This window comes from Lontra canadensis, unplaced genomic scaffold (genome assembly GCF_010015895.1).
Source record: "Lontra canadensis isolate GAN:19392208 unplaced genomic scaffold, GSC_riverotter_1.0 scaffold19, whole genome shotgun sequence".
Lineage (NCBI taxonomy): Eukaryota > Metazoa > Chordata > Mammalia > Carnivora > Mustelidae > Lontra > Lontra canadensis.
In genome coordinates, this window is record NW_022631013.1 from 21,699,719 (window position 1) to 21,988,076 (window position 288,358).

At 43.1% G+C, this 288,358-nt stretch overlaps 2 protein-coding genes across 12 annotated transcripts; one reads left to right on the top strand and one right to left on the bottom strand.

Moving 5' to 3' along the window:
• The first annotated feature begins 46,331 nt into the window (after positions 1-46,331).
• ZNF462 (zinc finger protein 462) lies at positions 46,332-190,613 on the top strand. 11 transcript variants are annotated; one of them, XR_004383044.1, is made up of 14 exons: positions 55,360-55,619; positions 108,065-108,314; positions 108,863-114,480; positions 115,280-115,444; positions 117,062-117,348; positions 120,572-120,690; positions 124,257-124,448; positions 156,283-156,550; positions 158,444-158,580; positions 167,696-167,919; positions 182,590-182,722; positions 187,040-187,163; positions 187,548-187,693; positions 188,369-188,471. XR_004383044.1 is itself a non-coding variant. In XM_032860780.1 (13 exons), exons 2-13 carry the CDS (start codon positions 108,095-108,097, stop codon positions 188,574-188,576), a joined length of 7,695 nt encoding a protein of 2,564 aa, XP_032716671.1. In that variant the 5' UTR covers positions 46,332-46,371; positions 108,065-108,094; the 3' UTR covers positions 188,577-190,613. The 11 variants fall into 11 exon arrangements, 9 of the variants coding, with proteins under 9 accessions (XP_032716671.1, XP_032716668.1, XP_032716674.1 ...); XR_004383043.1 differs by lacking the exon at positions 187,548-187,693 and adding an exon at positions 190,451-190,613 and having other exon boundaries at positions 55,362-55,619; positions 188,369-189,394; XM_032860780.1 differs by lacking the exons at positions 55,360-55,619; positions 187,548-187,693 and adding an exon at positions 46,332-46,371 and having other exon boundaries at positions 188,369-190,613.
• Positions 52,235-52,845, bottom strand: LOC116869481. The gene is given in 3 exon segments (XM_032860785.1): positions 52,235-52,481; positions 52,483-52,666; positions 52,669-52,845. Coding segments are annotated over 3 exon segments (555 nt in total). The 5' UTR covers positions 52,793-52,845.
• Positions 190,614-288,358: the final 97,745 nt, after the last annotated feature.

Below are 288,358 nucleotides of genomic sequence, written 5' to 3' on the forward strand. Positions count from 1 at the left end.
CATGGTTATTATGATTTATATAGTATTTTTCTCAACAGGATAGTCCTTTCAGTTTTTACCAATTGATTTTTATTATGAAAATCTTTGCAATCAGTATCTTTATGCATAAAGCTTTTTTAATATCAGCCTTATTTCATTGGACCAACACTCAGAAATAGAATTACTGATCATTTTAAGATTCTTAGTAGATATTTGTGTTCAGATAACTTGTAGTCAAATTATTTTTCTATGTATTTCCCACTCGTACCATCCTTAGTTTCCTTTGAATATTCAAATTTCAACAAATCGATTGAAATCTCCCAAAGTAGTCTCTGAAAAACTGTTTGAGCTTGTGTCATCCATTCTGCATTTAGCCATAGCACCAGTTCATTCTCATGCTAGAAATCATCTTGGGCTCCAAAGAAAACAATTGAAGACTTTTCAACAGACGATCAGTGTCCTCAAGCCAGCACTGCCATTAAGACATGCCCTTCACTTCACAATTGCCTGATAATCGAGCACTGTAGAAAATGCCTCTGTAGCCAGAAATGTTTGAGCAGCACCCATATGTAGTATCTTTGGACAGTCTGATTCTGGATGTTCTTGCTGGTGTGGGAACATTGCAAAGCCCAGCTTTGTCCAAGTTGGTCAACAGCTGATCTTTGATGATGCAACAACTCTTACTTGGTCAACAGCTGATCTTTGATGATGCAACAACTCTTACTTGGTCAACAGCTGATCTTTGACGATGCAACAACTCTTACTTGTGAAAGGCCATTTCAGGTTACATGCCATCCCTTTGGAAAGTCTTTTCCCCATAAAATGTTCCAGGATTGGGATAGTTTTGGAGAAATATTCCTTAAAAGAGATGAAGTTAGGGCTTCAGTGAGTCTTCACGAAGGAAAGCTGCTGCAGATATCTGCAGGGCGATGGAGAACTTTGTTCACTAGAATCCTTCTCTGGGCCATGGAATAAAAGGAATATTCCCAGAAAAGGAAAAGAGGAGCATTGTCTTGACTGAAAGAGGAAGAAGAAGGGGCAACAGACATAAAGGGTCAGAGATTGACAGAGAATCAGGTCACCTTTTTGTTTCCATAAATGGGAAAGAATAGGAGGGGATTTTTTTCATGTCTTTGAACAGATGTATGAGTAAAGAAAAATAGTAGTATTTAATATATATTTTGCTGAATGATATAGTATGTAAACTCCTAAAGTAGACCTTCAAGAAAAAATAGTAAATTCTCACATTATTTTCTAGTCTTCTGGAGTTAAATTTATAGCGTTTTGGGATGGGGGTGGTGGCAGTGGGTTGTTCTTATCAGGCTGTTTTATGTGTCACCTGGCAGGTCTCAATGTGACTCTATTGAAGTTACATAACTGTGTTCTGAGGAAACCACTCTGAACCAATGGGGCCTTCCGCAAAGCTCATATATTTTATATGCTGATATGCTCCTATCAATTTCCACCTCTCTTATCCTATCACTAACACTCAGACTATGACTTTAACAATAGGCTTAAATCCTGGCCACTGCTCCCACCTATCATTCCCATTTTTGCTCTTCCTCCTAGTATGGGCTTTGCTATCATATCTACACTACCCACACTTCCTTGACCCTGCCAGCCCTGCCTGGTTACTAGTATTTAGCTCAATAGTTTTAGGTTAGCCTGGGCAGCTAACATCAGTCTATACAACAGAGATAGCACACCAATCACACAGGCAAGGGAAGATGAACTCATGAAACAACTTTTGGTTGCCATATGTCATTTTGATAAATTATAAATGCCTGGGTGCCTCTGTTGGTTAAGCCTCTGCCTTCAGCTCAGGTCATGATCTCAGGGTCCTGGATGGAGTCCCACATTGGGCTCCTTGCTCCATGGGGACCCTGCTTCTCCCTTTCCTTCTGCCCCTCCCCCTTGCTCATGTGTGCGCTTTCTTTCTCTCACTCTCTCTCTCTCTCTCTCAAATAAATAAATAAGATCTTTAAAAATCAACAAATCAATCAGAAGGGAAAATCTAGAAGTCAAGTTGGAACTTCAATATCATCTTCTGATGCACTTACATCAATACTCTACCCACCACTCAACAGGAGTAGAGTCATATCTTGTTTGAAGATTAGTTTCTAGTGTTAGTTTAAGGTGAAAATTCAATATAGTAAGAAAAAAAATGCTCTCAAAATCCCTTAAATCATTCACAAAGTTGTATATAATATAATCCTCAACAATTCTAGAGCCAAAACAAACACACACACAGTTTTTCCTCTAGGATTAGAATGGATCGCTAATGCTTTAGATGAGCACCAGAGAAAATCATTAGCTTGTGTTGAGAGGCCATATTGGTGTGTTGTTGTTGTTTTTTTATTTGAACTTTATTTTATTTTTCCAGTGTTCCAAGATTCATTGTTTATGCATCACACCCAGTGCTCCATGCAATATATGCCCACCTTAATACCCACCACTGGGCTCACCCAACACCCCCCCCTCCCCTCCAAAACCCTCAGTTTGTTTCTCAGAGTCCACAGTCTCTCATGGTTCATCTCCCCCTCCAATTTCCCCCAGTTCAGTTTTCCTTTCCTTCTCCCAATGTCCTCTGTGTTATTCCTTATGCCCCACAAGTAAGTGAGACCATATGATAATTGACTCTCTCTGCTTGACTTATTTCACTCAGCATAGTCTCCTCCAGTCCCTTCAATGTTGATATAAACGTTGGGCATTCATCCTTTCTGATGGAGGCATAATACTCCATTGTATATATGGACCATATCTTCTTTATCCATTCATCTGTTGAAGGGCATCTTGGTTCTTTCCACAGTGTGGGGACAGTGGCCATTGCTACTATGAACACTGGGGTACAGATGGCCCTTCTTTTCACTACATCTGTATCTTTGGGGTAAATTCCCAGTAGTGCAATTGCAGGGTCATAGGGAAGCTCTATTTTTAATCTCTTAAGGAATCTCCACACTGTTTTCCCAAGTGGCTATACCAACTTGTATTCCCACCAACAGTGTAAGAGGGTTCCCCTTTCTCCACATCCTCTCTCCAACACTTGTTGTTTACTGCCTTGTTGATTTTGGCCGTTCTAACTGGTATAAGTTCGTATCTCAGTGTGGTTTTGATTTGAATCTGCCTGATAGCTAACGATGATGAACATTTTTTCATGTGTCTATTAGCCATTTGTATGTCTTCTTTGGAGAAGTGTCTGTTCATGTTCCTGCCCATTTTTTGACGTGATTATCTGTTTTTTGAGTGTTGAGTTTGAGGAGTTCTTTATAGATCTTGGATATCAGCCTTTTGTCTGTACTGTCATTTGCAAATATCTTCTCCCATTCCGTGGGTTGGAGAGGCCATATTGTGTAAAAAAAAAAAAAAAAAAAATACATAAACTATGTTTTAAACTCTTGACATAGAGCACCTGGGTGGCTCAGTGGCTTAAAGCCTCTGCCTTTGGCTCTGGTCATGATCCCAGGGTCCTGGAATTAAGCTCCACATCAGGCTCTCTGCTCAGCAGGGAGCCTGCTTCCCCCTCTTTCTCTTCCTGCCTCTCTGCCTACTTGTGATCTCTGTCAAATAAATAAATAAAATCTTAAAAAAAAAAAATTCTTGACATAGAATCAGCATAAGAAGATGCTCCCACTAGAAGAGACACAAGACAACTCGGAGAGACATGGGAACTCCAGAATCACAGCTTCCAATTCACATTCACTCATTGAGTAGATATATGAGCAAAAATATCTATTCATCATAGTAGTTATGACATATCTACTGTTAGACTAAAGTAAGGATGCCAAGCCTTTTTGGAGTATTGATACATTCATTCATTTATTCCAGAAACACATACCATATGCCTACTCTGTACCAAATATCATGTGGGGTACTGCAGCAGCTAATAATGGGGCAAGACATATTCTTGATTCTCTAGGAGCTCGTTGTCTCATGAGAGAGAGACAGACACTTGAGCCAATATTGATAGTTCAATGCAGCAACAGAAGTGCAAGCATGAATTTATGGGAACACAGTGAAAGTTCTTAATAACTTGCCTGGGATGGGTCATGGTGGTAATCACAGAAGCTTCAGAGAAGAACTTCAGTGATAATAAATTTACAATTCTCAGTGAAAAAAAAAAAAGAAAAGAAAAAGCTCAAGGTAAAGAATATATCATTCATGCCAGAGTTTCTTCAAAAGAAAACTCACAGTCTTCATAGTACTATTAGTTCATTCTTTCACATACTCATTCACTTAATTTTCTAAGCATTATGCTGTAGAGATTTCAGTAGGAACTCTGGAGTCCCTCATCCTGGATATCATATGTAAATCTGACAATTACCCAAGCTCTCTACATCTAAATTTCTTCCTCTTTAACATGTGAATAGTAAATGGGATTTTTTTAACTCATTGAGATGATACATGAAAAGTACTTAGCATAGTGCCTGAACAGACTAAACGATCAATAAATTTGCCTGGTGTCAGTCACTGTGCTCTTTTTAAAGAAGACTGGGAGCTCTCTGGAAAAAACTAGAGGCAGGTTTCTAAGCCAAGGGAAAAGCTTATGCAAACAAACAGGATGAAGAAAACATACCCTATGTTAAGGGAACAAGACAGTTCAGTTTGGTGATTGTGTAGAGTGTGTGGTTGAGGGGAGTGGCAAATGATGAGATTGGAAAGATAAGCTGGGTCCAGATTGTGAAAGACTTTATAAACTGTATGAGCGAGTCTGAACTTTATCCTGCTGGCAAGGAGGAGACAATGGACATCTTTAAGCAGGGAAAAAACATTATGTTTTTTTGTTTGTTTTTTGTTTTTGTAGGAAAAATGTTCTAGCAGCAAAATATGTCAGGAGCATAGGAGGCAGGGATAGTAGTGGGAAATGTTTGCAATAATCCTGGCAAGAAAAATCCAGGGAGGTGGTAATGAGTGGGAAATGAAGTAGAAGAATTGGATTTGAGGGATATTTCTTTCTTTTTTTTCTTTTTTTTTTTAAGATTTTATTTTTATTTATTGGACAGAGAGAGAGATCACAAGTACAGGCAAAGAGAGAGGAGGAAGCAGGCTCCCCGCTGAGCAGAGAGCCCGACGCGGGGCTCGATCCCAGCACCCCAGGATCATGACCTGAGCCGAAGGCAGAGGCCCAACCCACTGAGCCACCCAGGTGCCCCTGAGGGATATTTCTAAGGTAGGATTAGCATAACACAATGATTGATCAAATGTAAGGAACAAGAGAGAAGGAAATCTAGAATAACTCTAGCTAGAATTAAGAAAGACAAGAAAACAGAGGCACAGTAGATTTTGTTGGTCAGATAAGTAGTATGTGTATGCCAGACATGTTAGTGGAACTGTTGAACAGGCAGTTGAAAATTGGGTCTGGAGTTCATTGCAAAGCTCTGAGCAAAGAAATAAATTTGGGAGTCATCAGAGAATAGCGAGCAGTGAAAGCTCTGGGAATGATTCCAGGAAGAGGAGTTCAACATGCTATCTTCTTAGTCTATTGCATTACTTTCCCGGGTATTCACTCTTCTGAAATGAAGTGAAGCATAATCCATGTCACATGGTCTCCAAAAATAAGGTCTTTCAGTCATCCTAGAGCTATTCAACTTTCACCACATTTTATTTCACAAATTGCAACCATAGTTAAGTCACCTCACTTTCTAATACAGAGGAAGTGTCCTATGGCATTGAATTAATCAAAAGATACATGCTTCTTGGACTTTGTCACTTCATGATGGTGGACAGAAACCATGGCCTCTCACTACGAATAATGATTTGCCTCAACTTGGCTCAGCCACAAGATGTTGGAGAACTAAATTGCTCATTTTTTACAAGGCAAGAATTAGCTCATCCTCAGAAAGTAACTGCATACACATTGACCAAGAAGCCCATCTTTTTATGACAGAAACCAAGGTTCAAAGGCCTTCTACCTCTTTTTAATCATTTGCCTTCCTCGCAAATCTTTGGGGGTCATTCTTCTCTATAGATATGTCTAAACTCTTAATTGTGTCTCAGATCTATAATGACCTTGTATGACTCTACCAGGACAAGTTATTTCTAAAGGGCTTTTGATGAGCCTGGTTCCGCCTTAAACATCAGCCCTAGGCCAGTTATTTGAAAAAATGAATGCCTAAAACACTACCATTTTTTAAAATAGCTTACCATTTACCTTGGTTGAGTGTGGAGAATTTATGCACAGGAGCTTTATTAGGAACCATCATGCTTCATCACCCTCAAGCTAAATGTTGGGCAAAGAAGAAGTTAGAGACTACCAAGGATGCCCACAAGCTGACTGATGGACAAGATTAACCAGAATGGCTTAGCTGTTTCCTCCTTGCTCAGTATAACATATCTCATCAACATCAGTAGCCAGTTATACAAAATCACCAATGAAAGAATGTAGAATGGAAATTTAGAATCCCTGGGTTGACATCCTAGCTCCCATCTCAAGCAAATCAATTAAATTTCCTAGGGAGTTAGTATCTCTATTTGTCAGTGTCTCTCTTTGTAGAAAACCCTTGCTTTTTGTTTGTTTGTTTGTTTTTATTTTTTGTTAAGCATTAACAAGATAATATGAGTGAAAACACTCAGCACGGTGCCAAGTAAATAAACATCCAATACTGGATTTGAGTGAGAGTTTGAGATCTAAATGAGATCATGGTCTGCTTATACCAGGTGTTGAGTCTTTGCTGAAATGAGTTAGTGAGATAGAACTATTGAGGCCACAGATCTTGGGTCACATTCATTAGTTGGAGAGTGTAGATGACCCATCTTCATATTAACTGTCAACAGATACATTCCTATCTGGAGGACTAAAAAATTCAAGACTTTTAGGAAGTAGTTGCCTTTCTGATTGTGATTTTTTTAGATACTCTGCTATTGAACATACCTTTACCACAACATAAAAAAGCTGTAATCAGCTTCACTGTTGAAGTGAAATTTAAAAAAAAGTTGGCTTTTCTACACTTACAGAACTTGAAACAGAAAAGGTAGAACATACCCAATTTAGTAAAGGTTAGTGTGAGAGCTAGCTGCCTCTGAGACCCTAGAGTATCCTTAATATTGTAACATAGTATGCATGACCAATATCATGCATAATTCAAACCTATTTCTATTCCCTAGGGAATTTGACAATGTATATTACCTGTCCCAGTATAAAACTGGGGGGAGAGGGGATTCCGCAAGAATTAAATGGAATACAAAGAACTTAGCAAACTTAGCAAATAAACCAGTTTTTTAAATGTCAAAGGATATTTAAAGGAACTTGCCAAGATAAATACCATAGGTTCAAAGGAAAAAAAAAAAAATAAACACTTATAATGAATTAATATTTTAGAGCTCACTCTCATGGCCCAGTATATGGCATTCTCCTTTTATATAATAATGAAATAAGCTCATATTTAGCAGACACTCACCAAAGGGAAATTGATTTCTGGAGCCCACCTGACATTCAACCCACAGCTTGCTACTGATACGAAGAAAGATTAATGTACCTGCTCGTAGTCAGTGGAGATTTGAGGTTGCATCTTATTCATGACCAAATCCTCTCCAGCCAACCATGCGACTTCCTGGAACCATCTGTGAGAAGCTGTGGACTTTGTCATCCTGGGCCATTTATCCAGGCATGATGTTTAATTAGTGCACACAAAGTTGATGTGAAAGGCTTGGCAGCTCATCCCCTCACCCCTGTTGGGTTCATTGCCTCATTAGAAAAGCCCTGGATGGCTGACCAGCCAGACAAAATTAACAAGCACAGTTTTCTAACCATCCACAATAGCAGTAACTAACATTTGCATAAAGATTTCAGGTTTACAAAACGCTGTTACGTATGTAATGCACTTTGTTGCAATGTCGTAGACAGAGCACCAGACCTTGGATTTGGAAACGCCAAGTCTAAATCCCCATTCTGCTATGATGTGGCATTGGAAAAAGTAGTCTGTCCTCTTTATGTCTCAGTTTTCTGCTCTGTGAAATGCTTGTTTGGATTAACTAAGGTGGTACATGTGAGAATAACTGCACCTTTGCTGGTATTCAGTGATTACTGCTGTGACCATATCGACTCCCTTCTGTCTTCTCCATCCACCTAGTTTAAAGAGCAAAATGCTCTGCCGTACATCTGAAGAGATGGTGGCCCCAGACAGACCCTCTGAATATGCTAAGTAGATTGAACCACCACTGAGTACAGAGGTTAACTGAGAAGACTATACTAGGAGATTCAGGCAGGGAGAGTGGAGTGGAAGAGAGTGTCAAATAGGTTTACACATCTTCAGATAAGATCTCATTGGCAATCCAGACTTCCTAGAAATTATTCTCTAGCTAGAGCAAAATTCTTGTTGGTTGCTGACCCAACCATGTGACCGAAGGGAACATTTTGGACAGAACATGGAAGACTGTTAAAGTTTGACTCCAGAATAGACACCACGCCTCTTGCATCTCCACCTCCCCCGCCACACACACATGTTTTGTTTTGAAATTCCACAACTGTCCTGAGCTGCCTCAAGAGAAGGGGGCTGGAGCTCATATGGGAACTGGATTTGAAGGAAAGCAGTGATTACCTCTCCTTTCTTTCACAGTCAAATAAATATTTACTAAGTAAGGACACACAGCATACATTAAAATTAATGCTTCGCACAGCTTTGGAAATGTCTGTCATTTCTGTCAATGTTTCAATAGCTCCATGACTGTGAATGGCTCTGCTGTCTCTCAGTGAGAGCTGCCATTTTCCTGACGGTGCTCAGCAGGAGATCGGGGTTGATTATATACTCAGAGCCAAAGGACGAGCAGCTAAGCAGAGGAAAGCTCAAGGGAGAGAGGACAAGTTTACGTTCAGCGAGGTCTGCAGCCGTTCTACAGTATTTTGGGGAGAGTAATTTAATGGTGATTTCAAATAAAGAAAAGGAGCAGCACCTAATAGGGACATCCGTGTTTATAGACTATTAGCAAAAGAACACTGGAGGAAACTGACAATCATCTTTCCTTGGTTAAATAGCCTATGCAGAACTATGTCTTCCGTATGTCAAGTTGTCACCAGCCCAAGGGTTTAAGAAGGGACAGTTGGCACTTAAAAGATATTGATGCACGTGTTTACCCAAATGTCATTCATCCAACGCCCGTGTGGTGTGCAGTGGAGATATTTGGACTCGAGTAATTTTATTTTAGTGCTTTCCCCTCCTCTAGGAATAGTGTCAACTCCTGACACTAATCTGGAGGCTAAAGTGATGGCTCACAGTTTCATTAATGGTGTATTTATGATCTCTTCAAAATGCCAGTGATCTACTCCTCTTGGAAAATATACACAACCATTAAGGAAGCCACTTTTTTTAGCCATTGCTCTTTCCATTGGCACCTTGGGTCCTACTGCAGCTGCAGTCCCCAGAAAATGGAGGAAAACTTGACCAGCTATTTTTGGGACAGTGAGAGAAACAGATCTGGAGAGCTGTAGAAATGGGGAAAGTAAGAGGTGAGATGGGAAATAGCAGAGAGGTATGTGTTACATAGTCGATTCTATTTTCCAAGAATTCAGAAATGAATTAGTGACATTCCTGAATGTGCTGGAATGTCTTGCTTCATTCCAGCTGTGTTTTCTCTGTGACTCATAAATCAGGGTCCCATCTTCTCAGTTCTGATACGTGAGTGGTCCTCTTTAACATCAGTGCTGCCTTCCTGTACTTCTGTTAGGAAGAAAGCCAGTCTTCTCTACCAATATATTTATCAATGAAAATTCTTCCCTGTAAGAGGGATTTTACATCATAAAAATGGATTGGAGGGGCGCCTGGATGGCTCAATGGGTTAAGCCTCTGCTTTTGGCTCAGGTCATGATCTCAGGGTCCTGGGATCGAGCCCCACATCAGGCTCTCTGCTCAGCGGGGAGCCTGCTTCCCCTCTCTCTCTCTGCCTACTTGTGATCTCTGTCTGTCAAATAAATAAATAAAATTAAAAAAAAAATAAAATGAAAATGGATTGGAAAATCACTAAAGAAGTTCCATCTCGAAGCCTTCTTGAAGTTACCTGGGTGTTAGAAACATTCTTTATTATTTCAGCATAAATTGCAAAGAAACTTGAAGGTCCAATCCCAACATCCAGAATCAACATAGGTTTTAGTTTGGGTTTCATAAAAGCAAAACCTGAGATAAGGGTTCTGGCACAGTGATTTATTGAAGAAGGGTTCTCAGTGTTCTAAGGGTGGGGAAATCAGGACAGCAAAGGGAAAGAAGCCAAGCACAGTCTAAGTTCAGGTGTAGTCCAGACTCTGTCTGAACCTCTGGGGAGCTCTGGAGGATAAATAATGCCACAGAGTTTTTTCCACTTTGAGGCAAGGGAGCTAGAATTTCATACTTCAGAACCAGTAAACCACTAGCTCCAGGATACCCCAGAGGAATGTAAACTCCCAAGCACTTTTGGCTCTTTGAAGATCTCGATAAAGAATGTCCAGTGGCCTAAGGGAAGTCCTCTCGAGAAGGTATGAGCTGTTAGGAGCAAAACATACAGAAGCTAGGGGATGGTATGTGAGGGGATCTGTGTGGCATTCCAACAGCCTATACTATGATATACGATCATATGGTCATTTATTCACTACGTGATCATTTAGTGCCTACTGTGTGTCAGGTCCTGGGCCAAGTGCTGGACATATAAAAATGAACAGGAAACAATTTCCTGAAATACTTCAACAGCTTGAGGAAAGGCCAGACATATGAATGAGATCACAAAATATAATGTGGTTGGTATTTTCAAAAATAAAAGCGCTATGAAATCCAATGAATAAGTACCTAACAGCAGGGGTGGGTGTCATACAAAACTTCAGAGAGAACATAATCCTAAATATCTGACACTTCTAAATAAGTCGAACTTGAAATCTTTGTGAAAGGATAAAGTTCTGCACACTCAGCTCAGCTAGCTCTGCTCACTCCCTGCATTATTGTTGTTGTTTTTCTGAGACATCCATTAAATATTCACCCAGAAAACATTTAGTGAGAACTTGATATGTTCCAGGAACAACAATGGGCACTGGGGAGACAAAGAAAAAGAACAGTTCCAACCCCTAGAGGAGCTTACATCCTGAGCTCATCATTTCCCATGTGGAAATTCAGATTTTTCATCTGAAAAATAGGGTTTATAAACTCTTGATAGCTAGCTATACCCAAGGATAGTTCATGAAATGTATGAGCTCAATGGAAATGTTTCCAATAATTAAGACCTCAAAGCCCCTGGGGGGTGGGAGAGGGAAGCGATTTTTCTTTTTTTCATCATTGTGAAAGATGTGGATAAAGTTAGCCACAAACTTAAATTCAGCTCTTAGAATAACTGACTGTTATCCCCAGTGAAATACCTAAAATGTCTTAATATATGGTCAAAAAATAAAAGTAAAAAGTAAATGAATCCTAAGATCCCTATGATAGTTACAACCATAGGCAGCCAAGCAAAACCACATATGAAAAAGCATCAGAATGAAGGATGGTGACACCCAGGGCCCAAATCTGGACATGATTGTCAATAGAAAAATGAAGAAGGAAAACAAATAATGTGGAGGAAAAGCAAGTCCTAAGTGATTCTTGCCCCCACATCATCTGCAGCAGCTCACCAACTGTGATACCCTCCTCTGGCTTGTCCAAATCTTGCCCAAACTTTCCCAGACAGCCAGGTTCTACCTCTTTAATGAAATAATCCAAACCTTTCTCTTAATTCTAACAGTTCTTGTGTCTACACCACTTACTGAGCTCTTTACAAATCATCTGGTCCTCTTTCTTTTTTTTTTTTTTTAAGATTTTATTTATTTATTTGAGAGAGAGCACAAGAAGGGGATCAGCAGAGGGAGGGGGAAAAGCAGGCACCCCGCTGAGCAGGGAGCCCGATGGGATGCGGGGCTTGATCTCAGGACCCTGGGATCATGACCTGAGCCAAGGGCAGATGCTTTAACAGACTGAGCCACACAGATGCCCCATCTGGTCTTACTTCTTAATTGTCTCTTATATCCCCAACAAGTTTGTAAACTCCTGGAAGGTAAAAAATTCTTACTCTTTTTCATATCTCTAAGCTGAGTTCAAGGCAAATGGAAGAAGGGAAAACTCACGCTTGCTAATGGAAAAATAGACAGTGTCCCCAAACTCCAAGTGTGCCCTCAGATTCTGATGGACAAAGTACAATGTGGGTGCAGGAAGAGATTGTATATTGGCAACAATGCAAATGAGTCATCAAGCTTAGCAAGATTAGCCTGGAAACAAAACAGAGAACCGGGTGAGATCAGGATCTGCATCTAGTGAAAAACATGACAACCCTAATCAAACCGTTGACAAAAAGCAAAGGGCAAGAATCAATTTAAGGAATAAGTCAGGATCAGAGCTGGCAGGGGCTGAAAATCAAAAAGTTAGAGAAATAAAATTTGAATGTTAGGTCTGGGCCATACTGTATAGATAACTCTGCTGAGATCAACCTCTTTTTTTTATTTTTAATTTTTTTTTACAGTCAAAAGTTGTGCATAATGTATATAACTTGATAAGTTTGGACATAAGTACACACCCATAAATCCAGCACCACAATCTATGCCATAAACCTACCCAACATCTCTATGCTTCCTCTTGCCCTCTTCTTCTCTTGTCCTCCCCCTCCCCCTCTTCTCTTCCTCCTCCCTCTCCTCCTCTTTCTCCTCCTTATTATTATGACTTTGTGAAAAGAACACTTAACATAAGATCTATTCTTCTAGCAAAATTTTAGTATACAATACAGAATTGTTAATGCTACTGTGTACAGTAGATCTCTAGGACTTACTGATGTTACATAACCTAAACTTTATTCCTTCATATTGACTCATAACTCCTCATCCCCCCTAGCCCCTGACAACCATATTTCACTCTCTGCTTCTATGATTTGATGATTTTTTATTATCATGTATTAGTATCGTGTAGTATTTGTTCTCCTGTGTCTGGCTTCTTTCACGTAGCATTATAACCCATAGGTTCATCCATGTAATTGAAAATGACAGGGTTTCTTCCTCCTTTAAGGCTGAAAATATTCCATTGTGGAGAGATAGATAAATAAATAGATAGACAGACAGACATGACATTTTTAAAATTCATTCATCCATCGTTGGACCTTTAGGTGGCTCCCATATCTTATCTACTGTGAATAGTGCTGTACATGGAAGTGAACACGGAAGGGCAGATGTGTCTTTGAGATCCTGATTTCAATTCCTTTGATATATATTCAGACAGGGGATTGCTGGAGAATATGATTGTTCTATTTTCAGTTTTTTGAGGAACCCCTCCATACTGTTTTCTATAGTGACTGCACCAGTTTACTTTCTCACAAACTGTGTTGTACAAGGGTTCCCTTTCCTCCACAGTCTCACCAATATTTCTTACATTTTGGTTTTTTAAAACTTTTTTATTTTTTATTTTTAAATATTTTTATTTATTTGACACAGAGAGAGAGAGAGATCATAAGTAGGCACAGAGACAGGCAAAGAGAGAGGGGAAGCAGGCTCCCCACCAAGCAGACAGCCTGATGTGGGACTCGATCCCAGGACCCTAAGATCACAACCCAAGCTGAAGGCAGAGGCTTAACCCACTGAGCCACTCAGGTGCCCCACATTTTGGTTTTTTGATAAACATCATCCTAACAGATATGGAGTAAGTGACTGTCTTCTTTTGATGTCTGAGTCTCCACTTAGTGATTACTGTTGAACTGTGTTGATGGCTGCCTCAGAGGATAAGAAGATACAGATCTTCACAGCTTATATGAAATTCCATCTTTGAGACTAAATTCTTAAAGACTACCATGATTCTCTTTATTATCTGCTGAAAAGATTACAGAAATTCTGAAATGGCCATGCCCAAAGGAAAGAACATGTGCTCCAGGTAACAATTTATCAAGACACTTCTGTTGTTTCAAACAAGTATCTTTGACTTTTTATAGGAATAAAGGTAAAAATAGGTAGAAGTCAGCTGAAAGTCATGGGGGAAGCCCTCAAGGAAGTATCAAAACTGAATGCCTAGATCAGCACAGTCTGCAGAACTTCCAGTGATAATGGAAACCTTCTGTTTCTGCATTGTCCAATCAATATGGTGGCCACTAGGTATTAAGCAGTTGAAATATGGCTAGTGCAACTGAAGAGAGGCTGATTTTTTTTCATGAATTCTAGTTAATATAAATTAAACTAAGCATACGTGGCTAATGGCTCCTAACTGCAGTGCTAACCTAGATCTTCACCTTAGACTGACGAAGAGAAAACAATAAAATAAGGTGGTTAAAGGAAGAGAATAAAAGAGATAATGACTAAAATTGAGAAAGTGATGAGAATGGGTAACAACGTTGGTCAATAGAAGGAAAGAGAGAATAAGACCATCTGGGAAATCTGTTTTTATTTAGATGTGTTGCTAGGAGATATATCAGCCTAAGACCAGAGTTAAAATAGCTTAGCTAGGAGAGGTTAGACTGGCAAGAGGCCTTGTCAGGAAATATCAACCAGTTTCTACAATCTGGATAAATGTTGAACTAAGAACTCCTTCCATGTTCAACTTCCAGGATCCTAAATAAAGCCATGTGCAGTATCTGTTTCGGTTTTAGATTAGGCCAAGGAATATCCCTAAAAGCCACTTTGTGTGATGCTACTTTTCAAGGAATGATAGCTCTCGTTATTTGAAAGATAGCTCTGACTGGTTCAGTCTTGAACCCCAGAAAAGACCACTGTAGGAAATGACACTCATCCTTAAGTGTGTTTCATCGATTTACCAAATGGGTAGATGTTTGTAGCACTTTATCCATCAACCCATAGAAAAGTAGATGACTTTCCTTCTCATTGGTGAGATAGAGAACTTTTTCCATAGACCATATGATCAAACATAGACCCAACAAATCAATCCACCTTGTTCATGTTCTATCAGAGATATTTTCTGAACACTGGGAGACTCTACTGAGGTCATTAAAAATGTTGAGGGTGGGGAAGTTCCTGCAGAAGGAGAACAAAAAGAAACATGCTTTCTTTTTTCTTTGAACATTGGAAGCTGCTCTCAAATCGAGTTATTTGCATTGCTTGTTTTGCACCTTCCCCTTGAGTAGGCTATGCCCATCTGACCATCATGTTTATATGTTATACTAAAAAGCTATCCAGTGGAGGGAAAATAACTAGTATTTTCAGAAAGCCAAACTGTTTAGGAAACCTTTCTAAACTATTATCTCTTTGATCTCTTTTGATGATCATCAGATCATCTTCATTTTGCAAAAGAGACAACAGAGACTCACGAGAGAGAGTAGTCTACACAAGGTGACCAAGCTGGTGAGTGGGAGCGATGGAGTAGCCCAGGTTTCCTTCAACCAAATCTTAAGTGAAAGCACCTACCTCAGGGGCCCCTGGGTAGTATAGTTGGTTAAGTGTCTGACTCTTGGTTTCAGCTCGGAATGTGATCTCAGGAGGTCGTGATCTCAGGGACCAAGGGACCAAGACTGGGATCAAGCCCAGTCTCACATTCCACAGTCAGTACAGAGTCTGCTCGAGGTTACCTTTTTTGTGATAACATTTTTTAAAAAGATTATATTTATTTGAGAGAGAGAGTGTGTATGAACAGGATTAGGGGCACAGTGGGAGGAAGAGGAAAATGTAGACACCCTGCTGAGCAGGAAGCCTAACATAGGACTCAATCCCAGGACCCTGAGATCACGATCTGAGCTGAAGGTAGGTGCCAAACTAACGGAGCCACCCAGGTGCCCCAACACCCTACACTTTAAAAGAAATTTGGATATATTATCTAGGTTGGTATTTATAATGCCTCTTTATTATTTGCACTATATTGATGAGGAAACCAAATTTCAGAAAGGATGGATGTCTTGTTGATAATCACACAACAAATACTTACCTTAAGTAAAATGTTCTTTCTATCAGAACGACGGCATCCCCCCTTGAGCATCTCATAAACTGAAGGTTATAGGAAATTAATGTGCATATTTACACTGAGGCCAAGGAACATAGGACAATTACTCAGTAAATCAAGGAATTTGGAAAGATAGTACATTTTTAATTCTTTCTGGTCTGTATCCTCCAAAATTGTACTTTCTAGTTTCAAAGCAAAAATTAGGAACATTGTGAGTGCATTTAAAATATAAAAAGTGGTATTTTTCTAAGTTTCAGAATTGGTCCTTATTTTAATATATGAGTATCCATTTCTTGATTTTAAAATAACATTTTATAAAATTTGAGAGAGACAAACTCAGCTTAAGTCAATCATCTTTTAATATTTTGATTCATTTTCTGTTTCTACCTTTGTATGCATGTATATATCTTGTGGGCCACCAATTTTTTTCTTAGATTGCTTATTCACAAAGGTGGAAGAGAAGACAAGCAGACAATGTGAATTATGTAAAACTATTCATGCTGCACAAACCACAAAATGGAATTTCTAGGATTTCTCTAAGCCTCACTATTGGAGCAAATAGAGTATAGCAAGGAGATCTTGACCCAGTTCAACTGAAGATATTTGAACATTGAGAGCATATTTAAGTTGCTGGTCTCTCTCAAACCCAATTGGATATACCAAAGTGAAAGGATATCACGTTGAGACATGACCCAGTAAGATGTCATAGTTTTATGGTCCTAGTAAGGATGGACTCATTTCATGAGTCTAAGACCCAAAAGGCATAACTACTACTTGCTAGTCCCCATGATGCAATCTGAATGTTATGTCCATTTTGCCAAAAAACATATGGTCAGAATATGTTAAGATACAACAGTGGATAATGAAATGTAGGAACATGAAATTGTTTTTCAGCACTAAGAAAGCAGTTAGTAGGGAAGTCAGAAACCAGGAAGACATTCTTGGGATCTGAAAAGAGAGAAGGATAACTTGTCCTCTCATTCATGTTTCCTATGAAATATGAAATCTTAGAAGAAGACAATCCAAGATGATCTGGAAAGTACATGATCACAACTTGAAATAAACAAGTTAATTCATAAATCATCTCATCTATCCCATCTGGTAATACCATATATGTGGTCAAACTTGAATGGAAATGACTGCTCCCTATGCCTCACCCTTGTGCCACCACTAAGCATCACCTAACTGCAGTTAATGAAGCATCTAGCCTCAGGATCTGGCTCCCATTCATAAGGAGTAAAGGGTTAAATCTCCACACTTCACAGCCAAAACTCCCTCTCATCAATAGGTTATAAAAATCAAACTATTTTCATGGAATTTGTCTGTCTGGGGAATGTTCATCTTTTGTAGATGTCAGCTTTGAAAACCTCTGATGTTCTTCATCCCTACATGATATGTTCAATCATTTAAGCAATATGCAGAAATGTATTGATCGCTTATATGTCAAGCTTTGTGTGACATGCTAGGAGGAACTACAAATTAAAAGGAGTTTACTCTTTCTGCTTTCCACAGGCTTGCTGCCTGTTAAGATAAACAAGAACATAGCACAGGAGCCAAGTATATAAGTCAAGGGAATGTGTAATTAAATACTACATGGTGAGGAGGCCACTCTGATATACAAGAAGAAGATAGGACCTTGTGGGCTATAGGCAGAGTTGTCTAGTGGAAAACATACTGAAGTCAGAACCTAAGTTCAAGTCCTGGCAGCACTATTTTCCAGTTGACTGATCTTGGGCACCTCTTTGAGCCTTTGAACTAGATGGCTTTGTCCTCTTCCTGCCATAAAACACTTTAACTTTCCATGACTCATCTTGTGTTACAATGAAGGTGGAATAAACTTTGTATAAGTAGAGGGGAACAAAAGGGCATTTAAGATAGGAACAATGTAAACCAGTAGAGCAATGGATTGTGTCTGAAAGGGAAGACCCTAAGGCGATGACAGTAATGCTTTCTGGACTGAGAGTTAATAAAAATAGACTAAATGTCAACACCAGGGCTGCCATTTGCTCTCCTCTCCCAACCCAGGGCCCTCCCTGTAGATGACCAGATCCAGAGATCAGAAACCTTACCCAGTCATACCTAGAAGGCCATCCAGATAGGCAAAAGATGAATTCAGAAGGGCTCTGAAATAGAAATTTAGCTTTGTCAGGAATCATTTTGTTGTTTATAACAGAAACCCATTCAAACTGGTTTAAGTAGCGAAGGGTTTGTGGAAATAATACAGGAGGATCCTATGAGACCCAACTATAGAATGTAACAATGAGGCCTCACATGATCTAGAAAGTCATCATGCACCTATTCGGTCCATCTCTGAGCCACATGGTTTCTTTCTCTGCTGGGCATCACCTTCATTCTCCTCTTGCTTTATACCTGTATTCTTGCCCCAAACAAAACATGGCCGTAGCTTAACTCCATGACTGTAGTCTCTCAGGTTGCAACACAGTTAGGCTGCAGCTTTTGTGACTCATTTCAAATTCTAAGGAGAGCATTGAATTGACCAATGGCCAGTTCATGGGTTTATCATTTCTCTAAAATTTCTCCACTACCCAATGGATAGATTTATAAGTTCTCTGAAATTTCCCTAATTACGAGAGGCCAGTAGAAATTGTAGTACCCAATTCTGGCTCTTTCAGGGCTTTGAATGGAATAGGGTAAGCTAGAAGGAGAATTTAGGTATGATGAGCAAATCAACTACTGTTTTTGCTACCAGCTGCTATTATAGCTTACGCATCTTACGGGTTAAAAAAGATTGTAGGAACAAACCTAATGGCCTAACTATCATTTATAATATATAACACAATTTTTATGACAAAACATGCCTCCAGTTCCAAATTTCAACAAACGATCTATTTTTAAGTTGGGGGCTATCTCCATACAAGGTCTACCAACTAAACATGACATAAAATGAAGGCATTGGTTAGACTTTGTGTCAGCGTACTCCACAAGAACATTCCTTCATACCACAAAATCTCTAACCCTCATGAATACAGTTTTATGCCTTCATGTAGAGAACAAAGGCCAATCGCTTAGAAAAGAATTTATTTTTATAACGGTAGATGAATGACTGAGAAGAAGGTAAGATGGCCAGCCTTCCTCCATGGCATTAGGGAAAACTTCAAATGAAGGAAACAAACGTTTGTTTCATGGCAGTCATCTGCCAGATACTGTACCAAGGGCTGGACATGCCTTTTCTTATTTAATCCTCATAAGATTTTAAAAGAAGGCTATTGGTAACCCCACTCTCCAGATAAAGGAATGAAGACAATGAGGACAACTCTCTTGTACAAAGTCATAAAAGTTGTGACAGAGTCAATACTTAATACAGAGTGCATCTGGCTCCAAAGGACATGCTCACTCACTGTCTTCACACTCTAATCAGCATGGCGGTAGTGGGCATGAGCTCTGAAACAGGATGGCTAGAGTCCTACCTTGCTCCATGCCCGACCAGTCCTATGAAAGAGACCAAGTGAATCTGCCTCTCAATTTCCTCAGTAAAATTAGTTATTTAGAACCCATTCCAAAAGCTGCGAGAAGGATAGAATGAGTTTAAAACAGTGAAGTGCTCAGAAAAATTCCTGATCCATCTTGAACTCCTCCCCATTCCCTCTGGTGCATCCAATTAGGATTCCTGGGCTCAAGGAGGACCAGCAACTTAGATGTGCTCTCAAAGGTCCAGATATCTTCAGAAGAACTGAATCAAGGTCCCCTTGCATATCCTATTTGCTCCAATAATCAGATTTGGAGCAACCCTATTTTGTGGCTCATTCAGCATGCGGAGTTTTACATAACTCAGATGACCCGCTTGTCTTTTCTTCAGCCTTGGTTGATGAGCAATCTGAGAAAGAAATTGGTGGCCAGTGAGGTACATGCATGCATACATCCATATATGCATAGAAGCAGAAAAAGCATCGAAGATGTTGTTGTTATTGCCCCCACATTGCTTTGGAGGCTATAATCCACGAGCAGATGATTAATACCATGCAAATCATTGCATGGTATTAATACAAATAGATCTGATGACCAGCACACAACATATTTGCAAACTAGAAAATGTATCTAAATGTTGAAGAAATGTGAGGAAATCCAGGAGAATATATTTACCCAAGGAAACAAGGTGAAAGTCTGTCAGCACAGACATTTTGGAATGAAGGTGGACCGAATACAGAAGAAGTAGAAGAAGGAATAAAATATGCTATCAGAGTAATCTTCCATGCCGGCCCTAGGGGGATAAACTAAGTAACCTAATAGGTGTTTTCCATCTTTGAATTCTCTGACTAGAATAGCAATGAAGGTTTTAGCTCAGAATTGGGATGCTACAGCCAACTTAGGAGGTCTGCAGAAAGAGGCTTTTATATTGCCTACCCACACCATGTCTGGCTTAAACTAGTGCTGACTGATTTCTGTTTTCTTAAGTGCTCACCCACCATAACAACATTTTCTACACACTATGTGCAATCATCGTGCACACATGCATACAATTATGGCGCAAGATACACGAGCATTTGTGTATAGATAGATTTTGAAAGGCAATGTTCACCCCGATGCATTGGTTCTCTGATTTACATTCAATACATAGAGAATGAAAGCATATTTCTTTTAGAAAGGAAAGGGGAAAAAAAACCAGTAGCTGATGTAGTTTGGAATTTATGGGTCAAATATTAATTCCCTGAATATTTCAGTAAATGAGTATTATACTTGTAAGTTGCAATGTTTATCAAAAATGATAGTGTGTGTTGGGGGAAAGAGGCTGGCGGGGAGAGAAAGCTATAACTTCCTTCAGACTTCATTATCTACATTACTTGGCCTACCTATTAAAATTATTATGATTATGTCTTTAAAGGTAAAAATATGCTCATACTGATCACATTAATTTCCTTATGGTGGTAATGAGTTTGAATTACAGCATAAAAATATCTAAACCAAATAACTACCAGTGCTCTTGCAAAGGTTATTAAGAACAGAAGATTTCTCCAGATGGTCTAGAAATTATGCCAGTTAAATCATAGTTAAATAATGTATGGGTCAAATTCCATGATCTCGAATTCAATAAAAGTATTTTTTGTTATACTACTTTTTATGATATATTATGAGGTAGATAAATATCATATTAAATGAACATAGTTTATGATGTCAAATGAACAGATTATTACCTGGGGCTTTTTTTTCTCTAATCTTTTGCACACAGGTATTTGTTGAAATGGAATCTGACCCACATAAACAAATTTATCTTTATGGATGTGAATCCGATATGGCAGAAACCCTTTCAAAGTTCTATGCCACATGTTCTTTCCATTACTAAACACTTGAAACTATATGTTCTAAGTGCATGTAAAAGTTATTTCCATTGAATAAGGCATTAAATTCTAGATGAATCTCAAAAGGTAGTAAATTATTATAAAATACTAACTCGAACTGTTACAGGTAAAGACACTCATTGTGAAATAAATGTGCATGGAAAAATGCCTGAATAACTATTTCAGCATTTAATTGCCTCAGATTAGAATCCTTAATTTGCAGGAGATGATTATTGCATACTCAGACTTTTTTCCCTTTCTCTTCTTCCAAGGTAGTCTAGTGACATTAAAAATAACTTTCTTGCTTAGAGTCTCCCATCTTGAATTTTCCCCCAAGGTGCTTGAGTTTACAAAAAATAGTCCTGGGGCATTTTTTACCAGGGGACTATCATTGTACAATTTATAACCAGCCAGCCTCCTCTTCTGTAGACAGCAGCCAGATGCTGTGTTTAGAGTTTGTGCAACCCTCATTCATTCGTACATTCTTTTTTCGACTAACAGTTATTCATTGCTCCAGACACTGTTCTGAGTGTTTCATGTGGCTAGAGACAGAATAACAGTCGAGTAAGAAGTAAGTAAGGAGCAGAGAAGAAATCCTACATTCTTGAAGCAGGGCTCTGATTATACAGTACTTCCTTTGTTAACAATAATTGCTTGTTACCTTACGACACTATCCTTTAATTAGAAATGCCAATACAGGAAAACGTTAACTAGCTCTCGCACCTATTATCAAATGTAAGATACGTCAAAATTACAAGACGTTGTAGAAATGCACGCTCGTAATAATAATGATAATAATAATATTATTATAATAGTAACATCTACCACTTATTAGTGCTGAGCATGTACTTGACACCATGACAAACACTTTACATTTAACCACCAGACTGTCAAAGCTCTTACTTAGGGCAGGAACCTTGTATGTGTCTTGTTCGTGACTTCATCTCCAGTGTCATGCAAATTGTAAATATTCAAAAACTGCTTTTGTCAAAGGAATGAATAGATGAAGGAATGAATCTATTATCTCATTAAGTGCCTAAGAGATAGGCATTATTACCTATCTTTACAGATGAGTAAACTTAGGGACTTGCGAGAGAGGTGAAGTGTTTGGCAAAACTAGGATTTCAATCCAGTTCTGATTGCCTCCAGGGTCTGTGGTTACAACTGCTCCGCAGAGCACCTCCTGGTCTTGTGGGTCCTGTGTCTCAATTCCTCATTAAATTAAACATATTCTTGATTAGAATAAGCTTATAATTCTCTTTCATTTGATAAATCGTTTGGATCACCTACTATTTTTTAAGTTTTTTGTACCACCCCTCTATAAACACTTACTCAGATGTCATGCACAATACCTACAATTAAGTTTTGAAATAAATGTATCTGAAAACAAATCTTCTCCCTGCCACCCGCAAAATTTAAGGTTTGCATTATGAAAAGCAAGAGAGCCTCTCAGAGATGCACATATGGTTTCAGTAATCCAAATAGCTCTTCTTTGAATTGAAACCTGGTGTAGTGAAAGTAACATGAGTCTGCATGAGGCAAACATGGGCTCAAGGGCTCGCTCTACTGACTTCACCAGCTGCCCGACCTTACTACCCGTGGGCCTTAATTCCTCCAATGTAAAATTGGAACAATTGGAAGAAATAATGGTACAGTGTCTGCAAAGCTCTGAGTAAGGGTGGCATTTAAGAGGCAAATTAAAAATCAGAGTCCTTCAGAGAACAGGTTCAAAGGAAGCCACTGCAAGAGCCACAAGCAGACAGAAGACACAGGTGTGTGGTGGCCACTCTCAGAGAACACCACCAACCAGGCAGGCAGGGGAGCTAAGCTGGGGAACTCTCTCGAGGGGTGCCTTCTACTGGCCCTGGCCAAATGATGGGTCAAATGGATGCTCCTCTCCAGGAAAGCTGCCCAGAGGACAGTCCTTCAGGACGCAGTGTGCAAAGAGAGAATTGTCCCCTGATGCTGGGGCCGAGTTTTGTTCTTTTTTGAGAGGTCGGTGCCACCTCCAGTAGGGGAAGTCTCTGGAGGAGAAGCCGGCGGAGGGTCTAAGATGTGAGACTGGATGATCTCTGAGGTTCAATCCAGAAACTATGTATTAGGATTCAAACTTCTGATCAATTTACAAAAGTCATCTCAATGATCTCAAGTGTCCTGTAAGTGCAACAAGGCAGAAGGCCACAGTGTTGAGGGGAAGAAGGGGAAAAGAGAAGCTTCACGTCACCCAGAGTGCAAAACCTCTCATGCTGGTGGAATTATGTTAAATGGAACTAGGAAGCAGAGCCAAACAGACTTCAGAAAGGTCAGTGCTCTCTCCCTCTTCTCAGCACCCCAAGAAAAATGCATTCTGTGCTTATTGAATCTTCCTAAATATATGTGAGCACAGCCGCAGATAGAATGCGTACAGGAAGAATAACCTACCAAATTTCAAATTGAGGAAGGAAGGCTCTGCTCTCTAGCTTGGCAAAGAATGCCAACAATATACTGAATATGCGATCTGGGCCTTTTACTGGAGAGAGATTTTAAAAAATTAGAAAAGGTTTTTTGTCCCCAGAATCTTGTCACTAAGTGGGAGAAGAGAGCAACCAACATGGCAGAGTAAACTGATCGCTAAGAGGAGGTACAAATAAGTCACTAACAAAACAAAGATTCAGACTAAGAAACTAGAAGGAAGTTTCCTGGAGAAATTGTTTCTTAAATTGAACTTTGAAGAATAAGCAGGACTTATAATAATTTTTTAAAAACGCAGAAAAGCAACCTAATTAAAAAATGGATGATGGCCATCGGCAAGCAATTTCCTCTAAAATGTAATATAAATGACCAATATACATGAAAAAAAGAGATTAATCTTAATACCCAAAAATGCACATGAAAATAATTCAAAACTATTTTTCATCTATCAGACTGGCAAACATTTTGTAAATGATAATATCCGTATTGGCACGTTTTTATGAGGAATCAAGCAAAGTTTATCAAGGCCCTTAAAATGTTAATATAATTTCACCCAGTAATTCCAAATCTAATATTCTGTTCAAAGAGAGACACATAAAGACATACATCGAGGCATAATTTATAAAAATAAAATATTTGAAACTTTTAAATGTTCAAGAATATCTACAGAGTAAAATGTAATGATCCATTACCTATATTTTAGAAGAATATTTAATGACATTGGAAACTTTTCCTGTACATTAAGTGAAAAAGAAGTGTTCTAAATACATGTGTTTCTATACATAAGATATGTGCATGTGCTTTGACATAAACAGTAGAAGATACATATAAAGATATAATACTATTTTTGGATTATGGGGTTATGTGAGTTTATTTTATACTTAGTAACCTCTCTCATATTCTGAAGTTTTAATCAGATAAGTATTATTTTAAAACAATTTTTTAATGAGTTGAATAGGCAAGTAGAGTAGTGAAATGACATTCTAGGCCAAAGAACAATACAAGTAAAGACAAAAGACAAATATGAGAGACACTTTTGGAAAAGATAGAGTAGACCAATAAGGAGGAATGTAGCAATAAATGAGACTGGAAAAGTGGTTGGAAGCAGGTGCTGAAGACCTTGACCATCATGCTAATGAATTGGTCCTATGAGTAGTAGAGATTCTTAAAAAGGGTGATTGTGTGATCACACTGATTTGTAGGAAGACTATTTAAATAGCAGTTTGGGGGATGGAGGATGGATCAAAGGGGGGAAATCAGAAGCAGAGACAGACTGTTTTCTATATGGTCTAACCTAACAGTAGCTTCAAAACTTTTTTAGACTATGACCCACACAGTAAGAAATATGTTTTATACTATGACCCAACACAGTTATATGCACACACAATTATCCTACCTATGACTGAAACGAAGGTTACATGAAAAAGTGATACCCTTACCCTATGAAATCTATTCTAATATTTTTTGTTCTGTTGTGTTCTAGTCCTTTACACTCTATAACACTACATTTTTTTTTTAATGCTGGTCACAACCCACAAAAATAATTTCAAGATTTATATGTGACAGCACTACTCTGGGATAAGTCCAAGTCTCCCTCTCCTCTCCCCAGCTACATTCCTGAGGAGTGGACCAAGCTTCAATAACGGGTCAAGACCAAGAACCCAGAGCTGGGCCATTATACTAGGAGCTGAAGATTTTGAGGGGAAGAGCAAGAGGGAAATAGCTTTTGATCTTGTAATGAGAATTATTTTGGGATAGCTTGCTCCCTTGGCCTTCCTTTCTTCCTGGAAATGCTTCTCCTTCCTGTAAATCACTTCCTATACAGCCAGTTTAGATAAGAAGTCTAAGACTTCTTGTCATCACTTCTGCCAACCTACTCCACCCACAGAAAGCCAACAGAAAACAAAGGTTAGCCCAGGAAAAAAAAGCAACCTGAAGCAGATGTGCAGCTAACCCAGATATAATCAATCCTGTCAGCTGGCATGTCATCCAACCTAATTCCTAATATAGGCATTTGGAACCGAAGTCCAAGCCAACAGGAAAATATGGTAAATTGGTGGGCCGCTCTTGGTACAACTTTCCTTTGGACACAAGTTCATAGGGAATGTAGATGGAAGATGTGTTTCCACCTATCCTGACAGAAAAGAATTCCCTAGTCCTAGTAAGAAATGATCCAGGTCTTACCCAGGAAGCAGTTGTAGGATGCAAGTGGTGGCTACATCCAGTAAACGTATCTGTGTTAGAATCTGCTGGATTTGAAGACAAGTTGGATTGGGGAAGGGAAGAATGACAAAGAGAGCAAGAGAGAGGTTGGGGGGGTGGGGGTTGGCAGGGAACAGCTCCTGGATTTCCAATTTGAGAGACTGAGATCGAAGCTGAGTGTATTCTGACATCATTAACAAGGAGAGAAATGTGGGAAGAGGAACGGGTTTTATGAAGAAAATAATGAGTTGTATTTTGGTGGAGGTCCGTATCAGAGAAAATTCAAAGCAAAGGGACAGAGGTACTGTATTCTTCTCCATTGAAGTGTTCCTGTTTCCTATGGAAGAAGGCAGAATATGAAGGGCAGTCAAACCAAATAATAAGTCCATTTATTATTACAAACATCTGAATCTGGAGTGAGCTAAGGTGTATCCCACTTCACATGTCAAATCTCAACATCAGCACATATGTTGAACCCAGTTTTCTTGTTTACCTCTTTGCCTATCTTCTCACAACAAACCTCACAACTGGGAAACACAGGGGTCATTACTTCCAGTTTGTAGATGAAAAGCTTAGACACAACGAGTTTAAGAGGATTGCCTGAAATCACATTGAGTTCTGGTGCTTATTTTTTTTAACCACTGCATGTTTCCCCCTGAAGCCCCCTCGTATTAAACAATGAGCCTGTAAATTTGATCATGAGAAGAGAGGGGAAAATGCCAGCTGAAGAGGCCCAAGTGGAAGAGTCATCTTTAAAAGGACTTTGGAATATTCCAGAAGCCAGGAGAAAAAGACATGCCTGACTCAGGTTGTAAAATAGAATAAAATTGTTGAACATAAAATCCAGGCCATTAGAAAACATTTCCATAATTTGATGCTAGTTATGTTATGAAATACAGCCCCAATGAAATCAATCTTAGGGCTTTACAATCACTCAGGAAAATCATTTCAGATAGAGAAGGATGGTAAGGGAATTTAAGTGTTTCCTGCTTCCAACACTCTGTTGTATTTTCTTAGGCAGTAAAGGGTTTTCAACCATTTTTGAAGCATGTTGACATAAATCATACAAGTTTCAGCAATTTTGTCAAGTTCGTATATAAGAATTATATTTTTATTAACAATTAGTTTAATCCTTTTGATCTAAAATGACTGAGTCATATTTTCCTGGGTAGATCAGTGTAGTGGAAAAAGAACTTCAACGTTCAGAGAGGCCAGTATTTTAATTCTGTTTCTCCCACCTTCTGGATTGGTGACTGCAACTAGACAAGTCGTAGCAGAATTTATCTAAGCCTCAGTTCCATCACCTAGTAAATTAAAGGCACAGTACTCATCTTACATAATGTGTGTAAGGATGAAAAGAGAAAAATGTATATAAAACCCAAGTCCAATGCCTGATGTAACAGAAGTTCAATGAATAGTAGCTATGATGATGAAAAACAATGAAGGAAAAAAAACACTATACATCCACTTTGGAAAGATGTCTTTTTTTTTTTTTTTTTTTTTTTGGTAATGAGGGTAAAATTCTTTCTGCAGGTTGCAAACTTTTAATAAAATACAATATACCCCTGCAAAATACATGTTTAGTTCGAACGCTTGTATTCTGGGTGACCCTGGAAAAGATACCTTCTCTTCTTTGACTCAGATTTTGCAAAACACCAGGAAAAGAACACTTAACTCTGACCTTTCCAGAAATATGGTGAATATTTGCTTTTCAAAGATCAGTCATGGTTAGAGGTTTCCCATATCAGAAGTTAGTCCAGCTCTTTTCCTCGGGTAAACACATACCGACTCAATAACACATGCAAAACCATATCATTTTAGGCAGATAGGAGGTAAGCCTTTTTGGTCAAGGTTTTTAGAAAGGAAATATGGCTATCTTTCCAGAAAGACCCTTCTATGTCTTTAGAACTATACACTCTTGAGAATTTCTCCCTTAAAAATAAACAAAATGCCCCACGTTTTGAATGTATTTCCTTGTGTTCTGGCCTTAACGGAGTTGAAGTACAATTGGTTGCCACTCTCTGGAATAACACTTCTTTAAGTACTGTGGGATTTATAACAGCTTCTTCTCACTCTTCTCTTCTCCAGGACAAATCATCCTAGTGCCTTTAACCTCTGCAGAGCATGCTAGAATGCCCTCACTCTATTAAAGTGCCTGGCACCCCATAGACCTTAATAAAATACTCTGGACAAACTGGCTAACGGATTGACTTTTGCCATAGATCTTATTTCCCAAAGTTCTAAACGTGCTTGTAGCTTTCCTGTCCAAGTTCAAATATAGTATAACACATCACAAGTGCCGAGAAGCAGGAAGTCCATCACTGAATCTGGCACTAGAGTCCTGGGTGGAAAATACCATTTGTTTCCTTGACAGTCTCTCCCTGGTAAGTGGACAATGCGGGGAGCAGAGGGTTAATAATGCTAGTATGGGAGAGCCTCTACACCCTGCCAGTTCTCAGAGGACAGGGAAGGGTGATGGTGCTGGAAACGGGTGGAATTCCTGGTGCTGTTCAACAGGAAGTTGGGGGAAAGGTCTAAAGGTCTAATGGCCTCATAATTAAGGGCTTCTTCTCCAGGACAAGTTTCTAATCAGGAGTTGTCCTGCAGGAAGAAAAGGAAAGGACAACAAGTGGGAAAATCACTTTTGCATTGAGAATTGGCTAGCACAGAGGATGGAAGGCAGAAGACCTTTCCAACATGTTAAGAGCCAAAAGAGTACCTTTTAGTGTTTGTTTGGATTATATTTGCCTGTAACCCAGCAACTGGGCCCAGATGCCAGGAGCCCAAAGAGAACACTGCTGATGACTAGTGTACAGAAAGAAAAAGAATTCCTTTTGTTTTCTTACTTTTATGGTTCTTCTCAAGGTGAGTGAAAGGGCTAGTCAGGACCTTTTGAAACTGTTTAGAACCCTTACTCATTTTTCTAACAACGGTCAGGATGATTTATAGCACCACATGTTCTCATTGGTGGTTTCCTCTTTTTTATTTTTGAAGACAAGACACAAGTGGGAAATGTGAATCTTGAGCCAGAGTTAAGCTGATCTTTTAAGCAACCAAATGAATTTTCCAGTCACTATCCCCCCATCTTGAGGCTTTCCTCCCTGAATCACTGAGCTCTCCCCTTACAAGGGCGGTCATTACTATGCTCAGTGTCACTCTCAACTTTTGGATTTCAAGAACTCCATGTTGCTCAATATTCTAAGCTGGTTTTGCTTAATACATTCTCCTTCTGTGAACTGAAAAGGAAAAGTAGTGTATTCCATGTCTGAAATTTATTAGATCTCCTATAAAATCACAACAAAATGATCTCAAACAGAATTATATTATTTCAACAGATTTATAGAAAAAAGACAACACAAAACTAAGTCATTTTTGATAATCTTTGCAACCAGGTGAGTCTTCTTACTTCAAGCTAAATCCCTCCTCTGTTACTGTCTATTTTCCCTTGTTCCTAACTTTATAGAAATAGGGAAGAGTGTGTGTGTGTGTGTGTGTGTGTGTGTGTGTGTAGTGGTGGTGGTGGTGGTGGTGGTGGTAATGGTGGTTTTATTCCCATTTAATCGTCATCACTTAGCCATTTGAAGATGATTATTAATATAGTCCTTGGCCTCTTATTTTCTAGATGAATCAGTATAAGTTTTATGATCCTGCCCCCACCTCCACCATGGGTCTTATTTGTATGTTAGAAAATAATTTGGGATTAAAATACTTCATTATTTCCTAGTTAATTTAAAGATCCTAGAATTTCCCATAATGTGTTCATTTAAATGGGAAAATTACAAGTAAATGTCATCTGACTGACATATTTGGAGAATGTGGTTTTCTGATTAATCAAATATTCTCTATTTATTAATGTTCAAAAATTTGGGACTATATCTAACAATAAAGCTATGTGCTACAGCATTTAACCACTAATGATCCAGATGGCACTTTAGAATCCTGTACTGCTTTCATACCAGTTTTTAAGACTCTGTCATGCAACTTGGTATCCTGAAATCAGCCATGATAGGAGTATTTATAATACAGAAAGCAGTCAATTCTATAAGGAGACTCAGTTGTTAAACATTCACTAGTACACCGCTGGCTTCTGGTCATTATTACAAATATAATAATTATTACTTATAAAATACTACTTGTAAAATCTATGCCCTCAAATATACCACAGCATAGTAGAATAAACAGAGATAATGTGAATACCCAAAGTCTATCATTTTCACTCATGCTTAAACTTTCGAAAATGCAACCTGATTTTATTTATCTTTACTAATCATTTTCTAAGATTTTATAACAATAAAATTTCCTCATGAACTCAAAAGTGAGCAAAACAGTAATACATGCTGAAATGATAGAATGGTTTAACCTATTTAAAAAGCATATTCTTTACCCAGCAATATGTAAAGAATCCTTGCAAATCAATAAGTAAAAGATATGACACAATAAAAGTTTTGCCAAGAAGTACAAATGGCTACTAATTTTGAAAAAAACACCTTATGTATTGTAATAGACAAAATCAAAATAATAATAAGATTCTGTTTTATCTACAAGATTGGCAAAGCTTAATTTCTTAATAAAAACATCTAATGTTGGTACAAGTATGGAGAAACCAGCATTCCTGTACTGCTAATGAGAATGTAAAATACCAACACTTAATAGAAAATTTAGCATTGTGTGTCAAAAGCCTTAGAAATATATATATATATATTCTATAACCCAGAAATTATCTCTCTAGGAATTTATTCTAAGAAACTAACAAAGTTTGAAAACAATTAAATATTCAACAATATTAGATTGCTAAAGTAAATTAGATTATTAATATTCCATTGAAACAGCTATATTGGATTGAGGAGCTCATACAGAATTTCACATATATGCAAAAAAGGGAAAGGATAGGGGGTAAGTCCGATGTCAACAATTTTAAGGAACCAAGTTCAGGGCACATTTGAGACTAGCATAGAACCAATTTATAACTCCAGATTCTTTACATAAAAATTAATATAATTCATTCTAATGAAGAGGCTTTGTTATCAAAAACAAAACAACTAAAATATGTTGCTCTGTTTCCCAAGGCAGGAAATCATGCCTTGGGTCCTAAAGGTTCTAAACTCCATGCTTCACACTATATACTGTCTTTCCTTCTACAACATTTCCAATAAACAGTATGTTTGTCACTCTTTTAACATGTTTTTATTAAACATTTTTATAGATCTCACCATGACCCAGACTCTGCTATCATCATCCCTTGCTCATCATGGCAATAGCCTCCTTAATTTTTCTGTACTGCCCTGCCCCCCTCCCCAACAAGTGTGCAGACACTTGCCACTTTTAAATACTCAATCCTTAACACAACCCCACGGGATCAAGTTGACCTGCTTAGCCCATAAATACCGCTCTGACCTTTTCCATCTTTCTCGGTCCAGTCCAGCATCCTTGCTTCAGCTTCTCTGAGACACGATGCGCATTCTCTTTCCTCAAGCTGCTCCCTGAGCAGTGAATGGGCTTCTCACTGCCCTCCCCGCCCACGGTCACCCCTAGTCCTCTTGATTCTTTTTCTGAATCTTTTCTTCAGATCTCACTTCACTGGTTACTTTTCCCTCAATGAAACCTCCCCTGACCTCTCCCAATGACTGTAAGCTCTCCTGGACCCTTTTTTTCAGGGCCCCTGTTAGCCCACCTTTGTGAAGAATGACAAAAATTTGTTACTCTTCTTGATGCTTGCAGGATACTCAGCAGCCAGAGCTCTGGCTGGTGTTCAGGCACCCCTTGGCCTGGTGCTTTTGGGTGAGACCCAGCCTGAGCAACTGTCTTCCTTAACATGTCTCATGGCTGCAATTTAACACTTCTCATGTGGAGCCATATTTCTTCTGACTCCAGCCTCTCCTGCTTTGCCCTTCTAGGTATAACTATCCAGAAGGTCGGTGATACCGTCTGGATTTGCTTACGGTTGTATTCCCCCTGTCTAACACATTGCCTGGCACAGAACAAGCACTTAATAGGTATTTACATATCAGTGATTGAATCTAATTTCCCTTTCCCTCATTGTCACTGTCACTATTCTCTCCTCCACTTACCTTGGCCACTTCTACCCTGTTGAAAATCCACAAAGATTTTCAAAACCTTCCCGGAAGTCTCCACATGTGACAATTTACACCAAAATCCCCAGGAATGAAGAGACATTGAGGTCCTCAAAAAAACAGGGAACCATAATTTTCACAAAAGATCCAACACATGCATTATCATTATTCAGAGTTCTTTGTTTCTAACATATTTTTAGTTTTTGTCATTTTCTGCATTTTAAGTATGAAATGAATCATGGGATATTTAGAAAATAAGAACCAATAAGATCTCAGTTCAGCCTGGCAAATAATCATAAAACACTTCTGAACTACAAAAAAAAAAAAAAAAGGGCAAGAATTTACAAAAGAAATGACTAGGTCAAAATCATACTAAGAAAAGGAAGGTCCTAAAAAAATGAAGTTGTATAGTCAATCACCAGTTGCACTTAGGATTGAAGGAGGATTTATGCAAGAATAAAACCCAGTCTTCATCCTGGCAGATTTCCTGGCAGGTTTTCACGTTTTGATAAATTTGAAAAAACCTGGATTTCAGCTTAAAGCAAAGAATGAAAAGAACAACGACAGGTCTATAAGCTTTAGGTAGATATGTTACAGTTTTGTAAATAATTTCTCAGATTAGAAATGAAACAGTAATTAATTAAGATAGATGGGGAAAATATAAGATGATGAGTACATATCAGCTTCTGCATTCTAATAGATATTCCCCAATGAATGGAGAAATGTGAGAAAGGCGTTTTTTAGAGATTAATAAAGATAGTGAAAAGCTTTCCTCTGATGAACAAGTTATAGCGTGTCTTTTATACTTTCATAGTCAACTAAGGTCATGTGATATTTGAGTGAAAGGGAGATGAGAGATCTTGTAGGCCAGCCTCTCCTGATTTACAGCTGGGTTCTTTCATCGTTCACTGCATGTGTGTTGGGTTTAGACAGCCAAAGGAAAGAGTGTGGGAACTGAGCTTAGATCTCTCTAGGAGACTGTGATGGGAAGATGATGAGCGCCCAGCAAAGAAGACAGAGTGTGTGGCTTGTGAGATTGGAGGAGAATCAAGAGAATCAGAGGTCAACCAAATAGTATATTCAAAGACAAAGCAGAACATTGAGTTTGATGGGGACTGAGATTTGATTAGAGGTCATAGGCTAGATGTTCTGGTTCCCACTTCCATGTTTTTTCCATAACGCCATCTTCCTTCCACTCCATTGTTACCTCACCTGAGCTACAGAAAGGACTCCCCCTCTCCCTCTAGGGAGCTGCTTACTTGTAATCAAGTCCACAGAAATTTCAATAGAGGTGGTGAAAGAGGATATCTTACTTTGTGTTTTTTTTTGAGACAAGGATTTGAGGGAGACAGAAAGAGTGTGTATTAATAAGCATGTTATTGCTATGGGCAAATGGCTCAGTCTCACAGTGACCCTCTGAGGAAGCATGAAGGATATGCTTCAGCATTGTTGGGAGGGTCGTGCTGGGGTAGATATTCACAGACTCATTGGTTGAGAGTTTCCCACCCAGCGGAGTAAATATTTAGCATGTCCCAGGTTACCTTGTGCATGTTTTTCAGTGATAGCAAAAGCCTCTAGGCAGAGAAACAGAGAAGCATGGGTACTTGAGGTGGGAAGCAGTCTGCAAGCCAAGGAATCTTCATCACTGCTACAGGTGAACCCAGAGGTAGGCTGCATAAATATGGACATCTGCTATGGAGGACAGTGCACAACTGATCATGGTAGCACTGTTCACACACTTGGTAGATAGGTTGGACTCTGTTTCTTGTTCAACTATAAGCTATTTGGGCAGATGACCAAGTGGTATTCTTCTTTCTTTTTAAATTTTTATTTTTTAAAATTTTATTTATTTATTTATTTATTTATTTATTTTTAGAGGGATGGAGGGGAAGGAAGGGTAGAGTGAGAATCTTAAGCAGGATCCATGCTCAGCACAGATCCCTAGGCAAGGCTCGATCTCACAACCCTGAAACCAAGACCTGAGCTGAACTCAAGAGTCAGATGCCCAACAGACTGAGCCACCTGGGTGCCCCAAGTGGTACTATTCTCAAGCATTTGCTAAAGTGGGAGAAAATATACACTAGGTAAGAGATTATTTTTTAACAATATTTAACATGTCTTGAGAATAATAAAATATGGCTCAATAAATATTAGAAAGGATAACATTCTGCCCCCTTGTTTGCATCCAGAAATTTCTGTAAAATTTTTTGGTTTCTGCTGAAACTGAAAACAGAACAGAAAAAACAAAAAGAAAATTATTGAAATAGAAATAGAAATATTATAAATAGCAAATTCTTTTTATTTTAAAATTTATTATTTAAATCCACTAGTACAAAAAGGATTTCATCTGGCTGAAATAAATATTAATATTTTTATGTTTTAATAATATGCAAGTCTATGTAAATATCTCATTAAAATGAAATTATTCCTAAGTTCATCAGTGAGCTACTGTCATTATCTCAAGAAGCTATACTTCTAACTTTGATAACCAATGGGTCTTAATTAAATAGATGATAAACCACTTCTTAGTATAGTTTCTTAACTTTCTATAGAGAACTTATTCACATAGATATGCCTTTAACCGGTGACACAGATGATCTGAACAAAGTTCTCACTAGAGAGCCCAGCTATTCCAAACAAATAAAAAACATGGTTGCAAGCAATGCCATTAATAGAGGATTGCCTGAAGCACAAGCAATATATCCTACCCTCTGGTCCTCTGGGTTGTCCTGGATGAGGTCAGACCATGGAAAACATGCCCACACAGATAGCATTGCTTTGGCCCTTCTAGAACTGCTCTTATCCAATCAGGATTTGATATTATCCCACTGGCCTGTTGAAGGGTTGCAGGTAAACCCACAGATGTAATGGCTCTCTTAAATGTTTAAAACCAAACATAAACAGCCAAAACCTTGCCATTGTCTTCTGAGTGCCTCATCACTAATACTGTGTCTCACCTGTTCTGGCCTGCCCCAAACACACAAGTAGGGAGGAGTCTGTGCCATGCATTACTGTTAAATTACTGCAATTCCCTTTCTAATCATTTTTACCCTTGTTCCCATTTCTTTAACTATTTTCCCCTTTTTACTGAATTTTTAAAAATAAGTTGACCTGAATCCTTTGTATAACTTGAAGAGATATAAAAAAGAAAGAGGTAGTAGTAGGTGGTTGAGATAAATTATTTGAGAGCATTTAGGAAAGAATACAGTGATTATTGGATCCAGTATGGGTTCAATAAGAATAAATCAGGCCAAATTAACAAGTACAGGAAAATACCATGCACGTAACGTATCCTAATTTCAAGAACATGTTTTCTGTTTCTCATAATATAATACAACAGATGCTAACTTAGCTAAGTGAATTCATCTCTGCTTGAACAATGATAACAAAGCAAGATTGATTGAACAATGATAACAAAGAAGGATTGATTAATGAATCTATTCCAATTTGGAAGAGGTCATTAGTAACATAATTCAAAACTCCCTCCTTTGCCTTGAATCTTCAAAGAGATCACAAAAACATTGGGCTTTGAGGATCGGCAATTCCATAAAGCTAGATGAAATATCTAATAAAATGGAAAACAATATCAAGACTGAAAAACAGTTTGGCAGTCTGAAACGGTGGACCAGTTATTGCTTGAAAGATTGTATTTAACAAAGACAATAAATAAATACTTGAGGTAAGAATTAAATGTAAAAGATTAAAACTTCTATTTCACAAATTCAAAGTGAAGGAAAAAACCAAGACCTGGATGGGTGGGTGAATATTTGTTAAAATAAAAATGTGAGGGAACTGAGTGGTATTAAGTTGACTTAATATAACTACATAACATGATTGCTATCAAAAGGTAGAACCATTGTTGCAAATATTAATTGAAGTCAATACTCAAATGAAAGTCCGTTAAACTCCCTCTGTACTACCATTAGCAGTATACTGTTTGTGCTCAATACCCCATCTTTCAAGGACAGGATCAAATACACATTTGGAGAGAGAAAATTGAGATGGAGAGCCTCTGGAAATCCAGCAACAGGTGAAGGAACCAAGGATATTTAGTGTGGGATAACAACAAATTCCGTCAGAAGTTGAGTAGTATTTACTTAGATGGGTTGGGGGATGGATTTGTTTTCCAACTTTTGGAAGGTGCTCTTGTAAAAGAGAACAGGCATTTCATGCTTTTCCAAACAGAAAAGGCAAGATTATAAGCTGTTTGAGGATAGAAACCATGTCTGAAGAATTTTAATATTCTTGGCAAGTCCAATTACACTGCAGGTGTTGTCTGATACTCACTGAAATAAGGAACTGATGTTATTAGAAGATAGATTCCACGGGGCACCCGGGTGGCTCAGTCCGTTGAATGGCTGCCTTTGGCTCAGGTTATGAGCCCCGGGTCCTGGGATTAAGCCTAACATAGGGCTGCCTGTTCCTCAGGGGGTCTGTTTCTCCCTCTCTTTTTGCCCCTCCTGCCACCTACTTGTTAGCTCTCTCACACTCTCTCTCAAATAAATAAATATCTTAAAAAAAGAAAAAGAAAAAGACCAATTCGAGCACTATATATAGAGAAGAACTGTATAAGAAGTAGAACAACAGATTTTCAATATATTGATTTTCATATCACTGGAAATATCCCAGCTGTAAAAACAATAGGGTGTAGTGGCTCAGATTAAGAACACAGTTTCTGGGATAAGGCTGACTTGAGTTCAAATTTCAACCCTGTGAATTAGCTGTGTGACCTCAGCCAAATTACTTAACCTCTCTGGGTCTCAGTTTCTGTCTGTAAATTACATATGGTGTTAACTAGCTTTCAGTTTTGTTTTGATGTTTAAATCAAGACAATGTTTATGAAGAGTTAGGATGGTATCTGGGACAGTAGTAAACATTCAATAAATCATTATTACCCTGGCAGAAATTATCTTAGTATTCCAAGAATATTATGAAAGGAATTCTTGCATTGGATGGGAAGTTGAATAAATGATCTCTTGGTCTTACTCAATTCAAACATTCTCTGATTCTGTGATTTCTCAGCATTATTCTTTTCTATATCCTTAGCATTTATAAATGTCTCTAGAATTGGATTTATCTCACTAAACTGGAAGCATTAAATTAATGTTCACTTCAAGCTCCTCAATAGGAAGGACTGGTTCTTTTAATCTTTATACCTCCAAGTGCACAGCACACTGCCATATAGTAAATAGTACCATACTCACTTTATAAATAAATGAATGATAAACAGTTGAATATTTAATTCATCTCAAAATGTAGATTTGCCATCTTTCCATGAAAATTTCAAGTCCAAATGCTTGAAAATATCCACTTGATCCAACATGCTTCCTTCAAGCCTAAATAAGAAAAGCAAATGAAAAAGATTGCAATTTATTTATCTCTAACCTTCGCCATTTAAGAAATGAACATTCTGAGCACCTTCTATGGGCCAGGTGTTTTCCTACATAATCTCATGTGATTTGTTAACCCATCTATGAAGTAAGTATTATTTTACCTAATTTGTAGATAAGGAAATTGAGTCTCTGAGAACTTAAAAGTCATTCAAGTCATACAATGATTAGGTGATATACACCTAGATTTGAGATTTAGTATGTTTCATTCAAATACTAAGCTGTCCCTTTTAAGACATTTTTAATTGCAAAAGCACATGCTACAAGCTTTTTTTGAAAATTTTAAATTTAGCTATACACAGACTGAAGTATTAAAGCTCTTTTATAGCTTTTCGCCCAACCCTGCCAATCCCTGCATTAATATGCTCTGATCCATAAGAAATCATGTGTAAAAGCACCCTTTTAAGTATTGTTCTATGCATTTACATGCATATATGATATATAAACATAGCATTAATACTATAATATTTAATATTAAGAATGTAGCATTTAAAAAATAAACAATTTTTAATGTAATGATGCAAATAGGTCTATCTCAATTGTAATGAAAACATAAAAATTTGTAATAGTGTAAACTTATATGCTATAATTTATAAAATAATTCCACTATTGTTGGGTATTTAAGTAGCTTCAGATTTTCTTTGATTAAAAACAATACTACACAAACCATATGAGACTTTTGACTCCAGGAAACAAACTTAGGGTTGTGGAAAGGGAGGTGGCTGGGGGGACTGGGTAACTGGGTGACAGGAATTAAAGAGGACACATGATATGAGGAGCACTGGGAACTAATGAATCATTGAACATTATATCAGAAATTGATGATGTGCTATACCTTGGCTAATTGAATTTAAATTTTAAAAAATGGAATATTTTTTAATTTTAAAAAGGAAACAAAACTACAGCAAACAACTTTGTTCACATATGCAAATATTCCTATAGGATAAATTCTTAGAAATAGAGATTTTGTGTCAGAAAGCTATGAATATTTTAAATTCTTTTAGTTATCACTCCATTGTCTACCAACCCACTGTACAGATTTGCATTTCTACAAACTCAGTACGTGTATGTCCCTGTCAACACTGGATAGCACAAGTTGAAAAGATATTTGACAATCTGATGAATGAAATTATGATTATTATAAGTTTCACTTCTATGATTATTAGAGATGTAATACCTTTTTCGTATGCATTTTGCCTATTTTGTATGCCTTCTGTGGATTGTTTGATGATATTCTATGTCCATTTTTAAAACATGGATTATCTTTTTTTTTAAGGATTTTATTTCTTTATTTGAGAGAGAAAACGTGAATGAGAGAGGGCATAAGCAGGGGGAAGGGGCAGAAGGAGAAGCAGACTCTCCACTGAGCAGGTAGATGCTTCACTGACTGAGCCACCCAGGTGCCCCTAGATTGTCTTTTTCTTATTGAATCATTGAAACTCTGCAGATAATATTTATTTTTGTCATATATGTTGAAAGTATCTTCTGCAGGTCTGTCACTTGTCTTTTAAATTTATTCACCAATAAAATTTATTATGTAAATTAACTGGACAATCTATGACATTTTAGAAAATCTTTTCACACCCAGGATTATAAAAATATTTCCCCATGACTCCCAGTATGTTACAGTTTTTTGTTTTTTCGTGTTTATAATTTTAATCCATCTGGAATTTATTTTTGTACATGGTGTGAGAAGGGAATATAACTATTTCTTCCCAAGTGGAAACGTGTTTCCAAAATTAAATCTGAAATAATTGATTATTTCCAACTGATCTGAAATACTATATTTATTATATACTAACCCTCACATGTACATAGGCTGGTTTTGGATTTTGTATTTTTTATTGTGTTCCATTCTGTATTCAATTTGTATTCAACTCTTGTCACTGTATCTGTATAATAAATTTTATGATATATGATGAGGCATTAGGCTTCATACTAGTCTTTTTTTTTTTTTTAAAGATTTTATTTATTTATTTGACAGAGAGAGATCATAGGTAGACAGAGAGAGAGAGAGGGGAAGCAGGCTCCCCGCTGAGCAGAGAGCCCGATGCGGGGCTCGATCCCAGGAGGCTGGGATCACGACCTGAGCCGAAAGCAGAGGCTTTAACCCACTGAGCCACCCAGGCGCCCCTCATACTAGTCTTATTTTTGAAAATGATAGTTTTCTCTTACAGATAAGCTTTAGAATCAGTTATCAAGGTGAGAAAAAAGGCCATTTTGGTTGGGACTACTATGAATTTGTAGATTATTATAAAGGGAATCAACAGGGCCCTGGGTGGTTCAGTGGGTTAAGCCTCTGCCTTCGTTCAGCTCAGGTCATGGTCTCAGGGTCCTGGGATCGAGCCCCACATTGGACTCTCTGCTCAGCAGGGAGCCTGCTTCCCCAACTCTATCTCTGCCTACCTGTCTGCCTATTTTATCTCTCTCTCTCTCTCTCTCTCTCTCTCTGTCAAATAAATAAAAATAAAAATCTTTTAAAGGAGTCAACAATATTGAGGTTTTTCATGTAAAAATGCAATGTATCTCTCCATTTTCATGTCATAAGTCTTAGGTTCCTTTCAGTAAGATTTTAAAATATCATCATGTGGGTTTTGCACATTTCATTGTTTATTTATTTTAGCTACATTATAGATGTTTTTTAAAATTGTCATCTGTGTGATTGGGATCTTCCATCCCCATTGTATTTTCTAAATGGTACAGTGACATACACTGTGCGTCATCTACCAAGTAGCCTCTGATCACTCCTTTCTTGCTAATTTTATTTGGGGTCCTAATTTCATTTGGGGTCTGCAATATGCCCATTCCCAGAGGATGAATCATGATAAGGTCTAAGCCAGCCACAGTTAATCTAAATGATTGCGCTTTTACCACACGCTCATTTTCTCTAACACTTTCGCCACCAACGCTGGCCATGTTATCTAGTATTACAGAATGCGTGAAGAGAGAAAGTCTGATAATATTTACTCCTCGATACAAGTAAAACCCCCTTTGCTCCTGCCCCCATTCTTTCCTCTAACTTTCGATGCTGATGAGCAGGTGCAACACCTGTTTGGGATAAACCATAATATGGCCATGTGAAAACAAAAATAAAGCAGTGTGTTGAGATGATGTAGCAGAAAGATAGTGTCTCGGTCCCTGAAAACGTTACTGAGCCACTGAACATACCAATGAACGGATTCCCTTTTCAGGAAATAGGATTTAAACCTTAACTCAACATTCTCTAACTGAAGCTGAATGCATCCAAACCTATTTAGATATTATTGGCATATGGGAAAATTAATAGATTTTTGTATATTTCCCTTGTCCTCAGTTCCTTTCTTGAACTCTGAGTTCTATTCATTTTTAAGAAGATTGTTTGAGAGTTTCTAATTTGCATTCACAAATGATGATGGTTTGGTCTCAATTTTTCTCATATTTACTCTTAAAATTTCTTAAATTATCCCAAAGGCCAAGAACTCAGTCAAATGTTGAATTGTATCAGTGAATAACATGTATTTTCTTTTTTAATTCCTGACCTTAATGAGAATGCTTTTAATATTTCAGTAGTAGTAAGTTTTGTTGTAATTTCCTGGTAGATATCCTGATAATGAAAAAAGTATCCTTCTAGTTGTGAATTACTGAAAATTCAATTTTGTTTTATTTTGTTTTGTTTGTAATCAGAAATGGATATTAAATTTTATTAACAACTTGTTTTGGCATCTGTCAAGATGATCACATGGTAATTCTACTGTGTTCTGTTAATGTAATGAGCTACCTCAATAGATTTCCTGGTTTTGAGCATCCTTGCTTTTCTGGGATAACCTTATTTAGTCATGGTGAATTACTTCTTTGATGCACTGTTGGATTTTTATATGAAATATGTTGTTCAGAAGTTTTGCATTTATATTTACAAGTAATATTGATATAAGCTTTCATTTCTGTATTTGGTTTGCTTTCTTGAAGTGTGGGGTTATAGAGTAATAATAAGACCAAAGAATGAGTACAAAATCTTTAAACAGCACAGGACTTATACTTTGATGTCTAGAACTTTCTGTATTCTTTAAATTTTTTCCACAAATGTCTATTACTTTATAATAAAAAGAAGTTAAAGATAAATTAAAAAGTACATATATATATTTTACAAACAAAAATTATCATCTCTATAAGGTATAATAGTTTACTTAGTGCCTCTGCAGTGGGAGTTGGGGATTTAACTATGCTTTCTGTTTTTCTGTGGTAATTGGCTTATTTTTCTTTTCTCCTTTCTCTTGAGTCAATTTTCATTATTATATGGATATTTGGAAAATTATCCTTTTCACCTAAGAAATTCAATTTTATTGATATAATAGTCTCATAACTTTTTAATCTCCTCTGTAGTTATGTTTCTTTCCTTATCTTAATGTTATATATTTATGTTCTTTTATCAGACTTATCTGACTTTTCTGTTGATAGTTTAATTGACAAAACTTACTTCTTAATTTTTATAGAGCTCTGCTTTTAACACGCAATACATTCTACTTAAAAAAAATTGGTAAAGGATTTGTAACTCCTTCAATTCAAAGTGTTTGTGTATTTTAAATATGTTCTGTTTCTAATTAATACACTTAAAGATATTAACTTTTATTTGGCTAAAACTGGGTCACATCACGTAAGTTTTCATATATAGTATTCTCAGTGTTGTTTCTATTTGAATAGTCTGTAGTTTCAGGTATATTAAAGTTTTTCAGTAAATAGTTTGTGTGTGTGTTTCTGTTCAGTTTATTTATAGTTTTCGTGTACTCTGATCTGTATTCTGCTTTCAATGCTTACTGATATTATAGAGTTTTTATTTTTGTGGCTGAATGACTGGTCATTTTTAGTAACTGCTCCATGGGTATTGAAAAAGAATATCAGGAACGCAGCTCTACACATACATCTACAGTCAAGTTTAATGAATGTGTTATTCACTTCCTCCATATCCTTTTGTATTTGAGGGCCACTTAATTTGTCATTTTTTGGTGAGGCCTGTCAAAAATCTATAATTATCATTATAGTTTTGTAAACTTCTCCTTATAGATATAACAAATTATACCTCACATATTTAGAAACTATATTATTAGGTAGAAAAATGATGAATTACTCCTTTTACCAATTAAAATGTTTTCTTTTTCATTTTAGTGTTTTAACCTTGAATTTTATTTTGTCTGGTATTACTATATTTTCTCCTAATTCATTTCTGATAGCACTTCTCTGATTTCTGGTTACTTCCTTTTATTTCCAAAAACTCCTGGTCATTTACTTTTACTTGCAACCTATTTAAACAGCTGTTTGCATTTTTGTTTCTTAGACCATCATGTTGTTTAACACATCTCCTTCTGGAAACTGACAGATTTTCCGACCCTCAGTAACAAACAGGATGTAGAGGAATTGTACAACCCATTTACTCAACCTGAATAAAGTTTATGGTTATTAATTTGCTTTAATAGTATGAGATTCTTCATATCCCCATAGAGAACCTTTATCCATTAACACTTACTCTGAAAGTTGCCACAAATATATTAACTATATAGTTTGATTTCTGACTTCTTATTTTTATTTCTGAGGTTGTGTTTGTGTTTTCTATTGTCAAATCCTCTTGTTTATTTAAATCTTTTATTTTCTTTCACTGAATTAAAACAGTGAATAGTCGTTTAAGATATTAGACTCAGATCTGAATCTAACTATTTTAAGAAAAGAGCCAAAAAAAACCCCAAAAAACAAAAGAAAATAAAAACCAAACAAAAAAAGAAAAAAAAAACTGATGTAAAGTTTTGAATGGACTGGTAACCCAATAATGTATCTACATTATCTATGTTTTGTAAAATGATAAAGAGGTCATAGATGAAACAATAACCTGTGTACCTACTGAAGGAATTGGAACTAAGTTAAATTACATATAAATTTACACATATATGTATAAATATGTACATATGTATTACATTTATACATACAAATATGCATATAAACATTGCATTTATGTACATTTATATATATACACATAAATTTTACATATAATATAAATTTACACATATATGTCTAAATTACTACCTATATATATGGAGAGAGAAATGCTGCTCAAATATTTAATAAAACCTAAACAATATTGTGATCTTTTCCAGTTTAAAGGGATAAATCTGGTAATAAAAGAGAAAATTAGGACCAAGAATAAAACAGACACATTTGCTGTAATGAAGGTAATCTTTCAATTAAGTGGGTAAAGAAAGGGTGTTTTTAGCAATACAATGACAATCGGTTAATGATTTGGGAATTGTCTGATCCCTACCTCAAACCACATATTAAAATAAATTATACAGAGGTTGTACAATTAAATGTGAAAGTAAAACTCTTGATATTCGTAGGGGAAAAACACCCATGTACATAAGTAGTTGTCCCATTAGGGATTTTGAAGTCTTTCTTAATTTTATACCAATAGCGGAAGGCCAAAAGAAAATGAGTGATAAATTTGAATACAAATATTTTAACCTCAGTATGTTAAAAAAGCAGTATTTTCAAAGTTAAAAATAAAAACTAAGAAAAATATTTTTTTCTATATTATAAGAGGTTAATATCCTTATTCTATAAAGTGACATCACAAATTATTGTAAAAACACAGACATACAGGGGCACCTGGATGGCTCAGTGGGTTGGGCCTCTGCCTTTGGCTCAGGTCATGATCTCAGGGTCCTGGCTCAGGTCATGATCTCAGGGTCCTGGGATTAAGACCTGCATCAGGCTTTCTGCTCAGTGTGGAGCCCGCTTCCCTGTCTCTCTCTGCCAGCCTCTCTGCCTACTTATGATCTCTCTGTCAAATAAATAAATGAAATCTTTAAAATAAATAAATAAATAACCACAAACATACAATCCTATGAATAAAAAACAAGCAAAGGATATCAGCTATCGAATCAAAAAGGGGAAAAAATACAGAGGAAAGAGTTAACAGCAGTTCTCTCTGTATTTTTAGACTAGGTATTATCTTATTTTTTCTTTTGTTTAACTTTTCTGTATTTGCTAACTTTGCTACAATACCTATTACTTTTATAATCAGGAAATATAAATATATCAAGGTATATTTATAGACATGATGCAAAAAAATATATTACTATGTTATATTGGTAGTTTAACACTTGACAATTAGGAAAGAAGGTGCTATCTGAAATCAGAAGTCCTAAGTTCAAGTCCCAGGGCTCATTGAATGATCTTGAGCAAGTCACTGAACTTTGAGCCTTGATTTCTCCAAATAGAAAACAGAAGAAATAATCCTCATGTCATAAATTGTGAAGAATAGATTTTTAAAAATGTATGTGATAGGAGCACCTAGGTGGCTCAGTGGGTTAAGCCTCTGCCTTCAGCTCAGGTCATGATCTCAGGGTCCTGGGATCAAGCCCCGTATCGGGTTCCCTGCAGGGAGCCTGCTTCCTCCTCTCTCTCTGCCTACTTATGATCTCTCTCTCTCTCCCTCTCTCTGTCAAATAAATAAAATCTTTAAAAAAAATGTATGTGATAAATGCTTTATGAGGGTCACTTACAGATGTCAGAGATTCCCATCACTGATCTGATGTGTTAGGGCTTTTCCCAGCCTCCAGACAAAATCTGTGCATCTTCTCTTACAAACACCATATCCCTTTGCCTGATGAGGGCTTAGGTTTCTAAATTGAGGAGATGACAGCTGGATAGGTCTTGGATTTTGCAATCTCCTCAGTGAATGGGACAGGAGCACCTAGTAGAGCCTGGCTACATTCAGGTTTATAGTTAAATGAAACTGTAATAACAGTCACTATTGCTTTCCTTTTTCCATGTCATATGCTTTATCTTCCAGTTTTAGTATCCACAGCATTAACTCAGTTACCAAACTGATACTACAATTCCACGTTTATGACACTTAAAAAGCCTCAACTGGGGTGGCTCATTCAGTAAGTGTCCGACAGTTTCAGCTCAGGTCATGATCTCAGGTTTGTGAGATCTCTCTTGGGATTCCCTCCCTCCCCCTACCTCAACCCCTCTCTCTCTCCATCTCTAAAAAAAAAAAAGGAAAATTCTCTACTGATTTCAAATTCAGTCCTCTGTCATAAGTCAGATGAGAGAGCACTGGCCAATCTCCTTTTTCAATAACAGAAATAAGTCCTTTGTGAGTGTTGCATGATGTAGAGGCAGAGAGGCAATGCAAAAGGACCAGAAGAATCAACTTTTCTATGATCCCTGATATGCTGAACAGCACTGATTCTCCATTTATATCTTTAAATTAAATGAAAGCAGAATTACAAGCTTCCATGTGAAAAGCCTTATGCCTCCTGGTCTTTTTTTTTTTTTTTCCCCTGAGTCTAAGCCTATAAAAACTCTTTTAGATTGAATGATGAGAAGGAAAAAGTGGAGAAAAACCCTAAACATTCTCAAGGAAGAAAACATGTTGATATATGGACAACTTAATTAACTGCTCTGCTAATCCTCTGAGTTTACAAAAAAGATAAAATGGACTGAAAGTTATCACAATAATTTAGAGAAAGTGTAAAAATTATTTATTGGTTGACGAAGCTGTTAATTGTTGGTTATGTAAAGTATAAAATCTCATTTCTGGGAAACCTTATGAAGGAAGGTATGAATTCACTGTATGAATTTTTCTGAACATATACAACTGTTTCTTCATTTGATATATCAATAAACAAAATACTCTTGATTTTAAGACTTTCTGTTCCATTTTTAAAAAACCTCTGGCAATAATTCAGTCTGGTAGCTGAGTTCTAGCAAAAAACAAATGGAACCAGCAAGCAGAAAGTAAATAGTAATAGGAGAATTTAGATAAAATTAATTTGCTTGGGTTTTTCATTAATAATTGTTGATTTTTAAATTTTGTTTAAATAGTAATGGATTAATTTTTGACAGGGGTACCTATTTTGGTTTTGAATTTCTGGACTAAAGACCTGTCTTTTGACTTTGGAGCTTTCCCTTCATCTATGCCATCTCACAGTGAAGCTTTATGGACTTGGATCATATTAGCTTACACTTGAAAACCCCCATGTTCTTTATCTGCATTTAAAAAAAAAAGCTTCATAGCAATCTTATAAATATTTAATTGTTCTTCTTTTACAGATATAAAAACTGATGCATGGAGTCCAAGGTCATCATTAGTAAGAGCAGGAGCTGGAAACTAGTGTGTAGATGTACATTGCTGGATTTGGTTTTGTCTTTCTTCTGAACATTAAATCAATAAATACTTACTTAAAACATGCTCCTTGCAATGAGCAAATTTTCAGGATAAACATTAGGAGGATACTAAAGAGTAAACTTGTTCTGCATTTTAGATACTTAAAAAAACATGCAACCAATACTCCACTTTTATGAAACATTGATCTTAGCAGCTTGCAGGGAAATCAAACCTCAACCTAGTAGATAGGAGAGAGTATATACAGATTCTACATTATGGAGAAAGGACAATTAACATGAAATCTACAAGGGGTCAGTCCAGGGTTAGTGGTTAGTGGATGAAAAGTCAAGTCAGTTTGATGCTGGCAGTTAGTATCCAAAATCTGAACATTGAACTTTTGAGTAAAGGCTGTTTAGGGAATCAAATGAATATATGCAAGGACTTCAAGATGTGTATGTTTTAAAATAACGATTAATGAAAACTTACAATTAAATTTCTCTTACACATTAGACAAACATTTTTTTCAGTCAGTGATTATGACATAAGAGAAATTCTGTGCTGGCAAAATTTACTTGCAAGTTCTACAATTTTTTTCTTTCTAACTCCAAAAAGGATACATTCATTGTAGAAATGTTTAAAAATCTGAGAAGTTAGGGCTCTTGGGTGACTCAGCCAGTTAAGGTTCTGACCCTTGATTTTACCTCAGGTCATGATCTCAGGGTCATGGGAATGAGCCCCACGTCGGGTTCTGTGCTGAGTGTGGAGCCTGCTTAAAATTCTCCCTCTCCCAGGGAGACAAACCATGAAAGACCCTTAACTGTAGGAAACAAACGGAGGGTTGCTGGAGGGGACGTGGGGGGGTGGTGGTGGGGATAGCAGGGTGATGGGCATTAGGAGGGCACTGATGTGATGAACCCTGGATGTTATAGATAACTGATGAATAACTGAACTCTACATCTAAAACTAATGATGTACTATATGTTGGCCAACGGAATTAAAAAAAAAAAAAGATTCTCCCTTTTCTCTTTGCCCCTCCCTCCCCGCTCTCTTTAAAAAAAAAAAAAATCTGAGAAGCCACAGTGAGAAAATATATACCCATAATTACATCACTTAGAAAAATTACATCACCTGGAAAAAACTATTAACACTTTCATTATACTTTCCTAATCCTTTTTCAATGCTGAATACACACGTAAACACACATACTCACATACACATGTGGAATAATGCTGTATATACTGTTTTGAAACCTGGTTTTCTCTTATCAAAAAAATCATGTAAATATTTCAATGTCATTTAATATTTATTACAGAATTTGATAGCCATATATATATATTTTTTTTTTACATAGAAGAACATATTTTTTTTTTTAACCAGTCACTTGTTGGTTATTAATGCCACAGTGAACTTCCTTGTACATAAATTTTTGATAATAGTCATGAATACTTAGGTCAGTTTCTAAAAGTTAAGTTTCTGGGTTAAAGACTTTACATATATCCAGAAAGATTGAAACTTGTCATAGTCCCACCAACAGAGAACTAAAGGGTCTGTTTTTCCATATCCTCCACAACTGGGAATTATCTTAACAACTGGCAAATGTAAATACACACTCAATGCAGTATATATTTCTGCCAACTTGTAGAGTTGAGTGCCATAGCTTTCATGTTCATAACTGATGAAGTTGAATTTCATACTAGCCATTAGTAACTTTATTTTGATAATATTTGATAATATTTTGAGAGTATAGTGGAATTCTAGATTTCAAAATGCAAGAGTAAGAAGTTATGAGACCTGGATTTTAGTTTTCTTTACACCATTAGCTTTGGAAGACCTTAGGTTAAATCATTCAATCTTTTTGGTCTTAAATTTCCTCTTGTATATAAAATATACTCAAAATGCCCACTCAGATCTTCTTATTGTCCCTGTGAAAAGCAAATTAGATTATTTTCCTGAAAACAGCTACTGTACCACTAATTTATTAACAATATTAATTAGCTCTTTGAAACTCATTTATAATAACAAGACACAAAAAAGAAGATTCTATCACTTAACTTTAAAATGTTTTTAAGGGGCACCTGGGTAGTTCAGTGGGTTAAGCCTCTGCCTTCCGCTTAGGTCATGATCTCAGGGTCCTGGGATTGAGCCCCGCATTGGGCTCTCTGCTCAGCAGGGACCCTCCCCCCCAACCCCCGCCGCCGCCTGACTCTGCCTACTTGTGATATCTGTCAAATAAATAAATAAAATCTTTTTTAACAAGGTTTTAAAATACTTAAACAGGTAATCGACAATTCAGTTCAAAGCAGTCAACTCCATATCAGTATATATGTGTGTGTGTGTGTGTGTGTGTATGTATAGACACATAGGTACATATGGTTTATATATAATTATATAACATATGGTTTATATATAATTATATAACATATAGTTTATATATAAGTTCCACATTTTCTAAATTTTTATGAGAGGTCAACTTACTATTGACACATTGGTATATTTCCTTTCAAGGTGATTTGTGTGTGTGTGTGTGTATGTGTTATAAAAAATAATCAGTGATCATAATTTTGTATCTAGGTCTTTTACCTAGCAGGAGGCCATTTTTCCATTTAATTACAAAATCTTACTAACAATTTTATAAGCTGCCTACTACATCATAGTGGGGATATATTCTTATTTATTTACCGTTTCTCTTCTCTTTCTTAATCACAAGTTATTTTCAATTACTTACTTTACCTGTGCCATTTTTTTGTATAAGTTTTTTCTCCATTTCCGATTGGTCCCTTAGGATAGATTCTTAGGGGAGGAATGGGGGACAAAAGGTGTGACAATCTTAAAACTTTAAATATATATTGTTAATTGTGCTAAAAGGACTTGTGCCAGGTTTTAATTCCTCCTAGGAATATATAATGGGAGGGCTTAATTTGGGGGTATAGTAGTCACTGCTAGACCACATTATTATTATTATTATTACTGTTATTTACTTTTTAAAGTGTAAAAATGATTCATGTTTGTACACACAAAAATAGCTCAAACATTTTCTTTTCCACTTCTCTAACCCCTTACCAAACTTACAGTTTGGCACGTACACTATCAGACTGTGCTTTAATTCAATTAATTTTAATGATATATTTACTTTGATATGTATTGAAAATGTATATATAAAATAGCCCATCAGACCTGTGATATAATGAGTATTATTGCTTTTGATAAAGCTAATTTATTTTTAAAGTTGATTTTAAAATAATATATGTTAAGTAAATAACATGTAAACAAAACAATCTTGAAGTGATCTGAGAACAGTAACTTCAGAAAAATGCCATAGAGGCGTAACTTCTAGAGTTGACTGCCTCTGACCAGCTCTGTGGTCCTGACCAAGTCACGTCCCATCTCTGAGCTTTAATTTCCAGAGCAAGTAGCAGGAATCTGGAAATACTGGTCTTTCTGCTAGAGAGGGATGCTTCAACAAATGGGCAATCTCTCAGCTGAGTCTTTTTCTTCTGAATTTTGGTTAATCTAATCATAGTTGAGCTCAGGTTGCTCTTTCCTAAAAAGATCTCCTCTATTAAGAAATTCATGTATAAATATGAGTTAAGTAGGATATTGACTTTAAAATGAAACCCCAAAATTTTACTTTAACAAAATACCACTTCTCAATAACTTCATAATAGGAGCAGAAATGTTCAAGTTAATTATAGTACCCAAATTGGCTAAATTCCTGTATTGCTTTTGAGAAAGTAAAAAAAAAAACAAAACAAAGTAAAGTTCTATAACCAAGTAATGTGATTTTAAAGCTAGTGGGTCAACAAGTAGATCATGCATTGAGACTCTAACCTATTGTCTCCTATTCCTCTTTGCATCCCTAATATTCAGCTCTAAGTGCGGCACATTGTGGCTACTAAATAGATATTCAACGATTGAATGATATTACATATGAATGTTCCATATGTGGTAACCAGTTTGATAGAACTGTAAATTTAACTTGTACTAAGGGAGAAAGACTTTTTTTTTTTTTTTTAATTTTAGAACATTGCTATTGAACTATCCTCTCTGGTATCCAAAGGTATATATATACAAAGATTCATATGAAGTAAATTTAATATAAGTCATTGCAATTGCCCTTCCTTTGAGAGCTGTTCAGAATCACAAATTATCCACCTTTGTCTTCTTTTCATCACTCCTCCCTAGGCATGGACACTAGTCAACTAGTTATACATATTTGGATATGGGTTTATGAGAATATATTGATTTTTCTGTTAGGGCTCAGAAGGAAAGTGTTAGTGACTTAACTTTGTGGATATTTGGTGGATCCATAGTTACTGAATTTGAAATTAAAAAAAAAAAACCTTTTTAAAGACTGAGTAATTTCCAACGACAATAAAAGATCTTGAGGATTTAGAATAACCCTTTGAAAATCAGAAACTCAAATAGTAAAAGACTACATTGAACTGTACTGAAAAGAAGTTTTGCATAGGTGGGAAAATAGCACCAAGTTCAAGAGGTCTGTCACAATATGGTCAAATGTTTAAAGATGGAATAATTGAGACTTCTGAAAAAGCCATATTCAATTCATTTGCTCTTTGTTTTGTTAAAATCATCAGCATGAACAGTTTTCCAGCTGGAAATTTAGAAAGTGGGGTTATAAACTGGAATTTTGGGTTGGCTTTTTTTTTTTTTTTGGTATAGTTTTTGTAAGGAGGACTTTTCTTTTTTATATGATATAATGTAAATATTGTAACAATGACAGAACAAGAACAGGAGTGAATAGCTCTTGTTTCAGTTGAAATTCTGTCTTTTTAATGTAGCCTCTGGACCAGCTCTTCTTTCCATAATTCCTTCCTGCAGGTGACAGAGGCCCTTTTCCTCCCAGAAAACACTTCTTTGAGAGATCTGGGTGCCTTCCTTTCATAAACCTTTAAAAGCCAAAATGATTTATAGGCTACCCCTATCCTTCTAGAGGTGGGCACCTAAGTAGATCATATTTGCATGGGTCACTCTGATTGTAGGACTCCACTGATTCTTGAACTAAAACTGCAAGATTTATTATTCTGTTAATGCTCATAAAGTCACTCTTTTGATGAGCCATAATTTCCCTTTATGAGGAGCCTGCATGCCGGTCACTCATGATAAGGGAGAAGAAAGTCCAGACTTCCAACACGTTCATATTTCCTCATGAACATTAATAAGGTCTTGAAATCCCATATGACTCCAGGACATAATGGCATGGGATACAGCAACAAAAGGTAAATTTCACGCAGTCAACATGTCCCCATAAGACTTCCCTTACATTGTTGGTTGTGTACAAAAACTAAGCTTTTCCATTTTTTAATGCAAAAAATTTAGAAATTAACCTTCCTGATGGAGAAGATACCCTACCAGGTAGGCTTGTGTTATCCTTGTGAATTTTCTTAAGGAATGACCTAGCAGGAGGTGCGAACTTTCTCCTGTTATCTTAATTGTCCGCTAATGGCAAAGCATAATTACAGTTACTTAAGTGCCAACTTTATCGAGGTTTTCACTAAAACCTTCAGCCACAGCGCTTTCCTTGACTGACCCAGCTTTTATCTATCCACTTGCTTTACTATCATTTGAATGAAAACGGCCCCCAATAAAAACAAGCAAACAAAAAGCCTAATCCCCAACCATGTTGAGTATCTTCTGTTGTTTTAGTTGGAGAGTTAAGGCAGTTGTGACCTCAAAGAAGTCGACGAAATTGTGTATGGCATCATTAATTGAAAATGTAGCCTTCCCACATTCAAAAAAGCAGGGTTTTGCGGGAGTTCTGCAATAGTTCGCTTCACGGCTCGGGGAAGTCAATTCGCTGCTAAACCAGAAGATGGTCTTCTAAAGACTGTCCTGTATTTGGAATGGAAACTTAGCCATTGTACCTTTCCCCCAGTGCACCCACATGAGAAGCCCGAAAGCCACCCATCGGTCTCTGGAGCTCCTCGCTGCCTTTGTCCCTTCTAGACGTGGAGGCTTGGAGAGGAGGTTTAGTTTCCAAGGATTGGAGCGTTTGAAGGGCGGGGCCATCTCCAAGTCCATCTCCCCTTTTTGTCCTCTTCTCCTGGGACGGGAGGGAGGAGCCAGGTCCCCCCGCGGCCGGTTCGGGAGCTCTCTGTCTCGGTCGCTGGAGGTGAGTCTGAAAGGGCGGCAGCCCGTTTAATTGTAGCGCAGGTTAATTTCTCGAGTTCACCGCAGTCGGTCGGCCCGCCGCTTCCCGGGTCCTTGCCAACTGGGTTTATGAGGTCTGAGGCGTGTTGGGGCGCGCTCGCATTCTCGCAAAAGGCTCCTCCCCAGGGCTCATTCCCCGACTGCGGGCAGCCCTTTGGTGCCCCAGGAGCCTTGGGTTTCCTCTGACCTCGGCGCTTCCTCTTCCCTCCCCACCGCCTGGTTCCGTGCGACCCTGCCCCCGGGGAAGGGCGGCCCCCATCTTAGGACTTCCGACCCAAGCCAACCCAGAAAGGTACCTTCACGTCGAGGAAGATTTTTATCACAGCCTCCAAAACCCAGCGGTAATAGGGGCTTTCAACCTGAAATACGATTGTTATTTTCCCGGTGCAGGGCTTGACAGAGAAAGTCAGCTTTTTATTAAAGACAAAGAGGTAAATTATCAGCTGGGGCACTGAAGGGACGGCGGAGACCTGGCGCGCTTCCTCTCGTTGCCACGAGGAATTTGTGGGGGAGCGGCAGCCGCCGCTCAGACACCCCTGGGGTCCCGGGGGAGGAGCTCGGGGCAGAAGGACTTCCCCGGGTCCCTCCGGGCACCTGGAAGGGAGAGTCCTGCCAGTTCTGCACAAAGCCAGGGGCATTTCAGTTCTGAGCAGCCTTACCGTCCTCCTCTCTCCTTTCTTCTTTCTCTTCTCTTTCTTTGACTCGCGTCTCCCTTTCGCCTCTGTGCTTTCTCCTCCTTGTTCTCCTCTCCCTACTTTTTCTCTTCCCTCTCCTCGTCCTCCCCCTCCTTTCTTTTCCACCGCACGCGTAGAGTGTCATTTATTTATTTATTTATCACCCCCGCCATCAACACCCTTTTAGGGCTCCCAAGCTTTTCAGTGTGAGTGGGAGGAGAAAAGGGCAGGAAGTGTTGACTGCGAGGGGATGAAATCGTGCCTCTGGGTGAGAGATTCTGCCCCGAAATAAACGATTGGGAAAAAATCTTGGAAAATGAGGAGTCGGATCTGTTTATGAAAGCCCGCTATCCGATGGGAACCAACTCCGCGCGCGTCTCCTCCTCCCCTTTATTGTATGGGTTTATGGGTATATCTTCCCGGACTGTTGTTTGGGGTGTGTGTGGCGGCGGGGGGGGGGGGGGGGGGGCGGAGGAGGAGTGAGTATTAAAGAGGACAATCTGGCCCAGGATCTTCAACACCGCGCCTTCTCCACCGGATGCGCGCTCCCCAATGCAAAGGAATCCAACATCCCCCAATTCAGACGCGGACAAAAGAAACTTTAATTAAGGTCTCTGCCCCGCGCGCTGTGTGTTTCTCTCTCCCGATGCTGGTGATGTCCAACTCGAGGATGCGAGAAATAGAAATGGTACAACCAGCCCGTGCCCTTGAACTTCAATTGCTCCTGACTTGCTGTATTGATTTTTTTTTTTTTTAAATAGTGTAGGCACCCCTCCCAAATCAAATTAAAGCCTTAGGAGACGTTCGACCTGGTGAGGGGTGAGGGGGAACCCATTCCTTTGCAAAAGAGAGAGTTCAGAACGATTTGGGGGAAAATAACACTAAATAAAATTCAAGGTGTGAAAGCCTCATCTTGGTTCTCATGTCTTCAACACCATGACACCTTATCATTAGAAGCGCTGATTGTTACTTTCCGAGCCTTTAGATGATCAGCCAGAAAGTGCAAACAACGCGGGGCTGGAGGGTGTAAAGTTATTTAAGTAGATTTTTTTTTTCCTTTTGGTGCGCCGTCAAAACATTTCACAAGTTAGGAAAATAAAGTGGTGGTTCCGAAGCTCAGAATGATGGGTTCCTTCCCTCCCCCATCCCCCCTCTCCATATCAGTAGAGAAATAAAATGCACAATGAGCCTTTATTTCGGGGGAGAAGACTTCAAAATACGTGCCAGTAATGGACAATTTGAGCTTTTCACTGGAGATACTCACACCGCAAGCTGGAAAGGGATTAAAAAGCCCCACGTGGTTGATCTGGGTTTAGACTTGCAACCTCTAGTTCCCCATGTATGTTCTTTGCAAAGATTGGCCTCTAGATGGATGCGTGTGAGGGACTCTCTGGGGCCGGGGCTCGGCGCCTGGGGCTGGGCTGATGTTGGGAGAGCTATGAGCGGCCGGGCAGGGTCCTCACTGGGGGCTTCCTCTGCCGGCCAGGGCGGCCGGGCGCCTCCGGGACGCGAGAGCGCACGCCTCAGCCCGGCCGCCGCGCTCCTCGCACCGCCTTCTCCGCAGGTCTTTATTCATCTCATCTCCCTCTTCCCCTTCTCCTCCTCCTTTGCCTCCTTCTCCTCCTCTTCCTCCTCCTCCTCCACCACCACCACCTCCTCCGCCGCCGCCGCCACCTCCTCCTCTTGCATCTCACTGGCCTGGCTCTGTGTTGCTCTGAGTGACAAAGACAATGTCCCAGTCTTAACTTTGCAACCACCTTGCCTCCTTCTGGGGTTCAGCGGGGGGGAGGGGGGACAGCAGCCGCAGCCTCAGCATCTCCTCCAGCTTCTTCTGTTCTTCTCCAGCTCTTGGATAATTCTTCCTTTTTTTTCCCCCCAGCCCTTTTCTCATTTCTTTCTTTCTTTCTTTTTTCTTCCTGTCTCCTGCACGTTGTTGTTGTTATTAGAAAGGCTTCGCGCACCCCCTGGTGCTCCGGCGTTTTGTGTGGCAGGAGAAGATTGTCTTCCTTCTCTCTTTCTGTCTTGCTTTCTCTCTCCCTCTGGTTGCTCATTATTCAGAGAGAGACACAGAGGGAGGGAGAGAGAGAGCGCGCGAGGGAGAGGGAGGAGAGGAGAGAGAAGAGGAGAGAGAGGGGAGAGAGAGAGAGTGAGAGGGAGAGGGAGGGAGGGAGAGGGAGAGGGAGAGAGAGAGACGGATATCTCAGGTCATCTGCAGCTGCAGCGAGTCTGAGGAGCCGAGGAAGGCAGGGAAGATGGCGATCCTCCATTGCTGAGACCCGGCAGAAGCACATGAGACTCCCAAACAACTTCCACAACAATAACCCGAGCAGGAAGAGGAGAAAGAGAAAGAGGATAAGGAGGCGGTGGGGCTGGAGAACCCGAAACACCTCCAGGCGCCGGGACGCTTCTTCTGTAAGTTACTGCAATTAACAACCACCTCGGGGTGGTCCGAGTGCTCCGGGGAGGAGAGCGCCGGGCGGTGGAGGCACAAACGCGCTCATTCATTCGGCCAAGGAGGGTTGGTGGAGCGGGGAGGAGAGGAAGTCCCCCGCATGGACTGGCTGTTGGGAGAGGAGAAGAAGCGAGAGAGAAGAGGAGGAGGAGGAGGAGGAGGAGGTGGAGGAGGAGGAGGGGGAGGAGGGAGAGCAGGAGGGGGAGGAGGAAGAGGAGGAGGAGAAGCGAGGGAGGAAGAGGAGGAGGAGAAGGTGGTGGTGGTGGTGGTGGCAGTGGAGGTGGCTGTGCTTTTCCTGCTGGCTGCTCCTTCTGGGGGGAGCGGAGCGCTGTGGCTTAATTAATTTCGTGTAGTTCTGTGGAGAGAAGAGAAAATGAAAGATGAGTGAGGAGAGAGCTGGAGCCCTAGGACGGATGCTCCGAGTGTGGGGATAGGAGTAGGGACAGAGAGGGGGGCGGAGGGCGGGAGGCGAGGGGACCTGAGCCGAGAGCCAGAGGGAGCGAGCGAGGGGCAGAGAAGGGAGCGCTCCGAGCCGCCCCGACCCGAGCGGGTTGACCTCTTTCTTTCTCTGTCCCTCTCCTTCCTTTCCCCCTCTCTGTCTGCCTGTCCCCAGCCCGATGGCAAAGCCGTGCGGATTGGCACCCCCCTCTTCCTCAGGTATTTGGCTCTCTCTCTCTCTCTCTCTCTCCCCGAAGTTGGGATGCGGGGTCGGGATGTGTCGGGGGGGTGGCTGCTGCCGCTGCTGGTGCTGCTGGTGCTGCTGGTGAGGAGAGAGGCGAGGAGCGGGGGGCACGGGCCGCGTGGGGGGGCGCAGGTTCAGGAGCTGCTGAGGAGCTGTCTCCAGGCTGGGGGTTCAGAAGCGTCTGGTGGAGGAGGACAACGGTTTCTGGAGAGGAGAAGCCATTACACACGCTTGGCTCTCTGAGGAAGGGAGAAAAGAAGGCAGGGGCCTGGGGGTCGTCTCACTCCTGGTGCAGTTCCCAGGGGTCTGCCCTCCTTCCAGGCACGAGGGGAAGCCGCAGCCGCCCCCCATTGGAGCAGCCCCTCTCTTTCCCTTTCTTTATCTCCCTGTCCTCCATTTGCAAGCTGTCTGCTTTGGTTCCAGTCCAGACTCCAAAACACAAAGCTCCTTCTCACGTTCATTCTCCAGGCTTTTCACCATTCCTGAAGGAACCCTCATTTTCTTTTCATTGTAGCTTCTAACCTACAGAGAGGGAGGGAGGCTGCCTGGAGTTCCTTTTATATTTCTCCTCTACCCAAAGGGGAAAAAAAAAAGTTTTATTTTTCAGCACGCGTCTGGGATGGGAAAAGACCAACCAGTTGGGGCTTTTCTCCCAGAGCTCCCGGGGGTTGTGTCTGAGTGTCTGTGTTGGTTGTTTGGTTTGCTTTGGTTTTGTTTCTGGAGGTGGCTTGCAGGTTTTTGGAGGAAGTGACTAGTTTGGTTGGGAGCTGGGAACTGAGTCAGGTAAGCCGTGTGATGTTGTAACTCCACCAGAAAATGGAGGAGAGCGGGTTTCCAGGAGACAAAGCTGAGATGAGAAGTGTTTATAAAATTATGGATGTCTCCATTTTGAAGCTCTGTTGGTGATGGCTGGAGGAGGTTTGCCTGCCTACTCCTTCTTCTTTTCCAGGGTGAAATCTTGTGGTGGTTCCTCACCATCTATTCATTATGCAAGGAAATGAGGGAGTTGTAAGGGCTGCTCAGGTTTTTCTCCCACCAAAGGAGTGTTTTCACAAGTTATTGAGGCATTTGTTTCCATTTTAAAGTAAACTTTTGAAATTTTTTTTCTTCTTTTGAGTGGACCTGAAGGGTTTTGACCTCCTTCAGGAAAGGCAAGGCAAAACCTTAAACGTTTTCCACAGAGGTCTTCACCCAACTTTTAAGCTCCTCCAGGTCTCCTAAAAAGTCACCAGGAATTGTTATTTCCTCATTGTGAAGATGGTGGTGGCCCTAAAGCTGAGATTTTGGAGTTCTGGGGCTTGGTTTTCGTCATGATTTGATGCATGGCAAGACTTTATTGTCTGGTTTGGGCTGATTTCTGCAAAAAAGGACAAGAACAACAACAACAAATCCTGCAAGATCTCAGAGGAACCCTAAGACTGACTGACCCCAGTTTCTCCAGAGTCCACATTTCTCTTCAGGTTGTTCCATTTGTGTTTAAGGCCTTCTTTTAGTTCCTTTGTTTTCCCCCTTCCCTTTCATTCTGCTCTTTTTCTCTGTGTTCTCAAGTACTGTAAGTCTTCAGAAATATCAGATGTCTTCTTAACAATGTCACTATGGAAACAAATTTTTAAAAGATTATGTCTGTGGAGAAAACCTTATGTCCAGGTATCTTCACCTTTTTAATTGGGAAGAATTTAGTAGTCCTGAGGAAGACATTTTGTGAGGATTATTTGAAGGAAGGACCCAGCACTACCCCAGTCCACACACATTGATTGGAGTTCTTCAGATTAGTTCTAGAGAATGTATGTAATTGATCCAAGTAAAGAACAAAATCCTGAAATGCTTGAGGAATTTATAAAAGCCAACCATGAAGATGTTGCTTTACCATTAGGTAAGGTAGCCATCTTGAGGGTGAGGGAAGATGTTGGAAGTATTTTAGGAGGACTACTGGTAAGATAGGTGAGGAAGCCTCCACAGTGGAATGAAAACTTGGAGGAGATTCAGAACCAATTAATATATTGTAAGGAGGCTGACTGGACCTTGTTTTCAACTAAGGAGAGACATAGAAAGGTACCAGCTTCAACAGAAATAAGGGACACATTGGTGAGCGACTTATACCAGCTTTTTTCTTGCTCTGCTTTCTCATTATGTGTTAGATGTGTGCGTGTGTGTGTGTGTGTGTGTGTGTAAGGTTCCTATGTCTACAATATTATTGTGCATATTGAAGTGGTTTTAGATTCCAGATGTAATTATATTCTGTTGAGTAGCTGGTCGCAGTGTCATTCAGTAAATGCACAAGGCTGTATATGACAACATCACATTTTTCAAACCAAACTGTTGTGTCATTAATTGAGGGTTATTGTTCTTCTGAGGAGTGTGAAAGGCAAGGAGAAATACATGGTTCTTTAGCTGATAATTGTCCATGGTCAATGAAGTAAAACCCTGTTTTTGCAGACGAAGATGTATGGTTTTCAAGATTTTCAGCTGATGTGTGTGCTCATTTAAAAATACTTCTCTTTAGATCTCTGCTTCTTTATTAAAAAGCTGGGCTTCTCCAAGAGCACTTGAAAAATCTTACTTCTTGGAATCATACCTTTTATTATTCAGTTTTGAATGTTACCTTTTGATACCATTACTTTTGCTCAGAAAGTGGAATGTTGTCAGTGTTAATACTTAAATAAGATTTGCTAATGCATGTATGGATGTTACTTGTTCAAACTCGGAAGTTCAGATGCAATGGAATAAAAAGAGTTATTTGGGAAAGTAATTACCAGATAATTTTGCATCTAATTAGCCATATTTATGTATGTAAACACAGATACATTATAGGTTGATCTTGAAACAAACTTCCATTATATCTTTGTTGTTGTTGTTGTTGATACCAGGACAACCGGTTAATTACTTATTTCAGTGGGAAAAAAAAAATCTGACAAACTGGTTGCTGGTCCAGTGTTTGACTCACCACATCTTTTACTTTGTGACCAAATGTTTTGGTGTCTTTATAGACAGTCTTAGAGTTTAGCTTTCCTAGAGGGAAAAAATTAGTTACCTAAGCGGCATTTTGGAGTTTGAGAATATGTTCTACCTGGTTACCTAAGAGATGTTCATCTCTGATGCCCTTCATCCACATGGGAAGCACTTAATGTTAAAGATGGGGATTCTTGCATTTTTCCAAACGTACACATTAGAAATGGGACACGTATTTTGGATAGTGTGCTATGAGCGAAACACAGAGTGTCAAATTGAACATTTTCATTTGATGTCAAGGCTCAGAGATTTTGTTTTGTTTTGTTTTCAAGACATCAGGTTGATGAGGCTCGTTATGCAAATTTTTTCCTTAGCTCTAATATATCACAAAGAGAAATCATTCTAGAGAAATATATGTGAGCTATGAGGCACGTTGCCGTAGAAAAGATTCTTGTTGGATCTTTGTATCCCATATTTCTCATATGAGATTTATGTCCATCTAATTTATTGACCACATTCCCTGAGGACTTGTTTTTTTTTTTTCCATACTCCTTGGAATTGGAAACAACTTTTAGATACTTTTAGATAGAAAGAAAAAGATCTATATGTACACACATGTATACACACACATGTGTGTGTCTGTGTGTGTGTTCTTTCTAATGAGTCTTTTGGAAGATAGTAGGAGAAAAGAAATCCAACTCCACTAATGGACTTTAGAGTATTTGTGGTCAGTTTTCCTGAAAGAAAAGAATGGTAAAATTGCCTCGGGAAGAGTTCCGCTTTCTGTATCATGTACTTTAATAGGGTCTAGTCTGTCTTGAGTTCTTGTGTCTTGAGAACTTGTGTTGCAAGTTCTTGGTTAAGGTAACCTTACTCATCTTCTTTGTGCTGTATGCCTTTATCAGACTTAGTGCTCACGGCCTCATGGGACAGAGCATTGACAAAGCTGTATTGAATGTTTCAAGTTGAAAACTGGAGAACAGGGGTGCTGTTGCACAATGCCACACTCACAAATTAAGAAATAACATAAATAATGAACTCAGATTGCAAAGGATAGGACATGAATATATGATTGGCTGATTGGTATGTGGAAATGAAGGACATTCAAAAGAAGTGTAGGAAAATATTTCCAGGGTCTATCATTACAATCCAGCAAACTGGGGAAAAAAAAGTCAGCCTCTGTGTGTTGGGGGAGACAGGGGCTGGACAAGTATCTTCTGAGGTTCACATAGTTATGAAGTTGGTGGCTTTGAGAGAAACATTAGCTGGGTGTTGGTGACCTATTAATTGATTATGAGAAAATAGGAGAGTAGATAATGCTAGAAGAAAATTCCTCTTGTGTGATATGCCAAGACATCTGGCAGATGTTATGTTGGGCCCTAAGGAATGGACAGTTTAATTTTAGCCCTAGCAAGGAAATGGGAAGTTCTGAGCTCTTTTAATAGCACAAGCCTTAGTTTGGGGAAGGTTGCTTATAAAAAATAAGAAAGGAAAAGAAAAGAGGCATTTATTGTAATATTGAAGAACTCCAGGGAGCACCCAGATTAAGCTGAAGTTTTGGGGTGAGGGACAAAGATGTTACTTCCTTAAGTAGAAATGAATATAAAAATCACTAAAAAGTTGACTAATATGTACACCGTAAATGGTGACTCCGAAGAACTTGTAATTGGGAAGCTAGTCGTTTTGTGCCTTGGAGAGATCATCTGCTTCAGATCTCCCCTTCCCCTGGCGTTTTATTGAAGAGGAAACTGGCAAGGAGACAGGCAGTGACTTGCCCAAGGTCAGAAGGTTCAGTTGTAACAAAGCCAGGCCTAGCACTCAGGTCGGCTGACTCCCAACCCAGTGCCCTTTCCACCACCCCAGTGCCTCTGATTGTAGCGGTTTGTGAAACACCAGCTCTCCTCTCCAGAGTCCAAGCCTCTCTGAGAAACTCTGTAATCAAACACCAGTGGGGCAGGAGTATTGGTTTTTGTTAGTTGAATTTACCATGTTGGGGCTGAGCATGGTTTCATTCACAGAAGTGATACCCTCTAGAGGCCAATTTTGTTCATGGGACTTTCTAGTCAAGTTGTAGCTAGTGGGTTTGAGACTGGGCTTTTCTTTCGATTGGCCTACTCTCTTGTACAGTTTGTCATCCAGGGCTTGGGAGTCCTTTTCAGATGCCCTTCTTTGGAGGTTTGTCTGGGTCTCTTGCAACTTACCAAAGTGCCCACAATTGGACTCAGAGGATCTGTTTTGCAACATGGTATGGATTTAAATTGGCTTCTCTCAGAGATGCCATTTTGTAATACTGATGAATGGCCAAGGGAGATAAATCCAGTCTAAAACAATTGCTGGTGATTTTCCAGTATTCCAGACTCATCCAAAAATGTGCCCTCCATATATCTTCTTGGAGCCCCATTCTCTCTTGCAGACCAATGGCTAGCTATTTACCTTTCCCCAATGAAGTCATGAAGTCATCCTTGAAGTGAATTTTTAACAACACGGGAAACATTTAACCAGAGAGAGCTAGAGAGACAGGATAGTACTTTGGGAAGGGTGCAGTGGATTCCATTTCTGATTCCTCTTGGACGAGCAAAAGTCATTTTGTATAAAAAGAAGAGTGATGTTTGGAAGTTTCCACGTTTTCTAAGCTTCTTCCAAACTAAAGCATAAATTCTTAATCCAGGAGGCAGTCTGGAGAAGGTAGTGCTGGATGTGGACTTCTGGCAGAAACACAGTTAACGCTATAAACAGTTGAACCTCAGTGTGGCACTCCTCCAAATGAGTTGACTGTCGAAAATAAAATGTTCCAGAAGAACTGGGAGAACAGGAAAGAAGTTAAAACAGCATGGTTTGCATGCCAGTACTGAAGGAAGAAAAAAAAAAAAGTTGGGGTTGGGGGGTGGGGGCATTGGAGAGAAGATAATCCCAAATTGAATAATCCCAAATTGAACCTGGATTTAGAAGACCTGGGAAGAGAAGTTTCTAAGTGAGGGAAAATGGATTTTTATGAATTCAGATTGTATTTGCAGTTTACTAGGAAGCTCTTTTGAATCTTTTGTCCCCTTGAACTTTGTCTCTGGAGAACTGCACACACTGATAAATAGAAAGTCAATTGAAGTGCTTTGGACTTCCATTTTCTGTTTAGAAATATCATCAAATTTGTCTACTTTCTAAGGGCTCCTGCCCTTATCGGTTGAAGCATAATACATAAGCTTTTTAGCCTTTGGATGTGTGGCTTCGACTCCAGGTTGGTTGTTTTCAGGTCTCGGAAAGACGCGAGGCAGGGTAGAGAGGGTGTGAGTATGGTCACCTACAAATGCGTTGTTCTTTTAATCCTGGTTGAGCAGATTACGTGGTATCTTCAAAGCTTTCTTGCCTAATTCCTAGCTGGAGACATTTTTTTCACGAGTTATTCTTGGAGGGAAGGTTTCTTTTTGTGCCAGGTCATGGGTATTTTGATATTGATTTCCTTGCTTTCATGTGTTTGCTTGTTCAGTTGCCTGCATGTTGCTTCTGGATATTAATAAAATACTTCTGCTGTGCCTGTCCACACCTTAGCCCCAACTTCATTCAGAGAACACAGCCTGCTCTTGGGGGCGAAGGGAAGGTTAGTAGGTACTTATTTGTTCAAAAAATAAATCCTTGAAAATGAAGAAGGCTTGATTCAGAGAAGGATTTGCCAGGCTTTTGAGTAGACTTTGAACAAAGACCACACGAGGAAAGATGGGGAAAGTTCTAGTAGGGACCAGTAGATCCTGATTCAAATGTTTTAAGGATCACTTCATAGGAAATTAAGCATTTGTCCAAGATGAGTAAGCAAAGACTTACACCTTTGGATTCAGATTGGTTGGAGCACAAAAGGAGCTGGAGGCTCAGGCGGGACAACTGTGTCAGAAGTAATTAAGCCCAGGATTTGTGGAGAGGCTTATCTGCCACAGAGCCCAGCTGGGGAAGGCTAGTCTCACTCCCTAAGCCCTCATCTGGCCAGTTGAACCAGAACAGGAGCTAAGGCCTTCAAATTTTGGAGTTTCCCTCTTCCCTGTTCAGATTTAAGAAGGTAAAGTTGCCATATTCAGTTTTGCTCATGTCAGTTGAGTACTTGCTTGTCTCTTGAGCTGGGATATGCCAGAAACGGGGGGGGGGGGGGCTGATTTCCTCTGAAGGAACAGTCTCCCTTTTGACACTACAAATGTGCCTATAACATTGTCCTTATTACTCAGAAAATAATTGTGTGGTGGCACAATGTGGGATACTTGAAAGATGTTTGCTGCACGAAGGTGCCAGTACTCACCTGCAGATTAAGAAATGGGTTTCTAAACCATTTCGTTTCTATTGCTAATGAAAAGCTTTGGAAGGCACCTGTGAATTAGAACTCCAGCTGCTATCATGGTAGGGGAAGTTAGGCCTTGAAAGGATACACGGATTAGCCCTGCAGAAAAGCAAACAGTAGCATCAGCACAAGTAGGAAATAGGGGCTGTTAAGCTAACAGAAAAGTTGGCTAAAGCATTGCCATAATTATATGGTGGAAATTTGCTGGGAAGGAGAGCCGGCTGGGATGGGAGAAGGAAAAGTGAAGAGAGGTAGGGGAGTGATGGGCGAGTCCCAAGTAGAAGAGGTCTATCCACTTGGAAGAGCCAACAGGAAGAAGAAAGGCGGTACTTTTAAGAAAACAATAAAGTAAGTGGGAAAAGCCCTGGTAATTTGGAACCTATTGCACGTGAGAAATGAAGACCAGTGCTCAGATCCACAGTCTTTGGTCAGTGCTACCTTTAAGGGAAAAAAAAAAAAAAAAAAAAAAAAAGACCTGAGCTTGGAAGACCATTTATGTGACTTCAGGCCAGTTACAAACTGGCTTTTCTGATAGAGGACAGAGGGACACTTGAAGAAACTGGTTAAGTAGGCCTAGGTCTGGACAATGAATGAAGTAAAGAATAGAGCACAGCAGAAAATCGCTGCATTATTAATGGGCAGGCAGCTTGATAGTCCTCTCTCCACTTCTCCGTAGAGCTTCTCTACCTAGGCTGTGGGTGTTAGAAGGAATGAAGGAAGAACAAAGACATGCTTCTCTCCTAGGGGAAAGGAGTGGACCGTGGCGGCTACCTGGAGTCCGCTTTGGGATTAAGCCAGTCACTGGAGGCAGGAGTCACAGGCTGGTCTGTCAATCCGATCCTGGCATCTAAAAAGCCAAAATAAGGCTTTTGTGGCCCAAAATGGTTAGCCATTCTAATCCCTAGTCATGTCATCCCTCTGTGTTGTGACCAATTAGTCAGTAATTGCATATCAGTCACTCAACCCAGATGGGGCCTGGTCTAGGGGACCTTCCGGCTGTAGCCCGAAGATGGCCAGAAATGGATGCCAGCTAGAAAGTACGTAAGGATTTCAGTACCAAGTACTTATCACCCAGAAACTTTTCCTCTTTAGTGGTTTCTTGTATGGTCTTCGGGTAATTGGTCCTGAGTATTGATACCTGGGGAGGGTTGCCGCATGGAAGAGACCATTTTGAGCTGAATGTCAGAGTTCAGCTGCCAGGACTTCTCCCCCTTCTGCTGTCAACTAAATATGATCCCTTCTGATACTGGCTCATCAAAAAAAAAAAAAAAAAAAAAAATGCTGCTAACTCTTCTATAATAGGCATATCCCACAGACCTTCCACAAAATGTTCTTTCTCCTCCTGGAGAGACTCAGAGTTATTACTGATGCTAGGGAGCATTTGCTTAATGTTTAATCTGAACCCGGGACTGTTCCTAAGGTAGAGAAGACTGAGGTTTGGGGAGGTAAAGTCATTTACCCAAGGTTGCGGAGATGGCAAATGGGAATCCAGGATTCACACACAGGGGTACTCCTTCTGGCCCTCAGCTGGTGGGAACTGGCCTCTGTTATTAATTGTTTGCTAATAGCTTATAATCGTGATGGTTTATCTCTTGCAGTTGCTTATGCCAGTAGTATATCCTGGTGTTCTAGTAGGGAAATTTGAGCATAATGGAAAATTAATTGTAATATATTAGTTGATATGAGAGATATAACTTATTGTAATAGCTTGACAAAGTGTGTTTAACTAAAGAGTACCCTGTTTTTGTTCTTCTGAGTTATAGAGGAGATGGTGAAAAACAGCAGGAGACCATATACGAGGAAATTTAGAGAATAAATAGTTTTAAATTGTACTGTGCAAAGCTCAGAATTATAGTTTTACATGCGGATATTTAAATAGGAACACCTACCTGTTACGGCAGAAAGATACACTGTGTGACTTTTTTCTTTCTTTCTTTTTTTTTTTTTAAAGTAAAGAAGGTGTCTTACTTTTTTTTTTCTTCTTGGGGCTCCTGTTGAAAGTCTCATTGTCCCCTATTGGCTCTGGTTTACTGTAAGCACGAGACGTGTTTCCAAAAGCCACATGGCCATATTTGAAAAGTAGTTCCACTGTCTAATGGTCACTTTTGGAAAATAGCACAGATACTCTTCAAAGCATGGGTGCTAATGTCCCCCATGCCTTTTAGTGATCACCCTGTGCTCTATTTAGATCACAGAGACATGATGAATGTTTGGATTTTATTTGCCTCTCCCTGAAACATCACAGTACAGTAAGGGAGCTGCTGTTCATGGATGACCACAAATGCTCTTAATAGAGTAACAAGCTGTACTAAGGGAGATGGAGCAGGTCCAAATATCCTGAAGATACCCCGGACAGTAGCTTTACTGTAAGACAGGCAGTTGGGACATTAATTGCTGAGCGGACTCTTTAACCTCAAAACAACCAGTCGTGGTTTTATAAAATCTTAACTTTGCTACGGATCTGTTCAGGTGATCTGTTCCCAGCCAGATCTGTGTAGGAGGACAAGCATGTGTCCCTGTTTGTAAAGTGTCCTGAGGAAGCTGCAGGGCCACCCTTTTTTTTTTAAGCCTGCCATCCCTATCATGTACCGAACTTAATCAAAACCATTGTTTTCTTAGATAAAGGCCCTTCACTGGAGGGAAAAAAGGTCAGAAAAAAATAATACATAGTGGAAGAGAATAACACTGAGATATACCAAAGTATGCGGTTCTCTAGGTGGAATTTCTGATTTAAAAGCCTTAGGTAGCATCTACTGGGACCCTAATCAGTAGCCCCCCGCCTTTTATGATACTCCCTCAAACCAGCTGGTCTCTGGTCTCATAAAGACCAGTTCTTAACGTGGTTCCCTAGTGTTCCTCCATGAGGAGACAGCTACCCAGGTTACCCTCAGGAGCTTTGCAGAAAGTGCAGGTGAATTGAGCCAACATATCTTTGTGGGAGCAGTAACATCCAGTTGGGACTAGGACTTTGAATTTGAGAATACAAGCCACGTGAGAGGCAGGGTGGCAAAGGGACGGACCCTTGGAGCATGTCCAAGGAGGTAACTGTAGAAAGTCTTATGTATTTAGGCCTGGTGGTGGAATCTCCCATTATCCTGAAAACAAAAGAAAAGAGCCTCTTCAAAGGCAGATTCCACTGTAACGTGAAAACGCACATTGTGGACATCACATAAAATGGTATGCATTCAGGAAAGCAGAATTGTATCCTTCCTTCCACTTGAGTGGAAATTCTCAATCATGCATTCCATCTTCTCCTGTGGTTTTGCCTCTGATTAGTAATTTTGGGGGTTGGGGGGCTGAGAAGTGACATGGTTTTAAAGAACAGATGTCAGCTGTCCCTGACATTCCTCCCAACTCCTTGGTCGTCTCCAGTGTTTTGAGTACCTCAACCATTCTTTCTCTGACCAGTGGCTGTAGCTTGTTAATAATGAAGGAACATCACCCATCGGTCCTGAAATTAGCAAGTGTTAAATGTTATGTGATTATTAGGGGAAAAACAAGATAATCTAGTCAGTGGGCTTAATTAGGTTGTGATTGCCCAATTGCTGCTTCATGATAATTATATTCATAACCCCGTTTCTAGACGTCAACTACAATTATTAAAATTGACCCCAGCGCAGGTAAGTGTTAGCGATCTTATTTGAAGCAGCTACTGAACAGTGAATTTCCAGTGTTCCCAGGGTGTTCTTCCCTGTTCCTTTCCCCCCTACTTGCCACCTTCTCATCATCTTTTAGGATTTTTAGCAGAAAGATCGGTGGTAACATTATTTTGTCTGTGACCATGTACATATTGTGTCGCTAGTGTTGATGGCTACAGAAAAATACTGAAGTTTTTAAGAGTCAAATATGAGTTAAAGGAAAAGCAAAGCATTAATAAATCAGCAAATAGGAATCCTGAAACATAAAAATCGGAATTGGGCTAGATTTTTTTTTTCCAGCACTTGAGACCTGTTCAGTAGATTTAATGTGATTCATTTGAACAGAGCCTTTCTTTTACAAGGCATAGTCCTGAAGTGAAAAAGTGTCCATCTGTGTTTGAGGTACTGTCTTATCAATGTGATCATTAAGGTCTGAGGAACAGAGGGAGAATTTTTAACTTTATATTAACCACACCCTCTTATCCCCCAAATTCATGACATTTGCCAATAGAGTATTCTGGTAGAAAAAGAATCTGTCGTTGCTGTGGACATTGTTTACTGTTTATCGCCCCAATGAAGGCAGGGATTTCTAGGAAATAACAACAACCTGTATCAGAAGTGGTTATGTCAGTGTGACACCGTGAATCACTGGGGCCAGATTGTCACTTGGCAGCTTTCCCTTTCTGACATTCAGTTATATGAAAAAATAATGGACTTAAAATTTGCACACGGGCTAAACTTCAGTGCCGTTGAACTGTGAACAACTAGGAATTTGGTTACTATATATATGGGTGTGTGTGTGTGTGTGTGTGTGTGTGTGTGTGTGTGTGTATGTGTATACATGTACATATACATATGTACATATATCTAAATATGTAAACATGTATGTGTATATTCTCTCCGAGAGAAGGCGCTTATTTTTTGCTGAAACATCAGGAGCGCAAATTTCGCAGAAATGCAGTTCTCTGTGCAGGAGTCTTCATTAAGAGAGTGGTGTATAGTATATAGAGCAAACTCCCTGGGACTGCATGAGCACAGGATGAAATTTGTCTCTGCCCCTTCCTCACTGTGTGACCTTGAGTAAGTCACTTAACCTCTCTGTTCCCGTGATTTCCTACGCAATAAAAGGGAGATGATAATTGAATCTGTAGAACTGACATAAGGACTACGAGTTATGGGAATAGGGGTCCTGGTTCATAATGGGCACTTGAAAAATGATCATTTCTTCCTTCCTCACTGATAGAGAAACTGGGGTAGAGATCTCCCAGGGCTTTGCCAGATGTGAATTATTTTGTCCTTGGTCTTAAACTCCGTGTTTTGAGTCCCGCCTGATTAAGTTTGTGCCATGTCTGCCCTAACTGATGAATGGTCCTCACCGCTGTTGCGTGGTCAGAGGGAGATTTCCCACACTGTGAACCTCTGCTCTGCCCAACTGTGGGCCCCGCCATGCTCCACATCCGTGTGTGGGTGCTCAGGAGGGATTCGTAAGCTACCTGAAAATGACGCCTTGGCCTCTTGGAGTGGTATATTTTCATGGTGACAAAGCCCCACCTCTCTGAGTCTTGCAGAGATTATTCCCTGGAATGTTGTGGGGGAACAATTTTTAATCAATGAGAACTTCTTGAGCATTTTGGAAGCAAGATGTTATTACTGTTCCTATAGTTTGGCATCATTCTGGCAAAAAAAAATGATTTGTCTTTTCGAGAACACAGAATTCATTGCGATGAAAATTGAGCTACAGATGCCTCTCTTGCAGCCTCACTCATGTGGATAGCTCTGAGCCAGTTCGAGGACAGGCTGGTGGCCTTGCCTAGAATTGCTTTGGTCTTCTCTGTGCGTATGTTTATTTTTAAAGCCCATGTCTACTTCGTCTTCTTAAATGCTGTAATATCAGATGCTTTGAGATCTCAGGGGTAAGGAGGCTAATTTTAGAGTGCCATAAGGGTAGATGGTATTTCAGAGTGTAGAAGGGTAGGTAGCCTAATGAGACTTACCTAACCTTGTTTGCTCCAAGTTAGAAGAACATTTATTGACGGCCTCCTTGGTGACAGCGTAGTGGTTGTTGGTGGCTGGGGCAGAAATGAAGAACCTCTGAGGGGTTCTTCGGTAAAACGCTATAGGACTTTTCCCCCCGCTAAAAGCAAATTACCCTTGATGATTTATTTATTTATCTTCTTTGGAAATTTTTACATTTCAAGGACTTCCAGAGAGAAAAGGATGTCCATGGACTTTTTTTTTTTTCTTAATTATAAAGAATTTACAGTTGCTGCTTTAAAATTGTGTCCAGAGATTCTCTAGGAGAGAAGAGACCATGCATTTATTTTGCTGTGTTCGATCTCTAGGATGATCTCAAGTGAGAGATTTTGGGTCACCCAGGGGAGACCCCAAGACTAAGGAGGTGACCGTGTAGCTGGTTCTAATCATGCGGCATACCCTCAGTAAAATAAGACGTATGGAGAGAAACAGGAGGAGCTGAAACTAAGACTTAGGATGCCTGAAAAGCTGGGAGGGGAAAGATTTCTCCAACTTCCTGGAGATTTTTTTGGTGGGTGTATTGGGGAATGCCACGGTCATACGTGTTGGGTTCTTTACAAGTTACAAGATCCATACTTCTCCGTGGCTACCAAGTAGTAGAATAATGATTGGTTTAACTTGGGTCAGGCTCTTAATTGGCTGGGAGCCTCCAGCTTATCTGTAAAATGGAATTCTGTCTGTGACAACACGGCCAAGAGGCATAATGTATGTAAAGTGCCCAGCACCCTTCCAGGTACCCAAAAGATGGCCACCTCTGCAGTTCATTTGCAATTAGTAGCCATCCAGTGCCTCTCGTGCAGATGGCTTGCTCTTGCCATTCGTCCTCCGCCTGGCTTTGCACGCCTAGTTAGCAGTTGTGGGATGATGTAGAGTTGGAAAGAATGTAGTGTCTTCACTATCCTACAGCATGTTTTATGGATGCTCTTGTATTTCAGAAACGTGTGCTGGTCCATCTCTCTGTTCATCAAACATTTATTGAGCACCTTTTGAGTACCCTTGGCATGCGCCGCCTCCCCCTGGGTGGTTGAACCCAGGGGGTTGTGAGACCTTCGCTCTTTCTGTGGTGTTGGGCTCTTTGTTTTGGTAATTGAAATGATTATGATGGAGATGGTGTCCTTCCCCACATTTAAATAGGTTGGAGTCAGGGGCTGGTGAACTGTGGCTTTAGCCACTGGGAAATGGATTCCTGTTTAGATGCCTGCATTTCTGAGTCTTTGTGTGTATATGTTTACAATATCATTTGCTAACCGTGTAGTCAGAGCTGCTGGGGTACGTAATCTGGCAGATCATTTAAATATTTACTCCAAAATATCTTGTTCTCTGTTGGTGTGAAGTAGAGTTTCCAGATATTTTTAGGTCATTTTCATCTTAGCAACCCTGTTGGAGAGGAACCAGACATGCTGCTGTAAACTGTCCCCACATTTTGATAGAATTTAATAAAGTTTAATGGTTGGGTCCCAAGAGGCCAGCAGACCATCTGGTTAGCAGAAGGTTAGGTCGAGTCCTGCACGGCTGCCGGGAGGGCCCACGAGGCAGCACCGACGCCCTGGTCCCGTGTCCAGTTGCTGAATGCGGGAAGCATTGAAACGGTGCTTTTTCAGGTCTGCCGAGCCAGCAGCTCCGTTAGCACCGCTGTGACGCAGGAGATAATTCAGCTGGGCAAGCGGCAGCATGGGGGTGGATCTCCAGTACAGGATGTGTAATGTCAACATGAAGGATTGGAGCTGGCAGAAGGAAGGGAAGCACTCATTTCATGCCAGTGCAGGAAGCCTGGAGAGATGCTTCCCACCCCCTTGCATCTTGTCCTCTTCTGGAGCTTTCACATTATGTGTTAAATGATTACCTTGTGCAGGGCCCATGGCAAAACTTCAGCTGATTTTCTGCCTCTTTTGGAACCTGTCAGCATAAACAGAGTGAACCACATTCCACACACATGGAGGGCGGGCGAAGGCAAGAGTTAGCTGCACAGCCTGGGAGGAGGAGAAAGGGCCTCGTTAGGCAGGAGCATCTTTGTGCTAGAGATGGAATCCCATTGTCCGGCCCTTTGTGCTCGGATTTGAGACCGGCCGTCCGTTCACGTCCCTTCAAAGGCTGCAATCATCCCAGAACACTGGGCTGCAGCTGGAGTCCGTAGAAGCCCGCAGAATGGTCCCAGAGATTCTGCAGGAGCTTAGCAATTACATAATTGCCGGGTAACTGGAGAGAGCCATCAGGACCGTCTAGTTCCCCTGGAAAGAAAGCTTCTACAGTTTGAAGGATAGACTGTTTTTCCCCAGTTCAGCCTGAAAGCTGATGAGCAAGGACATCAAGCCACCGGGCTGGAACCGGGTCCTCTCACTGGCATGAGACAGGAGGATGTTCACAAGTACACTTGGCTGGACATTCAGTGGACGGCACAGCTGCCTTCAAGGGAGAGAGAGACAGAGAGGAGAGAGAGAGAGAGAGAGCATCTCACCGGGTCTCAGAAAAGTGGATTCATGTATCAGCAGAACATAGTATCCGACTCATTTCTAATCTGGAAGGCAACATTCTGTATGCGTTCAAGGCATGGAGTGTTCCAGAGCCTTCCTAGGAATGGGTCGGCGGAGCTGTTCTTCATAACCAAGAACCTCTCCAGTTCTGCCTGCTCTGGAGGGATTTCCACAGCCTCTCCAGAGTGAACACTTCCCTCAGACGCTGATTGGCGGACACAGCGCAGGGCCTGATGGTCATCCGATGTCCCCAAATGCTGGAATCTTCCCAACATCACCCGATGGTAGTGCCTCGGCAGCCTGGGGCTGGAGCAGACTGGACACTTTTGTCTGTGGAGACCTCACAGCACAGGAATGAATTCCTTCTTTCAGCTTCCCGACCGCCTGTTTTTCATCGTTGAGGAAATTTGGAGGTGGAGTCGGTTAGACCTAGGGCCGCACTCAACCGGCGAGAAGTCCAGGCTCCATTTCTTCAGATACGGAACAGTCATCTAAAATTAGCCGCATCTCCTCACCCAAGTGGGGACTTGCTGTTTATTTATGTTAAGTAGCTCTGCCCCTCAGCAGCCCTGCCTTTCTGGGGATGGTTCTGTGGGGCTGCTGGAGCAGACCGTGGTTTTATCAATGGCTTGCAGTTGGGTCTTTGATCGCCGCGATCTTCATCTGTATCTCTCAATTGAAACGTGTTTGTAGTCAGAACTTCGCAGAGGGCAAATAAAACATTTTGGCTCCCATGTGAGTTAAAAAAGGAACAGCCAGCGGACACTGTAAGGAGTTGGACCTCCAAGGCAGATTGGGTCCAGGGACTCCTAGACCTTTTACCTTTAGACTTGCTCTCTTCTTCTACTCCTGGGTGTAGCTCTGAGTTTGATGGATGCAAATAGTTTCTGTTAGAGTTTTGATTCCTATGAAACAGCCTTGGTGGGTTTTCAAGGAGCCCGGCTGTCTCAGTCCTGCACTTTTGTTTTGTAGCAATTGGAAGGGGGGTATAGGATCACCCGTGGTGACCCTTTTCTGCGTCATTCCAGGCAGGCCTTGGCATGCTCCAGCAGATGAGTAAGGGTGAGGGCAATTGGCAGGAGGACCCGCTGAGTTCATCTTGCTTTGTATCTTAGATACTGGGCTGACCTTGTTCCCTCATCAGTGTTTGGGCACTCTGAGAAACACAGGACCATCTTTCAAGGGTCCCAGAGATTGTGCTGGGAGCAGTGTGCTCTCATACTAGGAAGGGACACTTGACTCAAGTGCAGAGACCACATGGAAGGGGAGCCCTTTGCTATCAGCATTGGGAGGTCTGTGAAGACCTTGGCAGTGAGGGCCATGGTGTATAGTAGAAAGAACTGAGACCTCAGAGCCAATGAGGAGCTGCGTGACCCTGAATGAATGATTTCATCTTTGATCTTCAACTTTCTTATCTGGGGAAAAAAGAAATCTGCCTTGTAAGCTTCACACGGGGAATAAATGAGTTTGTGAATGTAAGTCTCTGGTGTGGTGCCTGATGTATTAGCACATAAAAATACTAATTTCTTTTTCTCCCATCCTTAAGTTTTCATAAAACACTTATTATAGGCAGAGCAGTGCTGACAGTGACCATTTGATTAGGAGTCAGAATACACTTGAGCCCACATGAAATCCCCGTAAGGGGGCGTGGGACTGATGCTTTCATTTAACATCTTGGCCTTATGGGATGGAGAAAATAAGTTTTATTATATGGTAACTTTGATTTATTTATTTACTTTTTAAATAAAAGGATTTATTTATTTACTTACTTATTTGAGAGAGAGAGACGGGGGGGGGGGGTGCAGAAAGAGAGAGAATCCCAAGTCGACTCTCCCCTGATCACAGAGCCTGATGTGGGGCTCGATCCCAGGACCCTGAGATCATGACCCGAGCTGGAACCTAGTGTCAGCCTCCCAACTGACTCTACCATTCAGATACCCCTGTGTGGTTACTTTTAAAAGCCACTGTGCTTTTCCATGAAACATGACTCTAAAATCTGGTAAAGGGGGGAAAAAAAGTACCTTAATCTCCGTTGGCACTATCTTAGACATTCTGTAGTAGATTATTTATTATATTCCTCAGATGAGGTTCTATTTTTGTTTTGTTGTTGTTGTTTTGACTATGGTTGCACAACTAACCTCTTTAAAAGAAAAATCTGATATTTCTCAAAAATAGCACAGATGGGAGATAGTTGGGTGACCAGAACTCAACAGATGAATCAATGACTCTCACAGCCTCTTTTCTCTGACCTCTAGCCCAGTGTGCCATTTCTTATGTTGGTGTTCCATGAAGTCTTGTTGACTGTTTTCAGGGAAAAAGTTAAAATTTAGCCAAGTCAACTTGGAAGGCCAACCAGTGGTTTCTCATGATCAGTTACTGAACAGAACTTGACTAGAAGCTACAGAAAGGCAGGCCCAGGCTCTCTCCTTCTCATCTGTATAACCGGTGCCTTGCATAGTGCCTGGGGTAGAGGTACTGCGTTAATAAGTAAGTATTGAGTCAGTAAACCAAATCCAGCACTTTTTAAAAGGTCATATTGCTTTTAAGTATCTGTTCCTTAAATACACCTAGATTTCAAAAAGACAAAACCGTATCTCTTAGTTTCTTCTAAACAAAGATTGCTACTCCAGATATCACTAGTGTAAAGCATTCAGCTTGAGTAAATGGAGATTTGGCCCTGACATTTTAATTTAAAAATGAGAGTTGATGTAAGTTCTTAATGAAGGGAAACCTCCCAACTCTGCTATCCATATTAAATACATTCTGGAAATAAGAACAACTAGATTGCCATCTAGGGTAAAGAAGCCAAGAAGAGTTTGGGTATTGGTGGTTTGGGAAAGGATGCTAACTTGAGGATGACGGTTTACTGGTTTGATTGTGAATGACCCCCTTGGGGCACTGTAAAATTCGATTTTGTGGAACTGAGTCTGACGCATTGGGAGGAAAAAGTCAAGCTCAGGAATACTCAACAGCTTAAAGTCGGTAGTTCTGGAGGAATCTCATTCATAGTTTTATATGGAAAAAAAAAACAAACAAACATCTTTTTCCAAGACTTTATTTGACCTAATAAGTCTATATGGATTGTGACATGTCTTTCATGGGGTAAATGGGTGGCATGGAAGCCTCAAGGAATATAGAAAAAAAAAAAAAATGTTAGAGAAAGGAAAGATGAGTATGGAGCATTTCCTGTCAATTTAACATAATTGAAAGAATGAGGCAATGGAACTGGGACAATAGTCATGCTCTTTGAAGATGGTCAAGCAGGTTCAGAAAACATGCTTCTCCAACCTTTGACTTTAGTTCTTGAACATTTCAGCGGAATGATTTAGACCATTGAAAGTCTAGTATGTGCAGAAGCCTTCTAGGTATGAGGTGACCTTGCAGTATTAAAGAAACCCACGGATCCTGTTAGTTCCAACCTCACTGAAGGACATATTCTGAAGAGCCAGCTCATTAAGCAAGCTTTTGAAGGGTGTGCGCTGCAGAGCAGTTTCCTGTTATTTGGTTAATGGTTGACCTAGTTCTATTGCCATATGCTTCCTGGAACGCATTCTAATATAAAGTATGTGTTAAAGCAAGACTAGGATAATAGCAGGAAAGTCAAAGCCTTTCTGAAGCAGAGACCATGTTAATGCTGGCCCAGTGAGGGCAGAAGAGTGTATGGGTGGAAAACGAAAAGACTTTTTGTCTTCTCGGTCCTGTTTACTAATTCTTACCGGAGTCCTCCCGTTTCATCCCAGGGCACTGCAAGGAGTCACCTTTTCCCAGCGTACCTGGTACCTAGGTAGCCTGCGTTGTGAGCTCGTTTCTCGCGCCTGCTAGACCCACATAGGTGTTGAGGTACCCTGAGTAAAATCACTGCTGCAAGGAAAGCTTAGATAAAATTGGGCTAATGGCAGGTGATTTTGTTTTGGTATTATTATTTTTGTATTGCCAACAAGGGATTAGTAAATCTTTTTGTCTGGAGTTTGGATGGAGTCCAGAGTCGAAGACCGAGGCTTCTTTGACTTACTTGTCATTCTACCTGGAATGGGCAGCCTTGGCTGTTCATGTAGATGGATAGGAGAGTCCACACAGTCATGGGGGCTGCTGAGCAAACGTTGCACCAGACACACAGTGTTTGTTTTAACAGCTTCAGAATGTGAAGAATCTGTGGGTCTAGTCTGCTGATTGCTGGATATTTGGGTGGTGGTAGAGGAAGCTGTTCTCTTCACTGCACAGAAAGAAAACATTTGAGGAACCACAAGTGTGTGGGGTGGGGGTGGGACGAGGTGGACAGTTCCTTTTAAATTCTTTTTTTTTTTTTTTTTAAATAAAAATCCCCGTAATTGTAGAATGGGACGATGATTCCTAAACCAGGCTGATGTTCAGTTTCATTGTGAGAACTTGGAAACAAAAAGGAGGTTATTAAAAATAGATTTTTAGGTCCCACCACAGGAGAGGGATTCAGCAGGTCTAGGGTGGGACCCTAGAATGTGTATTCTTAGAAGCCTGATTTAGGAACCACTGGTCTTGGGAATTCAGTATCATTAGGCAGGCAAGGGAGGAAGAAGCAGCCACTGTGCTTTAATGTCTCCTATGCAGGAAGTAGGAAAAGGAAAAGAGATGCTGTCAGAACTTGATATTTGTAGCTGCTTATAATTTGAGCTATGGAAGAGGCTTTCGTCTTTTCCTCCCCAGGAAGTCAGTACCTCCAGGGCACCTTACGGGGACCGTATACTAAAGTGATTTGGGTTTGGGAAATGTCATCTTAGTGGCATGCCACTTACTCTGCTCCACCATCGTCACCACCCTCCGCTGCCCCGTCCTCTCCCTCCTGCCGTGGAGACAGTGTTAGCAGAGTATCTGTCGTTCCATCAGTTAAATTGGATGGCATTTTTTCATAGTCATACCTCTGGCTGAAACAGGAAGGTTATCTTATATGTTGGTTTCTGCATACAAAGAAATTGCTACTGATCCACCTCAGTTGCCGCTGTTCCTGCTGGGTTTTGTTGTTTTTTTTTTCCTCCTATTAACAGTAAAGAGATGCACATGTTGACTGTGGACTTGCTCCATAAAGCTGCCCACCCGGCCTGGTTTGAAGCTATTGGCTCTGATACTGGGCCACAGCTCAATAACCCATTTATGAATCAGGATGGCCTTGACATCAGGATCACCCTGATTTGGGGTCTGCTAGTGTGTCTGATAATGACTTGATCTTCAAGGCACAGTTAGTGGACGAATGAATGACTGAACCAGCTAAGTAAACAATGCCCCCAGGAGATAAGAAGTAACTTGGAAAGAAGAAGATTCTGCTTCAAAGCAATGTGTGTGGTCAACATAACCTTTTTAAGGATGCTTTCTGCATTCATCCCAACAAAAAGGAAAATGACCCTGTTTAAAATTTGACAGACCAGACGCTTTGGCTTCCTGAGAAAATGCAGGGAAATTATTTCTTTAGGTGTTTCCTATCCCCTAAAACAACAGTCCCTGCTACTATCACCAAAAAACAAACACACACACAAACAAACAAAACAAATCCCTGCACCACATTCAAGAGAGTGGTACAGAATAGATACCGCTAAGCCTCTCTGTTCTTTCTCCATCCCCGCCTTCAAGCTTGAAAGGTCTTGTAAGGAGTGAGAAGAATGTTGTTTGGGGAGAGTAGAAGAGAAGGAACAAATGGGTAGAAAGAAGAGAGTCAAGGAAACTTCTTTTGATAGTAATCTCTTGGTAACAGAAAACAGTGATCAGGGCCTAGGAGCTTGTAGTCATGCCCTTGGCATGCTTAGAAGCTCCAAGAATGGAAGATTGTCTTTTCAAAGTTATTTTGAGAAGTTGGACACTACCTGCTCGGCTTCTAATGCTTACCCAAGTTAAGAGGTTGAGGTGCCTCCAAGGCTTTAAGTAAGCAGCTGAACATGTGATCTGGTTAACCCTGAGATGTTGAATAAGTGACTCAGATCACAGAGGCAAGTGATCCTGCCCCGCCCCAGCTGCCCCAGCAGAAGTTGGCGTTAGAGTCAGCCTGTGGACAGTTGGTAGAGAGCTCACATGGAAACTTTAGAACAAGGACGACTTGAATTGGCTGTCCTGCACATGGGACTTAGGTTGAGTTGGTGGTTATCTGTTGCTTGGTGCTCTGATTCACAAGTGTTGCCAGTTTCTCCCTCCACCCCTACCCCCTACCCTCTCATGAACCACTTGAAGAGAAGGGTAGGGTGTCAGACAGAGTCATGAGTTCTCCTAATGATTTTCTCTTTGGATGTTTCCTCATCTAGATAGACGGAGGTTTTTGTTTAACCCAAGAGAAGGTAGAGTATGCCCAACGTGGCCTAGAAATTGTGTGAAGCCTATTTGGAATAAAAGAGCGGATGAACAGATTGCATTTTTATTAAGTAATTATTAGGAGGTAACTCATACCCACGAAGCTGGTTTGTTGGCCTTCTGGGAGAGGAGGTAGCTACGGAAGGACTCACTGAACATGACTGACTTAGTACAAAAGGAAAATGGGGGTGGGGTGGTAGGCAGGTGGTTGAACTTGCTATCTCACCAGACCACTCTTTAAACTTTCTCTGTCTTTTCCTGACTTCAGTGTGTTTACATAAATCCAAAATTATTTTAAAGCTTAAAATGTCTTTCTGTTCCTCTGAGTGAATGTGCTGCCTATTTCAAAAGTTGATAATGACTCAAGGGTATCCAGCCCTCAAGATTCAAGCCACTGCATGTTGGCAATGATACTGAATCCCAGTTTTATAAATAAAATGCTGGGGTGCCGCCTTGAAGAGTCAGACATAGTCTGCGAGCACATTCTAAATCTTGATCCATGGGTACGCAGCAGCGTCAACTCCCAAAAAAAAAAAAAAAAATCACCAAAAAGCAAAACACACATACACAACCATCTCCAGAATAGAGGGTCCAAAAGGACTACTGCCATCTGTCCTGGACGTAAGGTTACTGGTTCTATTCAAAGAGATGAAATCCCGAGCCGGGATGGATCTGTTCAGTCATCCTGCCCAACCCCTTCATTTTGCATCTCTGGAAAGGCTAAAGTGATTTGTCCAGAGTCCACAACGTTAAGAAGTTAGTTAGGGGAGTCTGAAATGCAATTTCAGTTTCCTGCCTTGGCTGTCTATGCTTACTCCACTAGAACAGTGTTGGCAAGGAGCTTGTATTTCTTGTGCCCGTTTTGATTGATTGGTGAAGACTGCCCGGAGCTCCGCTTTGAGGATTCTCTGCCTTGTCGAGGCTTGTTGGAGAGGAGCGTGGAGATCAAGCAGAGAGGGCTGCAGTAGGCGGGAGAGAGTAAATGATAGGCGGTGGCACCTCCCCATACTTGCTGTCCCTTACAATTACGTATTTTGAAATCATAGACTCACTCTCCACCAAAACACTTTCTCACTTGGTGTTCATGACGTCTTCCTATTTCCAAATATTTCCAAGAAGAGGATATTCAGTCAGGAGGCAACTCTCAGGCAGAACAGCTTAGCCAGGTGACTTATCCAAGGTCACTAAGTTGTTAGGTAGCAGTTGGAACCAATGATTGGGTGTTGGCGGTGGTTTTTATCAACTAGCCCAAGAGCTCTTTCTGCATTGTTCATACAGTCTCACCTTGATACTGGTGAGGGGTCACTCCTCTCTCTGTTCCACTACCCCCTTCTTGCCCGTTCTGCATGCTGTCCACAGTTTGCCTTTATTGCCTACACGCTTTGTGGGACCTCCTAGACCATCTGCTAAATCCTTTCCTTGTGTGGATGGTTCAAAGAATTCGTTAATTTGACAGGGTCATGCAGTCAAGCTGTAGAAGGGAGTCGAGCTAGAACCCTGATCGTGACCATCACTGCTCCAAGATATTTCCTTGGAGGTTTCCTACCTGCTACAGCACATGTTATTTTTGAAACTAGAAGGAACCTTGGAGATTATTTATTTAATCTGATTTTATAACCAGAGAAATGGAATCCAAGAACATTTAAGGGACTTGCTCAACCCAGGTAACTAAGTTGTCAAGGAGCACAAAACCCCTCTGAGTTTTGAGGAACAAAGCCAAACCCACGGTGTGCATGTGTGTTGTTGTTGTTGTTTTTAATACTTTCTCTCTTTTCTTTATTTTAATGAGAAAAATGAATTTTCATCACAAATTTCACAGAGGGCATGATCTCTAGAATCCATAGATTTCATATAGTTAGAAGGATGAAACTGGTTAGAAGAGGGCATTTTGGATTATCCTTACATGATGTAAGGAAAAGCTTTGGTCATAAATTTCTTATCATTTCTTATCATTGGACGCTCATAAGCTTTAAAGTATAATTTTGGAACCCTCTCTGCTTCCAAAGATAAGCTGATGTGAGGACGCGTGAGGGGTATAAAGGTGCCAAGGCATCTGAAGGGCGCTGTGAACTTGAGATTGTCTGGCGTGGTACTAGGCACATGAGGGTGGTTCTGTCACTGTGATTTTGTTTATGTCCGGGATTTGGAGCACCTACTGCCAGAACTGCATCCTGCTTACCGTATGTATGAACTAATAACACTTTGCCCTGGAGAGGATCAGTGTTTGATGGGGAGGGAGATGTGTTTCACAGGCAGAACAATCCGTCCATGGCTCATATGAGATGAATGCCATTGGTAACATATAGAAAAGACTGGCAATTTCCCATGAAGGTGCAGCTGTTTGCCCCTCTTGGCTGGTCTGGAAAACAAAATTGAAGGTCTTCTTATCTTTCTTGCATCTTCGGCAGTAGACCTCTCCTTTTGAGCATGGCCAGTGCCACTGCCCACGGTTCCACTTGCCAATGGTTCCATTGGCCACTTCGTATCTACCCCCTCTCCCGACCACAGTAGCCCATACGGAAGGAAAGTGATGTAGATTTTGAAGGGATCTTGGTGCTCAAAAGGGTGTCGACCCATGGGCCTCTTACCCAGTAGGCAAGGTGGCCCACCTTGGAGCCGTTGCCTCTGCTGGATCACTTTACAAGTGCCACCACCCACAGAATCATCAATAGAAACATTTCCCTTGCTCCTTGGGGAACCTCCATCTAACCTTGATCCTTTTGTTTTGGAAGATTATGGTATCAGTTCTACACAAACCTGGGAACAAACCATTCTTAATTCCTTTTCCTCCCAGTCAGTTGTTTTAGCAAAATGATCCCCTTCCACTTTAACAAAAAGATTCTCTTTCTTGCTTAAAATATTCCGGATGTGCTTTAACTTGCCTTGGGGTCATAGCACACGTCTTCCAGGACTGATGAGTCTTGTCAGTTGCCCCAGGGTGAGAACTTTAATAAGCAAATTGCACACACCTGGTTTTGCAAAATATTGGCCTAATGCGGCACCTAGGTGCAAGTTCCTACTTCCACTCCCTGTGTACACACCCTCCATTCCCACCCCTTTTAAAAGAGAGGCCTCAGAAATTGCTGCCTCTCCATTTATCTTGTAAAACTTTCCTGTCTCTTTGCTCCCCTGTTGTGATCGCTAACGAGCTCTGGTTGTTGCTGTCACTGCTGCTCTCTTGGATTTGAAAGTAATGGCAGTGATGGCATGTGGGACAGGTATGGGGGAGTCTGGTTAAAAGGGAACAGGGCCGGCGAACTCTCTTTGTCAGGCTGTGCGTCCCCCTGCCCTGCTCTTTGATTTGCCGCTGCTGCCATCGGTGTTTGCACATCCTTTCTCTGCTCATACTCTTCTTGGTTAGTTGAAAAAATGACAGCCTGTTTCCCTGGTTTTGGAGACTGGACACCCGGCTTACCTCTGTCTCACTTCTGTGCATTCATTTGATCATTCATTCCAACTTTTATTGAGCCTTTGGCTACTTGTCAGGCTTTGTTAAAGATTGAGGGATACGGAAAGGAAAGACCCAGACCCTCACTGCCTTCTAGAAGCTCATAATCTAGTATATTCATATCCCCAGTAGTTGGCAGGCAAAAGGTACGGACACACGTCACAGATGCATCATAACGCAGTTCTTTTGCATTCTGTGCTCTCTCGTTGCCAAAGATCAGCTTCCCCAAATAAAGCTGTTTGGATGTCTCTCTTGTCACCCATTCTTTTGGACATGTTGGGGTACCCAGGGGTTCCGGATGCAGGATCACTCCCTTAAAAAGTTGAGACTGACCCTGATGTATATGTATATCCAGACCAACTAATGGGCTTGACCATTTATTTGAGTGCATTAGGCTCCAGACCAGATTCCACACTGATCTCAGATGACATCTATTGTCCTTCCAAAGATGCTTACAGGCTTCGCAGAGTTGGCTTTTTCTGCACTTGTCAACCTGTGCATCCGTGGATGACATCCTGCCTAGGCATTTATGAAATCTGGTGATGGCATTTAGCTCTTAGGATGTGAGAACATAATGGCTTTCCTGGCTTTGACTCGGCTGTGGGTGGCCTCACTCTTCAAATCTGTGATCAGCCCATGTTCCCCCATTACTTCCACATATGTACCTCAGAAATTCCAGTCATTAGTCCAGTAGCACCCAAAGGCACTGTTTCCAGGAACATTGGTGATCTTCTAGGCTCTTGGTTTGGAAGACTTTCCCAAAACATCTTTAGGACATTTCTTTCATCCACTCCTAGAGTCCCTTTGTGGGGCATATAAAGAGCGAGCACGTGAAACCACTTGACCATGTCCTGGCTTATCTACCTTTGGCAGTTCTTTATTCATGCCCGTGGCATGGCTGTACATTTGTTAAATTATGCAGTTGGGCTCAATGCCATTTGTGGTGAGACATCTTTTGAAGCTGACATTTAGGATTACCTTCCTAGTGTGGGTGCATGTCTCAGGTTAGCCAGATGTGTCCAGGTCAGAGGGCATATGCTTTGATATGGAATTCCAGAGGTCGTTCCCTGCCTTTGTCCTCTACACCAAAGCTCATGTTCACTTGCACCATGCTACGGCATGAAACAAACAATATTGCATCGCAGGGAGGGCATAATAGACTGTATTGTCCAATTATCAGGAGATTACTGAATACTTCTGCCTGGAAACTTGCCAGCAATAGTGAACAAAGAGATGCCCCAAGCCACTTTCTCACCTTTATTCTTGAAGACTAAATAGCATTCTTAATATCTGATGGTTTCCTCTGTCCCCTTCTTATTGAGTAAAGAATAAGGCAAGCTTTTTTTTTTTCTTTTTTCCTTTTGACAAAGAATGTGGCTAGTACAGGAAACCAAGATTTTTAGCTAATTTGATGAGAATTGGTAAAAAGTCAAAGGTGGAACAGAGAATACATAGGCTGGAAAAGGAGATAACCAATTTCTAGGAAATGGGAGATTGTTTGATATATTTACAGTAATAAAGAAAAGTTCTTCCTGGAACAAAAGTATTTCAGAAATAACCAAAAGAGGCAAAAAAAAAAAAGTGCATTTCCCTAGCACACAAAGTATGAAACCCATGCTTTTTGTTACTGGAAGTTCTGACATTTCTTGAAGTCTCCAACTTTCTTGATTTTCAAAATCTAACATTTAATTCCAAAATCTGTATTCATCTCTGTGTTTTCATTCTCCCTGAGTTATCTGTGTCCTCTGAAAGTTTAAAAACAAGTGATATTTTTTTTCTCATCTCTGTTGGCGGAGACACACAATGGGCTGCCTTTCCCCTTCTCTGTGGAAAGAATGGAAATATGGTAAGCAGCCAGCGGAGCTCCATACGGATTGACATTCCTTGCTTCTGCTTTTGAAGTTAAGATGGTCACGAGAGAGAAAAATATTTTCGGTTCCAAGCCTAAGAAAAGGACATTCCTTTTCGTCTTGGCACTCTGGTTTTCATGGAGTTGATTTCCCCTAGAATCATCTTCAGTCCCATTAATAAGTCACATCTGAAAATGAAATCACTTTTGTAAGTTCTTTTCCTCTCCACACCCTTGGTTATAGAGAAGGTGACGTTTTCTTAGATTTATCTGAAGTAGCTTAAGATATATTTTCCTGGCATTTTTTGCTGTGGGTGAGTTCCCATTGTTGATCAGGCATATTCAAGAGACGTTTCCGGAGCCCTGAGAGACCCATCCATGCATTCTGTTCTGTTAAACAAAGAAAAAAATTAGTAAAAAGAAAAAGTTTAGTTTTCACCTTGCTTTAGAGAAGGAAATCTCAGAGGAATCATTTTCCTTTTAGGAAGATTGGGGTTTGTAGGTTAAATTCCACATTATACAAATTCCCTAAAGACAAAGAAGCTTCGCGATCAACAATCTTTCTTTAAAATGCATTTCTGTATTGAAAGAGGGGATTCCATTTGAGGCTGTTGATTAAGATATGAAGATGAGGTCTGAAATTGGTGGTGGCCCAAGGTCATTGGTAGAACTAATGGACCATTTGAAAATTATTAGCAGCTGGTTTAATAGAGTTGTAATAACTACAGCTGTGTGAGAAAAATCCAAGCACAAGGTACTTGGAACGTCCCCTTTGAGGTCCTTTCCTATTGTTCTAGAATAATCCTGGCATCCATTTAACAAAAGTGCAACTTGGACAAAAGTTTAGGAAGCTGTGTACATAAACATCTAATACAGGCTTTATTTGCTTTAGGTCTTTGATCATATTTAAAATTTTTTTTTTTTTAATTTTGGCATCATTCAGCTTCTGCAACCAGCATGTCCCCGTGTCTGCACCAGTAGTACCACAACATTATAACACAACAACGGAGTGTTATAATGTTTGAGAATTTTAATAATTTGTCTAAGGAGTGCTCTTTCTTTCCACTTAACATTTTTTATTAAAAATTTTAATCATATCAAAGGATTTATGAGGTTTAATTTGCCAGACTCCAAGGCAGTGGAGAAAAAGACAACTGGAAGAGATGCCATTCTTTCTAAAATACACCTTTTCTTAAAAACATAAATGTTTCCAGTTTTATACAACCCAATAGAGAAATAATTTGCTCAGATCTTTGCTTTCATACCTGGAGGCACACACATGCATACACGTAGGCACGTATGTATGCATATATAGATAACGTTTGGTCTGTACAGAAATATGCCTATTTCCTCCGTCTGTCATCTGTACCTTGCTAACCCAGAGACTTGACAAGGAAGGGAAATGCAGAGAGCATTCCACCAGTTAATGAGTTCCACAGCCATGAGTCACCCTGGCCCCAGGCTTCTCCTCTGCCTCATCCTATTCCTGCACTCAGAGTCAGAGGTCTGGATCTCCAGTTCCTCACTTTGGAACTGGGGAAGAAGGTGGGAGATAACACAGCTAACAACATAAAGCAAGAGCCCTCTTCTGCGTCTCAGAGCAAATTCCCAAAATACACTACCAAGACATAGAAGTGTGGAAGTCAGGTTTGGGTAAATCCCTGCCTTATGTTGATTTGCAAAGCTCTTCATAAATGAGACCAAGGGCTTTCTGTCTACGTAATGTAAATGTGTTCTCCACAACAGCTCCATGAAGCAGATGTGCTCTCTGTGACCCGCAGAGGTCAAGTGACTTCCCCAAAGCTACGGCTGGTTGAAAGCCAGGACAAAGTCCCAAATCTTGTCTTCTGACCAGCCCTTTCCAGTACACCGTGGATGACTCACCCATGAATGACAAATGCTTTGTAGGTTTTTAAAGGAAGTTGGGGATATTCAGGAGACATCCTTTAACCTCGTGAGGATGTATCATTATGGAAGGAAGTCACCGTGCTCTCCTAGTCCTCCTCAGGGCCAGTGGCCGAGATGACTTGCTGTGGCTTATGTAGAATAGATTGGACATGGGTGAGGACACCGTGAAGATCTGATAAGAGAGTAAATGTCCCCGAAACAGGAAACAGTTCTGTCATGGTAGTTTCCCTTTGCCTTGACTTCACTCAGAAAGGATGTGCTTCAGCTCATCCCCAAAGGAATCTGTTCAAAGCAACAGGCTCTGCTTGAGAAGGGGAAGGGGAAATGCTCATGGTCCTCGAGAGGGGACAGACACTCTATGTGCTAAGGGCTGAATTACTACCATGTTTGTTGTCGCATCTTAACTGTATTATTGTGCCGTGGGTCCCATTTTATTGTAGTTCTTATTCTGAGTATGAGAAAACAGAGGCTCAGACAGGTTAAGGAACTTGCAAGTGGTCTCATCAGTTAGGTGTCCGTGCAGGGATGTGAGCCCAGGTCAGCTGTGATCTTTCCATTGTGCAATGCTGCCTACGGACCTCTCAGGTTGTTGAGAAACAGGATACTGGCATTGCTGGAAGAGTAGAGATGTCTGTGCAAGTAATGGCTAAAAATTATTGTCAACAGACTATGTGCCCAAGTAATTTTTATGTAGCACCTCATTTAACCCTTACTATAATCCTGTGAAATAGTACTACCATTTTGAAACCTGGATTCACACTCAGGCAAGGGGCCTCCAAGCCTATGCTCTTCACCGCTATGCAGGATACGGCTACGCAGGCCGTGTGCCAGGTTCAAAATAGCCCTTGTTGGCCCGAGGTGTTCTTCAGCTGGATCATCTCTGGGGTGGGTGAGTTATGCAAACGACCAGTTTAACAGTATAGGTAAAGAAATCAGGTTTGCGGAAGTCCTTTGCATCTCTGTTATTACAGAGATAAGCTACCAAGATATTATTTCAGTAATCCACAAGGCTTGATGTGTCACCTTCCTTGCTAAATGGAAGGGATCTCTTAACTGGTTCATCTTTATCTTAAGGAAAATGTAAAGACATTGCAGAGCTGTAAGCCAGGGAGCAGATGTGATTAGATTAGCATTTTTAATCTCTCACTCCAGATGTTCAGCTGCAGTAAGTGACTACCTGAAGGTGAATTCCAATGCAGACTCCATTGAATAAAGGACTTTGTTCAAGTACTAGAAGTACCTGACGGTTGTCTAAGTCTGTCCATCCACCACAGTAGCTCTGTGTCACAGGTGACTTATCGGACGTTTGAAGAATGCCTGGTCCAAATGGAGAGTTTGCTCAAAGTCTAAAATATATTGAATTTTGAGACTGTGTAGATTTAAAAAAAAAAAAAAAGAATGTGTAAAATATCTTATTAACATGTGTTTGTATTGATTACATGTGAAAGAATAATTTGGGATATATTAGGCTATATAGAATATATTATTGACATTAATTATAGCTATTTCTGGTAACTAGAAATATTTAACTGACATACGTGGCTTGCAGGATATTTCTTTCTGGTCTAGGTAATTTCCTTGCTGTCTAGTTAAATAGAAAATATCTAAGAAGGCCATTATCGTGGGTTGATGCTCTATCTCTGAGTACCCTCTGGTTAAAGTTCCAACCTAAGGAGTCTTTTGCTTCTTAAAGTTCTTGGGTGACATTCTACGCTTTCACTCGCACTGTCCTTTTTAAATTACAGTTAAGAATGTAATTTTTTCATCTGTCACTGAAGAACTGTTCCTGACATTAAAAAAAAAAAAAATACTGGGTTCAGACCACATCTCATTGTTTAATTTACTCTAGGTGGGTCAGAAAGCAGTGAACTGGTTATTAGATAGAGTTCACAGAAAGAGAGTTAGCTGCTGTCCTTTCTCCCTTCTAAATGTTTAGGTTGCACCCCCCACCCCCACCACCTCACCTCCTGTGCATCCTCCTAGCCCGGACCCGCTTTCTCCCATTCCTGGACCTTCTCAGCAGCTGCTTTATAAGCAGCTTCTGTCTCAGCCCACCCTCCTGGGTGCCCCTCCCAGCCTCAGGAGTCCTTCAGAGTGCTGCCAGAATCATCTTGAGAGGACGCAGCTTTCATTATATCACATTCCCCTGCTGAAGGATGATAAGAGTTCCCCGTTGCTGTCCCCATGAAGGTAGAGGGGGAAGGATCTGACATTTGAGACTCCGTAGATGTTATCTGCTTAATCCCTAGGAGATGGATATTTTTAGCCCCATATTTTTAATCCCTAGGAGATGGATGTTTCTAGTCCCATTATACAGGTGAGGAATCAGTTCTGTCTTGTGCCTAAGGTCAAGGGGTAGGCCATCAAGCTAGATCCTGACTGCCAGGGTGAGGTCCTATTGTATTTCCTTGCTAAAGCTTGTGCTTGTTCTGCTGACCATGCTGGGTCCCCAGCTTTTAAGAACAGTTATTATTAAACCCACGGATTCACTGTGTTCTTTGCTTTCCTGGTTGTTCTAGCCATCTTTATACTTGGAACCTGTACCGTAACAATCCATGCTTCATTATAGAGTGTTTAGAATTCTTCATTTTCTAATTTTTTTTAATGTTAGTCATGTCTACTTTTTAACTTCTGTTAGAAAAAACATGCCTTTTCCCTGTCTTTTGTCATCCCCCTACCATGTCCCCATGTTTCCTGTTTTTCTCTTATGTCTAGAACCATACCAGCTACTTAGTGGGCATTCAGATGTTCAGTAAATGGGCACATGGTCGCTGATCAATAAAGATGTGTTTTTGGCTCAGTTGAAAATGATTTTTCTTTTAAATGAGGGCAGAGAACGCCGGGTCAATGACTCCCTCTTCCCTAGTCTACATGTGTGATGAAATGGCCCTTGGCAATGACAAGATACTTCTAAGCCAAACCTTACCTCACTGAGTCTCAGATTTCCCACCTTATCTGAGTCGTGGGATGAGATGGTCATGACTGGTGGCCCACATCTCTCCAGGAGGTGATGGATTATATTGCTTCTAATATTTCCTGGAGGGACACTTAAGATGTTCCTATCTGTTTGGGGGTAGATTCAGGGCAGAAGCGTTGCCCTCCATACGGACTCTTGGAACAAAACTCAACATTAGGTGGGATGGTCAGTCAGTCCCATCCCACCTATTGATTAAAGTTTGTGGTCAGTTAGGTGTTCCTGCCTAACTTTGCTTTTTCAAATTCTGTGGGACACCTCTGCTCCTGTCTGAAGTTTATGACATTTGGTCCGTTTGCTAATCGGCAGTTAGTGTTCTGTGGTCAGCCTTGGCTGTATGCCTTTTGTTCACATGCCCACATTATTGTGTGGACACATATTAAGTCTTTAAACACCGAAGTGATCGCACACCCACACGTTCCCTAAAATGTGGGCCGACTTGTTGGATCTGGGGGACTTTTTTTTAAGGGAGTCCGTTGAGCTTGTTTACTTATGTCTTCTGAAAACACTTAAACCTTAACAATTTCCAGCTCGTAATAACCAAAATATATACAAACATTATAGAAGTTGGAATTCAGAGAAAGTGAAAGTGCTTTGTAACCCCACCCTCAGAGAAAACGTCTTTTAAGGGTTTGGGGCATATATCCTCTCTTTTCCTATATTTATATACTAGCACGTTGTTATTGCCATTGTCACTTGAATAGCAATAAGACTATTACATTCTGTTTTGCAACTTACTTTTTCATTTATCTGAAATGTTAAGAACACTTCCTAAGAATTCCTTAAGGAGAAGTACAGGTTTTATAAGGCAGGCAAAGTGCTGGATCCCTGGGGTTCTTAACCTTTGGTGAGGGGAGCGTTGCCTATCAGGTGCTGAACCTTGGCCATCAGTGACCTCATTGTACTTTCATATGTGGGTCTTTAAAGACTTCTTCTTTTCTTTTTCTTTTTCTTTTTTTTTAAGTTAATTGCGGAGAAATCAGTTGTTTGGAGACCAGTTAGTTCTTTTCAGACCTGACATTTCTCATCCCCGCAAATACACCAGTCTTCTGGAATGCAGTCGTGTTTTATGAGTGCAAGTGGTATTTTGTAAGGACACTCTACTTGGTCTGAAATTTCATTGCCAGAGGCAGGAACAGTATAAGGAGCATGGTAATGTGCACAGGGAGGATAGAGGTAGAAACGTATCATTAAGTTAAAAAAAAAACCCAGATCAGCTGGGAAGTCTCAAGACAAGGACAGCATTGAGATTAGGAAGGGGATGCCTTGTGCCTGAGAATAGTGAGGGAAAGAGGTGACCAGAAGGGTACTGCTGATCTCCCTGAGGATGGCCTCCAGCCACAAGGCCCCTTGATCAGGGCCACATGGGACTGAGGCTAAAGTCTTTCTCTATTTCTGATCTCCAGCTCCTCTGTCAGCCTCCCACTCCACACATGTACACACAAATGCACACAGCCCACCAGTCTGGCTTGATTCCTTATTCCTGGGTACGAAGACACATATCCTTCTCCACCTTTCTAATTTCTCAAAAGGTATGCATGTTACAATTAAAGTTTATATTAGTATGCATGGGTCCCCCCCACCCCCGTGCAAATCTGTATTAAAGTATGTCTCATAATAAGTTTGTTTCCAAGTCAAGGAAGGAGAGTATGTAGGTTTCAACCATGGTCCAAGGCTGGGATTGAACCACACACGGTCATAGCTTTGAAGGAACTCAAAGTACACCGTGGGGTACAGGCAGTTAAGCCTAACTACCTAGTGTTCTATGAAAATTATAGTATAGCACATACTACCTAATACTGTATGAAAAACGCTTGGGATTTTTAGGGACGTCTAGGAAGAGTCTCAACCCAGCTGTGGGGGTCCAGGCAGGGCTTTCTAGAGAAAGTGATTCCTTAGCTGGGGGTGATTTTTCAGACCAGCGGAAAACACTGTTGGTTTCGCTACTGGGATGTTGGGGCCAGAGGAGGGAGACGTTACTGGTATCTGGTGGGGAGAGGCCAGGATGCTGGCGAACATTTTGCAGTGCCTGGGATAGTCCACCCCGCCCTCTGCTCCCTGCCCGCACCCGAAAACAATAATTTGGCCCTAAATGTCCATGTACCAAGATTGAGAAAACCTGGGCTGAATTGAGACAAAAGAGTACTGGGGGAAGGGGGTCAAGGTGGAGAGAGTCCGAGGTGCCCAGGGGAGAGAGTTCATTGCAGGAGCATGCGGGCTCTGGTGGAGAATGGTGTGGAAGTAATGCTTCAGTTAGGTAAGGAGTCATAGTATCCTTTCACTGGCCCTAAGAAGGCTGCCCTTGACCATATGGAATTTGTTTTAGCAGAATGCTACTCAGACGTACCAGATATAGAGGGCTGAAGAAGGAAGGAGCAGGAAAGCAGTCTGTGAAAAGGGGGAGTTGATGGTAGTAATGGCAGTTATAATTAAGCCTTCATGTATGTTGGAAACTATGCCAAATGCTTTGTGCTATTATTCCAGACAACCCTGTGAGATGTGAATTTCTTTATATGGATGAAGAGGTAAAGGTTTGGAGAGTTTAAATAATCGGTCAAGGATTCACAAAGCTCATAAATCATGGAATTGAGATTCAACCCCAGGCATCGTCTACTGGACCTGTATTGTTTCCCAAGGAAGAAGCTGGGCCAGGAACGTGGGTTGGGTGGGTGGGTGGGTGTGTGTGTGTGAGAGTGAGCGAGCGCGAGCAGGTTTTCCTCTTGAATGAGAGAGAGTTTTCAGATGGGTGTGATTTGGCTAGTAGAGAGAAATGGAAAATGCAGATCAGGTGAGCTCTTGGTTGAAACATGAGAGGACTGGATCAGGAAACCAAGTTGAGGAGTCAGCCTGAGATCGGGGGCAGTGGGAGCATGTCTTCTACTTGTGGCAAGAGAAGAGGCAAAGGAAGGGTGCCCCTTGAGATAAGGAAGGGAAAAACAGACAGAAGATGGAAACTTCTTTTTCTTCTCAACTAGACATAACAAAGAATGGAAGACAGGTAAATACCAGACTGCGGGGTAGAATTATAACCAAGAATTTGCCAGGACACCAATCTGAGGTCAAAGAGAAGTTGGGATAATACATTGATTCAGACCAATCCAAGGTTGAGATTTTTTTCCGAGTGGTTATGGGGAAAAGACAATGAGTTGGGCTTCATACTTTGATTTAGGAGTTCATTTTCACAGTCTTCCTTCCACCTGCTTAAGTTCCTTTAACGAGCTCAATTGTAGTTTCTCTTTTCACAGAACTAAAAGATTTGTCAGTGCATGGGTAGAGCAACTTGTTTCTTGAAAATTGATTATATAGGATATAATCAATTAAGAATTATCTTCATGACCTCAAGACTTGAAATTCCTAAGTCACTGCATATGGCTCATCTGAGATTATTGATTTAAGGAGTCATTAAAGAGTTCCAAACAGGGTAGAAAAAGGAATGCCAGGGTTTGCAGAAGAGTTAACGTTCTTAGTAAGGTGAGCTGTAATAAAGCCATTGAACACCAATATCTTGCCAGATCACTCCAGTGCTTTACATTTGATGAGTGTTCTAAATGTTTCAACTAATAAAGTCTTAAAGTTGAAAAAGTTCTAAATTATTAAGTAGCAAATGACAGTGTTGTTCACCTGGGTACACAACTGGGTCATTCACCTTATGTATGAATTTTGGAAACTCTCTCATCTTTTTCACGTGTTATTTATTTTACTTTATTTTTTTTTAATTGAAAGATTTTATTTATTCATTTGAGAGCAAATGAGTATGACCCCAGGTGGGGGGGCGGGGTGAAAGGCAGAGGGAGATGGAGAAGCAGATGCCCCACAGAGCAGAGAGCCCGACTTGGGGCTCCATCCCCAGACCTAATCATGATCGTGACCTGAGCTGAAGGCAGAAGGTTAACAATCTGAGCCACCCAAGTGCCCCTATATTTCCTTGTATGAATGCATTGGCTAGCATTTTCACAACAATGCTAAGTAATTATAATCCTTGTCTGGTTTTTAACTTGAATTCTTTTAATGTCTTATCATTAAGCATGATGCTGAGTTGTATCCATCGTATCCAATTGTGTGTGTACGTATCCATATATTATCTTACTAAACCATTTTTATTAGAAAAGTGTCCTGAATTTCATCACATGCTGTCTAGCCTGTTCTGTATTGATTAAATTATTTTTCCTTCTTTGATTGCTTAATGTAGTGGAGTATAGATTTTCTGGTATTGAAATACTGACGTCCTGCAGTGCATCCCACTTGATCATGGAGCAATATTCCTTTAATGTCCACTTGGATTTTATTTGAATTCTTGACTCAATATTTACAAGTATGTCGGTTGCTTTTATTAACATTACGGTTATCGTTTTCAGGTTAGCTTTGCTATCTGTGTTACACTAGCTTTGGAAATACATTGATGAAACTCTTAGTGCCTTAGACTTTGGACCAATTTCAAAAATATCTGATTTACCTATTCTTTGAAGGCTCTCAGGTGATTGGGTTGGCTTTGTCTCTTTCCTAGTCTTCCATTGGTATGGTTTCTTCTTGGATTAATTTTGGTAATGCACGTTTCTAGATAATCATCCATTACTTTTAGGTTTATAAATATGTTTATAAATATTATCATGAGTTGTGTGTAGTGATTTCTAAATATAGTTTATTTTTTCATTTACATTTTTGAATATTTTCTGCTTCTTATCCTTAATTCTCTGTATTTGTGGCCCCCCCCCCCATGCACACCTTTTCTCTTTCTAGGTCAGTTTTATTTATTTATTTATTTATGCGGGGTTTTTTGCCCCTGATTTTCTATGTTTATCCTAATTAAATCCTTCCACTTTTCTTCCTTTTTCTTTTTACTTGTGATGGATGTTCAATTCATTTAGTATTACTTCTTTTTTTATTTAGTATTATTTCTTGATTTTTATAAGAAGTATTATTTCTTGATTTAGCAATTTTCATAGAGCTATGAAATTTCCTCTAAGTACAGCTTTTCCCAAATTCCATATTTTATATACATAACATTTTAAAAGTCACAGTATGTAGTTGAGTTTTCATTTCTGGTTAATCCAGAAATTGTTGAGGAGAATGTTAAAAAGAATTTTCCAAGTGTTTGGAATTTTTTGTCACTCCCCACCCCCCATTTTATTACATTATAAGTAAAAGTGATGGACCTTTTTTCTATTTGTAATTTATTATCTCCTAATTCTGACATGATAGACTCCTATAAACCTCCATGGGCATTTGAAAATCTTTGTAATGTCCCACAATTCTTTGAAATGAAAATGTATTTTCTATATCTAGGATATAGAATTTGAAATGTATCCCTTAACTGAATTCTGACTGTTAATTCTTTTCTTAGTTGGCTTTCCTCATTGAATCTACTAAGTGCTTGTGTCTATTTCTTCTTTTATTTGTTGCCTTTTTTTTCTTTATTTGGTGATATTAGGGAGACATAAATATTCATGATAAATCTTCATTGTGGATTGTACTTTTTTACATTAAGGATTCTTTCAACTTTTATAATTACAAATTATTTTCCTGTATATTGTGAAAATTTTCTGCTTCTTATCCTTAATTTTCTTTAAAACTTAAAGGTAGGCCTAAAAGCTTTTTTTGTGAGTTTAACTTTGAATAATATTAATCATATTCTCTACTTTTTCTTTCCTTGATTTATCTTTTATATTATTACTACTTTCAAACTTTTTTGTCTTTTTACTATGTGTGTCTTTTATAGACCAAATGGAATTAGAGTTTGTCTTTGCATCTACTCTGGGGTTATTTTCCACGGGAGGATTTTATCCAGATCACCTCTATTGATATAACATATATACTTCATTCTAATTAATTTCATTACTAGTATATTTCTGTGCATGTCCTTTGTCCTTTTAGTATGTGGTCTGTATTGGTTAAAAAAAATTAAAAGCTACATTGTCTGTTTTTATTTTTATACTAATTAATTTTTTTACTTTAATGTGCTTTATACCTTTATTTGGGAATTTATTAACTTCAGAAGGAAGCAATATCAAGTTTGGTTTTTTTTTTTTATGTTCTGTGAAAGTTGAGGATTTTCTCCCACTTACCTTTATCCTCTGATGCCTACCTCTTTGTTTCTGTTATTATGCGGAGGGATTTTTCCCAAGTCTGTGCAATTTTATTGTTATTCTATGGGATAATTTATTGTTATTATAATTATTATGTTGAAGGGTTTATAATCTTGATTTGCAATTATTATGAATTATTCAGTCTTAGTTCTAGATGAAGGGATTCAGTGCTCACATCTTCTGTTTACCTCTTACATTCCATATTCTTGAGATCTTGATTTTGAATCTTCTCTTGGTTGGATATCTTCCATCATTGAGTAGATATTGAAGGAGAATTATTAGTAAGTGCAGCAACCGTTGACTCTGCTGATTGGAAAATGCTTTCTTATTACTTTTATACTTTTATACATGACTGCAAAGTTAGGAATTGAATAATTCCAAAGTTGGGAATTGAATAGTAGAGATGCTCCTGTCTTTCTCAAGCCTCTGTAGACATCCCTTCACTGCTTTCTGTCACTGAGCATTCCTGTGGAAAAAGTCCCGAATTCCTCCCCCCCGCAATTGACTAATTTTAAAATATCTCGATTTTATGGCATTCAGTGTTTATTCTTGAAATTCTGTAACTTTACTAAGGTGTCTAAATTTGATGATTCTCTTTGTTACATTTTCTCAGCAAGTCAGGTATTTCTTGATTTCAACAAAATTATTTCCCATCACAGATTTGAGCTATTTTGTTTTGCTCTGTTTTGTTTTGCTGTCTACTTCTAGAATACCTTTTATCTGTATGTTGGATCTCTGTTTTCAAACCTTCTTATCTGTCATCTTCTCTACCTGCTTTCATCTGCTTGTCCTTTTCCTCTGTATTTGTACAGTTTTATGAAGACTGTTTTCCACATCATCAACTTTGTTTTTGGTTTGTGGATTTTGTCTCTTATTACTTTAATATATTTATTGGTTCTGCAATAATACTATTTTTGTTTTCAGTTTCTTTCTTCACCTGCCAGGTCCCTTTTCATCTCATTGTGATGTCTTATCATTTTATCTTTGATCTCTTCTTTCATAGTATCTTTGTTAATTGTATATAATTTTCTTCTGCATTCTATTCTTTCAAAATAGATTATTCATTGGTCTTTTCCATACCACTTCTATCACTTTTTTTTTTTTTTTTAAACCTGAGTTCATTTTTTTTCTAATTTATCTCTGGTTGGGACGTAACTATCAGAACCTGCTCTTGACCCCCAACTAGTAAGGGTAATAATATCTCTTTAAATTTTCTCCTCAAGTCCTGCTCAGTTCTGGTTTCAGAGCCTGAGTTTGGGTCTTGTTGGGTTGTCTTTAACTTCTGTGCCCTTGGAGCAGTCTATCATGGTCCCATGGTCAGGTTCCTGGGCAAGACACAGTTGATTAATTTTATCTCTGAACTCTGCGATTCTGAGTCCTGCTTTTGATTTGAGGGCCCCATTGGTCTGTTGCTTTGGTGTGGCCACACTTTTTTTCCCCTTTGTTTATGTTGACCTCCTTCTTTGCCTTCAGCCAAGCCTTTGTTTGCAGTTTGAGACAATTAGCCACCATTTTTTCTGGGAGTCCTTTGGTTAGCTTAAAGCACATATCCTTCCTTTGAGGGATTTCCAAACACATCTGTGTTTTCAGATGTTGATTCTTACTGCAATTTAGCTCTGGACTCTAGCTTTGGTGTGATGATCAAATAACCACTCCAAGTTTGGAGGTGTTTTCTAATAAGATTTGTTGATCACAAAAGCCTCCTGTCATGGAAGAATCTCATTTTTGTTTTGTTTTGTTTTGTTTGTTTTTTAGAATCTCGGGTTTTGAGGATTTACCCAGTTCTTATTAATTTCTGGATAAAATACTCTAATTCTTTCCTTTGTGGATTGCCACATCCCACTTTACAAATTTCAAGGACACCATGTCATGAACCGTTCTGAAGTTTTTAAAGGAGATGAATATCAATATTAGCATTGTGTTGTCCACAATATTCACTGTTTCAAAGACAGGAACTCTGCCTTTTATGAGTGTGCTCTTCATAGCTTCTGATGCTGGATTCTGCAACTTAGTGTTTTCCCATTAATTTCTAAATAAGAAGTAAAATATTTGCAAACATTGGTCCTCTCAGGCTCTTTGAGGACTACATAGCTATTATTGTAGTCATTCAATCAACAGCATTTATAAGTAAGGTTCCCTACACATTGTAGAAGGGGGTTTACATTGTAGCACTAGTTTCAGGGACTGTTTCATAGGAAGGAGGATTTGGGCTTAATCTTAAGACCTGAGTGGGTAGCAGAATCACCCTGAGGTCTTGTTAAACTACAGGTTGCTGGGCCCTTTTGGACACATTAAGTCTGGAGAGGAACATGAGAACTAACTAATTTTTAACAAATTCTTGGATGATGCTGAGGCTGCTGGTCCAGGAACCCTCCCTCCCACGTTGAGAATCATTGTCATAAGTGATGGGGATTACATGGACCTTCAAAATGTAGGTAAAAGAATTCTATAGGGAGGAAAACCTGAACAAACTGTAGAGATCTTACCATCTTCTTGATTTCTAAACCATTCTCTTGGTTACGATAAGGGACCCTTTATAAGAGACCCTTATGGTCTCTTTGGTTACGATAAGGCACTCTTTGTAAGATACCCTTTAACTTTTTAAATATCAGAGGATATTTAAAATAAATAAATAAATAAATAATAAAAATTTTGGAGGCTATTTCATGGGTAATATCATTAATGATATTGACCCCTTACCCTCAAAGCCCATGGGATCATCCTCCGATATTTAAAAAGTTAAAGGTGATTCTGGCCTTTCTGATGCATTAACTTTTTTATATCCAATACATGAGTATAGATGTCTACTAAGAATATAGGTAAATAAAAGATATGTACATGAGGTAAAACAGTCCAGGTTGTGATTGGTTTCAGAACGTAATGTATAATTTGAAGTAAAACCTGGTATCAGCAATGTTCTGGAGTTAATTGGTCCGGGCCACACACTAGATGGGCCACAAGAAGATTTGCTTCCTTGCCAGGCATTTGTCCAACTGACTGTTCTTCTCCTTCCCATTTTTAAAAGAACTGACCCTGATATTTCCAGATGCCCCTAAGACTCATTCAGCCAGCCTCTTCAGTGACTTTGTTGGCAGCACACATTTTCCATAAGAAACAAGACGATGTTTCTCATGGGGTAGATTTGGCAGGCATAAAGCTACTACATAACCTTGTTCCGATTCCATGAGGTTGGATTCTGAAGAAAGATAATTCAGTGTTATAGCTCTTGTCCTTCTTTGTATACCTTTGTCAGCAACTTTCAGTCTTCCGGAATGTGTTTCCAAAGTAGGAACACACTGTTTGCATGCCTAAGAGGGTCTTTGAACAGTCAAACTGCAGACGATGGATTTTGCACCTTTTCAGTGACTCTCCTGAGTGTAGAATTCAGAGCGGAGGAAACACGGGAGGTGATTCTGGAGTCGGCCTCCCCACTGAAGAAAGGCTCTTGTTACTGAGGATATATGGGGCATGGACTTTAAGTGTGAATAGCTATTAATGAGCTGAATAACATTTATAGAGTATCTTTACTGCTGATTTCCTTTCTCAAATTATGGAATTGAAAAGATTTTTTTCCGCCCGGGTTCAGAGACTTTATGTGCTAGAAGTCCTGGGCAGGTATTTTGTGTGAGGCCTCAGTTTCCCTACCTAAAAGGTGAAGACACTGGACCAGGTTGATCTACATGGTCTTTAAGATCTCCTCTGTACTGGACATTATGAAATGATAGGTAATTAACTTTTAAGTGAATACTTCCATTGGACTTAAGGAAGGCATGAGTAATATATTGTTTCAGTATTTTTCAGGGACACAGAGGAGAGAGAATTTTGCTCCTACCTAATTTTGTTATACTCCCCCCCACCCCACCCCCTGAAAATGTTTCTATGGTTTTGATCTATAGGGGAGAATTTTTCCTCAGGCTTTCCAGAATCCTTGCAAACAAGAATTAAAGGGTTTTTGTGGAGGGAAGACAGGGAAATAGTCTCAAGAAATAGTGCCAGGTGATGATGCCAAGTGTCACATCAGCTCAGGGAAGCTTAATGGTGTTATAAATATATGGGTGAAATGATGCAGCCAGAGGACCTTCCCTGTGGATGATGAAAAGGAAGGTGGTCACTTACTTCAAATACAAGGACAAGTGAAGACTTAGAATTCCTGGTACCCCTGCAGTTAGCTAATCATTATGATGTGGCTTCCTGAGTTTCATTAGCTGGAGTGGGAAGGAGTATTGTATAACACTCAGTTTTGTTTTTCTGGTCATCAGAGGTTCTCTGGAATTGCTTAGGGCCCTAAATGTTTAGCTTTCTGTTGGTAGCCCTGGCACGTGTTCTGGAAAGCAGGCATGTGTACATTATGCATACAACAGTTCTCATCAGGACCAGACCTGTGCTGGGCCCTGGGGGTCTGAGAACCAAAAGGAATACATGACTCGTCCTCTTAAGAGTGATTTTGAGTAGCCTGGGTCCCCATCACTTTGAAAGAAGATAATTTTACATATTGAAGAGGAGAACATGTGCATCTTGTTTTCCACAAAAATTTTAGTTGGAGGCCACATGTTAAGTGTAGAACCTGACCATTTTTAATGATATTTAGACCTCTGACCCTCCAAGCCCATGGGATCATCAACAGTGCAATAGCCTTATCACTAAAGAAAATCATTCACCCTAATCTTACTTTTTTCTTGAAAAACTTTTAATAAAATACCCAAATCAGAAAAATAAAACTAAAAACTTGTGATCTGTAATCTCAAGACTACTAAGGTCATTTAGAATCATAGAATCATAAAATCTTTGAGCTGGAAGAGAATTGCTAATTATCTAATTCAGAGATTTCCTTGCCAGGACTCCAATGCAAGGACTATAAAGGCAGGTGGGTTATATACAGAGACTGAAAATAACCCCCAGACAGACCACTTGTGAAAAGGTTTCCAGCCTCTGTGTAATTGACATTTTGGACCAGATCATTCTTTGTTGGGGGGACAGTCTGGTGCTTTGTGGAATATTTAGCCACATCTTCGGCCTCTACCCATTAGATGCCAGTAGCACCCTAGTCTCTGGTTGTGATGTCTTTCAACCAAAGATGTCTTCAGAAACTCCCAAATAGGAAGCCTGCGGTTTTTTGGTGGTGGTAGCGGTGGTAGCGGTGGTGCAGCCGGGAAGGGCAGGTAGGCAGAAGTCCTCCTGGTTGGGACCAACACTGTTCTGTACTAACATAGTGTTAGTAGAAGAATCCAATCTCCTGACCACTCTTTTCATCTTTGATTGGAATCTTCAGAGGCTCTGACTCATTCATTCATTCATTCAACACATTTGCTGAACCCATTGTGTGACTGTCCCCAGTGCTGAAGATACCAATGTGAGTAGACAGGCATGGACTTGCTCTCAGGGTGCTTATGTTTTAGAGGAAGACAGACTGCAAACAGGCATCTTAGCAACAGTGAAGGAAATAAAGCAGTGGAATGTGGTAGAGAGAAAGTGAGTGTGGTCAGGGTTGTGGAGAGGGGGCTCAATTTCATGGGGGTCAAGGGGGTGGGAAAGTGTTAGATGGAGTTGTCAGGGAATGCCTCTTAGAGGTTAGAACCTTTGAGCCCAGACTTCACTGATGAGGTGTCAGCCATATAAAACTACATATTTATTTGTCTCTGAATAATAAGAAAAGAAAAGGAGTAAATTAAGCCAGAAAAAAAGGTCTTTTAGAGATGAAAAGGAAAACTGTAAAACATTCCTTTTTTGTATAAAAAGGTTGAATATCTTAATTTTTACATTTAGCAAAATGTCCCAATAAAGGCTTTGAAAGACTTGGTCAAGGTGAAGGTGACGGGCAGAGTCATCACACCTGCTAGAAACATTCTTTTACTTGCTGGATAGGCATTTCTGTATCATTATCTTCCTTCCTATCAACGTAAGTGAATAAGCTGAAGAAAACTAAATTGGGCAAAAAATGAGACATCATTAAGGGTTTACAGAATGGGGGGCTTGGCGGAGTACTGGAGCATTCTAGTGTTTTCATATGGTGATAAGTTCTAATCTTGGGTTGGCAAACAAATGTCTTAACTTTCTGCTTTGAAGTTCTTGGGGTGCAGTGATTTTCAGGAGTAAATTTACTTGCTGAAAGTAGATTGGAGATTGCAAGAGAAAAGAAATTCCTTGCCTGTCATTTTTTTAAAAATTCCTAATTCTTGGGTATTTGCCAGTTCTAATACGTAAACACATAATGTGTTTTTCCTATTATAAGATTCTATTAATTTGTCAGAACAACCAATGGATAGGAACGGGCCAGTTGGTTAACTTAATAAGGAGGAAGGACAGCCTCTGATAGCTTCTGCTATAGGTGGAGGCCAGAGGAGAAAAGAAAAACAAACAAACAAAAAACAGCCCACAGTCTCCTTGAGCAAGAGGATCTCAAAGTGTTCATGATCCACACAAGCCCAGCCATTGTTTAGCTTTCTAGAAAGGAGTCTGCTGAGGGCTTTTGTCCTGATGGGGTAGTTAGATCAGGAACCAGGGTTTGGAGAAAGATAGACTGAGGTGCCAGGCTTGTGTGGTCAGTTTTGTCAGATGTAAGAATGAGGCTGGAGAGGTCATTGCAGCATTTGGATCCGGCCCTTGTGTGCCACTGATATGGGCAAACTTGGAATGATTCTGGTCTAAAGAAAGTGACTTATCTGAACTTCTGAGTGAACCGTGTACAGAAGGCAACGTGCAAGTGTCTGACAGATTAGATTGGGATTTTCGTGGGCTTTTCCCTTAAATAAAAGAGTTCCTCTAGCAAAACTTCCTTATCCTCTCCACAAGGCAACAGCCATATGCCATTTTTTGTTTCGTTTTGTTTCGTTTTTCTCGGAGTGGTAATAGAGAAAAATGTAAATTGTTAAAATGGTTTCTGGATCCGTTCACTGAAACTGTGGAACTTAGACTTTGTGTGGTTGGCCAGGCCAGCGCCAGGAGTGGTTACGGCGGGAAGACCTACATGACCATCGCCCGAGGCTGGTCAGGCTTTCAGACCCACTGAGGAGGTACCACTCGGTGCCCGGGTTGTTCTTTCATGGTGGGAAGGATGAGTTTCACCGCAACTTCTGCTTACTCTGCGTCTCAATCAGTTCTGTAATGAAGACCCAGCAGCATCACTGCAACTTCCCTTTAATTTTACAATTTTTATAATAAGAGTTCTTGTAGCATGAAAAGTGTCTGTAGAAACCCAGCCAGCATTCTGAAGAGTTTCTAAAGGAACACCGTGATTTTCTGTCTCTGCCATTTGGGTGCGGATTGGCCCTCCAGGAGAGAAATCAGTTATCTCTTGTTCTCAGTGCTAGGGCGAGAATGGCCTCAAAGTTTCCAAGGAACTTCCTGATGGGCCCATGACATTTCAGAGAATTCATTCAACACCAAGAGTGGCTTTCCGTCATTTGAAAGAAGTAGATGAGCTGGGATCTCATTTGTCACAGTTGCGTTTTGAGCATTTTACTGAGAGGAGGCCTCTTGGTTTGTTTTGTTTCTCAAGGAGAATATTGTCAGGACACTTCTCAGAATTAGACTTATCTGGCAAACTGCAGGTTCCCCTTTCTAGACAATGAAGTCTAAAGCTGCTGAGATACTACCCTGCTTCCTCCCTTTCTTTTCTAGTCCCTTCTCTCCTCTTTTATCTCCTTGTTCAAATCACACGCTTCCTTTTCTAAGGACAGGAGAGCTGGCAGGCTGCCGATTGGCCTGTTGGCCTCAATTAGCCTTATATCATTGCAAAGGAATGCATGAATTCTCCAGAAGGTATGTACTATCTCTTTCTGTGTTAGACACTCACTACCTGCTTTCATAACAGGTCACTCAGCCAGAATTGCTCCTTATTTACATATCTGATAGTTTTTTTAGTCACTTAGATTACATCCCTGGATGCTCATCTCATTTTAATGATGATCCCAAAGGCACCTGTTATGAAATAGTACTCAACGTGCCCTGTAACCCTTGAAAACTTGATGCAGAACAAAGCTAAAACAAGAGATAACCTGAAAAGGACCATCACTGGCCAGAAAGCGAGTGGGTTATTCATCTGCAGCTTGCCTGCTCCAGACTTGTGCCGACGTGCAAGGTCCACAGATGGACCACAGTCTGACCACATAGAACAGAGGCAAGGTGCATTGGCAGGACTCGGGGGTCTCCTGGTATTTCTCTGCTCAGTATTGAAATTCAGTCTCATATTGGGGGTTACATATGTGATTGCAAATTAATCCTTTCTCTTCTGAAAATTTGGTTTTGAAGAACAGCTGTGTCTCCCTTCTGAATTCCTTAATTATTTATCCTCCCTGATATGTTAAACCTTTCATTAGTGTGGTGAATTGCCAAGAGTACACAGAACTGCTTAGATCATGTAGCAAACAGTATAAACATTTGATAGGACATTTGAAGACACCACATGGCAAGCCGGGATCTGTAGTGGAGCCGATGGTGTAGGATCGATGGAGGTAGCTTGTTGTCAGGAGTTCTTTGTTGGTTTATTTTGCTGGCTTATTTTATTACTAGGGTTGTTTGTTTTTTTTTTTTTTCTTTTTTTAACTAAACATGGGAGGAGTACATAAATCATGGGTACTTACTTGGAAGGGGCTGATTCTGCTCTGATAGAGTCCCTGTCCAATTTGGAGTGCACATGCTCGTATCTGAGGTCAAAGTAAATCAGTCCAATTAATTATTGCATATGCAGAGAGAGAGTAAGTCTTCGTTTGCATTTGCCTGTCACCTTGATCCTGCAACTGCTGTTTGAAGGAAGTTTCACCTCAGTTTCTTCTCCGTGCAGTTGGGCTTGGAAAGATGCTTTAAGATTTTTAAGTTACCAGAAGTCCTGCTTTGACCGTGACAAGGGCAAGTGATAAGTACTGACACAGAACACCCCTTGTTGTCAGAGTAGCAGCCCACGTCCACAAGTGGATGAGTTAGTGGTTCCCCCCATTTTTCATCCTCAGCATGGAAATTCTTCCTTCCTCCCAAACCATGGCAGTGCCAGGGCTTACCGTTAGAAATGTTAACCACCTAACACCCCCCTCCCCCAGCTCTTTGACCTCACCCTATCAGCTGTTTCCGATCTCCAAATATATTTGTAGGCTGATCTTCAGGTTCCTGATGCTTCTGTTTTTCTAGCTGAACTATTCCAGAGTTGATGCATTCCACTGCCAGTCCTTGGATAATTGGTTTTTCCATTCACTGGAAAGTAAGAAAAGCACAAACAACAGGTGCTAACTAAAACCTTTTCTTAGAATTGTGATTCAGGAGAACTGGGGAGCTCAGTGCCTGATAAATGAAACTAGGTTTCTGGAGTGGACAGAGGAAAAGGACCTTATGGTGTTTCTGGTTCTATTTCTCCAAGGCTTTGAAGGTTATAATTAGTTGCTGCTGAATCCCCGTGGCCGTGGCGCCTCACCGCTTTATTTCTGATCTGCGGCCTTCAGGCAGAGAACAGGTTCGATCCAGGCAAGGCCTGTGTGTTTTAATTCAGGCACTTCCTGGAGACCGTTGGGACTTTGACTTGAAGACCATGTTTATGCAAGTCTGGGGAACAGTGTTCGCCAAGCTGCCCTGGGCAAGGGCTGATGGTGGCCTGGTGGTGAGAACACCGTGAACCATCCAGCGTGCCTCCCCCTCTCCAGGTACGTCTGGGCCATGAGCGGGAGAAGAACGGGGCGTGAAGCTGTGGATCACCCTCTTTCACCTTCACCGAGCCATGATGGCTCCCCGGGATCCTGGGCACAGAAAAGTGGGGGTGCAGGTGGTGTAGACGAGAGAGCAGCCTGTGTCCATCATCCCCCTTTCCCCATTCGCACGTGTACATTCCCGATCTTGAACGAGATCTCTCTGGGTTCTCTTTAACTATGTCTTCAAGAGTTTGTCAGATGTGGAGAGTTGGAGTTAGGGTTTCTCATCCAGACCCCCACCTTTGGAAATCCCCAAACTAGAAATGGAAATGGAACACACTAGCAATGGGGAATAAATGATACTGAAGAGCAGTGAATAATTCGAATGGTCTAGGGGTCTCGTGTGTCAGGAGGACTGATCACGTTCGGCACTAAGGTATTAGAGAAGAATCCATACTCACAGAGCAGGTCCCTTCGTGGGTGGTGTTTAGAGTCCGGTCCTCGATGCCTATTTGACCTTGAGAGGCCTGGGAATACTGCCGGGGGTGGGGGGAGTAGGAGATGGGGGTGCTTGTTTGATTTGTAGAGTCAGCCCAAGACCTTCTGAAATAGCATTTCTTTTTAGTTAGTTTGAAGCTTCCTCTTCTGCTTTTGATTTTGCTGATTGGGTCAGTGGTGGGGAGGGGGGTATTGCTAATCTCATTATGACAGTATTTTTAAATGAAGTAAAGTAGATAGGAGATCAAGGCTTTTAGCTTTAAATCATCATTTTGGAGCACATCAGTGTCTAGCTGAGTCTTTGAGGGTTGCTGCTCTTTCTGGGCGGATGAAGCAGTCAGAGAAGCAGCAGAGCGCGTTTCTCCTCTTTTTCCTGGTTGTGGGTTTCTCAGCGGATTACCATCTGCTGTGAAAACATACTCTGGTTGATGGATGGGTCCTCCTCGGGTCCGGCTTTCTTTGTCTCCCGTCCTCCCCCATTCCTTTCTTCTCCTCCCGCTCTCACTCTGTGCACGTGTGTGCATCCTCAGTCTCATAAACACATCGGGTTTCTGCTTCTTTGATTGTTTAGGCCATGCTGGAAATTTCCATTTTCTTCTTCTGTCAGCGTCTTCAGGACAAATGTGTACACAAAGGCAAATGGCTTTCAAAGGAGGCTCCGTCCTCCTCTCGGGGCTTGGTGCAGACATCAAATTGAAGGCCGTTCAGCTGTACCTGACGCTGGTTCTCAGCAGCCTGGAGATTAACCTCTTCTAAGGCTCTGAGCTATTTTTGAGGTAGAGACTGCAACAACATTAAAGCTAGAACCCATTAGGAAATCACTTTCATCATCTCTTCTTTTTCCAAATCAGTGGGTTGTTTTTTTCCCCCTGATCTCATGACCCTTTAATCTCCTTTGTAGCAGAACAAGGAGACTGTTGGTTTGTGTTTGCATCCAGTGAAGTTGGAATCCTTGATAACAGCTTCCGAAGACACCAAGATATTAGAGAACCGCATAGCGAGATGAATTTCATGTCTGGGTGGATGACTTAGTGCTGAAGGTACCCTGCTTTCCTTGTGCAGAACCATCATTTTTGTTGATGTTGTGCAAACCGGGCTCAAAATTTCCAAAAGACACACAGCAGAAAGCCTTTTGTTGCGTTATTTCTAAAGGCTTGAAGTTTTGAAGGGAAGAGATTTTGTTTTCCTCTCGGGCTACACAATGGAGCTTTCAGAGAACCTCTTTTAAAAGGAATAGCTACAGCCTTTGTGTTGAAGGGTGTGTCTGTTGGCAGGGTCTGCTGATGCAGACAGACTGGCTGGTGATTAACAAAGGTCATTAGACTTTGGAATCTGGCAAGCAGAGTCGGATGGTATGTCTTCTGTGTGTGGAAGGACGACTCCCAAGAAGCCAAGGCATTCTGGAGGTCCCCCCCAGCCCACCCCCAAATCCTGCTGTAGAACAGGGTCTGGTCCAGGATCGTCCTGCCATAACCAGTCAGCTCTGCTGGGACTAACGAACAAGCTTATCAATCATGGGATAAAAGAACCTTCGGAGATCTTGGTGAATGACATTTGAGGAGGAGAAAGGTGCTGCTTTTCGGAAAGCAGTGCAAACAGTTCATTCTTTGTTGGGAGCAGAAGAGCATAGGAGGAGCCCAGCCTGTTCTTCTACTGCTCATTTCTGATTGTCAGCCTAGCAGAATCCCAGAGAAGCCATGTTGTGCACGGAAGAGAAGCTCCGAGCTAAAATGGCCGCTCCTGAAGCTCAGAGGACTAGGGCAGCTTAGTGAGTCTTAGAGCTTCGGTGACGCAGGAGCTCATATCTCTTGAAAGTGTGATAAACACTTTCAGCAGAGCTGTGGCTTGTTTGGCTGAGATGAAAGGGCTAGGCTTGGGGGATGGGGAGTGCACACTGGATGGTCTGCTTTTTTCTGTGAAGTGTTCTAAATGCAGGAGTCGTCTGCACCATGGAAAAATTTGTTTTCAGGTCTAATGGACTGTGCGAAAGGAGAAGTGGGGTGGGGCCTCAGTGACGGCTGTAATTTGATCCAGAGCTGATAGCAACCTCTTCCACACAATTTGGGTTGGCGCTTAGGCATAAAAGCTTGTGTATCTCGAATGTTGAGACTTAGCTGAAAAGACTCTGGTGCACCGTTCAGTGTTTATTGAAAAAGGATAGATTGCTGGGTGAAAGAAGAGGAGGTAAATATCTGTGTCTCACTCTGCAAGCTCAGTCTGTCCAGAGCTGGACTTGCCAGAAGTTATTTTAGCAGGCTATCAGCAGGAGCATTCTTTCATAGAAAATCCGCCCGCAATGGCTCCTTTCTCTACATTTGACACATCGCTTGACTTTGTTCCTCCTGCAGAATCAATTTACCTTTTGCCCTAAAAGTAGCAAAAGTTGCAGTACAGTAGAAGTCTAGGAAGATCTGGCAAAGGCTTTAGTCCTTGGACATCTGGTTCTAGATTGCAGTGACTCAGTAGAGTTTGCGGTGAGCTCCATGAAGTAACTCACTGATTAAGATAATAACCGGGTATCTCAGCTCAAGATATGTATTACGATGGGACAGACTACACCTTCTAATACATTTTTAATTGCTTAATGGTGAACCTCTCCGTTGAGTTAGTGGGAAGCTATCTGTGTCTCTCCATCACCCAGCGAAGAACAGAGTGAAGGTAGCTGGGCAAGTTTTGCTTTATTCTGCCCCAGGTTTGCAGCTTTTTGTGGGCAAGTACACACTGCATGTTTGTCAAGGAGAGGCGTAGGAAGGGAGTCGCAGCTTAGAAGCCCCTCTTCAAAACTGTGTTTGTTACCTTAATGTAAACCCTAGGTATCAAGGTACAACTCTAAACTAGAAACTGGATTGTCATTTGAAGTTGGTGGTTAGAGAATCTCATGAGAAAAAATAGTTTATGACCTAATTAGTTGGAGAAGGTGTTAGGTTGTAATTGGTAGATAGTAAAGAGCAAAATAACCATTTAGCTTATGAAACGCATACACAAATGTGCGTGCGCACACACAACTAAACTGGGGAAAGGAGGAAAGAGGCATACCCCAATATCAGTTAAAGTATTAGAATAACAAAAGGCATAATAAAAGCTCTCTCTACCAGCACCCAAAATTCAATACTATTTCACCATTTGGGGATGAAACATCAATGTTCTAATATTAGAACAGCTAATGAAGATTGAAATTTGTCCTTTTTTCTGTACAGACATCCTCTTTACTTCTGAGAAGGTTCTAGTTCCCCCCGCCCAAAAAAAAAAAAAAAAAAAAAGGTCCAAGCCAGAATCAAAGTCAATACTGACTTGACAAGAAATTTGAAATCAGTCAAGAAATTCAGAAACTACTAAAACTCTTGAACTGCTAAGGGTTTCCTTGACCAATGGCATTTGAAGATGTATTTATATCAAAGTGGGAAATGTTTATCTGGGTCCCCCCCCACCCGCCCCTACACTTTTTTGATGTTTGGATCTCAAGGACACTATCCCTGTTACGTCTGGTTGCATTTCTTTGGTGGACATTCCAACTGGCATAGTTCAGTGAAAGATCTGCTGATACTAGAAATGTTTCTGTTAATGGACTTGTAGCCCCATCGACTTGGGATATTTAGCTAGTACAGTTCTTCAGACACTGTATTCTGACTTTTGTCACAGGTTCCTAATGTGAGAAGGTAGGCCCAGATCATGGAGGTGCTACAGTGTGATGGCTGTGACTTCCGAGCCCCATCTTACGAAGATCTCAAGGCGCACATCCAGGATGTCCACACAGCATTTCTGCAGCCAACTGATGTTGCTGAAGACAATGCTAATGAGCCACGATCCGGGTCCATGAACGCCAGTAACCAGACAGAGGTGGAGTATTCTTCGATAAAGGACGAATTTGCAATCGCAGAGGATTTATCAGGTAAATCTTTGCTGATTCTGGGTATATCTGATCTGTTTCATGGCGCTTCTCTAGTTTTAGCCTGTAGCCATGGTTCTTGGCACGTGTGGCTTCTTCAGAGTTCCTTGCTCTCTGCGAGCCGTCTTTGCAATTAGGGCGTCATGTTTCTCTACCTGAGTGTCCTATGTTATTGTCCTTTTAGCTTCCTTTATGTCTCTTAGTTTCCTTTCAATTTGGAGAACAGGATAGTACCTTGTAGAATTCTGGGATGAATGTCGCAGTATGGGAAATGCATCTTTTTATAGCCCTAGGGCACGTTAGTGGAGATGAAGTGAGTATCGTCTCTAAAGCTGAACACTGCGTTTTCATCTGTGAGAAGCGCTATGTGTGTGTTCATTAATGCTTCATTAATACTCTTCAGGGCCTCATCTGGAGATGTTATTAGGACTTTCGAATGTGATGTTTATTAATGAAGAACAGTTGAAAAGAAAAATTGATTTGCATGATGAAATTTCTTAATCTCTTTTGTTTGCTTTTCTATTCTCACTTACCTCGTGCTTTCTCTTTAGGTCAAAATGCAACTGCATTGGGGACCGGAAGCTACTATGGCCACAGTCCAGGATATTACGGTCAGCATATTGCCCCTAATCCCAAACCAACAAACAAGTTTTTTCAATGCAAGTTCTGCGTACGCTACTTCAGGTCAAAAAATCTCCTCATCGAACACACAAGGAAGGTCCACGGAGCTCAAGCTGAAGGGAGTTCGGCGGGCCCCCCTGTCCCAGGATCCTTAAATTATAATATCATGATGCATGAGGGATTTGGAAAGGTCTTCTCTTGCCAGTTTTGCACATACAAGTCACCGAGGAGGGCGAGAATAATTAAGCACCAGAAGATGTATCACAAAAACAATTTGAAGGAGACCACTGCTCCCCTCCCTGCCCCTGCTCCAATGCCAGACCCTGTGGTCCCACCCGTGTCCCTGCAAGACCCCTGCAAGGAACTGCCAGCAGAGGTCGTGGAGCGCAGCATCTTAGAGTCCATGGTCAAGCCTTTGACCAAGTCTCGAGGCAACTTTTGCTGTGAGTGGTGCAGCTACCAGACCCCCCGCCGGGAGCGCTGGTGTGATCACATGATGAAGAAGCATCGCAGCATGGTCAAGATCCTTTCCAGCCTCCGCCAGCAGCAAGAAGGGACTAACCTCCCCGATGTGCAGAACAAAAGCACCCCCAGCCCCACTTCCAACTCCACCTATCTGTCCATGAATGCTGCAAGCCGGGAGATGCCCAGCGCCAACGTCTCCAACTTCCGGGGCTCCGTCAGTAACTCCATCATGAGACCCAATTCTTCGTCCGCTTCCAAGTTTCCACCCATGTCTTACCCTCAGATGAAGCCGAAGTCCCCTCACAACTCTGGCCTTGTTAACTTGGCGGAGAGATCGCGTTATGGCATGGCTGACATGACCAATTCCTCTGCTGACCTGGAAACCAACAGCATGCTGAATGACTCCAGTTCTGATGAAGAGTTGAACGAGCTAGATAGCGAGAACGGCTTGAATGCCATGGATCACCAGACGTCAGGCATATCTGCAGAGCAGCTGATGGGCTCGGACGGCAACAAGTTGCTGGAGACCAAGGGGATTCCGTTTAGAAGGTTCATGAATAGGTTCCAGTGCCCCTTCTGTCCCTTCCTCACTATGCATCGACGTAGCATCTCCCGTCACATAGAAAACATCCATTTGTCCGGAAAGACCGCCGTCTACAAATGTGATGAATGTCCATTTACTTGCAAGAGCTCGTTGAAGCTTGGGGCTCACAAGCAGTGTCACACGGGTACAACGTCAGATTGGGATGCTGTGAATTCCCAGAGCGAGAGCCTTTCTGCTTCCCTGAACGAAGGTGTCGTGTCTTATGAGAGCTCGAGCGTCAACGGCAGAAAGCCGGGGGTCCTGTTGGATCCCCTGCAGCAGCAACAGCCGCCACCCCCGCCGCCACCGCCACCCCCACCGCCGTCCCAGCCGCAGCCACCGCAGCTACAGCCGCCCCACCAGGTGCCAGCCCAGCCGCAGCCCCAGCCCCCGCCAGTGCAGCCGCCCCAGCCGCCTGTGCCAGCCCCACCCCTACACCCTTACAAATGCACCATGTGTAATTACTCCACCACGACTCTGAAAGGGCTACGGGTCCATCAGCAGCACAAGCACTCGTTCTGCGACAACTTGCCAAAATTCGAGGGGCAGCCCTCAAGCCTGCCGTTGGAGAGTGAGACAGACAGCCACCCCTCTTCCAGCAACACTGTGAAGAAAAGTCAGACCTCAATTCTTGGGTTGTCCTCCAAGAACAATTTTGTAGCTAAGGCCTCTAGGAAGCTCGCCAACGACTTTCCCCTCGATCTGTCGCCCGTGAAGAAGAGAACGAGGATCGACGAGATTGCAAGCAACCTGCAGAGCAAAATCAACCAGACAAAGCAGCAGGAGGACGCGGTGATCAACGTGGAGGACGACGAGGAGGAAGAGGAAGACAACGAAGTGGAGATAGAGGTCGAGTTGGACAGGGAGGAAGAGCCCATAGAGCCGGTCATGGAGGTGTCCACATCCTTCTCGGCCCAGCAGATCTGGGCGAGAGACGCCGGCGAGCCCCAAAAGGAGCCCAGCTTCAGAAGCGTCGCCCACGACTACAACGCCACCAACGGGGCGGAAATTGAGCTCACCCTTTCTGAAGACGAAGAGGATTACTATGGCTCCTCGGCCAATATGAAAGACCACCAGGTTTCCAGTACTGCTCTGCTGAACACCCAGACTCCCATCTATGGGACAGAGCACAGTAACGAGAACACAGACTTTGGTGACTCTGGACGGCTTTATTATTGCAAACACTGTGACTTTAACAACAAATCAGCCCGGAGTGTCAGCACCCACTACCAACGGATGCACCCTTATATCAAGTTCAGCTTTCGGTACATCTTGGACCCCAACGACCACAGTGCCGTGTACAGGTGCCTGGAATGCTACATTGACTACACCAACTTTGAAGACCTGCAGCAGCATTACGGTGAACACCACCCAGAAGCCATGAATGTACTCAACTTCGACCATTCGGACCTGATCTACCGGTGTCGGTTTTGTTCCTACACGAGCCCGAACGTCCGAAGCCTGATGCCGCATTACCAAAGAATGCATCCCACAGTCAAGATCAACAACGCGATGATATTTTCCAGCTATGTCGTGGAGCAGCAGGAAGGGCTGAATACGGAATCTCAGACACTGAGGGAGATTCTGAATTCAGCCCCCAAGAGCATGGCGACTTCCACTCCCGTGGCTCGCGGTGGCGGTCTGCCGGCTACATTTAATAAAAACACTCCTTCAAAGACCTATACTCCAGAATGTGAAAATCAGAAGGACCCCTCAGTTAACACTGTTGTCGTTTACGATTGTGACGTTTGCTCGTTTGCAAGCCCCAACATGCATTCTGTCTTGGTTCATTATCAGAAGAAACACCCGGAAGAAAAGGCTTCCTACTTTAGGATCCAGAAAACCATGCGAATGGTGTCTGTGGACAGGGGCTCTGCCCTTTCTCAATTATCATTTGAGGTGGGTGCTCCAATGTCTCCCAAAATGTCCAACATGGGTTCCCCACCCCCCCCACAACCCCCGCCACCAGACCTCAGTACTGAGCTTTACTACTGCAAACACTGTTCCTACAGCAATCGGTCAGTTGTGGGAGTGCTTGTCCACTACCAGAAAAGACACCCAGAAATAAAGGTCACTGCCAAATATATCAGACAGGCTCCTCCCACAGCTGCAATGATGAGAGGGTCTGAGGGGCCCCAAGGCTCCCCTCGGCCACCCGCCCCCATGCAACAGCTGAACCGCAGCAGCTCTGAGCGAGATGGCCCTCCTGTGGAGAACGAGATGTTCTTTTGCCAGCACTGTGATTATGGGAACCGGACAGTCAAGGGTGTCCTCATTCACTATCAGAAGAAGCACCGAGACTTCAAGGCCAATGCAGATGTGATCCGGCAGCACACGGCCACCATCCGAAGCCTCTGTGACCGGAACCAGAAGAAGCCTGCCAGCTGTGTGCTCATGGCCCCCTCCAGCGTGGAGCGGGACAAAGCGAAACTTCGAGCGCTCAAGTGTAGGCAGTGCTCGTATACCTCCCCCTACTTCTATGCACTGAGGAAGCATATCAAGAAAGACCACCCTGCCCTGAAGGCCACAGTCACGTCCATCATGCGGTGGGCATTCCTTGATGGCTTGATAGAAGCTGGCTACCACTGCGAGTGGTGCATCTATTCGCACACAGAGCCCAACGGTCTGCTCCTGCATTACCAGAGGAGGCATCCAGAGCATTACGTTGACTACACTTACATGGCTACCAAACTCTGGGCTGGGCCAGACCCGTCCCCTCCCTCCCTCGCGCTGCCCACAGAAGCCAAAACGTACCGATGCAGAGACTGTGTCTTTGAGGCCATGTCCATCTGGGACATCACCAATCACTACCAGGCATTCCATCCCTGGGCGATGAATGGTGATGAGTCGGTGCTGCTGGATATCATCAAGGAGAAAGATGCCATCGAGAATCCCCTCCCCCCCTCCGCCGAAGAGCTGGTGGGTCCCGTGAATTGTGAAAACAGCTTGCCCACTCCACTCCCCGAGCAGGACGCAGAGTGCCCAGACGACCCGAGGCTCTCCCCAGAGAAGAGCATCCAGCTGGCCTCGGCCAACCCGGCCATCTCGTCCACCCCGTACCAGTGCACAGTTTGCCAGTCTGAGTACAACAACCTGCATGGCCTGCTCACCCACTACGGAAAGAAGCACCCCGGCATGAAGGTGAAGGCTGCCGACTTTGCCCAGGACATCGACATCAACCCCGGCGCCGTGTACAAATGCAGACACTGCCCCTACATCAACACCCGCATCCACGGCGTCCTGACGCACTACCAGAAGCGCCACCCGGCCATCAAGGTGACCGCCGAGGACTTCGTGCACGATGTGGAGCAGTCCGCGGACATAGCCCAGAACGACGTGGAGGAGACGAGCAGGATCTTCAAGCAAGGCTACGGCGCCTACCGTTGCAAACTGTGTCCCTACACGCACGGCACGCTGGAGAAGCTCAAGATCCATTACGAGAAGTACCACAATCAGCCCGAATTCGACGTCTTTTCCCCGTCGCCCCCGAAGCTGCCGGTCTCCCTGGAGCCCGAGATGGCCACGGAAGTGAGCCCCTCCCAGGTATCCGCTGCTGAGGAGGACGTGGGAGAGGAGCCCATGTCCACGTCGCACTTCTCAGCCTCGCATCTGGTCTCCCACACTGTGTTCCGGTGTCAGCTCTGCAAGTACTTCTGTTCCACGAGGAAGGGCATCGCCAGGCACTACCGCATCAAGCACAACAACGTCCGCGCCCAGCCAGAGGGCAAGAACAACCTCTTCAAGTGCGCCCTGTGCGCCTACACCAACCCCATCCGCAAGGGGCTGGCGGCCCACTACCAGAAGCGCCACGACATCGACGCCTACTACACCCACTGCCTGGCCGCCTCCCGGACCATCAGCGACAAGCCCAACAAGGTGATCATCCCTTCCCCGCCCAAGGATGACTCCCCGCAGCTCAGCGAGGAGCTGCGGCGGGCCGTGGAGAAGAAAAAGTGCTCGCTGTGCTCCTTCCAGTCCTTCAGCAAGAAGGGCATCGTGTCCCACTACATGAAGCGCCACCCGGGGGTGTTCCCGAAGAAGCAGCACGCCAGCAAGCTGGGCGGCTATTTCACGGCCGTCTACGCGGACGAGCACGAGAAGCCGGTGCTGATGGAAGAGGAGGAGAGAGGCAGCTTCGAGAAGGCCGAGGTGGAGGGAAGCGAAGCTGCGGAGACCGAGTGGCTCCCGTTCCGCTGCGTCAGGTGCTTCAAGCTGTCCTTCAGCACGGCCGAGCTGCTGTGCATGCACTACACCGACCACCACAGCCGGGACCTCAAGAGGGACTTCGTCATCCTGGGCGGCGGCCCCCGCCTGCAGAGCCCCGCCTACCAGTGTAAGCACTGTGATAGCAAACTGCAAAGCACAGCGGAGCTGACCTCACACTTGAACGTTCACAATGAGGAATTCCAGAAGCGTGCCAAACGTCAGGAGAGGAGGAAACAGCTTTTGAGCAAGCAGAAATATGCAGATGGTGCTTTTGCAGATTTCAAACAAGAGAGGGTAAGGCTATGTTTTGATTTCCCTTCCCCCAGGAGGCCTCTCATCACTGGTGCCCACACGCACTTCTTCGTTGCCAGCCAAACTGCTACAGGCTTCCTAGTGACTTAGCTTTGCCAGAGAGCTCCATAAGTCAATTAAACGTTTCGAGCTTGATTAGCCCCCCATCCTAGGCTCGCCCTCCTCCACGGCCCCGCTCCCCTCCCTCCCACAATCCCAAGGCTCCCCCGGGGAGGGCCGGGGTGGTTTCTCTGTATCTCCTTCCGCCAAGTAGCCTTACGTGAGGCCCCGTTGCACGACGCCGCTCGCTCTCTTTCTAAGGCAGCTGTGGGCCGTCTCTTGGTGTCAGCCGTGGTGCTGGTCCGCAGTGTCTGCTACAGGAACCTACCATCTCCAGGAGTAGATTTGTCTGATTGGTTGGTTTTCGGTTTTGGGGTTTTTTTGTTTGGTTATTTTTCCTGGTCAAGACGTTCACTAATGGCGTAGCTATGCAACGTTTCACCTGCGTGGTTGACACTGCTTTGAAAACCACCCGACGCGGTGGCCGTGACCATGACGCTTCTCCACAGAACTCTGCTCTCCTCACAAGTCGTAACATGTGTGGGTTCCGGAGACTTTTGCGTGGCAGGCAGCGCGCCACGGCTCTGACGACCTCGTTCTGTAAACACACAGCCGTATCTCTCCCTTGGTTTCTAACCTGCTAATCCACTTTGAAATAAAGTCCGCTAGTAAGCGACAAGCGTAAACGCCGGCGTGCGAGGGAGGGCTCGGAGTACTGATGGCTACCACTGTATTTTACCAGCCTTTTGGTCACTTAGAAGAGGTGCCAAAGATCAAGGAGAGGAAGGTGGTGGGCTACAAGTGTAAATTCTGTGTGGAAGTGCACCCGACGCTCCGAGCCATCTGCAACCACCTGCGGAAGCACGTCCAGTATGGCAGCGTCCCCGCCGTGTCCGCCGCCGTGAAGGTGAGAGTCGGGGAGGGGGGAGGTGTGGATGAGCGGTCAGGTGTGTGAGCCGCTGGAGTCACTGATTAACCCCCCCCCCCCACAGCCCCCACCCCCCACCGTTGCGCAAAGCAGCTCAGGAAAGGGCGTCCCAGGATGTGGGCATTCCTGAGCTGCGCTTGGATCGGTCTGGCTTGTTTTGATTTTTTTGCAGGTTGGACCCTCTTCATCTTTCGTGTCTCGACCCGGTCGTGTTTCGATCTGGTTCCCTTCCACGCGGATAGTTTGGTGGAAACGGAAGATCCGGGCCTCTCGGGACAGGAGGCTTTGGGTCGCCCTTCTGTTCTGCATGTAGTGCCGTTAGGTGTTACGCTCTTCCAAGTTGCCCGAGCTCTTGAGAGGAATCAAGTGGGTCCTGTTCCCATCATCTTCTGCTCCTCCCACTGCCTGACTTCTTACTGTTCTCATCCTGCTGATGGTGCAGAGAGCCCAGGAGGATCTTTTACTTCTTATCCTGGGTCCTCTGAGGAGCGTGAGACACATGAAATCTAAAACTATGGGCCTTTGAGTCACAGTAGGCCCCAAGAACCCCTTGCCCTAATTTGGCTCCTTTATCCCCTTTTTACCTATATGTCGCTGACCGGTGTCTTCTCTCCCTGCCCCAGCTTCGATTAGGCTGCCTGTTTTGGACGTCATAATCCTGAGAGCAGCCACAGTTTCGGGGACCTGCCTTCCAGGATATGGCTAAGCACTGATTTTTGAGCAGAGAAGTTAGTTAGTTCGGGGCTTGGCTATTTCTCTCTAGATACGTGAATGTGTTTTCGTTATTGGCCTTTCTCCATCTGGTGACCTGTTTTTGCCCATGTAATATGGACATAAAGTCTCTGCTTTCCTTCGCTGAAGACAGAAGCCCCTCTGGCTCCCAGCAGAACAGTGGCCCCTGGGGGCAGCGGCAGTCAGCCTCTTCCGTGCCACCACAGTGTGTCCCAGGCTTGTTTCCTGGAGTCAGTCGAGGGAGATAGAGCAGTTCTTCGTGTGTAATCAGTAACCCAAGGAGTCACCTCCAAACACGGGTATCTTAAACTCGGGCTCCTCAAGTTTTTCAGTGGATCATACAGCAGCCTCCCATTCAGTGGGTTAAGTCACCATACGCAGGGTGGGGAGGAGCATGGGTGGCAAAGGGCAGGGTCCTTCCCTTTCCTTCATTTCCCAAGGATGGCCCACGCTGGCTCCTAGATGCCCAAACCTCTCTGCTGTGTTTTCTTCTTCCTTCCTTTACTTTTCTCTGAGCCATAACCCTAACCCTGCTTTGTGTGAGTTCAGGTGGGATGGCAATTTGAATTTTCTTTCTAAGATGGGAGCAAAATGAGTGAATGATCTTCACAGTGGGAGAGCCTCTCTCTCGTGTTTCCCAGGCAGTGGCAGCCCGTGCCCAGACATGTTGCCTTCACATCACCACCACTGCATGGCAGGCGGGTTTGCCCTCCCTCTAGGGGGAGCTGGAGAGGCAGGGGAGGAAGCTTGAACTGGAGATGCTGATGAGTTTGGGAGAATGAAGGGAGAGGAGGAATGCTGAAGACGATGATGATGGATATTTATTTTGTTGGTGGGGCATGTGTGTGTGTGTGGTTCTCTTAGCAGGAGGCCGAAGACCCTTCCCACTTGTTCCTGGATGGATTGGAAGTCGCCAAAGATGCCAGTGGCACCCTGGTGGACCGGGTGGATGGTGAACACTGCTTGCTTGATGGAATGTTGGAGGATGAAACCCGGCCGGGGGGATACCATTGTAGTCAATGTGACAGAGTCCTGATGTCCATGCAGGGGCTGCGTTCTCATGAGAGGAGCCATCTGGCCCTGGCCATGTTTACCCGCGAGGACAAGTACAGCTGCCAGTATTGCTCCTTTGTTTCTGCTTTCAGGCACAAGTAAGTGCTGTTGCATGCCCGCAGGCAGGGAGGAGGGAGGTGTCCTAGCGGGAGGCAGCTGAGCTGGAGCAGGGGTTGGGGGGTAGCGAGGTGGGGGGTGGGTGGAGGTGTCCAAGAGCCCCACTGAGGGCTTTCGCCTGCTGCTTAGGTTACCTTGAACCTCAGTCACCCCGTCTGTCAAATGGGGCTAAGAGCCCCAGGTTACTTAACATTAGACGTGGCAAATACAGGTCTTTTTCACAAGTGGCTATTTTAGAGGCCTTGCTCAGATTTACAAAAGACTAGAAAGTAGAGGAATTTATTGGTGTTATCCGTCAAACATTCATCCAGAACCTCATTGTCATTTGAGGAAGTAAAGTTCCATTTAGGAAATTGAGGGTCTATGGAGGTAAAATTAGGACTATTCATTCCCTGTTGTGACCAAAGAACCATTGCTTGAGATGTTTCTTAAAAAGACCTTGAAAAGTAAGGAGGTTCCTGATGCCAAGAGGTGCTTTTGAAGTAAAGGGAGGTTGAGTGGAAGGAGCTGCCCGAGGCCAATCACAGCTTTGGAGTCATGGATTTGGAGTATTGTGACTGGCATTTGGGGGTGATGGGAAGGGGGGTGGTTCCGAGAAGAAACCACCTTTTATTGCCTTTCTCTGAACTGTCTGAGAGGGATACGCTATGAGCAATGTGTGCCACCATCTTGGATGGAGGTGACTGATTAGAAGACTGACATGCTGTTTATCTTTAGGATGATTGAAAGTAAATGTTGGGTTGGTTGCTTCTTAAAAAGATAAAGTGCTGGATAGTTGTTGAAAGCCGGAAGGAGGCAATGCTTGTCCAGAGGGTAGGATGGGTTACAGATCCTGAATTCTACGAAGACTAATGTCTCATCTTTGTTGTCAGATCTGTGCGCCGACGTAAAGCTTGTGTAGTTCTCATCAGTTTAAGAAGTATGTATTCCCCAGCATCTGTCCTGCTTCCTGACACCCAGTAGAGGCTCGGCAGATCCCTGTGAATAAATGGACACACCCGTGCTAGGCAGTGTGCTGGGGACTTGGGGGATATGAGGGGCGTATAAAGATGAAGAGGCCATGGTCAGGGAGCTAAGGGAATTTACGGGCTAGGGGAGTTATAAATAAAGCAAGCACACAAATGAGGCAAAACAAGGCACATATCTTTCAAAAATGTACAGTAAAATGCTATGAAATTTCAGAGAAGGGTAATGTGACACCCACTGTGGAAGAATTGAGAAGGTTTTATGGAGTAGGGAGCATTTGAATCAGGTCTTAAAGTCGGAAGACAGGGGGCGCCTGGGTGGCTCAGTGAGTTAAGCCTCTGCCTTCCACTCAGGTCATGATCCCAGGGTCCTGGGGTGGAGCCCTGCATCAGGCTCCCTGCTCAGCAGGGACCTGCTTCCCCCTCTCTGCCTGCTTCTCTGCCTACTTGTGATCTCTGTCAGTCAAATAAATAAATAAATAAAATCTTAAAAAAAAAAAAAAAAGTCAAAGACAGGACTTGTATAGTTTGGAATGGGCGTACAACATGGTGTAAGGGATGAGAGCATAAGCCCATGGAATGGAGCATGTAGCTGGTGGGCGCCCGGCTGGTGGTCTAGTCTGACTAATCTTTAAGGTATATGTAAAAGAATAGGGGAAGATAGAGTACGAAGACTTGAGTAGAGACCATATTTGGAGTCTTTGAATGCAGAATTAAGACGTTTTAATTTACATTACCAGCAAAAGGAAGACTCTGAAATGAGTAGAGTCATCATAATTGCTAACATTTATTAAGACCTACTATGTGTCAGGCAGTGTGCTAAGCGCCTTCAAGTATTATCTCTTATCATTCTTAAGTCAGCCCTGTGAGGTACAGTCCCACTATGTCTCCATTTTGTGGATTAGAAAGGTGAGGAGGTTTATTTATGTAACTTGCCCAGGCCATTTGGTTTATAAGCAATAGCTGGGATTTGAACCCAGGCAGTCTCACTCCATAGCTCATGCTCTTGAGTTGACAAAAAAAAAAAAAAAGACGAGAGAAACCAATTAGGAGGCAGTAATAGTAGGTAATCCAAGAAGTTAGAATGGAACTTTGGGAATGGTTGAAAGAAGTAGGATCTTAGTGATTTGGAAAAATTGACTATAATATAGGGGATGAGGGATGAGAGACAAAGTAGAGGACAGATAATACCCAGGTGTTCCGTCTGGTTGACTGAGAATGGTGGAAGGAAAGAAGGAAGAAAGCAAGGAAAGGAGGAAAAGTGGCTGTTTGGAGGTGGCGGGGGGGCGGTACTGATGGTTTTGTTTAAGGGCTGGTTGAATTTAAGAAAGCTGAAGGACACCCAGAGGGAGATGTGAGGAGGTGATTGAAAGTGCAGCTTTGGAGCTCAAAACATTGTGTATTTAAATGGTAAGCAACACCATTCCCAGATGAGTCATTTAGAATGGAATCTAGTTCTCTGAGGTACCGATTCAAATTAGAACACCTTCCCACACCTTGTTTGGGAGATTTATTATTTTTTAGACTACTAATTATTAGGAAATACTGGGAGTTCACCATAATTAAATAACTTCTTTATAAGTTGCTCTGGAAGACTGAGGTACAGCAAACATGGTAGTGTTTATCAGAAGGGATAAGTGGCCTTTGGATCACAAGACTTCTTTGAAACCTACCTTCCAGTTGCCTCCATATTTATAAAGATGTTGGAGACGTGACAGCCCATTGCAAGTAGCTCAACTACCTTGGAATTTCCCTTCCCCTCCTGAGTGTTCACCATGAATACAGAGTTGAGATTTAAAAAGAAAGCCCTTTCTAAATGCAAAATTTCTCTACTTCCCTTTTTTTTTTTTTTTTTTTTTAATAAATTAAGGGACTATTTGATAGGCACTCCTCACCACCTTGGCAGAAAACTTTCATGCCCTGGTATTTCATCTTTTCTCTTTAGATGCCCTCTTCTGATTATACATGCTTCCAGGGAAGGGAAAATGTTCCCACTGCCATGTATTTCAATCCAAAAAGTCTCTTGCTATCTTGTTTCCTTGAGCCCCTCCCTTTCAAGTAGGCATGACCACTCTTGTCATTTTTGTCATTGTTGTTTTTGGTTTGGGTAAGCACCATTGTTGAGCAAAATGACTTTGAGCAGCTTAGAAGTGGGATTGCTAGAAAAGGGCAGGGAGAAAAAATATATGTAATTGTTAATCCTGTCCTGTTTCTCTCTCTATTTTTCTTTTCCATCAAGCTTGGATCGCCATATGCAAACCCACCATGGACACCATAAACCATTCCGGTGCAAACTCTGCTCCTTCAAGTCCTCCTATAACAGCCGGCTGAAAACACACATACTCAAGGCTCACGCTGGTGAGTTGGCCTTCCTGATGCAGGAGTCCTCTGGATTTGAAATCCTATGGTCTTCCCTGAGCGAAAGTCAAAGTCTCTTATCCCGCACATGAGAAGAAGTTATTCTTGACTTGGTTGCTTATTTATTTATATTTTAATCTAATGAAAAAACATAAAGAAAAATTATAGAATAACCTGAAGCCAAAATAAGCCAAAGGTGACCAAGCCCATGTCACCTAAGTCATAGTTGAGATGTTCTACTAACAGGCTTTGTTTCTGTTGTTGTTGTTGTTGTTGTTTAAAGATTTTATTTATGTATTTGCCAGAAAGAGACACAGCGAGAGAGGGAACACAAGCAAGGAGAGTGGAAGAGGCAGAAGCAGGCTTTCTGCTGAGCAGGGAGCCCGATGCGGGACTTGATCCCAGGACCCTGGGATCATGACCTGAGCTGAAGGAAGATGCTTAACAACTGAGCCACCCAGGCACCCCTGTTTTTTGTTTGTTTGGTTGGTTTCTTATAGGAATTTCTAAATTACCTAGCCTTTTTTTTTTTTTAAGATTTTTATTTATTTATTTATTTGAGAGAGAGAGACAGAGAGAGCATGAGCAGGGGGAGGGGCAAAGGGAGAGGGAGAAACAGACTCCCCTGCTGATCAGGGAGCCCGATGCAGGGCTTGAACCAGGACCCTGGGATCATGACCCAAGCCGAAGGTTTAACTGACTGAGCCACGCAGGTGCTCCTACCTGGCCTTTCTAATGGAAATGCATGAACTGTTAGCATCTACTGAAGATAATTCCCAACTAAAATGAAAGTATAATCTTGAGGAAGTTCAAAGGGACAGAGTCCCTAAGACATGCAAGATTTCTCATGACTGCACATACACCCTTAGTTAGAGTCCCTCTCCGAGGTTTTAACCAGCTTTCCTGGTGTTGGGTCCTGTCGAACTGGCCTCATGGAATAAAACTCCTGAAGCCATCCAGCTGTTCCCAGCCCCACTGGGCATGATGGGATGGGGAGACTGGTTCTAGACTTCTGTTCGTATTTTTATACTTTCAGGAAAAGTCTACTGAAGCTATGGAGTAAGAACCTTCAGGGTTCAGACCGCTCTTTTGTGACATGTGTGCATATTGTAAATTCTTCAGCTGGGACAGCATCCTGGGGAGTCTTTCTCACAGATCTCCACCTTGGCCAAAGCGCTGTTAGCAAGAGGAGTTGGGTAAATGATTTGGCCTTGTGTGAAGGAGTTTAAGAAAGTACCAGAGGCTGCCTGGAGACTCCAGGGCAGTGAGGTGACCACGCACACGGTCCTTCTATGCTCACTGGTTGGTGAGAAGGAAGCATCCATAAAGAGAGGTGGAATGCCAGAATTTGTTTCTCTGCACACCTGGGAACCTTGCTGTCTGTGGCATGGCATTCAGTCACTTGAGAGCAGCTTGGCTTGCAAAAAGCCAGTACGTTTTCCAAAACACTTGTGTCATCTTGTCTATGCTATGTGGATTGTTTTATTTTAAAGGGTAAAAGTCACATAGACAAATCAAATAATATCTGGATTTGAATTCTTTCTCATGTTGTGCTACTTGCCACTACCTAACCAGCTTCATGCAGCCAGACTTGCATTAAAAAACTTAAAAATGGAATAAGAAGGGCCGTGGTATTCTATACAATGATTAATATATATTGATATGTGTATTTCTATGTTACATGGTAAATGATATTCTATATATCCATATTTATTATAGTAATAGTTACCAGTGTTGACAACCGGGCATTATCCGGACTCCCAGATAATAGCTGGGGACTGACTGAGGTTCTGGTCGGGGTCGTCTGACTTTGAACTTCTCTTCCATCTTGGGCTGTAGTGTGTTGCGTCACTCAAGTTTCTCTTCAAGGCCTTCTTGGAAGTACGTGCTCTGGGAATCATCAGTGGCAACGCGGAGGCTGAGTGCAGAATCTGGGTTGCTGCACTCACCTCGCATGTGAAGACATTGAGTCATTTTCAAGGTTGGGCGGGGAACAACCCATCTCAGCTGGGTCAGAGCAAGCACAGAGGTTTACCTTCTCATTCCTGCTCCGCGGCTCTGTCCACAGGTCCCCCTCACTGGCCCGCGAAACTTTCCTTGCTGAAGGGCCTTTCTGCTCCTTTTTTCCCCTCTATTTCCTTCTCTTTCCTTACCTCTGGTTTTAAAATTTCGCCTTAAAAAGAAATGTAAAAAAAAAAACAAAAAACAACCAAAAAAAAAACCAACCTGCTCGTTAGAGGAAATTTGGAAATGAAAGAAGAAATAAGAGTCAGTCACCCCATAATCTTATTCTCTAAAGACCACTGTTGTTCACGTTTGATAACACTTCCTTTCAACCATGGCCTCTACAATTATTTTTAACAGTTGTGATTATAAGTGAGTCAAAAATATATCGTGCCTTTCTATTTGTTTTTCTGAAGATCACTATTTTATTTTCTGTTATTTTTTATATTATTTAAGAATTTATTTTAATGAATTACCATTCATCAGGAAGCTGGTCCATATTTACTTAATCATTTCCTTATGGCTGGAAACCCTGTATGTTAAAGGATATTTTCTTAGTATCAGGTTGGAGCGGTGCAGATACTGAGCTGCAAGCATGAGGATTCACATCCTTTGGTTAGAAAAAGCAAAATTGCTTTCTGAGTCGATCAAACCAGTGTTTGTCCCACAACATAAGCATGTCCATTTCACAGTTTGGCTTTTTAAAATGCACTTAATTTAAAAGCTGACTTCGGGCAAAGGTGAACCATAGTCTCATTTGGTCACTGTGTTTCCATGGTATAAAAAAATAATTAAAATAAAAGTGCCTACTTTTACTGAAATGTCCTGTTTATCAAAGAATATTGGAGATACACACGTGCTTATACATATATAACTCTCTCTTGATTTAAAAAAAAAATGACTTACTTTTACCCATTTCTCTGCACTATTGATTAGATAGGGGCATGGAGTTTTATGCTGAGGTTTGTGAACTGGTCCAGAAAAAACAAACTAGGATGTGTGGAATCAAGGAGGTGTATAGTCAGCAAAGACGCAGAGAATGAAAATAGCACAATGGAGTTTGCACTTAGTTACCCTGTGCTTGGAAAGCCACGGATAGGCCCTTGAAATAAGAATTAAGCATATTATATTCTGCAGATGATAAAAAGCATCCTTGAATGAAAGCCGACGTGGTCATTTCTAGTGGAAAGAGAGAGAGAGAGAATGAGAGACTGGAACCCTTTCTGAAGGAGGGATCATAGACATTCAGTTTCACTCCCTGTTGAGGAATCCATGCATGGGTTTGTCCCTGTAAGTAAAGCATGAAATGAAAAGGGACCAGATCACCTGATTATGGAGCTCATGGAAGAGTTTCAGTCCCAGAGGAGCATTGTGGTTGTGGGAAGGGGTGGGTAGCTGGTCTGTGAGGCTTCTTAGACCCTGAAACTTCAGAAGTCGCATCTCTTGCGTGAATTAACTGTACTTCATCTCTTGTGTGAATTAACTATGCCATTTTGTTTTCCACCCCACCTTATACCCTTCCCTCCTTTCCCGTTCTGCCCCTTACCGCCATCTTCTTCCAGGTGAACATGCCTACAAGTGTTCTTGGTGCTCATTTTCCACCATGACAATCAGCCAGTTGAAGGAACACTCCCTCAAGGTCCACGGAAAAGCCCTGACCCTCCCCAGGCCACGAATTGTCAGTCTGCTCTCCTCCCATGCTCACCACTCCTCCCAGAAAGCTACCCCCGCCGAAGAAGTAGAAGACTCTAATGGTAATGAGGGGCTTGCGAGTGCTAGCTCACCACCCAGGGTGGAGCGGGGCTGGGATTAACTGCCAGTCATTCTTCCCAGAGGAAAACCTAATACAAAACCACGACGGTTCAAGTGAAGGAAGAAATGTGGAAAGGTGAAACGCTATAGACATTGGAGTGGGAGGGTGAGGGGCCCTTGGTGACTGTCTGGTGCCGTGGCCGAAATGTCTCTCTGGACCGTGTGAGCGTCGCTCATGGAAAGAGTACTCCGTGTGAATGGACTAGTGTTGGAGTCTCCCGTGTGGTTGTGAGCAGGAAAGTAGATAGGATACCAGGCAGGTTTATTTCTTTGTTTACTTAGTTATTTATAGTCTGTGTTCTTAAAAACAAACCTGAAGAACAAAAAAACATGTGGCATGAAGAGTCTGGTGGGGGCATACCACGCTACACAGAATTCAGAGGAGGAGACGGAAGGGGATGGGGGGCAAGTCTCTCTGATCCTGTTGCAATTTAGGGGTCATGTTATGATTTCTGGTAGCCAAAGGTTGATGAGGAAGCGGCAGCTGAGAAGAGGGTTTAACTGCCAAGGTTTGGAGCTTCAGAAATGCAGAGAGCCATGGAGGGGTCTCCTCGCTGGCAGTGTCCCCCAGTTGTGGGGAAGTGGCAGGTGTGACATAGTAAGCCAAAGGACAGCTTATTGTTTTGACCAGACCAAGAAGCAGAAGTGTTTTAACTGCTCATCTTGCCTCTGGGGATTGCAGAAATCAGGTGCTTAGGACAGAAGGAAGTGTACAGATTCTCAGGGGTCTGGAAAACCCCAGAGCTGCTCCCTTCCCTGCCCCTACAGTCACCAGACATCTCCTACCAGCTCAAGTTCTTCCCAGCCTGGGAACACACTGTTCCTGAGGTCTACTGTTCTGTTCTTGGGAGGAGTTTAGTGGACTGGAAGGAAACTTCATGGGCTCTTGGCAACAGAGGATTGGCTTTGAGTCTGACTTCTGTCGATGCCAGTTGTATTTTCCCGGGCATTCGTGGCTTCCACACTCATGTAGGCTTGGATGATGATACTGTCTCCACCAACTATCTGGAGAGAGTAAAGAGAAAAGGCACATAATGATACTGTCTCCACCAACTATCTGGAGAGAGTAAAGAGAAAATGTCTGACACATGATGGGTATTGAATAAATGGTCATTTTACTGCTGCAATTCTCATCCTTAACAATTTTGGCCTTGGGGGCCATTGATAAAAAGTGTGAATTTGGGGTTATTTTTAATGTAAGGGTTTAAAAAGAGAGCCTCTTCAGGTAACCTGAAGATTTGACAGCTCAGCATGTCAACATGGCCTGATTATCAGATTATCCAGAGTAAATGAGTAATCTTCCTTCCTGAGGTCTGCAAAGAGATAGCTGTGGGAGGAGAAGGGAAGGCGAGTCCCAAGGCTAAAGCTGCCTTTACTGAGTTAGGGAACTTGGTGGCCTTGCCTTTCCAGCCGTCAAAAACTATGTAAAACACAAGAGCTCCTTACTTTCCGGTATTCTTGTCCTAAAGGACTTTGACTCAACAAGAAAGGCTTGTTATTTTGACTGTGGCTTGTAACAAAGTGGATCTCCTCGACTGTAGTGTAATAGTTCAAAGTGTGGGAGGAAGCCAGGTGTGCGTTGTTGTTTTCTGGGGAGACTTCGAGTCTCAGAGCTGGGAGGATGGGGTGGGGCAGGGAGCCTATGCAGAAGGGGACAGGATGTTCTCTTTGCACCTTGAGATGCTGTTCATTGGAAAAGATGGGCATAGAGCAACAAAGGGCAAAATGTCATTTGATGTGGATTATAACATCTTTATTCATATGATTTTTAATTAATTGCTTTCTTCTGAAATGGGAAGCTACACCTGCAGAGCCATTTGGGTGAAATCGATGCATCCACACACCATTTCCAGCAAGGGCTCTTCCTGGGACATTTCTCTCCATGTCAGACCTTTATTTCTTTTTCCTTTGCTCTCCTCCCTTGAAGAGTGGGCCTCAGTCACAGGGCAGGGGACTCCTACGGACCACTCACTCCCCCAGTGTCCATACTCTGCCAAGGACTGTGCTCTGTACAGAAGAATCCTATACAAACACAGTACCAATACTGGTCCTCTGACAGCTTAAAACCAAATATTGAGAAGATATTGTCAGCTGGGTTTGAACCAAACATAACCCTAAGCCTGAGTTCTAAGCTTTTCAGGAGTGATGTCAGAGTCTTAAAAGTGAGACGAGGTTGGGACCTTGGGGTGGGTGGTCGTGGAAACACGATAGTAGAATGTTAACTCTCTGCTGAACACACAGAGGGTCTGTCTTTAGTCAGCCACAGGAAGATAATTTGCAATATGTAGAAGTGTTTTCTTTTCCCTTCTATAGAAAGGACTCAGCAACTGTGAAAGCCCTGGGTGGCAACTAGTGAGGCCCACACAGAGGTCAGTGGACTTGCGCTGGTTTTAATGTATATAAATAACCTTTATCAATGGGTCAGCAGTGATTGGTTTAATTTGATGGGGGGAGGGGAACGCTTCATTAGAAGGTAGGTAAACAGAAAGAAGGCATCAAATGGGCTGTTCTCATGAGTGAATAATTCCGTGGAAAGAATCGTAGATTTTTGTTTAATAAACATTTTCTTGAGTCCTTCCCATAGGTCTTGTGTAGCTTTGGATGCCCAGGAATGACTGAAGAGGTTGAAATTGGGAGGACTATTCGCTAGGGAGCTAATGGTGGATTCCTAGAAACGACTAAGTCTGGGGGATGAAAAAACAGCTGTGGGGCTAGACGGTAGCCTGTAAATCATGCCTTGAATGGTGTTTGAAACACGCATGTGAAATCCAATTGCACATTTTAATAGGGAGAAGCTCTGGGGCTGTTGGCTCTCATTTCGGGTTTCCCACACTGCAGATGCCAGGACACTATGAACACTAGCACCAAAAATGTGTTGCAGGCCTGGGGGGAGTAGAGAGCTATAAAACCAGGGAAATCACCAGTGTGTCCTTGGCTTTCCGATTCCCTAGCAAGGGATGGGAATAAAACTGGTTGACATGCTCACTGCTGTGTGCCGTGGTCAAATGCTTGCAGTCTTGAGAGCAAGCCAGTCTTCTCTGGCAGGAGGAAACTGGATGAAAAAGAAGGTTCTTCCAAAGCTGCTTTCCCTCCCAACCCAGAGGGAACCGCTGCAAGGGAGGGAGGGGAGCCAGGAAGGCAGAAATGAGAAGGTGGAGGGGTGATTTCGCCACACACCTGTTCTGTACATAAACAGAGCTCTTGGGCTCTGGGCTGTCCGTCTTGACATGTCTCACCAGCACGCGAATCCTTTCTAGATTCTCCGTGATTGGTTTTTTGGAAGAAAGAGCGATGGCTGTGCAGCGGTGGTTATGTTTGTAGGATAATGGGAAATGACACGTAATTGCTATTCTAAACAATGCATTAAGGGGAGATCGTAAGGTTGTCAACAAAAGGAAGTGCTCTGCTGTGTTTGTGTTTACTGAGTTCCTTCTCCTGCCATAGAAAATGTAGGACTGGGTTTTATCACACTTTTTTCCCCAGTCTCTGCTTTCAGGACAGAAAAATACATGGACACACACCTCTGTAACATAACAAAGAAGCTAGAATAGCCTAGTTGAGTTAAGAGATGTGGTGAGGTCTAGAAGCTGCATGGTACACAGGCGGTGGCCATGTCATTGGAAATTGAGCTATTTCCTTAATACAAAGTCAGGCCAGCGGTGACATTTCATTATTTTCCTCCCTTGAATGTCCCCCAAAGAATGGATTATTTTTGTTTTTCTGTCTACCCAGTTATGCTGCATGGAATTGCCTGCTTTAGGAATTAGCTACTATGCTGCGTTTAAAGCAAAAATGAGACACTAAGAACAGGGATAAAATAAATAAGGTGAATGAGGATGACATAGTTCTTTAGTCTATGCCCTAATGATAACCTAGGGAGAACGCCATGAACCTACTATGGTCATGACACCTTTCTCTCTTTATGGTATAGGTCTTGGTACAGTCCACCCAGTGGAGAAGTCTTCACTGTTAGGAATCAGAAGAAAAATGTTATAAGGAGCTTTGTGATTGTTTTTTTCTGTTAGAATTTTTCAGTTGGCTTTTCTATTCTAAACTCTAGAGTAATGCTTGATAAGCACATTTTTAGCCAGATACCTCTCACTAAAGAACTGTAGGCACTTCTTGTCATAGCAAAGTCTCTTGCATTACGTGCTGAGTTTACCCCCATTCCAGAGTGGCTTTGCTAGCATATAATACCGATGCGTGCTACTATCTCTGTGCTTGCTATCCCTCTCCACCCCCCAGCATCTAACTTCTGCATTTCCACTCCCAGTGCCTTTGAATAGGCTCTCCTGGGAGCTTGGAAGGATTTCCTCCCTGTCTGCTTCTCTCTGTGAGCCTCTGACTTTGTCTCTGAAAACTGACTTTTACTGGCCCAACCTTCTACTCTGGTAACTCTTCTATTTGTGATCTTCTCAGGGCTCTCTTTGTATTTGTGGATATGCTGCTGGTACTGTCCCATAATTTTCTGATGGAAGCAGTTAGCTGTAGGTACATATTAAATACTAACTTCTTTTGAATGACCAAGGATTTCTTGGAGACATCACAGTTTTCAATCCAGTTAACTGTATTGAGTCTCTTATGTCTAACTAACTCCACAGAACCAAATTAGGAGGGCACATTTCTTTCATTTCCATTTAAGAGTCAAGTTCAAAAGGCAAACATTCTAAAGATGAAATCTCATGGACTGCTTTAACAGAAATTTTCTGATACGTTCTGCAAGAAGAAGAGATCTACCTTGATGAAGTGTTTTAAACATTGCCCTTGTTCCGTGCATAACAAGATCTTCTGTAGGGTGGGAAACCGAAGGTTGAAACAGAGCATAAGCCTTTCCAACCCTCAGGAGGAGACAGTGTAGCAGAGGTGGAGAGGAGTCGCAATACTCAAGTGGTCACCTGTTTACAGAACCAAGCAAACAATATACAACCAAACAATATACAATCATGGACCCCAGAGTGGGCGAGCTTGTTCTCCATATCTCCCTAGTGTTTGGTTGCAGTGAAATCCAAATTCAGAGAAGCTATAGGATAAAACTGACCAATAAAACTCATGGATTAATAACATTTTCTATTCTTCCTCAAAATTTTACCCACCAGGATTTTAACATAATCTATTCACTAGAAGAGACTCTTTTATGAGACTGATACTGGTCCATTTCTACACAAATCAGGGATTGGCCAACTTTTCCTGGAAAGGGCCAGATAGAAAATATTTCCAGCTTTGTGACCCATACCGTCTCTGTTACAGCTATTCAACTGTGCCATTGTAATGTGAAAGTAGCCATAAGCACTATGTAGATAAATGGACACAGATGTGTTCTAATAAAACTTTATGTACAAAAAGAGGGAAGGCCAGATTTGGCTTATGGGCAGTGTGTCCCTGACCTCTGCCCTAGGTAATGGGTGGGGTAGAAGGCGGGGATTACAGCCATACCCATGAAATTAATCCCGTCTTTAACAAATGTCATCATCAAGCTTTATATTTAACACGGACTGTTCCTAGATGCCACTTGCAATGTAACTTGACCTAAATATATTTTTTATTTCATATATGAAATGTAGGGCATTGGATAGAATTTTTTAAAAATTAGCACATGAATTACATTTAAGCTTAAAAGAACGTCTTCTCTAAGAATTATGTTGAGTCTAGCGCCGAGCTATCAACTCATTTAACCTTGACTACAGCAATACTTGACACTTAAAAATTAAGATCTGAGATGCCTGCTTTTCAAAGAGAAGCTTTTCAGATTTCTAAATAGGTCAAACATAAAATTCAACCTTTAAGAGGATCCAATTAGTTGCTAGGGTATCAGACCTTCCACACAGGTTCCAATTGCAATCAGATTTCTCTTGGGGTGAAGAAAAGAAGAGGTGGTTTCTTTAAAAATGACAATAATGAAGTGGAGACTCTAGAGTGAATAATTGTGAAGTACAAAGATTTCCATCGTTTCTAACACATGGGATACAAGGCATCATTTTAATGGCTTGACTGTAATTTTTAATAGGTTCCGCTGGTCACAGAAATTATCTGACCAGAGAAGACTAACCTTCCCTTTTTGACCTCAGAACTTCTACATGAAAATGTGATCTAGAGTTTATTTTAATGCTTATTACAAAGAATGGCATTTCTACCAGAAAGATTCAGAGGTTTGCAACACCAGCGAGGCAGTGATACAGTGATTCTGGATCTCCCGTCGTACGCCTAGCAGTCTTCAGTCATTAAGCTGTTAGAACTTGGCAACCGTGGCAAACACGAAACCCCCATAATCACCACTACCCCGAAGTCGTGTATCACGTGACAGACCCTTCCCAAAGAATCCACCTGCCTGAGATTTCTGTGACTTTGTGAATTAGCCACAGTTTCATGTGCCAAGGATTGAAAAACATTTCAAGCGTAAGCCTTCCGTGTCCTGGGAACTTAGTCAACTAACCCATCTCCCCCTTCTCATGCCAAAAAAAACATTTGTTCCTCCAAAATCTAAGCATATACTGCCGACCTCACCCAGAGCTAGTTCCTAGCAACGCTGGAGTTTGCTTCCTAACTCCACGTCTGATTTTGGCATCTTTTGGTGGATGGAGATGTTACCTTGTCTCCTGGAACCTATGGTGTGGCAAGTAACTGAAAGAAAGAAGGAATCTGTTTTATTCTTTGGCAGAAAATACATTCTGTTACTGGTCGAATCATCTAAAACAACTCATCTCAGTTCTTTTTGGGAAGAAAGAATTTTCCTGGATTGTCCTCATCAGATTTTGTTGCTCTGGAACTGGAGCTAGATATTTTAGCCCAATTATATTTGAGATAAAATCCTTTTCTTGAGACGCATGATTCTATAGGTCCTCTCCTTGCTTTCAAATGTTGTTCTGCTCCAGAAGATTTTATGCAGGCAGGACAAGGGTATTGTATTCAGGGAGACCAACTTGAGCGAGCCCTGATTCAGAGGTGGAGATCCTGGAAAGTCTTGCTGGATCCAGCAGAGGGTATGTCCTAAGCAAGAAGAAGTATGTGAAAAAGATTTTTGTTTGAAGGTGCAGAGATGGGAAGAAGATACTAGAAATAATATTTTGGAAACAACTATTATTTCTTTTTAGAAATAAATTCTATGAGTTTTGATGATACAGACCAGGAGAGCATGTCCAAATAGTATACACATTTCCCTGTTAACTCATTCATCATCCGAAATAACATCCTTTGGAAAAGTCTTGGTTGTGATCGTTAAATGAAAATGGACACAAGAAGTTCAAGTAGTAGGGTCTGTTTGCATCTTACTGGATTCACTCCTTTGCAGTCTGTGCCCAGGAAGGGATGAGTTCCTGCCACAGGGGCTCTTTACTTTGCAAGCAGTTTCATCAGCTGGACCCAAAGGAGGTGTTTGGCTGAGAGTACAGAGCCCAGCTAAGGTTTTATTTACCAGTACACGGCTCTTGGAGCAGTCATTCCAGGGCTAGGTTCTTCAGCTTCCTGAGGGACACAGAATATTCTTAGATGATTCATGCAAGCCACCCTCCTTATGTCATCTTTTATTTTAATGTACCGTGAGCCTTCCACCAAAGCAGCAGTGAGAGCCAGTCGAGCAATAGGGCCTTCTAAAGAACCCTTAATCTAGTCCTTGGCTTTTTAGCCTTGCTAGCTATTTTTTCCTCCTTGACCAGTTTGAAAGTCGTTCATTCTAGTGTTGCTATACAGGGTTCTGTCTTTTTTAATTCCTAAGCAATAAGGTTAATCATTTTTATTTTTTACATTCTGCTGATTGCCATAAGATTATCATCTGGTTTAGCATGTCTGATGAATCAGGGGTACAAATTATTAGTCTTATTTTTCTAGAGAGGAGACAAATACCCCAAAGAGTGACCTGATGAGTCTAAGAGTCACAAAACCTATGTGTGTGGTGGAGCTTGTCTGAATCCAAACCTTGTGCCCTTAACCTTTGTGTCATCTCATGGCATTCTTATAGCAGAAATGCACATCCATACATGATCCAGAGTGGCTAAGGGACAACCTCCTCTTCCATGTTTGGGGATCCTGGAATTTTCCAAAGGAAACTTGGGCCAAGTTTTTATTATTGATTGATATTTAGACCTTAGGTTAATCGATAGACAGTGTTGTTAGAACAGAATAGAGTGAAGTGAGAAATTGTGCATTTGGTTTTTAATAGTTATAGCCTTGGAGAGGAGAAGAAATTGAAGAGTCATGGAAGGCTTCTTGGTGGAGGTGGGGCTTGGGCTGGTTCTCGAAGCATGAGTGAGTTTTGCATAGGCGGAAGCCCATTCAGGGTGGAAGGAGTATCAGAAGTGAGCAAATATGCAGAAGGAGGAATCCTGGGACACACGTGACCAACCTGGCTACTGCGGAGGGCGTACATTAGTGAGAAGACAGTTGGTGAGGTGAGCAGAGGTAGAACCAGACTGCAATGGTACTTGGCTACCAGGAAGGCTTTAGATTTTAGAGATGCAGGTTGAATAGCGGCAAGAGCTCTATCTGTTTTGGAAGCAGGAGGGTACTTTTGAACTACAGGTGCAATAAGCTAGCATCTATAGTCTTTGAGAATGAACTTGCATTAAGAATAGTCCTGAGAGGGGCACCTGGGTGGCTCAGTGGGTTAAAGCCTCTGCCTTCAGCTCAGGTCATGATCTCGGGGTCCTGGGATTGAGCCCTGCATCGGGCTCTCTGCTCAGCAGGCAGCCTGCTTCCCCCCACCCCAACGCCTGTCTCTCTGTGATCTCTGTTTGTCAAATAAATAAATCTTAAAAAAAAAAAAAAAAAAAAGAACAGTCCTGAGAGGTAGTTAGCCCCTTTTAAGATGTCCACATATCTTATTCTTTTTTATTACAAAGGTAATACCTACTCATAATTAAAGAACAGCTTTATGGCAGTACATAACCTAAAATGTAGGAGTCACCCTTAAGGCCAGTCTTCTTGTTTCAGTAACTGAAATAATCTCTATTAATAATCCACTCTAGAGTCATCTAGATGTTTGTTCTATAGGTTCTGTTTGATTTTTTTTCTTTACAAAACTGGGACCATAATATATAAGGTATTTTTTTTTCATGTTTTTGCTCTCACTTAATAGATTCATTACTTGACTCATACTGTATTTTAAAATTTGAGGGTCCTTGTTTAAAAAAACAAGAATGATTCCCCTTCATATAATAAATATCGGGCATTTAAAGGCTTCAGTTGTATGTGTGTGAGAGAGAGAGGGAGATAACGTGTTTAGGATGGCATTCTCAGAATAAGATAAGGCCTTTGAGCTTTTACCAATCAAAAATCCATTAATTGTGTTAATTTTAAGGCTCACTTATTGCCTAAAAAATTTAAGTTTTTTCCTGCTGCTTGAGGCTTAATACATTTGAAATATTGGCAAATTGTCCATAAGTTAAATGACAAAATCAAGATTACAGACTGTCTAGACTGTTCTGAGTATGAGCTGTAAGGAGATTTTGCTAGGTGATAAATATAAAATATGCCGGGTGGTTTCTGACCCTCATACTTTCTGCCAGTACTAGACTTGCCAAATTTTCTTAAAATCATTGCTTATCATATCTGTCTCCCCAGCTAAACTGTGTGCTCTCTGAGGTCAAGGACTGTATCAGATCCCTAGTGCTTGGCAGGCCATTCAATAAATATTTGTTGATTTGAATTAGGGCAACAAAATGAACCATACACAAGGAGAATTGATAGAACAGTAGTTTATATGTGGAAAAGCCTGGGACTTTCGGTGACTATGAGCTCAGCTGTGCTGCGTAATGTTTGGGAAAAGCCAGTGGATTTGGGCTGCATGAATACCATGATGTACCATCCTATCCTGTTGCACATTTCCTTGGTCACACCTGTCTTCTCCAGTTAACTAACTTTGGCCTTCTCCCCAGTGACAACACCATATCCCTTTCAACTCTCTATAACCAAAGTGACTCATCTCTTTCCTCCAAGTGGCCAAGAAGAGGGAGCACATACCTTACTCGCTGCTACCTCTTGAGAATATTTCTGCTTCCTTCATTTAATGGTCCTTCTCAAATACCTGCTGTCTGCTGATTTCCTCCTCCTGATGTTCTGGAATGTTCTTTCACTTTTCTCAGTGAACTCAGTGCCAGGTTCACAACTTTACTTTTTATTTCCAACCATGACCATCATGCTCTAGAACTCCAATATACTAGACTCAGTGAATTGGTCTCTTCAGGTCGAGATGCTTAACCTCCTTCCTGACTGCTCCAACCACCATTCCTCTGTGCCTGAATTCACTCTAACTGCTTCATCTCCAGCATCCCAAGCTCTAAATTCTATGACCAGGCTGACTGGGTGGCTCAGTTGGTTAAGCGTCTGCCTTTGGCTCAGGTCATGATGCCAGGGTCCTGGGATGGAGCCCCGGGTCAGGCTCCTTGATCAGCTGGGAGTCTGCTTCTCCCTCTCCTTCTGCCTCTTCTCCTGATTTTGCCCTCTCCCTTTCACTCACTCAAATAAATAAGTAAAATCTTTAAAAAAAAAAAAAAAAAAAAAGATCTCTATGACCTCTCTACCTACCCATTTCAGAGGGGCTTTCCTCAGCATCCTGTGTCTCTAACTTACCAGACCCCAACCCCAAAGAACTCTCACTCCATGTTCTCTGATTTTAGTAGTCTTCCGGGCTCCCAATCCCAAGCGTTGCCGATCTGTTTTCGAGGTTATCTTTGTTAACCACAAATCTGATTTACTTTAAAGAATGAAGTTGAGCTTATTGAGATTTCTCCCTTTATAAAGCCAGTTTCCCTGCCAGTACACCAAATTTCTCTCCAGAGAGCACCGTGAGTGGAGTCCCCAGTGCTGTTGGAGGTTGCTGGGAGCTGCAGTTTGTCTTGCCTGCCCCAGAGCTGACAGTGGATCAATGGCGGGAGCCACTCTGTGGTTAGCAGCCATGGCAATCGCAGAGGATTGTACTTGTGTGTTGTGATTTCACTGGTACTCTGTTTTACAGTTATTTTTAAATATTTTGCCCATGGGTAAGTTTTTAATTAGGAATACAGACAGGAGAAGATGAGGAAATCCACTTGTACCTTGTGTGCTAGCAAGAATAATGCCACCAACGTGTCCATTAGAAAAGACCTCCATCGTGATAACTAAATCAAAGGCAATGAATTGTTGGGGTTTTTTTCCCCATTTTTAAAATTTATTTTTATTTAATTTTATTTTTTCAGTGTCCTGAGATTCATTGTTTATGCACCACACCCAGTACCCCATGCAATACATGCCCTCCTTAATCCCCACCCAATGGCTCACCCAACCCCCTACTCTCCTCCTCTCCAAAACCCTCTGTTTGTTTCTCAGAGTCCACAGTCTCTCATGTTTCATCTCCCCCTCCAATTTCCCCCAATTCACTTTTCCTTTCCTTCTCCTAATGTCCTCCATGTTATGCCTTATGCTCCACAAGTAAGTGAAACCATATGATAATTGACTTTCTCTGCTTGACTTATTTCACTCAGCATAATCTCCTCTAGTCCCATCCATGTTGATACAAAAGTTGGGTATTCATTGTTTCTAATGGCCAAGTAATATTCCATTGTATATATGGACCATGTCTTCTTTATCCATTCGTCTGTTGAAGGTTATCTTGTCTCTTTCCACAGTTTGGCAACTGTGGCCATTGCTGCTATGAACATTGGGGTACAGATGGCCCTTCTTTTCACTACATCTGTATCTTTGGGGTAAATACCCAGTAGTGCAATTGCAGGGTCATAGGGTAGCTCTATTTTTAATTTCTTAAGGAATCTCCACACTGTTTTCCCAAGTGGCTGTACCAATTTGCATTCCCACCAATAGTGTAAGTAAGAGGGTTCCCCTTTCTCCACTTCCTCTCCAACACTTGTTTCCTGTCTTGTTGATTTTGGCCATTCTAACTGGTGTAAGGTGGTATCTCAATGTGGTTTTGATTTGAATCTCCTTGATGGCTAATGATGATAAACAATTTTTCATGTGTCTGTTAGCCATTTGTATGTCTTCTTTGGAGAAGTGTCTGTTCCTGTCTTCTGCCCATTTTTTGACGTGATTGTCTGTTTTTTGAGTGTTGAGTTTAAGGAATTCTTTATGATCTTGTGTCATTTGCAAATATCTTCTCCCATTCTGTGGGTTGCCTCTTTGTTTTGTTGACCGTTTCCTTTGTTGTGCAGAAGCTTTTGATCTTGAAGTCCCAAAAGTTCATTTTTCGCTTTTGTTTCCTTTGAAAGGCAGTGAATTATAAGTAAAATTCCCAACTAACATACTGAAAGTGGTAAGTCCTATAGCTTGTTATGTCAATAATAAGGCCGTTTTTGCTCACACAGCTACAGTATACTTAAGCGTCTTGCCTATGTTACCTACATTGTGAAAGACTGGAAAACATCACTCTTCAAAAAATTTAATTCTATGTGAAAGATAGATTTATTTTTTTTTCCTCTTTATTTTTTTCAATGACTTTATTTGTATGTGCCTCTCCAACCCTGTAGCTTAACAAAAAGCTTTATGATCCTTTTTACTATGTTTCTCCCTCTTCTAATTTTCTGGGGTATTATCTAAATCAGGTTATGCCTCAGGAAGAATGTTGAGAACGTAGATGTTCACTGGTCATGTATTGTCTGAGCAGCAAAGAGTTTGAAAACTATAGGATGGAGGAGTGGTGGTTCTGGGCAAGTCAAGGGCAGGCTTAACATTTGATTTATTTATGTATTTATTTATTAGCCATTTTCTAAACTGAGAGAAAGCAAAAAAAAAAAAAAAGAAAAACAGGTGTGAGAAAGAAGTTTTGTGACCTAATATACTGAGTGAATGGGTGGTTTGCATACCAATCATCACGCTCAAAATATTAAAGTTGAGAAGTGCCCAGAGCCACAGGGCCAGACCCTCCTCTCCTCTGAGCAAAGGAGCGGCTCTGGGCTTCCAGTGTCTGGAAGGGGCGTGAGGGTTACTGATACCAACAGATCAGTGACATTCAGTGGCACATTGAGCCTATCCCAGGTCCGCTGGCAGCCGTGGCTCCCTTCAGGCGCTCACCATAAAGGGAAGCATCCACATGTCCCAGGGAACCTATTCCCCAGCTTGTACCCATTTATTTTCAGTGGAATTTTGGAGGCGTGCTAGGTTCTGGCTTTGAATGTGACTCTTGTGTGTATCGCTGGGTTCATTTTAACTGAGCAAAGCACCTGGAGCTTGGAAAGATGAGGGGCAAATGATCTCTCGGGAAAGCAGTTCTCCGTGTAGATCCTTTTTAACAGTCTGCACGGGAAATCTTGGGCCTCTGAGTTTGAGGTCTGGCTTGAGAGATGCTGTTGGCCTGTATTGAGGAATCCATCCACTCAAGAGCCCATGAGACCCCCACCTGTGCAGCCTTCGGCAGAGGTCCTGTCCACCTCCCTCTCTCCTGAGCGTGTTACGGTAAACCACTTACCTTCTCTGAACCTCTGTTTCTTGTTCATAAAATAATGATGATGCCTCCTTCGTGAGGTTATTTCAAGGATCAGTGAGATAACATATAGAAATGCTATCATATTCTAAGTTACTGTAGGAATATTAGTATAAAAGTATTATCATAGAAGAAGCAAATTTCTTGTCAATTTATAGTCAGTTGTCATGCAGAGATGGATGAGGGTTTGATTTTTTTAGTAAAACAGGAAAAAAAATTCATGTTTTTCCTTAGAAGCTGAAAGAAGTCTCTTCACATCATGAGCTGTTTCTTGGGAGTCTAAAATAATTCAGTGTTTGGAACATGGTGTTTAATGTGGAGCCCTGTTGATCTAATTTTATTTAAACTTTGGAGCTTAATTGAAACTATCCACACAACAAAGTCCTTAGCAGTGGATACCCTAACAGACTGGTGAAACGCACTGATAAGTCCCATGTCAGACATCAATAGTATTGTTATTACTGGCCCTAATCAATACATATCTTTAATTAATGGTAACTATTATTTACTGAATGTCTACTGAGTGAGTACTTTACAAACGTCCTCTCATTTCATTTCATCCACCCAGCAATCCCACGAGACAGGAACTTCCATAACTAGCTTCCTCCTGTTTGCAGAAGGAAGAAAAAAGGCTTAAGAACAGTCACAGTCACTTCTGGCAGATTTGGGATTAGGATGCATGTCAACCTGCCTCCAAAGCCCTGTCCCGTATGTCACGCCATTTTCCTAAACCTCAGTTCTTAGATGTATTGTTTCCCTTGGAAAGTCTGAAATAGGGGAGCTCTTGGAGCCCTAGGAAAGGGCTCTGTGTTTTAAATATTGAAACCATTCTTGGATATGACCTTTAACATTTTGATTCTGCAGTTGTCTTAGCCTCCAGATCTTCTTGAAAGAACCAGTATGCCCAACTTACGTTCCCTCACCATTTCTTCTTTTCTTAAATGGCTGGAATCCACGTTCTGCCTTCAGCCTCTCATTGAAACCACTCTCATGAAGAGACCTCTTATCTGCTAACTCCAGTGACATTTTCTCTGGGAAGCAGTCAGTCCTTCTTGTTCACACCTGCCACCGCCTCCTTCTCCTCCCTCTCCCTGTCTGGCATCCCAGGCAGTGTGACTCTGGCCCCCAACACAGTAATGGAATGGCTTGCACAAGGGTTGACGACAACTCCAGACAAACAAGTCCATGGCCTCTGCTCCTGCCTCACCCTTCTTTTTTTGGCCGTGGCATTTAAAACTGCTGACTTTCCTCCCAGGGGAATTCTCCTCCTGTCCTTTGGGACCTGCTGTCTCTTTCAGGCTCTCCTCTGTCCTCATGGTAGTACCTTGTCTTTACTCTCTCGTCACCACTCTTCCTCCCGCTGCCCACACACAGACCTTGGGCCGGTCGTCCGCCCTCTTGGTCTGGTCCTCAGAGGTCCCCCTTCACAAACACATGGAATCAACTCACTGTTTAAATGATGCTGCCAGAATCTCAGCCTCCAGCCCTAACCTTTCGGGTTCAGCTCCAGAACTTCTTTTCTGTCCGCTTCTCACCTTCTCTCTCTGGGGCTCTCATGCATCCTTCACCTCAGAGGTTCTGAAAGGGAACGCCTTACCTTCTTGGCTGTCGACCAGCACTCATGGTAGCCAGCCGGACTCTGCGTCTTCAGGTCTTGGCCCACAGTCTGTCAGCTGCTTGGCTGCCCACAAAGTCCTGTTGTCGCCTGTCTCCTGATGTCGCCTGTCTCCTGATGTCCTCTCACAATCCCCCCTCCCCTACCTTCCCCTCCTTCCCACACTTTCTCTTACCCAGGAGCCATCCCCATACCCCCTCCACCTGCCAACTCCTCCCTTCATCCATGCCATGCAAGGTTGAGTCGCATTATTCTCCTACTCCAAAGTCTTTAACCACTCTACATAGCCTGTTTAAAAAAATTCCTACCCTCAGCATGCTCCGTGCCCCTCCCCAGCTGCCCTCCTGGCTTCCATTTCCACATGTCCACGCCCTACTTGTCCTTCAGAGCTATTGCAAATTCCTTCACTTTCATGATGCTTCTCATGATGTCTTCTCTGAAATCCTCTGGTGCTATGCCTGCCTCCCCTGGGGACATGTGTGGTCCATTCTGCCAGCTCTGTAATATTACCAGAAAAAGAGCTCATTCGAGATAGGGTTTTTGTCCTGCTCATCTTTGTATTCTAAACATCTGGCATAGGGTTACTTTCTTCTGAGATTAGGTGTCCCATAGATGTGAAATGAAAGTTGTGTCCTAGAATAGCTATTAAATAGTTAAAAGCAGCAAACCTAGATTTAAATTTTTTTCTCACTGTAAAGCCCCAATTGTCTTCCAGCCATTCTGGTAACAACAAATCGAAATGCCCTTGAGCATTTGCTGTTTTCTTTGGGGGCTCACTCTTTTGCAGTGTGTGCTGTTGTAATCTCCCCTAACAACCCAAAAGCTCTTGAAATAAGAGATCTGATGATCCTTGTATCCATCAAAAACCCAACATATAGTAGTTCTATTTGTTATGAATAAACAAACCATTTATATAAAGTTAAAAGTCCAGAAGAATATTGGATCTCTTTACAAAATAATATTTTGACTATTGAGTCTAAATGAATGCAAGAAAATGTGTATCGTGTCCTTGGCTTGACACATGGCTATTAAAACTGAGGAGTAAAATACAGATCTAGAAACATTTTGGATGTGGCAGAGGCCCTGTGTTGGGAACACAGACCGCAGGGTTTTGGCTGACACCAGTTCGTTTCTTGTCTTTGCCAGAATGTGGACGTACCACTCAGTGTCCCGTGCCTCCTTGTTACATTTTTCCACATGAAGGGCTGGTAGGTTGCCAGGAAGGTAGCCTGTTGGGCTTCTGTCCTTCCTTCCCATCAGCAGGGCCATAATCTACTCCAGATGTACGTGTAGAAATAGTAGGAACTGAATTTCAGATGAACACTCGCAACCTGCTAGTAAAATCCAGAGCAGAAAAGGTATGATAAGTTGTTTTCTCCTTACCAGAATGAAGTCTGTGGACTCACAGGCTGCCGCTGATCTTCCTTTGGTGAAAACGAACATGCCATCAGTTGGTTTTTCCCACAGTGGGAAGGCATTTACCCCAAGCCACCTTCCCTGTCTGAAGTCATTGGTCAAGGACTGTAGGTGCAATTTAGAGACACAGAAAAGGTAAAAATATGAAGCCTCTATCTTACCTCTTTCCTGCTTAAAACCCTCCAGGGGCCACTTCCTTTGCCTTCAGAATAAATTCCAAGCTCAGCATGAAAGTTGTTTTCTGTGCCCCTCATTTCCCTGTGGGGTCATTCCTCACGCCTTGTTCTGGCTTCGTACTGTGCACAGCCACGCCGAGTACCCTGCCTTCCCGGGCACCCACTCTCTCACACTGCAGGCCCTGCTCTCCCTTCCCCGAACGCCCTTCTCTGCTTGTGTTCACCTTCCTCCTCGTTACTCCATTCACTTGGCTAATTCCGACTCCTCCTTAAACACTTGAGTCTTGATTCCTCCAGAAACCTTCCTCTCTGGCTGAGAGGCCTCCTGTGTACTCCTTCCAGATCCTTGAGCTCTGTTTAGTGACCCAGCACTGATCGACTCTGTTCCGCGCTCTCTTTGCACTAAGACCGTTGGCTTCTTGAAGGCAAAGGCCATCATTTTTTTTTTTAAGATTTTATTTATTTGACAGAGATCGTAAGTAGGCAGAGAGGCAGGCAGAGAGAGAGGAGGAAGCAGGCTCCCTGCTGAGCAGAGAGCCCAATGTGGGGCTCGATCCCAGTCCCTGGGATCATGACCTGAGCCGAAGGCAGAGGCTTTAACCCACTGAGCCACCCAGGCGCCCCAAAGGCCATCATTTTACGTTTGGGTTCCCAGAGTATGACAGATGACCTTGCATGCTATGGGCACTCAAACAAGTGATTGGAGTGTCTGAATCTAGAAGTGTCGGTGTTCATGGTGCCATACACTGGCCACGGCACTCAAAAGGCTGAGACGTATAGACCCGTTGATGGTAGGCCTGCTTCCTCACACCAGCCCTTGGGTTTCTCTTATTGAGTACTGGCCAAACACTCCAGGCTCAGCCAAGCCACAGGTTCCCAAGCAAGCTTAGATGCCCTCATTAATCATGAAATTAAATCCCCAAAATCCATACAAGCTGAGAAATTTGAGACAAACTCCCTCACAGCTAGTAGGGAAAACCAGATAATCTACGATGGATCAGGTGGCAAGAAGCGCTGTGCAGAGGGGAACAAGGGAAAGGGAGGGAAGGACAGGGGCTGTGGGATGGTTAGGGAGACCATCAGTTATCATGAGGCTAATTGCCACACCTATAAATCAGGTACCGAAGGACCTTGCTCAAAGCTTGAGGTGAGCTTGGAAAAAAAAAAAAAAAAAAAATTGAAAGGAAGTCAACCCCAGAAGGCTTGCCAGAAAAGTGTCTAAAGTTTGGAAATGAAATTCACTCTGACAACTCTTTTTGCAGTAAGGTGATTTGTGACCATGCTGTGTGCATTGTGATCTGACAAAACGGGGCGAATCATGGAGTCTGTGGTGTTATTCAGGTCAAGCCTTGCCTTTGAGCCGAATCCAAGCCCAACGATTGCTCCCCTCCCTGCTGCAGCCATCTCCACCTTCCAAATAAGCTGGTGGGTTGTTGCCAGCCGTAGCAGTGCCCTTGGCTCTGCCCAGAATCAGTCAGTCAAAAGCTAGCTGCCGAGCTCCTACCACGTACCTGGAACCGGGACAAATGTTTGTTACATCTGTTTAGATCAGCGGAGAGACCCCCGCACCGCTCCATCCTGCAGTCCCACCTAGGAGACCGAATTCTTGCATGGATAGAGAATACTCCATACACACTAGAAGGCGATTTATAATTCAGTTCAAGATTATGGGGTGCCGACTTTAATAGCTGTGGAACGGAGACCTTAAAGCACTGCTTTGTGCACCAGGTGCTACGCTTCCCACGCCGGCCTCCTCTGCGTGGCACCGCACACACCGTGATGTTTGCCAGTGTCACGGCCTCTGTTTTACACGTGAGGAAGCAGAGGTCTGCCTAACTACCTGTCTCCTCAGGATTCCCAGGGGGCCTCGATACACCTCTGGGTAGATGAGAGGTTGCCTCTTTTCCAGTTACTCCCTTGCTTTTCCCATTTCATAAGGTCATGGTGAAGATCAGCAAGAGGCCTTGTAAGAAGCCCTTGACCCAGGTGCTAGCCAGAGAGCTGGTGGAGACAGTAGAAGGTGACCCTGGATCTCACCACCTGTCCCTTTGCCTTCTTGAAGGCTCCTGCGCGACACCTGAGCCCAGCCCCACCGAGCAGGCGAGTTTAGAGCAGGCAGAAGAGCTGTCTATCCAAAGGGAGGAACCTACTGCTTTAATGGTGATTAAAAAATGTAGCTTCACCCAAAGCCAGGATTTTCTTCCACGGCATGGGAATAGGGAAAAAGAAAAGGAAAAACGGTAAGAAACCCACTAGGTTTGTTGGTTAGGAGACTCCTGCTGCTGGGCGACAGTTTTAGAAAAAACTCCATGCTTTGAAGTGTGGCTGCTTGTTCTATTCTTGATAAACCATTGCCTTTCTCACCTGATTTCCATATCATCACTTAGAGCTCTACACGGATCTAAATATATATGCTTATACTCAGATGCATTCTTTTCTCCTGATTATCTAATTTTTGAAGAAATCGCTACAGTTGTTCCCTGCCGGGGCTGACTGCACTGTTCATAGCAAGCCATCCATTGTGGCCAACTCCTTGAAGTCAGTAGGCATCTTCCCTCCAGTCAGGTCTTGAGGAGGAAGCTCAGTGGCCTTGCCCATGGCCCGTGAGCTCTCCATTCCATGTGAAGTTGAAGCAAGCTTTCTGCGGTTGAGGCCAAGTCACTGATATAAAGAGGCTTTTGTACTCCAAGGTTTGCGTTGGATTTTCAGTGTGGTAAAGACATCTATAGGATCTAAACGAGCAGCAGGAAACATTACTTCCTCATCACACAATTCAAAAGAGTCACAGGTGAATTTTGCATTTGGTATTGTAAGAGCTTCTCAATTAACAATGGCAGATGCCACCCAGAGTTTCTTCCCCCCACCCAAAAAAAAAAATTAGAAAAAGTCTCCTTTACCACACATTTATTCATTTCCCAACAAGTTTCCAGCCTGCTTCGAGAAGACTTTTTAAGAACACGCTTTGAGTTACAAATAACGTTTAGTGCAGAAGGAATACCTAGGATGTTTGCTAATGACTGTGGCAGAAAAGGAACATATTTTTGAAACTGGGGCACGCAGGAGCCCCAGGTTCTCTTCCTGTTTCTCCATGGACTGGCTGGGGAACCGGAGGTCCTCTCATCTCCACTTTGCCAAACCTCCAGCAGTCTCTATGCAAAGTGCCTCCTCTGTGTGCTACACACCTGGGATGAGAGCGTGTTCCCAATCGAGAAAAATTGGTAAAACAGTTTGTATGGTGAAAACGTAGTGATAAATGTGGGCAGGGAACCCATGAATGCCTTTTCATGGACTGCAGTGGGCTCAGTTTTCATGGCCATAGAAGTTGACTGTAGGAAAGTCACGGTGCATTAAAATACGTGTGCCGGTTACACCTGTGCGTTTTACAAACCTCTGCACCTCCCACTGGGTACAAAGAAGAGGAGAGAGTTGCATATGGAATCAACGGAAGTGCTCCCAGGTAGCCTGATGCCATCTGTTTCAAAGTTTAGACTTAATAGTTGATTAGGGTCAGAAGCAGAAGTGATGCCTTTGGCTTCTTAGGATGGCCATGGATGATGAATTTCATGCCATCCAAACTCTCAAATATTCCAGAAGCCATTCTCCAGATAATCAAAAGAGACCCCCAACTCAGTTTTTCCTCTCCTTCTCCCAATGTCCTCCATGCTATTCCTTATGCTCCACAAGTAAGTGAAACCATATGATAATTGACTCTCTCTGCTTGACTTACTTCACTCAGCATAATCTCCTCTAGTCCCATCCATGTTGATACAAAAGCTGGGTTGAATATCCTCTTTTCAAAGAGATCCTAGTTTGGCACAGGTAAAATAAATTAATCTCAGTGCCTTATCTTGAGCACAAGTAGGGATTTTAATAATTGTAATTAGAAAGTTCAAGGAAGATCTTTATCGTGATGGCATATTTGAACTAAGTTGGGTTTTAAAAGGTGGTAGAAGTTGAGAAGGCTGAAAAGTAGAAGAAAGTCATTGCAAGACTGAATGATGCAGTGAAAGGAAAGCACACAGCTAATGTTAGGAGCCTTCCATGTGGCTGGCCGGGAGCAGTGTGGGAGCAGTATGACTCTGGGGGGGATAAGTCTGGGAAGGTGCAGGAGGGTGGGAGCCCCAACAGTGCAGAGTTTGGACCTTTTCCTATCAGACTCGGTGATGGTCATGTTTGCTTTTAGAAGAGAAAGGAATCTTAGGAAGAGAAGAAACTTGAAAACGGAACACCTGTTAGGAACATTTTGCAGTGGAAGGTAATGCATGCAACCACAGGGCCCGAACCATGGCCGTGGAGTAGTGAGTAGATCACAGAGGACGGTAGAACCAATAGGGCTTTCCACTCATTGAACCCCGTAGAGCAAAAGAAAGAAATGAATAGAGGATTTGTCCTAATTTTGTTGACTGAGTGGATGGTGAGGCCATTTGCAGAAAACCCCAGTGAAACAAATGGTTTTGTCCCCCAAATATAGGGCCTGGCAAACTGCAAGTCTTAGCAGATTTAGGTCAGACTTACCTGGATCCCCCAACAGAGAGAGAGAGAGAAAACATGAAGCTTCATGTAAAATCAGACTGTTGTGAGACCCTTTCAATGAACTTCAATAGGATGGGACACAATCTCTCAAAAAGAGAAGGTGGCCTTTTTTTTTTTTCTGTTTTTGTCATTTTGAAGACTTAATTTTTTTATTTCGGTTTTTTTCTTCATCTATTCCCTGATCATATTTCAAGGTTTTGTTTTTACTCATCAGAATGACAGGAAGTTTTCAAAGTGTGTTTCCTTCAAGTTTGGCCTCAGCCTTATTTTCAGGATTAGGCATTTGTTTTTCCATTTGCCTCCATGACAACCAAGCCCAGAATTCCTATATATAGTCATCCAGCGCCCATTGTCCCCTTGGCCATTGTAGCATAATGTCGTGCATCCAAGCCAGAGAGCTTTGCTGGTGAAGGAAGATGGGGAGGTGCCGGGGTCCTTGGCCTGGAGATTTTCAAGGCACAATCAAAAGAAGGAAATAAAATAGTGTGGCTGCCTCTGGAGATTTATGTTCCCCTTTAGACACTATCCAGAAGGAGTTGAAATGTCTCGTGTTCCATAGCTTTGTTTCTAATACGATTTTCTTTTAAAGTGGCCCACAGAGAGCATTTTTTAAAGGAAGTGCTTGGAAAGTTGCATTGATGATTTGTACTTGGTGGTATTCTTCTGGAGGCCAGGTTCTGCTCCGTGTTAATAGTGTGAAATAAACAACAGGTATCTTGAGAAACAGAGGGAGTTGAGTTTCAAAGGGATTCAGATAGAGCCTAAGAAAAGTTATTAAATAAGTAAACTTTTTGAGTCTGTGAATCATCTTGGGAGCGTATTGTTTTCGTAACTTCAAATGATAGGTGATAGATGGACAGATAGGCAGACAGGCCCACATTTAAGAAAGTTGTACACAAATTCAATCCTGCAACATTTTCCTACATACCTTTTTTCATAAGTACCTTTCCTTATGAAAGGACTGTGAGTCTCTGTGGCTATAAAAGCATGTGAGGTACTGTTCCTGCTGATCTAAAATGTAAGCTCCACAAGGATCCTTGTTTTTTCTTACTGATGTATCCCAAGTGCTTTGAGGTGCCTGGCACGTAGAAGCCTCTTAATAAATATTCTCTGAATTAATCGAAAACTGGGAACGAATATATAGACTGATGTAGTAGAAACTCTTATTTGATGTGATCAATACCCACCTTCTCAGTTATATTTGAAAGTTACTAAATGCAGGGAATCCTTTTTAAAATGTCTTAAGCATCTTATTTTCACCTACAAAATAGATTCATTCACCACTATTGAGATGTAGGGCCAAGCCTATGTATTGGAGTCCTTCAGTTAAAGTTCCCCATTCCCTTCATGGCATAAAAGACAGGCATCCACATTGTATCATGTGTTACTTCCAGAGTCTGCTTCTTTTAAGTGGAGTGGTAATTTAGACATTCGTGGAACAGTCTTAGAGCATAGTCCTTCTAGATTTTTATGTTCTCAGTCTTTTATAGTTGGTCTTGCCAAAACATAATTTGACATAAAAAAATTGTTTTTAGCAACTTGACTTTATCAAGTCTTTCCAAAGCATTCAATGTAGCTTTCATAGAAATGACACCTTATGCCCATATTTCATCATTTTAGGTCCTATTAATGACGTCAGACAAGCTCAGTAGCAAATAGAACAGGTACAAAGAAGTCTGGGAGCAAATCCAGTGGGTTTGTTGTTAACATCAGCTCAACTATTGGAAGCAGAGATGGATGGGCCTGCTGGAGGGTAACCCCCAGCAACTAGTCCAGACACTGCTGCCTTCGGTCTTCTTGGGTCAAGGTGTTTTAGGGTCAGAGGCATTGATCTGGCCAAATGTGATGGTGGAGGTTGCTTAGGGGACTCTCCGAGTGTAATGTGAGGTGTAATGAGATCAGGACGAGAAACCCAGTGTGTCTGTGCTGACAGAGCACCAAGGAGAACAGCGTCCTATCTGGATTGTTGGAAAAAGTCATCACAGTGTAGACAACATTTCAGCGGCACTTTGAAGGATGGGTAGGTATTTGTCAGGCAAAAAGAGGAGGAAGAGTGCTTGGTGGCCCTGGTCAAGGACTCCCAATGATGAAATAGGCAGAATGTGCAACTGGGAATTGAGAATGAGCTAGAAGTGAGGTTGAACACCTGCTCTGGGGCCAGACTGAAGAGCTCTACATTCCGCACTCAGGAATCAAGACCTCGCCCTTGGGCCCAGTGGCATAATCCTGTCATAATCGTGTGAGTGATAACATGTCTGTGGTGTACTTGCTGGCTGGAGTGGAACAGATATCAGAGGAAGGAAGACCAGATTGGAGACTGTTCCAGCTGCCCATGCAGGATATGAGGGCCTGAATGAACAATGGGAAGGGAAGGTCTAGAGAGGAAAGTGGTTGGAGCTGAGCGGGACACAGGTCTCTGGGACAGTGTACTTGGCTCAGGTGCTGCTGCCAAGACAGCTGGGAGGAAGAATCTGACAGCTGAAACTAGAACGAAGTGGTGAGCCATTCACTAACGTTCAGACACGTGGGCAAAGGAACAAAAGGAAAAGTGTGGGCAAAGAGGAGATCGGTCTTCAGCGCCACAGGTGTAAGGAGTCTGACAATTTTTTTCAGCATTAGAGGAAGACTCAGTCACCTCAAAGCTTCCTCAGTTTCTCATGGCAGCAGGATTCCCTCGTCCCCACAGATACCTGGGTCAGTAGCACAGATGTGAAAACACATAGACTCTCTTTGTCCTTTGCCCACATTTATTAGCACTTGCATGATAGAAGTTGCATGGCATTCCAGAAGTTTCCCAGCTATTAACTAAAGTAGATCTTTAACTGCTCTCTTGGTGTTGTTAGTGTCCCCTTCTCCAGTTTTCTATGATTTCTTGACTGGAAATAGTGAGCTGTATTTCCAGCCTTTGGGAGGTCCCATACTTTGGATATTTACAGTAGTTGCAGTTCAGTTATTCACAGGTAATATTCTATTTCTGGTTCCTTCTACTACCAAACTTGAGTTGCTAAATTGCCTGTTTTTGTTTGTTTGTTTGTTTGTTTGTTTTTTAAGGGGTAACTAATTTTATTTTTTATTTATTTTAATTAACATAGAATGTATTATTTGTTTCCGGGGTACAGGTCTGTGATTCATCAGTCTTACACAATTCACAGCGCTCACCACAGCACATACTCTCCCCAGTGTCCATCAACCTCCCACCCTCTTCCCCTCCAGCAACCCTCAGTTTGTTTCCTGAGATGAAGAGTCTCTTATGGTTTGTCTCCCTCTCTGGTTTTGTCCCATTTCATTTTTTCCTCTCTCCCCATATGATCCTCTGCCTTATTTCTCAAATTCCACATATCAGCAAGATCATATGATAATTGTCTTTCTCTGACTGACTTCTTTTGCTTAGCATAATACCCTCTAGTTACATTCATATTGTTACAAAAGGCAAGATTACATTTTTGATGGCTGCATAGTATTCCATTGTGTATATATACCACATCTTCTTTACCCATTCATCTGTTGATGGATATCTAGGCTCTTTCCATAGTTGGGCTATTATGGACATTGCTGCTGTAAATATTGGGGTGCAAGTGCCACTTTGGATCAATACATTTATATCTTTGGGGTAAATACTTAGTAGTATGATTGTGGGTTATAGGGTAGCTCTATTTTCAACTTTTTGAGGAACCTCCATACTGTTTTCCAGAGTGGCTGCACCAACTTACATTCCCACCAACAGTGTAGGAGGGTTCCCCTTTCTCAGCATCCTGGCCAACATCTCTCATTTCCACACTTGTAAAGTTTAGCCATTCTGACTGGTGCGGGGTGGTATCTCATTGTGGTTTTGATGCCCTGATGCCGAGTGATGTTGAACACTTTTTCATGTGTCTTTTGGCCATTTGGATGTCTTTGCAGAAATGTCTGTTCATGTCTTCTGCCCATTTTTTTTTTAAGATTTTTAAAATTTATTTATTTGACAGGCAGAGATCACCAGTAGGCAGAGAGGCAGGCAGAGAGAGAGCGAGAGGAGGAAGCAGGCTCCCTGTGGAGCAGAGAGCCCAACGCGGGGCTCGATCCCAGGACCCTGAGATCATGACCTGAGCAGAAGGCAGAGGCTTTAACCCACTGAGCCACCTAGGCGCCCCTCTTCTGTCCATTTCTTGATTGGATTATTTGTTCTTTGGGTGTTGGGTTTGATAAGTTTGATAATCTTCTTTAGAGATTTTGGGTACTAGCTCTTTATCGGGTATGTCATTTGCAAATATTTTCTCCCATTCTCTTGGTTGTCTTTTGGTTTTGTTGACTATTTCCTTTGCTGTGCAAAAGCTTTTGATCTTGATAAAGTCATTTTTGCCCTTGCTTCCCTTGCCTTTGGTGATGTGTCTAGGAAGAATTTGCTGCATCTGAGGTCAAAGAGGTTGCTGCCTGTGTTCTCCTCAAGCATTTTGATGTATTCCTGTCTTACATTTAGGTCTTTCCTCCATTTTGAGTCTGTTTTTATGTATGTTGTAAGGAAATGGTCCAGTTTCATTCTTCTGCATGTGGCTGTCCAATTCTCCCAACACCATTTGTTGAAGAGACTGTCTTTTTTTTCCATTGGACATTCTTTCCTGCTTAGTCGAAGATTAGTTGGCCATAAAGTTGAAGGTCCATTTCTGGGCTCTCTATTCTGTTCCATTGATCTATGTGTCTGTTTTTGTGCCAGTACCATACTGTCTTGATGATTATAGCTTTGCAATAGGACTTGAAGCCCAGAATGGTGATGCCACCAGCTTTGCTTTTTTTTTTTTAACACTCCCCTGGGTCTTCAGGGTCTTTTGTGGTTCCATACAAATTTTAGAATTATTTGTTACATTTCTGTGAAAAAAGTCAATGGTATTTTGTTAGGGATTGCATTAAATGTGTAGATTGCTTTAGGTATCATAGACATTTTCACAGTATTTATTATTCTAATCCATGAGCCTGGAATGTTTTTCCATTTCTTTGTGTCTTCCTCAGTTTATTTTGTAAGTATTGTATAGTTTTCTGAGTACAGATTTCCTTGCCTCTTTCATTAAATTTATTCCTAGTTATCTTATGGTTTTGGGTGCATTTGTAAATGGGATTGACTCCCACTGCTATTCAACATAGTACTAGAAGTCCTAGCCTCAGCAGTCAGACAACAAAAAGGAATAAAAGGCATCTGAATTGGCAAAGAAGAAGTCAAACTCTCACTCTCTGCAGATGATATGATACTTTTTGTGGAAAACCCAAAAGATTCCACCTCGCCTGTGTTTCTTAAGAAAATTAGAATTCAGGCATTATTTTGAACTTTCTTTGCTATTTTAGAAGATTTTAAATTCTCCCTTATGTGATCTACCCTACTCTCTGGCATACATATTTTTCCATTCAGACTCATCCTCTGATCTTCATTCCTTTTCTGTGTCGGAATTAAGTGACTTTTTCTCATTGTGTTATGAATGGAGTTATTTCATTTCTATTTAAGACTTAAGGTGGAAGTGTGGTGACTCGAACGTTCCAGTATCTTCATATCTAGTGTTACTTCATTAATGAACACACTGACTAGTGCTAGTTATTAATGGGCACTCAAGTTTCTTTTGTCATTCTCCTCCGTCTCTCTTCTTCCAACATTCCATTAGTCACCACGTACTGATTTTGCTTCTTCTCCACTTAGCTCTTTGTGGATGCCTCTATCAAGATGTTTATTTCTCTGCATTTATCATAATGAGTTCTTTACATGTCCATCTGAGACAGTGAGCTGCTTGAGGGCAGGAACCAAATCCTGTGCCCAGAACTGAGTCTTCTGTTGACATAGATGCTCGGTAAATATTTGCTGAACAAATGGATATAATTGAAGTATTTGCCCCCCCACCCCCGGGCATCCCTCATGTGCTTGCCTAAGATCCTTTGTCTTTTAATTTTCTCCTGGTACTTGGTTCACGCCGACCAAAAGAGCCTGCCTCCCCAAGTCTGCACGAAAGTCTAGCTCAGATAGAATTAAGTGTGGTTGCTGGCACCAAGATCCTTCTGCCACTTTTGTACCTTCACTCACATCCTCTCTGGAGCTGCAGAAAATTGAGAATTGATCTCCCTGTATAGCTTCTCTTTTGGATCACTCAGTTCATAAGGGGGTTCTCCTCTGCAGCACCCACAATTTACTGCCCAACTGATTCTTACTCTTCTTTGGGTCTCCCTTAATCTTGCAACAGTTAAATTCTCCTGGTACTCACTCTTCATTTGTTCTCCTTGCCATCAGTGGGGTAAGTTTGCCAGACATGGAGAAGGCCTGTGTTGTCACAACAGCTCTGCTCGCCCCCCTGCTAGAGCCCAGCTCTGAAAAGGTGTCTTCTTGGACTTTGACTCCCTAGATCCCGCGCATAGGCTGGCACTAAGATCGTGTTAACTAAATGTTTGTAGCCTCAGAATATTCCAGAACGCTTCATTCTGTCATGCTTTTTGTACTGCCAGAGTTCACGTATTTGTCATTCATCTTTATAAAATGAAATTTCCTATGATTGTTTCTCTGCTGGCTAATTTTTAGAGAAAAGAGAAGAAAGAAAAAAGCCCCTTGAAGTGATAGTTCCCTGGCTTTGGTGGTATTCTGGGAGATAGACTTTAACAAGATGGTCTTCCATTTCTTCAGGAACATGACTCAGTGAGAGGGCTGGGAGGTTTCCTCTGGAACCCAGCCCTTTCCTTGGTTCAGAAGCCTGTCCAGGAGCCACCGGAAAGCAGCCACCCATCTCCCGGCTGTGTACCTTTCTTTTCCCAGCCAAATCCCACTTGAGGAATTTCAGAGCAGCATTATTTGAGGGCAGGTTATCAGGCATCTGTGCAAGTGTGACATTTGGGCCGGCGGGTTTCTGATGCTGGGTATCTGCTGTGTTCTCCTGCGCAGCCTGCTGGTGGACCTGTCGCCTATGTGATCCCGTGTTTTTATTTTTATAAAGCATCTTAAAATTTTGGATATTCTTTTTCTTTCCCATGTACCTTGCTTTATTTTTTCCCCCGACATGCTCTGAAAGACCCATTCACATCCCATTCACTGTTATCCCCTATCTGTTCCGTTTTCATTTCTATCTATTCTAAAATTATTTTCATGACTTTCAATTTTTCTTTCACCTTTTCTCCCTGCTCTCTGCTATGTATTTATTGTTGATGGACCACTCAGATGTTCTTTCTCATTCTTCTGACTTGTATAATGGACCCAGGTCACCATTGAGTATAGACACCTGATGGGCAAGACTCAGATTTTAGAGTCTGATGAATCTTTGGTGAAATCCAACCTCTGCTTCTTACTAGCCGTGTAACCAACTGCCTCAACTACCTCATGGGTAAAATTGGGATGAGAACCTAACTGCACGCTGCAGTTGTGAGAATTAATTGCTGGCTTTTTAGTAAATTATAAACCCACGTCCGTAAGCACCATGACCGTCCGTGCTAAAATTCTAGTTTGATCTTGATTTTACAAAATATATTTTTATAGACTGTTGACAAAATGGATAGCTACCTATGACTTAGATTCATCTTACAACTATAGCTGTACCTGATAATGTAATTTCTAAAGCTTTGCATGTAAATAAAGTCATGGGTCAGAGAATTAAGCTTTTAGATGGCAGGCGTATGTCAGGATTGGGTTAGGAACGTAGGGACCAGCCTGGTCTCTGCTGTTGGTTTCCCCTGTAAGGATTACTGGCCATCTAACTGAAAAAGATGTGATCTGGGTGACCACCTTGGGTTCAGTTTCCCCCTGCATTCCCTCCCTCTACTTCCGGTGCTGTATATCTCAGTGACCACAAACCTGGCTGGCGGAAACAGAGTTTTTTCACTTTTTTAAGCTCACAATGAAGAAAATAGTCTTCATGATGATTTTTAAACCTCTGTGACGTGTCCCTTCACTACTAACAATCTGCTTGCCTTTCTAACCTGGGCACAAAAACGACCCTTTTCCTGTTCCTCAGGCTGTGTCTTGTGAACAAGTTGGAATGTTATGTAGTTTAGCAAATGGGCTTTTTTTAAGATCGGTGGAATCATACACGCTCACGTCTTTGTCACTTTAGTGCCCAAAGTGCTAAAATTGTACATTATTCACAAACTCCGAAGTGAGAGAGAATGAGAGACATAGTGTGTCTTGGCACCGGAGAGGAAAGTAAAGCTCTAAGAAGACCCAAAAAGTTGTAACCTGGGCATTATTACAAATGTACCATAAGTGGTGGGATTTGCCTATCTTTGTAAATAAACCTGTCCATCTGATTTTAACCAGAAAAAAATAAAAAGGAATCCATAACATGGTACACACGGCTGTTCCTTTTGCATTGCCATTTACGAAGGAAGGGCGCTGAGCTTCCCTTTCTTGGAATGCTTTCCCTCACCACTTCTTGCATTTCTGTTTCTTCAAGTTTCATGTAACATATATATACCAAAGTTAAAATTTAGAATTCGTTTTTTGAGATGGATGGAATGAAATGCAATAGACCCTAGAGACAAGACAAATGTGTTAAATCAAAGAAGACTCCCTTCCCTTGGAGGGAGTCTCCCTAAGAGATTAGTGCAGGTGTGAAGTTGGGGTGGATGGAAGGTAGGGGGAGATGAATTTACCTGGCTTATGATTTGAGTCGGAACAATGGACTTTACGCTTCTATAATAAAGGGATCGAAACTGTCAGGGGCCTGTGTCTGAGGTGACCACCAGCCTCCATGCTAGCCTTCAGGACTCACTGAGTTGGGTATCGAGTCTTGGAGGGAGCTGGTAGCTGCTTTTGGAAAAACGGACCGTTCCTTGGGACGTTCATTTTGGTTTCTGGGTAGATTTGTAGGTGGCCGAGAGCTCACAAGGAATAGGACCTGGCTTTGGCCTTGTTGGTCCCAGAATTTCAATCCTGCAGAGCAAAGAGCAAACAGGAGGACAGGGGCTCATGGGGGAGGCTGGCAGAGCAGTGCCCAGCCCACGGCTCAGGCCTGTGTTAACAAGAGAGGGGGACTACACCTTGCGCTTCCTTGTGCCTGTATTAAGCAGAAACTAGTATTGAGAGCTTAAATAGAAAACATCTTGAACAATCCATGAGGTGGTAAACAAACCTGCTATTGAAAGGAAGAATGAGAAGTTGACAATTGCATTATTGTGATCCTGAGTGGGTTCATCAGCTAGGGTTGAGGAATAAAGAAACCAGAGATAAAAGACTTGAGTAAAATGAATTCGGTTGTGTCATTCCTTTCTTCCTTTGTCTTCAGTTTACACCTGGTAATGAACCCGTGGAGGCTCAGAGGTATTGTTCAAGTTTCCTTTTGTTTTATTTTTGTGTGTGTGGCAGGTTTGTTTACAATTTCCAAAGGGGTTTTTTCTCCATCTTGAGGAATACGAATTGAGGAGGGGGAGGAGGAGAACAAGAAGGGAAGGTATTTTAGTATTTTGAAGACAGGAGGCGGCCTCACAATCAGGGAGGCTGCTCTGGTTTTTGTTTTTCTCCTCCAAGAGGCCAACGGGATGGATGGTACTAGTTTTCATCAAATACGGGTTTTACAGAATTCCTCCGTGTCCTGCCTCAGGGAATCGTGCTTTGGAAAATGAAGTGTCCGTCAAATCAGGAGGAGGCTTGTACAGTTTCTAACCCCTTCCCCCCTTGCTTTTTGAAAGGCTTTAAAAAAAGAGCCCTTTGTTTTCTTTTCAAGGAAAGTTACACTGAAATTCATCTGAGGGGTATTTAGGACTCCATTCGTGTCATTCATAGGCGGCTGTAGGTTATACAGGACAATGTTGTCAAAAGCGTAGCCTCAACATTCAAAGCAGCGCGTTGGGAAAAGGTTCAAGACCTTTCTCTCCTCTCTTTCAGTTTTTAAGAAACCGAGATTTTTCCCACCTCCCATCTAGATCAGATTTCTCCACCACATTTCTCCACTGGAGCTTCTCAGGGTTAAGATTTATGGCTGTCATTTCCGACATTTTCCTCCGGATTGCAAACTTGAAAATACCTTTCAGGGAAACTTATTTGGAATTTCATTTTAATGGGATTTATGAATAAATCTCCATCTTAATGCTGACTAAGCTTTAAACATCCATTCCAGGAGAACACTATTAGATCTTTGTATTTTAAATTTTAAATCACTTGACTGTGAAGGCATAAAACATTTTTATATTTGTGAGTGCCATGTGCTCGAGCATTTCTGTTAAAGACCTTTTGGTTGTGGGGGTGGGGATTGGCTTGAATGATTCTGGGCTGCAGAGGAGGACATATGACGTCATCGACTTTCCTTTCTCACCGCGGTGCCTGTGTACTTGCTGTGCGTTTATTTATCTCACCTATGGGGATGGGTGGGTGCTCTGTGGCAGCCCGTTACCACACTGCCGTTTCCTTTAGACCACAGTTGACTTTCTTCCTTCACTTTGAAACCTGTCACCTCAGAGTTTTATTTTTAAATGCCGTGAGCCCTCAAAGTCAGACGAGAAGAAGCGACACTTCCTTCCTACCTGCCTTTCCCCAGATCTGTGTGGTAGGATGTAAATGAAGATGAAAGGTGGATCGTAGTCATCGTCTTTAAAAAAAAAAAAAGAAAGAAAAGAAAAAACACTGCAGACTAATATCGGGGGTTTTCAGGGGTCAAAGCTCCACTGTGTTCTCTGTGTCCGGTGTCCTCTTCCCCGTCTGTCCACAGACTCCTCCTACTCCGAACCTCCAGATGTTCAGCAGCAGTTGAACCACTATCAGTCCGCGGCGCTGGCGAGGAACAACAGCCGCGTCAGCCCCGTGTCTCTCTCCGGGGCCGCCGGGGGTGCCGAGCAGAAAACCGAGGCTGTTCTGCACTGCGAATTCTGTGAATTCTCCTCTGGCTACATCCAGAGCATCAGACGCCATTACAGGGACAAGCATGGTGGGAAGAAGCTCTTCAAGTGCAAAGACTGCTCCTTTTACACAGGCTTTAAGTAAGTGGCGTGAAGAACGGCCTTGAGAAACAAGGTGGCTGCACCTGCTCCGCCCCTCACCACACTCTTCCCTCCATTCTTCTGGGGAAGGCTCTGCTCCAGTGGGATCTTAGAGGGATCGGGTCCAGTCTTCACAAAAGGAGGCTAGTTCCACAGGACTGCTTTGGGGCTTGTGGAAGGGGGTTTGGGAATGAAGCAGTCGCTGTATCAGAACAAATGAGTTTAAATGTTAGAGCAAATGGGCAGCCAAGAAGTGTCAGAGTGTGGTAAGGGATTTCTTGGGCCCAGTGCATGAAGCGATGAGTGTTTTTTCCTGTGGAGGACTATCTTCCCTTTTTTAGATTTGTCTTTAGGGGAAAAAAAAATCTGTGTTTCTGAAAGCAAAATCAAAGCCAAGAGAGAACATCCAGCAATTATGATTTCCCTGCTACCCTTACAGAAAATTCCTATTTCTCAAGATCATATTGCTGAGAGACCCCCAGAGAATCAAGACTCCAGCGCTGTGAAGACTAGAACTGAACAACTGTAGAGAGATTGTTTCCGATCCAGAAACAGATAATCCAAAGCCACCTTTGTCCCTGTGTGTAACAGAATCAGTGAGCTCAAGGAACAGAGTGCTTCCTGTCATGTGCTCTGGACGCTTCTGATCTAATCTCATTCTGTGCAATGCTGCTTAGTTTAGTGGTTATAAGTGCAGAATGAGGAGCCTGACTGCCTGGGTTTGACCCCCAACTTTGCCGAAGGCTGGCAGTGTGACTTTGGACAAGTCCCTAAGCTTCTCTGTGTCTCCTGGTCCTTATCTACAAAATAAAGATAGTAATACTACCTCACTTATACAACTCGTAGGAGGAATAAATGAACCAATATATCTAAAGTGCTCAGAATAGTGCCTGGCGCAAAGGAAACACTAATAAGCATTATAATATCATAGACAGCCATTATAATAATATATTAGATGGCTATATTACAGGTGTAAAGCTATTATTATCTCCTCCTACTGTAGTTAGTACCTGAGCCATAGGCCACTCTAGTACTTCAAGACAGGCTTCATGGCCAACAAAAATCAATCGGAAGAACAAGGTTCTTTTCCACCAACACCTTAGTTGATGGGATTCGATGGGAAATGTGTTACAGCTCTGACTATTAATTCAGTTCAGTTGTTTTTCAGATAAATATGTATGTGACCTTAGAATTGAGAAAAGGCTAAAGACCCAGATAACAAGGGCCCACTGACAGGTGTACATGTTTCCCCAGAGAGAAGCACTTGAGTTAATAAGAAGGGGACCTTGCCCCTTAGACTCATGGTTTCATCCATTTTTATGAGACACCGAAGGCTTTGTAAATGGTGAAGTTTTGAAAAGGATAGAGGGGAAGGCAACAATAGCCTTCCGCCTTCAGGTTGGTACAACCGCTTTGAGTTTAGTTTAGCTGATCTTTAGCCGCCATGACGTCCCAGCCAACTTGCCGTCTCCACCCTGACCTGTGCAGAGTCACGTAGGCAGCTGGGAAGTCCACGTGACTCCAGTCCTTCTCCTTCCACGCACAGTGAGAACCTCTTTCTCTTAGGGACTTTGGCTTTTTGCTTTTCATAGGCAGCTTCTCATCTTCTAGAATAAAGTGTTTGGGGACGTCCAGTTCTTTCCAAAGTAAGCCCTGACCCCAGCCAAGTGGCAGAAATTTTCAAAAAGGAAGTTAGCCCCACACGACAAGGTCCAGGTAGTGCATGAGTGACCAAGGAGCTCGTGGTCCGGAAACATGATGAACGACTCTGGTTTGGGCCCTCAAGCCGGGGGAGTCACATGCAGAAGCCTAGGTAGGTAGCCCGCAGGAGATGTGTGAGCGACATGATCCCTTGTCACACTCCTCACCTGTCTCCCCACACCTCTCTCCCAGATCTGCTTTTACTATGCACGTGGAAGCTGGGCATTCAGCGGTTCCTGAGGAGGGCCCCAAAGATCTCCGCTGTCCTCTCTGCCTCTATCACACCAAATACAAACGCAACATGATTGACCACATCGTGCTGCACCGAGGTAATCTTCCTAAATGTGGTTTCCTTGGGGCGTGGGCTGTGGGCGCCATTTTAGGGACGCCCCTCTCGAGGTGGCCGCTTTGCCCTGGTCCCTGGTTCCTCCCCTTGTCTCCAGGTAGGAAATCACAGTGGATGACCACAGTGACAGCCCATGATAAAAACCCCTTCCTGCCCCAAGGATCTGCTCTACGTGGAGGGAGGCAAAGGTGATGGGTTGGGCAGTGAACACTTCTGGGCTTCCCAGCGTGAGGGGTTGTCACATTCTGATTCCTCTGCCCTCACCACCTCCCTGAGGAAGGAGTGAATGGGAAACAGAGCGGACGGGTGAGGATTCATTACAAAATGTGAGGAGCTATGTGGTTGCAGGCGATTCACTGGCGGGAGCCCGAAATGATTTCCAAAGCAGAGCGTGGAGTTTCCCGTGAGATGAATGGAGAGAGGAGAAAGTCTTAAAAATAAAAGGGGTCTGATGTCAGATATCCCAGAGGCTTCGGATTTAAGTTCTGGTTTTAAAGCCTCCGGTATTGGCCTGCTCTCCGATCTGTTAAGAAGAGAGGACGGTCAGGCCTACGAAATGATGCGCCGAGGGTCTGGTGCGTTCCGTGGTGGATACATACTGGGTGTTCTGGACGTGTGGCTTCCTGTTGATAAACAGGGATGGTTCTTTCAAGTCGTCTTTGGTTTTCCTTTCAGTTGAGTTTACTCTTGGCCAATTACAACACTGTTAAACAACAGGCTTCCTCTGCATTGGAAGGGAAAATATGTTTATGTAAAAACTTTGTCCAAAGAAGATTCAAGCCAGAGGTAGATGGAAAAAGATGACCAGAATCCTGATTGCTAGTCTCTTGTGCGGTTTCCGTCCACTGATCTTACATCTTTTGTTCGTGCCTTCCCTCCCTCCTCGTCCCCCTCTTCGTTCCTTGGCCTCTAACCTTAAGAGGCTTTTCCACGCTTGCCACGTGGGCCTCAGAAACTGTGAGTGTGTCTTCTGCTGTCCTGCTGAGATGTCACACACCCTGACATGCTGGATATTTTTGGAGCATTTTCAAAAGTGTCCAGCATATCCCCAGCACCACTGTCTTGGGCCATTGCATTTTGTGACATTTTGCCCATCTCTGCTGCACACCCCGTGGAAGGCTCCGTTTAGCGCCCTCAGATTTCCTTCCTGCCCAGGCCACTCTGAGGAGACATGAGGTCGCTGCTGGCTGAGACGTCCACTTGCAGGATGAGAGAAGCAGCGTCAGAACACGGAGGCAGGAATTCTTGGCCAGAGTGGTCCCACCCAGGGTGCCACGTCAGTTACCTGGCTTCTGGTCCCCCAGCCCACGTGTGGTGGGGAGAGGCCATGAGTAGTGTTCCTGCTGAGCAGACAGAAATGATGAGACCTCATTTCTGTGGTCAGTTCCCCTGGCTTCCCATGCTGCTGCCTGGTGGGCTCCAAGCTTCAGTGACTAATGAGCTGTGGTTTCAAGAAAGGTATGTGTGTGTGTGTGTGTGTGTGTGTGTGGAGGGGGGGACACAGAGAGTAAATGCTAAAGCTGAGAAAAGCCCTTAGAGTGCTACCCTTGACACCGAGTCACTCCTGTCCAGCAGCACCGTAAGGGCTAGTATTATTACCTGTGTTCATGCATCGCGTGCATGAAATGTGAAAATGAGAGAAATTGCTTTTCTTGGATTCAGTGTGGTTACTCGTGGCCATCTCGCAAAGGATTTAAGGTCTCTTAAAGATACTTGTGCAGAACAGTAGGATTAAAACAAATGGGAAGTTGGGGCAAATGCACACTGAGGAGAGACCAGTCACAAGTCCCCTGGCAGTACAAGGATGCTCAGTGACAGTTTGGGGTCTGGTGAGTGCTGTGAGGTGTCGTGCGCCTATTGGCCACGGTCTGCAGGTCTGCTCAGAGAGCCCAGCCTCCCGCGGGGGAGAAGAAAACGGAATCTGTTGGATTTTGGGTGTTGGCTAGACTCTGGAAGTTGTGTTCAGGAGATTGTCAGGAATCCTAGACACCAAAACTTGAGAGGAATTTCTCCGAAGTGGAGCGTGTATGACCCAGTGTGTATGATCCCCACCGCGGACACAGTGGGAAGGTGTACAGGGACCGTGACAGCGGGCCGGTTGAACCAGGGTCTCCCGAGGGCTCACGGAGTAGTGAGTCAACTCCGGGCCTCTGAGCCCGGGACCCTTCCGTCATACTGCCCGTTGGTGGTTCCTTACAGTCTCTGCTGTTTATTTATAGAGGTCATTTATGTTAAAAGAGCCATCTAAATCTATAAATATCATCCTTATCAGGGTCGGAAAGTGCACGATCTAGAACGAAGGGGCGTTTGAGGATCAGCAATAATAATGACAACATTAACAACGACAGATTACTGTCACTGAGAGTTGACGAGGACAGGTGCTGTACTAAGTGAGTCCAATATGTCATTTTATAGAATTCTTACAAAGCCCTATATGGTGTGGGTATTACTGTTATCCGCCGATCACAAGGGTAAAAGGTTCAGAGAGACTGAGTGTGACCCAAGATCCAAATGACTAAAAAGTGACCCAGTTGGATCCAAACCCAGGCTTGTCTGCCCCACAGCCCATGCCTATAACACCAGGCATCGCTGTCTCTTCCCTGGGAGGGTGGCTGGTGTCACCCTGTTGAGCATTCTCGTGGCTGTGGCAGCTGGGCCTGAGGATGAAACCACCTGTGGGGCTGGAGGTCAGAGTTGAGGACCACAGGACCACAGATGGCCGAGAGTCTCAAGACAGCCATGTCTGCCATCTGTGTCCTGGCCTGGCTTTGGTGTCCATCTCAACCCAAAATGGCATCTTAGTGGGAAGCTGGTCTTGACGAGTCAGGAGACAGGGCTGGGTGTCTGCCTTACAATTTCAAGTTGGGGTTGAACTCAAAGTAACAAGAGGTGGCTCTTCCTGCACCTGGGCTCTCCTTGCTCTGGGGATGAGTAAGCATCTTTGGTCTCTAGGGCCTGCAGTAAGAGAGCTTTCTGAGGCTTGGGTTCATTAAAATACTTGGGATGAAAGGGAAGAAAAACAACTTCTGAGCTGGCTTGGTACTGAGATACTGCTTGCAAGAAGAGTTTCCTTAGCTTTTTATCCCAACAGGATGATATATTTAAATAGGGAGGAAAGGGAGGGGAGTTCATTTCATTCATGGGAAATCTGAATGAGAAATGATCATGGTTTTATGTGGGCTGTGGCAAAAGAGCATACTGTGTGTCCATGCATTCAGCAAGAATTCATTAGTTGCTTGTTTTTTTTTTTTTTAAGATTTTATTTATTTATTTATTTGGCAGACAGAGATCACAAGTAGGCAGAGAGAGAGAGAGGAGGAGGAGGAGGAGGAGAAGGAGGAGGAAGCAAGCTCCCCGCTGAGCAGAGAGCCAGATGCAGGGCTCGATCCCAGGACCCTGGGATCATGACCTGAGCCAAAGGCAGAGGCCTAACCCACTGAACCACCCAGGTGCCCCCATTACTTGCTTGTTATGTGCAGCACTATGCTAGCTTCTTGGGCAAGATAAGGTACATAAGACCCAGGACCCTCCCTCCTCAAGGAGATGAAGCATGTGCATAAGTCTCCGTGATGTAGTGAGTGATGGGTATTTAGGAGATTCACGGTGGCAGGTGTATTTGTGTTGGGAGTAGAGAAAGGTAGTGTGGAGGGGTGACTTTCAAACTGAGCTACGATGATGTTTAAGAAGGCAAAAAAGTTTGAAGTCGGGGCATGTTAGTTTCCTAGGTAGCTTAAAATAGCAGTGTACTGTCACTGCTCTGGGGCCTAGAAGTCTGATACCAAGGTGACAGCAGGGCCAGGCTCCCTCTGAAGGCTCTAGACAAGAATCTTCCCGTGGCCCTCCCTCACTTCTGGTGGCTCCCACCATCGTTGCCTTATAGCTGCATCATTCTGGTCTCTGCCTCTGTCCATACATGGCCGTCTTCCCTTTGCATGTCTTCTGTGTGTCCTCTCCTCTTCCTCTAAGAACACTACTCATTGAATTTAGGGCCCACCCAAACTACTGTGACCTCATTCTGACTAGTTACATTCATCTGTAAGGACCTTATGTCCTAATAAGTTCTCATATCAAGGTTCTAGGTGCACATAAGCTTCTGGGGGACACTATTGGACCCACTACATGAGTGGAGAGGGAAAATTTAGATCATTCAGGTAGGTGGGAGCAAGATGTGTTGACATAGTGGTGTTTGAGTGTTCTGAGTGAGACTGAAGGGAATATAGGGGACAAGACTGGTAAAGTGTGTTCTGGCCAACTTAGGTAGAGCTTGAATACCAGGGTAGGAGTTTGAACTTTATTCAGTAGGCAGATGGGAAGCCAGGGTACCTGATGAATACCAATTTAGGAAAGATTGAAGCCAAGGATTGGTAGACCCATTTCTCTCAGGAACTTAGGTCTGATCAACATTTGGTGAGATTGGCCATGATTGGACCAGCTTAAAAAGGAAAAAATTAAGCCCTAAGATTTTTGTTTAAAGGAAAAGGTTGGAGGTAGGGCTTTTGGTGGGTTTTCATTCAATGCAACAAATATTTATTGAACATTCACTATAATGCTAGTAGCATTGTTTTAATCCCTAGGGACACAGCCATGAAGAGTCAGGCAGTCTGTGCACTGAAGGAACGTGAACTTTAATGGGAAGAGAGACCATGAATAGGGAATATTTTCATGAGTACATTTCCACTGAGTTTATCACCATCACTGGAATCACGATGCCTTGTGCACAGACAGCTTTGCTTGGATGTATCTTGCACACCTTTGGTGCACCTGGAAAATTGGGTACAGATTGAATTACAGTTTTGCCAGATATTTTTATTTCTATTTCTGGAGCTGTGTAATCCCCGATGCCGGTCTCCAGTTGGCATATTAAAGCTTCTGCTCCCCAGCCCGTAACCCCATATATGGGCAAATACTGAATTTAACTGAACCCTGCAGGTGGGCGCCTTTTGGGAACAAAACTAATCTCCCTTAATTTACCTGATCCGTATCGTTTTTCTTAAGGAAAAAAAAACCTACAGTGAGATTGCCAGTCTTTCATTTTATTCCATGAAATTACACATTCCCTTCCATCCCCACCAAATACTTTTGCCAGTTAGAATGAGAGGTGTGGTTCCTGGCTTTCTCTAATTTGACAGTGGTAGCCTGGCTAACGTCAGAATTAGTAACTTCTTACCAGGAGCTGTTGTCCTTATGTTTGTGTGTGTCCATTTATGGTCATGTTTTGGAATCATTGTTTTTTAGGAACTATTGTTCTTTTCCTAATGGCTTTCTAGTACTCAGCTTTTGTCACTTATTTGGCCTAGAGTAATAGGTGGGGCTTTGGTTTGGCCCAAAGAGGGTCTCAGCCCCAGAGCAGGATCATTTGCATACGGAGTTTGTTGGCGTGAATGACTTCCAGATCTCTCCCTGCTTCCTTCAGACTTGGCACGTTGTGGGAAGGAAACCCAAGTGTGCTGTGGTCTGCCTTTCAGGAAGAATTTTTACTTGGTGACTCTGGACTCCACAGTGATGTGGTTTTTCTGTTTTGAGCAGAAGTGACCCTCCGCCCTCCTGGTAGTTGGAATTCAGCCGATTTTTCCACTGAGCTCCACGGGAGCTTGACAGCACACCCTTCTAGGCTCTGTTGCGCTTGGGTTCCCACAGGCTTCCGTGGGGCATTCCTCCCGGGCTTCGTGTCCAGCTGCAGCACCAAGCAGCCTTTGAGTAGGAAGAGATGAGAGACACAGTCTATCTTGTAGTCAAACTGGTGAAGTCATAATATTTTTGCAGCCAGCTCTGGAAGCTGAGTCACAATGAGTGTGATTCAAGCCTTGGTTTCTTACCCAAGGTAATTTTGAGAGGTGTGAAGTCAAGAAAGACCCACAGTTGTCGCTGCCTCCATAGAAAAAAAAAAAAAAAAAACCTGAGCCCTGGGCTTCTGTAGCCAAGACAGGGCTCCATCCATACCTGGAAACATTCCAGTCTCTAACTTTATGTCCTTGACTTGCCTCAGTAATGAATAACCTCATTCAGAAAGCACTGTCAGTGATTTGCCCACCTTTCCAAGTCTGTCTTGTTTTTTATCTTGGTCGTGTTAGCCTTGTTTTCAGGAAGAAAAATTAACTTTTTTCCCCTAAAATGAATATCTCAGTAAAAATCCACGTAGCCCAGAGACTTGGAATGTTGGGGATGTCTTCGTTTGGAAATGAGAAGTCTGATGTTTCAGAGTGAGTAAGCAAGCAGGAAGTTGCCTCTTACCTGATTCAGAAGATACTCGAAAGAAGTTCAGCTAGAAATGGTTGCCTTAGATATGTCTGTAGCTCTTGAACTCTTAATCAATTAGGAATTAGGGCTCATCAGTAAACGGCATGTGGATCTAATGATCCAAGAGACTTTTCCGGGGGTGAAGGAGAGGAGGGCGCTGGCACAGGTCAGCCAGGAGACCTGTGCTCCGAGGTCACAACTTTGTTCTGAACCAGAGGCGTGACTTTGAGGAAGGCATGCAGCAAGCCAGTCCTCAGCTTCCACACCAATAAACTAAAGGTAATAAAACTGACTTTGCAGAGTCTTTCGAGAATAAAAATTTAACCATGAGTGTAGAATGCCTAACAGTGCTTGAAACAGAGTGAGCTCCTGGTAAATCGCCATGGTCACTTCCATGAATCATTATTATTTAAACTCCAGGCTATTTTGAGTGCTCATGACTTTGTTAAGATTCACTTAGACCTACATAGTGAAATGGGAAACTGCAAAGAAAACTAACTAAGGTGGTAGAGGAGTTGAAAGGGAGGCCTGTAAAACCCCAGTCTGAAAGCAGCAATTCTTTACGGGGAGAAGCGAAGACTGGAGGCTGGCCGCACGGCTGTCTCCAAGGTGCTAGAGGCATCATTACGGGGGCTGTTAGACCAGCTGTGGTCCTTCTCCACGGCGGTCGGCAGGGCTGGAGACAGAGTGCACGCAGCAGAAATGACACAACCCAGAGTGGGAGCCAGCACAGAGCAAAGGGGGTTGCAGTGTCAAGGCGGCAGAAAAGTTCGTGGGAGCACTGCCCGTGAGCCCCGGAGGCATTGGGCCCGGTCCCAGGGGTTCAGCCTGTACCCATCTCGTGCTTGGGCGCCGGCTTGCACCCGTGTCTTAGCCAGAGCGGCTGGAGGTAATGCTGACACTTGGTGTCGAGTAGTGGTCATCAGCCGGAGTCAGGGTGCCTTTGTCTGGAGGCATTTTTGGTTGTCACCCCTGGGGAAGAGGGGTGCCAGGGCAGGTCAGTGGAGGCCAGGGACCCTAGTGAACATCCCGCAGTGCAGAGTACAGCCCCCGGAGTAAAGCCTTTTCTGGCCTCAGAATGTCAGGAGAGCTACTGTTGAGAAGCCCCGGGCCCCAGGAGTAGAACGTCATGGCCTGGGCTTTCTCAGGGCTCCGGCTGGCTTATGCCAAAGCATTTTTTCCCCCAATTACACCGAACCATAGAACTGAATGGTTAGAAGACTGTTAAACATTTGCTATTCTAAGAAAATGTGTGGCTTACATTATAATCATGTGTTTCTTAGCTGTCTGCTCTACTTTGGTTTAAAAATATTTATATTGCTAAATAAGCGACTGACTCTTTGTATAGGGAAACTAACATATGCATTAGAGCTCTGGGGAATATGTAGCAGACACCGCCTTCCACGCTTCCTCTGGCCAACTTTGCGCTAGCCAGTTAATCGCCGTATTCAAGGACTCCCAAGGCAGGGACTGCCCCGCAGTGAGAATGTGGTCGCTGAGCGTGGCTTTGGGTGGGGAGGATTCCCCAAGGGCCAGCTCCAGCCAACAACAATGGGAGGGCTCACAGGGAGAGCTGCATCAGTGCACAAAGCACTGATGTCTGGAAATGTTGCTACTCAGTGACTCTGAGAATAAATCACGCTTTCTTGACTTAATAATACATTGCTATTTCTAAATAATATAAGTATATGTTGTGTGCGTCCATTTGTAAACTTCCAGAGTCTTCTGAAATCCAGACACAGCATGAAAACACACGCTATATTTGATCCTTGCATAAATAGCACAGATTTTAATTTTATCCCAGTTATGGATATCTGGCGCGTGCACCGATACTCTGGGCAGACTGGTGTGAAATTTAATTTGAGCAGTTAAACACAAGGGTGAGAGAGTGCAAAATAAACAAGCACACGCATTTCCAGCCCTACAGCATTTGGTATGTTAATGGGAAAAGCACCCAAATCCTCTCTCTCTTTTATTTTTTCCCTTGTGACAATCAGATTACAGATTGTCTGAAAAGGCACAAATCCTCCCTATCTCCCTCACCACCCGCAACGGGCCCCCACACACCCTGAATGTTTCCCATAGCCATTTCATTTGTGAGCTTCTCTGAGTTAGAGCTGGAGTTTTAGTGAATGAAAACCTACAGGTCCTTTGTTTTTAAAATTTGTTATTAGAGATTCCCTTGGTTTTCAGGAGAAGGAAAACGGTCTCCCTGAGAACATCTCGGAAGAGGAAACAGGAGTGGAACTGGAAACAGTGGGACGTAAAGGGTTTGCTTTTCGACAGGCGGGGATGGAGATCACAGCTGGGCAAATTACGTCTGTGATCTTTGGAAAGTTACTAAGGGTCCCATCCTTTGCTTTACTGATTTGTAAAAACAGGAATACCTCCAGCCTAAGAGAGTTGCCAGAAAGGTGCACCATTGGGGCACACAGGTGCTTAGGAACCATCCGTTCCCCTTCTGCTTAGGGGCATCTCTGGGTCCAGCTCAACTAGCACATACTAAGGAAGTGCTCAGGTGGGCTGTCAGTAGTTGTCGTGGTGGGTAAACCATGGCAGCCAGTCTCATCCCCTCCGTTAGCCACCTGCATGCAGGAATTAGCGAGCACCTCCCAGCCTCCCACCTCGGTATAAAGATCACTCTGGGGATTAAGTACACCAAGAGGCTTTGGTCTTACAAATACTTACCTGGACCAGAAGATGCTGTTTGGGGAACGGAGGGAGAGGCAGTGTGCACATGAGTTCACGGACACCCATGAGAGGTAGCAAAACCGGTTGAGTTTCTTCCTTTATTCCAAAGACAGAGCGCATGTGGACCATCAGTAAAAACTTCCATCTTTCCATTCAATTTGTTTCCACAGAAGAGCGAGTTGTCCCCATCGAAGTGTGCCGTTCCAAACTGTCCAAATACTTGCAGGGAGTAGTTTTCCGCTGTGATAAGTGCACCTTCACCTGCTCCAGTGACGAGAGCCTCCAGCAACACATAGAAAAGCACAACGAACTAAAACCTTACAAATGCCAGCTCTGCTACTATGAGACCAAGCACACGGAGGAACTGGACAGCCACCTTCGGGACGAGCATAAGGTACCTGCCGTCTTCCTGCCCCCACCCCGCGGCACCCCTGTGGGATCGGGCCTGGCGGGGAGACTGAGTTCCGGGTGGTCACGCCCGCTAGGGGCAAGTTGGGACTAAAGCTTGCGGGCACGTTTCCGACTTTTTTCTATGATGAAAGAAATGAGAGGTCATGTTAGAAAACTGGAACACAGAGATGAGCATAAGGAAAGTCACCTGGGATGCTGCCACCAAATCCACCTGCTTGGCCCTTTTTATCTCTTCTCTGCCCATTTCCCCTTGTTTTACATAATTCTGGTGATACCACATGTAAACTACTTTGTCATCCTTCTAAAAAAAAATTTTTTTTTTACTTGACAACCTAACAGGAGTATTTTTCCATGTTATTTTAAATGTATCGTCACAGGAATTGACGAACTTTCTCTGTAAAGAACCAGATAGTCAATATTTTAGGCTTTGCAGGCCAGATGGCCTCAGTGGTAAGCACGCAACTCTGCCTTTTGTAGCAAGAAAGCAGCCACAGACAAGACATAAACGAATGGGCACGGCTGTGTCCCAGCGACCCCTTGTTTACAGAAGTAGGCAGCAGGCTGAGGACCTGGACGGAAGTGCTGACCTCTGTTGTGACGGCCAGCCACCTTGTCCCTCAACCATGTAGGTCGTTTCCACTATTTTGCTAATTACAGAGATTTTCCAAAGCCTTGCTCTTCATGTCTAAACCCTGTAAGGACTGGAGAAGACGTGTTTTACTGGGGGAGGAGGATTGATAAAAAACAGATCAGTCTAACCTAAAATAAGGGGTTTGTGAAGAAAACTTGTCTTCCAAAGGTCTGCTCATCGGAAGGCAGGGTCCTATGGGGCGGCTTCAGAGGATTTATTCGGCACATGGGGGAACTGAGGTGCTTGCTTCTGGTTTTGTGGCTTGCCCAGAGTGTAGAGGAGCTACAATCTGTATTTGTTTCTTGAAAAAAAAGCTGATTGAAATGTTTCCTAATTGACCCCAAAATCCAAAATAGCCAGGGAGTGTTTACTTAAGGCCCAATGAGAAGGGCTTTTAATAGTTTCCTTTTTCTTTTCTGTGTCCTCCTCCTCTTTTCTGGCTTTGCAGACCCCAAGTTATCAAGACTTGAGCCTGAATCCTCTGTGTCCAAGGGTTAGAATTTTTCTGTGGGGTGTAGGACAGAGAAGGCTGTGTTCTATCACCCCTCCATAATGAAATGGTTTTGTGGTCACTTTTCTGCTCAGGAATGCTTTCATTTTCTAATGTGTCTGCCCAGAAATGAAAGCAGAGAAGAAAAGCCTGAGTTTACCTCACTGAAAAACTTTCATAGCCTTTCTTAGTCAAACTTCCTGGGCATCTCTGCCCCCAAACTCAAAGGGTAATCGCCCATCCATTTCAAACCAAGCTTTCTACATTTTTGCACATGGATCTTATTTATGTAACCACCTCAGATCTTTTTATTATAGTGTTCCAGCCTTTGGGCTGGTATTTTGGGAGAGAGCAAACCAGGAAGATAAATTCTCCCGTTGTTACACAGTTGCTGTGAATCACTGGTGAGAAGGTTAGAACCATACCTGCATGGAACTGAGGGCTTCCCGAGTGGGCGTGGAAGGTTGGGGCTTCAGGGTATCCATCAGGGCAATGGGTAGTGCCAGATGAGAGGGGCCCAATTTAGAGCTTCTGGAACCAAACAGACCTGACTTTGAATCTTGTGTCCACTGCTGACTATACAGCTTTAGCAAGTTACTTAAATTTCTATATTTTCTGATTTCTAAATGGAAATCATTTTATCTTCCTCAGAAGTTGTGCAAGATTAAACGAAGTCCTGGTATATCCCCACACTTTGATGAGACCCAAGGTGTTCCTCAGAACTGAGCTGTGGTACCTATGAGAAAGGCAGTTAAGTTCCCAAAGAACTAAAATATATTTAAAAATCACTAATTATACCTTGCATCTTGGATACGGTCTTTTGATGTTATATTTTCACTATGCCATGTTATGTTCTTTAATTTTACTCTTTCTCATGGCTGACCAGCTTATTAAGTCCAGTGAGCACGTAACAGGCTAAAGAATTGCCACTTCCAGCGTGCGTAAAGATGTTCACCGTCGTCTCAGTTGTTGTTAAGTTTATGAGACTCCTGCTTATTACTGATGGCAGCGCTTTCTCCTGCTTTCTATTTCTTTGTTTCTAAATGAGGAGTATAAAATGTATGTCGAATTTTGAAAATAACTATCCAAACACTATTTTTTTTTAAAGATTGTATTTATTTATGTGAAAGAGAGACAATACAGCGAGAAAGAGAGAGAACAAATCGGGGGTGAGAGGCAGAGGGAGAGAGAGAAGCAGGCTCCTGCTGAGCAGGGAGCCCGATGCAGGGCTTGATCCCAGGACCCCGGGATCATGATCTGAGCCAAAAGCAGATGCTTAACTGACTGAGCCACCCAGGCGCCCCCAGACACTATAAACAAGGATAACAGTGCTGCTGAAATGGAAGTTCTGACTGGTAGGCAGTGACATACACTGGTTAAAAACCATCAATTTAAAAAAAAAAAAATCAATTTATTGGGTGATTTCAGCATTTATGAAAGGGATATAAGAGTATCATTGTACAGTGAGCTAAAGTGACGTTTGCTAATAATCCAAATAAAAGTCAAGGACCAGAATGCCTGAGTGGCTCAGTTGGTTAAGCATCTGCTTTAGGTTCAGGTCATGATCTCAGGGTCCTAGGAGGGAGCCCCATGTCTGGCTCCCTGCTCAGTGGGGAACCTGCTTCTCACTCTCTTGCTTCACCTACTCCTGCTCTCTCTCTCTCTCTGTCTCTCAAATAAATAAAATCTTCTTTAAAAATGTCAAGGACCATAAGGCAAGAACAAAAAATTAAAGGTGTAAGAATTGGAAGAAATGAGACTACTTGCATTCACAGACAATTCACAGACAAGGTGACTTTGTACATGGAAAATCCTAAGTAATCTGTATTTTTTCTAAAAAGCTGCAAGGATATTAGTATAGCAAAGTTGCAGGATATAAGGTCAATATGCAAAAATCAATTCCATGTCTACATATTAGAAATGGAAATCAGAAAATAAGATTTGATTAATTTCATTTACGGTAACATCTAAAAGAATATAATATTTAAGAATAAATTTAACATAGGAACTGTGAAAGCTATACACTGAAAATTACAAGATGCTTTTGAGAAAAATAAGAGAAACCAGTTAATGCAACATATACTGTATTCCTGGATGAGAGGACCCAATATTGGCAGTTCTCCCCAAATTAATCTATAGATCCGATGGTATCTCTGTCAAGACCTCTTTTCTTTGATAGACGTTGACAGACTGATCCTAACATGTAAATGCAGACGATCTAGAATAGCCTAAACAGTATAGAAAAAGAATAAAATTGGAGGACTTCACCGTTCCTTATTTCAAAAGCTACTGTACACCAGAGCATGTGGTATTAATATAAGGATAGATGCGTGGATCACTGATGCAGAAGAAAAAGTCCGGAAGTCAGCCCTCATCTATGTGGTCAGTTGACTTTTTTCTTTTAACCAAGGGTACCAAGGTAATAAGGAAAGGATAGTTCTTCCACAAATAGTGCTTGAACAATTGGATATCCACATACAAAATAATGATCATTGACCCTTAATTCACTCCTAACAAAAAAAAATTATGTCAAAATGGGTCATAAAGTTCAGCCTATGAACTAAAACCATAAAACTCCAGAAAAAGAGTAGAAAATCTCCTTGGGTTAAGAGAAATTTTCTTAGATACAATACAAAAGCTACAGACATTAAAAAGAAGAAAAATGAGTAAATTAGATGTCATCAAACATAAATTTCTGCTCTTCAGAAACACTATTAACCAAACAAAAAGGCAAGCAACAGATTGGAAGCAAATATTTGCAAAGGAATTATCTAGCAAAGGTTTTTAACCAAAATATACAAAGAACTTCCACAACTCAATAGTGAGAAGATAAGAACTCAATTTAGAATGAGAAAAAAATGTGAATAGACAATTTACCTGTGAGGGTACACAAATGGCAAGTGATCACGTGAAAAGAGGCTCAATAAGATTCATCTAGGAAAAGGCAGAATAAGACAACAGTAAGATGTCACTATCCAACCACAAGAACGGCTGAAATTAGGAAGATAGTGCCGAAGTGTTGGCAAGGATGTGGAGAAACTGGAAATTTCATACAGCGTTGGTTGGAACGTAAAATGGCATATTCACTTGGGAGCATTTTGGCAATTTGTTTAAAGGTTAAACATACACTTGCCATCTGATCCAGTGAGTCTACTCCCACATAAATTGGATGGAAAAACAAAATGTGCTATATCCGTAAAATGGGATACTAATCAGTACAAATAAATGAGGGACACCTGGGTGGCTCAGTTGGTTGGACGACATGATCCCCGATTCCCGGGATCAAGTCCCACATCAGGCTCCCGGCTCCAAGGGGAGTCTGCTTCTCCCTCTGACCTTCTCCCCTCTCATGTTCTCTCTCACTTTCTCTCTCGCTCTCTCTCTCAAATAAATAAAATCCTTTAAAAAATACAAATCAATGAGCCTACTGATACATGGAACAACAGGGATAAATCTCAAGAAGATCATGTTAATCAGACAGGAGCTAGACACGAAAGATCACATATTATATGATTCCATATACATGACATTTCCAGAAAAGACAAAACTGAGGAGATAAAGCAGGTTGGAGGTTGCGTGGGGCTGGAGGTTGGGAGAGGGACTGCAGAGGCTATGAGGGAACTTCTCAAAGTAAAGAGAAGAATTCTTAAATGAAATTGTGGTGAGGGTTGCACAAATGCATACATTTACTAAAACTCACTGAACTATTTATTTAAAACAGATGACTTTTATGGTGAGTAAATTATACCTCATACCTAAAAGATTCAAGTTTCCCAGGACCTGACCCACATAGTAGATCCTCAAAAATGTTAATTTCCTGCAGGCCTTTCTTTTTCTTTCTTTCTTTTTTTTTTTTAATGAACTTGATCCTGGGAACAGATCAATCTACAAGATGGCTGGAGATCCAGACTATTGTGTAAACCACCAAAAATAAAGTGTGCAGTAGACTTAGCCATTAGTTCTAAATTAAAGTTTACTTTTCCCTACCCCCATCCAGTAAGACTGTTTTGAGAGCATTGCTCACCCTCTTCTTCCACTAATAGCGTGAGGTGATTTTGTGTGGTGGAGAGAATCTGCAGAGGAAACTACGACACCGTAGGATGTGTCTCTCATCAAAGGATTTCATTGAACAGAACTGGATCTCCAAAGCAGAACTTCTGAATTCTATCTGCAAAGCCTGGAGACCTCAGGAATGTCTCTGTCAAGTTGCCACACTCTGTCGTTCATGGACTGGGCAGAATCCCGGTCCTGCAGGAAGGATCCTTGAAGTCAAATATCCCCTTCTAGTTAAGAACGAGATCCTCGCCTGTGCTGGATGCATGCTGCCCCGTTTATCCTCAGAAGCCCGGGTGCAGTAGAAGAGGGATGAGCGCAGCCCTCGTGGTGAACATGACACAGCATCTTTGTCTTCTTAGACCTTTATCTTCACACCAGTGACCAAAGACTCACTTGCAGTCTCTTGGAATCTAAATAGTACAGGCGATTTAAAATTTTATTTTTCATCCTTCAGTTCTGTTCTTTTCGATCTCACTAGCTCTTCTAGAGACAGACTGCTCTATGCCTTCAATCCCTCCCTCCTGCCTTCCCTCCCTCTCTTCATACGCGCTTACCCACAGACACACACGCACACTCTGAAGCCCTCTGTCAGTAGCACCGTTTATTAGTAATGCTGGTGAGAGATGAAGACAACATTTTTAAGGACCTTAAAGTCATGAAGAAGAAGAAAAAAAACCAAACCTTCCCCTTCTCACCGTTAAAAAATCCATTTTTTTAAAGAAAGTTTTTAAGTGTATGCGGTACCTTGTTAGTGTTCTTTATAGTTCTGGAGTCTCTTTGCTAGTTTAAGGAACATAAAAATATATTATCTCTAACTTGGTTTGCTCATAAAATTGTCATGTTCGCTATATTAAATTTAGAAGGATAGTCTATTCAGGCAATACACATTCACTAATTGAATTTACTTTGAAATGTTTTTAATTTTTTATACAAATGGAGCCTTAGGCGGCCGAACTCAAAGGAACTCCTATCTCTTACTCTTACTCTTTGCCGGTTTGGGGGAAGCAGCACGACCTTAAGCTCAGGAGGCATCACCAACATTTCAGTTATGCCAATAAAATTGTTCAGTTTTCTGGACTAGTAAAATCCACCATGGCAGAAGAGTCCCATAGAACATTTGTGTCCAGCAAAGGAAATGAGAAGAAAGAAACAAAAGAACCTTCCCTCGATTCCGAATCATAAAACACACCTTTGGCCACATGTTGTGGGACTGTGTTTATGTTTGAAACTGAGTGCAAGCAGCTTTATCTTGATCGACTGAGGATTGATCCAAGCTGGAGGTTTCTCCTGAAGATTACATCACCTCAGTTCCGCTTTTCATTACAGTAGTCTTGCTTCTTGATTGTTGACCACAGCTCCCGTTTCTTTCATGGATTTTGGACATCAGAAGTAGATGAGGAAAGGGGTCTGACCATTTTTCGGAGGGATGTGCCTGGTCGAACCTTGCATGGTATTTTTTTAAGTAGACATTTGAAGATGGTCTTTGCCTGTAACTTTTGAAATTATCCACTAAACTCTCCAAACTGAACAGCTCCTGCTGAAACTTACACTTGAGTCTCCATCTTGCCATTGGATGCAACGTCCTTAAAATGGAAACCGTGTTATTTATCTGTCTTTTCTTCCAAAATCTAGTCATGGTACCCTGCATATAGTAAAGTATCTGATAGCTGTTTGCTAAATAAATATACAAAATTACTTTCCAAATCAAATATTTTAAATATCCTGTTCATATAAGCAAGATGTGGCAGCACAGCCACACCTTTGCCCTCTGGGTTTCAAGTTCAGGATATTCCTAACAGCTCTGTTGGCCAGCAACAGAGTTCTTTGACTTTCTTAATGATGCCTTTCCCTGGGCTTTCTTGAGTACTGGTGACTGCAGTTATCCTGAGATGCTCAAAATGACTTGGTTTTGTCTGGGCTTCTGCTAAGTTAGGTCAGCAGAAGTATGTTTTCAGCTTCTGGCTTAGTAATTACAAAAGAAAGTAGATATTCCCCTTGACCTCTATGCTCTGTACCTTCCTGGGCACTCTTCCAACCTCTATTCTTACTGTTCTTAGAAAGGTTTTTATTTTGAAGAAAAATTCTCAAAAGATTCTACTCCTCTATTCATCAAATTTTGCAACATTACAGTCACAGTACTTTTTTCTGCTGCCTTCTTGTGTTCAGTTGGTATCCCGTGGGTAATTTTTACATGTTTTGTACATAATTTTGCCTTTCTGCAGATGATTTGCATAATAATGGGGAAAGCTGGAGCCTTGTCCTCTGAAGATGTGAGTTCTAATCCTGACTTTATCACTTAGCTTCTTGTGTGTCGCTTCCCTTATTTACAAATATAAAAGGGAACACATATCTCTCCGAGTAGCCATAAAGGTTAAGTGACCACGTAAAAACGACTAGATTAACTTTTAGCACATAATAGATATTTGGTAAGAACTGAAAATCTTTTAGAAAATGTTCAGTCTTATTAGCAAGCAAATTTTTATCACTGGGTATGACATTATGAAGTTCTTTATACTCTATGATCTCCCGTGGTTTTTATGTTACTAGTAAATTCAGCATTACTGTGAAAAACAGCATTACTGTGTGTCAGTGAGATGACCGATCTTATACTCTATACTGAGCATATAAAGCTAAATAGGAAATAGTTGCTACCTTGGAAGAATTTATAACCAAGGAGGGGAAACAAACTTAAATAAAAGAACCACAAGCCAGCATGTTAAGTGCTTGATAAAGGTACCTGCAAAATAAGACGGCAGCACAGCATATATGGTGTCATGGCTTATCTCCCATAGAACTTTAATACACTTAGCTGAATATCCCTTCTAAAAGCTTTTATGAGAGCTCTGATCGAAAGGCTCTGATCCGAGAATTCAAGATTTTTACCTGCACCTTGGACCGTCTTCCTCCAAGAAATCGTAGAGATGATATTTTGCTTCCTCCTGATTTCATTCCCATTCTGACTTTCCAAGATAGGCAGAGATCACTGAGTTGACCACCTGATAGTGTAAGTTAGAGGTTGGCAAACCCTGGTCCATGGACCAAATCCGGGCCCCTGCCTGTTTTTCTGTGGCCCACCAGTTAAGAAGGGTTTTGACATTTTTTAATGGTTGAAGAAAATCAAAAGAGTACTATTTCATAACATGTGAAATTATATGAATTTCAAACTCCAGTGTCCGTCAATGCGGTGGTCTTGGAACACAGCCGTGCTCATCCATTCCCATACTGTCTGTGGCCGTTTTCAAGCTGCAGCAGCAGGTGAGTCGCTGTGACAGAAACTAGATGGTCCAGAAAGCCCAGAATACTTGCTTATCTGGCCCTCTGCAGAAAGTGTGCCCACCCGTGCCGTAAGGCCTTTAAAATCTTTGCAGCGCTATACATCCTCGGCGTGGGCCTGAGATGGGCATTTCTGATGTACAAGGCAGTTTCTCCGTATTCTCTGGTGTCACTTTTTTCTGCAAATAAAAAATGTTCCCTCTGGCCTTTCTTTTTAACATGAACAGGCAGTATTAGGTGATGTGCTCAGCCTGACAGCATGTCCCTTTGAAGGTACAGATGTTAAGTGAGAAGCAGGGAGAGCTCTGGAAACACGGAGGGATTCTTCTTGATCACAGTCTCCCCCATTTAATGTCAGCTAAGTAATGTGAGGACAGGGGTGTCCGGTTTCCTGCTTTTGTTAGCCAGCAAGTTCACACCAATCTTTTCTGTAAGACTGGGTTTGCCGCCGTAGTATGAAAATGTATGTTCAACTTGGTAGTATTTGTAAATCATGGAATGCTTCTCCCATAGAATAAGCCTCAAGTATGGAAATTCGTTCATATGCTAGGGAAATGCATTCACTCTGCTGCATGGCTACAAACCGAGACGCAAAAGGACACACACAGGTGTGGAGCTTGACTACTGAGCGTGAGCTCAGAAGGGCTGACAGTGTCGGCTCTCCAGTGTTAACGGGGAAAGCTTCTTGCTGGTTGTTGGCACTTCTTCCCACATTCTTAGGGGCAAGTGGCCTTCACAGGGGACTTGGGCTTTGCAGGCAATCCCAGGTAACTTTCACGAGATATAAGGCTCTCTGTATAGTTTTATAGTCCGAGGGATTTTGTATTTGAACAGTCCAACCTTCAAACACACATACGGTTACTTCTGCCTTCCAGAGCCTGCGAGGAGCCAGATTCTAAATCTCAAACTCTTAGCTTTGCTGTTTCTCCCTCTCTTGTGGGCCTTTTGGGATACAAGGTAATACATTTCTGTGTACCTCTAGAGAAAGAAAGGACTTTCCCTCAGTGTGTCCTCTGCACCAGATACCCACCAATCTCCAGGTCCAGAAAGTAACTCACTGCTATGATCACTGTAGAAGCCAACCCAGACATCAGTTGGAACTTGAATAAAAGTCCGTGGCCTTAGACTTTGATCCTATAATTTCACATCTGGCAATATAGCCTATAAAATTAAATCTAAATGTGAAAGAAATTGTATAATTTATATACAGTAAAATTTATTGTTGGTTCTTAACAGTGAAAAGCCAGGGATAGCCAAAGGTAAACTCATGGGAGGAGTCAGGTAAACTATAATCTTATTTACTTTATAAGATACATACGGAGTGATTAAAAATGATATTTATACAGAGAATGGTATTTATACCATGCCAGGCATAAAAAAAGGTAGGATACCCACTTGTGTGTTTTAATACAATTTCAGCAATTAAATACCCTATGCATGGAGAGTGGGATTACAGAAGTACAATACCTTGTTGACAGTCGTATGGGTAGGTAGTCAGACTTGAAGCTTTTTCTGCTCTCCAGTTATTCTTTGTGACATGTATAGGAACGAAAGATACACTACGTTAGAAGGAAAGCCTGTAGTAGGCAAGAGGTGAGCGCAGCAGCCGCTCTAACAGACATGGCCAGCCAGCTGTGAATGAGACGCAGAGTGTCTGTCTGTCCTCCTGGAGCTTGCAGTTCACTGGGGGCGGCAGGCCATAAACAATCAACCCCTGAATGGGATGAATTATAAAAGGGGAGGGGAGAGCATGTGGAAGCGTAGTGTAAGGATAATTTACCCACAAGGAGTTTAGGGAAGGTCCCCCTGGTGTAGTGACACAGAAGCAGGGCTGGAAGACAGGAGTGACTGTGTGAACAAGGCAGCAGAATTGCAGGCAGAGAAAGTGGCATGTGCAGAGAAAGGCCCATAGTCAAGAGCGTGGCGTATCCTGGAAACGTCAGTAAGTTCAGGGTGGCAGCAGTGGGCTGTAGAAGATGAGCCAGGGTAAGAAGAGAGTTGGCCATTTCTAACTACAGTGAGAAATTCAGATTTTATCCTGTCCTTAGGGCAAGCAGAAACTGACATGAGTAGATTTACATATTTATTTTTACTCTCAGACCACACTGGAGAATCAATGCAAGAAGGGGCAAGAAGGCATGCTGAGAAAGCTGCAAGGAGGGAGGGGGCGGGGAGCCTTATTCCAGGTAAGATGGTGGCTCCACGGTGCAGCAAGGGGGGCACCTAGAGAGTAGGATGCCAAGTGAAACAAGACCGAGAAGACAAGCACCAAATGATTTCACTTATATGTGCAATCTAAAAAACAAGCAAAAAGAAAAAGAAACAGACCCATAGAGAATAAACTGATGCTTGCCAGGGAGGAGTGTGGTGGGGGATGGGCACAGTGGGTGAAGGGGAGAGGGAGAGAGAGGCTCCTGGTTGGGGAATGAGTCAGTCGCAGGGAGGGGGGGAACAGGATGGGGACTACAGTCAATGGTACTGTAATAGTGATGCATAGTGTTTGGCAATAGCCACACTGGTGGTGAGCAGAGCTTACTGTAGAGACCAGTCACTAATGGTATGCCCAAAACTAGTGTACATTCTGTGTTGACTATATCACAATTTTTAATATCATTTTTTAAATGAATATGATAAAGTCCTACTATCTTTGAGAAATAATTAAAATTCCAAATAATAGTTCAAAAAAATTTTTTTAATGCAGGAGGGGGCCCCTGGGGTAGCTTAATCGGTTAAGCATCTGACCCTTGGTTTCAGCTGAGGTCATGATCTCAGGGTTGTGGGACGAAGCCCCACGTGGGGGCTCAGCGAGGAGTCTGCTCAAGTTTCTCTTTCCCTCTCCCTCCACCCCTGCACTCACTTGCTCTCTCTCAAATAAATAAATCTTTTTTTTTTTTTAAGATTTTATTTATTTATTTGACAGAAATCACAAGTAGGCCGAGACTCAGGCAGAGAGAGAAGGGAAGCAGGCTCCTCGCTGAGCAGAGAGCCCGATGCGGGGCTCCATCCCAAGACCCTGAGATCATGACCCGAGCTGAAGGCAGAGGCTTTAACCCACTGAGCCACCCAGGCGCCCCAAATAAATCTTTTAAAATAGATGAATGAGTGAATGAATGAATGAATGAATGCAGAAGAAGTCTTCCTTTTGTACTAAGATTAATACCGGATGGCTGATTGGGGATTTAAAGTTTAGTAAGAGCCCAACACTATAAACAGTTTTTCTTTTAAAATCTTCTAATTAAGTGGCAAGATTTTTAGTTTTTAGTGTATTAAATCTTTTAATTACCTAACAAAGCCTTTAGAAATCTCCAGGACTGATAAATCCTGGGTTAGCCCTGGATGAACGTCATATCGTGGAAATATCATATATTCTTTTAAAATTGTGCAGAATCCAAGATGTTTCCCAATGAAGGAATGATGGTAATGGGAAAATGAAAAACCCAGAAGGGGGAAAAGAAAAAAATAACATTTGGTTTTGTGACAGATCTCCTTCTGTCACCATGAGCTCCTTGAGAAGCAGGGGCTTCTATACCTCGCGTGGGGCCCGGGCAGGGAGGGGGTGGAGGTATCCTTGTGGAAGGAAAGAAGGAACGAACGAACGAACGAACGAACAAATAAGTGAACAAATAAATGTATAAATGTATGGATTAAAGAAGGTGTTTGAGGATCTTCTTGACCTTTCTTGGTTTGGTTATTTTCATTTCCTGGCAGGGGCCGCCACTCACACCTCTTAAACCTGCTGATGCCCCAGCTAGAGATGGAAAGTGGAGGGAGGAGGTCAGAAAAGGCTCCCTTCTATGTATTGGTCACTTAAGGATGTGTTACTTCACACATATTTCAAAGTTAGGTAAATTGGAACCTTGCCTCGTTTTCCTGAAAAACTGGCAACCCAGGAAACTTTTATTCAAATATTTGTCATAAATGCTATTTGGTTAAAATGTAGAGTTTGTGGCTAAACATAACTTCATAAATATGCATTTACGATGCTTGTTATAAGCGTTTCCAAAAGCCAAAATTGGAAAAGGCCACATTCCCAGAAAGGAGAAGGAAACTGCATTTTGGGGAACTATTGTGCTTCAGGTAGTGTGCTGACCTACCCTTTTACGAATGGGGACACGGAGGATGGATGTTGAGCAACTTACCCACAATCATGTGGTTAATAATGACAGACTCTGAACTTGAACTCAGATCTGTCAGACTTCAAAGCCCATCCATGCTCCTTGTGCTCTTTTTGCTTTTATGTCATAAAAACAAAGAAAAGTCAATATGGGTCTGTAGGAGTAAGGCATAGTAGAAAAATCCAGATAGGAAGGTGCTGTAAGCAAAAGCTCTTTGAAGACTGTTCCTGTGAACTCTGAGGAGGGAGAAAAGAGAAATAAAGATTCTGAACTCGACTCTTCCTCCTTGTTGGCACCTTCGTCTGTAAATTTTTAATTTTAATTAATTTTGCAAATCACCAAAATAAGATGTTGCCTTCCCTGCTTGCTTAGCATTGAGGTCTGCAGAAACATCTCTCCGTCCTCATGTTGACTTATTTTCGGAGTCCAGTGTTAACTAATTTCACGGACTGCATTGTTACAGTTAGACCAATCCATTGTTTCTCTCATTTTAAAAGAGCTTTTATCCTGAGTTTTCTTCCTCCTTTTAAATGCTGCCTACCTTCGACAGGCTGTTGTTAGGGCAATATTAAGTCTTTTCTCAGGACTGTCTTATTGGCCCTGGTACTCTGAGTCTCTTTCACTACCATTTGTCACAGTTGATGAGGTTGTTCCCATCTGCCAGGCATATGGAATTGGTGGTGCTCAGCAAATCTTTGTTCCAGTCTGGTCCCAGAGGGTATTTGGGGATTATCTTGTAAATTCTCCCTTTCCTCTCCTGTGCCCTCAATATGTTCTATCTATATTGTAGCAGCTATGGAAATCTACCTTGGATTCTGATTAATAATGCCTGCTTTCCCACTTCAACTAAACTGTGAGCCTCTGGAGGCCAGGACTGGGTCTCTTTCATCTTTGTGGGTCCCTTTCTTGACCCCCAACAGGGGGAGCACAGCACCTTCCACAGAGGAATAAGCCCATCACCGTTGACTGGGGGCTGGAGACATTGCGTAGGCTTGAGTCCATGCTAACCTGTCATTCCTAATAATTCTATACACACAGCTGGAGAGGTTCGAAAATAGATCAGTCAAGAAGGTGAATTTTGTGCTACTGCCAATGTGAGACCCCTAAACATAGCCTCATTATAAAGTTTTCCCAGTGTGGATTTCCCTTGGGCATTATTTGGAAGAAAGAGTGGATTCCCTCATTATTCTAACCACGTTTTACATAAATAAACGTCAGCCATAGTTAACACTTAGAGGGCTTTTAGGGGTTACTCTAGATTTTTTTTTTTTTTTTTTTTTTTTTAGGTAATCCCAGCCTTAATCGATAGGTTATGGTCAGCTTCAAAAACAGTAATACTCGGGGGCACCTGGGTGGCTCAGTGGGTTAAAGCCTCTGCCTTCGGCTCAGATCATGACCCCAAAGTCCTGGGATCGAGCCCCACATGGGGCTCTCTGCTTAGCGGAGAGCCTGCTTCCTCCTCTCTCTCTCTCTGCCTGCCTCTCTGCCTACTTGTGATCTCTGTCAAATAAATAAATAAAATCTTTAAAAAAAAAAAAAGTAATACTCACAGTAACGGTGTTGTCTTCCATATATGGAGTTGGGAGTCTGATAGTTGTCATCTGGCTTAAGCTGGGGCACCACAGCCCTACAGCCTCCAGGCTGATAAGATCATGTAGAAGAAGGTTGTGACTCTCATGATAGTTTTCAGGATACTCACAGAGCCTTTTCGCCTCCAAAGGTATTTGAAATTTGGTAGTTTACAAAAGTTACACCTTTGAATTCAACTCAAAAAGCATTATTGGACACCTACTCTGTACCCCAGGCTTTGTGATACTTTGATTTCCTGCCAGCTGGAGCTCGCGTTTTTTGCTGCATATGGTAAGGAAGGTCCAATATTCCTTTAAAAATGTTGGAACAAGAGGGTAAAGGACAGATCCACCCCTGGAACCGCCCAAGGGAAGAAAAGAGCCTCGGGCACTGGTGGTGTTTGGTCCTGGTTCCAAAAACACAGTCAAGGGAAAGTGGTGGTGGAAAAATCTCTCCCCCAGGGAGAGCCCTGTTCGGTCTGTGGCTCATGATTCTATTATTCATTTGGACCTTTTTCAGGTGAGCCGTAATTTTGAGCTGGTTGGACGGGTTAACTTGGATCAGCTGGAACAGATGAAGGAAAAGATGGAGAGCTCCAGCAGTGACGATGAGGACAAGGAAGAAGAAATGAGCAGCAAGGCTGATGACAGAGGTTAGTCTCAGCCCTGCCCTTGGAGGCCCAGATGGCATCTAGCATGTCCATGGTGAGACAGAAGGGAGGCAGAAGGTTGTTGGAGGAGAAGCAGAAGGAATGATCCTTCTTAGTTAAGTAGCAGAACAGACTGACTTAAGAAACATGTCAGGGGCCATCTTCATAAACGATTACCAGCTATAGGAACTCCAAGGAAAACAGACATTTTCTAACTATAGCTATATGTTTGTAAAAAATACATGGGGATGATTTGTTTTTAATAAGGAAAACTGGTGTCTAGGGAATCTTCACAGTAAGGACAGGCAGACAGTGAGACAGGACACTGTAAAGCTGTGGGGGAATGTGAAAGAAGTTTCTGTTGGGCACTTAGGTAATACTACTGCTGCTGGGGGTAAAATTGAAGCTGGGGGGCAGGGGAGCCTGCAAAAGACTTGAGCCCTGGGCATTTCTAGAAGTCCCTCTGCCTGGTTCCTTAACCCCTTGCTCCTCTTTTTGCCCTGTGAAGAGGGAGAAAGAGGCCAACAGTTTTCATTCAACCACGTGTTTATAGGGAAAGGTTTTGTGGGATTTTTGTACTAGTTTTCCAGTTTCCTCTGAGTCCATAATTACTTTCAAAATAAAGTTTTTCAGAAGTATATTTAGCTGTAGACATACATTTATATGGTCTAGAGTTGGTGTTCAGTATTGTTCAGCATAGCACATTGTGGAAATCCTGGGACAGTGCATATCAGAATATGGGTTTGGGATCCGTTAGGTTGGTCATTGCAGATTCATCAAAAGCACGTGGATAACAAACGTGAAAAATAAGCATAGATACGAGAAGAACGATGTTAGTTACCAGCATCGAGCTTCCTTATGTGCCAGATCCAGTGTTGGTGGGTTTTATAGAACCCTTTTTCTTTCATCTTCTATAATGTAAATGGTTCTGCATTTGGCCGCTGGGATCTGGCTCCCAGTTATGCTACTAAACTAGCTCCATGACTTAGGATAAAGTGTTTTATCCCAGGTGCATTCATCATCTAAAACAATAACAACACCTACCTCTTAGAGTTGTGGAAGGCTTGGATGAGATCATGTACAAGACACCAGCCCAGTTCCTGAAAGTAACCATCACATAAATGATAACCCTGCAATGTACATGGTATTATTAGCATTTTACAAATGGGGAAATAAAGACCCAGAACATTTAAGCACTCAAAGGAAAGGAAAAAAAAAAACATCATACCTTGGAGACTGAATTTGGGTCTTTTGGCTCCAAAGGCAAGATCTCCGCACTACATCCCCAGTCCACGTCCCCAGCCCCTTGGGCAGTGGAATGTTCTTCATCGCAGGGGACCTAACCGTGAATCCCCTTTGGGCCTCACTCTGAGGTATGCTTCTACAGAGTATCTTTGTTTTTCCTCCTTGCTCCGTCTGCAGGCCTAAAAAAGCCTGGTTGGTGGCCATTTCCCTCAAAGGTTCTCCCCGTCCTTTTTCCTGACCTGCCCCACTCCCACTCCATTCCTACCATGACACCATAGCAGGAGACCACAGGTTTGCAATGTGAGGGGCCAATTAGGCCCCTCAACCCCCCCCTCCCCTGCCCCAAGACAACAGCAGGGACTGCCGGCTCTTCAAAGCCCCTGTGCCCATGGTCAGCCTGAAAAATGAACTGACGGAGAACACAGCCTACCATTCTAGGTTGACTGCCCTTGTCAAGTCACAACTTTTATTAGGAGAGGCCATAATGGTCCATTTCTTGCAAGGAAAATGGCTATGATCTAAGGAAGCATGGTTCCTATTTCTCTTTTTTTTTTTTTTAACATTTTACAAATATGTTCTTAGTGATGAATTCTTTAACGTCTGTGCACTGTTACCAGAGTTCTCTGGAAGAGGATGCTTTTGACAGAGGGTACAGAGGCTCCTTTTGCTTCATGATGCTCTGTGCCCTGCTGTTCCTCTCCAGGAAATAAATTATTCCTCGTTGGATGCTATGACTTTTTTTAATCTCTGAAGCTGAGCACATACGATTTTAGAGGTTATAAGCACGGCAGAGGCAAGAACCCCTTTTAGTCCTCCCCTCCTCTGTGATTCCTCCAAAGGGAAAGCATCGTAAATTCGAAAAATAGATGGCCGTTAGGGATGGGGGGCACCAGGCAAATTCCCTTGCTTGCCTAGCTTGGCTGCGCCCTTCGCAGGGGTACTGGGGCATCAGACCAGTTCAGTTTTTGACTGGAAAGAATTTCATGGTGTCTGATTGCTTCTCACCGGAAAGTGTAGTGTCCACGTTCGTGAGCGCTAACCCCAGAGGGAAAAAGTCTCGGGGTGGCAGAGCATGTATTCCTCTCTGAGGGTAGGGGATTTATGTAACTTCTACTGATGCTAATGGGCTTTCCAAGCCTACCCCCTATCCCCCTTGTGATTCTTGAAAGAACAGCCTCCTTTGTCTCCTCTCCTTTGAATCAATTTTCCACCATCTAGGTATATCCTTGCCAACAAGAAGAAATGGCACACAGTAGCCTCAGGGTGTTTTTGCCAGACGGTCTGTCTTCTAGGAGTAGAGCGGGAGGTGGCTTTAGCACAGCTCTCGGGAGTGATGGAGAGCTATTTGATGTGTGACAGGTAATGACTGGCCTCCTCCTTTGAGGATGAAACAGCATGAGCCACTGGAAAGAATAGATGACTGGTTTCATGTTTCCTAAGGGTAAAGGAGCAAATGTGCCAGGAGCATGCCCCTCATTGGCAGTGTAGACTTTCATCAGGCACACTCGGTTTGGGGGGCTCATGTCCTTGTAGCTCCCCCACTCCCCGTGCCCTCTCCAGCACGGGAACCAGAGACTGACCATGGTCACACCGCAGGTCCTGCCTAGGCAGCTCAGAGGGAATTTAAAAGAGAAGAAGTGAGGCATGAAGAAATCAAAATTAACCCAAGCAGAATCCTCCCCACCCCCTCTCATTATGCAGTTGGGAGGAGTCAGGAAGGCATTCTGTTGATTTCTTGCCCAAGATAATCCCTGCTAAGGAATTAATGCGCAGAGCAGATGGTGCTGTCTCATTTCCAATGAAAAGAATCAAGGAAGATAGTCTGTGCAATTATTTTTAATGGCTTGTGTGGTGATCTTCTTAATTTGTGAGAAAATGTTTCATCTTTTGTTAAAACTGGCCCCATTCACATAGCTTTTTGTGCTAAAGATTAAGGCAGCACAGAGACACCTATCCTGTTATCATCATCCTGAGGATCTTATTAGATGGAGTATTTCAACCAGGAGACACCCCCCTGTACTGTCTTGTATGTACAGGCACAGAGCGATCAGCTACGGAGAGATGATGGACATTTCCCTTCCCCTGCCCTGCCTTCACTGCGCAGCATGGCTGCAGGCCTGTCTCGGTCCTGCCATTTATTCCCCTCGGGAAGATGGGCCCTCTGTGGTATAATGAAAGACGTACGGGCTTGGGACTCAGGAGAACACAAAGGCCATGTGAGCTCTCATCTTTGAGTTTGCCAGGAGGAGTGGTCTGTAAACAATTAGCTGGCCAATCTGCCATTTTTCAGTCCCCTAGCGTGTGCCTAGCGCCATGGAGAAAACAAAATGACAGTATTTGATGTTGACAACAGGCCTGTCCAGAAATGTCTATACCCCCACATTCACGAGTACCACTGACTGAGGGGTAGATGCCAGCAGCCGGCCAGGGTCCCTCACCAGCTCAGGACATGTTTTCACACACCAGCCTCCCTGTTGTCCAGGATTCCTGTACATGCTAGGTTCTTTGCTCTCAGCTCTCATTCAGGGCCCATAGCCACCCTGTGAGGTGTGGATTAGGACATCCGTGACAGGTGAGTGCAAGCTGTGAGCCCCCCGACCTTACTTGGAACCAGCCAAAACTCTGAGGTCTGCTACGCGGAAGCTGGTCCAGTGTGTCTGTGTTCTTTTTAGCGAGCAAACTTAAACCTCTGTGGGATAGGAAATGGATAGTCGCTAACCTGGGAGTCACTGACAGAGCGTCCCCGAAGGAAGAGATGCAGCAGACAAACCTGCTGAGACACTACTGGGAGTTCTTCAGGCCAGAAAACCCCAGATTATTTGTGATGGGAGCAGCTGGGGCCGTGAGGAGGCATGGGGGTGCTGGGGGCCTGGGAACCAGGGGTGGTTCTTGAGAACTAGCCAAGAATCACCTCTAGGTGAGAAGCCGGGAGAAGAAAGAGTAAGAATCTGGAAATGGCCTTCACGGATGGTTTTACAAGTGCAGGTAGGAGAGGAGGTTTCCTAATGAATGCGGACTTACCTCTTCTGCCCCATCCCACAGCGCGCAGGTAACAATTCTGCTTTCTCCTCACAGATCTGATGAGATTTTCCGACCGTGGGGCTCCTATTAACACCGAGAAACGTTTTCCGTGTGAATTTTGCGGACGGGCGTTTTCACAGGGCTCTGAGTGGGAAAGGCATGTGCTGAGACACGGCATGTAAGTTGAGCCATCCCAAGCCATCACTTGCCCAGAGAAGTGAGAAGTGGCAGGGAGAGCAGGTTCTTTTTGTTTTGTTGTGGTTGTTGTTGTTTATGGGGTTTTGGGGGGGGGGTTGTGGTGGTGGTTGTTGTTCCCCTGACAATTCGTAGACCCTTCCATCTGTGTCACACTTCTGGGCATGGGAGGAGAGGCAGCTGTCAGAAACTAGGTTTTGTTCTTTTTTGTTGATTTTTTTTTTTAAACGGTCACCCAGACACAAGTCAAATGAGGAAAAATCATCTTTATGAATGAAAAATCCCACCCAAGTCCTCGCGTGGAAGTTTAGTGCTATTCTTCAGCCAGTGTCCCTTCAGCTTTCATTAGCGTGACATTCTCTGATAGAGCGTGGACCGGGGTCAAAAGATCTGGCTTCTGTTCCTGCCTCTGTGATGACTCATTCCCTGAGTGGCCTTGAACATGCCCTCGCACCTCTTGGTGCCTTCAGTGCTCTGCCTCGGGGACAGAGCCAGCTTCTGCCTGCCTCCCAGGTAGGTGGGAGCATACCCATAAAACACTTGCAAGATCCCTGAACATAAAATCGTCCTCTAGACAAGGCACTCTTAGCCCATGAGACAAAGAGAGAACCTAGGAGTTAGTACTCAAGTAGAAAATGCCCCGGAAACCCCAAGCATCTAAACTTCAGAGAAGATAACTAAACTTCCCAAGACATGGGTTCCATCTTCAGGTTTTTGCTCTTTGTTTCTAGGATTTGTTTCTGAACCTGTCCATTAAATCTTCACCTGAGTTCCTCTTTTTATTTAGTCTTATTAAATATGGCCAGTCTCCAAGCTTGTGAGTTCCACCATTGAGCTTGAGCAAAAAACGGTTCTTGCTACTACCACTTGTGACCTGTGACCAACCCAGTAGATGAGGGAACATAAAATAATTATGTTAATGCGTCCACATTACACATGGTGTAATTAAAACATAGTATAATAATGGATACTTTTCTAGATTCACATCTTTAATAAGAGGCCAGAAAGACATGACCTAAGCATAACAGGTAGCAAAGATAAATCACTGGCAGTTTAGTCCTACATTCGTGGCATTTATGCAAAGGAAACCCCACCGTCTTTTTAGGAGCAGGGAAATAAGGACACTTTTTTGGTTTAGTTAGAAAAAAAATGCATACTCACCTGTCTCTCCCATCAATGTTTTTCCAGGGCGTTGAATGACACCAAGCAGGTGAGCAGAGAAGAAATCCACCTGAAAGAGAGTGTGGAGGACAGTATTAAGATGCCCTCTATAGAGGAAAAGGAAGATGACGAGGCAATCGGGATAGACTTTTCCCTAAAGAGCGAAACAGTAGCCATTTGTGTAGTAGCTGCTGACAAATCTCTCCTGGAGAATGCAGAGGCCAAAAATGAATAAGCGTTTGGTGAAATTCTTAATCAAACCGTACTTGAACCGTGATGAGAAAGTGGGAGGGCCAGCTTGGGCTGAGAAGGGGGGTGGACAGAAAAGAAGACAGAACAAAGCTGCTTTTTAGGACTGAACAATCTATTTTCAAAGCACTGGTACCTGTGTGAATGAGTATGTAAATTAAAGTTATTTAAATGGTTGGAATATGTGGCTCCTTTTCCATCACTACACCTTTTCTTCCGGATCTTCATCATGGAAGTGTCATTTGTTGTGGAATATGGAAGCACCTCCCGTGTGCACGGTGTGCTCTGTGGCGGTCTTGGACAGGATGTGGAAACAGAAGCTCCATGACAGTAGAAGACTTCTCTTAGGGGAACAACTTTTTGACGCACATCTTTTGGTGCGTTTTTCTAGTTTTAATACCTTAAGCTTTTTCAAGACCTAACTGCAGCCGCTTTGGGAAAAAACAAACAAACAAAAAAAAACACAAAAAAATCAAAAACAGAGAACAAAAAACTGCTTTGCATAAAACAGTCACCTGTTTCCTAGTACCTCAAACTTAACCAAGGGAATTCTCTGCATTTGTCAGTACTACCTGTCGTCGTCGTGGTTAAATGTAGAGAGAACTGCTGGGCAAGACGGTGAATGGAGAAAAAAAAAGAGAGTTTTAAAGAAAGGAACACAAATTGTGCTTAAAATCCCCATGTGGGTTTTATTTCTTAAAATACTGTGATTTTTTTAATTATTTTAGTAAAAAACAAAACAAAAAAAAGAAACAGACTTTAATTATTAGATAACTGTTTGTGAATTGTCATCCTTTATTCCAGGTAAGCTGTTTATTAGTGTTCAACTATAATTTAGAATTTGGTAGATTCATGTGAGCTAATTTTACGGTGACTGTGGAGTTTTGTTTGCCATATGTTTATTTTCTATCAATTTGAGTGTTACAAACACAGCACAATTCAGTTTTCACATAAATTGTTTTTTGTGTGCGTGTTATTGTTTTAATTTGGGGGCAAGGGATTTTTAGTTTTTTTTTGTGAATAGGAATGTTTTTATTTTAAAACATGGAAAATAACAAAGAGGTTAACTTTTTTTCCCTTAATTTAACTAAAGAACCAAACTTTTTGGCACAGCTATGCAGCTTGTGGGCCAGATGAGGAAGTCCTCTTCACTCTTTTGTTGCTCGTCAAATTAACACATTATCCGTCTCACACAAATAATTTGTTAGAATGGGCTGGCTTTTGTGTGTGATTTTGAAATCTGTGTTCTGTTTTTGTTTGCATTGTGTTTGGGGGAGGGTTTTTCATTTATTTTATGGGACAAGGGGATGTGCTAGAATCCCATCCCTTTGGTGAGAGTGGACAAGAAATACTTATATCCTACAAGGAGCCTGGAGAACTACTTTTTTTTTTTTTTTTAATCTAGCTGCCAGCTGCTCTGTTTCCCCATCTTAGCTTTTTCAGGAGGGAGCAGCTTAGACTAAATCTAAGTCTACATTTATAATATGTTCTGATTGTGAACAAAAGGTTTCATTCCAAAAAAGTAGAAAAGAACTTTCCTTGAAGCCTAGGTTATAGAGAAGCCTGTGTGTGTGTGCTTTGATGCGTGTGTGCTCATGTGCGTGTGTGTGAGTCCTTTGGTTTTCATGTTTTGTTTTGTTTTTGTTTTACTTGGAAGGGTTGCGGGAGGGGGAGGGAAGAAAGGGACAGGGAATTGCTGAGATGACAGTGTCCCACACAGCTTCAAATAAAATCCATGGAAAGATATTGCATTTGTGGAATAAGTGCTTACTTGAAAAGCATGTTCTTCTTTTATTTTCTTGCTGTTAAGAAATTTTATTTGTAGGGTGTTTGTTTTAATTTAATTTTTTTTTTTTTTAGGGATGGGGGCCATCATGTGGAAACCAGAAAATGGGGAAAGTGTGATCTAGACAAAGATAACATTTTGTGTCCATATTTGTTTTTAATTGGCCTCATTTCAAATGTATTAAACAGTTCCATACCTGGATTGGGTGTTTGTAATGGTTACCAAAAAAAAAAAAAAGAAAAAGAAAAAGAAAAAAAACAACAAACAAGAAAAAAAAAAAAGGAAAAAAAGGAAAAAAAAAAGAAAAAGGAAAAAAAAGAAAATAATTGTGACATGCTTTTATCACTACTTTATTTTTCAAATAACATGTAAATATTGTAATCCATTGGATTTTGTTTTGCTAACCTGTTAATAAAAATATGGGACCATTATCCTTTTAACAGGGCTAGAATGTCATTTTTTTTGTTTTCAAACATACCTGATATTTTGTGGCCGCACATTTTGGATGCATTATTATAATTCTGTTGACTGTAATGACATAGAATTTACAACATTTTTTTTTTTGTTTAATTTATACAGAGGACATTTTTTTTCAGAGCTTGAGAGAAGAAGAAAAATAGCAAAATGAGAACCTGTTGACTCCAATAATCAGTGTTTCCCAGTACTTGATAGGAGAGAGGGAGATTCTGAGTTCTTGAAGCCAAGGGTTTTAAAAACAACAAAAACACACAAGTAGGTTATTCAAGTTGTTTGCAACATACATTTTTGTAATGAAATGTGAGAAATTAATAAAGAATTTTTTTCACATGTGTCTATGTGCATCTGTTGTAGATCATTTACAGATATGACCACAGATATGAAATGTAGGAATAATAACATAGCATTGCCTGCACTGCATGTACAGGAGGGCTAATTCAAGCCATTGAACCTATGCAGGTATGGAAAACAAAGGTCATATTAAAGTGAGGTGTGAGCTGGGATTTTAAAAGTTAACATTTCTGCATCAGGTATGTATCACCAATTGGATTTTTATAGAGGAAGGTTTTCCATCAAAAATGTAAATCAAAATGGTGTGTGAAGGTTTAGAAAGAGGAAATACTAGTGATTAAATGTCATCTGTGGACCCTGAATCCATGGGGACTTATTTTAAGCCAACAGCAAGACAAAACCACTGCCACAAACTATCTTACTGTGCATCTTGCACTGGTAATTGTTACCGTTAAAATATTCTTTGAGCTACCCTGTTATAAAAACAAAGGAAAATTAATAGGTCATGAAAACTAGAGGAAGAGTAAATTAAAATCAGCACCAACGGTTAAACTCAGAGCTGATTTATACTGTCTGTCTTCACCAGGGTTAGAGGAAAGGTTCATTGATCTTTTGTCCAGAGCACATTCTAAAAATGTGGTCCTCACCCTTCTTTGTCCACTTTATCTCTTCCACAGAGGAAAATTTTTAAGATAAGCATATAAAACAAAATGGGAAATAGATAAGTCAGAACCTAAAGGAAAAAGGATTGAGTAGCAACATAATTATAGTAGAGAACTGGCAAAAGTGCATCCCAAGAGGCCATGCATAAGCCATGTATTTGGTTCAGAGCTTCCTGGTAGGTAAAGCAATGAAAGATCAAGAATCACATTTCTAGTAAATTTATTACCAAATGCTCAAGAGATACTCAACCTTTTCTAAAACTACAAGTAGGGAAGTTTCTTCTATGTTTTTCTAAAGAAAGCAATGTAAAAGTTGTCCCCTGTAAAACAGCTCTTATGGCCACCATCAAATATTTAATGAACAGTGTTTTTACTGAGTTGATGTCTAATTCATATTCCCACTTCGTTTTGTGGAAATGAAGTGGAATTTGCTGATAGGTTAGTCATGGTAGCAGCTACAGCAAGGCAACTCCTTGGAACCCTAGAGATACACCTCCATCTGCTACTGCCATCTGAACACACGAGTCCTGGGATTATTGTTGAGAGCTTTGGGTGATCTACTTCTGTGCCTCACCCAGGAAGTAGCACACCTCACTTCTAGTCTTGCTGCAAGGGCTAGATCTGGTCTAGCCTTTGTCTACCTGTGTCCCCAGGAACTTAATAGAAGTTTCCTTTGGAAACAGTAGGGGGACAAAAACCCTCTATTCTTAAAGCACAAGATACTGGTCTCATCACCTATGCCCTTAACCGATATTTTTGAGCAAATATTTGGTGGTGGTCACTGCATAACAAATGACCAACATGGCACCTTCTCCTGATACCTCATGAATGGTGAGGCCAGAGGGACAACGTGGGAAAAATGAGCAGCACAGGAGGTCTGGGACTTGCGAGACCACCAGCTACCTCTGTGGGTACTGGTAACCCTGGGGAAAGATAGCCTTGACTGTGAACGCCTTTTCTCGGTCTGTCTAAAAGCTCACATTTGATTTATTGAGAGCATACGAGAAATTGGTTCCCCATACACATTTGGAGGGTCTTTAGCCCTGGGTTTAATAAACATTACTATAGGATGTGTTCTTCCCTTGTAACTCTATTTCAGGGCCAGGGGTGTGCTAGGAGACTGCACTCGGTCACAGACACTAAGATGCTTTGAGGTATTGTGCTCATTATTCCGTGAAAATGCCAGTTCTTTTCCAAACACCCTGCTCTGCACATGCCGTTCCCTCTGCCTTCAGTGAACTCCTTTTATTACCCGAAATTACCTGCCCTTTAAGACAGCCTCAATATAACTTCTGATGTGATGCCCTCCCTGACTCTACCGTCACCCTACTTATCACCTGTCCCCTGCCTTAATAAACACTTATTGAAGACTTGTCCCCACCCCACCCCCTGCTCAGACTTTAAGTAGCTGAGACACATTGCTGTCAGATGCAGCTAGCCTTTTTAAATTCAAATATATTCCTGTTGATACCAAGTGTTACTTCTCATCTGATTTGGCATCGACGTTACATTTTCTTTCGGAGCCTGAGATTGCTTTTTTAAATATCTAAGTAAAAATATGCAGTTTGGTAGATGAAAAATGTCTTTGTCTGAAACTCTAGGCTCTCTGGAAAAACATCAGAACACAACACCAGCACTACCCCTCAAGAGGTCACTTTGGCCATCCCCCTGCTGTCTTGCTCCGATGTGAAGAGGAAAGGGATGGGGAGGTCCGCTTGGTCTAAAGAGCAGGCATTGGTGGTGCCCGACAGGGGTGTGGGGTAGGGGAAGCAGAAGCCAGAACTGGCAGTGATGGTGGCAGAGATGTGTGGCAGTGACAAGGGGGTAGACTGTGTGAAGATGCAGAGTGGTGAAGGCAAGCCTCGAGGAGGAGGAGGGTAGCTCCAGAGGCAGGGTTGAGGAAAGACGTTTTCTTGGAATGGAAGACAGTTGGACACGTTTATCATCCCGAGGGAAGGCAGGGTAACTGGCAAGCGGTCTCATCCGGGGATCCTGGCCATAGCAGAGGAATGGGCTTCGCAGATGGAGAGGGACTCTTTCCTCCTAGGGGGTGGGGGGAGGGAAGGAAGAGGAAAGGAACGCGCTCTCCGTGTGCATCCACAGGTGGAAGATGCAGGTGGGGACTGGGTTCATGCTGGTGAACCCAGTCTTTGAGGCGGGATCCAAAGTGGCAGGTGGGGGATGAGTTGGCAGAGAGATGGCGATTTGGAGCTTCTACTGAGGGCCACGTAGAACTGAGTGGAGGGGACGGGGAAGAAGAACAGTTACTATATTCTCCACAGGACAGTAACAGCTTACTCCGAAGCTCTGGGGTAATAGAGCTTTCTCTAGGACTTCCCTCACCACCACCCCCTTCCTCCGTACACACCACAACCTCCATCACCACCTAATAAAGAAAGGAAATGGACAGACAGGGAGAGCCAGAGCTCTTGGAATCAGAAGGGATACTTCCTTTCTCCGCCTACTTAATTATCTGGCTTTTTGAATTAGCGGTGGAAAGCAAACTTGCCTTGTTTCTATTCAGTTTCTCTCTTGAGTTTGTTCCCATTAATGAAACAGCTTAGTTTGGTTTAGCTAACTGCATGCATGACTTCCAAAAACCACATCACAATGTGGGAGGAATGCAGCCTCTAGCAGTCCTACAGCAGCTTAACCACACTGTTTAGAGAGAGGAGCGGGGCAGTGCCAGTGGCTCTGAAATCCATTTAAGATGTGTGAAAACACAAGATTGAAATTCTGACCTTTCCCCCAAGCTGAAAGAACCTACTCCAGGGGGCTGTTTGGATGACTGCGGCTGCAGGCCTGGGCCCAACCATGGCTCCCCAGGACCCTGGCTGCCAGTGGCCTGTCCAGCTGGGAAGCCCTGCCTCTCTGTGTCCATCTGTCCCTGATGAGGGCACCAACCTGAAGGCTGCCGGACACTTTGGATGAGGAGATGCTGCTAAAACAATAGCACTGAGGCCAGAAGAGGAGGGAGGTCGTCAAAGGGCAAAGAGAGGAAATCCTTATCTAAACCCCGTGGGTCCAGGTCAACGGTCCCCCACAGCCTTTTCAGATTTGCATCAGAGAGGGAACACTTCCCATGGGCTTGCTGCTGTTAACCCAGATGTCAAAATGTTAGAGGCATCCTGGGGCAGGAAGAAGGGCATGGAACTTGGAATTAGTCACATACGCGGTATAATGATTTCATATACAACTAGCACTTAGCACAGCACATTTCTCATAGTCTGTGCCCAATTGATATGAGCCATCATCATCCTTGTCATGTGATCAACTCCTTAATGATTTGGAATCTTTGCTTCCCCATCTGTCGATGCCAATGAAGTCTTTTCCTTCAAGAGGCTACAGATGAACATAGGTGAGAAAGAATGTGACGTATTTGGCCCCTGAATCTATGAGCTACTAATTTTTCTCCTGCTGGGCCCTACAAAAACGTAAAGGGTGTGGTTTCTTTAGATGGAATGTGTCATAACAGAAGATCTTTAGCTCACAGTACAGGCTCTGGGGTCGAACAGAGCCACGTTTGAGTGTCAGGTCATTTTCTTATTTGCTTCGAAAGGTTTGACAAGTTTTCAGCCTTTCTGTGTCTGGTGTCTTGATACGGTGAAGACAAGCAGTGTGTACTGTGAAAAATGCAAGGGGATGAGGCAGAGTCTAGAGCAGAGGAGGTCCACATGATGAGAAATACTGCTTCTTGAGAGCAGGGGCTCTCTTCAGCTTCCTGTGGTATTCCTACACCTCTGAGCACACCTGGACCATTGAAAAGGGGCTCCATAAGAATTTATGGCCTGCCTGACTGAGGCGTGAGACGGGAGAATATCGGTGCCAATTTCTGAAAGGAGGTGTGGCCTAAGGGGACCTCTGAATTTTACTAGTACCTCAGCTGGGTCAAGGCAGTGTTTACACGCTCAAAGCCTTTGGTATGTGCCGGAGTCTTTTTATTTTAAAATGCAATTCTTTTCAAGCTTTCTGAAAACAAAAGCATTCTTCTGCAAGCCTGTGTCCCACAGTCGACCCAGCTCGCTTCTCAGGGAGGTGGTGAGGGAGGATGGTAATACAAACCTCTGGGATCTGAGGGGTCTTAGAATGCTGGTTCCACTCTTGCCTAGAATTGGAACCACGGGAAAATCACTCACCACCTCTGAGTCTTGTTTTCCTTACCTATGGAATGGGGTGTTCATAAATAAAGCAATGGCAGGGACTAGAGCAAGACGGTAGAAGAGTAGGAGATACAAATTTCCTCTGGTCCCAGGAATTCAGCTAGATAGTTATCAAACCATCCTGAACACCCGCCAACTCAACAGCTCGAAGAAAAGAACAGCAGCAACTCTATGAACAGAAAAACAACCACTTTCTGGAAGGTAGGATGTGCAGAGAAGAGAATCTGAGGCGATATTTGGGAAGATAGATGGTGAAGGGAGGGAACCTCTGTCAGCCAGCCCCTGGCAACTGATAGAGCAGTGGAGCACAAAATCGGAACTTTCAGAAGTCTGCTCCAGTGGCTAAGTCGGGGGGAAGGGGGTGAGACACTTGCTGGAACTCAGGACCCTGAGTGTGGTCTCAGGACCCTTGGGTCTGTGGCGCCTGACTCGGGGGCTTGAGTGTGGCAGAGTCCCAAGCATCAGAGCGGGAAGCCGGCTGCAAAGACAGAGCTGAGGAGTGAGCTCTCAGCTCAGGGTTGCCATAAACCGTGATCTGTGACGCAGCTGGCCCACTGCTCTTTGAGAGGCAGGTGGCAGATCTGGGGAGACTCTCCTTCCTCCCCCAGCACCCCAGAGGAGTGCCACGGGAGCATGCTGCAGGAATCTGCTGGGTTTGGACGCACTGAATGGGACTGTGTGCTAGACAGAAATGCTCGGTCACGGGCTGGGTGAGCACAGAGAACAGCCAAAGACCAGGGAGGCAAGAGCGATTGATGGCTTTTCTCTGCAGGTGCACTGAGGAGGGGGTTCCTGAGCGCTTGGTTTCTCCAGGCTGGAGACTGGGAGGCCACCATATTCATTCCCATCCTCCTAACTGTACAGAAAGCTTTCAGGGAACAAAAGCTCCCAAGAGCAAACCTGAGCAGATTACTTAGCCTGGGCCCTGGCAAGGGGAGCGCAATTCTGTCTTAAGCAAAGGTATTTGAGAATAACCACAACAGGCCCCTCCCCTAGAAGATCAGCAAGAATATCCACCCGAGACCAAGTTTACACATCAATGAGAACTGCAAAACTCCAGTGCTAGGGCAATACAGCGCATAGAATTCATGGCTTTTTTCCCCACGATTCTTTAGTCTTTCAAAGCTACTTTTTTAAATTATTTTTCTTTTTCTATTTCTTGTTTTATTTTTCTTCTTTCCTTTTTCAATCAACTTCCTATCAATTCCTTTGTTAAAAAAATGTTTAATTTTCATCTTACAGTCATATTCTATCCTTTTATTGTATTTAACTTCATTTTTTGTATACATAAGTTTTTCTTTCTTCAGAATTTTGGGATGCAGTTTCTTCTAACAGATTAAATATACCCTAAATCTGGTGTATGGCTTTGTTCTATTCACCCACCTGATCACATTCTCTCCCCTTCTTTTTTTCTTTTTTTAATTTTTCTTCTTCTTTTTTCAACCAACTTCTTATCCTATCAATTCTTTTTTTAAAATCTTATTTAAGTTTCATTTTCATACCCATATTCCATCCCTTCATTTTATCTACTTATTTTTGTATATATATGTTTTTCTTTCTTTAAAATTTTGGGAGGCAGTTTCTTCTAAAAGACCAAAATATACCCCAAAATCTAGTATGTGTGGCTCTGTTCTATTCACCAGCCTGATCATATGCTTTTTTTTTTTTTTCTCCTTTCCTTTCCCCGGTTTTGGGTATCTTCTGATTTGTTTAGTGTATATTTTTCTGGGGTCGTTGTTACCCCTTTAACATTTTGTTCTCTCATGCATCTATTCTTCTCTGGACAAAATTACAAAATGGAAAAACTCACCTCAAAAAAATAAATAAATAATAAGAGGGAGTACCAACTGCCAGGGACCTAATCAACACAGACATTAGATGTCAGAACTAGAGTTCGGAATGGTGATTATAGATACTAGATGGGCTTGAAAAAAGCATAAAAGATACTAGAGACTCCCTTTCTGGAGAAATAAAATCTAACCAAATTGAAATCAACAACACTACTAATGAGGTGCAATAAAAAAATGGAGGCACTCACTTCTAGGACAAATGAGGCAGAAGAGAGAATTAGTGATATAGAAGACCAAATGATGGACAAAAAAGAATTTGAGTAAAAGACAGATAAACAACTACTGGATCATGAGGAGAGAATTTGAGAGATAAGTGATACCATAAAGTGAAATAATATTAGAATAATAGGGATCCCAGAAGAGGAAGAGAGAGAGAGGGGGGCAGAAAGTATATTGGAGCAAATTATATCAGAAAACTTCCCTAGGGGCACCTGGGTGGCACAGTAGGTTAAAGCCTCTGCTTTCGGCTCACGTCATGATCTCAAGGTCCTGGGATAGATTCCCATATCAGGCTCTCTTCTTGGCAGGGAGCCTGCTTCCCTCTCTCTCTCTCTCTCTCTCTGCCTGCCTCTCTGCCTACTTAATGATCTCTGTCTGTCAAAAAACATAAATAAAATCTTTAAAAAACAAAAACAAAAACAAAAACTTCCCTAACCTGGGGAAGGAAACAGGCGTCAAAATCCAGGAGGCACAGAGAATCCCCCTCAAGAATCAATAAAAATAGGCCTACACCCATCATCTAATAGTAAAACTTACAAGTCTCAGAGACAAAGAAGAAATACTGAAAGCAGCTCAGGATAAGAGGTCTATAATCTACAATGGTAGAAATATTATATTGTCAGTAGACCTATCCACAGAGACCTGGAAGGCCAGAAAGGACTGGCATGATATATTCAGGGTACTACACAAGAAAAATATGCATCCAAGAATACTATATCCAGCTAGGCTGTCATTTGAAAATAGGAGAAGAAAAAAAGCTCCCAGGAACAAACAAAAACTAAAAGAATTTGTGACAACCAAACCAGCCCTACAAGAAATATTGAAAGGGGTCCTCTAAACAAAGAAAGAGCCTAAAAGTAACAGAACAGAAAGGAACAGAGACAATATACAGTAACAGTCACCTTATAGACAATACAATGGCATTAAATTCATATCTTTCTATAGTTTCATGAATGTAAATGGTCTAAATGCCCCAATCAAAAGACACAGGGTATCAGAATGGATAAAAAAACAAGACCCATTGATATGCTGTCTGCAAGAGACTCATATTAGACCCAAAGACACCTTCAGATCGAAAGTGAGGAGGTGGAAAACAATTTACCATGCTAATGGACATCAAAAGAAAGATGGGGTGGCAATCCTTGTATCAGACAAATTAGATTTTAAACCAAAGACTATAATAAGAGATGAGGAAGGACACTATATCATTCTTAAAGGGTCTGTCCAACAGGAAGATCTAACAGTTTTAAATATTTATACCCCTAACATGAGAGAGGGCAATCATATAAACCAATTAATAAAATCAAAGAAACACATTGACAATAATACAATAATAGTAGGGGGCTTTAACGCTCCCCTCACTGAAATGGACAGATCACCTATGCAAAAGATCAACAGGGAAATAAGGGCTTTAAATGACACACTGGACCAGATGGACTTCACAGATATATTCAGAACATTCCATCCCAAAGCAATAGAATACTCATTTTTCTCTAGTTTACATGGAACATTCTCCAGAATAGATCACATCCTACATAACAAATCAGGTCTCAACTGGTACCAAAAGATTGGGATCATTCTCTGCATATTTTCAGACCACAATGCTTTGAAACTGGAACTCAATCACAAGAGGAAAGTTGGAAAGAACTCAAATACATGGAGACTAAAGAGAATCTTACTAAGGAACGAATGGGTGGGTGAACCAGGAAATTAAAGAAGAATTTAAAAATTCATGGAAACAAATAAAAATGAAAACACAACTGTTCAAAATCTTTGGGATGATGCAAAGGCAGTCCTATGAGGAAAGTATATAGCAATACAAGCCTTTCTCAAGAAACAACAAAGGTCTCAAATATACAACATAACCCTATACCTAAAGGAACTGGAGAAATAACAGCAAAAAAAAAAAAAATATATATAAGCCCAGCAGGAGAAGAGACATAATAAAGATCAGGGCAGAAACCAATGAAATAGAAACCAAAAGAACAGTAGAACAGACCAACAAAAGTAGGAACTAGTTCTTTGAAAGAATTAATAAGATTGATAGAGCTCTAGTCAGACTTTTCAAAAAGAAAAGAGAAAGAACCCAAATTAATAAAATCATGAATGAAAGAGGAGAGACCACAACCAACACCAAAGAAACACAAACAATTATAAAAACATATTAGGAGTACATGCCAACAAATTAGACAATCTGGAAGAAATGGATGCATTCCTAGAGATGTTTAAACCAGTTTTGGGTTCCGTTCACCAAAACTGAACCAGGAAGAAGTAGAAAACCTGAACAGTATCATAACCCACAAGGAAATTGAAGCAGTAATCAAAAATCTCCCAACAAACAAGAACCCAGGGCCAGATGGCTTCCCAGGGCATTTCTACCAAACATTTAAAGAAGTAATACCTATTCTCCTGAAACTATTCCAAAAAAATAGAAATGGAAAGAAAACTTCCAAACTCATTTTATGAGGCCAGCATTACCTTGATCCCAAAACCAGACAAAGACCCCAACAAAAAGGAGAATTAAAGACCAATATCCCTGATGAACATGGATGCAAAAATTATCATCAAAATGCCAGCCAATAGGATCCAACAATACATTAGAAGGATTATTCACCACAGTTAAGTAGGATTTTTTCCTGGACTGCAAGTTTGGTTCAACATCCGCAAGTCAATCAATGTGATACACATTAATAAAGGAAAGAAGAAGAACCAAATGATACTCTCAACAGATGCTGAAAAAGCATTTGAAAAAGTACAGCATCTTTTCTTGATCAAAACTCATCACACTGTAGGGATAGTGGGTACATACCTCAATATCATAAAAGCCATCTATGAAAAACCCACAGTGAATATCATTCTTAATGGGGAAAAACAAAGCCTTTCCCCTAAGGTCAGGAACATGGCAGGGATGTCCACTATCGCCACTGATATTCAACATAGTACTAGCACTCCTAGCTTCAGCAATCAGACAACAAAAAGAAATAAAATGCATCCGAATCAGCAAGGAAGTCAAACTCCCACTCTTTGCAGATGATATAATACTTTATGTGTAAGCCCAAAAAACTCCTCTCCCACACTGCTAGAACTCACACAGGAATTCAGTAAAGTGGCAGGATATAAAATCAATACTAGTTGCATTTCCATACACCAAGACAGAAGAAAGAGAAATTAAGGACTCGATCCCATTTACAATTGCACCCAAAACCATAAGATACCTAGAATAAATTTAACCAAAGAGGCAAAGAATCTGTACTCAGAAAACCATAGAATACTCAAGAAAGAAATTGAGGAAGACACAAAGAAATGGAAAAAACGTTCCATGCTCATGGATTGGAAGAACAAATATTGTGAAAATGTCTATGCTACCTAAAGCAATCAACACGTTTAATGCAATCCCTATCAAAATACCATCAACTTTTTTATGTGAGACAGGAATCCATCAAAATTGTTGAGGAGAACACAGATAACACCCTCTTCGACCTCAGCTGCAGCAACTTCTTCCTAGAAACATCGCCAAAGGCAAGGGAAGCAAGGGCAAAAATGAACTATCAGTACTTCATCAAGAACAAAAACTTTTGCACAGCAAAGGAAACAGTCAACAAAACCAAAAGACAACTGACAGAATGGGAGAAGATATTTGCTGGTATCCAAAATCCATAAAGAACCTATAAACTCAACACCCAAAGACAAATAATCCAATCAAGAAATGGGCAGAAGACATAAACAGGAGTTTCTGCAAAGAAGACATCCAAATGGCCAACAGACACATGAAAAAGTGTTCCACGTCACTCGGCATCAGGGATAAACAATTCAAAACCACAATGAGATATCACCTCGCACCAGTCAGAATGGCTAAAATTTACAAGTGTGGAAATGAGAGATGTTGGAGAGGATGCAGAGAAAGGTGAACCCTCCTACAGAGTTGGTGGGAATCCAGGCTGGTTCAGCCACTCTGGAAAAACAATATGGAGGTTCCTCAAAAAGTTGAAAGGAGAGCTACTCTATGACCCAGAGATTGGGTATTTACCCCAAAGATACAAATGCAGTGATCCAACGGGGCACATGCACCCCAATGTTTATAGCAGCAATATCCACAATAGCTAAACAGCCAAACTACAGAAAGTGCCCAGGTGTCCATACACATACACATATATGCAATGGAGTATTATGTAGCCATCAAAAATGAAATCTTGCCATTTGCAATGACATGGATGGAGCTAGAGGAGGTATTATGCTAAGTGAAATAAGTCAATCAGAGAAAGACAACTATCATATGATCTCAATGATATATGGAATTTGAGAAACAAGACAGAAGATCGTAGGGGAAGGGAGGGAAAAATGAAACAAGATGAAACCAGAGAGGGAGACAAACCATAAGAGACTCTTCATCTCAGGAAACAAACTGAGGGTTGCTGGAGGGGAGTGGGGTAGGAAGGATGGGGTGGCTGGGTTATGGACATTGGGGAGGGTATGTGCTATGGTGAGTGCTGTGAAATGTGTGAGAGTGATGAATCACAGACCTGTACCCCTGAAACCAATAATACATTATATGTTAATAAGAAAAATAAAAATAAAGCACTGCCTCCCTTACCTCAAAAAATGGGCTTCTGAAAACTGCCAGAGTAGAATTGTGGTTTGGAGAAATAAAGACCTCCCGAGAAGAAGGGACCACATTAGCCACAAACCTATGAAAAGTCTTATGAATATATATTTTTAACTTTTTCTAAATAGAGTAAAAAAAGATACAAAATGTCAGTGACATTTAACACATATTAAAACACTAATAGCAAGTGCTATCCAATTAATTTCTATTTACCATCCCTTGCTTCTAAGAAGATTTTCAAGAGCTCCTTCCCCTCAAGTTTTGAGGAGGATGCTGAAAATTCAGATGGCAGTTCAGAGACCGCTGAAGGGGGGAGTCTGTTGGTTGTCCTGTTTGTTCTTATGTTCAGGTCTCTATACATACATGCATTGTCTTCTCTTGGTTTCCCTATGCATTGTTCTCTCTGTTCCCCAGAGACCCGGGCTCAAGGCACCTCAAAGAAAAAAATCCCAGGCACCATCTGTGCACACAAGGTGTGCTCCTCCCCTGGGGTACCCTTCCACCCAAGAGGAAGTCTGTCCACTGGCCCTGGCTCCCCCCTCACACCAAGTCTTCACCTTCAGTCCCCAGGCCCAGTCATCCACAGCCCAGTACCCCTTGAATCCATCTGCCACTTGAGCCCAAGTGCTATAGCTTAGTTGTCCTTATTTATCAAGACTGCTGTGACCACATCCTCTCTGGTTCCCTCTAACCAGCCCACACGAGGCACCCAGAATGGGAAGCAAATCCCACTCTGTCATTTCCTTTCTTAATACCTCTCAAACCCCTCTAGCTCTGTCAGCCAGGCCCCTGCCCCTTGACGCCAGTCACAACCAACACCATGCAGTTTCTCAGCTCCTCCTCATGCTCTACGGATGGAAGCTCCTTGACTTCCCACATGTGGCTCTAGTTGCTGGGAACTCCTCCTGCCACCTCCAAACTAAGTCCTCTTGCCCTTGTGTACTCAGCTCAGGTTTAACCACTTGGGGCTTCAGGTTTTTAGTCCCATTAAATGAGAATAACGGTACCTACTTTACAGGTTTTTGGAAGGAATAAATGAGTCAATCCATAGAAGCCATGAAAATCTGTCCCTGGCAGTTTGACAAATGCTAGTTATCATGTATCCCTTCCGGGTAGCCTTGACCCTGAACAACACTCCCCAGGTTATGTGTTTCCATATTGCCCCACACTTCCCTCCTCACGACCCGTAACAGATGGAACTCAAACTGATCACTGGAGTTAACATTCCTTGAGATCCCACCTGGGGTCGTATTTATCCCTGTCATTGTTCAGAGCAGGGCCAGCAGCCTTTCAAGGATGTACTCAATGTCAGTTGAATGAACAAATGTTCAGGCCAAGAGGCCTTTTACCATGGCCTGAAAGTCACCTGGGATGGCTTACAGAAGCCACTTCTCACTAGGGCTTCTGAAAAATACCCTGCCCATGCTTGAGCTCCTACCTGGCTCTCCCTAACCACAGACAACCCCGTCAATGCACTGCATTGGTGGCCTGATAGGTGTTACTCTCTCTTTAACTTAAAAAAAGGGAAAAAAAAAAAAAAAAGAAAAGAAAAAAACCAAGAAGAGGAAAATGACTTAGTCATCACTGTCAACCTTGGCGAATAAACATTGCTATTACATACTCCAGAACTCAAGGAGCAACACATAATTAGGCACAGGTTCAATCAGCGGCGAGAGGCAGGATGGGTGAGCCCGGAGGGTGAGTGGCTCATTTGCACTGCAGAAGAGGTGGGGATGCTGATTTTCATGCAAACACTGTCTCTACAATTCCCAATTAAATAAGTGCATTAATATTTTTAAGGCCCAACCCAGATGAAATGCTTTTGCTGAGAAAAGAAGCAAGAAAGTTTGGGTGGCTGTGTTTCTGAGTGGTGGCAGCAGATTTGTTAGGACTTTACCTGTTTTCTCATTATAAAAGTAATATATTTTCATTGCAAGTACCTTTGAAAATGCAGAAACAATAAAGAAGAAAATAAAAATCTCTAATAATCATATATTTAGGGTCCTAACATCCATTCGATTCACTCTATTTCCATTCAGTAACTCACTCAGCAAATGGTCTCATTAGTCCCATGGCTTTAAATGCCATCTTTATGTTCGTGATTCTCAAATTAATATTTCCCGCCCCATTCACTCCAACCAGCTCCAGGCCTAGATGTCAAAGAGACAGAGCCTTGTGGATATTTCATAGCGTCAGAAGTTCAGATGGGCCACGGTAAACCTCTTTTATATTTTTTTAATTTTTTAAAAGATTTTATTAATTCATTTGAGAGAGAGAGCATGAGCAGGGGAGAAAGGCAGGGGGAGAAGCAGACTCTCCTTCCCTGCCCCTCCACAGATCTGGGAGCCCCACGTGGGGTTTGATCACACGACCCTGGGATCATGACCTGAACTGAAGGCCGATGCTTAACCGATTGAGCCACCCAGGTGCCCCTTGCAGTAAACCTCTCACCTGCTGCATATTAGTAAATGCCACCCTTCTCTGCCTGGGTGCTTCAACCAAAAACTAGAAATCTCGCTGAGGAAGGAACAGGTAGGGCGAGGTAGGGAGAGAGGCACAGGACCACGGTATCAGGCTCACAAGATTCCAAAAATGCAGAGGTGTAAGGAAACCAGAGATAAGGAAATAAACCAGACCATCCTGTTCTAGGTGTCCGAGGTAAGGTCTTATTTTAACAGCAGCTTGTGACCAGCAAAAGAATGACCCCACCCTAAAAAGCAAGTAAGCCATTAAAGGTGTTAAATCACTCATTCTTGCTCAATGGTGATATCGATAGAGATGTTCAAAGGATTTAAGTTCCCTGGTTAGCTTTCACTGAAAGACCGACCCTAAAAGCCCCCAGTGGCAACCCTGTCAGGAACACCCCTCACTCCAGAGAGCTCTTTCTGTATCCCTGAGGAATCAAACTCTATCACTTTACTCACCCTCCTTTGTCCACAAGATTCACTCTTCCACTCAGAGACAAGAAGCTCATTCTCCCACTTCAGCGACAACCTACTCTTCACACCCAGTTAGCCCATCAGAAAGTCTTAATTCTAAAAGAACACCCCAATCTCCCAAGTACCTTCTATCCCCACTGCCATTACCCAAGTGCCAGAGGTCAGTATTTGGCACAAGGGGTAGGGTGTGAACAGAGCCCTAACTTGTGTCTCCGCTTTCTGTTCCTCATGTGGCAGTCAGAATGGTATCTGGTTGGGGCACCTGGGTGGCTCAGTGGGTTAAGCCTCTGCCTTTGGCTCAGGTCAAGATCTCAGGGTCCTGGGATGAAGCCCCGCATCGGGCTCTCTGCTCAGCGGGGAGCCTGCTTCCCTTCTCTCTGCCTGCCTCTCTGCCTGCTTGTGATCTCTGTCAAATAAATAAAATCTTTAAAAAACAAACAAAAAACAAAAAAGGAATGGTATCTGGTTATTTTCTAATGCCTGACACCTAAAAAGCAGGATTGCAAAACCAAATAATTTAAAGCCTTGATTCTCTATGTATAGCTATCCAAGCAGACTTACAGAAATCACCTCCCAGTATTGGCCACTCTTGCACAGTCTGAGGGTCTGGATTTTAAGATCACGTCCATCTCCAGATGTACCCCACCCTTGGCCAAGAGCAAGCTTGGTTCTTTTCGTTGCTTCACACTTCTCGGTTACTGATGGAAGCCATGATTAGCTCTTTGATCAGGTCCTATCTACATAGGCACAATCTATGGCACAAGAGAATAAAAAATTTCACTTTTAAAATATTTCCCCTCATAATCAAACTTAGCATCTGTCTGGAACCCCCACATTGTCTAGTGGCACAAAACTCAAATCTATTTAATTCTAGATAAGCTCAATCACTTGGGGGTTTTCTCTGTCTCCTCAAATTTAAATGCGGCCGGTTTGGATTTTCTCCAACCCCTTCTTCTGTTCATGACCTGGAATTTATCTAAATCAGTTGGGATCGTGGTCTGGGGAGGGGCTTTATAGAAAAGCCCCAGACAGAAAAAAAGGGGGGGGGTGGTAAACTGGGTACAGTGGTCATTTGCCTTTGCTGGAATCTACTAAAAAAATCTTTACGTTTTGTGATCTTTGGTGAATCCCACTTTTATCAGCTGAAATGTCCCCTTCACCACCGTCAACTCCCGTGTCCTTTGGCCCAAGAGGTCCATGCCTGAGTGTCCTCGGGTCACAGCAACCTTTCAGACATTCCTCCAACGGCAGTCTGGGGCATGCCAAGACAGAAGGAGCTATCTGGGGCTCTCTATGCGTCCTGTAACCATTTTCTCTTTACTTCCAGCCCACCGCGCTGCCTCTCTTGGGTGGAACATGGGCTGTTCTGCCAAACCTCTCTGGCTGTTCTATCATCTCCCGGCCTGGGGTTAAGCTCAGGGAGGAGAGGAACAGCGTGGTAGACGTGGAGACCCACAGCTGCCCTGATCTTCTTTGTGGAAGGACCAGCTGCAGGGAGTGAAGCCAGATGAAGACATCTCCAGCTCTCCGCTCCTCTCAGATACTCTTCCCACCTGGTACAAGGTCATGCCTTCTCAGAGCGGCTTGCACCAAAGACTGAGTAAGGTGGAGGGTATAAGGTCTGGCTATCCCACCCAGCAGAATCCCCTTAGTGAGTAATATTTGCTCCAAAGTTCCCTACCAGCAAAGGCTTGTCTCGGTTTAACTTCTCCCTCTGCGATCCCGCTTTCTTTCCCTTCCTTTCTTACAGTGTTAATTCCTAATCAGCATTTTGCACCCCAAACTTCATCTCAGAGTCTACCAGAGAACCCAATTAGTAATGTTTGCTAAGCTGAGCCATGTTCAAGGTCCCTTGTCAGGAACACTCACCGAAACTCTGATTCCCCATAAGAACCACCCCCCACTTCTTAGCTCAGCCCCTGGAATCTCTACAGATTCTACAGAACTAGATCATTCACTTCAAAAATATTTTAATATATTTTTGTATTTTTAAAATTTTATATATTTCTTTGTAGTTCCTATATTTTTACATATCACACATTCTCCCCAAATCTATTGTAAATAGCATAGCATATGGCTTTTGGCACAAGAAAAGCCAAGCTTTTGAAACTCAAAAACCTTTTCTATTAACCTGTTTTCTTTGCCAGGACTTTGAAAGGGCTCTTTTGAAACTCAAGATTGAGAACTGATGCCTTTGTTCTCTTTTGTTTGGCTGTGGCCTCCCTTCCTTGAGGCAATGAATTTAGACGGCCCTAGCTGCAGCATGCAAGGATAGAGGTTCCCAGGGTCTAGTAGAAATGCAGAGGTCTGTGTGTGTGTGTGGAATATGGAAAATACTTGGGTTTAACTCAAAGTCTTATCCTAGTGTATTTGGCAAATACCTGTTGTCCTCTAAACACCACTGAAAACAGCTGGAGCTCAAGTCTGTGCTGGTTCTGAAACCCAAACATGAAAGGAGAAGCCAGACACAGCCAGAGAGCTCTATCATCACAGATGTCAGTAGTCAAAACTAAAAGATGTTCTACCAGAAACTTGGAAATAAACTTTCTCCCGAAAAAGATATACGAAGTCACCTGAAAGGGACAACAGCATTCCGAAGGGTAGGGCTCTTTTACAACACAATATAGATAGGACAGAGGGCTTGGAAGATGGAGTTAGAAACGTGACAACAGTATCCAGAGAAAGAGTCTGAGAAGCAGTTGTGGACATTCCTGTTGGAAAGCCCTTACCTGCTGTGTAGGTCAATGGATGCAAAATGTTCGTAGGATCCGGTTATCGAACGGTGGCCCTCAATGAAGCACTCTGGTTCGCCCCTTCCCTTGAATCTGGGCTGGTCCTGTGACATGCTGTAACTCACAGCCAGCAGACGTGATTAGGTGCCAGCCGTGGGCTTAAGCCTGAAGATCTATCAGCTGAGCCCTGAGCCCCCCAGAGCTAGGGGTCTGGCAACGCTGCTGGGGAGACCTATGGAAAAGCCACAAGGAAGGAGGGGTCCTGAGATCCTATGGAAAGAAGAGGTCGAGCCATCCCAGTCTTCCAGCTCAATCAAACCCCCGCTGACCAGCGACTACAGCCACCTGTGTGACCTTCAGTAAGACCAAGAGAAAAACTGCCCAGCAGAGCCCAGCCCATTTTGAAGAACTGCATGAATCAATATCATGATCCAATTGTTGTGGCTTTGCTGTGCAGCTTTAGTCAACCGCAAGGAAGCGGTAGCTTACAGACCTCAAGTCTTGAGAATTATGAAGTGGATTTATCAGGCGTCTTAACTAATGCCATTAAGTAATCAATTCATCTTACTCCCTCTGTGCTAATTCCTGGTTCACCCAACAACCTTCCAACGCAACCCCAATCCCCCCAGTCCCTGCCCTGCAAAGCAGTTCTGATCTAGGGGAGAGAAATCACTGGATAAAGACTGGTGAGAGCTCTCTTCCTGGCTTGTGGATGGCTGATGTCTGTGTCCTCATGTGACGTTCCTCAGTGCGTGCTGAGAGACAGGACACGCAAGCTGTCTCTCTGGTCTCTTCTGATAAGTTCACAATCTTATTAGATCAGTGCCCCACCCTTGTGACCTCCCTTAATCTAATCACCTCCCCTTTGCCCCTATCTCTAAATATAACCATCCTCAGCATCATTGGTTTGACAGACGGATCTTGGAGACCCACATTCAGTCCCTAACAATGGGTAAAGACCGGGCAGTTGGGAAGCAGAGAGAAAGGGAGTTGAAGAAGTTCCTATTTGTGGCCATTATTTTCTGTGACCCAGGACACAAGATTGTCTGTTGACAATGAGTGGTATCAGGAGATGGAGGCCAGAGGTAAGGAACAGAGTGTTGGAATAGGGCAGTGGGCAATAAGGGAAGGGGGAGTCAGGGAGGGCTGAGAGTATGTTGCAGGTGAAAGTATGGATTTGAAATGACGCTAACCCAGAGCATCGCTAAGCACTTTAATTTGGGAGCAGTCAACAGTTCAGATGCAGGAGCAAGGGCGAGAGAGTCCTAAATGTATCCCAGATAGAAGAGTCACGTGCGTGCGCATGTGCGTGACTGGGGTGGGGGTAGAAAGAGCGGGTTAAATGCAGTTGAAATACTGCCCCTGCGATCCAAGTTAGGTTAGGAAAGGAGCAAAAATGAGCTGGGATTTCTTAAGAGCAAAAATCTGGATGGGATCAGAAATAGTGGGATAAGAGAAAGTGCCTGAAAAAAGCCTCTTATTTCACAAGAACTCAGGAAGGTTAGTGGTTCTGTTTGTGTCTCCAGCGGACCAGGCTGGATCAGGAAGCTGCTTGATTCCCCGTTCCTACTCTGTGCCTTTCTCTCCCAGGATGGACTGCCGAGCCTGCACCCTCAGGCACTGGTTCATTTTTGTTGCAAAGCCAAAGAGCTAATGGGAGACTTGTATGAAATTGTATTTATAAAGAGAGGCTCCTCAAAAAGAACAATTCTTGAGAATTTCACCAAGTCAAAGAGATACGTTTCTTCAGCAGAGAGAGAGGATTAGTTGAGGTGCTTGTGATCTAATAATTACGGGTTAGCAGGAGGAGAACTTTCCCCGGATTACCCCCAAGTCATGCCCAGAGCCGTGGCCTCATTTAAAGGCCACCAGCTCTCCCACTCTAGACAGGTGACCTTGGGTAAGTCGATTAACTTTTCTAAGTGTTTCCTCATCCTGGAAACAACTTCCCTCCCAGGGCTGTCACAGGGGCAGAATGAGATAATATGAACTAGTGCAAGGGTGAGTTATCATTACTTTGTTCAAGTGGCCAATCCTTATAGGTTTCTTTGAGGCTCACCTTTTTCAGAGCAGACTTACCTAAAAGGATGATGGCGAATGGGTTCTCTGCTTTAAATGAAGTGACTTCATCTCCCATCCAGATCCAATGAGGACTGCCGAAATGTAGTAGAGTCCGTGAAGGGACAAAATCTTGGTACCCCTGTCCGAAGCAGCTCCTGGGACGAAAGCTGGGTTCCTCAAGCTTTAACAGAGTCATTTGGAAGGCCTAGTAAAACGTCAGTGGCTATCCTCCACCCCCAGAATTTCTGGGCCAGTGGTGCCGGAGTGGGTCCCAAGTATTTCCACATCTAACAAGTTCCCAGGTACTTCTGTGGCTACTGTTCAGGAGATCACGCTTTGAGAATCACAGACCTAAATGAACTATAGATCTGAAATCCTGTGTTGCTTCCCATGCTGCCCCTTTCCACAGCAGAGCCAGAGGAACACGTGTTTCATCCATGAATTAGTGAGAACGCTGGCTCCCTCTCCTAATAGTGGCCAGAAGTGAAAGGCACTGGCTTTTGTTTCTGGAATGATTGTGTTGGGGCCCTGGTCACGCGGCACAACGTAGGAGGCGGTGAGGAGTGGTCTTGTTTGCTCATGCTGGCTTCAAAGGGGCTTTGGGAGTCACAGACAGGTGCACAGAATAAACCGGGTTTTTAAAGTAGGGAAATCAGCACTACTGACAGGTGACGGTGAAGGAAATATAAAGTGTTGCCAAGTTGGCCTCTAAACTTCTTTCTCATGCTTGAGAATTACCACACTTGTGAAGCTGTGTTCAATTCCCACAAAACTAAAAATACCAGCACTTCCCTCCTGGCTGTCCCTGCATTTAGGGGACCCGATGGGGACTCTGTCCATCGGTGCACTAACTTCAGACTCTCCCAGAAGTTAAGGACCCAAGAAGCAGGAATCATTGAGAACCTACCTGCCAATGGGCGGGACAACTCTACTGAGTTTCTAGAAGCATCGGACAGCAGTCCCAGAGGCATCACAAGGCATGTTGGTGGTTTCAGGTGTGCCAGCCATGGCCCCAAATATCTAGGGAAAGCTGCACCTGTGCCTTCCTCAGGCTAGCGCTAGGACCGTTTGGGCGATGGTATTCCTGCCTACAGAGTGCCCAACCCTCATACCAGAAGTTTTTAGGGTTTTTTTTGTTTTGCTGTTGTTTTATTAACTTTTGCTTGCAGCTAAGAGCCCTATTCAATTCAGAACATGTTCAAAATAAACTCTGAATTAAAAAACCTAGATTTGATTTCTGCTTTTCCATTTGGGGGCCATTTTGTGCAAATCTCTTAGACGATCTGAGCCATGACCCTTACACAGTAATAGGGAAGAAAAGGAGTTTTTGCCTATAGGTAGTGGGTGAATAAAATGAGATAAATATGTGAAAATGCTTTGAAAACCAAACCGCGCTATAAAAATGTGAGTCCGTATTTATATAAATATGGCCTGACACATATGACCTCTCTGAGACTTTACTTTGGCCCTTCCCCAAAATCAGTGGCCCTTTCCTTCTCTGTGTCATCCATCCCTCAAAGTGTCTCTACCAGAAGCATTTTCACAGTGAGTTGTTTATATCTGTCATCCCACTAGACTATGAGTTCCCCATGGGTAGAGTCTTACTGATCTCTTATTTTCCCTCTGCTGTCTATGGTTATATAGTAGGTTTACAGTAATTGTCAATAGGCTGAAAAAAAATTTTTTTTAAACTTGCTGGGGCCTCCATGTGTGTACCAGGAAGTTTCCAGCTCAGGAGCAACACTCACTTTCTTCTTTTGCAACTTTTTGAATCTGTTGCCGAGTGCCCCTGTGGACAAGGGAGCAATCAGATGGAATATGCTCCTGGTGAGGCGACCCGTTGTCCTACAGGTGCAAGTGACGGACACAGCAGAGGAAACGCGTCTTAATTGGTAGCGTGAAAAACATTTCCCAGGTGCTAGGCTGGGTTGTAAGTGCCATCTGTCCTGCCACAGAGGACTAAAGGGAAGAATACCTTTCTCTGGATGCTGGGGACAGTGTAGGCATCAAGATGCGCTGTTGATATTAACTTGTCTGTGCTCCACCTGGATAATTGCGGGTGAGGGAATCTGTCTGGGGTTTCCATTTTGAAATCAAATGGATAATGCGGTGGCAGGTCTCTAGTTCCCAGGTGTTTGGGTTGCATTTGTTAAAGGGTTTTCTGGGGAGAACAAGAATTAAACATTTTTCGGTCTGTCCTGGAAGGTTTTATGTCAATATACTCCACACTATTTGATGTTTGATCTCCCAGTGGCAGAAGAAATGAAATGTGCTTCCTCATTCTTGCCCTGTCTTTTCTTAAACAGCCCTTTTCTTTCATTTTATTTACCCGACTACTGCTGAGCTCCATGAAAGGGCCAAGCACTGTGTTGAGTCCTGTGGTCACTGAGGAAGATATGACTTTGTTTCTAAGGCCAGGAAATTCACTGTCTTGGATGTAAAGAAACAAAACAGATGAGCACGAGGAAGGGAAGGAAAAAATAAGACGTCAGGGGAGAGGGAGGAAAATCATAAAGAGTCTCTTAACTATAAGAAACAAACTGAGGGCTGCTGGAGGGGAAGGGGTGGGGATATGGCATAACTGGGTGGACATTAAGGAGGCACTTGAAGTGATGAGCACTGGGTGTTAAATACAACTGATGAATCACTACATTCTACCTCTGAGACCAATAATACAGTATATGTTAATTAAATTGAATTTAAATAAAATTTTTTTTTTTTGGAAAAAGGGTCCCTGTGAGATTGGCTATAAGGGCACTAGAAAGAGAGAGCTGCTCTCTACTGAGACCATGCCCTGTAGCTGGCCATAGAAACATGGAGCTCCTGGAGGCCTTCTGTGTTAGGCAGGATTGGCCACTACTACGTTGTGGTAACAACTTCCAAATCTTAGTAGCCAATAGCAAAGGTTTATGTCTTGTGCATACGACTGGTCCACTGTGGGTCATCTGAAAGCTCTGTTCAAATCCCCTTACGTGGAACTCAGTAGCCTTTAATTCAAATTTTGCTGGTCACTATAGCAGAGGAAAAAAAGATCACGAGGTGTCATGGGCTGCTAATTAAACGTTCTAGCCCAGAAGTGACACATGTCCCTTCTACTTACAACTCATTGGTCAGAACTATTTTAATGATCCCACCCTGTAACAGGGGGTTCAGGAAATGTAAGTCATCCCTGTTCCCCAAAGGGGGGATAATCAGAAATACCTGGAGGACAGAAGAACTGATATATGGGAATCTGTGTGTGTGTGTATATATAAATGTGCATGTATATATAGATGTGTGTATTTGTGTATATGCATATGCATCTCAACATACATATCTCTTTATATAAATAAATATGTGTGTGTGTATATATACGGGGGGAGAATAAGAGAGAGAGAGGTGTATATGTATGGATGGATGTAAGAGGGAGAGAGGTCCCTGTTGGCATTATAATCTAAAAGATCCCTTTCAGCTACTTTAGCCAATAAATCCTCTCTTGTCTAAGGTAGTTTGCTTTAGATTTCCTGCATAGACAACTGAACGAGTCCCGAAAAACACAGGAATTGCATGAGGTGCTCAGATCAATCCACATCTAAGCTTCAGTTTCTCACCTGTTGGAGGGCCGGGGCTCCAGAAACGGGAAGGGCACAGCAGCCCCATGAGAGAACAAAGGCTCCTCCCGACTGCGGAGACGCTAGATGCAATGGCATTTTCACTGCACGGTCTGGATGATTCTGAACACGCACGAGTTTGACAACTTCTGCTTTAGACAATACCCAACTCCTTGCATCTTAACGATCTCCCGACTCTGCTACTTCGTTAGAGCAATATTCTACAACCTTCATGTCCATCCTCCATCACACTGGCCCTGGGAATTGGTGCCTTTTAAACAAATTTAATCACATATCCTTAGATTTCAGGGACTGTCAGCTTCTTGAAAGAAGGGCTAAGCAATTTATCTCATTGTTTTTCCTAAATGAAGGGAATTCCTTTCCTGAGACTAAGGCTGGCACCTGTGGTTGGGCTAATGCTTCTGCCTGAGAGTCGCAGGTGGAGAGTCAATGAATAATGAATCCGCGCACACAGACATCACTGCTAAGTTGTTTCGGTTTGTTTTTTGGTGGGGGGGGCATCCTACACTTTCATAATCAGGATGTTAAGTACCCCTTGCCTAATCTGGGTATGAACTATCGTGCCTTACACTGCATAAAGTAAATAAAACTCAGTGAAGTTGTATTTATTTCAGAAGCAGCCTCCTCTTCAGTAATAGTGATAAAAATAATACGATCCATTTATTATGTAACTTCTCTGTGCAGCTCTATGCTGGGTGTTCACATGGTGGATCCAATTCTGTTTTCAGAACACTCTTGTGATAATTATGGTCATTCCCATTTTAGACACGAAGAAACTGAGGCCCAAGAGAGTTTGAATAATTTGCCTGCAGCTTGTGGAAGTCAGGATAGGAATCTAGGTGTTCCGATCCAACACACCTCTCTGCCTCTCCGATTCCCCAATTCCCTAGCTCCAAAATCCACTCTCGGTGCACACTGCTGGGGGCATGAGTTTCTGGCCCTTGTACCTTCTGCAGCGGGAGGTGAGCTTCCGGCAAAGAAGTTGGGAAAGAGAGGGGATGGCTGTTAGGAGGATGGCCAGCAGCAGCTGCCCCCCAAGCCCATGTCACATGGGACAAGGCTGAAGATACTCAGAAGTGTTTACTCCAGAGGGGAGAATAATGAAGAGGCTGTGGCTGTCCTCTTCAACATCTTCAGTCTGTCCTACAAGCACTTAAAGCTAAGCCTAGGACCATGGTGACGATGCAAACGAGCATCTTCTAACACCCATGGTGAAGAGAATAGGCTTGAACAGAGGGGAGGTAACTCAGGGTGTTTGGACAGATGGAAAGGGGGCAGGCTGTGGGGAAGGGAGAGCATTCGGTGGTCAGACATGGAACATCTCAGCTCTGCAACACAGGACAGATCATAAACTTCTAGCCTCTCTTCATTAAAAATTAAGCCCAGGGGTGCCTCGGTGGCTCAGTCGGTTAAGTGTCTGACTCTTGGCTTCGGTTTAGGTCATGATCTCAGGGTTATGAGATCAAGTCCCGCATCAGGCTCCGCACTTGATGAGGAGTCTGCTTGAGATTCTTTCCCTCTCCTCCTGCACTCCTGCCCCCACTTGTGCTCTCTTTTTCTCTCAAATAAATAAATAAATCCCTTTTAAAAATTAATCCCAATAATACCTATTTTACAGGATTAGAGGTAAGACATGTTCCAAACGAGGAATGTGAAGACTGATACTACAAACATTGCCGTGGGACGGACCTGCCTCTCTGTTAGCACAGCTGGTTTACATTCGAGAACCAAACAGGAAGGGGCGCCTGGGTGGCTCAGTGGGTTAAGTCTCTGCTTTTGGCTCAGGTCATGATCTCAGGGTCTTGGGATCGAGCCCCCTGTCGGGCTCTCTGCTCAGCAGGGAGGCTGCTTCCACCTCTCTGCCTACTTGTGATCTCTGTCTGTCAAATAAATAAATAAATCTTAAAAAAAAAAAAAAGAACCAAACAGGAAGAGTCCAATACTGACATATATTGCAGTAAATAATACATTTATTATGCATTATAGAGAACCCGCAGGGTAAAATGTCTTTATTAACCACAACTTCCCAAAACGGAAATAATTTTCTTGGTGATTCCAGGACACTTTGAGAGTCGATGGGTTGGGGGAGGGAGTGGTCTTTTTACAGGAGCTTTTTTCTTGGTGTGTGTTGTGGGAGGGAGTGGAGAGGTTCCCCTGTTCTGTAAACCTTATCTCCAGTAAGGGATCAAGTTACTCTTGGACATAACCGCAGTGAGCCTGTTATCTAGCCTTGATCTCTATAAAATTCTCACCACTGAGTTTAACAGTTGATTGATTGTTCATTCCACATACTATAATTGCTTCATTAGCGGCTTCAGATGGTTCATTGTGTTGGCAACTTCCTATCAAACTGTCTGCACAATCAGGGCCAGACACATGCCACTTGAGTCATCAGAAACCGAAGCTGTTTGTTTGTTTGCGTGCATGTGTGTTTATTCCCAAAAGGCAGCCTATTAACATGGGATTTAATCCTGAGGCCAGGTGGGGGTCCCACCAGATGGGGAGCAACCCGTGGGCAAACAGAGTCCCTCTCTGCGTGATCTCAGCCACTGAGGAGTGGCCGCCACCTCTCACTTAGCGATGACTTCCTGATTCCCAGCTCCAGTCCCCGCGTCTCTCCCGAACTTCACACTGAGATCGGCAAATACCTCCAGACACTGGACCCCCGTCACTTGGATTACGCCACAGGTGCCATCCACTCAATATCTGCACTACTGATTGCATCCTGCCCTCCCCCCAGCCTCCGAAGCCTGTCTCCTCTCCAGTTCCCCATCCCAGGGAGCCGAGCCGTCGTCCACCTGGGAGCACAAGCAGGTATCTGCTCATGGTCAACACGGCCACCTTCCCCTTGGCTCTGCGTCCAAGCACCAAGCCCTGTGAACTACTTCGACTCCATTTTTCTCAGTGGGTCCTCCTGCATTTTCACAGTCACGTCCTTGGCCTAAGCTACCACACTTTCTTCCATGGACTATAGTGACAGCCTCTTCCCCTCGAGTTCCCCTGGGGCTGAGGAAGGCAGAGCCATCATGCACAAGCTCTTCCAAAACTTTCTGACATCCTTAGCACAAATCTGAAGAGACCGTGTTATACCAGATGATACTTTTGTCAACACTGAGCATTCCTTCCTCTCCTCCCTTTAAAAAAATTCTGTATTTCTCATAACCCTCTCTACCCTGACGTTGGGGCTGCGTCTTTCTCATTCATCTCGGATTAACCTCTGGATTAGCAGGCTTCCCGCCACAGACAGGGAGCCAGGGACCTACCCATGGACCTGTGGTGGTGAAGAGGAAGCAGGTGGTATTCCCATGAGCCGGCTGCACACCCCCTGTGCCAAGGTGACTTCAAGGAGGCAGAGGAGGACACTTTGCAAATCAAGTGGGCAAAACATAACAAATCAGCCTACTCTGAGAGTGGGACACAAGGCCCCTCACAAATGTGTCTCCCCGGCCTCAGCATCCCCGAATCCTACCTCTTCTCCCACATCTATCACTGTGTTGTGTGTGCTCACGGGACAGGAGTGTTCTCTGTTTCACAAGCATGCCCCATGAACTCCTCACACTCCTGCTTTCACATATGTTGTTCCTCTGCCAAGAGGGCCTTTTCCCCTCTTCCCCACCTGTGGAAATTCTATCCATGCTCAAGATGTCGGCTTGGTTCTCCTCAGGCATCTTCGTCAGCGTGGGCTGCCAGAAAAATACGACCATAGATTGGGTGACTTCACAGATATTTCTTCCTCACAGTTCTGGAGGCTGGGAAACCCAAACTCAGAGTGGGGTTCCAGTGAGGACTCTTCCTGGTTTGCCTTGTTACTGCCTCCTCACATGGTGGGAGGGGAGAGATAGCCAGCGAGCTCTCTGTGTCTCTTGTTATTAGGGCACAAATCACATCACAGGGGCCCCTCATGCCTCATTTAACTCTAACTCCCACAAGCCCCACCTACAAATACCATGACATTGGGGTTAGGTCTTCAGCATATGACTTTGGGGCGATACACAACATCCTTCTATCTTACCTTCACGCTCTGCTACGTACAATCATTCAAATGCCTGTGAAAATCGTTCCCTTGCTATGGGCTTCATGTCATTTATTTCATTTAATTCCCACTGCTATCCTAAAATGTGCTTCTGTCTCCATCTTAAAAGTGAGGACCAAGTTTCCAGGTGGATAGACCACTTTCCCAAAGTCACACAACAACCAGTGGTGGCCGCAAGCCTAGAATCAGAAGCTCCTGACCCCACAGCCAGGGTTCATCCATTCTCCCCTACCACTGAGACCAGGAGTCGGTGACTGTTTTCTGGAGAGGCCCAGGTAGATGATATTTCAGGCTTTACGGTCCATACATTCCCTGTCACAGAACGAATGAACATGGCTGTGTGCCAATAAAACTTAATTTATGGACTCTAGACTTTGAATTTCATATAGCTTTCATGTGTCATGAAATAGTCTTCTTTTGATATTCCTGCCAACCATTTAGAAACATAAAAACCACTCTGAGCTCACAGGCTGTGCACAAACACATAGCTTGCGGATCCCTGTTCTAAACAACGAAAGGGAACGTGAATAGTAATTATTTTCTGAACCACGTCTCTCCTAACATCTCTTCATCCCCTCAAACAGGGACCCATATACTCCTGCCATGTCTCCAATGGCCCTCTTACCATTTCCCACCTCAGGGCCTTTTCACTTGTCACTCCTCTGCCTGGAATGTGCCCCCCCCACCCCCCGCCGAATACGCATCAGGGCTCCTTCCTCCCCTTCCCCCCCTATTCAGAGTGGCCTTCTCCGAGAGGCCAGCTGGCTGCTCTGTCTAAAACTCCGGGATCCCTCTCTGTCATTCCTTAGCTCCTTTACCCCACATCTTTCTCCTTAGCCCTTACCATCATCTAACCAAGCATATATTTTCTCCATTTGTCCCATTTATTGCCTCACCCCCATTAGAATGGGAGCCACCCGTAGGCAGGCCCCTCTGCTTTGTTCACTGCTGTAAAAGCAGAAGTTAGAAGAGTATGGAGCCCACAGTAAGAGCCAACAAATATTTCATTAATCTGTTCTGCATCCAAGCCATTCACGAACATCCAACATGGGCTAGATTCTCAAAAAGCTTGGATGAATAGATTGATGAAGTATATATCAAGTTTCTCCAGAGATCTTACATTTTGGGTTTGTAGAAAATCTCTCTCGTTGTCCATGGAGTCTGTACAGGGCAGAAACAGGCTCTGGCCTTATTTCTCTGGCCTCCCCCTTAAGCAACGATCTGTGCTGAGATTTCTTTGAGGTGTGAACTCCTGACCCTGACGCTTCTGGAACGAGGAGCTGGAGGCAGGACGCGACTGGAGCCTGGGCATCAGCCTCAGACGGGAGCAGCAGATGGAGCTGGGGACAGCTTGGTGAGGGAGGCACAGAATTCTGGCAGAAAAGGAAAAAGGTGTGTGCCAGGGCTCCTGGGCGGGCTGGCAGAGGACGACAGGCTTCTTGTTAAGTTAATTGAGGTAATTTTTGCTGCCACCTTTTGGATAGTAACAAAATTCTCCTTCTACCAGCCACTGATCATACCTCTACCTCCTGCCACATTCCATTGTCAAGAGACAGTGCTCTAAATTTAGCTACATTTATTTAGCTATTCCTTAAAACTTTGTCACTTAAAAAATAATTATAGGATTTCTCTGACAGACTGTAATACATGGAGTGCACCAAATTACAGGTATAATTTGGAGATCCAGCTGGGATCACCAAATAAAATTGACAGCAGCAGACTAATTCCAGAGTAATCCATGGGGCAGCTGGAGAGACTTTGTTCCTTGGGCCCCTCTCCTTCATCTGCATATTGAGCCAAAAGGTCAAAAGAATTGGAAGAAACTAAAAGGAGGGGTGTCTAGGCCAAAGAACGGAGCTCAGGCATGGCCAGGCTTTGTTCCGCTTACCAGGGCCCAGATCACTCCGTCCTCGGAAATTCAGATGTGCTCACCCTGAGTGCAGAGAGAGTTAGAATGGGTGACCCTCTGTCTTTCTACCTAGCTAAGGGCCTGACATAGATGACCTCTAGGAGAGGAGGGGTTTTTTTTTTGACCACCCCCTTTTTTTTTTTTGCTTCTTTAAAAAAAAAAACAAAACAAGGTCTTTTGAGTTTTCTGTGATTGTTAACTGCAGAAAGCAAAGTTAGTCTCCCGGGGGGGGGGGAAAAATGATGCCCAGGAGAAAAAGAATGGGTCCCTCTGGGAAGTGATAACCCCACTCAGCAGAACCCTGCTGAACATAAAAGCCACAAGGAGATGAATAATTCTGTTTCTGATTCATCCCACAAACAGCGCTGAGCCCCTGCTGGGCTCCCACTTGTACAGAGCCCCTCTGCCCCCAGACCCCAGCAAATCAGAGGGATAAGGGAGACCCATTCAATCTGAAACCTTCTGTAGACTCCACGGAGGAAGGGTTCAGGAGGGCCCGAGAGGGCCCAGGGAGTAGTGTCTAGGTGAGCCGTTGGGTCTAGAGACAAGGAATTGGCAAGGACTGCACTACCCTGCTGGTGATCAGTGACATCTGCGGATTTCCCTGAAGTCAGACTCCTTTGGTTCATCGCGGCTTGCTTTGGGGGTAGGAGGAAAGGGCTCTCTGGCCAGGTATATTTCTTGCAGTTCTGGGTGGAGGCTAGGGTCCAGGGCTCTAACTAGCCTTTCTGAAATTACCCCAGGAACGCCTCGTGACCCAGAGGGCCCCCAGCATTAAGGCTGCCGGCTAGGCCGGTTGGAAGGAATCTTCCAGGTTTCCTAATCCAAGCTCTGTGTTTGGCAGGGTGGCGGACTCAAGCCCAGAGCAGTTAAGCGCCTTGTCGGGCCACAGAGCGAGATGGTGGCCACATCTGAAAAGAAGGCAGCTCTCTGTGTCTACTTTTTTTTTTTTTTCCCCAGTTTTATCTAAGTTACCTCTGCGCTCAGAGTGGAGCTGGAACTCACGACCCCGAGGTCCAGAGTCGCGCAATCCTCCAGCTGAGCCAGCAGGGCATGGGGCTGCCTTTTTAACAGCAAGTCCTGGGTTTGCAGAAAGAGCGCGGACATCGGAGCTAGCTGTCCTGAGGTGTGAATCCAGACCCTGCCACCCAGGCTGAGGCAGGTCTTCCAAAGCCGGGGCTTCCTCATCTGTAGAGCGGGGATGTCCTTCCTGCCAAGCCTCCTGCACAGTCCAGGTGTAAGGATAGAATGATCCAGCCCTACAACCTGTAAAGCGCTGAGCAAACAATGCTCACTGCCGTAGTTTCTCATCCCTGGCTCCGATCTCCAAGGGACCCAACCTGCTGACTTCAGCCAGAAACAGAACGCAAAGGTGTGGCAGCTGGGTGCTGAAGTCGCCAGAGAAGCAGAAGGCGGGAAGCAGGCCCCTGCGCCATTCTGTGGTCCGTCCCTCCCTCCGCCCCTCCCTGTCTCTCCCAGACAGGGCAGGTGAGGGAGAGTCACAAAGCTGTCCACTTTCTGGAGCAGCTCTGAGGCCCTGGCTCGACAGGAGCCAGGAGGCAGATCTTGGGCATTTGACCAGTACTGCTGCTGTGAACGTCTCAACTGCCAGCCTTTTCCTCCTGACTTCCTGAAGGTTGAGGACATGAGAGGACCCCGTCCCCAGCTATCTGACTCCTATGAAACCTGAGGCTCTCTGGATTCTACCCTGTATCCTGGGAGGGGTAGCAGCTGCCCCAGCCAGCTCGGAGAGTCCCAGGCGGAGATGGCTGATGGTTGATGACCGGCCCACAGATTTCCCCAGCCCTGACCACTGCTTCCACAGTCTGTGACCAGAACCACCAGCCCTGCTTGGAGGAAGGCGGCGAATTGCAGAAATCCCAGGACTCCACATGGTCACAAGCTCTGCAAGTATCTAACCAAGTAGAGAAGCCCTGGGCTGCCCCTGCAGATGAGCTTCTAACTGGCGACCACCTCCGAGCCCAAGGTGCTGCACTAACTTGACACAAAATTAATACTCACTGAGCACCAACTACATGCATGACCACATGGGTCCCGCAGTACCTGCTGAGTGAGACACCCCTCCTGTTTCACAGATAAGGAAATGAGAGTCCAGAAAGGAGGTGAAATTTGCCCAAGGTCATGTGGCTAACAACAATATTCATAACAGCCACCATGAGTGCTTTTAATAAGCCAAACCTTTTATGCCCGTTTCCTCACTAGGACCTCCCGATAACCCTGCTGTGGTCGTTGCTCTCCCTGTCTCCCAGAGGAGAGGCCTGGCATAGACACCACCGAGGCCCTGGCCCACCACACAGAGAGCAGGCAACAGATCTAGAGCAGGTTTCTAGAGGCCAACCCAGACCCCACGGGTGGCTTCCTGCTCCCGTGGCGGCTGCTGCTGGTAGACCCCTGGCTCCTGACGCTAAGCCCCGAATTCACGCTATACCACCAGCCGTTCAGGATTCTCACTGCAGAATCGCCGAGGGAGATTTTACAAACTGGGTTCTCGGGCTCCACCCCCAGGAGTCTGGTTCCGCAGATATGGGAAGCCCCCCGTGAGGCTGTGTCTGTGACACACACCCCAGACACGACGTTCCCAACTGGGGCCTGCTGCCAAGGTCTCCGACTTCGAGATCTGGTCGGTCTCCATCTTCCGTCCCCAACTTCTGTCCTCACAACTGGAGCTGTCCTCGCCTGTGTCCCCAGCAGCCTCCCCTGGCGAATCTGTGGGCCTCCCCTCTATCAGCCTCACAAAGGCAGCCAGCACCAGGCACCACGTCTCCTCTGTGAAACTTTCTTTAGAACATCCCTCCTCTCGTGGTTTTTCTCCCACCACTCTGGCCTCCCCTTCTTAGCATCTTTTTTACTTCTCTGCCTCCTTCGATCCCTTCAATCTTGCTGTTCCCAGAACTCTGTGCTCAGCGGCCTTCTTTAGTCATCTTCCTTGCCCAGGGTGACCTCATCCACCCCATGGCTGCAGGGCCCCCCTTTGTGGTGCTGAAGCACCTCACCTGCTCCGAGCTTTCCGAGCGCACCAAGCCCGTGGAGGCCTGTGTGCGTCTGGATTGCGCACCTGGCTGTACCACAGGCCCCTGACAGGGCTGGAAGGGAATACACCACCTTCGCCTGCTCCTCCTCATGCCTCCTCTCCGTGAAGGATCGTTCATAGGTCACTGAAGGCAGAAAACGGGTGGTGTTTGAGGTGAGGCACATCCCCAACTCCTCCTGTGTCCTGTTATTACCAAGGGCTAGAGATTCTAGCTTCTAAATATCTCAGAAGCACCCCAGGTCCCCATCCGCAAGGCCACCAGCCCACACTTCCTATCTTCGGTGCCCTGGTGCATGACTCTGGTGTCTCCCTAACCAGGCTCGCAGCCACCCAACCCACTCTGCAGCCAGAAGCCAATCAATCGGGCTGTCCCACTTCCTTACTGAAAACCATTAAATATTTCCCATTACCTCCAGCGTAAAGTCTGAGCCTTTGATTTCCCCCAAAAAGCCCTTCCTGAGGGCTTTCCTTTCCAGCCACATCCACAGCTCCCCACCAAACAGCAGTATCTATGCTCAAGCACTTGGGCCTGTGCACAGTTCTGGGAAAGCTTCGGGGTGTTTTGACTTCTTTACAGATGCTATTCCTTCTGGAAGACTAGATCCTTCTCTATGCTCATTCTGCCCGTCTCCCTAAGGAGGAACCTCCTCCAAAAGCCCTCCCTGACTGCTGGCTTAGCACCAACCCTGAGTTACCACAGTTGGCCTGCCCCTCTCACCAGACCAGCAGCATCCCATCTGCTGCCCCTTCTAATCTCCAAGGCCCAGAACGGGACCAGAGGCTCTTAATGAATGTCTGCAGACTAGTAATGGTAAAAATAAGAACCACACCATTTATTGAGGACAAGACAGTGATCCTATGCCCATTCATCATATCACTGAACCTGCACAACAACCCTAGACAGTACCTATTTTTTATTCCCATTTTACAGATGAAGAAACCAAGGTGTGGGAATGTTAAAGCATTTGCCCAGGGTCACATGTTTGGCCAGTGACAGAGTAGAGACCAGACAGAGCCCATAGCCCAAGTGAATGAATGAGTCCCCGACTGAGGAAACCATGATTTCAAGAGGCAGAGTGATAGAGCCTCTGCTTAGAATTTAGATAGGACCACATTCCAGGAGTAAGTTAGCCATGTAACCTTGAGTATGTCAGTCGGAAATGAGCTCTGAATTCACCATGGCAGAGAGAAGACCATCAGCTCTTTAAAACTAATCAGCCAGGGGTGCCTGGGTGGCTCAGTGGGTTAAAGCCTCTGCCTTCGGCTCAGGTCATGATCCCAGAGTCCTGGGATTGAGCCCCGCATCGGGCTCTCTGCTCAGTGGGGAGCCTGCATCTCTCTCTCTCTCTGTCTGCCTCTCTGCCTACTTGTGATCTCTGTCTGTCAAATAAATAAAATCTAAAAAAACAAAAACAAAAACACGAACTAATCAGCCATCCCACAGCTCTGAAGGCCTGAAGTACCCATATTCCTAAGAGAAGCCAGGTAAGAAGGCTCTTCCTCATCCATCCCCTTGCCTGCCGCAGCCCAGTCCTTAACCTCCTGCTTGTCCACCGAACAATTCCCAGCACCACGTGACTTTCTTGGAAGCAGCATGGGCTGTGGGCTGAGCACCACAGACCCCATCGCTCCCTTCAATTACCCCCAATTCCAGGCTATGCCGGGAACACACGAGGGCAGAACAGTCTTGAAATCTGTGTGCAGGAGAGGTTGGGAAGGTTGAAGAGAGCAATTTTTGTTTCACATCATTCCTTTGTATAATGTTGTATCCTTCTGACAAGTCCGCATAATACAGTTTAACTTCACCAATTGCCTCCTTAAGAGAAAACAGTGAAGACCTATCTTTAATGTCAAATGAACAATGGGCAACCTTCCAGAGGAGGAAAATGACTTGCTTTGAAGGAGCTGGAGAAGAAAAGTGCACAATGTTCCAGCTTAACGTGAGGGGGAAGAAAGTCAGCAGCTGTGTGTTGGCACGCCAGCTTCCCGGCTGCAAGACAAGGGCGGCCTCCGCCAGCCTCATCTGTCTGTCGAACCACAGGCTGAGGAGGAAGCCTTCTAGCATGGGAGGGTCTAGACAGAGGGTGTTTATTCCTGGGGAAAGTCGAGCTAGCCCCCTCAGACCGGGTGTGTCCATGGGAGCATACAGGGAGCCCCTGGGGACTTGAGCCCCTGGTTCTCCTTCTGCCAGAGCATTTTGTTTGCCCCTGATTCTCCTCACATGTGGCCATTCTCCAGGAGGCACTGAGATGAGGGTAGATTCTCACCAACCTTGGCACAAGGGCTTGGCTGACCAAACAGTATTTAAGTGATTTAAATTCTTGAGGCTTTTCTCATGAGATAGAGAGCATCTCGGGATGCCTTTCCAGATTCAGATTCCATAACTGATATTTCAGCCACAGCAAGCTTCTTATAATTTCCTGAGGGTGCAGTGTCATACCATCTGCTGTATGCCACAGTGCCTTTGCACATATTGCTGTTTTGGGTCTGAAGTGCCCCTGGAAAGATTTACTCATTCTTCAAGCCTCAAACTCCTTTAGAAGTTCTAGCTGAGCTCCTTGGTGAGTTTGCCACCCCCCTCCTTTGGGCTCCATGCTACCTCTATCAAAGCAGACATTACCTTGCATGAAATTTATCAGTGTACATGACTTCTCCTCTATCAGGTGATGTCTGCTGCAGGAGCAGAGACTTTTAGTCATATATACATGCACATATGCATATGAATTCACATATCTATTCATAATCATGGCCCAGACCTAGCTCGGTGCTTGGCACATAGTTTCTGCTCAATAAATGCTTATTAGATTAGAAAGTCTACAATGCAGGCTCTCAATCCCAGCTGCAGATTAGAATTACCTGAGGAATTCAAAACAAAACAGAACAACTACAGCATCCACGACTTGTTAGAAATGCAAAATCTTGGGTCCAGGTCAGACCAATTGAATCAGAAAGTCTGGGGTGAGGCTTAGCCATTTGAGCTTTTATAAGCCCTCCACATGATTCAGAATAAATTTCCTTTGTCTAGACACTCAGGACTAAATAACGTATTTCATCACCCCCAACACATATGATACACAGTGGTAAAGAAAGAAAAAGGTAACAATTAAAAACTCCTTCTTGGGAAAAAAGGGAGAAGGGAAGCAAAATAGTGTAATCACTAGTGTACAGCATGTACACAATAGCATGAATGGGTGGGGATAATACAGAGAGGACAGGGGGATAACCAAGATGTCTTTGTCTGGTGATGGAGGACGTTCCTTGGCCAGCCAGTCCAGACTCCCCTGGTTCTATCTTTTGGCAGAAACTCTCTCATCTATTGACACTGTGGCCATAACTAAGAGGGACACTGGGCAGCTTTCCCTGCTTAGGGCTGCTCACTTTCTCTTAGTGTGTTCATGGGTCTGGGATGGCCCTTGGAGTTGATCACTTAGTTTCAGATTATCATGTGTCAGACTTTGTGTTTTTCAGGAATGACAACTTTCTAGAACCTTAAGAAGCTCTTGGTTGCTTTGTATCCAGTCAAACCCAAAGTCAGAATTATGAGTCCTTGAATCTAGACCACTCTCTGAAGGTTTCTGTCCCTCAGCAGCAGGCAATTCCTTTCCTGTCTATTGTGCTAATGATGCACTGAGTTGGGGACAGGGGTGCGTGCATGGGGTGGGTAACACTAAAATTCCTTTGGCTTCTCTCCACATCTCAGAGGATGGTTTTTTTAATGCTGTAAAGATATTAGGAAATGTTGGCACATCATGCGACCTCCAGGTTCCCATCTTTCCCCCTCCTCTCTGTTTTCATCTCCCATCACTTCACTTAGGCCAAGTTTAGCATGAATATAGAATTTAGCTTTTCCTACTCACAGCACTCCTCTCAGCCATCCTGGACAACTGACGGAGACTGTGTGGACTCCCCTCAGAAAGGTTGTTTCCATTCCACTCAGCTTTCGTTAGCCTTATGGGCTATTACTGGAGGCCATAAGAAGTGGCCAATCTTCTCCAATATAATCGTATTTTCTATCTCCAGAACAGAACATAGTTTGAGTGTCAAGATAGTACATGCAATAGTTCATCCCAATGGCCATGGAAGACATGACTGGGATTTCTGACTTTTCAGACAAGAACAGAGGAGTTCTTGGTGCTCTACACCCCACTGTGATTCAGCCAGTCCCACATTTTAGGCTATCCTGTGTCAAACCCCACTTCCAGAAGCCAATGTCATTATTATTTAGTACATATTTCATTACAAGTGGAAGAAACCCAACTTTAAATGGCCTAAATAAAAAGGGGGAATATATTGGTGCACCTGAATGGAAAATCCAAGATGTCTACTGCCTTTAGATGTGGTTATACCTAAGGCATGAAATTAAGCCATTGGTCCACTCTCTCTTGTTCCCTTAAAATCTCAGCTCTGTCTTCCTTTGTATTGAGTTCACTCTCCACTGCTAGTCCCAGGTTGTTATTTAAGCAACAAAAAAGAAAGCACCACTTTTGTGCAAGTTCCAGGAGAAGTGCCATTGCCGGCTCTCATTAGCCCAGTGTTGTCACGGGGCCATCCGTAAACCAGTCACTGGGGCTAGAGAGGATGTACTATAATGACAGACCATGTGCCCAAACTTGGAGCCAAGATGTGAAAACAGGCCCAACCTAAAACACGCAGTCTGAGCGTGGGAAAGATGTTTTCCCACGAGAAAAGAGTGGTTCTGTTAGCAGAAGAAGAGATGGCAAACAGCAAGGGCAAACAACATAAGTTCACTTTAAGGACCATGACTGTTTGTGCTGGCTATTGTGCCCCAGAGCTCAGTACAATGCCTGACACATAGGGCATGCTCTTTCAGTATTTGTTGAATGAATGAATGAATGAATGAGTGAGTGAATGAATGAATGAATGAAGGAGTGAATGAATGAATTCGGACACTATCTTTATATTCCATTTCCTCCTGGGAGAGCTCAGTGGAAGACGAGTTCTTCAAGAGCTTCCAGGAGTTCTAGTGGATAGCCTAATTTTAACAATCCCTGGATTTCCTCAGTTGGAGAAACAATCCTTTTCTCCCCATAGGGATCCCTTTTCCCAATGTGGTCTCAGAAGGAAATCTGGCAATATTCCACCAAACTTAAAAATACAGCAGATAGAAGGAAAAAATGAAACAAGATGGGATCAGGAGGGAGACTAACTATAAGAGACTCTTAATCTCACAAAACAAACTGAGGGTTGTCGGGGGGAGGGGGGAGGGAGAGGGTGGTTGGGTTATGGACATTGGGGAAGGTATGTGCTATGGTGAGTGCTGTGAAGTGTGCAAACCTGGCGACTCACAGACCTGTACCCCTGGGGCTAATAATACATTATATGTTAATAAAAAATTTAAAATTTTAAGAAATACAACATATATATCTCTGAAGCAGCAGAGCAGTACATTGATTCTTTTCAAAATTCATTTATTCTGTTAACATTTACTGAGCACCTATTATATGTCATACACTATGCTAGGTACTAGAACATAGGTATAAAAATTCATAACCTCTTGCTTTAAGCTCAAGCCTAGTGGAGACACCAAGTGACCCATCAACTGGAGGTAGCCTATGGAGTAAAAGATTATGGGCTTTGGGTCTGACCTGGATTTGAAATCTGGCTCCATCACCTCATGACCATATAACATCAGGAGAGTTATTCACCTCTTCAGGCCTCTTTTTTTTCTTATCAGTTAAATTAGCTACAATAATATTACCAACTTCACAGAGGTGTCATGTGAATTGAGTGGTAAATACATGTGTACAACATGTAGCTAGAGTCTGGAACAAACGAGAGTGCTTCTAGTTGATGCAGTAGAAGTCCTGAGAAAGAGCAACTCATCCTGGAGAATTCAAAGGTCTGATGGCAGAGGTAAGATTTGAGCTGGTTCTTCAGGATGAGCTGGAGATCACAAAGAAGAGGGCCCAGGGGGAGTGCATTCTGAGAGAGGGAATGGTTTATTCAAAGCTTTAAAAACCCAAAGAGAGGGGCGCCTGGGTGGCTCAGTGGGTTAAAGCCTCAGCCTTCAGCTCAGGTCATGATCCCGGGATCCTGGGATCGAGCCTCGCATCGGGCTCTCTGCTCAGCGGGGAGCCTGCTTCCTTCTCTCTCTCTCTCTCTCTGCCTGTGTCTCTGCCTACTTGTGATCTCTGTCTGTCAAATAAATAAAAAAAGTCTTAAAAAAAAAAACAAAGAGAATTGGTCATTTGTAAAGCAACAAATATTTCCTGATGCCTTGTAGATTGCTGGGATAGTGATGATACTGGAAAGATATGAAATACTGACATTCAGAGAAAGAATAAGGATCCTGGGACTTCTTTGTCCATTGGGAGTATAGGGCTCCTGGGAATCCTTCCCAATTATGGTAAATCTTGGTGTTCCAGGTAAGTGGGTGTCAGAATAACCATTATCTCCTGTACGCACATGAAAATGATGCCTTTCAGATGGATGGAAAAGTTGAGAATCCACTTACATTTCCTTCCAGATGACTTGCAGTAATTCACAGTATTTATTATTCAGAATCTGAGTGAAGCAGGGACAGTGGGGGAAGTCCGGGGAGTAGGGGATGGCTTGACTCCTGTGGGGGGGGTGGTGTTGGAGGGTTTAATGAGATGATATCCATAAAGTACTTTGATCTCCCTGAGGCGCCATGTTGTACCTCCTGTTTGGGAACTGCGAGATCTGGTGAGATAGTGTTTCTAAGTAAAGATGCCAGAGTACAGGAATGCTAGACAGAACAAAGTGGGAAAAAGACTTGCTCCTTAAGTAGTTTCCCTCATCAGCATCAAGGCTGGAACCAGCCATCACAGCAAGAACAAAGAAATGCCAATTTGCCAATTCAGGGACTCGCATGCAGACACTCAGTCCTACATGGCTTCTTTCCCCAGAAAGGAGCCCACCCCTTCCCGCCCCAGGCCAAATGCCAGGCTCACATCAAACAGACTGACAGGGCTCCTGAGCCTTCCTCTCAGCTCCGGTCCTGATCCTTTCTCTCCAACCCAGCTCATGTCCCTCGTCCCCACCTAATTCAGATTCCCAGTTGTGACAGAAGGAAAGAGGGCCAGCTTCCAGAATTCCAAATTTCTGACTAGCTGCTAACTGATGCCAGAGGTCCCTCATGGGTGCATACCATGCAAAGAACACATGCTTTCCACCAGGATGGGTGGAGGAGCGTTGGGCTGGGCTGTGTGAGGTAGTGTTCTTCTCTTACCCTGCTGTGTGCCTCCTTTTTCTAGATCATTCCCTCATCCCTACCTGGCATTACAGAGACACAGGAGAAGCTCCAGTCCCATGAAACTCTAGACGCTCAGCTGTGTGCCCTTTAAGCCAGATTTTCCCGTCATGTTCCACATGAATCCTTTTAGATCCATATCAGGGCAACTGGTTAGCTCTTTGTCCAACCTATTCATGTGTCCTGGAGAGAAACTCAAAAGGATGAAACAGTTAAATATTCACAATGAAGGGAGAAGTTTAATTCTCTTTATGCCCTTGCCCAAAGTTTGCCCCCTTTCACCATGACCCAGTTTTAGGACCCTGATTACTCAGTTTGAACAGGATCCATTGTAGAATTTCTTCTCCTTCACATTTCTATCAGAATGAAACTAACTGCTGCAACAAATAAACTCTAAAATTTCAGAGGCCTGACTTTGTAAAAAGCTTATTTTTTTATTCACGGTCAATGCGTGTGTTTTTCTGCCATTATAGGAGCACGTCAAGGGGCAGGGAGTGGGGGTGGTATCACCTAATAAGTCCCCAGTGTCAAGGCATTAGGAGATGGGCTTTCCTGTGGTGATAAGGTCATGAGAGCAGAGGCCCCAAGAACAGGATTAGTGCCCCAATAAGAGACATAAGAAAGAGGACCTGATTCTCCACCATGTGAGGACATTACAAGAAGGAATCTATCTGCATCCCAGAAGGTGAGCTCTCAGTAGGAATCACATTGGCCAGCACCTTGATCTTGGACTTCCCAGCCTCCAGAAGTATGAGAAAAAGATTTGTGTTATTTAAGCCACCCAGTCTATGGTATTTTGTTATAGCAGCCTTGAAGTGACTAAGATAGAGGGATCATGTTTCCTTCAGAAATTCAAGGTTGTCACCTTGAATAACTCTGCCATCTTCATCAGGTGGCTTTCAAGGTCATCCTGCGTATCAACAGTCACTTTACAAAGGGGGAGTAGCATGAAGGATTAGAGATTAGAGACCATGGCAGGCCAGGCCTTGAAAGGGTGTAGCTCATGCCATTCACATCCCATGGACTAGAAAGCAGTCACATAGCCCTCAGGTAATCGCAACAAAGGCAATTCGTTGCTGTAGTTTTGCCCCAGCAGCAGGAGCACGAGTTAAGAGATTGGATGAAGAGCTAGCCAGTTGCCCAGATACGGATCTGCAAAGATCCATATGGAACATTAAAGAGGATCTGGCTCAAAGGGTACACAGTTGAGGTGTTGGAAGGAAAGCAGCAGCACTTGAAGATCTGGGTTAAACCAGTGGTAACGGGCGAAGATGTAAGGAAGATGAGATGTTAGTCCCAGGTCTCGGAAGCTGCTTGCAGGAAACTTATGAGCTGGGGAGTTGGACACAAGGCTGAGGTCCTCGAAGCCCAAGGCAATGGGGAGACGCCACATGCTGATAGTTTCAAGCAGAAACAGGAAGCACAGCCACAGAGACAGTGGGACAAGCTTAGGGCTCAATAAAGGAACTGGTTGAAGAGTGCGTCCTTGCATATTCTAAGCCTTTGAGGAAGATGAAGGACACGTGGGAGGAGAAGATGTCTGTGAGTTAGTATAAAAACACTCCACGTGTGAAGGGAAATGGCACTGGGGTTGGTAACTAACGTCCCTGGGGTTGGTAACTAACATCCCTGGGGTTAGGCAAAGAGCAGTGGGATTGCCTTAAAAAAGGAGATGCAGAAGAAAAGAGTCAGATGATGTTCTGGACAGGTGAGTAGGGAGGTATGGGTATCCTAATGCCATTGATGGTCCTGAGGTGGAAGGTGTGAGAGGGTGAGCAGCCTTCGCTTGAGAGGGCCGTGGAGCAGGGCAGCTGCCCTGGGTCTGGGTTTGGGTGAGGCTGTGGAGGCTCTTACAGAGGTCTAGCACAGAGCTCCAAGGGGAGAATGGCCTGGCAATGGGCTAGGGCTGAGCTGGGGGACTTGGAGGGAGTAGGAGAATACAGGTCCCCAGGTGGACCTTGGGCTGAGGGAGGCCATGAACCCGGTGGGATGATCAATGCAATCCACCATATATAAATTACACCAATTTATTTTAAAATGGAATAAAAGCTCCCGAGGGCAGTTTTTCAAATTATGTAAAGTTTCATAGAAAAGTATCAGCCACTTCTTCCCAAGTGAAGAGGTTTGTGTTATATAACATTTTGGTAAAGGCATAAAATATGAAGATAAAATTACTTTTAAAATGTATATAAATGGCTAATAGGTGAACAATAATGAATATTTTATTTATCTGTTTATTTAATTTTTTAGAGATTTCATTTATTTAAGAGAGAGAGACAAAGATAGCCACAGAGAGCATGAGCGAGCACAAGCAAGCACAAGGGAGCACAAGGGACCACAAGCTGGGAGGAAAGGGAGAAGCAGGCTCCCCCATGAGCAAGGAGTCTGAATGGGACTCGATCCCCGGAATCTGGGATCATGATCTGAGCTGAAGGCAGACACTTAACCGACTGAGCCACCCAGGTGCCCAATAATGGAAATTTTTAAAAGATCCAAAACTCAGAGAAACAAATCCTTCTTCTGCTCTTTCCCTCACTCACATTAGGCTTATCGGAGCCGGCGAATGTTTCAGCTCAGGTTGGAAAGGCCCGACAGAGAAGTAGAAAGCGACTTTCACTGGGGGAAAGAAAAGGATGGATTCTACTTTAAAGGTTAAATTTCGATCTGGGAGCTGTAACAGCACTGTCAAATAATTATTATTGTTATTCTTACAAATCTATTTCCCTTTAAAACAAGTTGGGAAATTTGTGACTTAGTTTAAATGAGACCTCAATTCTCCCAGGCCTGATCAGCCACCTGAGGCAGGGTCTCCTGCTGGAAAAGTGCTGTGCTGAGTCATTAAAATGGCAGCTCCCACTGAGAGAAATAACGGAGCCAGATTCTCCGGGCAGAGCTGCTGAGCAGTAGGGGGAGGGAGGGAGGGAAGCTCATTTTTCCAGGCAGATCTGAACGCTTCTTTTTCTTAGGCACTCTTAGTCAATATTTATCTAGCTATTCACAGAATTATAACTAATCATTTATCTCTTTTCCTTTTCATTGTATTTCTCTGCCTCTTTGTGGTATGTTGAACTTGAGCAACAGAAGGAAGTTGTGGCCTCTCCGCTGCACATCTGAAGACGTCAGAAGTTAAGCTTCTGGCTGAGGCATGATCAAATTGTGAAACTCAGTTGGTGCAAGACCTATGAAAAATAAGCCTTATCCACCCCCCCTCCTTCTGTGTGTAGATTTATAGAGAGTTAAGCTTTAGGAAGTATGATTTGTTTTTCTAGAGTCTTTTTTATTTTTGTTTTTTGCCACAATACCATTTTGGGGTGTTACTGGCCCAGTCGTTCTCTGACTTTGGACATTAGAGTGGTTTCCCTGGGAGAAGAAATGTTGTTTCCCATTGTGAAGTGCAGGGGGATGAACCGCAGAGGTCATCTTGACAGTAAAAGGTCTCAACTTGCATTTCGGTAAGAATCCTGGAGGAGCCAAGGCCTTCCACCGAGCCTTTCTGATGGGAGGGGGACCCCCGGAAGTGTCTGATCACAGTCCCTAGAGGACAAGAAGCCAGAGCATAAGACGTTAAAGGTCAAAGTCCCTGGGAAACACTGTGAAAAGCAATTTGTGCGCAGACGTTTTCTCGGGAAGGAAGTGAAAGGAGAAGGGTTGGGTGAGTGGAAGGGAGAGTGAAACTGGGATGCAGCTCCAGCAGACCCCGGGGGAACTCTGAGGTGACTCTTCAGTGAGGTCCAAGACAGGTGACAGGACTGGGCCCCTATGTCCCAAACTCCTTATCTAGGGAGGCAAAACTGCACCAACCCTGTCAGCACCTTCTGACTCCAATACAAGGCATCTCAGATGGATCCCAACACCATCTCTTCTCCTCAATGAAGCATTCCTGGAAGGATCTCCCAAGACTATAACCTCTTATATCTTCCTATATGGACTCGGGGCCTTGGGTTGGGAGAATATGTGGGAGGGATCCCTTGCCTCTCCCCAAGAAGAATCAATCCGATCATTACCTATGGGGCAAGGCCCACAAAGAACATTTCCTGTGGATCTGCAGATCCAGTTCTGCCTGGATCTCCCCATGACAATGGTTATGTACCTGACCTTGACTTCACATCAGTCCCAACTACCACACTTAGTTCCAAAACAGGTCTTAAATCACTCAGGAGCCAAGCCAAGCCAGGCTGAAAGAGGAAACAGCTTTGGCCAGGTCTGTGTTCCAGCACAGTCTACAGACATCAAAACAAAGAGAGGCTAAAATCTAATGAAATCACTCTCAAACAATGAAAGCAAGATGTTGATATCCTCTTCAGGGTCTGGCCCAACTTAAGATAGTAATGTCCATGGATAAGATAGGCAACTGAGTCAGAAGCCTTTGGGGGGCGGTCTAAGACACGACCACGGTCCTACCAGCTAAATCAGATGATGGCAATTACTGGACATTACAAATTTGTGAGTTAAATGTTTATCTGCTTGGAGATGTCTGTTTTGACACTGTGAGGCCACCCCCAGAATGATTAACTTAACAAAGGCCTCTAGGGTGGCCGCACCCACTTGTATCGCCTATATGAACGTTTCTGTACACACTTCCCTCTAAGAAAGCAGCCTTGAACCTGACTCTACTGACTGGCTGAGGTCTGGTAAGCACACCTCACCACTGTCTTTCTGCTTCTGCATTCATATTCAACTTCCTATAGAGGAAATGTGTTTTAGTGCTGGTGTCAGATCCAATCTGTTAGCTCCAGGCTATAAGGAGACCAAATTAGTCACTCAAATGCTGAGTCTTCATCACCTCAGTCCCTTCCGTCCCCCCTCATTTGATTCAGGTAAAGTGGCTTGCTTAGGGTTCTGCAAAGATCCTCTGCAGATTACGTCACAAAGGAAGGGCAGAGGTCAGACTTGACCAATGTTCTCTGAAGAGCTCAAAAGCTCTTGTATGAGTTCTGTTCGGAATTGGACTTTGAAAATGTGGCCAATATGTATTAAATAACTTGAAATTGGCCAACTTCAAAAGTTTCAGATTATCTTAAGAAAGCCATCATGAGAAGTGTCTATAATTTTCCCAGAATAAGCTATCCAAGATTCTGATGGTCAAATATTTTAGATGAACTATAACAATAAGTTGCTAGATCTCTTAAGGATCTTATATAGTCCCAGACCCTCCTATTTTCACAACTAATATCAAACTTTTAAATGGGTATCCTGGTGGGGAATGTGATTGAGAACTTGAATTAAATGGAATCTGGGTAAAATGCTCTGACTATAGCAGATTATCCCACTGAACCCTTGGCTGCTTGGTGACCCGCAGAGCATTTATTTATTTTGTGCTGCAGCAAGACTCCTTCTGTGCATCTTTAAGGAGAAGACCTTGTCTGACAGGTTACATTTAGTTGGAGAGTCTTTCTCAGAATCACAGGGCTCTGGAAGCTAGAGGTATTATAGGACATTCGTAAAGGATTATTTCTGGATTGCTAAACCACTTAGTGACCTATTTTGAGGTTATCCGGTTAAGACTAGGGTACTATCCTAAGAGGAAAAGGAAGCTCCAGGGGTAAAGATAAGCCAGACATCCCACGCACACCACTGTCACCAGTCTCTCAACCCTTTTGAGAATTGGGGAAGGGAGACCTGTGACCAGGTATTAGAATTCTGCCTTCACAAGAGTCTGCTAAGTCCTTATTTTATACCCAGAGGTCAGATTTGAGGGCCTGGGTATATATTATAGTTGGGTAAAAATGAAGAGAGAAGTCTACAACTCTCGCTATCCAAGGCCTATATAAATGAGAGAGCAGGTCCCCAGCCCACAAATCGGAACTTCTGGTCTTAAGATAGGCAATCATTCATAAGTTTGGGGAATCTGTGTAGTGGGTCATGGGGCACGGTGACTCAGAAAGGGAACCTGTGCTGGATTGCACATCCTCCTGCTTGTGTGTCCACTGGCTGGTAGAAGCAAGAAGCCAACATATAGGAAATACGTGGGGGATGATAATCACTGTACCCGCTATGCCAGGCTGAGCCCACCATCCACTGTCGCCCTGATTATAGGAGGGAGATTGTTTTCAGTATATGAGTTTGACACCAGAACTTATCCGAGGAGTTCTGAATGCCACTTGCTGGGAGAAAGCTGTCAACTAGAGGAAGTACAGAAGTCTGAGAAAACCCCAAAAGTGGAGATTGTGGCTTCTGACTGGCAGATACAACTGTGTTGGGCTCTATGGGGGCAGTTCTCCTAACCAGATCTCTGGACGATCCAATATTTCATGGCATCACCATGACAATCCCTGGTCTCATTTCCTGCGCTTTGAAAACATGCAAGGGCCTGAGTCTCTCTCACCTGAGTTAGGGAGTGGTCCTTGGTAGTCAGCTCTTTTGCACTTTCTGCATTACCCCAGACTCTGCAGCAGCACTAGGTCCCCTAGTTGCCTTAGTTTGGGATCCTAACGTGAACAAAGGTTATAACCAAGAGCTCTGGTTGACGAAGGCACTGACCATGGCCCCACAGACTGGCCAGGGCAGGATGGGCCGTTCTGGGAGTGTAGCCATCATCCAGCTTGGCAATGTTGTCTTCCCCCTGAATGAATGTCGCCAACACCCAATCTGTTTCTAGACCTTGCAAGACAAAAATCTAGTCACTGCCTGAGGGCACCTCCAGCCACACCACGGGGCTCGCAATGACTCTGAGGGGCGCTGCATCAACTCCTGGTATAGGAAAGAAGCTAAACTTTGGAGCTGGCTAGGTTCGCCCAAGTGGCCCTGAGTTTGGAATGGAGGGAGTGGACCCACCTCTGACACAGCCTGAAGATGAGAAGGCAGGTGGAGAGCAGGGCAGTTCTGTGGCTTTACAATGACCGCAAGCCTGTGTCAAGTGCTTCGTATGGGGTAGGCATTGTCTAAGCATGTAGGATGACGTCATTGGAGCCTCCCAACAATCAGACAAGGTAAGTACTCTTTTTGTTCCTACTTTATAAATAAGAAAAGTGAGACACTGAGAAATGAAGGAATCTGATGCAGATAGTGAGGGGTCCATTGGGGAGTCAACCCCTGGCTCGTGGCTCTCATACCCTTACTGCTACACGACCCAGCCCCTGGGAGGACTCTATTTCACCTCTATCCTAGAATCTTTCCAGGTATCCTAGAGCTTTACTAACCCCACTCCACAGAGAAGAAGTTGAGTCTCAGAGAGGTTAAGTAATTTGTCCAAAAAGCACAGGGTTAGCCAGGACCCAAGCAGGGATTTTAATCCCTGCCTCCAAAGCCCACACTTCTCCCCCCCGACCCCCCACCCTCGTCCACCACACAACACACTCAATAGGTTCATTTTCCAGAAGTTTTGAAACCAATGAAGATGAGAGAGAGAGAAAGGGGGGAGGTGGGAGAGCAAATGAGAAGGGAGGGGGGAAAATGGCTATTTAGGGAACAATTAAATTAATGAAATATCTATTTTTTCAGACATGTTCTGGATCTGGAGTTATATCGCATGAGGTTCGGGACATAAAAATATATTATGTGTTACTTGTGTGCAAATCAAATGTCCGTGCCTCGTTCGGTTAATGACATAAAAGCCTAGAAAAGGATTGAAACAAACTGGGACAATTTAAAAATAAACAAAAAATAAGCCCCTTAGGGGATGCAAAAAACCCCAAAACACGTTTTCCGCTCATTTAAAAAAATGGTCGTGGTTTCTGCTCTCTGGTTGTTAAGGGCTCTGCAGCAATCACAGACAATTTGCAGTTGTCCATTTGGGAGAAAGTACTCTGGCCCCACTGTGCAGCCTCCCTGCCTCACCCACAAAGGGTGGCACACTCCGGGGAGTGACTGCCATTCATCAAACAGACTCGGCTTTTAGACTCAGCTTTTAGAGCCACCCCACGGGGAAGGGCAATTGTTCCCCGTGGTCTCAAGGGAAGACATCAGTTTGGCGGTGACAGTCCCCAAATCGCATGCATAATTGTTCTGAGGGAAGTATTATAGGACCAACAAAAAGAAATCTGTGCTGTATTATTTTGCAGGTTCCAACTGGTTGGATATAAAACAAAACAAAAAAGAAATTACATACTCGATGGGAAATTAGAGCATTTAACATTTCTGTTTCTTTTAGACATTTTAATCTATTCCTCCATAAGGATAGCTAATGGTTGTCTAAAAAGCTTTTGCCACTTTCCTACTGCATGTTAAGATGCCTATTTTCTTTAGTGGGTCCTTCCAACAAAACCCTGTTCATTTTGTTCTTAGGATTTATTTCCAAGGATACAGTTCTTAGAGTAATTTAGGAATTATCCAAAGAATTATTAAAGGATTTAAGAGTCTTAATATAGCAGTATTAATTTACTAAGGGATCCTTCAGGAAATTTTTTTGAAGGTCTCATGGTGAAAAAAATCTTAGAAAAAATATCAGAGCCATAGGCTTCGAAATAATAAGAGAGATGGAGAAATGTAACTGTTCTAAAAAGAAGTTTTTTCATATATAAATGTCTACGTGTATAGATTACACTTATAACAGGCATATACCCTTGATCATGTTGGGCTAATATTTTTCCCAAATACATTATATTTTTCCATCATCATGAAGAGATACATGATGTGTAAGCCGATCTACAAGGAAGGGTGATGGGCTCGTTCATGAGCACTTCTTCTATTTACAGTTCTACTCCTAAAGCTAATTCAGTCCTCTGATTCTAGACCTAATAATAAGAACCATTTGGGTTTGAAAAGTCATATTTAATATCAGAAAACCAGTCCTGTAGTATTTCCTTGTGCTAGCAACCGCTGAACGGGCCAGATGGTTTTAATTAAACAATCCACTTTGAGCCTAGAAGAGTACACAGAAGCACAATCCGAGACTCTGCCCATTCTTCCTACTCCTTAGGCACATTCACAGGTTTTCATTCATTGTGTGTGCGGTGCTTTGCCATCCCTCCCATATCACCCAATAATGAGCAGGACATAGAAATTCTTCTCCACAGAACATTTCTATTATCTATGGGGAAGTGTTGCAAAAGCCACGTATGTGGGAGCAAGCGCCCAGAAGCCGTGCTCCGGTGTCAGGGAAGAGTCATGACTCGCCTTAGAAGGTGGCAGCTCCGCTAAGGCCAGCCTTCTCTTTCACGGAATGGGAGCGGGGCGGGGGGGTACTTTAGAGAGAGCATCTGGGGCAGAGCTGAACTGTGGGAAGGGAGAGGGTGGCCACATTTCCCTTGATACCAAAAGAGAGGAAAGAAGGACCCCTTGTAGGTGGGCAATAGAAAGAGAACCAAAGGCAGGGGAGATGTCTGAACTTGGGGTCCCAGGCGGAATCCTGCTTCATGTATGTGTCAACCCCCTTTGTTCGTTACACAAGGAGCGGATTGCTCACAAGTGCTGCTGGACGTGTGAATTCTATAGAGGAATTCAGAGAATAGGACAGAGAGCTAATGTCCTGGTTATATTCTCATGAAATCCATACAACTAGCCATCCCAACCTCTCAGATCTGCGAGCTTAAAAATGAGTTGAAAAGTTGCAAATGGTATTCTGCTTTCTCGAAAATGAATGGCGGAGTATTGACCCCAAACTCCTTCCCAGGTAACTCAAGAGGAGGATCTATTTTATAGTGAAAGTGTTAGAGGTTTAAAAAAAAAAAAAGTATATCATTATAAATTTGTTGAAACCCTAGAATGTATATCACAGAGAGTGAACTCCAGTCTAAATCATCGACTCTGAGTGGAAATGACATTGTCAGTGTAGGTCAATTAAATACACCACCCTGGTGTGGGATGGGGACAGTGGCCACGCACCTGTATAAAAAATCTCTGTATTTTCTGCTCACTTTTGCTGTGAACCTAACACTGCTCTAAACATAAATTCTAATTTTTTAGAAAGCAGCCTCTAGGGGCACCTGGATGACTTAGTCGTTAAGCATCTGCCTTCAACCCAGGTCATGATCCCTGGGGGTGGTGGGATCGAGCCCCGCATCAGGCTCCCTGCTCAGCGGGAAGCCTGCTTCTCCCTCTCCCACTCCCCCTGCTTGTCTTCCCTCTCACGCTATCTCTCTCTCTCTGTCAAATAAATAAAATCTTTTAAAAAATTAGTAAGAGAATAAAAAGCAGCCTCTACCTTTACCCGAACTGACTTTGTTTCATACTATTTCTCATAGCATTTATATTACAAATGGCTAATGTTTTTATTATTTATTATCTGATTTGTTTTTCTCTCTCTCACTACAACGTAAGAAAGGGACTTTATCTTTTTTACCATTGTATTTCCAGCACTTGAAAGATGCTTGGTATTTAGTAGGTGCTCAGCAAGTTTTTTTGAACAAACAGACAAATAATAGCAAGACCATAAATATACACGATCCCAAATGAATGATCTTTGGTAGAATTCAGTAATTTGGTAGGCATATGACCACAAGCAAATCATCTCCAGGACTCATATTCCAAGTTGTCCAATAAAGAGTTTTGCTAAATCAGTAGTGAGCGATCCTTGGTCTGAAGAATATATGTGGCCCACCTAGTTACACATATGATCTAATTTGTGTGTTAATTTATGATAAGCAATATCATCCTTGATCTAATTAAAGCATGAAGTTAGAAACTAAAAAGCTGCTTCCTTGTTGCAATTTCTCCAATATGCACAGAAATTAACATCTTAGTGACTAGAAGAAGGCAGTGCCAAATTTTTCATTGGCATTTTTCTATTTAATAAGCAGCTAGCTTGAGTTGTTAAAATATACATTTCTCCACAGGAATCATTAAAACTACCTATTTTCTCATTCTGACTGACAGAAAACCTGTGCATACCTTTTTTCCCCCCTCAGTTGGTCCTGGTGCAAAAATAAAAAGGTTGCTGATACTTGGTAGACTCTCTCTTTTCAGAGATAAATGACTAAGGCTTATCAGAGTGGACTTGGAGGTGGTATGCAGCCAATACATCTCAATTAGTCTACAGTAACTCTGTACTATCATTACAAATCAGGGACTCCTAACTAAATCCCCTGGAACAATTGTGCCTCCTACAATTCGTTAACTGTAAGGTAATGGTAACACATCTATTCTTCTTTAGGGTGATGGGAAGAGGGGTAAAGGGGGCAGCTGACAGGAACTTGCTTCTTTGTTTTAACTCTGTATTTGAAGACTCTTGCTCTGTGAACTTTCTTTATGGATTCCAAACTTCACGTGTAATTAAATCTCCGAAGACTAGAAGGATGATTGGCAAGTTACCACTCTAGAAAATACGATTGATTGAACAATGCATTTCCATTTGTTCTCTCTGCTTCCACACTGTTCCTCTTCCAAGTCATACTAAACACAGCCATCATGATATCCTACCTAAACCCAGATCTTATCGTAATGCCTTCCTGCTCAGATACCCATGAGGTCTCCCCAACACCTGGAAAAATCCAACCTGGGATTTTAGCATGGCCTTGACGCTTCTCGTCTTCGCAGAATGAATGGTCTCCTCAAACTTCATGAGGCTCTGAATGGATCCTAGATGTTCCTCCTTCCCTGTGTCTCCTCCCTTCCCCTGGACTAAACTTTCCTCTCTGTCCCCCACCCTGCCAATGCTCTAGAAATTCATTGCAGTGTCCTCCTTTTCTGGAAATCTTCATGTAGACCTATAATCAAACATTCACTTAAGTGTTTTCTATCTCTCAGATGGACAATGACACATTTTGCCTTATAATAGATGTATTACTTGTATCTTACCCTTTCAAGACTATAGGCTTCCTAAAGCCTGGAACAAAGTCTTATTCATCTGGTTCCCAAACTACATTCTTTCCACAGCTTCAAATTGCTTCTTTCCTTAAGAGGAGCATCTCAGCCACATGGCAGGAGTATGTCTCCCCGAATAGGAAACATTCCACTGGTACTGTAACTTCTCTTTAACTTATAGGTGACCCTTAAGACTGTCTTCTGTCACCCATTAAAGAAAGACTACGAGTCATAAGAGCAAGACCCTTACCGTCCCACCCCCTACTGTGAGGCCAGCACATGGTAAGAAAGCCCAGTAAAGACTGCCTACACAAGCCCATCCCCCTAGCTAAGCAAATGCATTTGTAATCCAGAGAGGGCTGGAGGGAATCCCCTTCTCCTTGGCAATTGTATAGTTTGTATGGCTGCTGTAAATAATACTATGCACTGGGTGACTTGTAACAATAGAAATTTGTTCTCTCACAGTTCAGAGACCAAAAGTCCAAAATCAAGGTGTCTACATAATCTCTGGATTATGGAGGGGAGTCCTTCCTTGCGTCTTTCTAACTTCAGGTGGTTACAAGCAATCCTTACTGTTTGTTGGCTCATAACTGCATCAGTCTTACCCTTGACCCTCGCATGGTGCTCTCCCTGCATGTCTCCTGCCTCTGTGTCTCTTTTCTTTTATAAGCACACCTGTCACACCAGATTGGACGCAACCATCTCAACTTGATTACATCTGCACAAACCCGTCTTCTACATCTGCACAAACCCGTCTTCCAAATAAGCTCACATTCACAATTCCCGGGGGTCTTGAGCGTACCTTTTTGGGGGACACAATTTAACCCACCACAGCATCCAACCCCTCACCCCCTTGCACAGCTTACTACTCACCGAGAATGACATGTATCATTGTCCGTGGTCCTGTGAATGAGCTTCAGTCTCCCACTCTCCACTTTCCCGCCCAGAGACGACACGAAAACCAAAACCTTTGAAGAGGAAACGACGATTCCTTTTTAAAAAATGGAATTTTCATTTTTTACATTATTATCTTTAACTGTGGCAAAAAATATATATAACATAAAATTTACCCTCTCCACCATTCATAACTGTCCAGTTCAGGGACATTTAGGTACGTTCACATGTCTGTGCAGCCATCACCACTATCAACATTCAGAACTCTTCGTCTTGTAAAACTAAAATTCTGTACCCATTCAAGAACTTGCCGTTCCCCTCCCCCTTGATGGTGCTATTAAACATGGAATCAATTACAAATGAGTGATCCTTGAGTTGCTTTAACCCAAGGTGTTGATTATATAGAACATAGTGTATGTTCTATATAATGTATGTATAAATACAATGATTTATAATGTTATAATACACACACATATACATTTGTGTACACACACATACAGTGATTAGAAGTAAAATATTAGAAGTAAAATAATAGTCTGGTAATAAAGTCACCACTAGAGGTAGGTAAGCTAGTCTGGTGCAACTGAGAAGAGTTTTCTGCTGCTTGTCCCAGAATGTGACCCAATTCCCTCATTCGACTGATGAAATTATTGCCTAAGCAAAAGTGACGAGAGCCCCTTGGGGATGTTTGTGGTAAGCCCTCGTGGGAAGGTCTCACTGGCCCCATTTGAAAGTGCATTCAAATCAACGCTACAACATTTGTTTATAGCTCTCATCTGTGCCAGACGTTACTCTAAGCACCGGGCATGGAAATAATACATTCCCAACTTCAAGAGCTCAAGTCCTTAGGAGCTAGAGATAGTCAATACCAGGAATATCCAGTATGTTTCTTTTTTTAAATACAGCTTTTCTATCTTTAAATATTTTTTCAAAGGATGCTACATGTCAAATGTACTTCAATTAAAAAAAAAAAAAAAGGATGTTAAAATCTTCCTTTGGGCAACTTCCTCTTCTTTACTCCTCTGCGTCATCAGTCCCAGACCCCTGGTATTGTACTTTTTAAATATTTTTTCATCAAGGATCATCTTTGCAAGGAAGGATGAGGTCTCTGTGGGCATTAAGGAGATGCTGGAAAACACAGATCTGAAGTTCAGGAGAGGTTTGTGTTGGAAGAAAGGTTTCAGAGCAGTTAGCTGGAACTGGTCAGAGGACTGCTGGTGGAATTTCTCCCCACAAGTGTCCTATCTAGGGCTTCTGCAGTTTTTCCTGGCCCAAGAGAGTGCACACTCCTTCTCAAAGTATACTGCCCAGAAGACTGTAGTATACCCTCTTCCAGGAAGCTCTTGGACAATCTGAATCTTCTCTTTGCCTGTTCTTAGCTGTCAATATTCTGTCCTCAGTCCCTTTTTGATGGTCACTTTATACCGTCTTCCTGGTTCATCAAATATAATCCCAGAGCTGGAATTACTGTATATAATCTGATGAGTTCAAAATGTAAGTTACCAACACAGACTTCATTCCTCAACCTTAAAACCACAGATCCAATTCCTAGGGGCATTTTCACTTAGAACTTCTACTGGCATATTCCTTGAGCCGGTCTAAAAGTTACCTATCTCCCACTGCCAAATCTCTCCAAGTCATGCTGTGCTCTGTGTGTGTGTGTGTGTGTGTGTGTGTGTGTGTGATCTTGGTGAACTGCACTGGCATCCATGCCTTTTTCCTCCTCTATTAGTGAGACATGGAGGAAGAACAACATTGCTCAGAGCTTCAAGTTTCTCAATGCTTTTGGGATTAGATCACCTTAAATTCAGGGATATGTAAGAACACATTAAAGGTTAACAACACAGTCTCCAATTCCCATGCCCTTAATGTTGTGTTCCCCAATTGCAGTAGTGCATCAGAAACTAGGTAAAATTGAAAGGTGTACAGACTACCATTCCAAGAATAGGTACTAGGAAAAAAACAAAACAGATCAATATTCTAAACTCCAAAGCCAGGATTTTCAGAGCTGTTCACTCGTGAGGCAGTGACTTTTAGTCCTTAATTTGATTAATGGGTTTTAGCGACTATCTATAGCTAATGAGAAGACCAAGAAAAAATGTCTTTATATAGCTTGTGGGATTTTGTCAGTTTGATTACTTATACTTTTTAGTGTTGGATAAAAGAAAGCAAGCAGGACAAGGGTTAATTTATTTGGATGATGCACTTGTTTCTGATGAGATCTTGGTGAAATATATCACTGGAGGGCTAGACTTTTGAAGAAAAGTATATCTAATATTGCTCTTTGATATCATTCTGTTTGATCTCACTCAATGTTGAGTATTACGTGTCACGAGAACTATCTTAGGTAATTGACTTCACCCTTCCTACATTTAGAGATGTTCCTGGAGTTCCATGGAGATTTTGAAAAGTGATTCCAGAATTATGAAACCATAAATGAGTTTATTCAGAGCTATCAGGTCAAACACCCAGAAGCAATGAGGTTCAGGGCAACTGGACCTGGAGCCTGGCCTCTACATCATCAGACAGGAAGGTTATGGCCAGGCCTTCAGGCCCCTGGTAGATCATTTGAGCTTCGTGGGTCCAAGGTTTCCTGTTAGGACAATAAAAATATTTTGGAACTAGATGTGACATTATGAATATACTAAGTGCCTCTTAATTGCTTACTTTAAAATGGTTAATTTTATGATGTATAAATTTCACCTCAATTACATGTTTAGAAAGGCCTGTCAGTTGATAGTGGTTGAACTCTCCTGCTCCAACAACTTCCTAGTTCTTTTGCAGTAAATCCTCCATCCATTACCATGTGTTATAAGATGCTACAAATCCGGGCTTGCCTACTCCTCTTACCTCTCTTTGCACTCATGGCTGCTTGCTGTATGCGAGTCACCCAGTCTTTTGGGTTCTTAAACACAGCAAGTGTGTATTCTTTTCTTTTCTTTTTTTTTTTTTAAGGTTTTACTTATTTATCTGAGACAGAAAGCATGCACAAGCGGGGGCAGGGGGAAGAGCAGATGGAGAGGGACAAGCAGACTCCACACTGATCATGGAACCCAACTAGGGGCTCAATCTCATGACCCTTAAATCATCATCTGAGCTAAAATCAAGAGTTGGATGCTCAACTCATTGAGCCACCCAGGCGCCCCTCAGCAAGTTTGTTTTCACCTCAGTGTTTCTGCACAAGGTCTTCCCTCTTCCCAGGATGCCTATCCCTTGGCTTTGCACAGGACCACCATTTTCTTATTGTTCAGGTCTCAGCTCAAAGCCACTTCCTCAGAGAGTGTCCCCTGATGATCACATCTAAATCTGTCTGTCCTTAGGCTTGGGTTTTTTCCTCTCGAGCACTTATACCATATGAAATTATTTTTCATTCATTTTTTACTCATTATTATCTGTTTCTCTCCACTAGAAAGTACATTTCATGTGAAGAGGAATTTTGTAGATTCTGTTCATTTGTCCACCCCCACTGCCTGACACATGAAGGTATCAAAGATTCTTTGCTGCATTGGGGAGCGTGGGTGGCTCAATTGATTAAGTGTCCGACTCTCCATTTCGGCTCAGGTCATGATCTCAGGGTCATAAGATCAAGTTCCACATCGGACGCCACACTCAGTGTGGAGTCTGCTTTAGATTCTCTCTCTCCCTCTCCCTCTGCCCCTCCCTCCTCCTACTCTCTCTCTCTAAAAAAAAAAATCCTTTGCTGCATAAAGGATTGGAAGGAAGGAAGAAAGGAGGGAGGGAGGGAAGGGGGGAAGGAGGGAGGGAGCAATGAATGATCCAATGAAGAAAGATTCTTAGGTCACATCTAGGTAGAGGTGGTCCAGACTTCTGTGATAGATTAACAAAGTCTGCCATGAGTATAGAACAGCACTGGTGAGTTACAAAGACAATGGTATGCCGATAAATGTTTAATAACTAGTTCTCAGAGGTGAGGCTGGAGGTGGGGGGTGATGTCCTGACTTGGGGCATTTATCTGTTTACATGGTTTAAACATTCTCACCGTGGCTGATTTCAAGAAATCAATAAGTTGTGACTTGGCTCATGAAATTCCTGAAAATTTGCTCATCAGCCCTTATGAGCTGGTACGAGCCAATTCCAGCACACCACCAGAGAAATGACGTGTATCTGCCGCCCCTGAGATAGTCCTATACTTTCCTTTTATGGAGAGAGAACCTGAAACCTGGAGAAGAAAAGCCACTGGATCAAGATTAGATGGCAAGTACACAGCAGAGGCCAGTTTCTTGTTTAAAGGCTGTTCTTCTTTGTAAAGACCTTCAGATGCTGTCAAAAGAAAAGCACCAAGAGGCACGCCACAAATTTCTGCCTTGAGAGGGCTTATTGAAAGAGCTGTGAGGCTGTGTAGCTAAAACTTCTGGCAAGGACCCAAGCAGGTTGACAAACTCCTTGCTTGCCAGAAGTTTGGCTAGCCAGGGGGATTTTCAACACTTGCATTTTGCTTGGGGAAGGCTCCGCAGTGCACCGTGGGCTCCCCCCCACCACTCCCAAATCCAGTTGCTTCTTCGGACCACATGGACCTCAGCAAAAGGGCTAAAGAACTGACCAGCTATAAATTCAACTTTCATATATCTAGGAGTAAAACTGAGGGACATTCTTAAAAACTGGCTTTTGTTGTTCAAGACAGAACTTAATTCAGAATCCAAAAGAACACCTAGGGAACACACACATACACACACACACACACACAGAAAGAAACACCAAAATTCGACCCCCTGCAACTATGTCCCTTTTCAAGCCATGTCCCCTTCTATTGTAACAGTGAACATGGTGTTCATTTCCCAGGGATATTCGTGTGGTAGACTGTTGGCTCTTCAACCGCAGAAAACTTCTCTCTCTTTGTTTCTTTCCTCAGCTTGAACTCTCAGAATCTCCCAGATATCTAGCACAGAACCTGGCTGATTGACTTGTGGAACTGAGAAACGTGGAACCCCATGAGCAAGCAGAAGGACGCCACAGGTGGGAGGCCCGGGCTGCAGCCCCTGCTCTCTGATCTGAACGCTAGGGACTGAGACAACCCATTTCCTCTCTTAGAGCCTCAGTGTTCTCATCTGTAAAATGAAGCCATGGGACGGCAGAATTACCAAGGTCTGTCTTGTCACTCAAAATCTTGGAGTATATAGCACAGTTTTCAGATTGCATTATTCCATTCCCTGGGATAGAAGGTAGGGAGCTATTTCTGAATGCAGCCCTGTCCTCATCTGCGAAATGGAGTTCAGCAGCATGGAGTAGTTGAAAGCCCACGGTCTGTGGAGCCAGGTCGAATCATACTTTTAATCCTGCTCCTTTCCATGCTAGCTATGTGACATCTTGCCAATTACTTCACATCTCTGAGCTTTGCAACCCTCATTTGTGAAGAGAGACTCTGAACCTCTTTATGGGGTGGTTGTGAGGAGTAAGTGAGGAAAGACAAGTGAAGTGCCCAGCACCTAGTAGGTAGCCTGCAAATACTCACTTCTTGGCTGCTTTTCTTTTCCTCCTCCATGTCCAAGTTAAGAATATACAAAAGCAGAAGGGATACTATCACTGAAATATTTTTGGAATAACTACATCTGACATTTGGGTTGGATTTGTATAAGATAAAAGGTCACGAAACTCGCCCCGATGTGGCATGGAAGCTTGCTATACCTCTAATCTTGGCTGCTGAAATCGATTTCTCCATTAGCCGGTTTATTAGTGTCTTTTCCACCCAGCGAGACTTGTCTGTAACATGGAAAGTTTCATAGGTTAAAAAGAAGGAGGGGAAGGAGGAGGAAGAGGAGGAGGAGGAGGAACCAAGTGGAGAGGTGGGGGGGGCATGGCTGCATCTGGCCCCCTGGGACTGAGGGTTAATGTGTGGGGAAACGTGCCGAGAAGGAAGGATCTAAGCTGATGACATTACTTGAGTGGTCTCAGGTCACTCACGCTTGTCCTTCAAGGTCAGCAGTTAGAAATTTCATCTAGAACCAGGGTCTTTTTTTTTTTTCCTTTTTAAGGTTCTGTTTCATGTCATTTTAAAATTATGAGACCATTCACCATGATAAAGCATAGGAAAATAAGAGAAGGAAAAAAACCCATCATTTGTTTACAGTATTATATTTGCTTTTCATTTTTACTCTGCATTTAGATAGCATTACATTGACATCAGTGGGATTACACTCCATGTCATGTTTAATGACTTGCCTAGCCTCACTCAATTAGGAACAACAGTTTCTCTATCAGTAGAAATCAACATTGCCATCCATTGTGCGGTGACTTATTATGATGTCATGGGGTGTAGAAATAATTACTTAACCAGTCCGCATGATAGGACATTTTGATGTTTTCACAACTGCGCAGGCCCAAGGGAGCACTTTGAAAGAAGTCAGAAGTCAGTCCAAGAGGAGGGAACAGTCTTCAGCTGCAGTGGCCCTTGGAACTCTGCTCTTCCGAGCATCTGGCCCTCTAACTACGGAGTGGGAGAGGGGCGAACGGAGTTTCTGCAGCTGCCAAAAATTCTGCAAGAATTTTCTCCTTTTCAATGCCATAGACCAGGACTTGACCAAATCCAGCCCTCCACCTGTTTTTGTACAGCCTGGGAGCAAATAATGGTTTTTGCAGTTGTTTTTTTTTTAATGGCTGAAAAAATCAAAAGGCTAATACTTTGTGACACACATGAATTATGGGGTTCAAATTTTGGTGTCTATAAATAAAATTGTTTTTCACCTTGCATAGTTACCAAAGTTTTATGGGGACAGGGTCATGCTCATTCATTTATGTGATGCCTATGGTTGCTTTGGAGCTGGGATGGTAGAGTTGAGTATTTGCAACAAATATTTTATTGCCTCTGGTACCTCATACACGCCCTTTGCAATAGTCTGCCAATGTCTGCCAGGGTCTATTTTCTATTTAACATGACAACTTCTTGTGTTCACAGTGATATCTAATAGTCATTAAAATCTGGGGCTTTATTATAAGTTCTAAGCTTGAAGAAATCTTGGGCTGTAGACCTGCTCTGGCACTGATGAATTTATGTGACTCATTTCTCTGCTCCATGCCTCAGTTTTCCAGTCAGTGAAATAGGCAGGTTGAATTAGATCTCTAGGGCACTTCATTCATTTCTCCATTCAGCAAACATGTTCTTCATGCTTACGACATGCCAGGCTCCATGAAAACTCTGGAGCTTCCTGATAATGTTGATGAAGTGGGAAAATATTTTGTGGTTCTCATTCAGTAAATGACTACTGATAAGAAAAGGAAATGTGAAGTCTACCAGGAAGAAATCCAGGAGGGTCCCTTGCTGTAAAGGCAAACAAATGACTTCTCCCTGAAATTAAATTTAGAGTCTCAAGGAATTTCAAATGCAATAACTTCCTGTAGGCGACTCTGAAGAGAAACGGGTGTGTCTTGTGCCAGGACCCTCTCCTCTCTTAGCCTTTCACCCACTCCAGTCTGCCAGAGGAGCTTTTCCTGAAAATAACAATCATAAGACTCAATCAGAGGACTCTAAGGGACTTCTTCATTTGAAGGAGAGGAGCTAGAGCAAACCTCTTTTTCATCAAAGTTTCAGATCTTTGTGACTTTCTGATTCAGCAATCACTAAGGGAGCTCCTGCTGTTTCGCACCTCTGTGGCTTGAGGCGTGCTGTGTCTGGGGGGATATCCTGATACGGCGTCAAAGCCTAAAGTTTCTAAAACTTTGATTCTCTGTATCCAAACTGGACTCCTCAGCGGACAGCAGCTCAGGCTGACTTTCTAAGAGAGAAAGGCTGACCTTTTCTAGATTTCTCAGGCATTATAAACCAAGGACCCTTTGAGGCTGTGAATGCATCTTTATAATTATTAATATAATATATTATATATAATATTATATTATTTATATATTATATATAATTATATTATATATGGCATATATAATATAATTATAATGCATCTTTATAATTATTAATATAATAATTATAATATATTATAAATATAATAATCATAACAGCTAATATTTATTAATTAACTAAATATTTATGTTCTAAGCTCTGCATTATGTTATATGCATTTTTGCATTTAATCCTCCTAATAGCCCCCAAGGTCAGTATTATCCATTCATTTTCCAATGAAGAAACCAAGGCTCAAGGAGCCTAACTTATTAGGTAACTTGTTTAAAGACGTGCAGTTAGCTGGAGATTTGCCAGAACCAGAAGTCAAAACCCTCCGGCTCTGAAATCCTTGTTCTTAATACTAGAGCATATTACAGTTTTATTACCCTCTTTCCTCTGAATGCATACACTCCTGATTCCTTCAAATTGCCCCCACCTTCTGCAATTTGATTCAATTCAATCCCATGATATTTAAGTTTCGACCCGAGTTTCCAATAAACAGCACATTTCTGATTCCTTTGAACAATTTTCTGCTAAGCCTTTTCATGTGTATGTTTTGGCTAACAGCTGGTCTGCAATAGACACACAGAAGATCTCGACTCAATGATGGTCTAGCACCCCGCATCCACTAGACCATGCTCCTTAACTTCAGGGACCCCCTGACTTCTCTATCCGCAGAGCTTAGCCCACTGCAGGTGTCCTGGACTAGAAAATCATGGTTACAGTCACATCCCTGAGCCCCTCCTAAGGGATCCTGGACCTTCCGCAGACCCTGCTGAGAGCTCACCCTTAGGCTGCCATGTTTTATGATGGGATCTTCTCTGTTTTATTTCTTTTTTGTGGGGGGCTTAACAACAGAAGTTTATTCCTCACAGCTCTGAAGGCCAGCCAATTCCATTCCTGGTGAAAAGCCTCTTTTTGCTTGTCCTGCTATATCCCTACCTGGCACCTTTGCTGTACAGTCATTGGGAGGTTAGAATGGGGTTAGAAGATGGGGAGGAGGAGAGAGAGAGACTGAGAGGAATACCCTGGAGATAAAGGTGAAACTTAGAATGACAAGACCTAAATTGGATCGTTTATCCAAAAGATTGGATGGAGAGAGGGAAACAGCATAGCCTCAGAATGTAGTTGAAAGGCCTGCTTGTCTGTGAGTGAGAAGAACTGGTCAGGGCCCACAGAAGGGGGTCTGGGGAACCCCTGTGGGGAAGGAGAAAACCACTATTTACAAGGCCCTAGTAGAGGTGGGCACAGAGCAGTCAGGCTCACTTACAGGGGACAGTGGAATGCATCAGAAGGAAGGGGGACTTGTCATGTAATGACAGCCCCATTAGATGGATCTGGATCTGAGCCTCTGTTTCCCTCCTCTGTCAAAGAGCTTCTAGTAATAGTTGCTTGGGGGGTTGCTCTAACAATTGCGAGAGAAAGGGCTTACACACTGTATACATCTGTTTTTTGCCTTTTTTTTTTTTTTGAGGGAACAATCACAAGAAAAATTCTGATTCAGATGAGGAACACCCAATCTCCTTTCTTCATGGTATTGTGAGAAAGAATGCTTTTGCCTTTGATCGCACTTTGCTTGCAATTCCCACAAATGCTTCCATTACCAAGCACTCAGTGGTTTGGTTTCAGTGTCTACTATCTGCATCATAACAACTGTGATGACTATGGTCTTAGACTATCATTCTTCTATAGACTCCAGAAAAATGTGCAGGCTGGGATTTTGAAGAACCTTCATTCAGACTTAGAGATAGTTGACACTTCGTATATACTTGATACTAGTATTAAACTAGAAATGTGAAATGGAAACCATGAGAAAGAGGTATGCTATCTTGCAGCTTAGTATAGTTACTGTAGGTAGACTTCAGATTTGTCTCTGAGTTTCCTGGCAGCCAAGGCGAAAAGGTAAGTTTGTTGGATTACTTAATTCTCACTGAATGGGAGAAGGTATACCAACTCTTTTTTCTTTTCTAAAGATTTTATTTATTTATTTATTTATTTATTTGAGAGAGAGTGAGAGAGACAGAGAGACAGCACAAGCTGGGGGAGCGGCAGAGAGAGAGGGAGAAGCAGACTCCCTACTGAACAAGGAGCCCGATACAGGACTCTGTCCCAGGACCCTGGGATCATGACCTGAGCCAAAGGCAGATGCTTAGCAGACTGAACTCCCCAGGAGCCCCAGGCATTCCAATTCTTAAGACAAATTCTAAAACAAATTTGTTATAATGAATAATGTGACATCTTCAAAAATAATTTTATCCAAATACAGAAGTAATTTGAAGGTGGCTGCTTCTCAAATCTGCCCTCAAATCTTTCCTCAAAGGGAAGATTTTAAAGAATAATTCCAAACCTTTTGATCATTAAGAAGCTAATATCATTATCAAGGATAATATGGCCCAGTAGCTTTTACTGGTCCAGCTCCCTACAAGGGCAGAACTTAGAATCTGGTACAGAACCAAGAGTGTGGTGCCATCATTAATTAGCCATATCTTACCTTGGATACACATGTGAAAGGTGGGGCCTGGAAAGAGCATTTTCTCTGAAGATTCTCCTAGCGGTGCTGATGTGAAGCCACATTTAAAAACCTGGCAAACTATCTTAGCAAAAGAGTTAAGTAATACTCCCAGGGAGGTTAGATCCTCCCAAAAGGACCATGAAGCATTTACTATTGGTAGCTAACCTTTTAAAAAAATATAAAAATACTCTTGCTTGTCCAGATCATTTCAAAAGTGTCACCACCTGCATTTGATGAGCCTTGGTGCCCCTTCTTTCCATGGTTTTTCAAACATGAGATGTTTGGGCAGTTATGGACTTAGAATCCCAGCATTGGAGCAGTCATGCTCGTTCATCCTTGAGGACTTCATTCACACTGCTATTCCGTCTGATACCTCCTTTCCCTGCTCACCTGACATCATCCATTCCAATTCCCCACCTTCCCAACTCCTACTCATCCTTGTGACCTCCATTTATTTTTTAAAAAAAGACTTATTTGAGAGAGAGGAGGAGGGAGGGGCAGAGGGACTGAGAGCCTCAAGCAGACCCCCTGCTGAGCATGGAGCCCAATGCAGGGCTTGATCCCACGACCCGGAGATCACAACCTAAGCTGCAATCAAGAGCTAGACGCTCAACCCACTGAGCCAGCCACCCAGGTGTCCCGTGACCTCCATTTAAATGTCATGTCATACAGAAGGCTTCCGTGGATGCATATTTGGACAAGGTCTGCCTACCAGTGGCTCCCTCCTGACTGTCCTAAGGATTTGTAACCTCCTGTCTCTAGACAGGTATCTTCTCTACTCTATCGTAAGCTCTCCCAAGGCAGACCCTGTTTGGTCTTCTTCACCCTGTTTCTCTGGTGCCCAGCACAAAGCCGGGTGCATCATAGATATCTAATAAGTATTTGTGGAGGGAATGAATGAGTATATGGCCTGCCACATTGTATACATGCAGAAACCGAGGACCAGAGAGGCACTCACTCAAAGTTCAGCCGAACATCAGTCACAGAGCCAGGATGAGAAATAATGAAGACGATAAAAATGCACTGACCCTTTGCTAAGTTCCTGGCACTGGGCTGAGTGCTGTTTATCCACTATCTAGGTCAATCCTCATCAGATGACTATGAGGTAGTTCCTAAAACCAGGTGCCGTCCTGGATTCTCTCCCACACCCTCTCATCTAATCCCTCATCAAACTCCTCCAGCCCTACAAAATACATTTGCGTCTGACGTCTTCTTTTCACCTCCACCATACACAAAGCCTCCGTAACCAATTGTCCAAACTACTGCAACAAGCAGCCACACACCGATCTCCTGGCTTCTGTTCTTGGCTGCTCCAGAACTATTCTCCAGCAGCAGTCAGAAAGGAGCTGCCATTGCCAGGAAGGTCACACTCTTCTGCTTAAAACCGTCTGGTTTCCATCACACAGGATTGAGAGAGAAGTCCCTGTGAGACCCACAAGGATCTGGTCCCTGCTAGCTTTCTGACCAACTCTACTACTTTCCCATCAGCTGCTTCTCTCACCACACTGGGCCCCAGCACCCTGACTTCAAACGTGTGCTTCCTTCTAAGTCTGTGCCCAGACTGTGCCCTCTACCTGGAGCTCTCCTACTTTCTCACTGCCTGACTTCAGCCCTCATTAAAATGTCACCTGTTCTGAGGAGCCATCCCTAAACTTCTCCAACCTAAAGGAGCCCTTTACCCATCACATTACACTGCTGTTTTTGTTTATAGTACTCACCACTATATAACATCTTTCTTGTCTAATTTTTTATTGGCCCTCTGCCTCCACTGTCAAATTGCCCCCCTGAGTTATTATCAGCCCCCAAGATCTCATCTGTGTCATTCACCACTCTACTCCAATACCTAGAACTACAACTGTTCATTGCTTATTACAAACTTTCTGAGTTAATGGATCAACACCCATTTTTCAGATGCGAAAACTGAAGCTCAGAGAAATCCAGTAAGTTACTCAAGATCACGCATTTATAAAGGGGCAGCACTGGGATTCAAGCACAGACAGCTTCCCACCAGAAACCTCACTCAACCCTAAAATCTAGATTCTGTAGCTTTGAGCCCAGTGTCCAGTTCTCTCCACCATTCCGGATTCTTAGAAGGGAAGGCTTATGTGGTTTTTCCCTCTGAGGTGGCTGAGGTTCCCAGATGAATCGGGCTTTGAGAAACCATCCCCCTCACTATGGACTTTGAGAAGCATGGGGACAAGGCTCTAACAACTAATCCCTGCTGCCCAACCCATATGTGAAAACACTTTGATGGTCCCCACTGTGCCATTCAGGGAAACAGTCTTCATATAACCCCATCCCTGGGCCTTGGACGGTAGGATAACCCCATCCCTGGGCCTTGGACGGTAGGATAACCCCATCCCTGGGCCTTGGACGGTAGGATAACCCCATTTCCATTCTCCCTGCCACAGAGCCACTGGGGAGATGGTGACGTGTATAAATAAGACAGGACTGTACCTGAGGTTGCAGGGGCGCTCTCCCTCTAGAACATTCAGGATGTGAGAGGCCTGGAGGTCACCAAAACAGAGAGGTGAAGTGGAGTGGTGAGTGAGGGCCGTCCTGGGGACAAACCTTGAGTTCCAGAATCCAGGCTCCATTTCTGCTGTCCTGGGACTCTGTGTGGTCAGAACAGGGGACAGAGAGAATGCTGGATCCACCAAACACTGCATTTATTAGCTCAAGAAAGACATTTCACAAAGTCTCACCTTACTCATTTGCAGAATAACGATAGCAATCCCCACTGCACAGCCCCAGATGGTGGTTCGTATTCTAGTCACTCAGGTGATCAAGCTGGTAGGGAAGAGACAGGAAGGGAAGTTATTGCTGAGGATATATTTGAAGGGGAAGAGAAGATGAGGTGGCAGGAATTTGAATAATAATATTCCATTCCCTGGTATTGCACTGTCGCTTTATAATGTACTTTTGTGTCTATATCTCTGCGACAACTCACAGCCTTCTAATATGCACATTACTATTATCATAATTACCCCTAACTCACACAGACAATATCCTCCAAAGGGAAGATACTGAGCCTGATATATAGAATCATGTAGTAGGAGGAAGCCATAAAGAGAAGATATTTGTAGTTAAAAGATCTGTATTTAAATTTGCATTCTACCATTTCGATCCTTGTTAACGTCTCTGAATATCAGTTTCCTCCTCTGCAAAATGGGGACAATCGTTTCTCCGAGAGCTGTGCTCTTGTGAGTGAAATGCTTTAAGATGAATGTCACAGTTCTATAAAGTAATGTTATAACTTGTCCCACTGGGGGATGGTGCTGGCTTCCCATTTCACCCTTTTATGAAGGAGAACTGATTCTTTTGGAAAGCGCAGTACCTCTTGGCTGCCTTTCAGGATCTGGGGGAAGAGTTTAGCATACTCTGACTTAGAGTGCTAGTCTTGGGGCAGTTTGGCATAATTGCAGCCTTGAGAAGACATGAATGTGAGATTTCAGAAGCTTCCTAGCTATTCGCAGAGGGCCCTGAATCCCCACTGGGCCATCATCCATGGGTCAGCCTTTGTCCACTTTTAGAGAGGTCTGGGAAGACCCAGGGCCCCAGTCCAGAAAGCATCCAGAGAAGGATAGCTTTGCCACAAAGCCAAAGGACCTGGGCCTGCTGTGGCAGAGACCAGGGTTGCCTCTGTGAGCTGATTCTGCTCATTGTCAGACAGAAGGGGCCAGAATCACTTCTCATCCACCCATTGCCTACCTGCCCCCAGGGCTGAAGGTGCTGTCTACTGGCCCCACAGCAACTGTTCTGTGCCCAACCTCAGGCCCAGTGCACAGTTGCCCCTGACCTCCCCATGCTGACAACCCCTTTTTCTGTTGTTTAACAGCAGTGAGAGGAGCTGTGGCCTGCCCTGCCCTGGGGAGTGTCTGCAGCAAGAGCAGGCACTGAATTGATTTTCAAGATTAACTGTCATCCCCAGCTGGGAAGCAGCACTCACAGGAACTGAGCAAACTTTCTGGGTTTTCTCCTGCTTCAGAAATCACTTTCTCTGCCAGGTGTCTGGGAAGACAATAGATTGGTGGGTCCTAGGAGGTCTTTTTCTGGCCATTGAAAGATAAAGCCCTCCAAGGATGAGCAGGAGGAGGCACTGAGAGAGTCTCCAGTAAGAAGGGCTCCCCCTGTGCACATGACTTTCATCTTTGCTGTGTGGTCCTAGGCGGATTGCTTAACCTCTCTGACATTTCAGATCCCCACCGCCCTCCACCAAAAGAAAGTATTCACAATTATCTTATCACATGCTTGTGAAAATTAGAGAAAACAGAGATGCACAAAAGTGCCCGGCCCAAGAAGGCCCTCAATAACGTGAATGGTGGTCATTTTACAGTTCCCACCTCATCCAGGACTGTTCCCCCAAACTGGGGGGGGAATTTTCAACAGGAACTCCACCAAATAATAAGGGAGGTCAAAAAGGAAATGAAGAGGGGCGCCTGGGTCGCTCAGTGGGTTAAAGCCTCTGCCTTCAGCAGATAAATAAATAAATAAATAAATAAATAAAATCTTTAAAAAAAAAAAGGAAACGAAGAAATAAATATCTTGTTTGATTTAGAAAACCATAGCATTTTCATAGTCTAACTTTCTGCTGGTTTCAGACCTTGGTGGCTGAGATCCACCCTCCCCACCAAGTTTACCTGTCCATCTCACTTCTAAATAATCCCCAGGTCATTCAAGGTCTCCAAAACAGATCTAGGGATTTAGCTTATCCTGTTTCTTGGACCAGTGCCAAAGCTCCTCCTTGTGAATTTCAACCCATTCCCCTTGGAGTCTTGCATACCCCAGGAAGGCTCCCTCTGGGACAAGATCCCTGATGCCCCCGTTACTTGCAGGAGTCTGAGGTCCAACTGTTGAGACCCAACGTAGGTCTAGGCTATTAGCCATGCCTGCATGGGTATGTCACAGTGTGCTCGCTCCTATGAAAACCAGCTTCCCAGACCCCACTCATAACTCAGCCCTCAGTGCATGTCACCTAATCCAAGATCACACCAGATGCTTGCTAAAGATGCAAAGTCCTAGGCCACATCTGTGCTGACCCACAGAGAATCTCTAAGGGTGAGGCTAGGAATCTGCCCATACAAAAAGCCTCCAACTTATTATCATGCCCATGAAAGTTTGAGAGCCACTCGAGCACAGGAACAGGAAGGGACTTGTAAAATTTCTTGTAGTCCTCTCTACTTTTATCTGAGAGGAAGAGGGTGTAAACATCTGAGTGAGGCAATCCAGTAGGCAGATGCACCTGCTATCTGTGAGGTGCCCCACATGTTTAAGGAATCGTGAGGAGGAATCTTAGGGCAATAGACTAGTTCCATATTCACTTGATCTTTATGTATCATTTCATGTAGGGCAGTGCTGGCCAGCAGAAAGTGCATGCTGGACGTTGATTTATGTCTGTATGATGGGGAAAGGGGATGGAGGTGCTCGATTTTTATTTGAATGTTGCCAAAATGAATTAAGTTTTATAATACTACAGATGACTTGATATCCTCAGAGAAAGGATTTGTACACACACACACACACACACACACACACACACACTGGCTACCAGAAACATGCCTAGCATTTTTATAAAATTTTCTCGTACAATCCTCCCAATTTCCTTCATAGGTATTATGAGTTCTATCTTTGGATAAAAAGCGTGGCACACAGAGCTGGATAATTTTCCCTCTTTCCTTTTGCTATGAAGTGGCGTGGTCCATCTTCACACTGGAACCTGGCTGAGTTAAAACCTGTACCCTTGGTCTTTACCCCTTGCTTCCTTCTTAATTTGTAGTTGTGAGCTTCTTCATACTTAGCAAAGTACACCTAAGGAGATCAGGGTCTATGAGGGAGTATAAAAGAAAAGGATGAATATCTATATTAGGAGGTTGACCTGGATTTGTAAAGAGATGTGGTGTAGCAGGGGTTCCAAGGAGGTGGCATTGGCATCTCATTGCCGAGATTTGGGATTGGCCCGGAAGCACAGGAAAGACTGCTCCAAGGGAGAGAGAGTGAAAGGGTATATCAGCTGGCAGGAACAGTATGAGTAATTGTGTGGAGGTGGAAATAGCAAAGAATCGAGATTGACTGGAGCAGCAGCTAAGGCCTGAGGAAGGAAGAAACCATGGGCTTGTAATATGGCCACGGGGTGTAATTTTATACTTCTTCAGCAGTACCCTGTAGCCCGGCAGACTGGAGGCAAAGGAACAACATTGGGACTGTTTAGGCAGAAATGACCAAATGGCAGCCCATCACGGTTGACCGGCAGTGTCCTATTATTGCAACAGCTGACTCTGGAGCCCTGATTGGGCTATAAAAGCAGGAGGAGATTGGGATGGATCATGAGAACATGACGGACTGATGATTTCAAGAGTAGGTGCTCATGAGGTGTTTAGCAATCTGTATGCCTCTAACTGGAAAGAACAGAAAACCCTAATCAAGTAGGCTTAAATAGCAAGGAAATATCTGAGTTAACCCACACCACGAGAAGTCTTAGGTAGGGCATCACTAGATGAGGACTGTGAGGGCTTTGACTCTGCTTCTCTTATAACCTATGGACTCTGCCCTTCTCCAAATACTGGCTCAGCCTCCAGCCAGTAGCTAAACAAACCACAGCAACTGCAGAGGTCAGCTTCACAGAGGACAGTATCCAGAGGAAAATGAGGATTGTCTATTTCTTGCATCTCTTATCAGAAAGAAGAAACACTCTCCTCCAAAGGCCCCCAATCGACTTCTTCTCATGTCCCATCAGCTAGGATTAGGTCACTTGTCTGTGCCTCAACCAAACACAGCAGAGGGTAGGAATTCTCATGACTGACATCACCTGGAGTGGAATAGGTGTTGGGGACTCGACTAAGCAGCCCCTACAGGGGAAAAGGAAGGAACCCACATGTTCCTTCTAAACCCCTGGATGTTTCTCGAACATCCTCTCTTTTAATTCTCTCCTCCACTCTCCAGACATGTGCTGTTATCTTTTCCATGTTAATAAGAAAACAGAGGCTCTGGGAGTTGTCACTGCCCAGGGTCCCACATCTCTACTGTGCTCCAAAGCCCCTGCTCTTTGTATTACTCTACACTGCAGACTCAGAGTAAAGCGAAAGACAGACGCTGTGCTCAGAGAGGGGATTTCAGTGTTAGACACCTTACATGTGGCAACATTTCTTTTGAAGTGCTACACGCTTGGTTGACTTCAATGAAGACCTCTAAGACTGAGGACTGTGAGGGTGAGAGTTGAAAACATCATCAAAACAGACTCCTCAAACAGGGAGGCTTCCCTGGGGAATAACCCTGGAGACACCCAATCAGAGTGAGGAGGGTGGGTCAGGTTCCAGACGCTGAGAGGTCCCCATGAGGTACCACACAAACTGAACAGTGGGTGAGGGATGCTGGGTGAGGAGCCGGCCGGCCTGATTAGGTTGGCTCAGACATCAATTTTCTTTTCCTCCTCCTCTTACATCACGCCAAATATGGAAAAGGATACTCGCCTACCATCTGTCTGGGAAGAGATACAGATCTACAGTTCATCCTCTAGAGGTGGGACCCAGATGGGGTGACGTTTTTGTTTTTTCCTGGGCATTCACAGACTGGGAAATCTGTGAGCTGGAAGCAACATGAGTGGTCACCTAGACATTTGGAAGTGGAGAAAAATTGGGATCCAGAGAAGACAAATTACCTGTCCTGCGGTGGTAGCAGAGCTAGACTTGAACCAAGTCTTTCATCACCCAGACCCATGCCCTTTCTACTATACTCTGCTGCCTTCCATTGACTAGTTGACGATCAAAACTGAAAACAGATGTCATCTTTCCTGAGAGATTCCCAAGCTCACTGCAGTTGATGTGCCAGTATGGATGAGCATTCTCCCAAAGTCCCTACTGTATTGACACTTCTCGGGGCTGATAATGGCAGAACATTCACCATCTTTCCATATTAGCATTTATAGAACAGGATCTGCATGGAGTGCATTTCACTTTTTACTCTATAGTTACTTGTGCCAATAGTGTCCCTTTACCTCTAGGAACTAAGTATAATTTTGTTCATTAGACATTGAATTTCCACTGCATATTAACAACACAAGGCTAAGCCATGAGTATTTATTAGGGTTGAAAACATGAAGTCAGAAGGAGCCTGGAATGACAGCTGCTCTTTACTTAGGGGCAAAGGTGACCATAATTCCTAAATGGCAATGAACTGCATTTTGAACTCATAGTCAGTCAAAAGAATGGGAAGATTGGAAGGATACCCACTTCCATATTGGATTCTAAAACTTAGAAAATTATAGGGGATGCTCTGCCATCCTACACTCATCCAAGCAGTTGAGCTCCTACCTAGCTTGACGTTGAATCCTAGCGGGTCTTGGTGATCAAAGATGAGACTGTGTTGTAGAAATTACCAGAACTAGCCTCCAGGACAGTTGTACCAGATACTGGGACCTATTCAACAGGAAAAAGCAAATAGAATTAGTAAAATCCTATCACTCATTTAAGAAGACTTTCAGAATGCTCCCAGGAGTATCTGATGTTGAGTTCAATGGAGAGTGACAGTAGAAGGACTTGGGCATAGTTTGGTTCTCCTCTTCTCCCACAGGAACACTGACAATGTCTAATACTTCTAAAGTCACTTCTTCAGTCAGTGCCCTGTGTAGGGTTTAATTATAACTCTGTCTACTCTCTTCCCCCTCTCCTCATAGCTCATCATACTTTAAGGGTGCTGATTCAAATTGCATCTATCCTTTACTTTCCCAAAGAACCCCCCAGGGTCTGGAGTAGGATGAGGCAAGCCAGGCAACTAGACCACAAAGTATAGGAAGCAGTCATTCTGAGTGTCATTAAATTCTAGGTGTCTGGCATGCCTCACCCTATCCCTTATGTGTTCACCCTCATGAATATGCAGATGACTAGTGAGTCTTTGTTTGCATAGTGCTCACTTCTTTACTGGTAATCCTCAGATGTCTCCCCAGCACCTGTGGGACATAGTCCAAACTACTGAATGTGGCCTACATAGCTCTTTCTTTGTGAGCTTGTTCCTGTCCCCATCCCTGCTTCAGAGACCTACACTCTTTGCCTTTTATTACTCTCCAGCAATCCTCAACTCCTTAAGGTCTTTCCTCCTGGGGGGTCTAGAACAGACATGGTACCCACAGAAAGACTGCCAAATGAATAAATATGTGAGGCCTGAAGAACCATGAATACACTGATGCTGAATGGTAGAAGAAGTGGAAACCCCAAGGAAGAGGTGTGACAGTGTCTTAAGAGGGCTGCTCTGATGTGACCTTGTCTTCATCGGAGCTGTGACCATGGACGACTGATTTTTCTCTAAGCCTTGGTTACCTCCTTTAAAAAGAAGAAAAAGGAAAGAAATAAAGAAAAGAAAACAGAAAAAATGCACCTATTTCATTGGTTGCTATGCAGATTAGGAAAAAAAAAGTTCACGTAAATCCTTAGCACAGTGGTTGACACCTATAAGTGCTCAATAAGTGGCCGTTAATGTTCTTACAAATTGGAAACAAAATCCAATCTTAGAGAAGTATTTATAAATCTACTGACTGCAGCTGAATTTCAGGAGGTGACAGTGACATATAGGTAGCACTTAGATGCAGCCAGTCATCCTGAGAAGTTCAAGTGCTCTCTCTAACAGGTGCTTGCCAAGACCAGGATAGAGATACCTTTCCAGACTGCAGACTTGTTCTGGAAGGTACCACAGAAGAATAACGGTACAGAGTCTGGGTTTCCATGTATCAGGAGCAAGACCCCACACCAGAATTTGTTACCTCATTACTTAGTGTCTGAGCCTTGAAGAAAACATGTAAATTATGCAGAAAGGCACCATATTGTTGGAGGCAAATGAGACCTTCATTATCCCTGTGTGAGCATGGCTTAGCCAACAGAGCAGAGAGAAACAGTAAACCCATCAAGGTCTGGCAGCACAGATGGGCGCTCAAAGAGGTTCCAGGGACCCTCAGAGGAGGGCCAAATGCTGTCGTTATTCAAGCAGTTAACACATGGCTAGGCACGTGGTGTGTCCCTAATGATTCTGTTTCTCTGCAGTCTTCTCTAGAGGAGGCTGTTCATCTGCCCACAGTCCTCACCACCATGCCCTTAAAACACACAGCCTGCAACCCAGGGGGTTACTATTCTCCCACTGCCATTCACAGGAATTTCCATTCCCGTGTGGTTTAGAAATGCTCCTATCTCCATGGTCACACTATTAGGCTACACCATTATCTCCAACTCCCTCCCCTTTTACACACCAACTATATTCAAATTCATCCCTTGTGTTCAGTGGGTACCATGGCCTCCAGTGCCTGGCGTGAAGTAGATACTCACTCAACATTTGCTGAATGTTGGCATTGATTCAAAGCCTTACTCTTCACCCCCCAATCACTATTGTGGTCTCAGATGTCCTCAAGTTCTGTTGAAGGATTCTTACAGCATCTCCTTTCAGCGTCTAGCTTTACCTATTTCCATAGCCTTCTCTTCCAGTCCAGGAGCTCAGATTTATGGCCTGCCAAGATATACCTCTAAAGTCTTAACCTCAAAAATTCATCTATCAGGGCGCCTGGGTGGCTCAGTGGGTTAAGCCTCTGCTTTCGGCTCAGGTCATGATCTCAGGGTCCTGGGATCAAGCCCTGCATCGGGCTCTGTGCTCAGCAGGGAGCCTGCTTCCCCCTCTCTCTCTGCCTGCCTCTCTGCCTACCTGTGATCTTTCTCTCTGTTAAATAAATAAAATCTTTTAAAAAATTCATCTATCAATCAATCTTTTAAATTAATTAACTCATCTTTAAAATCAATCTTTTATTTTTTTCTTGTCTTCCATTCTACATGAACTTGATCCAAACCATCACTGCTCTTCTCAAGTCCTGTATTACATCTGTTCTCCTGTTGCCCCAATTATCTGTCACTTCATCCAGTAATAGTCACCACGTATAAATCCCCCCCAGATCCCTTCCCATTCACTTCCAAAATTAAATAGACTTTCAACTATTATTATTTCCTCTCCTGTGGTCCCTTAGGAAGGAAACTTCTTTGAAAATGAATCCCTCTACTCTTGCATTCTATCATTATATGTATACTGAAACAGTATACATTTCAGCAACCTGACTTTTTCTTCTATCACTCCATCTTTAAAGTTACCACCTATTTGTCAAACTCAATGAACTATTAGTTCTAAACCTTAGCTGGTTAACCTGAAGCATTTGAGAAAGTTGACCACATCCTTCTTCTTTGGACCCTCTTCTTTTTCTTCTGATCTAGCACTCACCTTGAGTTTTTCTCTTTCCTCTGTACTCATCCTTGCTGGTTGATCCCCCTGGATCCTTTACCTTTATTCTCTCTTTAAATTTTGATGTTCCTGGGGCTTTGTCCCTGATCCCCTTTTCTTCTTAGTTTGTACCCCTCTTCTTGGGTCATGGTACCCACTCGCATGGCTTCTACTGAATTTGAGCCCATATCATAATTCCCAAATCTGTCTCCATCCACGACATCTCCCTTGTGCTTCAGACCTATATACCCAACTATACACAGAAACCTCCACCTGGTTGTCTCTCTAGACCTCGACACACTCAAGACTCTGGGCAGTCTCTTCCCTATCAGATCCACTCTGTTCCTGAATTCTCCATCTCACTTAGTGGTACCATTGTCCATGTAGGTGAGACTCAGACATGTGAGTGACCATGCCACAGTCTGGTCTAGTGTTTTTACTTCTCTCCCTGATACTGGGTGAGGAAGCACTGGCCTGCCATAGGACTGACTGCAGCAGTTAGCTGTAAAGTGGCTGACCCTCAGGTCAGCTTTAATTTAAACAGGGAGATAATTTTAGCCTGGATAGAAGGGAGGCTGTAACTAAGAATTTGACTGGGATGTAGGGACATCTAGGGTTTTGTAGAAAGAAAGCAGCAGACGTGATCCCTGGCATCTAACCAGCAAGAGACCCTTGTCATTGACTAACATCACTGAAAGCTATTGTTTTAAGAAGTTCTATCCAGTTTGGAAGATATACTTTGTTTTTTAAAGATTTTATGTACTTGAAAGAGAGAGAGGGAGAAAGAGTATGAGCACGGATGGGAAGGTCAAAGGGAGAGGGAGAAGCAGACTCCCCACTGAGTGGGGAACCTGGCATGGGGCTCAATTTCAGGATCCCAAGATCATGACCTGAGCCAAAGGCAGAAGTTTAACCAACTGAACCACCCAGGTGCCCTGGAAGATATATTTTAAATGCCTTATTATCGAGCTCTCAGGTTAGGGAAAACCAAATTCTGGTCAGCTTCTCCACAGCCTCCCACCAATCCTGTCCACTTACCAGATATGACTTGTGAAAAGCAAAGAAAACTTTCCATTTTTACATGAAGATCAAAAGTAACTAGAGCTAAGGACATCAGCAAGAAAGTCATATGCTAGCAAGATCCACCTTTCAGACCCTACTTCTGTATCTTTGAATAGCTGACTTAAATGTTCTGCCTTTGTCGTGTTGCAGATATTTCTATAAAGATTCAATAGGATTTATGTAGCATTATTAGTTTAGAGATGAAGATGGAGTTATTATTTTAGTACTCCACATCAGTCCTAGGTCATTCACTTCTTCAAGTGAGCAATGATGCATATAAAGCGCCACATCGACTTGCAATGCAGCCCAGTTTGAGGACTCTGAGAGCAGCCTCTGCGTGTTGATAGAACTCTCTGAGTTCCAGCTGACTGAACTTCCTCATGGTCTGAGTGATCCGAACCTCAGACAGTGATGCACATTTACTAGAGTGCAGGTTATCATGACTATCTCTGCTTGTGATGACATGGTAGGAGAGTTATGCGTCAAACAGAGCGCATATTTTTTACTTTGCTTTAAGCAAATAGCCAGCTCAACAGATTATGCAAATGAAGGGTCCCAAACACATCTCCAAGTAAAATGGGTAGGCCTATGTATAATAGCCGAGGAGGTAAGACTCTCATTTCACATATGCAAGGTTACAAGTGATATCACATTTTTAAAATGTCTTTTAACCAACAATCTTAGTCTCTGCTCTTCCAAGCTGTGGAGAATTCAACCTCAATCTTCCTTTCAGAGGGCAGGGTGCGGGGATTTTATGTAGTGCTATGGAACGTGGGATCCTCTCTCGCCTAAAATCATTAGCTAGCAGTTCACACTGTTAAGTCTAAGACACCCATTGTCCAAATGCACATGGTCCCTTTGGGTCCATTGCTTCTGCTGCTTCTGGGGCAAAATAATATTTACCAGGTCTGGAAATCATGCAGCCATTCTCCTCTGAGGCTTACCCTGTTCTCATGAAACCCTCTGCCCTCTCTTTCCCTCATTTCCATAGATCCTTTCTTTGGGCTGTCTTTCAGGGTTTCACGGATAATAGCACCTCCTTGACCCCTCCCTTAAGGAAACCGGGCATAGTCTCCTTAGTGGATTTAGACTTTGGAAAACAAAAGCCAGGAAGGGAAGTCTTTTGCAGGCCACTCCTGCTTTCTCTTCTGTCACAAACCTCTGTTGAGGCAAGAAAACACAGCTTCCTCCCTGTGTAACTGAAGGGAAAGAAGAGAACACACAGGAGAAAAGTATCATTTTGCATCTCCAAAGCTGACTTCACCATTTAGAGTTTCCACTGGTGTGTACTCCGTGTGACAGGTCAGTTACCACAGGACAAGTAAGATGAGATCCTTTGGGGACCAGCTCTTGGACAGGATCAGGGTGGGCTGTTACCACTACTGGTGAACCTACTCCTATAGGCTGGCAATAAAAGTGACATGCTGCCTTCTGTTCCAATGTAAGACCTGTGTCTTAGAGGAGGATTTTTTCATGTATATTATTTCACCAGAGATCTGATGGCCCCACTGTGAGAAAAGCTGCATTATCCCCATATCCCTGATGGAAAGACTGAGGCTCCAAGAAGTAAAGCCAACTAGCAAGTGTGAGGTGGAGATGGGTTGTGAACCTATGTCTGTCTGACTCCAGGATTCCCTGCTCCTTATGTTCCCTGCATATTTATCCCCTTTTGTCTCCCCCATACTTGGCAGGGCTACTCATAGCAAAGCTCAGGGCCCAGAAAGCCAGGCGGTCATCACTCCACCATGTGAGGTGAAGCAACACATCTTCCCGAAGCCTCCTGAGAATCCTTTCCCCCCCAAGTCCAGCTCAATGCCTTCCCCCTTGATTCACCTTCCAGAGGTTGTGAGCTCTGTCTCCCTATGTATCTAATTTAACCAACCATTCCTCCATAGTGATCTCCTTTGTATTTTGGCATTTATACACATATCTCATGTCCTCCAGGACATAATTGACTCTGGAGTGGCATCACTATATCTGATTCATAGCCACCCTCCCAACACATAAGGCCTGACCCCAAGGAGATACAAAAGAAATCCCTGTGAAACAGAAGGGTGAACTGGAGATGAATGAATGTAGGAGGAAAGGAAGGAGTGAGTGGATGAACTAAAGGACTGAGCTGCAAATGAAAACCCATGGATGATGGCAAGAACCCCAAGCAGCCGTTATAGACAGTAATGAGCTAGTATTCACTACAAAACCTGAGAGAAGAAACACACTGGGATCGAGATGGTGCCAAAATGCAAATATGATGCAAGGTCTGTGAAGTGGGAGAAACACTCCTCAGGCCCCAATAATTCCATAGTTCACTCTGGATTCACTTTATGGGTACTGGTTTTTGGAACTATTCATGTTTATAAGGCCCTAAACCCTCTTTCAGATCACTAATAAACAGCCACGATGCAATAATGCTACAGTGGAGAATAATTTTGGTGCATTCACACTGTGCCAGGCATTTTTTCCAAGTATCTCATTTAGTTCTCATAACAATATGAGACATGTACTGTTATTTATCCCATTTTACAGATGGGAAAACTGTACTGGCTTAGAAAAGTTAAGTAATGTTGAAGGTGACTCTTCTAATAAATGGCAGAGTCAGAAGGCAAACAAACCCATGTCATCTGATTTCAGAGCCATCCCTCTGAAGGACTCTCCCATCTAGCTCTCCAGCAACATGGCACCATGGCTGGTTATGACAGCAAGGTTCCATTCATGGAGCACTTGCTATGTGATGTACCGAACACTCTGTGGACTATGAATTCATAGCAATCTCATGGCCAAGGCACTGTTTTGATCCCCATTTTATAAACAAAGATCCTAAGGCTTGTGTGACTGAGTGACCTACTAGAAAGTGACAGAGCTGGAATTCGAATGTAAGTTGTTTATTCCAAAACCCATTTCTTTACCATAATTATTATATCCCAGAGGAAGCACTCATCGTTCTCTCTCTCTCGTTTGGTAGGTGGTCATGGGGTCCTAGGAAGAGCCCTGTATTTGAAATTGGGTTTTTTATGTTCTCATCTTGGTTCTTCCACTTGGGTTTGTACTTTGGCTCAGACATTTCTGGGCCTCAGTTCATCATCCGTAAAATGGAGCCAATCATACCCCATGTAGAGTTATGATGAAGGTTAAATGTGGAGTCAATGCTGATGAGCACACTGTGCAAACCTCTATTTCTGTGAAGTAGAAGGGGGTCAATAGATATGATTATACTTGTCCTGGAAATGGATAAAAGGTGTCTCACAGAGATGAAGTGCCTGGTCTAACGATCTCACAGAGAGTCCGTTCATTAGGCCAGGAACAAAGCCCAGATGTCCCTAAGCAGTAGTCCATGTGCCCTTTGCTAGGTGGCCAAGGATCATTATTTGCAAGGATGAGATTCTGCCAGCCCCACAGTGCTTATTTGGTTTCAGTGCACATCATCTTTTCCCCTCCCACAACACCCAGCTCTTTTGAGGCCCCTTGACATTCAGGGAAGAAGTCTTTTTCCATCATTCCTTGGCTTAACAGTTGAATTAAGTGGTCTTGTTCTGTGAAAGGGGTCCACCCAGAGTGAGCAGTTTGGAGAGAAGGCAGCAGGAGCCAGGTCAGGCTTGCTTGTCAAGTGCTTGAGCTCCTCCGCTAATGAACACCGTTTTGGAGCTGCTCGGGATTAAGCCATTATCTGTGCGATCTTCACCTGACCCTTTTTGGACCAAAATTCATTCATTCCAATTTCATGCTTAACTAGGAAGGTTTTACAACTCCTTTCTCCCCTGGTATCATTTCTCTTCAATCTCTGGGACCCATTATGCAGCAATTTTGCTTCCCCCAATTTCATTTTCACTTTCAAAGTGAATGTCATTTGTCAGGCAAACCACATATTCTTTGGATCCCTATCTGTTAAATTATTTCTGAACTTGACTTTTTGGGGCCCCATTCTGGCTGACCTAAATTCTTCTCTGTCTTCTACCATTTCCCCCTTCTCTCTGAAGACAGCCATTTGAGGCTTCGTTGCTTGAAGAGGCTGTTTCTGGAAGCACTTATCTGTTACCCCAGTTGGATAGTTATCATTCCTATCTAAATTAGCTAGCGTGATCTTTTATCTGAACTCCAGGCAGAACCAATCCTTTGTATGAGAACTCCCCATCAGGTTTCAGACTCATCTGCAGCATCATTCTCAGATGATTCTTTTTGGAACTAAGATTCAAGTCCTCAATGTTTCGAATGCAATGTTCGTCTCTGTAGCCGCTTTTCAAAAGGACATGCCACTCTTGCAGGGATGGTGCCTAGAATCCCAATTAGGCCGTGTCTTGCCCCAAGACCATCTCAGAGCAGGTGCCCTGCAAGGATCCCTGATCTTTTCTGCCCTGGTGTTGCCAATTGCAGAGAGAATGTGCGACGGTGGGGAGAGGGGTGTGAAGGGGAACAGTTACAGAGTGGCCGAGAGTGACTTCATACAATTCACCCTCAGAGCAGCAGCAAAGAGATTTTGCAGTGAAACCATGACTGTTAACACATGTTGAAACTGATCTTATGAGGAGATGGGCAGCCCTGCTCTACCCCAGGTGGCCCGGGCCGTGGATAGAGTATTGGGCTGGGTTTGAAAGGCCCCAATTCCAGAGGACCTGACCACATGCAAATTGCACAGAGAATAACCAAGCTTGTGAAGAGGCCAAACCGTGTGAAGGATGGTTAGAAGAACTGAAATGTTTAGCCTGGAAAGGAGAGCCTTTTGCCGGGATAAGCAGGGTGGAAAATTCTATCTCAGACTCCTGTTTTACAAATTAGAAACCTGAGACTTGGAGAGCACAGACCCAGGGAATAAGCAGAGTGAACTTTTTAAAGAATAAATGAGATCATTTTGCTTTGCTGCTTAAAACCTGCCAAAGACTCCTGCTGCTGTTAATAAAAGGGCCAACCCCAAGCCATGGCCTCCAAGACCCCACATGATGGTGCCCCTGAACAAGGGAGAAAAGCAGCTACACTGGAACAATGAAGAGACCCCCTCCCCTACCCAAACCATTGCTTAACCGAGGTAGAAGCTTATTTCTTTACCTTGCTATAAATGATACCACAAGTTGCAGACCAGACCATGACTCGATAGGGGCCAGTTAGCAGCAACTGTCAGCGGACACTTCAGGGATATACCCATGATTGAAAAAGAGACCCCTGCCTGCTTTGTCTACATGGGGAAGAGAAACAAGAGGAGACTGGGCCAGAAATTGGAGGGTGGCCAATAGCTCGAGTGAAGACGGAGCACATCTTAAAGGAACAAAGTGTAATGTTGATGCTAATGTACTCTGTGCCACAGTTAAGCCCATAAAGACTGCTAAACTGTACTATAAATTAGAGTTTGAATGACGAAAAAAGTCAGATAGGAGCTGTCAAGGGCAGGCGGAGACACTCTGTCCTCCTCAGTGTGGTGCTTCTGTGTCTGGGCGCAGGATGGCACCAGGAGCAGTCACCTTTCAGTGTCTGCTTCAGTGGTGGCTCTTCAGGAAGCCACTCCCTGCCCACCCTCTCGGGAGGGTGCTAGCCCGTCATATAATTTACCTCAGCTCAGGACCCTGCTTGCTTCTTTCAGAGCACTTATCACAGTTTATACTTATTTATTCACTTGGCTAATTTTAGTCTATTGTTCCTCTTCATCCCCAACCCACTGGACTAGAACCTCCATGAGGGTATGAGAGGGATCTTGTATGTCCAGCTTGCTCCCATATCAGCTCTCTATCCCTGCCTAACAAAGTACTCTACAACAGAGTAGCCTAAAATAATAAACATTTATTACCCACCACATCTGTGGGTGAGGAATGCTGAAGCAGCTTTGATGGGTGGTTCTGGATTGAAGTCTTTCATGACATTGCAGTCAAGCTGTCAGATGGTCTACAGCTATCTGAAGGCTTTGCTGGGGCTGAAGGATTTATTCCAAAATGGCTTACTCATATGGTGCTGATTGTTGGTAGGAGGCCTCGGTTTTTCCCACTTGGGTCTTCCAGCTGCTTGAGGACTCTTACGACATGGCAGCTGGCTTCCCCCAATGTGAACAATCCAAGAGAAAGCAAAGCGGAAGCCTCTATGTCTTTTTGACTTAACCCTGGAAGTCACAGACAATGATTTCTACAATGTCCGATTGGTTACATGGGTCAGCCCAATTCACTGTGGGAGGCAACCACACAAGAGTTTGACTATCAGAAAACAGGATCACTGGGGGCCATCTTGAAGGCTGGTTACCATCTGGTTACCATAACTACTCTATCCCTCAGCAGACGATGCAGAACTGACATACGGTAGGCACTTAATGTATGTTTGTTCAGTGAATCAATGAAGGAAGAAAGAAAGCCCAAATAAACTCAGAATTATCAAGATTAGAGTAACAGAACTCAGTCTTGACATCAAGTCTTTGGTCTCCTGCTAATTGTTCTTTTCCTATACCACAAGGACTTCTCTAGGAATTGGCCAACCATGCTTTTTTTTTCCCTAGTACTCTAACACACAGCCCTGGCTCTCCCAGCCCATGTCAGCCTGTAACTGACCTTGGTGATGGCCTTTCCAGTAAAGCCACTGGATACCTGGCAAGGAGACAGCAGGAATCCTGGAAGGCTGAGGGGATGTGAGGGTCTGTCAGATTCATAAGCAGCATTTGGCAGTCTAAGGCCATGGTTTGGAAGCTTTAATATGAAGAAGAATCAGCCAGGGAGTTGGTGACAGTCTAGAGTGGAACGCAGGATTCTGCCGTTAGGAGGTCTGGTGGGATGTTCTCATTGCCCATGGTTACAGTGCAAGCACCCTCATTCTTTGGGTTCCTTTGCACCACTGAGCACAAAGCGCCAGAGGGTCCATAAAGGGTGGGTGGGTGGGCTTGGGGAGGGGAATCCCAGCCTCAGAGCTGCCAGGGTAAGAAGATTCAGACAAGTTCAGGACAAGCTATCACTCCCTGGCCAACAAGAGGACAAGAAGTTCCTTAGCAATTTATTTGTATGTAACACATGTTGGGTAATTGTGGTTGTTTTCCTCCCCGACACTGCAGGGCATGTGTGTGTGTGTGTGTGTGTGTGTGTGTGTGTGTGTGTGTGTTAGCTTCTTCTGGTATCCAACTGGGAGTTTGATTCATTTAACTTGTTCAGCGTCAGTTGCAATAAACCAGGTGGTTTTGCATTGCTCATGCAAATCACTTTCTCCCCACACATGGCTACAGTCCCAGCTGCCAAAATGTTGTCATGTTCTTGTCTCCAGAGCCTTAATAATAAGAAAAAATACAGTCTGTAGCACGTATGTGTTCAACACTCTCCCTAGTTATCTCTGAGCCTGTGTGGCCACTGCTAGCCCTGTCAATGGGCCAGTTCAATCCAGGAGAAGAGGTATACACATGCCAGTGGGCTGAAGGGCCAGTGCTCTGGCTCCTCGGGTCACAGATTTTGCTGACCTATTCAGAGCGTTCCTTATTAGAGCCAACAAAACCTTGGGTATGGAGGCTGAAATCCCAAATTCCAATCCTGTCTTTGTATTACTGACTAGATTTGGGCTCCACTTAATAGTGCCCTCATGCCCTAATTCTCGTGGGGAATAAGGTGAGACAATCAAAGTCAAGATTTAGTTCATGCTGCAGAAACAGATAAAGCACACAGGGATAAACATGAAAAGTTGCTCATGGCCAAAGATAATCTTTAGAGGGTTTTGGTCACTGCAGCCTCTGCCCATCATTCTTTAGCTAAGGGATCAATGCCTCATGGTAAACTGACTGGCTGAGGGTCACCCAAATTAGTGGCTCTCCTAGAAACGTATGTGGTCTTGTGTCATGCTTTAGCTAATGAGATGGAAGCAGAAGTGACATGCCACTTCCAAGCAGAATCTTTAGGAACCAGTGTATAACTCTGCCTTGCTCTTTCCTCCTATTACAGTGATCAGCAACTTTGTAGATCATCTTAAATACCAAAGTAAAGACTGTATGGAGCAGAGTCACAGCAACCCACAATGGCCATATAGGATGAGCAAGGAAAGAACTTCTTTTGTTTTAAGAGATTTGGGGATCATTTGTTACTGCAGCAAAACTTTTCCCATCCTGATCATGCCGTGGCACACCTGATGGGACCATTTGATCTCAAGAAATGCTCTAATTATTTGGAGCGTGCCAGACACTCACTTACACAAGCACCAGTGGAATATAAATCCTTTGAATTTTCTATCAGTTTGTCCTCTGGGGGTTCAGCTTTATCCCCAAGCTTGTAAAGAGATGACTGAAAATTCCAGTTATCATACCCATACAAAAATGAAAAGTATCTGGGGATTTGTTACCTCAGCATGGCCTAGCATAGTCTGACTAATATACCTGCCAAAGCCTGTGTCAGGCACTCTCATACCTATTCTCTTCATTGAGCCATCCCAATGAGCCTATGATAAACACAGGGCTTGGGAAGGAGCTTACAGACATGCACATAGTTTGTAGGTGGCATAGATGTAACTTGAACCAATGGGTATGGATCCAAAGCCCATGTGTTTTCTATCTTGCCATACTGGAGCACATCCTATTCCCACCACAAAACCTAAAGTATCTGGCCATGAATGGATAAGAAGCATTGACTTCTTGAAGCATTGGGAGGGACACAGAATTCTAACTGGTCAAGGTCTTCACTGGGGGTCCAGGGCTTCAGATTTGTTGCTTTGACCTCTCCTTCAATTTTTTTTTCCTTTTAGTTCTGGAGGCAAAGTAGCCCTGTAGTTGAGAGCATAGATTTTTTTGGAGCTCTGTTGCTCATAAGCTGTGTGACCTTGACCAACATACTGCACTTCCAATTCAGCTCCAATTTCCTCATTAGCAAAAATAAGGATAGAAGCACGTACCTTATAGGGTGCTTTTAAGGATTAAGTGAGATGCTGTCTGTCTGCAAAATACTCAGTATGGGGTCTGGCACATTGGAAATACTTGGTAAACAGTGGCTAATAAATGTGATGGCCCAAAGCAGTGATTCATGTTAAGGTATAATGGATTATTTTTCCAACAAATGCTTTCTCCAGGAGCTAACTGTATAAATAGCCTTGAGACATAATGGGACAATAGTCCTAGCCTGAGAGGCAGGGGATATCTTGTCAGTTTGCTTTCCTCTCCCATGCTTAAATTCATGCCTACACTTTATTCCCATTGCTAGTTTCACTGCTTCTAAAGAGCTCTGGATGTGGAATCAAGCAGGCTGTTCCAGGGACATCTGGGTCACTCAGTCGGTTAAGCATCTGCTGTCGGTTCAGGTCATGATCCCAGGGTCCCAGAATCAAGTCTCCCATGGGGCTCCTTGCTCAGTGAGGAACCTGCTTCTCCCCCTACTCTCTCTCAATCTCTTTCTCTCTCTCTCTCTCTCTCTCTTTCTCAGAGCCTCTTTTAGAATAGAAGTTCCATCACAAATCTCAGGAACCTCAAAATCAGTTCCTCGCCTACAAAATGGGAGTGCCAATATTCACTTTACAGAGTTTATAGGAGGATTCAAGAAAATCCCATCAAGGAAAACTTGTCACACTGTTCCTAGTAACAGACATTTCGTTAACTGAGCAATACAAGTCTCCTCACCTCAGAAGGGAAGTATCCTGTAGATAATGGTGAAGAGATCAGCTGTGTCCTGAGGAACACATGCCTTTATTTTTTTATGATTAGCATTTTTTAACTGTGGTAAGAACACTGAACATGGGGGCGCCGGAGTGGCTCAGTGGGTTAAAGCCTCTGCCTTTGGCTCAGGTCATGATCCCAGGGTCCTGGGATCAAGCCCCACATCGGGCTCTCTGCTTGGTGTGGAGCCTGCTTCCTCATCTCTCTCTGCCTATCTCTCTGCCTACTTGTGATCTCTGTCTGTCAAAAAAAAAAAAAAAAAAAAAAAAGGAACACTGAACATGAGATACACCCTCAACAAATTTTTAGGTGCATAATTACAATAACGCAAGCTATAGGCACAAGGTTGTACAACAGATTCTAGAACTCAACCATGTTGCATAACCAAATACCAACTCCTCATTTCCTCCTCTCCCTGCCTCCTCTTCAGCCCCTCACAACTACCGTCCTACTTTCTGCTTCTGTGTGTCTGACTATTTTTATATGCCTCATACAAGTGATGTCATACAATGTTCATCTTCCTGTGAGTAGCTTCTTTCTCTTAGCATAGTAACGTCAAGAGTCATCAATGTTTTGAATCTGGCGGGATTTCATTCTTTGTGATGCTGAATAACATACAGTCTTTTGATAGTAATGATAGAGAAATCAGCATTTTAATATTTAATAATTTTAACTCAAAATTGTTTGCATAACTTATGCTGACTAGAAAACTTAGGAAAATTCAAATAAACCCCAAAGGGGGAGAAAGGAAGACCTCCCATAATTTTGACAGTAGAGATCCTTAGATACCTTCCAAGCATTTTTTAGGCATGCATTATTGTTTTTGGGTAATCATAATGTATATTGCTTTATAACCTACTTTTTGCCCTTAACTATGTTTTGGATCTATCTTTACACATTGGTAAGTATCCATAACCAACTGCTGCTTACTACAATAGCTGTATAGTATTCCCTTATATGGTTGTAGCTTGGACTATAGGTGGTTTCCAATATTTTGTTATTGCAAGCAAAAATGTGATCTCAATGCTGAAATAATCATAAGACAAAGCATTTTTAGCTCCGCCGGCTAATTTCTGTCCCCACTTCTGACTCCTTTGCTTGTCCATATTATAAATAATTAAAACGTTTTCCAGTTAAACCTACCTAATTACATATTAATGGTTCCTAAGTCAAAAGATCATTTCTGAGATTAATTACAACAGAGACACTTGTTCACAAAAAAACCCAGTCCTTATTTCATATCAACAACAACATTAATCTACAGACTGAATTTCATAGACCATAATGATCTTTTACAACAAACAGATGTCAAGCAAGGCCTTCTTTGGCAAGGTGGGAATTACATTATTACTTAATAATCCAGACAGGGAAAAGAGTTCCAAAATAAGGGAATTTGCTTATGAGAGCAGTTTCTAAATTATAAGTGATGTTGCAAAGTGGACAGGACAAGAGATGGGGTCAAATAAAATGAGGTTAACATTGGCACTGATCTTTATTTACTGTGTGCTCTTGAGCAATTTACTTAACTTCTCTGAGCCCCAGCTTCTTCATATATAAAATACTTAACTTCTACCGCAGATGTTACCCCTCCTGGACTGTTAAGACATAGAGAATAGTAGAGTGAAGTCTCTCTACCACTTAGAAGAAACTGTCTTTGGGTCCAATTCTATATTTGATAACTCAGGCCAAAGGAGTTCTCCATTAATAGGGTGGCCAAAGAATTTACATCCACACTGGGACACTTTTGAGACTTAACTGGGGCACTATAAATAGTTAGCAAGGACAGCAGGTGCAAACTTGAGCTCCCCCAGGCAGACTGGCAACCCTACTATTAACTAGATAATCACCAGTCTATATGAAGCAAGTAGGAAAATCAGGTCATTTCATTTTGAAGTTGTCTCAGTTGTTCCCCATGTGATCAAGAAAAATTAATCCACTCACAGACTGAGTATGCACAAAGTTTATTTGTTCTGTCCAGAATGACCCTTTTGGAACCTTCTCTTTGAATTATCAGTTCTGTTATCAGTCTTCTCAGAGCTAAGAAAACTTCTTCTTTATTATTTACCCATAAGTCTTATTGTGCAATTTTGTATGATTTTTGGTATAGTTTTCCATTTATTTGACATTTTTTTTCACACTTATAATATGCCAAGCCCCAGCTTAAAATTATGGGAACTAGGGAGATGGCTGAACCATAGTCTCTGCTTTCAAGAAACCCACAGTTAAGACAGGGAGACTAACACAGAAGCCATTCATAAAAATGTACCACATGAAAAATTCCAACATGGAGGCGTGTGCAAAGCACTATGGGACATAGAGAAAAGGGTGATTGATTCTCCTCTACAAGACAGAAGTGGGACCATCTGAGACATCTTAAATAATATTTTCTAAGTAAATAAGTGTGGGGAGTCACTTGTAGGTGCAAGTTTAAGGAAGCCAGAGTGTGGAATGTGTGAGGAACTGCTCAAGATAGTGTGGCTGGAGGCTGCTGTGAAGTAGGGAGAGTGGTTGGCCTGCAAACTCCTCTCTCTGGGTGTTCTACAACCTTCTTCAGCTGTGGAAATCTAAACTGAGCAGTCTTCCAGCTCCTGTTGCCTCTCTAACAAAACTTCCAATGGCCCCAGAACTTCTCAGAAAGCTCCAACACATTGTCTTTGAACTTATTTAACAGTGATGCTACTGTCTCTCAATTTCTTAAAGTGTGTGTGTGTGTGTGTGCGTGTGTGTGAAAGTGATGCCACATGCCCACTAAATGTTACCAGAATGTTTTTTAAAGATGTGGAGCAGGCTCCCTGCTTAGCAGAGAACCCGATGCGGGCTTCGATCCCAGGACCCTGGGATCATGACCTGAGCTGAAGGCAGAGGCTTTAACCCACTGAGCCACCCAGGTCCCCCAATGCTACCAGATTTTTGCCACCATTTTGTATTTTGTGAATAGACTCCACACACTGATTTTTAAGACACCTATGTAAGTGATTGATTTTTAGAATCACAGCATTCAAAACTGGCCTATTCATATCAGGAACCAATGTGAGACTGAGACTCTCCCTATATTGAGCTTACATCATTTTGAGGTGGGTTTTTTGTTATTATTTCTGTAAGGTAGGAAAAAAAAATCAGTGTGATTCTAAATAATTCTGACCTCTTTAGAGGCAACAAATGTTTCATTTGATTCAAAACAATCCCTATGCTTTAAAAAAAAAAAAGCAATTGAGAAGAAAAGGCACACTCCAGCCATATGGGGGTGGGATGGCTCGAAGGCTGCCCTTTTCAGAGGGGTCATTACTCACCAACCCAGGGAGTGCTCTCGTGGAGAGTCGAGTAGGTGTGTCCAGATCATTGGATTTGAGGGTAGACAGAAGGGGTGAGAGGGTGTCCCAGAGTCTTACAAATGGGTCTCCATTAAGACTCTTGCTTCTAAGTGACAGAAACTCAATTCAAACTGGGCTCAAGAAAAGCAATTTTAAAGGATTTATTGGATTTCTTGGTCTAAAAAGTCTGGGGTAGGACTGATTAGACCTGAAGTATATTACTGAAAGGTACCTCTTCCTACCTCAGCCTTGCTTTCTTATTTGCTATCTTTATTCTCAAGCATGCTCTCCCATCATGCATATAAAATGGTTGCTCACTGCAAGACAGTTGCCCTGGTTCATAACTTTACAGCTCAGCATCCCTGGTGGAAAGAGAGGTTCTCTTTGCCAAAGAAGTTCCAGTGGAAATCTAGTATTGACTCTCACTCAAGTGATGTGGGTCATGTGTCAATACCTGACCCAATCATCATGGGCAAGAGATGAAGTGAGCCGAGTGAGGTAACTTATTGTTATTATCCAGTCTGATGATCCTGGATCTTAGATGAGAGGGATGGAGAGTCAGAAGCAGGGAACCCTATCTGGGCCTGGTGGGCTGAGAGATAGGGAACAGTGGTTCCCCAGCACTATGGCAATGCCTGTCTTTTTCTTTCCTTAACCTGTTTTCTTCCTATACACACATTCCAAGTAATGTTTCCAGCATTCTTTAGAGTGGGTGTGTCCATGTGACTCAGTTCCAGCTAATTGAAGATGAGAAGTAATGGGTATCCCTCCCGGGCCCATCGAAACCACCCACCCAACTTTGGAAGCTATGACTAGAAGACCATGGATGCACAAAATGGAAGGAGCCCAGTCCCTAAATCTCTACCACTTAGAGAAAAGCTGTACCCCAAACAGGAAAACACATTGTAGATATTCCATCATGGTTAAAATATTAGGGATTTGTTTGATATAAGCTCATATTAACTAACAAAGGTGCAAATATAAAAAAGGGGGGGTGCGCAAACTGAGCAGGCAAAAACAGTTCATGTCTACAACGAAGTTTCTTTGTGCTCGGTGCTGGAAATTTCAGACAGCCTGATGGGTCTAATCAGTAACCATGGCCAAGGAGTCAGAAGACATGGGTTCAAGGACTGACTCTACTAATGATAGCTCTCTGGCCCTCAACCTCTCACTTCTCTCGAACCTTTAGTTTCTTCATCTGTAAAATGGCAACCATATCTGCTGGACCACCCAGCTGTGGCAATCAGATACAATTATGTGAGTTAAAGTGAGGTGTAGGTTATTAAGTCCTGGGCTAGCCTTTTTTTTTTTTTTAAATGATTTTATTTATTTATTTGACAGAGATCACAAGTAGGCAGAGCAGCAGGCAGAGAGAGAGGGGGAAGCAGGCTCCCCGCTGAGCAGAGAGCCTGATGCGGGGCTTGATCCCAGAACGCTAGGATCATGACCTGAGCCGAAGGCAGAGGCCTTAACCCACTGAGCCACCCAGGCACCCCCTGGGCTAGCCTTTATACAAACTGAAAATCATGGTCATTTACCCCACTGGATAGAGTAAAGCTTTAATGAATCCCCTGGGCCTCACAGAAAAATATTTTTTCCTCCCATTCAGAACCATAAAGATTAGCACCAGGAAAAAAAACCTTGAGTCAAATATACATCCTGTCTGAGGACAGAGACCAGTGCTGCTGGGTGGCCGGGTCTGCTATAAGGTAAGTTTGAAGCCTCTCTCCTTCCCTCCTTCCCTCCTCTCCATTCACACAAATCCAGTCCACTACTCAGACTGAGTGCTTGTTTCTGTTTTCCAATGCTGGCCAGTTCTCAGGTCTCTTCTTCTCTCTCTTGGACTAGTAAAATCCAGACCAGTCCACCTTCCTCAGGGCTGCTCCGTGATCCTTCCAAAATTGTGCCATTTCTCTGGGACCAGAAACCTCTGTTTTTTATCCTGAACCCAAGACGCATGAAGCCCCTTCTGCTGTGGCTCACCATCAGCTCTCAACCTATACTTTTGAGTCTTATCTCCAGTTCAGAACTTCTTTCCATTCCCTGGGTGTTCCTGCTATTTTTCAAGACTCGTCTCTGCCTGGGAGTACAGAGGTGCAGGGCACAAATGAAGAGTCAGACTGGCAGAGTCTCGAGAGAAGTAAGAGCTGGAAAGCTGAGGCTGTGAGGTAAGCAGGCAGTGCAGGCAGAGAAGAGAAGGGGCATGGGGAGTAGAGTGGAAGGAAAGAGGGAGAAGCAGGAAGGGAAGGGAGTTTTGCGAAGACCAGTGTTTGGGGTAGGACTATGAGCTGCAGAAGGAAACCACAAGGCAGAAGAAAAGTCGGCAGAAGCTGGTGTGGGGGAGAAGCAGAAGAGAGACACCGAAGGAATGAGAAAGAGAAAGTGACAAGAGGGAGGGAAGGGTCACCAGTATCAAGTGCCCCAGGGGAGGTCAGAGGGACAGGAGTGGGAAGGAGGAAGTCACTGGATTTAGGCAGGAGGGAGCCACAGAGTGTTCTCAGTGGAACGGCTGGGGTGGGAAACCATCTGTAGTGGGTTCAGGGATGAGGAAGAGGGGAGGAAATGGAGGCGGTGGGAGGAGCGAAGCTTTTGGAGAAGAAAGGCTAGAAGTAACCCGAGCCAGCTCCCTAAGAGGTAACCCACTCCGCCCGGCCCCTGGTGGTGAGGAGCCGCTCTCTGCGCCACCAACAGAGACTTGAGCGGCCACCACCTGTCCCCGGTGGCCCCGCCAGGCTGCTAGAGCAGGAGCCGGTTTCCACCCTGGCTTGAAAGCACCCGAAAAACTGGCTAAAATCCCATCTACTTCTGAGCGCCGGCCTTCACTCACCGGGCTCACAAACACCGCCCACCCCCTGCTGCTGGGGCCACGCCCCCCAACCTGCTAACAAAGAGGCCACGCCTAGGGATGGCCTGGGACCGGACGCACACTGAGCACAGAGCCAAGGGAATCAAAACACGCTTCCTTTAAGTAAGCAAGGCCCATCCCAGCCTCAGTTTCTTCCTGCGTCATAGGACAACAGTTCTTACTCCAGAAGGCAGATGTGAGGATCAAATCAGAAACCGGATATTCAGCCTCAAGGGAAATTGTAAAGCTTTGCACGAGGATTCATTATTAACAGTGTCCTGATGGTGGAAATGCACATATACCAGGAGCTCGTCAAGTGTTTCATCCTGCATCCCTCTCTTTCCTTCTCAACACACATCCGAGGCATCAAAACTCCCACCGGCTCGACCTCGCAAACATACCGTGAATCTCAGCACCTCACTGCTCTCTCTGTAGCCAAGCTGGCATCACGGCTCTCTCAGGAAATTGTAAGAGCTGTGCCATTGGTCCCAGACCTTACACCCCTGCCTCCCCTTCCTACTGCCTCTCTTCTCTCAGAGCAGCCGGAGCAGCCTTTTTCCAAATGCAGCTATATCATGCCAGCCTCCCCCTCAAAACCCTGTGGTGGCTTCTCCCTGTGTGTACAAAACAGTCCATAGTCCCAGCTGTGCCCTGCCTCCCACCATGCAGTGCCTTCTAGCTGCGCCCTGAGCACGCCACACTTGTTCCCACTTCAGGGTGTCTGCTCTGAGCTATGACTCACTCCTGTATTTAATTCAGGTCTTTGCTCCAACAGCAGCTCCCTGGGGAGGTCTCCTGACTATTCTCTTTCAACGGTCCCCCTTCTAGCACCCAGTCCTAACCTCGCTTCTGCTCATTCTTTATCCCCCTACCTGGTGCATCTGCCTTTGTAAAAGCCAGAACCCCTGTTCCTGTTCGTCTGTTTACAACCCACTCACCCCCACCCCCAGTTAGCTGCAAGTTTTGTTAGGACCGTGGCTTGTCTCTGTCTTGCGGCCCTCAACACCCGGAAACAGTATCTAACAGATGATAGTCCCTTAATGCCTATCTGTTGCATGAAAGAATGAATGAATGAAGGTTCTTCCCGCCTCTGTCTCAGTCAGCCGTATGCTCAGTTCTGTCCAGCCCCCTTCGCACAGCCCAGCTCCACATCCAAACAGATGACTTCTGCTAAACCCCTGATGCTGGCCGCCTTGACTCCTTGAAAGGGAAGAAGCAAGTTGCTTAATTTGATCCGTGGAACAGTTTTTACCAGCACTGGTTTAACCTTTTGAGTGTCAGGGAAAGGTGTGATCTTCTACTATCTTTTTCTTTTTAAGGACTTTATTTTTTAGAGTAGTTCTAGTTTCCCAGCAAAACCAAGAGTAAGGGGCGGAGACTCCCCCCTAGTTCCCTGGCCCCCACACATGCATAGTCTCCCCATCATCAGCAGCCCCGGCCAGAGTGGTAATTTGTCACAGTCGATGAACTTATACAGACACATTATAATCACCCAAAGTCCATTTATTACATCAGGGTTCACTCTTGGTGATGTTCATTCTGTGAGTTTAGACAGATGCAGAACGACCTACATCCACCATGAAGGCCTCATACACAGTACTTCCGTTGTCCCAAAAAGCTGGCCAGCCACTATTCATCCCATCCTGCTGAACCCCTGGCAGTTCCCGGTCTTTCTCTTTTCTCCATAGTTTTGACTTCTCCACTCTAGTAAGGAGTGAAAACATTCTCGTTGTAAAACAGCCCAACAGCACATTTCTACAGACAGTAAGTGATGAAAGTTCCTTCCCTTCACCTGCGCTCGTCCCATCCCACTTCCCATCCCCCACCAGAAACGACTGTCGATGGTTTGATGTGTTTCCTTCGGGAACTTTTCTATGTACTGACACACACATAAATCTCCCTTTCTAAAAATGGTATCACATTGTGCATTATGCTGCAATGTGCCCTCTGACTTTGCAATACATCTTCTGGATCTTTCCATGTCAGTTCACGTGGGTCGTCTGCATCCTTTTTAGTGGCTGCCTGGTATTCCCTAGTATGGATATAACTGCACTGTATTTAATGTGCTGTGAAACATATAGGTCACCTCCCAGTTTTGGTTATTCCAAACACAATGACAGCCAACATCCCTGTAAATACAATACAGTACACATCTGTATTTCTGTAGAAGAGATACCTAAGAGACAGAAGGCCATTCTCAATGACATGCATGAACATTTAAAAATGGAAATAATTATACCATAATCTTTTATTAGAACAATAACACCATTTCTCAAAGACCGAACATAAAATATGATCAGGGAGGAGGAATTACCATTTCATCAGGGCTCATGGAATGTCTGACCACTTGACAGGGTGGGTATCTCTGTTGGAAGTGAGGAAGCCGGGGCTCGGGGAGGTGACCTGCCATGCCCAAAGTCCCCCGAGGACTGAGTGGTAGTGCTGAGACCCATGCACAGTCCTGTTTCCCAAGTGCATTGTCTTTTCCACACACCATGTGGTTTTCTCTTCACCCTCCTTTTCCTACTCAATAGAAAGGAACACATTTTGCTTGTGAAACTGGCAGATCTGCAAGCACACGTTCCAAGTTGCTGGTCTTCGAACCTGGAAACCAGCTTCCTGCTTTATTTTGCTCATTACGGGAACAAAAATCACCATCTGAAGAGTCTGTACCTTCACAGAAAAAACCTCTCCAGGTCCTTCCCTGGGAGGGAGGAGAAAGGTGCTTCTGTGAGGCTCTCTTGACCAGGGAAACCTATTAGCAACTCTCCCAGCTTTGATGGGTCCATGCCTGGGGCTTCTTGTAGCTCTGCCCAGTCCTGGGGAGGGTGGAGCCCTGAGGAAACAGATCCCACAAACTTGTGTGGAGCCAAAGGAAGCACTTTCATGGTAACAAAGGAGGCTCCAAGATGTCTTGATAGCTTTGCTCTCGAATGGCAAAAGAAAGCCAGAAAAAGCAGTGGGGGGTGGGGGGGGCAAACACGCATCCATGAAGACATCCAGTGTCAGGAGTTTGGGGACCAGAGTGGTGTAAAGGGAAAAGCTGAGAAGTGGCTGGATATGCAGAAGCAGAGGCCATGAGTCAGAGGGTCCCAGCAGAACAGGGCTGGAAGGAGTCTGGAAGGTCTGCCGGTCTAGCTGCACAGCCAAGCCGTGGACATCTCCTGCAGCTCTCCCGCCGAGAGTCAGACCCCCCAGCTCTTCCCCTGCTCACTTCCACGGACATCAATGCCCCAAACATCAAGGTCCATCTGCGCACGTCTCTGCCTGTCAGAGAACTCTTCCTTCCAGCATTTGGAAACCTGCCTCCCGTTTCCTTCCACCCACTGGTCCTAGGTCTACTCCCCCAAGACTCCAGAGAGTCCAGTCCTGCTTCCCAGAGACGGCCCTTCCAGCCCTGAGAAATGCCCAAATTCCCCAGCGGCTGTGAAACCTTCACAGCAGGTCTGAAGGGGGCTGCAGGACAGAAGCCTTCTCTTCCTAACAAACAGGTCTAGCATTTCTGGTTAGGAGAGCTGTCTGGACAAAGAAAACCAATCCTGCTTGTCTTTTGAATCTGCGGCCGGATGGGAAGGGAACAATAGCCCTGGGAGAAGTGGGGGGAGGACCTGACTCTTCACATCTTAATGAAGGTGTGAACTTTGAAGCTTTATTATGAGCACTTGAAAGCCTACCCCTGGGTAAGCTCCTTTCAGCTGCTCACAGTCACCCTGGATAATGAGGCCGCAGCTGTGTGGGAAGCGCTGGGGCAGGAGAAGGGGAGGACCAGGGTTATCTGGAGGCAGGAGCCTCGCTGGTCCTGGCAGAAAAGCCACCCTTGGCTGCAGGCTCTGCCCCGTGACAGGCTCTGGTGGCTTTCAGGGACAAGGAACTCTCTGTTCAAGCCTAAGGAGAGCAGTAACCCTATTAAGGAAAAAGAGTACTGAAGAGTCCTTTAAAAAACAAAACGAAAAAAAAAAGAAAAAAAACCTTCCTAGGTCATAAAATAATGACTCACACCTGGATAGTATCTTCCATCACCACACCATCTTGATTCACACAAAAGTCTCTGTGAGGCAGAAGGGACGGTGGCTCAGAGAAGTTGGTGCCCGGGCATGAGGTCACTTGGCCTATCGATGGCAGGCCAACCCAGATCTCTTCCCACCTCACAACCCACACATCCCTGGAAGCCTTCAAATCAAGTCTCAAGGGGTTCGCTAAAGGTCAGATCATGAGCTTAGGCAAACATGACACAGTAACAGTCTAACATTAATCAAGTGTTTCCTGTATCTCCAGCCCTGGACTTCACCTCCCTACAGGCATTACCTTATTTAATCCCCATAACAACCAAACGACCAAACAAGTTATTATTAGTATTATTATTGGTGGGGAACCTGAGGCCTGGAGAGGGGACGCAACTGATCCAAGGTCCTACAGCCAGCAAGTGAGAATGTATTTGTAGAAATCTCAACTCAAGCGGTTTAGAAGTTTATTTCACATGTCCCCATTTTAACTATAATACCTGTTTATCATAGAAACGGGGAACATCTGTAGAAAAAAATCCAAATACAAGTGCGATATTCACATCTTGGCTTTATGCGCTTGTGTTTTACATGTACTCATTCAAGATGAATTTATTGAGCTTCTCCTGTATGCCAAGCACCATTCTGAGTATTGGGGATCCAAGGGTGAACATGACCAGAGGGTCCCTGTCTTCAAGGTGTGGACCCCTGGGAGCGTCTGCCTGGGTGTTTCGGTGATCCTCATCATCTGCCTGGTGCACGGGTCTCCTGCATCAGCACTCCCTCACCCAGAGTGCCAGACAGTGTGTAAAGAATACAGTCACAGGACAAAGAAGCTATAAAGGTTATTTGAATGCTCCTGTGACTCCCACCTAGTATCTCTGTGCTCCATACCTCTATGCTAATGGCCAACCTGACAGCAGGTAATGAAAGTGCTGGATTTTTCCCACTCCTGGTCTCAGTCCCTGCAGAGATAGAAAGTTACTCTGCTGCTCTGAAGGGCACAAAGTAGTATTTCAGTCTTGTGATTGTAAGACAGCAAATGGACTGTAAGACGCCACCGGTCCCTTGGGCAGAGAGGCTCAGTGTTTAGCCTGTGGAGCCAGGCCTGCCCTCCCAGCTGGGGCAGGAGAATGGCCTCATAAGTATTAACCTCCCATTCTCTAAATAGGCAAACTGAGGTTTATAGAATAAAAATCCATTTTCCCAAAGTCACCTTGAGCTGGGAATCAAAGTCAGGTCTATATAGCCAGGCCAGCTTTAAAAGCCAATAGGGATAGGGATTTTCTGTATCTGAGGCACAGGGGACCTAGTGATCACCCCAGGATGGAGAGATCTCCACTGAAGGGATTTACTCTGTTAGAATCCAGTCAGCGGCTGACCCTTTGGAGTGTGGCTCTCAATTTTTTTTTGTTCTCAGGACTCCTTTAACACTCTTAAATTTTACTGAGTCTTACCATACACACACACACACACACACACACATCCACACACAAAGGTTAACCATGCTAACTTGGTAAGGTGATAGATGTGTTAATCTTGCTCTTACTAATGATTCCACAATGTATACATGTAGGTATATCAAATCATTACATGGTACACTCTAAGTATATACAATTCTGTTTGTCAATTATTCCTCCATAAAGTTAAAAAAATTATTAAGGACCTCAAAGCATTTTTGTTTATGTAGATTATATTTATCAATACTTACTGCACTAGAAATTAAAACTAAGAAGTTTTTAAGTTTGTCAGTTTGTGTTAAAATAACAATAATAAGCCCATACTGATTAACATATAGCATGTGTTTATAAAAATGACGATATTTTCTAAATCCAAAGAATTTGGTAGAAGGATGGCCTTGTTTTACATTTTTGCAAATCACTTTAATGTCTGCCTTAACAGACAAAAGCTGGTTTCCCGTTTCTGCTTCTGCAATCTGTTGTAATACATTGTTTTGGTGGAAATATAAGAAGAAAAATACAGCCTCGCAGAGATATGTACTTGGGAAAGCAAAAAATGTTTTAAGAGTTTTTTCAGGTAATTGTTGTTATTCTTCATTGGTACCTCACCAAAACTCAATACAGAGTAGCCTTTTAAAGATGAATTGCGGTGTAGAATCTGAGAGCAAGTCCGAGAACTTTCCATACTCAGTTACATTAAAATCCATTGGTCTATCTTGGGTTTTGAATGGCTCTTTCACACATGCATACTTTGTAACATCATGCATTGGTCACTTGGAAAATAATGGTTTGCTGAGTTATGTAGATCTTCCAGATGTTGACACATTTCATTCTAATAGCCTCTGGAAAACCTCACTGTGTCTCAGGAGAGAATGAAAATGCAAAAAAGACAATATCTTAGCATTATTATGAAAATAGTTTTGACCTTGGAGATCCCCTGAAAGGGTCTTAGTGACCCCCAGAGGTTCACAGACCACTTTGCAGAACTACTGCTCTGGCATAAGGAACAGTGAAGACCACTGAGAAACCCAGGTATGGGTGGCAGAACTCCAACCCTCCGAAGGCAGGAAATACTGGGAAGCTGAAACCGAGACTGAAGGCCAATCCCTTTGCTGGGGAAAAACAGAGGAAGAGTGCTTGGACAGGTGTTCAAAGGTCATTCCACATGAGTAGCGAAAGATATTTGAGAAGCTGCAGAGGGGCCCAGCAGACAGGATACAGTCACTAGATCCCGGCCACGGAGTTCATTTAAGCCCCACAGAAGGTACTGATCCACCTCAGCTAGACGGTGTCAGGGAGTGGAAGGGAATGCCAGCTACACAGAGCTGGCTCAGCAGAGGCCAGGAATGAAGTGTTCAGGGTGGATGCCAGGGAAGGTGAATCTATGTGAAAAGAAGACTTCCAAGTCCAATTTTGTCTTTGGGGTTGGAGTCAAAATAAGAAGAGTCCAGGGATGACTGGCTGGCTCCTTCAGTTAAGCAACCAACTCTTGATTTCAGCTCTTGATCTCAGAGTTGTGAGTTTGAGCCCTACTTTGGGCTCCATACTGGGTGTGGAGCTTATTTAAAAAAATAAAATAGGGGCGCCTGGGTGGCTCAGTGGGTTAAAGCCTCTGCCTTCGGCTCAGGTCATGATCTCAGGGTCCTGGGATCAAGCCCCGCATCAGACTCTCTGCTCAGCGAGGAGCCTGCTTCCTTCCCTCTCTCTCTCTCTCTTTGCTTACTTGTGAT

What these genes read in the sequence shown, in the direction of transcription:
- ZNF462 (XM_032860780.1), top strand. Translation starts at nt 108,095, where the DNA reads ATGGAGGTGCTACAGTGTGATGGCTGTGACTTCCGAGCCCCATCTTAC. An exon ending in GTTTCTGCTTTCAGGCACAA is followed by an intron (nt 117,349 to 120,571) that starts GTAAGTGCTGTT and finishes TTTTCCATCAAG; the next exon opens with CTTGGATCGCCATATGCAAA. An exon ending in CAGCAAGGCTGATGACAGAG is followed by an intron (nt 182,723 to 187,039) that starts GTTAGTCTCAGC and finishes TTCTCCTCACAG; the next exon opens with ATCTGATGAGATTTTCCGAC.